Source organism: Anguilla anguilla, chromosome 15 (genome assembly GCF_013347855.1).
Source record: "Anguilla anguilla isolate fAngAng1 chromosome 15, fAngAng1.pri, whole genome shotgun sequence".
NCBI classification, from domain to species: domain Eukaryota; kingdom Metazoa; phylum Chordata; class Actinopteri; order Anguilliformes; family Anguillidae; genus Anguilla; species Anguilla anguilla.
The window spans coordinates 26635330-26923687 of record NC_049215.1 but is presented as its reverse complement, the minus strand read 5'-3'; the positions used below and the strand labels follow the sequence as shown (position 1 = coordinate 26923687).

The 288358-nt window shown below is 41.6% G+C and overlaps 6 protein-coding genes and 2 long non-coding RNA genes across 45 annotated transcripts in view; 5 read left to right on the top strand and 3 right to left on the bottom strand.

The window, feature by feature from the left end:
• mab21l3 (mab-21-like 3) overlaps window positions 1-1556 on the top strand; it is a 7461-nt gene extending 5905 nt beyond the window's left edge. Inside the window, exon 6 of the mRNA XM_035394640.1 lies at window positions 368-1556. Coding sequence (XP_035250531.1) covers window positions 368-601 — 234 coding nt within the window. The 3' untranslated portion in view covers window positions 602-1556. The remainder of the gene's footprint in view (window positions 1-367) is intronic.
• Window positions 1557-22814: 21258 nt separating this feature from the next.
• Window positions 22815-37591, top strand: LOC118214180 (sodium/potassium-transporting ATPase subunit alpha-1). Its single transcript, XM_035393851.1, has 22 exons — window positions 22815-22984; window positions 29021-29134; window positions 29288-29347; window positions 30078-30281; window positions 30391-30504; window positions 30922-31056; window positions 31176-31293; window positions 31521-31789; window positions 32348-32656; window positions 33500-33634; window positions 33829-34021; window positions 34257-34432; window positions 34526-34662; window positions 34790-34940; window positions 35118-35286; window positions 35380-35534; window positions 35632-35755; window positions 36143-36288; window positions 36433-36563; window positions 36662-36763; window positions 36918-37009; window positions 37351-37591. The coding sequence occupies exons 1-22, from the start codon at window positions 22973-22975 to the stop codon at window positions 37377-37379; spliced, it is 3075 nt and encodes a 1024-aa protein (XP_035249742.1). The 5' UTR covers window positions 22815-22972; the 3' UTR covers window positions 37380-37591.
• Window positions 37592-56643: 19052 nt separating this feature from the next.
• Window positions 56644-173232, bottom strand: LOC118213757. 35 transcript variants are annotated; one of them, XM_035392900.1, is made up of 28 exons: window positions 172801-173230; window positions 171352-171636; window positions 170446-170724; window positions 168788-169072; window positions 167130-167414; window positions 165474-165752; window positions 164983-165225; window positions 150102-150380; window positions 149621-149860; window positions 149251-149346; window positions 148536-148565; window positions 148074-148124; window positions 147418-147429; window positions 147066-147110; window positions 145131-145175; window positions 144472-144486; window positions 127288-127332; window positions 126629-126679; window positions 92664-92708; window positions 92015-92062; window positions 78308-78352; window positions 77652-77702; window positions 77306-77350; window positions 76349-76399; window positions 76001-76045; window positions 75348-75362; window positions 74943-74987; window positions 72100-74565 (listed from the first exon to the last, which is right to left on the bottom strand). In XM_035392900.1, exons 1-27 carry the CDS (start codon window positions 172880-172882, stop codon window positions 74956-74958), a joined length of 3024 nt encoding a protein of 1007 aa, XP_035248791.1. In that variant the 5' UTR covers window positions 172883-173230; the 3' UTR covers window positions 72100-74565; window positions 74943-74955. The 35 variants fall into 35 exon arrangements, 33 of the variants coding, with proteins under 33 accessions (XP_035248770.1, XP_035248772.1, XP_035248777.1 ...); XM_035392875.1 differs by lacking the exons at window positions 126629-126679; window positions 127288-127332; window positions 144472-144486; ... (5 more) ...; window positions 149251-149346; window positions 149621-149860 and adding exons at window positions 93012-93026; window positions 93682-93735; window positions 94140-94169; ... (2 more) ...; window positions 95919-96161; window positions 130350-130628 and having other exon boundaries at window positions 77652-77666; window positions 92012-92062; window positions 172801-173232; XM_035392876.1 differs by lacking the exons at window positions 126629-126679; window positions 127288-127332; window positions 144472-144486; ... (5 more) ...; window positions 149251-149346; window positions 149621-149860 and adding exons at window positions 93012-93026; window positions 93682-93735; window positions 94140-94169; ... (2 more) ...; window positions 95919-96161; window positions 130350-130628 and having other exon boundaries at window positions 76349-76363; window positions 77652-77666; window positions 92012-92062; window positions 172801-173232.
• LOC118213761 lies at window positions 89914-110496 on the top strand. The gene is made up of 2 exons (XR_004762515.1): window positions 89914-90012; window positions 110311-110496. It is a non-coding gene; the product is annotated as an uncharacterized LOC118213761 (long non-coding RNA).
• On the bottom strand, window positions 109747-112283 carry LOC118213760. 2 transcript variants are annotated; one of them, XR_004762514.1, is made up of 2 exons: window positions 111911-112283; window positions 109747-111535 (listed from the first exon to the last, which is right to left on the bottom strand). It is a non-coding gene; the product is annotated as an uncharacterized LOC118213760 (long non-coding RNA). The 2 variants fall into 2 exon arrangements; XR_004762513.1 differs by having other exon boundaries at window positions 109747-111538; window positions 111911-112036.
• LOC118213759 (lymphocyte function-associated antigen 3-like) lies at window positions 154470-183011 on the bottom strand. Of its 3 annotated transcripts, XR_004762512.1 has the most exons (9): window positions 182890-183011; window positions 181398-181688; window positions 180617-180865; window positions 179270-179368; window positions 178946-179026; window positions 178764-178808; window positions 176631-178059; window positions 175792-175793; window positions 154470-155322 (listed from the first exon to the last, which is right to left on the bottom strand). XR_004762512.1 is itself a non-coding variant. In XM_035392910.1 (7 exons), the coding sequence occupies exons 1-7, from the start codon at window positions 182948-182950 to the stop codon at window positions 177686-177688; spliced, it is 1200 nt and encodes a 399-aa protein (XP_035248801.1). In that variant the 5' UTR covers window positions 182951-183011; the 3' UTR covers window positions 176270-177685. The 3 variants fall into 3 exon arrangements, 2 of the variants coding, with proteins under 2 accessions (XP_035248801.1, XP_035248802.1); XM_035392910.1 differs by lacking the exons at window positions 154470-155322; window positions 175792-175793 and having other exon boundaries at window positions 176270-178059; XM_035392911.1 differs by lacking the exons at window positions 154470-155322; window positions 175792-175793 and having other exon boundaries at window positions 176270-178059; window positions 178946-178996.
• Window positions 183012-187043: 4032 nt separating this feature from the next.
• Window positions 187044-222013, top strand: LOC118214517 (prostaglandin F2 receptor negative regulator-like). Its single transcript, XM_035394528.1, has 9 exons — window positions 187044-187941; window positions 193968-194333; window positions 197005-197412; window positions 203122-203511; window positions 208320-208742; window positions 209669-210073; window positions 211756-211863; window positions 218276-218581; window positions 220284-222013. The coding sequence occupies exons 1-9, from the start codon at window positions 187896-187898 to the stop codon at window positions 220445-220447; spliced, it is 2616 nt and encodes an 871-aa protein (XP_035250419.1). The 5' UTR covers window positions 187044-187895; the 3' UTR covers window positions 220448-222013.
• Window positions 222014-230703: 8690 nt separating this feature from the next.
• LOC118213593 (immunoglobulin superfamily member 3) lies at window positions 230704-242145 on the top strand. The gene is made up of 13 exons (XM_035392567.1): window positions 230704-231000; window positions 232393-232558; window positions 232942-233319; window positions 233541-233954; window positions 234316-234717; window positions 235385-235777; window positions 236166-236540; window positions 236857-237240; window positions 237898-238302; window positions 238632-239030; window positions 239317-239724; window positions 240262-240660; window positions 241347-242145. Exons 2-13 carry the CDS (start codon window positions 232501-232503, stop codon window positions 241544-241546), a joined length of 4215 nt encoding a protein of 1404 aa, XP_035248458.1. The 5' UTR covers window positions 230704-231000; window positions 232393-232500; the 3' UTR covers window positions 241547-242145.
• The last annotated feature ends 46213 nt before the right edge of the window (window positions 242146-288358 follow it).

Genomic DNA, 288358 nt, shown 5'->3' with positions numbered 1-288358 from the left:
CTGCTCTGCTATTGGCTGTCTCCTGTGGCAGGATGCATGTGTATTTGTCCCACTAGTTGGCCAGGGTTCCTCAGATTCTTCACATTCTGTAGCTGCATTGTTTCTTGCACTGAGTGTGAACAAAGACACAATTTGTACTTCCAAAAATCCCCCTACAAAAAAACCCAAATCTTTAGAAAGAAAAAAAGGTTTCACCATTACTATCACTTGCGTTATGAAATAAGTGGCTTCATTAAATGAATCAGTTAACTATTAGTCTGTATTGAATGAGCCAGTTAACTATTAGCCCCCTTGCACATTGAATGTGGTGCAAGCTAAGTCAGACACAACAGAAGTCTCTCTCTCTCTCTCACACACACACACACAGACTCTGCTGTTCTGGACCTGTGAGAAGTACCCCAGCACCAAGCACTGGAGGAACCTGAGGGAGAGCGTACTGCGCCTGGCCAAGAAGCTCCACAAGTGTGTGAGCCAGCGCTACCTCCGCCACTACTTTGTCCGCGGCTACAACCTGCTCAAGTACACCAACACCAACGAGCTGGATGACATGACCAAGAAGATATGTGATTTCCTCAACAACCCAGGCATTTACATCCACTGAGCACCTGATCTCCAGTGTACCCGCCATCAGCACAAACCAGCACATGACATTTACATCCCCCTGACACCCAAACTTCAAACTGGAGAAATGCTACATTCGCTGAGCACTCAGCCTTCTACACTACTGCTGTTTATGCACAGATACATGGCTTCCACTGACCCTCCTCTCTCTGTCTACTCAGGAGATATGTACAGTATAATGACACCATTACCTGCATTCAATAGTCAGCCCCCAACTCTTAACATACTCTCCATTGTCCACAGACATGGATCCAAACCACCAACTCCACAATACCCTGTGAACATTTTTGTGGTGAAAAGTCAGTGAAACATTGTCCAAGTGTTGAGGTGAAAACCAAGCTACATTTACCGTACAGGAGTGCTATCCTTCATCTGTCTGCTTTTAAGAATTTTTCCTTAGTGATGACACATCTAACCTCTGTCTCCCTGTGCTGTAGCTATAATCATCTGTGTGAGGTTGCCTGTCAGGGAAAGGGTTTGCTAATAGCAATCACGCACACAGCTGTTCCATTCCAGCCCTTGTGTTGCAATGCATTTAATTGAAATCTCCTTTAATTAGTGAGATGCTGTCTGAACCCTGTCCCCTATATGTTGATTACATGTTTGTGGGCATGTGGTCGCTTGTGGCTTAAGCTCAGGGTAGTCATGCACACAGCTGTTCTGTAAGAGCCCCCTGCGGTGTGCTGTGACTTATTCTGACCAGCAGCGCTGCTCCTGATTTAACTCGACACGCAGCCGTTACTTCTCTCATCGTACAGAAAAAAGCAAGACCGGAAATCCATGTGCATTTCTCAGTTTACTGGAAGGTTTTGGCCTCTGAAGCGTTCCTTATGAAACACAACACAACTTAATACTGTAAAAAGAAAATGTATATGCTTCATTTTTAGGGATTATAGGAGTTCCAAATACGTTGTGTCAATGTGTGTAGCTGCAAATGACCTTTTATTGAATGTGATAATGTACATCAAATGATAAAATTCATGTTAAACATTGTGCACGGTATCTGACAAATTAAGTAAATAAATGCAGAAAGAAGGATGAACGTAGCAGTGATTGCTCTGTGCATACGTGTGACCTGATATTCATATTTCCCAGAAGTTGAAATTACACATGTAATGATTGTTATCCATGTGTGTGTGTGTGTGTGTGTGTGTGTGTGTGTGTGCGCGAGAGAGAGAGAGAAAAAGAGAGACTCAAGACGGTTTCAAGTCTTTCTCAATGAGGGTACTTATAACGCAGCTGACGTGGAGTTTGCAGCTCAGTTTGCTTCTGTCCTCAGTGCAAACTGACTGAATTCCTCACACCGCAGCTGTGAATGTAGGAGGCTTTGAAACGAGAACTTAGATCAGTTGAATACAAAGGTGTCATTTATCATGAGAGAAACCAAGGACACTGCTGCCTCGGCCTGAATCCAAAGGCCATACCAGTGTTTGGGAAAGGGCACTTCAGTACAGTGCAGCCAGTCAGTAAAATGCATACCAGCTTAATATTATTTTTTCTTTTTTTCTTTTGCAGATGAAGATTAAGTTGCCTGATATCTTTTTTGCAGTGTAATGTGTCAGTTGCAATATTTGCATTTTCTTATGTTTTGTGATAGGGTTTACTATATAGCGTAGCTTATTAATATTTATTTGTTTTATCCATATCATTTTCCTACAATTTCACAGCTAAAAAGAGATCTTCTGGGCGCTCTGCCACTTTCCGAATGGCTGACCTCGGGGTCATCATGAGACTGTCTGGTCCCAAACTCCGCTTTAGATCTTTTGGTTACATTTTTTATTTATTTATTGCATCTGGATCACGATGGTACACATCTGAGGCCAATCCCATAAAATTCACTGTACATCATGCTAAAAACTCAGGTGTGGACAAGAACATGAATGACTTTGCTCATTCGGCTGCAGTCGGCCCTTCCATCCCGGCCTTGTTTTGAAATAAAAGCACATCTGCTGCTCAGCGTGACGGCCCTGAGCCCAGCAGGGGGCAGCGGTGAGCAGGAGGGAGAGGAATGTAAACTGGTCCCGAAACGGAGCCCTGCCGGGGGGAGGTCTCGGCACCGCAGCCGCGGGGTGACCTGGCCGAAGCGTTGCCGCAACGTTGCGGAAACGTTACACTTCAGCTGCGTTTCAGCTGAAGTCACACACCCCAATCCAGGCCGCAGAATGTCTGGTCGCTCTGTGGGAAATTGAACGTTGGGGTGCGGGGGGGGGGGGGGGGTGTTTTCTTATTTATATGATATTATTTATGTACTTTGCCAACATTCTCTTCCTGCATAAGCAGTTTTGCGTCCCACTGATAAACAGCTTTTCATGGCCCAGAACGTGACTTAAATACGCACATCATTAATTAAATTTCAGTTGAGGTGGTACGTGAGCCTTTAATTCCTGTAACTCAGACGTTCGAGCAGTTGACTGGCCATCAGTGTTGCTGGCGATGGGAAAACTTTAATCAGAAGCCATGAGAAAAGGAGCCACTAGATGCTGCTGTCATACCATAAAGCCTTACCATTAACAAACCGCTGCGTGGCTGAAATTGACAGTGACACTATAATCCAGCAATATGGTCACCCATTCACACTGCTTTACTCGCACTATAATCCAGCAGTACTGCACTCCAGAAATACTGTTGTTTAAACACTCCCCTACGGTTCTATTTTGAAATCCAGACCCACATAAATTTTCATAAAAGTTTATCCAGTCCTACAATAATCCAACGATTGTAAAATATAGACATTGCTAACCAGATACACTGTGACCCAGTCATATCATAGTATGTCTATCCCACAATTCCTTTTCACTGTTTTACGGCTTTTGTGCCACACTGTGATTCTGTCACACTGTAATCCATTCCCTGTGCAAACTTGCTCAAATGAGCAGTCATTAAAGCAACAGTTTCAGTCCCTTTTCAGTGAAGGAAGCGTCTCAGGAAAGGCTTTTTGGTGAAATCTGATGAGAATCTCAAGCATGTCCTCAGGTAACAAGGGTCATCGCTGGATGAAACCGCAGGCAGAAACAGACAATGGTGATTATTATGTCTGCCAGCCCTGTTCTGTTCCTTTGCAGCTTTCATAATAATTTTAATGACTGAGGGGCGTCATTCTCACGCCGCCTGCCCTCTCAAAATGAGGGCTGTGCAAATGAGAGGGTTGCTGCACTTCTGGTTATGGAATGTGGTTACAGTGAATCACAGATGAGAAAAGTGCGTGTGTGTGTGTGTGTGTGAGAGAGAGAGAGAGAGAGAGAGAGAAAGAGAGAAAAAGAGAGGTGGGGGAGGGGTTTCAAATTCCACATTTCCAAGCAAACTAAACTATTCCTAGCAGAGAAAGCTAGATGGTTTTAAGGTTGAAACCGATAAGCTGTTTGGTCAATGGCGATGTTACAAAAGAGGTATCTATTTCTCAATGTCCACCCCCCTTGATTCCTTTGTGTGAAGGTGTTAAGTGGGGGTAGTGGGATAAGGGTGCAGGTTTACACAAGGGTGTGAATTTCTTTGTGTGTAAGAGGGCAGGGTGGGGAACATGAGCATATGCAAATGAGTAACTGCAATTAATTATGCAAGTAATTTTATTTAGGAATATTACATTACATTACATTACATTATAGGCATTTAGCAGACGCTCTTATCCAGAGCGACTTACACAACTTTTTACATAGCACTTTACATTGTATCCATTTATACAGCTGGATATATACTGAAGCAACGCAGGTTAAGTACCTTGCTCAAGGGTACAACGGCAGTGTTCTTACCCGGGATTCGAACCTGCGACCTTTCGGTTACGAGCGCAGTTCCTTACCCACTGTGCCACACTCCGTCCCTATTTTTAAATGTAGGCTTAGTCACTACAAACTGTTACAGCTGTGGTAAGTATATATTTTCAGTGGCCGCCAAAATGATTCACACACCTGTTACAATTTCTCAGAGGTAAATATTTTGTACAACGTAGTATTTCCCTCTCAAAACATACATGTATGATATTATAGAGTATTTGTTGTTTGTCTTTACTGAAGGTGGGAAACATTTTTGGAGGGTGCTGTTGATTTGAGGAACTAGGGCAAAAAAAAATAGTTTGACAAACAGAGGAGGATTTTTCAACACCTGCTCATTGGCAGGAAAAACATTTGCACTGTGCTGTTGGGCTGGAAGAAGAGGCAGCTGCCCTCCATTTGTTTGTTGAAAAGTGCAGTGTGCTCATTGACGAGAGGCACTGGTCACAGTGCTTGAGGAACAGGCATTGCTTGTTTCTATCTCTCCAACAGGCGAGAGGTGTAACAGAACACCTCTATTGACTGTGATGGCTTCAAAATGTAAACCAAAACGAATAACAAATGCTCCATTGAGAGACACAACAAGCATCTTGACCAATGCGTCGTGCCATATTATTGAGGGCAAAGATAAGATATAATAAATAAGAGCACTGTGTTTGTGTTCTGAAACTATGAAATATCTAAGATAAGTTTAATAGATGTATATCAAAATAGCCAAAATGCAGATTCATAATAATTAATGTAACATGAATACAGGAAATGAGCCCTGAGCAGATGTCATTATAGGCACTGTATGCTAATAGCTGTGACTATATACAAGTTTGGGTATTTTATTTCATTTTTTTAATGGATCCAGAAAGTTTGAAAACCCCTGGTGTAGTTCAGTGCTACCCAACAGGGGAAAATGGGTAGAATTTGTTGATCTGAATTGTTGATTTGTTTAGTTGCTGGTGGAGATAAGCCATTCTACAGCACAAATACTGTTTGTGTGCTCCCAGCTCAGACATGTGTCTGCAGATTAATGTGCTCAATGTATCAGGATTAGTTTACAGAGAGGCTAATCCCATCGAGCAAATGCCCTGTCATAAGGCCTTCTTGGAAGATTGTTGTGAGACTTTAACGGTTATTTACCGGAATGTGTCATTATGTCTGGCTCTGCTTAGTTTTAGTGGCCCAAATAAACTTAAATATACACACAAAACATCTTCTATTGGCTGGCTTTGACTTCTAAAAACCACACTGAAGGTCTGTTAGGGCCCAGTAGTTCTTGTTTATTATTATCCGATTTTTTCTCTCTATATGTAATTTTCATTAGCTAGGCTGCACAAGGTCATTTAGGCTGATGCTGTGCACTTTACTGTAAGTCAAATTCACAAGGTTAAATTTCACTGTTTTTGTTTTTCTTTTTGTAGAATCCATGATTTTCTAAATTTCTTACAGAAATATCTATCACATAATGGAATAGTCACAGTCAGTGATTCATGGCAAAGTCTGTTTATGTCAGCTGGAGAAAGATTGGTATGACAGACATGGATTCAGACAAGGGAATGGTATCTAATGAGGGAGGGATGTTTTAAAACTCCTCTACATGACATTCCTACCCTAAACATTCTCACGCAGCCTGAACCACAATACTATCATTACCCCCCCCACCCCCCTGCCCGCTCGACTCATGTTTGCAGGGCCTACTCTGCCATCACAAAGTCCACGCTGAAATTCAAGTTCATAAAGCACAGTGTTTAAAATCACGTCCTTACTTAACCGTGAAAGACGGTGTCCCGTCCGGCCCTCGTTGTGTCCGAATAAGATCGCTCTCACATGGATGAGAAGCGTATTTGTTTTGCAGCCTGTGGACTCTCTGGTATGTGTTGCCATGGAAATGCCCTTGGGTCAAGATCAAGGTGGACATGGCGTCGACAGCAGAGCCCGCAAACAAGGCTGCCTAATAAAGGGCCGAGAGGCCTGCCAGTTTCATCAAAACTCCTTCGAGCTGGGCCCCATGAGGAAAGGGAGGAGAAATGAAAAAGGAGACGGTGATGGACACTGATTCACCCAGAGAGAGAAAGAGAGGGAGAGGGAGAGTGAGACGAGGAGAGAGAGAGAGAGAGAGAGAGAGAGAGAGAGAGAGAGAGAGAAGGAGAGACTGGGAGAGAGAGATTTGTTTGTAGTCATTAGTATTATTCTGTGTTAGATATATGTTTTCTTTAATACTGTATGCTTTGGCAACACAAAATGTAGTGTTCTGTCATGCCGGTAAAGCAAATTGAATTGAGAGAGAGAGAGAGAGAGAGAGAGAGAGAGAGAATCCACAGAACTCTCTTCCATAAAGAGAGAACAGTGCCAGTGCAGTTCCCAGGGGGCCAAAATGCATGCATTATTCATAGCTGTACCAGGCCTACCGCTTGGCACCACAACAATAAACGACTAATGGAAGCACAATCAGCCGCTCCCCTAAAGACATTCTGACACATCTTATGGAGAAGATGGAGATGAGGTGGTGGGTCAGTCTTCAAGCTCGCGTGGACGTTACCTTTAGCACAAATGTAAAAGAAATAAGCAATAGGAGAAAGACAACAGAATGTACATTGTGTACATGATACACATAGGTGTTTTTGTGCACAACACACAAAGAATTGATTACACAGCTTGTGCTTTATTTACAACACTAAGGGCTTGACAAAATAAATTCAAATAGCGGTGCCATTGCACATTGTAATGACCGCACCCTTCAAATCATGGCTAGCCTTAAACGGTATTGTAGCATATGCGAGTGCTTAGCAGGCGGAAACGTGCTAACCGCTAGGCATGTCAGTGGGGGGCGTTACTGTGGATTTAAAGTGTTTGCTTTAGCTTATGAGAATATTGTTTGGATTTTGTTACAGGGAGCACTGGTATTATTGAAGAAGCAAACAAAACAAAATGTTGTTATTGAAGCGACAATTCAGCCCATTTCAACCACTGGCCGCAGGGAAATCATGATCCTCAAAATAATATTTGGCACAGGAACCTCTGGCAAGTTTTACTGGCACAATTTATTACCATACTTCTCCTTTTCCCTCCTTCCTTCTCTCTCTCTCTCTCTTCCTTTCTCCTCTGAACTCTCTCTATTGTATTTCTCTCTATTTTTATTTGCTCATCTCTCATTGAGCGCAGTTAATCTTTCTGTTCGGACAGCTCATTCGCGAGGGTTTTGAATTAAATTAGTGTTCGAGAGACTTCGGGGAAACCAGATGAGTATACTCATTCATTCTAATTTTCTGTGAACCACAAATTGTTAGCTGGGCTCCGCACACACTATAGACAATAAAGACGAGCCATAAAGAATGTCAACATCCCTCATTAAAAAAAAAACATCCAGGCAGATATATTATTGCAGAATAGCAATAGTAGTCAAATGAGAATGTTGTGGATAAAAAGGATAACAGAGTCATCAGGTGAAACAGAGAATCCTTACCCTGCTAATGCCGAATCAGTTCCCCAGGAACACCGGGGCCCCTGGCCCCCTGCTCAGGAATGCAATGTCAAAACTGATATCAATAATGAACAACTGCTTGTTCAGCTGTTGGGACCAAAAATATAAATCTGAGAGACAGAATGCGGTCCGCTAGGGGTTTCATTTTTAATCGTTTCGATTCAGGAAATATTAAACCCTCAAAGTTATGTGCCAATATTTAAGAAAATAACCTCCTCCTGAATGACCAGTGCATGTGCATTATTTAAAATGTCAATTCTATCCCTTTATGAGCTGTGGAAAAGCTTGATGCTGTAAGTTTTTCCCAACATCATTTCCTCCCCCCGGTTAACAGGTTTAATCTCAGTTCTTTTATTGTAAGAATGTGATAACATATTGCTTCAAGGCTGCAGAAATACAGAAATAGAAATGTCTCGGGAGGACATTCAAATTCAGTAGTGTGGGCTCTATGTTTTACATAAGAAATATTATTTTTCTCAAGTCGCTAATGCACACCAACAAACGCACACGCACAGATGCATGCGCACACAGATGTGAAAGTTAACGCACGCACACACACATGTGCACACACATGCACACACAGAAAAAAAAGAGCGGGCCATTTTTAGAATTCCTGGCGTCTTTCTGTCAGAACACACAGGCATTTCCCAAAGAGAACCTGACAAAGTCATGGGCAAATATAAAGGTGTTACTCATGCAATGTTAAAGGGGCTGGCAGGAAGTTGCTTCGTGGCTTCTGCTGATTTCATTCATGGGTAAACCCTCCGGGTAAAAATAGCACAAATGCCTCTCATTGGACACGTCAACAGAAGGGCAGGACTACCTAAAGCACACACGCGTACCGCACATTCCATTATTTATCTGCATTACAGGAGCACTGACATGTGCTTCATTTGCACTGGAGCATGCAAGGTAAAATACCACATGTGCAAACCCGCTCCCCCGCCCTGATATTCCAAACCATCAAGCTGCTTCCCTCAGTGACTGGCCTGTGAGGCAGGTGTTCCTGACCTGGTATGAACAGGTTAAGTCCTCTCTGTGGGTCTCCTTGCCTCAGCTCCCATAACAGGAAGGCTAATGCGGGCATCTCTTCATTTAATTGAAGGATTTTCTGAGCTTTGCTGAAGATTACTGAACATCTGGACCCAAGCAGCAAGCACAGGATATAGCAATGCCCCAGTGTGTCCCCGAGCCACTGTCCATTTCAGATGATTCTTTCTGGTACTGGAAGGGCCACTGATGGAGATTCATGAAGAATGTGGTGTTTCCACACCTTTTCAAAGTTATATATATATAGACTTATTGGCTCTTAGTAGATGAATATTCTGGTATAATTTTTTTGCAAATATTGTTTGTATAAATGGCAAGTGTGCATGATGCAGGTGTAAATAAAGTACAACTACGTGTGGAGCAGGTTTCCTTCTGGCTGCTACTTTTCACTGAATGATTTTCCTTCCATTATTCAGTTTGCTTTTCTGCCCGCTGTCATATTCTCTCCTCCGAAGACGGAACAATGAGATTTCTTACATTATCATCTTTTATCAATATGTTTGTGATTCAATTTAAAAGACATTTCCAGCTTCGAGCCCCGTGAATTCCTAGCTTTAATCTTTAAAGCGGGGTCTGCGGCACGTGGCTGAGGTTGCCTAGCAACAGCGAGCGCTGGGGGGAGGGGGCAGCTGGAACTGGCACTCCAGTGGTTTGCGGCTCCGCGCCTCACGCCGAATGTAGCGATGTCAGGCGCCAGCCTCACCTCCGCACACGCAGCTCCCTGAGTGAAGTGGCCTGGGAGTAATCAGTCCTCATTTAGTCACTGTGACTATACATGCAGTTACATGAGCACACACACACACACACACACACGCACACACATCACTGGAGGACTCCAGTCTCAATGTATGACCCACAATGCACCCTGCTACACCATGCAGTGCATGACATCATCATCTGCTCCTTCATACAATCTGTCATACTCCCTGAACATTCAGACAATGCAAACGCATGCCATTGCTTCCGGTGTACTCGCTCCAAGGGCCGCATGATACGGACCGTAAATATGCTGCAAAGTTATGAATAAAACATGTCATTCCCTCAGTTTTGTTTAAAGTTTGATTTTTAAAAAATGAATTTTGAAAATATGCCGGACCTTGATAAATTTTAATAAAAATGAGATGAATGAAACCACAGCCTGCAGCTCTTGTATGGTTGTTATAGATTTGTATTCATAAGTTACTTCAGAAACTAATCCTTTTTCTCAGCGTGTGCCCTTTTCTAGGGCAACCCGCTAGGCTGCCATTTGACACAATTACCATTCATATCGACGGCTGGATATTTATGGAGGGCGCTGAGGTAGGGAGCTACATTAAAGAATATAATATGTGTTTCCTGCTGGGAGCTCAATCCTCAGACCCAGCCCCGGTGACAAAACGACTGTTACACTCTGCTGGTTTGGAATAAGATTTGAATTGTGTTTCAACTGAATGTATCTGTTTATCCATTTTGCATGAGAATGGATTAGAATTGAACTGCGACTGAATGTGTGGAAGAGACCACAGCTGTGGACAGTATATCTGGACAAACTGGGGTCTTACGTTTTCAGAGCAGAATGTCTGATTACTCTCAGTTCTCACGTACATTGGTCTCAAAGTGTGTAGATATGCATGTTTTGTGCCCTACATCTCCAAAATGGCTGTATGTTTTTAATGTGAATATTTTCTCAGGCTTGCCCATTCATCTCATATTTTCTAATTTATGAGGGCATCCTGCTTGTCTCTGCAGGAGAACAAAATCTAACCGTCAAAAGCAACTTTGGTCTTTCTAATGCAGCTTTCATCCCGATGCTTGTATTGCTCATAGCATTGAATGATCAGTGGCCAGAGCTGGCAAGATGTGCAAATTTATTCTGTCGCTTCAAAAAGCGCAGACATAACAAATGAACAGTCTGCCTTTGATGACCGTTGTAGTTCTTTCTGCTTAAAAACTCAAAGAATGAGAGCTGCCAGGTGGATGCTGGGTGGCCGAATCTGTTAAGTCACTGTTTTAATTCACAGATGTGCCCAGTGGTTGGGAATCAAATCTGACCTGTGTCAGCATCAGCTGTGGAAGGCAACCCAGTGAGGGAGAGGTGTGTGGGAGAGGTTCAGTGTGGGAGAGGTTCCAGTCAGCAGGATGTCTGTGTCTCATTGCATGCTAATAATCCCCCATGGTTAATCAGGGCCCCATGGTGTCAGGATGGGACCTATGGTGTCAATCAGGAGCCCATCATTTCAATCAGGGAGTCATGCTGTCAATCATGGGGCCTACAGTGTGCCTGCACAAGATACACATAATGTATCTCCTCCTTAGACTAAATCAATGGTAAATGGTAAATGGACTGCATTTATATAGCGCTTTTCATCCAAAGCACTTTACAATTGATGCCTCTCATTCACCCATTCATACACACACACACACACTCACACACCAACGGTGAAAGGCTGCCATGCAAGGTACCAATCAGCTCGTTGGGAGCAATTAGGGGTTAGGTGTCTTGCTCAGGGACACTTCGACACGCCCCAGAGCGGGGCGTGCTGCAGAGAGAAAAGAAGCTTGACATCGCATCTGCTCTCCTCAATTCCCTGCATGAGCAGGGTTCCAGCAAAAAGCAGGAACCCTCACGTAAATTGGGCATTCCAAATTTCATGAAACCAAAAAAAATAAATAAATACTCAAGACAGAATGGTTCATGAATTCAGATGGATTGGCCATTATGAAGCATGGCCTTCAAAATGTGTGATGTGTGACACAATAGGCAACAGTCATTTGTATAAAATAAAATGGGGCTGTAATGGCATCATATCAGATGAGTCAGCTTTGTCTCCAGTCCAGGCAGCCTGGCTCCACAGAGGAAAAGATGGAACACCATCCAACATAATTCAAATAAATATTTTTACATGCACATTTTAAATATTATTCATTCATCCTGCTTTTTCTTCTTTCAGATGTTCATTGTGTGATATCACGCATTCAATAAATATTTATCCCGGTGCAAACATCTGTTGCCTTGAGATGTGCTTTTGGCCGTGTCTAAAAGTCACCGGCCGTTATGTTTGAAAGCCTTGCACCTTGCATGCGATCTCCAAGTACCCTTCTGCTACCGCAGCGCATGCGAGGCGGAACACAAATGGTACCGGATTAAGCTAGCATCTGGATGTGAGCGGTTTAGACCAGACCGCTGCTTAGCAATATGGTACGTGACTGCAGTACTGTATGCATGGCCGTACATGTGACCCACCTCACTGAGCTCAGCTGTGTGGTGGACCGGCTGGATTTGCAACCTAGTGTTCCGTGGGGGTTGGGTGAGTGGGCTGGCTGTGATCGCTGTACAGTACAGTACACCAGTACAGGATGTAGCTGGAAGGAACCTGGGGGGAAGCTGGTTTCCATCCAGTGTTGTAATGATGGTCGACATGCTTTGTATTCAGAGAAAACATGTTTTAACATCATCCCTGAAGGCTTAGGGCCATCACTGCATGTGTACGAAGATGGAGCGTATTCATTGTGCAGTGTTTGGGGAAAAACGGCAAAATGTGGAGTGAATGTATTTCTTTTATTTGTAGATCTATTCGCCTGTTTGTCTACCAACAGTGCTGGGAGTGGCCACATCCCTGGGCACCTGGAGGGAGAGCCGTGACATCACTCACTTGCCACCAGCCCCGTCCCTCCAACACAAACAAGTCCATTTCCCACAAGGCAACCCCCGCCACAAGAAAAACATTTCTCTTCCATTGCGCACTGAACAGATAACAATCAAGCATAGTGTAAAAACCTGTCTGTATTCACTGTGGTTGCATAAAAGCTTCATGAATTTAAAAAAAATAAATAAATAAATTATTATGGTCTTGTGCGTACAATTTAAAATGTAATGTTGTAATTGTACCATTTCATGGGAACACATAACTTCTTTTCATTCATTCAGCTGAACAAGGAAAATTGTGAGTTTCTCATGGTGCTGACTGAAGAGCGAAAGCCTGTGGAATTGACTGTCACTTCTCTTGTTTCCTTTGACACTGTCAGAACAGGTCAGCTCCACCATTCTCATGTATTTGTGCATCCAGTGTTTGAGCGCAGATTGGGATGGCAGTCTGGCAGAAAGCCAAACACAGGGGGCAGGAAAATTTAGCAACAGTGTGTGCACACGGCTCTTTGACAAATTCAAACCGGTTCATTCACGAATTCAGTAACACCCACCATAACTGTATATCACCATACATCAAATATACTCACCTGAATGCACTTTCAGACAGCTCTACGATTTGCATCGCTGCTCTCTGAAGCACTCAGTTCCTTTATGAATTAAAGCACATCAATTCAGTAGTTTCTCATGGAAATTAAAAATAATGACACTCTGCCTGTGAATCCATGAGAATGTTTCCAGTAAAATTAATTCCCAGAAAAACCTGTTTCTGACAGGTGTGCATGACTTGAGTATGGATATTTCTCTGGATCTCACAGTGACAGGGATTAGTGATTCAGTGTAGAGCATTTAAATACCCTTTTTATGGACATGTCATTAATTATCTTCTGTTTCTTTACTGAAATATTATAATAATTATATTATAATCAGAGTTTAAACTAATTAAACACATTTTACAAGGAGGTCTGAATATGACGTACAGTAAATGCTTCATAAATCACGCATAAGCAAATGTGATGCTTCATAAAGGGTAACATAACTTCTTGTGCAATGTTATGTCAAATGTGACATAACCAACAATGTCACCTGACTTATGGCTAAACATTATAAAGGGTGACATAAAGCATGCTTATGCTGGATGCCAGGCTAACTGCAGCATAACTCATGTTGCCACTTGATATCATTTTTATCATGCTAGCTAATACAAGCATATCATGTTACATAAGAAGTTGTTATTTCACTCTTTATGAAGCATGACATTTGCTTATCCATGATCTATGCAGCCATTATGTCATGTTTATGAAGGCATTATTTATGCTGTATAAGGCCTTTATGAGATACACTTAGTTTAAAGTGTGACCCTTATTTGAAACATCCAAATGGAGAATGTGTCAGTAAAGGCCTTTGCACACATATCCTGAAAGCATAGCATTGCCGTCTATCTGCTCTGTATTATAAAATCATTCGGTAAATATTTCATGGCGTGCTAGTTGAGTTTAAGTGCCTATTCCTGAGCTGCTGCACAGTTTTTGGTTGGCCACAGGTCCTGGCTGTGCCGCCCGGTCAGGGGCAGGGCGAACAGGGCTTCTTTGTGTCGAATGCCAGGCCTCAACGGTCCCTCTGGGACAAGGCAACGAAAAGAAACTGCCTCCCTCTGCCTTTCTTTTCACTCTCTCTCTCTCTTCCTTTCTCCCTTTACTACCCCCTCACTCCCTCTCTCTCTCTCTCTCTCTCTCTCTCTCTCTCTCTTTCTTTCTTCTCTCCTTCCCCTCTCTTCCTTTATTTTCACAGCTCTCTAGCATTCTGCGTCTCATTCTCCTGCTCACTTGCTCTATCGTTCCTTTCATTCACATTCTGCCATTTTCTCTGTGTAAGTCACCCTCTCTCTTTCTCCCACCGTCGCTGCTTTTTGTCCCTGGGAACTGAGCTACGTTCCCTAACAGGCTGTGACAGTGCGGTCCCAGTTAGGTGTGTGGACAATGTGTTTTGCCAGAGCAAGAGGAATAAATATGAATAAACCAGTCAAATCCATTAACCCTGCCAACAGTTTTGTGAACACATACCGAATACAGTTAAGTATTGTACAGTGTACGGTACATTAGCTTTGGGCCACCTGCTGAAATCTTTTTTCTTTTTTGGGCAGGTGGGGGCGGGGAGGTTATACGAGGCGGTGCAACACACCAAGGAGGCTGTCTCCACTGCTGCATCACCCCTGGCGTGTGCACTTCTAGTACATTTATGGCAATGGAACTGCACTGTAGGGCTCAAGGGAGAATGGATTTACAAGGTGGAATTAACTTTAATAAAATGCTTCTGATTTGCTCTGTACGCATCTGTAGAATGGGAAAGGAAGTACAAAACACTTTTTCGCTTTGAGATTCTCCTTATTTTTACTGTTCCTCTTTCCTGATCTCTCTTTCTCTCTTTTCTGTGCATTAACAGTAACAGCACTGCTCTTTCCAGTATGACACGAAGCCGCCATTGCGGTCTGGTGAGGGTTAGCAGTGGAGGAGAGAACAGGAATAGGGAAGAAGAGAAGAAAAAGAACGCGGAACGATAGAGTGGAGGAAAGGAGAGGGACTGCCTGGTAACCTGATCCCTTCAAGGAACAATTTCTTGGACGGCGTTTAGGGAAGGGTCTAATTCTGACTCTGAAAAGGAACAATGGCCGCTCTCATCCTGCACTGGATCAGCAGCACAATGAGTCCAATGTGAGTCTGCTCACAATCGGCCCGTTCACTGGGCCCTTTCCCCTGTTCCCACACACATCAATGCGGGCCCATGTCTGGAGGGGGCCACTGGAGGGGGGGGAGGGGGGGGCAGGGGCTGGCACTCTACTGCCCCCAGACTGGTTAATTAAACCCAAAATAAAACAGATGCAGTTGCAATATTTCTCAGACATCACAATCACTCAGTGTGGTTTAGGATAGTTCCAACCCCAAGCACACTCATTAAAACCAAAAATCACGTTTTTTTTATTTTATTTTTTTTTACAAATTATGTAAAGCAGTGGGTATGTATTTTCTGATGTCTGGTTGTATGGTCTCTTTTGTGAGTCGCATCTTATTAGTGTTCAAGAGAGGCTGGCTGGTAGCTACAGTTCATGGAGGACAGGGAGGAGTTTAGAGTGAGCCGTGAATGGGAGTGAGTTACAGTGGAAGTCAGCTGGGGAGGAGTAAGACGTTATTAGTGAATGGAAGGCGGGAGAAGTTCACGGAGAATGAGAAAGCGATACGACGGACAGTGAATGACAAAGAGTTCAGGGAGAACGGTGGGGAGATACAGAAGGTGAATGAGCCATAATAGGAATCACAATGACTGGGAGTGAGTTATATGGGACGACTGAACCAATGTTTTTCATCCCTGTGTGACAGAAATAGAAATAGTCCCTTTACTGGGAGAGTAATTAGCATCTGCTCCCCTCAGTGTGAGAGAGAGAGCCCTTCTGGATGCTTGAATGAGCCCATGAGAGAACACAGCACTTTCCTGTCCAACGTTTCCCTCCAGCAGAATGCTAAGCCCTTCCTTCAGTACACCAGCCTGTGCCCTGCACTGTTATATAACAGATCACGATTCGTCTCTGAGACATCTGTCATTCAGTTCTCTCACATAAATCAGTTACGGATCACGCTGTCATCCTGTGAGGTCAGTGGTAGAAGTGTGATCTATCATTTGCCTAAGACTGGCACTTCTAGCTGAAAGTTATGTGTGGTACGCTTGTGACGTACTGTAGTTAAGATGTACATGCGTCTTAGTATTGGGTAGTGCAGTCAACATTGACTCTCATTATTCTTAACAGTTGCTTTTATATCTTTTGAACCTCAGAAACATTAACCGGTAAGAAGGTGCTCAGTTTGATTTTTAAGAACTCAAGCTTACTTTCCTCTCTGCATAATCGTAAAATATTCAAACTTGCTTCACAGGCTTAGTCACATGCACACAGATGGAGATCACTTATGATTACATACAATTGGATTGACCTCTTATTTCAAATAATTATTTTATGAACTACTTCTAAATTAATTTCACCAAATACACTGATAAAAGATCACCTCCAGACATTTTTGTATTCTGCTATTATCAATGAAATGGTGTCGTAAACATTTGTACCTAAGTCAAACATCCAAACGGCTTAGAGAAAAATGGTACTGTTTCACTGACTAAGAGACAGTGTCCTGGGATGTTTTAGTATACAATTATAGCCATTCCTTTATTTCTAAAAACATTAAGGATAGATCTTTTCTGGATGTACTGCCATAGACCTCATGGAACAATCTCAGGTTCACTCGCACAGCTCCAAAAATTGACACATTTCAATGCGACTGAGTGCGCTGGCTGTTCAGTGGAATAGATGCCAGGTATATTCTTAATCTGAAAGTAGATTAAATTGATCTGTCCTTCCCTACGTGCAGTACAAGCACAGCCTTTCTGTTTTTCTGGCCGGTTTCCACCTTTGTTCTGGTGGACAACAGTCAAGACTTTACCTTTATGATGTGCTTTGGAATGACCTTCGTGACACGGTACAAATGAATGTGCCAAATGTGCGCAAGAGGTAGTGGTCTGTTTACTGTGTCTGAAAGCCCTGTGGAGACAGCCTGTATTGGTTGTTTGTAGTGCGCTCTCTCAGATAAGACCAGTCAAAACTGCTTTTCACTCACAATTCACAGGCCCAGCCACGAGCTTATCTGTTCCGGAGAAGTGTGTCTGCCAACACACACGGATTACTCCATCACGCCTCATTTTATCTACCCAAAATACACACAGTTGGACACTACTCCCAGAAACGAGTGTGTGTGTGTGTGTGTGTGTGTTTGTGTGTGTGCCTATTTGTATTTTTAAAGTAGCTTGGTAAACATTGTGTATTTTGTAAGAAGGGTAACATTAACATCTCCTTTAAATTTGTGAGTAGACTTGTTTATTTGTTTTATTTGCTCTGTTTGGTATACAATGCAGTCCCTTTCAGAGGGTGTTTATTGCCTAAAAACATTAGCCTGAAGCAATGTTGCTTTGAGTGACAGGCCCACAAACTCTCAAAGATATGCCATACTATTTCTGACATGCAAAGCTATATTAAAGCAGACATTTGTTTCATAATTAATTTTCTGACTCACCCACAATGTTGTTGAATTTGCACCATATATTGTTGATTTATTTTTTTGAATATTTGCCCTATTTTGTGATATATACAGACAAATTTCTTCATTAGCATTAGGCACGGTAAGCAAAATAAATTGGAGTCATTTGGGAAGAGTTGCCTGTAATAATTAATACCAAAATCCTACTGGAGTTGGCTTTAATAAATGGGTTCTCTTTTAATGTTGTTGACAAGAGTGATAAATGTAAGCCAGCCCTTCCAAGGGATGGATAGAGACAGAAATGTTCAGAATTCCTCAAGATGATCTGTTTCCACATGATGACCTTCATGGGACTAAGTAAACAAGGGTTTATAGGTGTTTTGCATGTTATAACAGACCCGATTTGTCTATTATTTTCAGTATTAAGAATCTACAAATTTCTATTTTGCTGAAGGGGGTTTAACCTGTTTATTTTCTGTGGCTTAAATTCATATTTCACTCTCTGGAGTTATAGATTCTTTTGGTTCTACTTTATGTTTTCGATTGACAGCTTTCATGAGCATTGAAGGATAAATTTGGAACATTATGTTCAATCATACGTTCGGTTGGAACTATTATGGCAGTGCAAGCTGCACTCAAGGAAATTGTGGCTTGGCTTCCTGTATCCACATTACTACTGCAGTCCGTGGAATTAAAGAGCACGTGCTGCTTGAAAACTGAGATTAAATATCAGTATGATATTTTGAGCAGATTTTTGTCTGTTGTTAATTGTGAATAAATGCTTCAAAATTCATCGGCTCATATGTGTAGCCTCTAGAAACATGAAAACTGAAAACTGATGTGTTCACATCACCGGATACATACAATATGTGCTGTAAAACCTTTTTTAAAAAAAAAAACTTTTAAAGGACACCATGAATAGTGAAATATCATGCCATGCGTCATCATTTTGGGTTCTAGAGTTAATAACAATTTCAAGGGTTGGGGAAGCAGTTTATTAATCGTCCAGTCATTACGGACTATCTTTAGAAGCTTATTTACGCCCTTTTTCCCCCCATTCAAATCTGAATGGCCAATCGTATTAACAGGCTGGTCCCATTGCCCGCGCTTTGATTGGGAGTGTGCGGATTCTCATGCACATCCTCCGGGGAACGTGCTGCCAGCTCGCGGCTCCTTTCACTCCGCCAGTCCACCAGCTGGGCCGCGGGGCCGCGGGAGCGGAAGACGCCAGTCCCGCACCCAGCTGGCGCCGGCAGACCCAGGTGACAGGTGGCCAGCTGACCGGAGGAGTTGGTCTCGTTAGATGAGTTTCGGCTGAAATGCCCCTTCCAGCTGAAACACGCTCTCTCTTCCTGAGCAATGCTGCGGTCGATTATGTGCCAGCCTGCAAGGCCATCAGTCACAGCTGGAGCTGATAATGTCAGGATTAGAGTCGGGTTTGTAGGGTATGTCACTACCCTGAGTGCTTTATCTGTAATCTCATGCCAGCAGCCCACCCTAACCCCCCTCAAGGACATACTTAATGATTAACACAATGATAACTGTGCATATATACTTTGAAAAGACAATATAAAGTGCTCAGTGAACACCACATCACACATTCCACAATTAAAATGAGATGTATTTTAATTGTTGCAATTGCTGTGAAATGATATAAAAAGCAACTACGATGCTCACTAGCAAAGATTGTTGAATATTATAGTTTTCAAGTTTTAAAACACAGAATTATTCATTCCCACGAGACTTGACCTTCATGGAAACTATATATTATCTACAAACACGCGCACACATACACACAGCCTTTCAGCTTGCGTATGTTACATGCTGCTGCCTAATATTTTTAGAAGGCGAAGTGCTCCCTTATCTTGGAGACTGTGAGCTGCTTGTTTAACAGTTCTCTCTATCTTTTAGGTGTGACCAGAGCAGTGGCTCCTCCTCACTGTTACTGATGGTGACAGTGACGCATCCCTCTGCTTGTGTCACACAAGTGCATTCTGTTTTGCAAAAGCCTGCTCTGAGGAAGCACTGACCATCCATTTGTGTTTTATCTGAAGTATGTTTGCGCTAGAGCGAATGACCTTTTCACTCTCCCTCAACCATTGGAATAGAGAATGAGAAAAGGGGGAAGATAACAATAGATTCTGAGAAGATGAGCCAGAATAGCTGTTAATACATGATAATGGAGCCAGTTGCTGGCATAAACACTGCGTAGTCATTTAGGGCCGCAATCATCTCTGGGCCAAACAATTCAAGTTGTTTTTTTTTTTGTTTTGGAACACTTTGGGGCCACAACAACTTTCTTGTTTAAGGCCAGAAAAACCTTAAGGCCACCTCTGCATGATAATATTTAAAAGAGGATGGCATATCATTATTGGATAGCATTTATATTCTTGTGTACTTCTATCAAAGCAACAGTGACTAGTATTAAACTGCCAATTAATGAGCAGTGTGCAGTAACACTTTGCAATACTGGACACAAATAAGTATTAACTAATACTTGAACTTGTGCAATGTGTAAATCATAATGAATGAAGGAACAAACTAATGTTTAACACATCAAAAACTAATGAAGCAGCCACCGGGGTCATATATGAATGATCATTAATTGTTACCATTGTTATGTATTGATTCCCTGTTAACATATGGTGTTAATTACTACTATTAATTCATACATTAATTAACAGTCTCTTGTAGACATATTCAGAGTTTATGTGGTGTAAAACAAAGGGATGGCAAATTGTGGATATGGCTCACAGTAGGGTCTGTGTGTGTGGGGGGGGGGGGGGGGGGGGGGGGCATCGGTTGGTTTCACTTGCAGTAGCTATACACTAACGGGCCAGCTGTTTGCTGAGGTGTGGCAGCTGCCATAGGCTACTCAATTGATGGACCAGGACTGATACCCATTCGATTAAAAGACCAAACTTTGCATAAGGGCATGTGGTTCTTTCAGCTTGCTAGTTAGGAAACCTACTGAAGATAAGATAGAAGCTAATAGTTCACCAGAAGTGATATTTTGTCACCACTCCCCCTGACTGGTTACTATGTCTCTGCTATACCCACAATATGCCTGTTATCAGTTATTTCAGGAGCAGTTATTTCCACTGAATACTGCTAGATGTACAATACTGAGCTGTGCAGCCACTCTAATGCTTAAATTATAGTTATTAAAAGTATAGTCATTAATAGTGCATTTTTAAGTGTATGTTCCTTCAGTGCAGAGAGTTTCTGCCTTTCGTGTGTATTTGAAATGGTATAAATGCCCAGTATGCAGGGTCTGTCTCATTGTTTGGTAACAGAGCTACATATGAATTTTTATGAACCATGGTACAGCCCATACTGGCTGACCAATAGCTAAACATTATACTCAGATGGTAATGTGGGAGCATATGAATGGCTTTGCCTCTCATTTTGCATGATAAGTGTGGGGCCAGTGGCCGTGGCTTTGTTTGGCTTTGGTCTGTTATGCTAAATAATACAAGATGCATGGACAACTCTGGTGCCTGGTTATGGTGTTACATCAGCCCCAACTCCACCTTTTCCACAGTAATAAACCCATCTATTTTGTGCGGCAGGTAAACTCACAGTGTACTTGTTTATGATTCGCTAAAATTGTCCACTGTGTTCTAGGTTAAATGCAAAGTCAATTAGAGGGGGCCTGAAATTTATTACTCAAAGCATTTAATGTACATGCTTTATTTTATTACAATTACACATCAGACATTCTCATTTTTTCAGTTATTCCGGCATGTGTTGGGACACGTTTACATGTCATAATGAACATACATACATACTTATATTAACTTTATCTGTTGCAAGACAATAATATAATTCTTGCCATGTTTAATTATAATTGTCAGGGGATATTGCATTTATGTCACCCCCTTTATATGCAAGTTCTATTTTTACTTGATCTTATTTACTATACAGAAATATATTTATTTTCTGACTACCGAGAGCACACTAATTTCATTTGAAAAAGTTAATTCAATGGCTGCAGTTGTAACCTTGGTAGGTAATGGATTTTGATGTAATATTCCTGGGGACAAAATTGTTTGCAAGAGCAGAGCTCCTGGAGAGAGACTGCTCATGTCTGTGAAAAGAATTTTGTCTAAAGAAGATGAACTCAATTGATCCATTGCTAAAACTGATTAAGTATTCCCGTCGATTTCACTTCAGTGGACGACATGGTGCTGATTTAGATAACAAATTCTAATTACCTGGATTTAGCCCATGTAGCCTGAATATATACTGATGACAGGGCAAGAACTGGTATCATAATAATCATAATAAAAATATAAAACAATAGTCCTTTGCACCTTGGGGGGTTATACCTGTTTCCATGGATACACATTTATAGGAGGGAATGTGAATTTTAATTAGAAAGTTAATATGATAAAACTCAAAGATAAGACCATCCATTTTCTGGTTAGTTGTGTGTTAACCGTACATGAAAAATAAATATTGATCAGCTTATTTCATTTGTCTCAACATGTTATCTCAATATAATTTCATTTGGTTTAAGCATCTATAATGTAAGCTCAAAGATCAAAATTGATAATGCATATTTATTATGCATCTTTCACATACATTTTCTCTATGCATCATGCAGGTGTGTTTAAAACAAACAGAATGTAAAGCAACCTTTATTCCAACTTAAATGAATAACACAGCAGTAAACACTCAGACACACAAAATATATAAAGATTTTCCTTTTCATATTAGTAATTTGAATGAGGCAATGATGAAGACCATCTGAATGATATTCTTTCAATATCCTGCTGGTTAGAAACTACTAATCTAAAACTACCTTGTCTTGTGACCTATCATTCATTTGGTCAAGGTCAAAAATGCTGAAGTTGCACAAAAAATGTATTTTTTTTTCTCCAGAGGTTAACTGGATTTTTAGTCACGTTTGATAACATGTGAGCCGAGTGCGATTCCCTGAAATAGTTATTCTAAATTATCTTATTCAACAAAGCAGGTGGGAAAGGTAAGAAAGATTTTTACAATTCGTGTCTTAGTAGCCGTGGAAAATAGGTTTATTTCAACTTCCTTACCAAAATACACTGGCTAGCGCACAACAGAAAGAGTAGAAGATGGTGAAACCCATTCGACGGTGAAGACCCTCCCTTCTATTCATCGTTACCATGGAAAAAGGAGCAGACGTCACGAGCCAAGGAACACAGTATAAAAGTACTTCAGCTCCGGTCTACCAGGGCGGTTAGATGCGTGTCCGGGAGAAGTGACACGCGTGGACGGGGTACGGGGGTAGCAAAATACAATTTTAAAGAAAATATTTATTTATTTAAAAAAAAAACCTTGGGTTTGGAGAATTTAAGAAGATTGTTATATAAACTCAGAAAAAATGGGACTTGGAGTAAGTAGCAAACTAGCTAACATCATTTTCTTCCTGTACTGTCTTTTCCTCTCTTTTCATTGCCAGAAATGCTCTCCTTTCTGAATTTGCTCGAAAGTTTTCTGATTGTACAGGTTGCCCGTTGTGGTTATGTTATTGTTAAAATTAAGTGTATAAACAAAAGCAGGTGGTTCTTAAATGGTAAACAATTCAACTTTGTTCCAAAACCGTGTCCCCTGTTGTGTCGTTCGATCGTTTCAATGGCTGGCTAAGATACACTGGCTGTCTAACGTTGGGCATCTTATCCTCGAAAAAGGCCTGCGTGTGATTGATTTGGTGAGATTGCTTAACTTCCTTGGAGATTTGAAGTCCACAAAAGTTGTTACATCTACATGAAAAGCATTTCAGCGTTACGGTACTCTAGTTTGACGAAACAACTTGTTACTTCGGTGACACTCGTATATGTTGGTGGTATTAAGACGCCTTAATTTGAATTACCATGTTAACTTATGTTGTTTAGCTACCGTTGGCTAGTGAGTTCCCTAACAAGCAAATGGCATTCCCTGATCGGAGAATATCCGTATTTGTCTTGCTAGTAGCTAGCCAACTTCTCTACGGTAACTCCTCGAAGTCGGGTAGTCTATCTTTGTGGCTAGCCAGCTACATTGCTTAACTTCGATGCTTTCGCTTCTCGTGGAAGGACAGTGATCTTGTGACTTGGGCAAAGTTAGACTAACGTTATTTGCTGCTATGTAAGATAGTATTGAGAACTTGCATTCACGGAGTTTTTAGAACAAATTTGATTTGATGAACAATACCTCACAATAAGGCAAACTCACCGTTAGGCAAGTTTAATCAGAGGTCAACTATTTTAACAGAAGGGCATACTTTATTTGTTAACATTAAATAACTTAAAGTAACGTTGACTCACGGGCATGCAGTTGAAATTGAAGTTGAGTAACGGTAACTTGGCTAGCACTGGCTTCGTTAACGTTGGTTCTTGAAGGGTCTCATAGATCAGCTTTCGGCACATCCGTTGCTGATGTCTTCATAATTTTTGTCGCAAATTTATAGGAATACATTTTCCGTATGGATCACTGGTTTATTGGGGCAAATAACAAATATGGGAAACCCAAGAAAATGCACAGGTATAATGGAGTAGAGGCTAACTGTAATGGTCACGGGATGAAAGGCGCATTGTCCCAGGATGGAGGTTGTTTTTACTGTGCTGCGAAATTATGCTATAATAGTCCAACCACTTTGTACCGGTCATTGATGTAACAAAAATGTACTATTCGACTAGTGTTATCCTGTGGGTTTTAACATCGAACACTAGTAACTTTTCAAATATTTCCACTGTACACTTAAAACCGGTTATATATACACGACATACTCGAGAATTCACTTAAAACATCTTTAAAGCATCTCCGATTTTATTATGTTGCGTGGTGTAGGCTTGTGCTTTGTTCCCAAGCAGGTTAGGCTAGGTGTCTTACTGCTTTGCGTCCCGCGATATTGATGCGGAAAGTGTAAGATCGCGGCGTGTCTTTCCAGCATTCCAGCTCATGGGTTGTGTCTTGCACATTATGAGCAGCTCATGATGATGCTAATAATGTATATTGGTTGTGTACCTCTCATTTAAAAAAAAAAAAAACTGTTTACACAGCTGTATGTAGGAGACTATGCATTGAAACAGCCAGCCAGAGTAAGTACAGTTGAACACACCTGGGGGTATGATCCAGTGATTGTTAACGACCATAACTACTTAATTTCTGCTTTTCAGATCCACGGCAAATAATTATAGTAAGAAATTGGAACGGTTATCTACAGCAATGCGTATCCCTTGATGTTTCCATTTTAAATAAGCAATGTTTTTATCTCAACACAATGCCGTGTTATTGTAATACGTGGCTCTGCACAGCAATGGAAGCGTTTTCAGTGTTCGCCCAAGTTTCATTTGCCGGCTTTGTATTACATAATCCCCCGGTTTTGTATTGCACAATCCAGAATAAAGTAGGCTACTCCTAAGAATCACTTTCCCTGTTTTTCGCCTAGCTGTGCTCTGAAGTTAGTGTCTGGCGTCCGCAGCAGCTGGTCATTCGAATCTCCAGGGAAGTGAGGCGGAGGGTATGCCCCGCCCCCTTCCCGGCCCCCAGCCGTCTCTCTCCTCCTGAGGATTTAACATTCTTTCTGCTCGACAGCCATTGTGTATTAGGGAAAGCCTTTTGACACTCATGATCCCCTCTGTCACAAAAATGAAAACTGACTTTTCCGTCTCTCGACCCCTGCGTGGTTTCCAAAATATTTAATCAGGCTGAGATTTTAACCCTTCTTAAATGGAGGAGGCCTTGGGAAGGAACCCATCATGCCTCATCGCACACACATTCTGAACCCTTTGCTTTTAGCTTCTGCTCTGAACGCAGGGAAGCTTCCATTGCCGAACCCCGTGTGGTCCTCTTTGTTTTCTAGTGCAGCAAAGGCTTTGGCCATTGAGTTTTTTGCCATAAAAGGTAACATTGAGGCTTCTACTGCGTTTCGTCATTCAGACTCCTGGTTCTGTGATAAACATAGACCTGTTAATAACACATACAGTATGATTGAGAATCAGACTACAGCAGAACAGGGCTGACACATCACAATTGTTCTTGAGAAATCTTGTCACCTCCTTTGGAAAGCAAGTTTGCAGTGGTTCATACCATAGGGCTATCTTGTGCCGCTTTTATTAACCAATATTGTTTTTGGTTGAACAGTGTTGTCAGTAGCATGAAGGTATAAAAAAATTCAAACATCTGTAACAATTTGCTAGAAACTTGTTAAAGAAAATGTATGCTTTTTTCTTTTTATTAAAGGAGAACAGACAGGCCGCCCTCCTTTTTATTTTTAATTTATTTTTTGCTTCATTCAGACAGGGAGAAAGCAGAGAGGATAGCAGGCAAGGAAGGGGTGACTGGTTAGAAGGTGCCTCCATCTGTGATCATGCCTCTCTTTTAATTTAAGACTTGTCCATTGCTTTACTTTGTGAGCTAGACTCGATGTTCACGGCTATGGATAGCTGCTGCTTTATGGTAGAGCTGTTTTATATCTGATCTCTATTTGTATTTGTTTCCGAAGTCCTTCGGTATGCACTTGCTGTATGTCGCTGTGGGGGGAAAAAAAGCATCAACCAAATAAAATGTGTTGTAAGGTAATATTTGCATATGGTTCGAGTACGCCGCCTAAAGGCTATTGCATGTTTTGTCAATAGCAGCCATGTTTGGGAGCAGTTGGAATGTAATGGTCATGTGACCTTTACATGAGGGGGGGGGGGGGTTCCACACCAGCCGGGCTTCCTTGCAGGGAAAGACACCCTTTTGTTTGCTTTGGTTGCCGCACCATTAAGTGTGGTGCTTTTAATGCATGCAGAATTTAAAATATTCTGTAACCAGATGAGTTTGTGTTACTATAGTTACTTGGATGCTTTCACATTCAGAATGTTGCAGAGATTAAGTAATAGTTTTCCAAAAATAAACTTGTTTGTCTTTGTGTCGGATAGGTAACTCTGGAATCTACCGCATAGCTGAAATGAGCTTTACCAACAATTGAACATTGTTTAATTTTGCTAAATCATAATAAGTGTGCTGTCTTGCCAGGTTTTATAAGAATGCTTGCAAGTACCAGTCATGTAAGCTTAAGTCTGCTTTTGAAAGAAAAAGCAAAAGGTTTTTTTTTTTTTTTTTTTTTTTTTTTTTTTTTTTTTTTAAACAGATATGAGCATGTGACTCTTCCAGTGACATAGTCAGGGCTGTGAATGTGTTGCCCATGGCAATGTGAGAGAGGGAGCTAACAATGTAGACTGTAAGAGTAATATTGTCCAACCTGAGTTCTGGTATTATAGCCTATATTAAGAAAACAAAACTAGATATTTAACACAAAAAAGAGCTGGGTCTCAGAGAACAGAGCTCACTTTCACACTTGTAAGTTAGATTTCAGCACACACTACATGTCTGGTGCTGAAGGTTCAACAAGCAACTTTCTTGCCACTGAAGGAACTGTAAGCAAAGCACATAAAAATGTGTCAAGAAGTGAATTACGGGTTGTATTGTGCATAACAAATTATTTTGGTTTCATTTGATGCTTACTTAATCTTGTCCAAATATCATTGGTCAGTTTTGGGAAGAAAATAACCTCTGTATACAGTGCATCGTATGCGCATTTCTGAATCAGATTTTAGAGTTTGGATGCACGTTGGTGGCATGTCAATGGCAGTTTGCTGAAATCTTCTGAAACCAGCTTCAGCACGCCTTAAGTGAGCTAATGCTATGGCCAAGCAAACCGATTTCACTCCGTTCTCAAGACACTCATTGGATTTGAGATTTTAATTCTGAATGTTATAGAATAGCCGGGAGAAGTGCTGATTTTCCAAGGCTTGAAGTAAAAGAAGTGAAAATTCTGCCTAGAAAGTTAGGCCTATGTGTTGCTCTACTGGACTCACTTCTAACACTTGTGGATAATGCTGTTGTGTCCTCATCTAGCTGGGTGTTCAGCAGATTGAGTGGCACTGGCTACTGATGTAGAGATATTCAGTCTGGTAGGAATGTGGTGAAAGAGATCTTGTACCATTTTGTTTACTTTCATTTTCATGTAAACTATTTTGAATTTCACAGAGGCTTCAAAAGCTTTGAAACAAAAGTAGTCATGAATAAAATGGTGACCAGTAAAACAAAATGGCTGTGGTCTGAAAGCCCCAGTTAGGCTGCTTGGTGTGTACAACTCTGGTAGGCTGCTAAATCTAAAGAAGCATATTTTTGTCTTTCTTTATCAGCGTTTCAAAACTGTTATTACATTTTTTAGCGTGTGTTTTGAAGAAGTTGTACAAAAATAAAAGCAAATGCTCTTCAATATTGGGCTTCTGGCATCATGAATCGGGTCTCAAATGCTTGGGCACATCCATGCCCTGTTCTGGTTCAGAAATGGGCTATGGTGGTAGTGTGGCCTGGATCAGTGCACACTCGGGGCATTTTTGGGCTTTTCTTGATACCCATGTCTGGAATGCCTTTGATGAGAAAAGAACCATAACAGCGTAAGGGAATCTTCTCCCAAGTAAAAGCGTTGAGGCCCAGACATCACACCTTGCGTTTGCCTTTTTTAAATGTGTTTTTATTATTTTTATTTCACACTTTTAAATTTTGTGACCATCTCTTTGTAGTTTGTCTTTATATGGTCCATCGGTTGTAAGGGGGAGGGGGTGTTAACAGTACAATCTTACCGACATTAGCCGAAGCTAAATGAATTAAATTGTCTGTAAATTGGCCAATTACCTGTAGTTGGCTAATGTTAGTCTACGCCATCACCTTTCCTCATCCGAGTCATCTCTCCTTCTCTTCCTAAAATAGCTGCTGTCTTACTTCATTGCATTGTCGATCTGTAACAATCAGTAGACACCATTATCTGCCAAATTTGCAGCCTGAATGATTTTAGTCGCGCACGGTCATACCGGTCATAGAGTCCGGTATGACCGTGCGCGTGTGGTTAATATGCTTCTGTGCTGCTCTACCTCTGCACTACCTCTCTCTGCCAAGCTGGCTTTATCTACTGTGCCAGTTCTGTTGGTCTGCCATTTTGGACGCACTCTGGTCGTTTGTTCACCAAATTTGCCCCCCCCCCCCTTCTCTGTCGCTCTCTTAAGGTGGACTGGGAAATTGGCTGGGAAGCCGCCTTAAAAATTTCTATGCAGGAAATGGCTGTTGAGGGAAGCATTTTGGCAGATTTTGCTTGTACAGTAAAACCAAAACAAATTATAAGGAGTAATGACTTATTCCTTTCCTTCATTTTCAAGTATACTGTATAGCCTGCAATTTCTACTGGCTGGTAGGAAATGAGGTGCTGACTTGACTGTAGAGCTGAAAGTAGAACTCAGCTGAGAGGTAATGGTCTGTTCAGTGGCACTTTGGCCTCGACTTCCCCTTTTATTTCAGGCGTTTTTGGCGTTTGTGAGTGAACGCATGCAGGTGAACACGCGCCTGCGTGCCCTGTGCATTTCTGCTGGCTAACGCCTGCTCCTTGCTTGCTCTGTCGCAGGAAGGAAGGGACCAGTATGAGTTGGCGGCGACCTCCGAGCAGGGCGGGAAGAAGAAGGCCAAGGCCAAGAAGAAGGAGAAGGACATGGACGAGCTGAAGAAGGAAGTGGATCTGGTGAGGGTCACTCTATTTTTTGTGTACTTCAGGCCGAAGTAAAACTCCTGCGCTCGAAATGTGGCTACCCTTGTTTTCAATAGCCGACGTATTGGTGATTGTTAGTTTAAATTACTGAGGACTTGTTACATGCTCTCTCTTTTCCTCCCGTAGGACGATCACAAATTGACCCTGGATGAGCTTCACCGCAAGTATAGCACAGACTTGAGCAGGGTGAGTCCCAGTACTTATGAAGCCGAGTGATGCCGAGAGAGTACAGATCTCAGCAGGGTGTCACTGAATTGGTGCACACCTGAGCACTACGCGCTCTGATAGGAGTGCGGGTGTCTTCCTGAGAACCAGCGGGCAAAGCGGTTGTGCTGCCGTTGAATGACAAAGTCGATTGCGAGGGGCAATGTTTGACTCCCATTTGCAGTTTTATCCTTCATATCCATGTGTATAATGGAATGGCAGTTGTTTTTTTTCCCTTGTTTTAATCACAACATAATGAGTAGTGTCTCTTCCTGAGTAGTTCTCTAGAGATTTTACAGAGGGATATGAGCTCCACTTTCATATGAAGATGCAACACTTTTCACTGCAACAGCTTGTTACTTAGCAACCACAAGGGACATAGGATGTTTTTGGCTCAGTGATCACTCAGTGATCATGTTTTTCATAATCCTTTGCTGTTTTTTGTTGCTAAGTCTAAAAAACTTTAACCAAAAACCAGAACTGTTCATTTGCATGGACAATATGAATTAGTATTGGTAAAATGGCTGTTTTCCTGACATTTTCTCATTGAAAGACATTTCTGAGTCCTTTTTAGTAGTTCCTAGATGGTGATATGTTTATTTAATTTTTTTCCCATTTCAGTTGCAGCAGGCCTGAAATGGGCTTATTTTCCTTTCAGTCACTGTAGAACACACGCCTGCTGTTTTGTAATCCGTGTTGTCCCGCCTCTCAGGGGCTTACAGGTGCCCGTGCGGCAGAAATCCTGGCCCGCGATGGGCCGAACGCCCTGACCCCGCCCCCCACCACACCAGAATGGGTAAAGTTCTGCAAGCAGATGTTCGGTGGCTTCTCCATGCTGCTGTGGACCGGAGCCGTCCTCTGCTTCCTCGCGTACGGAATTCAGGCCGCCATGGAGGAGGAGCCAGCCAATGATAACGTGAGGACACGGTGGAGGCATTTTGGAAATGAGAATTTAAAAAAAAAAAAATTTTTTTTTTTTGTTGCTGTGATCTTGTTTGTGACATTTTGTCTCTTGCTCTGCACAGTTGTACTTGGGTGTTGTGTTGTCTGCTGTCGTCATCATCACTGGCTGCTTCTCATACTACCAAGAAGCCAAAAGCTCCAAGATCATGGACTCCTTCAAGAACTTGGTTCCTCAGGTATGAAGTCTTGAATCTTCCTGTGATAATTACAGCGTTCCACATTAACACTTGCCCTGGGCAAGTAAAACCATGCGTCTGGCAAGTAAAGCTGCTCGGCCACTTGAGGGATGATTCACGATTGTGTTCATTCAAATCTGCGTTTGGTGTTGCTGAACTAGAACAGAGTTGCATGTTACTTTTAAGGTGGTCTCATCCAGTTTTTTTACTTGTTTGTTTGTGTATTTATTTAAAAATGAGAAATGCACTTCACATTGCAAGTAAACTCACCATATCAGGACAAGCACAAATTTAGCTTGGGCAAGTAGGTTTCTTACTAACTTGTCTGACTTGGCAAGTTTAAGCAAACCTTAACCCTAAAGGATAAACGGGTTGTGTTTTGCCTGAGAAATTAAGTCTTTCTGTCCTATCTGGCAGCAAGCCCTGGTCATCCGTGATGGTGAGAAGAACAGCATCAATGCAGAGGAGGTTGTGATTGGAGATCTGGTGGAGGTGAAGGGTGGAGACAGGATCCCCGCTGACCTGCGCATCATCTCCGCTCACGGCTGCAAGGTGGGTCCCTGGAGCCGACCTCAGCTCCCTCCGTCTCCGGGTCCTCCTTTATCTGGTGTGACCTGGTCTGGTGTGGTGATCTGGTCAGGTCTGATCTGGTCTCATGTGATCATCCTCAGGTGGACAACTCCTCCCTCACTGGCGAATCTGAGCCTCAGACCCGCTCCCCTGACTTCTCCAATGACAACCCTCTGGAGACCAGGAACATTGCCTTCTTCTCCACCAACTGCGTTGAAGGTAACTTCCAACTGCCGCACCGCCACAAAGCTTCTCCATCTTGTTTTGCTGAGGGCTGCATTTCACATAATATGCAAATTCATCTCTTATTGATCTCTAATTTACCTCTGTGGGCATTGGTTGCTGAAATTGTGCATCTTTGGTTTGTACAACTGGGAAATTTTCCGCAAATGAAAAAGGAATTGTCACTGACCCATGATGTGTTTGTTCCCCGCCCCCCCCCCCAGGGACGGCCCGTGGGATTGTAATCAGCACTGGAGATCGCACGGTGATGGGACGCATTGCCACCCTGGCATCTGGCCTGGAAGTGGGACGCACTCCCATCTCCATTGAAATTGAGCACTTCATCCACATCATCACGGGTGTGGCCGTGTTCCTGGGGATGTCCTTCTTCATCCTGTCCATCATTCTGGGGTACACCTGGCTGGAAGCCGTCATCTTCCTCATCGGGATCATTGTCGCCAACGTGCCCGAGGGTCTGCTGGCCACTGTCACCGTGAGTGGAGAAGTTTCCCAGAATTCCTTACTTCAAATATATCTCAAAAGCAGGAAGGGATCAGAGCTTATACAGGACTTCAGAGTGCAGGCGCACTGTGTCCATATAAGTCTCCTTTGTTCTGCATTTTGGAAGAGGTCTTATTGAAATACCTGAAATGCTTAAATCCCTGAATCTGTTTGATACTGTAGCCAAAAAATAAAAGCTTAATTTGTGCAACAATGTCGCCAGATTGAGAAGTGCATTCCAAGAAATTATAAGTGGATTGAAATTCATGCATGGACATGTATTTTGATTAGACCCCACAAAGGGTTCTCAAGAGTCTTTATTCAGTGGCTGTGCGTGTGTTTTAAAATTTGAGTAATCAAGCCAACTCTCTCTGTTTATGAAGTCCATGTTCATAAATGGTAGGCGTGCTGATCTAGGGTCAGGTTTTCCTTGTCCATCTCCTAGCTCTCTTTTATGAGCCAAAATGAAGAACTGATCCTCTGAGACTCCCTCCAGCCCCCCTCCGAGCCTCTTTATGAACACCGGCCCCGGCCTCTCCCTCCCTCCCAGGTGTGTCTGACTCTGACTGCCAAGCGCATGGCCAAGAAGAACTGCCTGGTGAAGAACCTGGAGGCCGTGGAGACCCTGGGCTCCACCTCCACCATCTGCTCCGACAAGACCGGCACGCTGACCCAGAACCGCATGACCGTGGCCCACATGTGGTTCGACAACCAGATCCACGAGGCCGACACCACCGAGAACCAGAGCGGCACCTCCTTCGACCGCAGCTCCGCCACCTGGGCCGCCCTGGCGCGCATCGCCGGCTTGTGCAACCGCGCCGTCTTCCTGGCCGAGCAGGCCAACGTGCCCATCCTGAAGGTGAGTTCAGTTTTACATGCCCATAAACGTGCCCATCCTGAAGGTGAGTTCAGTTTTATATAGGAGTAAACGTGCCCGTCCTGAAGGTGAGTTCAGTTTCACATGCGCATAAACACCCCCATCTTAAATGTGAGTTCAGTTTCACCAGCCGCCTGCCTGTCAGTTGTTTATAGCTACTAAATTGTATAACTGCTACTTTCAGATGTTTAATGGTAGGTAAGAATTGCGTAATTTGATAATGTCACACCATTCTCTCCCCAAAAAAAAACCAAACGCCACAGGAGGCTGGAAGTTTTCGTGTAATTACAGCTTGTAGCTGAGAACAAAATGCAGTAAGATGAGTCTGGAGTTCAGCAGTGTCTTCTGCTGCTTAATAAATTCCAGTTAACAGATCTGTTTTTGGTTGTGCTCTTCCCACTGAGGATGAATATAGCTCATAGCCCGAGCCTCGTCTTTGTCTCGCGCCACAAGGCGAAGGAGCCGTTTTGAGCGTGTGCTGGAGTAAACTGTCGTGGCCCGTAATTGGAGCTGCGTTTCTGCTGAGTCCCGCCTCGCTAAGGACCGGTTTTAACGTGATGTGTCCCTCCTGATCTCGCTGCGGATTATCCCCCCCCCCCCCCCCACTGTTAGGATGGCCAAGTCTTGGCCTTCAGGCAGTTCCCACTGACACGAGCTGTGCTTATAGTCCAACTCGGTACGTCTGCAGCCTTATGTGACCTTTACCAAGATTAAATTGGCAGCCTGCAGTCGTCCTATCCAGTTTCATCACCAGTTGAAGATAATGATGGAGGCTTTACACCAGCCAGTTGACTCATTGTGCTGTTTTGGTTTCCTTTGTCGCAGAGAGATGTGGCTGGTGACGCCTCTGAATCTGCCCTGCTGAAGTGCATTGAGCTGTGCTGTGGGTCTGTGAAGGAAATGAGAGAGCAGTACAACAAGATCGCAGAAATCCCCTTCAACTCCACCAACAAGTACCAGGTACACCCTCCATACCCTGTCATATTACTTTAAGTGCAGTTTGAATCACATTTGACCCTTTAAGGTGTAAGAGGACAAACATGTGATTAGAATGTTTCGTAACTGAACATTCTGATGCTGATGGAACAATCAGTACTAGTCATTTAAAGCAATGGAGTTCCAGAACACTGACGTGGGGTTTTCTTCTCTCGCAGCTTTCCATCCACAAGAACACCAATGCCTCTGAGTCCAAGCACCTGCTGGTGATGAAGGGAGCCCCGGAGAGGATTCTGGATCGCTGTGCCACCATCTTGATCCAGGGCAAAGAGCAGCCCTTGGATGAGGAGATGAAGGACGCCTTCCAGAACGCATACCTGGAACTGGGAGGCCTGGGAGAGAGAGTGCTGGGTAAGAAAATCTCCCCCGCTCCCACATTCCAGTCTCTGTTGATGTTTAGGGTCCAGGAGTTGTTGCCATTGGTGTAAAGAATGCTCAAAGTCTGCTTGCTTCAGCTTCTCATTAAACTTGAATTTAAACACGAAACATGATCACAACAACAAACCAAGAAAGGTCTTATGTTTGTATAAACCATTGAAGGTTGAGAATATTTTTTTAAAACTTTTAAACCGTTTCTCCTCTACAGGGTTCTGCCATTTTTCTCTGCCCGATGACCAGTTTCCTGAAGGCTTCCAGTTTGACACCGATGAGGTGAACTTCCCCACGGAGAATCTCTGCTTCGTCGGCCTCATGTCCATGATTGACCCCCCCCGTGCCGCCGTGCCCGACGCTGTGGGCAAGTGCAGAAGCGCTGGAATCAAGGTACACCAGTCAGGGAATTCCCTCGGTCCTCTGATGGAGAACGTGCTGAATTTGCATTTGAGGCTTTAAACTCTTCGTCTTCTCTCTCCTCAGGTTATCATGGTAACCGGTGATCATCCAATCACTGCAAAGGCCATTGCTAAAGGTGTAGGCATCATCTCTGAAGGCAACGAGACGGTTGAAGACATCGCTGCACGTCTGAACATTCCAGTTCACGAAGTCAATCCCAGGTAATTCACGTAGCAGTTTTGCATGCAGTTGGGTGGATCAGGGCACACAAACTGGGGAGGATTCTCGTTCGGAAGTGCGTCGGGCTGCAGTTCTAAAATGGCGTCGTCTTTCCCCTCCTCTGTCCAGAGATGCTAAGGCCTGCGTGGTCCATGGAGGAGACCTTAAGGATCTGTCCCCTGAGCAGCTGGATGACATCCTTAAACACCACACCGAGATTGTGTTTGCGAGAACCTCTCCACAGCAGAAGCTCATCATCGTGGAAGGCTGCCAGAGACAGGTACTGAACCGCACTTAGTGAAAGCCGTTCTCACAGCTGTAAACCAGTGTCTGTTCTGGTCTGAGCTGAAAGGCAGCCAGGTGGAGACATTTTTTGTTGTGTATTCAATGAGACGTTTTCAGCCTTTTAACTGGACTGGCTCTCTTCCCCCCCCCCCCCCCCCCCCCCCCTTCCCAGGGTGCCATTGTGGCTGTGACAGGCGATGGTGTCAACGACTCTCCCGCTCTGAAGAAGGCGGACATTGGCGTTGCTATGGGCATTGCTGGCTCAGACGTCTCCAAACAGGCTGCTGACATGATTCTGCTGGATGACAACTTTGCTTCAATTGTGACTGGGGTGGAAGAAGGTATCTAAAATAAATAAAAAAAAAACCTCCCTTTACTGCAGATTTCAGAAGGTGGCAAGCTCTGTTTCTAACACGCGTTTCTTTTGTCCTCAGGCCGTCTGATCTTTGACAACTTGAAGAAGTCTATCGCCTACACTCTCACTAGCAACATTCCTGAGATCACACCCTTCCTCCTCTTCATCATTGCAAATATCCCCCTGCCCCTGGGCACCGTCACCATCCTCTGTATCGACCTGGGCACTGACATGGTGAGGATACATACATTTTGAGGTTTGATTTCATCAGTGGCGTCTCTTTGTGACTTTGGATGACTCATACGCAGTTCTTCTTTTTGCCACGCTTAAGGTTCCCGCCATTTCACTGGCCTACGAAGCAGCTGAGAGCGACATCATGAAGAGACAGCCCAGAAACCCCAAAACAGACAAGCTGGTGAACGAGAGGCTCATCAGCATAGCCTATGGACAGATCGGTAAGAGCTTGTTCTGTCCAGGGAAACCTGTGTTCTGGGTCTTCTGGAATACTACAGAGTATAAGTTGCTTAGTCACAGTTTGTGGGGGCGAGAGAGTAGGGTGTAGATATTACTGCATTTACAAATGTATATGCATCTAAAAAATGTTTTCATACTGTAGATATTACCACTGGATAACTGTTTCCTGTTCGCTGTTGCCCGCCCTCGTCGTAAAATTACTAATTGTGGATTCTAAATGCCTCAGACTGCCCTATCAGAAGCCATGCTTTACATTCCTGGCTTAAACATGTTGAATACATGGGGTTAACTAGAAAGGTGGCATGGTGTTTACCATGGGGTCATGGATGTTGACAGCTTTTGCTTAATCCTGTCTGTTTTATTGGCAGGTATGATCCAGGCTCTCGCTGGTTTCTTTACCTACTTTGTCATCCTTGCCGAGAACGGATTCCTCCCCGCGGACCTGGTCGGTATCCGCGTGAACTGGGACGACAAATACATGAACGACCTGGAGGACAGCTACGGCCAGCAGTGGGTCAGTACCTCACGCCTGTAACGTGGGAAACGGGGGTTGGGAAGAGGGCTAAAAAAGGCGTTGGAATGGATCTGTCGTTGAGGAATGTAGAGTCGTGTTGGAACACTCATTTTGGGTTTCTCCCTCTTTTCCCCCGGACCTCAGACGTACGAGCAGAGGAAGATCGTGGAGTTCACCTGCCACACCGCCTTCTTCACCAGCATTGTGGTCGTGCAGTGGGCTGATCTGATCATCTGCAAGACCAGGAGGAACTCCGTCTTCCAGCAGGGAATGAAGTAAGGCTGTGGAAAGCAGTGAGCCCATATCTGCAGGGCCAGAAGAACGGTGTGAACTAAACTAACCAAAAAAAAAATGTGCTCTTTGTCCATCTTAGGAACAAAATCCTCATCTTCGGATTGTTTGAAGAAACAGCTCTGGCTGCCTTCCTGTCCTACTGCCCAGGAATGGACATCGCCCTCAGAATGTACCCTCTGAAGTGAGTTCTGCAGCCACCTGCATGTTCAGGGTCTCCATGCACGTGTGGTCTACATTCACTTGTCCTGCCACTTACGTTCTCTGGATCTGGCCTGCATTTGAAACTTTGCTTACGTTCTTTTGCATTTTTCTGCTTTGCATCTGTTCGTCCTCAGGCCCAACTGGTGGTTCTGCGCCTTCCCCTATTCACTCCTCATCTTCATTTACGATGAAATCCGAAAACTCATCATCCGACGCAGCCCAGGAGGTCAGATTCAAACACTTGTTACTTTTCACCTCACGGAAATGGCTGCTAGTGCCCTGTGCCTTTTCCCTAAGGTCTTATGTGTATGATGAAGCCACATGATGCAGTTTCAGTGTGTCTGTGATACATGCCAGGGCTGTACGTTTACATTTTTTACAAGGAGCACATGAGCCCCTAACCTGACAAATTGAGCAGCATCAATTTTCAGGAGCAAATTGCTCCTAAAATGGCAGCACTGTAGAGCATTAGAAACCGTATTCTAAGATTAGTACCTTGCCAACGGGGTGGGTATTTTTAAGTACAAACTCAGGCTCAACATGCTAAAACCTCTTTTTATTTTTCAGGTTGGGTGGAAAGAGAGACGTACTACTAGTGCATCCCATCCACGTCACACAGTTCTCTTGCATGGTAGTCTTGCTGCTCTGAATTTTAACCTCAAGTAACTTTTGGATGTTTTGTATAGAGAATGCTTGACACAACCTGAGATCGTGAACTGAGACATTGTGTGCCTTTGTTCTGGAGAAGGACAAATTTTATACATGTTTTTAACAGTGTAATATAAAATAAACATTCAGTCAGGTCTTACTGGAGTCTCATCTTGTTTTCTTTCCTTTACACTGAAAATAGAACTGACTATTTTGAAAAATAAGGATGTCAGTATGTCATTTATGTTAAAAGGGAATGTCTTGTTGATTCAGAATTTGATGGAATTTTCCGTGTTGCATCTGAGCAGTGATCAGCTGGGGTCCAAACAGTTTTAACCACTTTGTTGTTCAGTAACTGGCTACATTCACCACAACTACAGAAAAAAACAAGGTAAATGTTAAAATCAGAATTTCATTAAAACTAAATAATGTGGAAAGTTGGCTAGTCCAGCCAGTGGTTCCATTTGTGAAATGTTACGATACCCAGAATGTTTTTGTTTGTGGAACATGCATACTTTTATAGTGGGTACAGAACAGGATGTTTCTGAGAGACATCCTGGCTTGTCATATTTTACAACTCTGCGTGTTCAACAGCAAAATACTTTTTTCTTGTAGCCTTAAGTTCAGCAATTATACGCTGTGTTGTACTTATTCAGTAACCCACTGCAAAGCTATTGCACGTGTGCCCACAGCAAATGTGGGTAGAACACTGGGTGCTACTCTAGGCGTTAAGATGTGTGGAATGTGATATTCCTGGCCATCGTGTTCTTGATTAGATCTGAACACAACTGTAAAATGCATGTTTTAAATGGTTTGCAGTCAGTTGCATAACTGAACACTCAGAACCTCTAGTGCAGGGCTGCCCAGTCCTGTTCTTGGGAATCAGCTGTCACTCCAAGCCCGACAAAGCACACACCACTCAACAGCTAGAGCTTGTGTAGAGCTCGTAATTGGTAGAACCAGGTGAGCCAAATTAGAAGTACATACAGGATGGCAGATCTCCAGGAACAGGGTTGGGCAGCCTTGGTCTAGTGGAGTGGTTCTGGAACCAACCCTGTTCCTGGAAATCTGTCATCCTGTAAGTTTTCCCTCCAACCCTAACAAAGCACAGCTCATTCTACAACTAGAGTTCTTGTTGACCTAATTAGTAGAGTCAGGTGTGCCAAGTTAGGGTTGAAATTAAAACCTGCAGGATGATAAAAAAGCTGTTTAAACAGGTCATCCCTAGCAGAACCACGTTTGCTTTTATTCTGTGCTTCAGCTGTTGAACAGGAAAGTCTACTAAATGTTTCCATTTTACTTTCAAAACCAAGTTTGAAATTCTCAATCCTGTGCACTGAGCTGATGTGAACACTGAGCGTTCAAGAGTTCTCTGCTTCCCTTCCTGGAATGGAGAAACAAGCTTTCCCTTGCTCACAGAGATTGCCATATAACTAGTCTCTGTAGTATTTGTATTAATCAGTCTGATATGGGATGTAGTGCTCTTAACAAGGTCCATTTTAGTGCACTTCACAAAAAAAAAAGGAGTAAGAAGGGAGAGAATGCCATCCAGACTGCAAAAATAGGCTTCTGTCTGACCCATAAAGACACTGATTTATTTAGCTCACATACTGCCAATACAAATGAGTGCAAAAGGAAAAAAATAAAATAAAAACAGGAAAAAGATCAAAGGTCTCACTCAGATCTTCATCAGTGCTGAAAAAAGGGCAACCGTCACAAGCTCTTAAAGAAATCAGCTGGGATTTGTAGTCTCAAGCCAGTAAACAATCACCTTACAAGTAGACATTAAACGATGAACAAATATGTAATCATATTATTGGAAATTGATTATAGGAGACAAGGTAATTGGAGATAGGCACACTATCATGAATGGCCAAGTATAAAATCGACAATTAGTTAATTGGTAATTACTTTAAGAAGAGGACAAAATTACTGACAAATGTATACACGTGCTGTGGAATAAGACATGGTCAAGATGAAGCAGAGAGAAACCAAAAATAAATTATATATATATATATATATATATATAGACACACACACACACAGGCATACACTTAAAAAGAAAACCTGAATAAATGAGTGGAGAAACGACAAATGCAGATGCTTCCATACAGGTGTACTGCATGATATAATTAAGCAATTATCATCCTATCACTCTCTGTGCCATCTATAAAAATGCTGAGTAGGCCTGGTTGACCTTGGTTTTGGATCAGGATGGCGAGAGGAAAAGATCTAAGTAACTTTGCTGGCGGGTTCCTTACTGGGGCACGAAGCGCAGGACAGAAGCGATGCTTGTAGCATGATCAGTAGTCCCTGCATGTGTCTTCACGAACCAATTTATCATTGTGGTTCTGACCTCTTTAATAAACAAAAAGGGGAGGATCTTGAAAAATATCTTTAAGTTTGCAATCACTTTTCAAGATATACCAGTGGTTTGATATATCTCTGACAGAGGAGTACAAATATTAGGAAAAGATGAAACATCACACTGATGGTAGCAGAAGCAGTAATGTGTGACCTATGCTTGACTTAATACAGGGAAATGATTGTTGATTCACCTCCATTATATATAAACATGATATTATTTTTTCATGATGCGACCAATTTAGAGAAAATTGAAAAATAAACATTTCAAATGGCAAGGCAATTATCCAAGATAGATATCCAAGCCTCTGCTTTTGCATCTATGCCTGTATTTCTGACAATCTGCAATTCCAGGGAAACACGGCAACAAAAAGCGTATTTTATTTGGTTAAAAGGAAAATGTATTAATTCTTGCACATTTTGTCAAGTGGTTCAGCTCAGTCGAGCTTCCCTGAAGACACAAGCAGATACCATGCTTCCATATCGCTCCTAAGGAAAAATACATATTTAGAGAAAAGAGGGCCAATAAGAGACCCTTGTAAGGGTTAATTTTTCACTTTAGTGTGCCCAGGGGACCCTCTTCCCCTTTACAAACAGACCTGTTTAATGGGAATGATCTGAAGCTTCACATCAGCAAAATGAAGTAGAGTTCCTCCATTCCATAATGTCAGGAAAGACAAATGACAGGTTTGGAAATACCATGAAAATACAATTACTATAAATGACTGACTGCACATCAGATTCAGACCATGGTATGGCAGATACAGTACATGGTATGGCAGATACAGTCCTTGGTATAGCAGATACAGTCCATGGTATGGCAGATACAGTCCATGGTATGGCAAATATAGTCCATGGTATAGCAGATACAGTCCATGGTATGGCAGATACAGTACATGGTATGGCAGATACAGTCCGTCCATGGTATGACAGATACAGTCCATGGTATGGCAGATATAGTCCATGGTATGGCAGATACAGTCCGTCCATGGTATGACAGATACAGTCCATGGTATGGCAAATATAGTCCATGGTATAGCAGATACAGTCCATGGTATGGCAGATACAGTACATGGTATGGCAGATACAGTCCGTCCATGGTATGACAGATACAGTCCATGGTATGGCAGATATAGTCCATGGTATGGCAGATACAGTCCATGGTATGGCAGATATAGTCCATGGTATGGCAGATACAGTCCATGGTATGGCGGATATAGTCCATGGTATGGCAGATACAGTCCATGGTATGGCAGATATAGTCCATGGTATGGCAGATATAGTCCATGGTATGGCAGATACAGTCAATGGTATGGCAGATACAGTCCATGGTATGGCAGATACAGTCCATAGTATCGCAGGTCCAGTAAATATGTAGGGCTGCGGTGACCCGGGGACATTCATTACTTTGTACAGGCAGACCTGAGGCAGCCCAGGCAACTGCAGGAGCTGCCAATGCAGCTTCTTTTTCTTGGTGGTATCCAGGCGCAACCACTTACATGCACAGGGCAGATGCTACTTCCACAAAAGCAAGGGCCTGTTAGCTAGAGGTGATGTATGATCTTGTTAACATGGCTGCCTGAGGATATTTATAAATGGACTGCATTTATATAGTGCTTTTATCCAAAGCGCTTTACAATTGATGCCTCTCATTCACCAGAGCAGTTAGGGGTCAGGTGTCTTGCTCAGGGACACTTTGACACGCCCAAGGCGGGGATCGAACCGGCAACCCTCCGACTGCCAGACAACCGCTCTTACTTCCTGAGCTATGTCGCCCCCATATTTATACCGTATGCCCACAGGTTAATGCCAAGACAGTCATACTGGCAGTGATATAGTCCAGTTTCTTGGAACTACTTGTTTTCATTGACAGAACACCTAATGTGAACTTATGGTGTTCTGCTTTCGGTTACTCTTAATGAAGTTACTGAGAGACCTTATGTGCACTGTTCATTCAGAACAATGTAGTCCTTACTTCTGAACATAGAAAACCAAGGATTTTTTTTAACATCCAGGCTGCGTTGCTTTACTCCTGAAATATTAATGCTTTTAGCTCAGCGATTTTCATAGCCAGAGGGAGTTGATTTATGGAACATCAAATTAAATAATGTCATAATTAAACTAACCAGACTTTTAATTTCTGAAGCCACTGAGAATCATCTTCAAGGCCTAATGATTATATATATATATGTCTGCAGGCCTCGACAGATTGACTGCCTGCAAGCAGGTACTGTACACTAGTGACTTGAAGTCAAAGCAGGAATGAAGTAGGATCAGCCAGATTGGAAAGTTAATTTGTGGTTGTGCTCCACCCTCCAGCAGGGATGTGTGAGGGAGTGAGCCTACCTCGTCTGGGTGTTTCAGGGTGTCACTGAGCAGCACACACATTCCTTGCAAGGGAGGAATGTGGTTGGCTGTAGTCTCTACCCAGTTCTCATTGCTGTGTTGGAGGAATAACGGACATTTGTTTGTTTAAAAAGAAGCAAAACTACCCGAATCAGGGCTGCTGAAGTTGCTTACAGTGTCTTCCATGCTCACACATTGATTGCCTTCGCTGGAGGCAGAGCAGCCTTGAAACGGCTTGTGGATTAAGTGCATTCTAAAACGAAGCTGTCTTTTACGGACTTCATATTACAACTTAACCAAAAATGAACTGTTGTGTACTGGTTTGAAATGGGCTTTGCAAATCAATCTTGGTGTTATTACTGTTATATATTATATGTTAAAAAAACACAGGCTGTTGTAATATACAGTAGCTACAGTAAAACTTGTGAACTGGTTGGCTGCCATCCCCATAGGCATTCACTTCGCAGAAGTATGATGGGTGATGGGTGTAAGTTTAACAGGCACAAATCTGCGTGTGTGGGTGGGGGGGGGAGTCGGGGGGGACGGCCGGCGGTTGGGGGGAGGCATTTATACATTTCTAAGATTTTAAATAGATTTTTCCATCTGTAATTCATCCTTTTGTTTTTGTTTTGTTTTGCTTGTAAAATGTAAAAGAGATGTAAAATAAAATGTATAAATGTAATGTCTCTCACAAAGTACATGGGTATTTAAAATGTACAATAAATTAAAATGCTGAGAGCTTTTCACAAGAGGAGAAAAGGGCTCACTCGGATCACAGTAAAATTCATTCAAGTATTTTCTATTGATTTTATACCAAACCCTTTTTTTATTTCTACTTGCCCTAGGTGTTTTAGTTATAACTAAAAAAAAAAAAAAGAAAAAAGAACCAAACCTGAAAGCTGAATGTGAAGTTTGGGTTCGCTACAATTTTGAAAGCGTCACACTTAGCAAGCTTACAAATTGATAAATACTGATACTCTGTGTGTAACTAAAGTAGTTAGCATGAGTCCTGTTATACAGTGTGCTTTGCACAGACTGGTCTCTCAACATGATCATTTTGTAAGTGCAAAATATTACTCTGTACATTTGAAGTAATTTGTACGTACAAGATAATTCACTGCACCGAGGGTTCACTGCAATGCGAGGATTATATATAGCTATATTTAAAATCCTTGCACTTCTGGGCTTCAGCGTTTTATTATTTGAAAGTAATTCATCAAATTATTTTCAAGCGTTTTCGAGGAGTTCAGACCTAATGAAAGGAGACAGTCTTTCATTCCCACTAACCGCTTCGGTCATCTAGTTGGGTGAATTACGATTACAGTGAAATACCTCAGCAACAGAAGCATGTGTTTGTGTTTTTGTGCAGCAGCTGGGAACTGCTCAGTACCAGCCTCAGTTCTCTACATTAATCAGGCAGTACATAATGGTGAAAGACAGACAGACAGACAGACAGACAGACAGACACACACACACACACACACACACACACACATGCACACACGCACACACACGCGCACACACACACACACACGCACAAAGGCAGACACACACACACATACACACATGCACACAGACACACACGCACACACTTTTTCCTCACTCACCACACATTCCATTATAATTTCACTTTCATATATTGAAAGAATCTTACCAAATAATACTATATCTATACTCATAACTGGAAAAACAAGGCTATATTTTAGCCCATTCTCAGAAAGCTATTTTTCTCCAAGTCTAACAGTTTTTTTTAATGGATATATGTCCTCCTTTTTGATTATTTGTATATTTAAATGTCACAATTCATTTAAATTGGTTAGCTTTGTGGAGCGAATGTGCCCCATCTGCTCATACTGAAAAACCTCCTGGAATTCAAAGGCAAGCATAATTCATCCAGCTGAGCCAGGAAATCCAGGCCATTTGCAGAAATCCACTGCAGAGCAGTCCATAGTAGTCAAGAAATGAGGAAAGTGTCACTCATCAAAATAAATTGAAAAGGTATAAATGCATAGGTAATTTATGATCCTCTTTAGCAAATGGAATTAAATATTGAAAATCAAATCTTGTGGGCTTGTTTGACCTTGAGATGTCTTGGCAATTGAACAGGTGGAGTATCATCTGCTCAATTTTCAGATATTCTCTTTAAAATCTATACATTATTAATCAATGTTAATTACACTGTGACCAAGCATTTAATCTTTGCTTGCACACGTTAACTTGTGAGGTGCTTTAAGCACTGAGGAGAAACACTGGCATAGTCTACAAGCATAAAGGAAGGAAGTGAGAGGAAGAGAAAAGAAACAAAGGCTGTTTTGTCCCTAAGGAGAGCAGTGATCATCTCACACATCTTCTGTCTAGAGGGACTGAATTTTGAGAGACAGTCATCGCCTAATAAGAATAAGAAAGGAATTAATGTGAATCCTTATTTCCTAATTAAGACAAGAGCCAGGAAAATTAGAGTCATCTGCGATAGCACTCCCTCACAATTAATTGTTTTCTTCCCGTGACTGAAACGATCTATTTTACATTCACAAATGAAGACTTGAGCTGCGTCAGAGAGGCCGTCGCCGAACGGGCGTCCAGTTTTTTTGGCTCGTGTTTTTTTTCTTTCCGAAGCCTTGTCCAAGCCCTCCGGTTCCGCCTTCATTAGATGATGAAGTGAAGCGCAGCTAAAGCCCCCGTTTCCCTGTCCTGGGGAAGTTTATTGTTTCTACAGAGTGCGCCTTGGCAAGCCCTGCTAGAACAGCGCTAGCCAAAGGATTCTAAAAGAGAAGCAGTGGCCTAGATGAAGGAGCAGGAGGTGGATCAGGGTGCGTGCTTTCACGAATAGAGACTGAAGATCAGCTGTGAACAAAAGGCTCCAGTGCAAACTGTTCAAAAAGACATGGAGAACACCCTCATCTGCACCTTTATCCTCCTTTTATGGTTCCACGTTTCATTCAATGTAACAGGTGCAATTCAAGCTGATAAGGGATATAAACATTTTGAAACTTGGGTTTACACACACAGGTAGTTTACCCTTTCAGAAGTGGAGGTAGTTGACTCTTTTCCCGAGACACATACCAATCCCAGTTCCTTGTTTACAAAAAAGTAATACTGAAATAAAAAAATAAAAAAATAAGTATAGTAAAAGTATAATAAAATAGTATACTAATACGTATAATAAAAGTATATATAAAAATATAAGGAACATAAAATTATTTAATCAATGTTATAATACATTTTACACAGAAAATGTCCCTGTTGTTGTCACATTTCAAAATGTAATTGTATGAGTACAAAGAATATATTGTATATTTAGCATTATTTTACAGAAACAGTATACATAATACTATGTGTATGAGATATGATGATAGTTTGTATGTTTATAAAACATTGTTTGTATGTTCAAAATATAAATATTTTGACATTATTAAAACAATTAGCCTTATATTTAAAAAGTGTTCCTTCCCCTGGACTGTAATTTTCCTGCACTGTTGTGCTGAAGGTGTGTCTTAATGACAGTGCTGCTCAGAGCCGTGGTGTAAACAGAGCGACAAAGAAAAAGATTACCGGAGGTGCACTTTCATAGGTTTGCAGGAAAAACAACTGCTGCCTGTCCCACAATGCAGCACTGCAGAGACAGTGAGCAGGCCTGTCTTTCCCACAGGTACAGCTCTCTGTATGACTCTCTCACCCTGTCTCCTGGAGCTTTGCCTGGCTGTATTTAAAGGATCTAGCATCATCTCTTTGGGAAGAATAACAGTGTTTAAAGTGTTAGAGTTTGTTGGGGCCTGTGGCAAATTATCACAATAAAACGAGACAACAAATGCTGAGGTGATATGGAGGCTACAGAGATTTTATTAAGCGGAAATGTATTCGGTAATGAAACCCTGCGGAAATGTAAATGCACGTTAAACTTTATTTCTTCATCTTTAATATTCTTCTTTGTTTCACACAATGTTGTTTCTTAGCGTCTGCAGAGGCTTACTTGTTACACCAGGGGGAATACAATGTGATTTGATGGCTATTTCTAGACATTGCCAGAGGCTACAGGGTCAAAAACATGAACAACGAGCTGTTGTTGGGACTTACGAGCAAAGTGTACATGAAAACTTAAATAAGGTCAGGTTTCCAAAACTAAAAGGAAAAAAAAAAAAAACCGAATGTTATGATTCTGATAACAGGAATGACATCTTAATTTCACCACGGCACAAACAGCATCAAGGGCATATATTTAAATTCTAATTGAGATCCTCTCCCTTTCTTTTTCAGTGCACAGATCGGCTGTAATTAGTCATTAAGTCATAACTTAATTAATGTCTTTAATCTAATTAAGGAGATTTGTACCCGCGAGCTGTTTTATGGGACAAGTAGTTCCCATTATAAATGTCATTCTGTTATCCCTCGGTGAAAGAGTGGTGGTGGCATATTCCTATCAGCAGGGCTTTAATCTCTCCCTCTTCTCCCCGCTCTCATTTCTGTTGTTATCGATCCTTTCATCCTCATGCGGCATCATTCTTTATTTCTGAATAAAAGCATCTTGAGCTGAATCACAGGTGTTTTTGCCAGGCAAAGGGAGCACCCCAGCCCACCGCCCCCCCCCCCCCCCCCCCCCCCCCATTCATCTTCTCCATGGTTCAGTGTTGTCGGCAGCCGCTTTGAAGCTGAAACTAAAAATATTTTCCTCACGGGGGGTGGGGGGGGGGGGGGCGTTTGGGGGCCGCGGGAGGCAGCGCGCATACGCTGCGTGGGGAGGGGAGGGGAGCGGTAACGAGGCGGCCTAACGAGCTGACCTCACCTCCCGCACCCCGAGCGGCGCCCGCGGCGGGCGCTCGTCTGTTCGCGCGGCCTGTTGCCATGGCGACGTAGCGCCCGCCCGTGGGTTAATGAGGGAGTTTATATATAGCGTCCTGAGAGACACCTGGTCACACTTGCCCCCCCCCCCCCCTCCCCTCCCCTACTGCGCCTGGCTTGGCTGAATGCTCCCCTCCCCGCAGGATGGGTTCAAAGGGAGTGACTGGTCATCAACAACAGCTGGAGCAAGGCAGAGGTGCCAGCTGTGTAGACTGAGAAAAAGGGAGAAAAGAAGCGAGAGCTTTTTCTCTATAGCAGGCAGACAATACATATAAAACGTGTTAAACATGTCAAAAGAGTGACATTTATTACGTACTGAATTAAGCTACCTACAGCTGCTTAACTCTTATTAATGAACACACAGTGTAATCTAAATGTTACTGCAGCAGTAATTGCAACAATAGTAACATTCTGAACTGGGACAATTTTGGCTCATGCTTAAAGAGTTTATTCCAGTATATTGTTGTTGTTCAGGCCACATTTTGACAACAGCATATCCCAGAAGGCATTTAAGTCCATTATGATTCAACAAGTATAAAAATGAATCGATGATAATAATAAAAAAAATATATAGAAACTGATCTCAAGGAGCCATAGTGTCATGCTTCTGTTAAAATAAAAAATATATTTCAAAATTTGAATTTAAAAATTGAAAAACAAACTATAGACCCAAAATGAAAGTAAACAATCTTTTTTACAACCAGATATCTGACTTTACTCATACATTAGCTGAAATGTAGTCACTCACCAGTGATGATTCCATTAGATGTTTTTTTTTCTAATTTTTCTAACGAGTTATGTGTCTGCCCTTTCATGTACAGCTATATTTTTCAAATATCCATTCTAGCCTATGCTTGGCCGTGAGCATCCCAGACATCTGCCAAGGGAAATCTTAAAGCAAAGTGTTTCCGCACACTACGTCTTAATGGCACAGAATCAAATAATTTTACACCGTGTGTTAGAAGTGCATCACTTATACAGCTCCAAGACAAGGTGGATCTGTGACACGCGTGTCCACGTCAATCTCATCCTGGCCACGGCTTGCCCACAGATGGGCACCCTCCCTCCCCTGGCTGTGTGCCCGAAAGGGTGTCGTGTGCACCTCACTAGACCCCAGTGATGCCTGCGCTGTTGCGCCTGCAGGGAAATAGCACCTCTGCCCATTGGCTCAATCACTGACGCAGCGAGAATAGACTCATCAGCTGTCAGTGAGATTGCATGAAGGAAGCTATAGAACAGAGTAGGCATGCTGCACTCTCCGATGTCTCATTCTGGGTTACTTCATTCATCTGTGACCTCATAATAGCACCATGGCGAGGGATCAGTGGGCTGTCATATGAATTAATGTTTGGCCACACAATACCAGACTGCCATCCTTTTTCTTCGCAGTCAAAGGAATGATTAACGAATGATGATCGAATTACTGGCAGCAACAGTACGATCATTCAATTAGTCACTCTCATGGAAACATACTGAACACAGCTCATATTCGGAATGTATAATTCAGTACTTGAATGCCATTTTATCAGTGCACAGCTAACGCTAAGCTCCGGCTTTCTGTTCACATTTCACAAGTTTATTTCTCACTTTTTCATAGCACTTATCCCCTGGTGGTGGCAGGTGTCCTTTAATTCAGGGCAACACTGCGTGTTCTGGTAATAATGCTATAAACTACTATGTGCCTGTAGGGGGTTCCTCATTAAGTTCAAAGGGAGAGAAGTCCTCATCTGCATCAGTGGCAGCACTGCAGCCGTGGGACATGGGGAGGAGGAACGAGGTGTGACCATCATTACAAAATATCTGATTGTTCTCCGGTGGTCCAGCACGTCCCGCGTCCGCCAGCAGACTCAGAATAAATGCGCTGTATTAGTGACGCGGGCTGGTGAGAATGGGGTGTGAAATAAAGGGAACAAAACTGACATATGTGGCAAATCTCAAGACGCTCCGTTTCAATGCTTCTGAGAATTTTCTCTCTGAGGTCACAAGGTTGTGAAATTGGTTAATTTTTTAGAGAGTGGTAGCCTATGTGTTTTTTCTTTTCTTTTTTCTTTATAATGCCTTTCCCAGGGTAGGCTGCGGTGCATGCTAGAACTGTCCCCCATATTCCTGTGGAATCATACACTACAGTGCAGACATGAGAGGGATCTGAGAGGGATTCCCTTCCTATGAAGCTAGACTAACTTACACGTCATCATCTTTGTTACAATAATCATTATTTGATGGGGCCTGTTCCAGCAGTGTGTGTGTGTCTTAGGTTACAATGCTACATGTCGATGTGGGTGGGCTTCAAGAAGAAATTTACTACAGGTGTAATTATCATCAGTGAAGCCGCCGTTTCATTCTGTTTTTTGTATGTTTTCATTCATGTCTTATTTATTTTAATTATCCATGGCTGTGTGTAAATTAGGGTTTTAACTGTTAGTCAGAGCCACTGCAGAGGAATGCCCATGCCTGGATCTCATAGGCTTTCATATGTTCTTACAAACAGACAAAAAAGAAAACCTGTGATGACAATAATTTAACGATTAAGCACTTTTCATAAGTGTGCAATTATTCAACATGTAAGCAGTCCAAGAAACCAATCAAAATCCTAGAACTGAACATAAAAAACCCGACAAAGTCTACAATAACAAACACATGGCAGTAAACTAAAATATTGTAACGCTTTACATATTATGCGTTGATAGCAATATACAAAATACATTGTTTTAGAGTGTTTCCAAAAACTCAAGTTGCTCAAGGAGCTTAGAGTCCAAGGAGGTGAGCTGGAAAAAGCTCAGAATCCATAAGGAAGCAGGAACATACTGGCTTCTCGATTTTGTGCATCATATACTTGTCCACGAGGCAGATAACTGACAGTGACAGTATCACTCGTCCCTAAAAGCAACAAAAAAAGAAAATAATTTTAGCAACAGACAGGACAGTCTGGTTTACACTTCGGTTTACACAAAGATTATTTTTTCAGTGCCAAGCTGCTGTGGTCCAGGAATAATATATTGACAAGATAATAAATATGCAAGCATATAATCACACTACTGGAACAACCAGCCATAAGATGTACGTTTAAAATATAAAAGCTGCGTGCTGTTCAAATGTAGTGTTTTTTATAATAAAATTGTGTGCTGAAAAAATAGTCCATGTTTTAGTTAAAAGACCTGTGACTAAGAGCGATTGTTCGACATCTGTGTGTGGGATTCGTTTCTCGCTTCTCATCAATATATAAGGTTGGCTGGTTATTTCTCTCTTCTGTGGCCTCATATCCAAAGCTGTCTTTATCGCCTCTCTGGCCCCCCGGTGGTGGAATTTGGTAACTGCACCCACAAGACAACCAAATTGCCTACCTTCTGATTCTTGCATAAGAACTACCTGTTCAGGTTCACAGAAGCTGTATGAATCCAATGTCCTGCACCCATATGCCATTATTAGGCTCTATGTGCGTATCTGCATGATGCAGGTATGTTGTCAGTACCTATATTATGCTTTAAATCATGGTGTGACTGCTTGTTATGGTATCCTGATGGCCTTGTAAATCATAATGGATGGTAAGCATTTGCCAGATAAATAAATATTAAAACCATATATCTGCACATGAGAGGCACAGGCCAGCATTCAGATATGGAGCTCATGAAAACCTCCCACAGTTACTCCCGCACCACGCCTCGTCAGAGCAACGCTATGGCAACATGAGTGGGAACTGGTCCATAGGGGCCCTTCTTGAGTGCAGGGGCCCTTCGTGTAGGCAGTCTGAGGGACGGATGTGGTCATGCATCCTCCTCATGCAGGGAGGATGTGGGAAAAATGAACAAACGCAGAGTAAAAATGGAGAGGCATATATTCACTCTACACTATGTAGGCAGAAAGAGCGATAAATGTGCATTTAGTCTTTATTTTTCTGCTTATCATGCACTATTGCTTAAAATATATTTTGGCCCCTTTCTGAAGCCCTTAAGATTCATCTTTTGGTAAAAAGTAAATGAACTGTGGGAATAGAAGCTTGTTCGAGATTAGGTGTACATAATTTCACCCGTAAAAAATGAAAATCATTTTTAAGCAAATCTACTCTATGTTGGTTGCCACATATGCAGGTTTTTATTCATTCTTTCTTGATGTTCACCAGCTTTGGAAATTAACAGGTTAAATAACCTTGTATCCTTATTCCCATTCACTTATCCAAATCACCCAAGGGTATATTGCACACTAGTGTATTGTTATGTACAATGCCACATTTGTCACATAATAAGATACTTTTCACAGTTAGCCAAAATAACAGGAACTGAAAACAGAATAATATTTCTGCCACTCCCAATGACTAGTGATTTCTGAAAATACCTGTAGTTACCTCTCTCCCCCAATGTGTTTGCATGTCAGCACTGCTGACCTCTGACCCCTCCTCACATGGCTATGAACAATGGGAAGGCTCTCCTGAATTCCTCTGTTAGGCAATCGTGTCAGCTTGAGCCAGCCCAGCCCTGGCCTGCACCCTGAAGTGGTGAGTGCATGAATGGATATGGGGTTTAATGAGTAATCCTCTGCTGAACTAAGACTCCCAGGCTGTGGATTCTTTAACCAGTTTTTATGGAGATTTTACTCAGCTGGCGAAAGCACAGCACTTCAAAGCCAAAGTACCTGTGCTGTTAAAACAGTCATACACAGACTTTTTGGGGGGCATATGTGCAACAATAGTAAAGTAAAAACGGGCACCTGTGGTAAGCACCTTTAAAAATTAAAATTAAAAATTCCCTGCTAAAGATTCCATCTTAAACCAACCTAAGCTGGTCAAGATTGTTTAAGATGTTTTCAACACTTTTAGATGGTTAACCAGCTAACCAGCCTATATAGTTACCTAGTCCACCAGTTTGACGAGCATAGGTTACCAGCTTAACCAGTTTAGACCAGCCACAGACCAGTTATAGCCAGCTAGAAGGACAAACAAACAGCAATATTTACATAAGTTACGCTTTCCACCGCAAAATCAATCCACCGGTGTGTTAGCAATTTAGACGAACAATCGCACTTGAACACAAGAAAAACGGCCCAATCAAACCACACCTCAACAAACTGTTTCCGGATACCGCATTCACGTGATTTTCTCATGGCATTTGAGGAAGATGCAGAAGTCGGCTACTCAATTTAACAACGAAAATTAGCATACTGAGCAACGAAACAATTTCAAAACATTTCCTGATGTTGTGGGAGTGAGTGGTTTTGAAGTCAGTGGCAACCGCTGGAAGAGAAACGGTGAGTAGGCCTGACGTGGTTGATTTGTCAGCCCATGGCATAGAGTTGGTTGTGCAGTGAAAATGAGTGAGTCCGCCAGGAAGGGGCGAGGAGGAAAACAGGCGTGTGAAATGTGCTGTTCAGAAAGCATGTTGGACGTACAACAACCAAACAAATTTGCTCTTTACCAGCCAACCGTCTGAATTCCATTGTCATGAAATAAACTGCAAATTGATTTTATTTAGTTCTCACTGTAATTACTAGCCTTGGGAGTTTAAACGTTAGCCATGTTTTATTGACTGAAACTCATTTAGGCTACAGTCTTATTTGTTGTGTTTTAACTTACTAAGCCAATGGTTCTTTGTTTTCAGAAAATGTATCATGGGCAGTACAATATGTCCAGATGTTTCCATGTTACAGTTTGCTTATGTCTCTCACTAGAACTGATTAAATATGATTTTTCAATTTTACCGCCAAGCATTCCTTTAATGGATGGCTAATTTCATCGCGTTTGAAACGTTTCTGATTGCAGTTATCCCAGTAAAATAAATAAATTCATGAAAATTATTGAGGAACTGATGACTGCTGTCAAATAGTATTTCAGGTTTCTGATTTGCTCTTGTTCAGTACGTTTGTCTCCACAGCAGGCCTGCACTCTAGATAGCACTGCAGGTCTCTGCACAAGGGTGGATATGACCCTGTTTGAGTGACACAGCAGGTCCACATGAACATGAGAGCCCGTGTTTCTCTTACCAGAGCAACCTGTAGGAGTGTAGCTTCAGTATATATATATTTTTTTTTTTTTAAATCACAGATTAGTAGCAATTAGATTTAGTGTTTGTACTGGTGTATTGTTGAATATTTTCACATGTTGTATCTTCGTGTAAATATGGAATTCATTACCAAAAAACATTATATTATCAGCACTAACCCCTTTCAGGGTACAATACGATAAGTAAATATTATAGAGGTCTGAGTAACAGAATTAGTATTAACTCTGCTGATGGTGTTATGGAACAATGAGTATTGCAGAGAGTACAGTAACAGAGTAACAGTATTAACCCTGCTGGTGGTGTTGTGGAACAGTGAGTATTGCAGAGAGTACAGTAACAGTATTAACCCTGCTGACGGTGTAATGGAATAGTGAATATTGCTGAGTACCGTAACAGAGTGACAGTATTAACCCTGCAGATGGTGTAATGGAATAGTGAGTATTGCTGAGTACCGTAACAGAGTGACAGTATTAACCCTGCAGATGGTGTAATGGAACAGTCTGTGCTTTGTGGATTAGGATGAACGGAAGCATGCAGGCATGTGACTCAGCATCCTGACAGACTTGCTCCTGTAGGAAAGAGGTGGGAGGAGTGCGTTCATGTAAGAGGGAGTCTCAGCTGAGGGACTTTCTCGGGTGTGATGATTTGATCCAATGAATACAGTGCAGATGTTGTGTGTATGTGCAGCACATGTGCAGCCTCTTGGTGTGCACACTGGAGGAAGTGGGTGGCCCCCTGTCCTGTCAGTGCCGTCCTGAAAATACTCCTTCAGTCACAGAGCGTGGGAATATGTGTGTGTGCATGTGTATGTGTGCTTGTGCGCACTTACACTTGCAACTGTGTGCATTTCTTTGCATGTGGGAAAAGCAAAGTAAGAGTAACACACACTTACAAGATAAACATACGAGAACAGTCAATTGGGATATAACCCCTTTATACCTTTATGTGGAAGGAAGAAAAAAAAACAGCTGAAATGTACATTTAGAATGAGTAAAGTGAGTGACAGGGGAGAGCTCAAATATGGTGTAGCACTACTCTCTGCACTCTCCCTGTGTGTGAAAGGGCTCAAGTCCTTTGTTCAAGGGAAGCTTATGCCATTCCCACAGATGAGGTGGTGTTTCTGGAGTCTGTAAAACCAGAGGGCTCTCGATTAGCGTTTTCAGGACTGGGACGTTCCACGGCCATGTCTGAAAAAGGGCCTGGCTGCAGCTCTTTCTTGAACGAGGCGGAGCCACAATGCAAGTGTACCGCAAGCACACATGCACAGACACATGGGTGGACCACTAAATAGCTGGAATCCTATTTTTTGGCCTCACAATATTGAAAAACTGTTTCAAAGGGTTATTTCCCCCAGTGTTCCCTAAAATTTAAAAGACTTGTTTAAAAAAGTAGCATACAGTCAGTGATGTTTATTTCAAACTTTCTGTTTACTTCACAGGGAGGCACAGTGGTTGCCTCACCGCAAGAATGTCCTGGGTTCGAATCCAGGGTGTATTCCTGCCTCTAATTTGGTAAATCTTTTCACTTCAGCCATGACATAACATTTTATAATTTCTCGAATGTACTGGTTAATAGGATTCTTGTTTAAGGTAAAAAATACAAAAGAATTCAACAAAAAAAAGCCCACGTTTCATTTTCATTTATTAGATTTATTTTTGGGAAGACAGCAGATGGCGCCATCACCACATCTTTCCTGGGTGGTCGTTCCTGATAACCTAGGGGTGTAACTATACAATACTGAAAAACAATACAATTTCTCTGAATTTATAACAGTATGATACAATTAATGACTAATCACAATACGATGTCATTAGCTGCAATGTGAATGTGAACATTAGATTTGACAGATTCCCCCTACCCCACCAACTCTCAAGAAATCACTGTAATAATAGTATACATTTCAATGTTAAGTGCCTTTAACTTCAGTGCCTCAATCTGCCTAAACAAGGTTTGTCATGTAAATTAACAAGTTGTCGCGATACAAATTATACATATCACAATGATGCAGTTGCATTGTGACGTTTGCCTTGCGATGCATTGATGCATCGGTTTTATTACTCACCCAACAATGATGCATGATGGGTAGAATTTGCCTTGTTTTCCTTGATAACACTTTGACAGGTATAAAAGTGACAAAATAATACGATTATTTTGGATATTCTCACTGTATTACTGAAATGTGTAACTGGTCTTTCCCCGTTTTATAAAATACATACGGACCAAAGAAGCCCTGAAGCGATAATTTCACAAATACCTGTAAACAATACAACATATACACATTTTAATAAATGAGCATTTTATTGAATACTGTGTGGTTTAAAACAAACTCACTAAAATGTTATGACACAATCCAATATAGTTGATTTGAACACTACACTATGCATCCTAAATACAGAAAACAACAGTGAGTGTCCCAAATCTAATTCTGTGGTTATAAAGATAGAACTGCAAGTATTGCTTGAACATTCTGCATGAGCGTCCATGGAAACATGTCCCACTGAAGATCCCTTAAATGATTGTAGAAAATGGCTAAAATATAAATGAATACAGAAACTATTCCATAAAATTCATGAACAAGTCCAAGCAGTAATAAGATTACTCAATAAAATACAGCGCTTAGCATTTCTTTAAGTATTTTGCACAGCACCTCAAATATTACTATAGTACGACAATCTGTGCCTGCCTGCATCTCCAAAGCTGTAGGAAGAAATATCTTCAAAATATGTCAATCAAGTAATCCTGACAGATGACAGGAGTTCATAAATAGGTAAAAAAGGTATTTCTGAGTAAAGCTACTTACATACTGAACAATGTACAGACTTCAACTGCAAAAGGTAAGCCACTGTGTAGTTTTATGTGACTTGACAGAGGAATTATTTTAACACCAAATGCTGACAGAAGCACCGGCTGGCTGGCACACGATCCATGGAATGCTGTTATTATTATTAATTACATTTATATAGCACTTTTCCAAATGCTCAAAGTGCTTTACAGTGAAGGGGAACTCACCTCACCCACCACCAATGTGTAGCCCCCACCTGGGTGATGCATGGCAGCCAATTTGCACCAGAACGCTCACCACACATTAGTGAAGGTGGAGAGGGAGAGAACATTTATTTAGCCAATTAAGTCTGGGGATGATTTTTTAGTGGCAAGTTTTTTGCGAGAGCCAGATCTGGAATTTGGCCAGGACACCGGGGAACCCCCTACTCTTAGCGATAAGTGTCATGGGATCTTTAATGACCACAGAGAGTCAGGACCTCGGTTTAACGTCTCATCCGAAAGACGGCATCTCCTACAGCACAGTGTCCCCGTCACTGCACTGGGGCATTGGGGTTTATTTGTACCAGAGGGAAGATTGCCCCCTGCTGGCCCACCCAACACCACTTCCAGCAGCAACTCCGTATTCCCTGGTGGTCTCCCATCCAAGTACTAACCAAGCCCACAAAATGAAAACTGAAACGAGTAACAGACTGGCGCCCATTCCAGGGAACACTGTCGGATTCCAGTACAGAAGGAATCTTTAAACAGGTGTCTTTAAAAATTAAAAAATGTAAAAATTAAAAATGTGCGACGAATGAGGAGAGCGGGAATACATAGCTTGATCTATTTAGCACATTTAACACAACACGACCAGAGTAGACAGACATTTTAATCTATGATGACATCCTGAGAGTCTTTAATCTTAGGTGAAGGCTGTTGAGCTCCAGTCTACGCAGCTGGACTGAAGCATATCTGGCGATGTTTATGGCCTTCAACAGCTTTCAGTGGCTCCTGCTGGGGAAGAACTATTTTTTATGGTCATTACACACAACTTCTTATTTTTGAAATGCAGCAATAAAACACTAATTTGGTCTTTGCAAACATTGAGCACAAGCACTAAGAGTGTGTTCCTCAGATGGGAGATGAGAAGTTGTACTGCAGGGGAAAGGAAGTAATAAATGCAGTGTTTGATGGGTGATGCACAACTTACGTTATTTGGGAAGGGTACAATAATTACTGTATGTCTGGTGAAATAAACAGCATTCACGCTTCAGGCTTGAAATTATTCTTACTACCACTGCATACTAACAATTTCAGTCGTTTACTATTTCAGTAGTGCTGGATGACACGAACTTGTTCGCTGCAGTATATGAGGTAAAATGAGGATTTACCTTGTTACATGCTGTTGGGACCATTAGTTGGGAGGCTTGTCACCATTAGTAGGAGCTGGTAAAGAGTAAAAAGGGACAAGACAATTCTAAAAACCACTTTTCCATTTCCCTTCTGAAACCTGAAAAACTAGCATGAAAAAGTACAACTATTACACTAATAACTGCCAATTAATAGTAGTTCTGTCTTGCCATTTTGATGCAAACTCAGCATGAACAGTATAAAAAATGTTTTGAAATATTTGATCATATTTAAATTTACATTCATTTTTTAAATTACATTCTTTTTTGAATTTATACTGTTCCATTCCGTAAACTAAATGTCAACATGTATCAGTGGCCATCTGTTCTTGTGGAACACACCAAGTTCTTCAGAACTTTTCATCTCTATTGGAAATATACGATTAAATAGAGGACTTACTATTGAGTGGCGCAGCTTTGTCATCAATGGTATTATCCAGGGTTTCAGGAACAGTAAAACCATATTTGTTAGAAACAGCCATTTTCAGAATATACAGACCACCACCCCAGATTTGTTCATTTTTATCCCATCCAAAAAATTAATTTGTTAATGGCAATTTTTCCCCTTGCGATAAGTCCAGTTCTGAAACGTGTCGTTGTGATTTACGGGAGAGCCATTTATGAGCACATGAAAAAGCCAAAGCTTCTGGGGCGAAGGCACCAGGAGATGCACCATCACTTCATCTGACAAAAGCAACACATATGATGCGTACAGGCTGCCCTGTCGTACAGTAAGTGTTGAGCCCTGCAGCCTGGCTGGTCCTTTCTGATACACATAGTGCATGTATGCACATGCACATATTGTTTGATATATAGTTTGAAAATGTTTAATATTAACTAACCTTTGACAGGTAGAAAAGTAACAAATAGATAATACAGTGTTTGAGGTGCAAGTTATCTTGAAGGGGAAGTCTATGTATGGTGAAATAAACAGCATTCAGACAATTCTTTTTACTTGCTACCGCTACAGGCTAACAATGTCAGTCATTTACTACTTGAATAGAGCAGGATGACACTGTGGTTCCTTGTTTTAAATATATGAGTAAAAACAGGACTTACTTTGTGATGTATCTTTAGCTCCACCTTCTTTAGCAGCAGCATCATTTCCTAAATAGTACTGGGGTCATGAGAAAAAATGAGAAAACGACTAGCATGAAAGGTGCAACTAGTACGCTAGTAACGGCCAATTCATAGTACTTCTGTCCTTTTTTGCCATGTTGGGGTAAACTCAACATACAGTCACATGCACAGTTTTTAATAAAGTAAAAGTCATTTTTAGAAAATAAAGCTCACCACTCCACATTTTTTTTTGTCATTCTATCAAAAAAATAAATATGCTTTGTGCATATGACATCTTAGGAAACCCATAAAATTCCATCAGAATTAGTGGCAAAGGAAACCATCCTTTAGTGAATGTGAATGTGTTTCCACAGCTTTATATTATTCTTCTTTTAAATTCTATATTCTGTTTATCAGCACATAAATCTAGGATGCATCACCCAGTCACAGCATTGTCTGTTGAGCATTACCTCTCGTCCCACAGCGAGTCCTCACGGATTCTGCAGAAAAACAATAAAGTTAATTACGAGACAAAATTTCTGCGCGATCATTTTATAAAATGTATGCTCGTGAACCGAATTTTTTTTTTTTCCATTTAAATTTGACCTTTCATTTTACTAATACAGTGAAGTAAAGATAAAAATGCCTCACAATCTCTTTCTTTCCCCACAGAAAATGAGTTTGTGCCCAGCATACAATAGTCACAGGGCACAATGGACCTACCAGGCCAGTGTTTCAAACTAGCAGGATATTGCATCATTTTCAAAAGCATTTTGAAAAGGCCCTTTATGAAATACGTGGAGCATCTTCATCTTATGAACAACACATTTTGCTGTAGAGTGAACAATGTTCCAAAACAGAAAAATCAACGCAAAGAGAGACTTAAGAACTAAGCAGCACTGTGTACAAGGTCTCTCTCCAAAGTACACTTTGCGATTTTGCTTCTTCATCAGTTTGTCAATACTGAATGCCTGATTAATATAATAAAAATATAATAGTCGTAACTAATTGAATTCATTGTTTCAAAGAAAAAGAGACCATGAAAGAAAACAGTCTTGGCGAAATGTCACAGTCTATTGTCACATCGCGCCAGCGATAAGAGAACCTTGTGATTGCCAATACTCAGCAAAAGAACACCTGGATCAGACATTCTAATATATCCTCTGACAATACATATTACCTCCACTGTATATGTTTGTTTTTTGGGGAGAAAATACTTACCCTTCAGTTGTTTTCTTTTTATGAGTGCAATTACCCCGATGGCGATGATGATGATGAGAAATAGCAAACCAAGAATAAGTCCAACTGGAGTTTCTAAAGGCAAAAGAAATTATATGCAACAATTAATTTTATGAATACAACTCTGAGTTGTAAACAGTGTTATGGATACAATTCACATTAACTGTAAATGATTGCTTAATCACAACGATTGATATTAACAAAACAAATTATATTAATCTGTATAAATGCATATAAACAAATCCCATTGTCCTGCACCACCTTTATGGCTGCACATATGTATTACTGCACAGCATAACTCTCTAAAGGTAAAATGTTGGGAAAATAGCACTTTACTCCATCTGCTTACCTGGAAATGGGACGCTTTCGTCACTTGCAAAGCTCACAGGGTTGCTGCAGTTACATATGTAAGCTTTTCCAACCTTGTCATCAGTCTTCTCAAGTTTCAAGGTTCCATCGGACTGCAGCAATACTTCTTCACCATTTCTCCAAGCACACTGAACTTTAACGGTGGCATCATTCTTACAGGACAATACGCACGTGGATTCATTGCAGTTCTTAACAATGATTGGTTTGGAAACAGGATCTGTTGATCAAGCAAACAACAGCTGTATCATAGATAATCTAAGCAACTGTCTACACTCCATTACCTTTCATAGCGCTAATCTATAGAAGGCTGCCGATCTGAGCATGTGAATATTCAGTGTATGACTACTGCATTCATCAATGGAAAGAAATACTAGTCTGTCTGAGTACTTGATTCAATGAGTTTATGTTAAATATGATTACGATTACGATACAGGGGTACAGAAGAGACAGCTTTACTTACCGAGTAACGTCAGCGTCCATCTTTTTGTAGCTTGAATGCCATTTACATCGGATGTATAAACTCCAATAAACCTTGAATTTAATTTTGTGATCCTCATTTCTCCTGTTTTTTCGTTCACAGTTGTGGAACCTTTGAACTGGCGATAAGCGACAGTTTGCCCGCCCTCCCACTCGATTGCTTTGTCATCCCCATGTTTCCAAACGATGCGGTTGAGTGGGCCAGACAATGAGCCGGGGGATAATGTGATTTCTCCTCCATTCTTTCCATATACTTCATCACCTAAGGAAGGGGTTGTGTACACGTCATGCAAAAGCATTTCTGTTACAGGACATGTGTGTGTACGTTTGTAGCACTTTCTTGTATTTAAAGGTGAAGCGCCTCACTTAAACAGCAAGGATGGAAACAAGCAGCATCAAACTTTACGTGGCAAATCTTAACACACAGGATGCCATTACAACACTTTTCCTCATTGTGTGCGCAGAATTGTCATTGCATACACATCCACAAACTAATTCACTTAAGCACAGAGATTAATTAATAGGCCAACTATCAAGATTCCAATAAATGATGTGTGGGAATTGCCTCAAGTAATTATATTTTTACAATCAAAACACAATGGTGACGTGTGCTGAAGTCACTGGCTAATTGTATCAACAATCCAGAGGATATACATATACGTATATACAACCCTATTTTAGATGAGATTAGTTTACATTTTATTGTCAGATTTCTCTGAATTTTGTTCTGTATCACAAGCCATACTCCCTTTCATACACAGGGGGACAGGCACATTGGTATGCTGAAATGACAAACAGATGTAGGCCAGCACTTTTCATTAATGAAAGATCAATCACTTTGTCAAAGGTATTAAATCTGTTATAGCCTATTATTTCTTTCGTGTACATAGCAAACTGTTATGCCACAGTCGGGTAAGATATAATAGCCTACAAATACAACCAACTTTCTGAGCCTCTTTCTCCAAGGCAATAAGATGACCGTACTACGTTGTAGCTCAGAAGTTAAGGCATGGGAAGATTTATGTAGGCTAGACCTTAACCTTTAATGATAATTCGTTAAATGGGACAACAATTTTCATAGCCTTCCATTTGCCCAGTTACTGTTATATTTCCGCATATGCTGCCTTGTAGTGACAAAAGGGAGTTGCCCCTTTGTAGTCAAAGCTATCGTCGGTCTACGTTACCTAGCCTTGCTAGCTACATGGTTATAGCTAACCGCATTTCTTTAAATTCGGCCGTATGTAGTTTTAAATTCTACAATAACGTGCGATCGCGCACACACATAACATACACGTGCCATTTGTCGCTAGTGGTTGTTTAGGCCTAGATATTTTCAAGAACAGGCCCGAACACTGAACATTATCCTTATGTGACCGTTGATTTCCGTAGCTGACTCCTGTACATTTATAGTACAACTCACCTGCTGCTAGAATCGATGATGCCAAAACATTTAACAAGAAAACGACAAGTTTACTGGTAGGCATCGCTGTTCTGTCCGTACTGTCTACTGATGTTCTTATCGATAAAATAATCCAAGTCGCTAGCCGTAGCAACTGCTTGTCCTCCCAACCAATTTCTTCTCAAAAACGAAACTGAAACTTTTCGTCGACGTCTACTGCTTTGTTAGTCTAATTGTGAAACAAAAGGTAATGTAAATGGGGGTTAGCGATATCGTAAAAATAAAACACACTTAAAACGACAAATTGTAAAAGTTGCAGTTATTTTCCCATGTAAATAAAAGTACATAAAGCACAATTCGTAGCCGCTATTTCCAAAGTCCATGGGTCGTAGACATGCGTGTTAGATGGAGGTGCAAGCCCTGTAACGCCGAAGTAGGAAGCAAGGCTCATTTGCAGTTCAGCAACAGCTTTAGAACATAATAGCCTCAGCGGAACGAGTGAACGAGTAGGCCTATAACATAATTTAGCTAGCTAGTATCATTATCGTAATAAATGTTAAACAACATAAACACGTTTAAAGAAAAAAGGGGGTTGAGGGAAAGGGCCTCATACTCTTAATATATTTCAGAGCGTACCATTAGATTGAAGTTTTTTTGTATTATTTCTTTTGATCATATTACCATAAATACGCTGTTATATTTTAAATAAAGAGAAGGATGGTTGAATTTGTACATATTTAGCTCCATGTATAAAATGTGTTGCCATAATCAGAATTCGATTAGTCTATTAAAAAATACATGCGTGTCCTTCACTCCAAAATATACATTTTCCCTAGTAATATGTTCCTCATCGCCTTGATCTTAAGCTAGTCTGAAATACTGTCGCAGAAAGCCTGGGGCTATAACCAAAATTAAAAAAAATGAATATTGGTGTTAATGTCGCTTTATACCTTATATGGGGTAAACGATAATCTAATTATTTATTTAATGTAGATTTGATGTAATTTTCAGAGAAAATTAAGCATATTTTCACAGTCAGCGTTATGAATCCTGTCATCAATGGATTTCAAAATAAGTTTTATTTTGCGTTCAGAAGTCAATGTGGAACTCCAATGTTTTGCACTCGCACTGCAGACATGCGCAGTACAAACCTACTTCCAGGACTTCACAACTTAGGTTGGATGAGGGTGTGCTTTCGTGTCTCTAATGTGCATGTTTATGCTTTAGCGGCTAGCCTATAGCTCTCGAACAACCTTGGCTGAGTTTATTCATAAACATAAACCACGGAACATAAACCCACTATTCACGTGCTGTATGCCTCGACTGACAGGTGTGAGACCTCTGGAAAGGACGGACAAGCGCTGTGCCTTCAAAAATACATGCATTGTGTAGTTGCATATAAATTAGAAAGGTGCTTCAAATGATTATGGCAGTGTCACAAGAACCCACCTGTAGTAACACGTGGTTATGTACCAGCTTTGTAAAAAATGCAGGTCAACAGATTATTTGCATACAATTCCTGATTTGCATAAATGTACAGAAATGTGCAGAAATCCTTTCTAGGGTGCAATTTTTTTAATTATTATTATTAAAAAAGACTTCCCAAATTGTCCCAGTTGCTTTTTTCACGTTTTTCTGATTAATGCCAGAAATATTCATAGTGAAGCACTGATTGCCTGTTTGTAAATGGCACTATACAAAGCTAAGACTGACTGCTTGATACCCAGCATCCCTAACTTGCTCTGATTGGCACAGTACATTGACAAGCTACAAATTCAGCCTGTGTAAACTCCAGAGTAAATGGAGCAATGTCTGTTTGCAGTTATATGAATAAACATGATTAAATAAAATCAAGGTACTGCCACAGTGTAGTACTGTACCCTCCTGTCCTCATGGCCAAAACCCGATTTTGACCACATTCTTGTAATTTACTGAATAATCTGTCTGCTGTGCTCTAAGTCTGGTCATAACAAACCTTCTTCATCTGATGTGGATCACACCAGTGAAATTGATTATTTATGTAGATCTGATGCAAATCTCATCTACCATAAAGTGACCCGTGCCTGACACTGGAATCTATACATGAAACACATTAGGGGGGTTTGCCAGCAGAAATATGAGTAAAAATAAAAATAAAAAAAATGTAGACACAGATTTAGATTTTCCAGTGTGTTCAAATCTAACACGACTAGTTTAAATATTTATTTTGAGTTATTTTCACAATGTGCTCGGGCGTTATGGCCAGATGGTTTGTGGTCCCTGTTTTTAGTTCCATCAGATTTCTAGAAGTTTGCCCACTTGGACGAAGAAGTCAAGCAACCACCCAAACTCTCCAAAGTCTATGTGACAATGACAGCCATTTACTGAAAGGGAGGGTCCTCTTCCACCACAAGGGCCTGATTCAGTGCTCTATCCACGACCCATCTCAGGTGTGATTGGTACTAGTAAAACATGGCTTTTTACTGTGCATTGGAGAATTCTTTTGTGTTTATTCAATGTCTTTATCACAGAAGAGTACACTACTATGAGCCATCACTGGCCACCATGTATTACTGCAGGGGGTTTATATTGGAGTACACTTATTCCTATTGTTACCAGTAGGAGGTAATGCATGGCTCCTAGCTGAGGCTGAACACAAGTATTGACTTTAAGGGGCAGTTCACACAAAAATGAAATTAAGGTTTGTTTCCACCAACCCAGAGTACTATCTGTCCATTCAGATAGTTTTGCTGAGATTTGACAGGTTTTCTAGATATCCACTGCAGCTCACCCTGATACAATGGACCTCAACATATCCATATTTGTGCAGAACACTGCACAAAAAATGTACATTTCAAAAACTCCACAGCAACATGTCTTTCCAAACATAATGCCATGGTTACTCAAGAAAATCCACAGAGCTTAATTTGTTCTATCGAAGTACAACTGGTCATTTACAAGGCTCTTCCCTTACCACCTTTACTTTGTGTGAAATGAACATCTTGTCAAGTTCACATTTCAGCTGCAGTCCTTTACTGACCTGAATTCCATTTATGTGGTAGTCAAAGCTCACAGTATCAGTTGCCCAAGGAATAATAAACATAACAGTGGCATGAACAAGACCAGGTCAACACCTAGTATATGGCTGGACCTAACAGACGTGATCCGGCCGACCGATGGTGTAACTTCATAACTCGGCTGACCAATGGTGTAACTTCATCACTCAGTCACTCACTCAGTCACAGACATTCCTGTTTGTAGGGCTGTCAAGTCTCTCTCTCTCTCTCTCTGAGGTGGGCGTAACTATCGAAGAGATACTCATGGCAGTGGGAGAAAAAGTAGGGCATGATAGTATCGACTCGGCTGTAGTTGTGTTTCTAAAAACCGAAAATCTCTTCAGTCAGATGATTGAAAATGGTCTCTGGGTGAAGGAGACGTTCGTGCAAATAACGCCGCAGTCAGCACCGGCCACAAAAGTAACCATTTCAAATGTTCCACCTTTTATTAAGATCGGGGCGATTGAGAAGGAACTAAATAGATTTGGTAAGTTTTCAAGCGCGTTAAAAATTATTCCACTCGGGTGTAAAAATTCTGCGCTAAAACATGTTCTGTCTTTTCGCAGACAAGTATTTATGTTTTTAAGCTCGCCCACAAAAACATTAGATGTTTCGTTCCGTGTAAGTCATGGAGAAACATCATATATGGTGTATGCAAGCACTGACAGCTTACGCTGTTTTGAGTGTGGCAATATAGGCCATAAAAGATTTGTTTGTCTGCATAAGGAAAAAGAGGGAGAGAAGGGTCGATCGACGGGAGAACAAACACGGAGTGATAATGGGTTGGCTACAGGGAGTAGGCCCACGGTAGTTACAGAGAAACCATTTTCTGGAGACTCCGTTGAGTCCGTAGACCCGGGAGAGGGACCTTCCTCTGCACAGGAGGTGAATGCAGACCCGGGCGAAGTACTGTCAGTACAGGAGGAGAGCACTGACCCGGGCGAGGGTCCCTGCTCGGTACAGGAGGAGAGCACTGACCCGGGCGAGGGTCCCTGCTCGGTACAGGAGCAGAGCACTGACCCGGGCGAGGGTCCCTGCTCAGCACAGGAGGCAAGTAAAGATTTACTGGGCTTGGAGCATTTAAAACAAGTTGACAATGAGAGGGAGGGAAATAACGTGTTAATCGTGGAAGGGCAGAGTAGTAGTAGAACAAAGTTCAGACAGAATGCAGGAAACGGTAGAGGTTGCGGATGAAACAATGGAAGAAGAGGACAGGTGGTCAGATGGTTCTGATACTTCTTGTAGTCAGACAAACGAAGGGAGTTTGTACTCGGTCGACCAAATTAACGCGTTCCTGGATAAAACTAAGGGAAAGACGGTAGAATTAGGATGATTCTTCCTCGATCTCGACAAGTTTGTGGTTTCGGCTATAAAGGCACAGAAAAGCGTTGGTTACGATGTCCTTGATAGGCAGAAACGTTTTCGCTTGAAGAAACACTTAACAACTATTCGGAAGGGGAAAAGTGTTAACGCTACTGGCTACTAAGGGTTAAATCGTTTAAAAAACTTGAATGAATGCACATGGGTTTGTGGCTAGTTTCTTTACGTTTTCTTTTCCCTTTGTTTGTCTGTTCTTTCTCTACTTCTTATAAGTCTCTGGAGGTTTTAAGGATAGGATCTTTAAATGTAAACGGAGCTAGAGATAAAGAGAAACAGGCATTGTTATTCGAGTATATTAAAATGAAACAAACGCATTTAACTTTTTTATAAGAGACGCATAGCGATAAAAACAATGAAGCCGAGTGGGGATATTTTGGCCCCTTTCTGAAGCCCTTAAGATTCATTCATCTTTTGGTAAAAAGTAAATGAACTGTGGGAATAGAAGCTTGTTCGAGATTAGGTGTACATAATTTCACCCGTAAAAAATGAACATCATTTTTAAGCAAATCTACTGTATGTTGGTTGCCACATATGCAGGTGTTTATTAATTCTTTCTTGATGTTCACCAGCTTAGGAAATTAACAGGTTAAATAACCTTGTATCCTGGATCTTATTCCCATTCACTTATCCAAATCACCCAAGGGTATATTGCACACTAGTGTATTGTTATGTACAATGCCACATTTGTCACATAGTAAGATACTTTTCACAGTTAGCCAAAATAACTGGAACTGAAAACAGAATAATATTTCTGCCACTCCCAATGACTAGTGATTTCTGAAAATACCTGTAGTTACCTCTCTCAATAGTGACAGATACATTAAGCCAGTGACATCAGAGGGCAGCAGTGTAGTATAATGGGTAAGGTTGTACCCTTGAGCAAGGTACTTAACCTGTATTGCTTCAGTATATATCCAGCTGTATAAATGGTCATGTAAATGCTACGTAAAAGTTGTGTAAGTCGCTCTGGATAAGAGCGTCTGCTAAATGCCTGTAATGTAATCTAATTTAGGTGAGCTGGCATACTGAAACAAAGTTGTCTTAAACCTGTTTTGAAAGAGTAGACTATTGCAGACTGCAGGTCTTGCTGCATTCACTACTGAACTGAATTACATTACTAAACTGGTGAGACACCTACATTACAGGACACAAATGGAAACCAATTAATCTGCTTACTTAAGGGTTTCATGTTAGGAAATTAGCTGCAGAAGATGTGTACATTCATATGCAAAGTTTACCAAACTCAGTGAGAGTATAGGCCTCCACTGCTGAAAGCTCAAAAGCAGAGAATCTCAAGCTCTGCCACAAACTTGGTCATTTTGTCTATATTTTTGTCATTGAAATTATATTCTAATTAACTTTGTGACTTTTTATGTTTTTTTCCCCCCTTTCTGTTTTGCTTTACATATAGTGCCTTTTGTGGTACTATACACACCAGGAGCACTTCCACTGAAGGCCATGCAACCCTCTGACAATCTCATGCACTTCACAATATCATATCCTACAGTCCACATAATACTACAGCTACAGGAGAGATTTAGTGGCGATTGGTGGGGATGAATATCACTCTGATGACAACAGATAGCCTCTGGATGCCTGTGGAAGATAATGTGTGGAACTGTTCTCTAACACTGTGAGGAACAAGGGAGGTATTGCAGTGACACTCACTTGTGATGAAGATGGTTACATCAGAAAGAATTCCACAATACTGGAGACAGACATGGAAGAGGAGTCTGCAACCTCAAAGATTATAAAAACTCACTTTAGGGCAAAGTACGGGTAAAGTATCTTTGCTGGGACCGTGATCAGTCTTTTCCATATTACAGAGCTGAGAGCAAAAGTACAAAGTGTAGCACATTGTGGCTGATGAATGATGCTGGGTAACCTCAGTCAACCAGAGCCATTGATTTAAGGCACACAAGTGGCAAGTTGTTTCACATGCTTACACAGGCATAACTGATGTGCAGACCCTGTGACATTTGTTTCATTGTGCTGTGAGTTTTGGCAGACTAAAGGCAGGTGTGACGTAGCAAGTTTCACGGGTAAGTCAGACAATTTTGCACAGTGATGATAATCTATGCAAGCCAGTAGCAAATCTCTCTTTTTAGTGTACACTTAGTTTAAGAGCTGTGAGCAGTAGGCTATTAAATAAGGGTGAAATTCTATTTTAGGTTTAAATCTAGCAGAGAGTTAAGAGCTTTATGAAGAGCTTTGGTTACTTAGAAACTCTCATGCTTTGTCCTACCCTCTCTCCCCCAATGTGTTTGCATGTCAGCACTGCTGACCTCTGACCCCTCCTCACATGGCTATGAACAATGGGAAGGCTCTCCTGAATTCCTCTGTTAGGCAATCGTGTCAGCTTGAGCCAGCCCTGGCCTGCACCCTGAAGTGGTGAGTGCATGAATGGATATGGGGTTTAATGAGTAATCCTCTGCTGAACTAAGACTCCCAGGCTGTGGATTCTTTAACCAGCCTTTATGGAGATTTTACTCAGCTGGAGAAAGCACAGCACTTCAAAGCCAAAGTACCTGTGCTGTTAAAACAGTCATACACAGACTTTTTGGGGGGCATATGTGCAACAATAGTAAAGTAAAAAGGGGCACCTGTGGTAAGGACCTTTAAAAATTAAAATTAAAAATTCCCTGCTAAAGATTCCATCTTAAACCAACCTAAGCTGGTCAAGATTGTTTAAGATGTTTTCAACACTTTTACATGGTTAACCAGCTGACCAGCCTATATAGTTACCTAGCCAGCTAGACGGACAAACAAACAGCAATATTTACATAAGTTACGCTTTCCACCGCAATATTTAAATAAAATCAATCCACCGGTGTGTTAGCAATTTAGACCAACAATCGCACTTGATCACAAGAAAAACGGCCCAATCAAACCACACCTCAACAAACTGTTTCTGGATACCGCATTCACGTGATTTTCTCATGGCACTTGAGGAAGATGCAGAAGTCGGCTACTCAATTTAACAACAAAAATTAGCCTACTGAGCAATTACGAAACAATTTCAAAACATTTCCTGATGTTGTGGGAGTGATGGTTTTGAAGTCAGTGGCAACCGCTGGAATAGAAACGGTGAGTAGGCCTGACGTGGTTGATTTGTCAGGCCATGGCGTAGAGTTGGTTGTGCAGTGAAAATGAGACACTGCCAAACATTCCTTTAATGGATGGCAAATTTCGTCGCTTTTTTAATAAAGGCCGTTTACGTTTGAAACGTTTCTGATTGCAGTTATCCCAGTAAAGTAAATTAATTAATTCATGAAAATGATTGAGGGACTGATGACTGCTGTCAAATAGTATTTCAGGTTTCTGATTTGCCCTTGTTCAGTACGTTTGTCTCCACAGCAGGCCTGCACTCTAGATAGCACTGCATGTCTCTGTCTGCACAAGGGTGGATATGACCCTGTTTGAGTGACACGGCAGGTCCACATGAACATGAGAGCCCGTGTTTCTCTTACCCGAGCAACCTGTAGGAGTGTAGCTTCAGTCTAAAAAAAAAAAAAAACAAAAAAAAAAAATCACAGATTAGTAGCAATTAGATTTAGTGTTTGTACTGGTGTATTGTTGAATATTTTCACGTTGTATCTTCGTGTAAATATGGAATTCATTACCAAAAAACGTTATATTATCAGCACTAACCCCTTTCAGGGTACAATACAATAGTAAATATTATAGAGGTCCGAGTAACAGAATTAGTATTAACCCTGCTGATGGTGTTATGGAACAATGAGTATTGCAGAGAGTACAGTAACAGAGTAACAGTATTAACCCTGCTGGTGGTGTTATGGAATAGTGAGTATTGCCGAGTACCGTAACAGAGTGACAGTATTAACCCTGCAGATGGTGTAATGGAACAGTCTGTGCTTTGTGGATTAGGATGAACGGAAGCATGCAGGCATGTGACTCAGCATCCTGACAGACTTGCTCCTGCAGGAAAGAGGTGGGAGGAGTGCGTTCATGTAAGAGGGAGTCTCAGCTGAGGGACTTTCTTGGGTGTGATGATTTGATCCAATGAATACAGTGCAGAGGCTGCGTGTATGTGCAGCACATTTATTTATGTTTGTTTGTAAAAGGCTGTGATTAGATTAGATGGATGTGACCTGAATCAGAATGTATACATTATTGAAGCTGCTGGGACTTTTTGAACAGCAAAAAAAAAAAAAAGAATTAATCCCAAAAACTTGCCAAACAATGTCTGGAAGGTCCTGCATGAAGTTTGAAACATTGTATCATCTTTCCAGCTTTTTAGCAGTGTTATCTGAAAGTGTCCGTAGAAGAATTTCAGTGATCAGGTGAACACTCTCACTTCAAGGTATTTTTTTATTAAAAAAAATAAATAAAAAAAAAAGCATTTTTCACGAAGTGTCAAATGTATTGACATGTAAAATAAAGCTTTAGCTTGAATGCAAAAACATCAAAGATATGATGGCTGTTTGCAACCAATGACAAAGGCAGTTTCCAACGCACAACTGGTGGCCCAGTTCAATGCAATAATCAGAGTGCCAGTGTTCGCTGCTGACTGACTGAGCATTGTTGAACAAACGTAATGCCGTTTTCTTCAGCATCAATACACATCCTTCATTAGTGAAAAATATAATTTTCTCAAGTGAACAAAATGTGTCCTCTAAAACCCGAGCACACTTTATTGTGCCGAATTGAAGCAAAATAAGATACTTTGCATTTGTGACACTGATACGGTCGTCATTTATAAAGAAGGAACATTGAACACTGAAACCGTGTGCACTGAACCACCGTGTGTGGGGGAAACGATACTGTCCGCTCTCACAAAAATACCACAACCACACATGCTCTCTGGTGAAACCGGTAGACCCCTGAATTCATCTGGTTTCATCACCCCCCCCCCCCCTGTTTCTCTCTGTGTGTGAAGTTGAGTCATACTCTATATGCAGCCTCTTGGTGTGCACACTGTAGGAAGTGGGTGGCCCCCTGTCCTGTCAGTGCCGTCCTGCAAATAGTCCTTCAGTCACAGAGCGTGGAAATATGTGTGTGTGCTTGTGCGCACTTACACTTGCAACTGTGTGCATTTCTTTGCATGTGGGAAAAGCAAAGTAAGAGTAACACACACTTACAAGATAAACATATGAGAACAGTCAATTGGGATATAACCCCTTTATACCTTTATGTGGAAGGAAGAAAAAAAAAAAACAGCTGAAATGTACAGGAGACCTAAGCATTTAGAATGAGCAAAGTGAGTGACAGGGGAGAGCTCAAATATGGTGTAGCACTACTCTCTGCACTCCCCCTGTGTGAGAACGGGCTCAAGTCCTTTGTTCAAGGGAAGCTTATGCCATTCCCACAGATGAGGTGGTGTTTCTGGAGTCTGTAAAACCAGAGGGCTCTCGATTAGCGTTTTCAGGACTGGGACGTTCCACGGCCACGTCTGAAAAAGGGCCTGGCTGCAGCTCTTTCTTGAACGAGGCGGAGCCACAATGCAAGTGTACCGCAAGCACACATGCACAGACACATGGGTGGACCACTAAATAGCTGGAACTCCTATTTTTTAGCCTCACAATATTGAAAAACTGTTTCAAAGGGTTATTTCCCCCAGTGTTCCTTAAAATTAAAAAGACTTGTTTAAAAAAGTAGCATACAGTCAATGATGTTTATTTCCAACTCTCTGTTTACTTCACAGGGAGGCACAGTGGTTGCCTCACCGCAAGAATGTCCAGGGTTCAAATCCAGGCTGGGCCTTTCTGTGTGGAGTTCCGGTTTTCTCCCACGGTCCAAAGACGTGGAGGTAGGCTAATTGGAGACTCTGAATTGCCCGTAGGTATGTGTGAGTGAATGGTGATTGAATGGGGTGTGCCCTGTGACAGATTGATGTCCTGACCAGGGTGTATTCCTGCCTCTAATTTGGTAAATCTTTTCACTTCAGCCATGACATAACATTTTATAATTTCTCGAATGTACTGGTTAATAGGATTCTTGTTTAAAGTAAAAAATACAAAAGAATTCAACAAAAAAAAGCCTACGTTTCATTTTCATTTATTAGATTTATTTTTGGGAAGACAGCAGATGGCGCCATCACCACATCTTTCCTGGGTGGTCGTTCCTGATAACCTAGGGGCGTAACTATACAACTTGATGACAATACCATAGTGGTACTCTGAAAAACAATACAATTTCTCTGAATTTATAACAGTATGATACAATTAATGACTAATCACAATACGATGTCATTAGCTGCGATGTGAATGTGAACATTAGATTTGACAGATTCCCCCCCACCCCACTAACTCTCAAGAAATCACTGTAATAATAGTATACATTTCAATGTTAAGTGCCTTTAACTTCAGTGCCTCAATCTGCCTAAACAATGTTTGCGATACAAATTATACATATCACAATGATGCAGTTGCATTGTGACGTTTGCCTTGCGATGCATTGATGCACCGGTTTTATTACACATCCAACAATGTTGCATGATGGGTAGAATTTGCCTTGTTTTCCTTGATAACACTTTGACAGGTATAAAAGTAACAAATAATAAGGTGATTTTGGATATTCGCACTGTATTACTGAAGTGTATAACTGGTCTTTCCCCGTTTTATAAAATACATACGGACCAAAGAAGCCCTGAAGCGATAATTTCACAAATACCTGTAAACAATACAACATATACACATTTTAATAAATGAGCATTTTATTGAATTCATTTTACTGAATACCATGTTGAAAACCAACTCAGTAAAATGTTATGACACAATCCAATATAGATGATTTGAACAGTACACTACCAAAGCATGCATCCTACATACAGAAAACAACAGTGAGTGTCCCAAATCTAATTCTGTGGTTAAAAAGATAGAACTGCAAGTATTGCCTGAACATTCTGCATGTTCATGGCATCAATGGAAACGTGCCCCACTGAAGATCCCTTAAATGATTGTAGAAAATGGCTAAAATATAAATGAATACGGAAACTATTCCATAAAATGAAAGAACAAGTCCAGGCAGTAATAAGATTACTCCATAAAATACAGCGCTTAGCATTTCTTTAAATATTTTGCACAGCACCTCAAATATTACTATAGTACGACAATCTGTGCCTGCCTACATCTCCAAAGCTGTAGGAAAAAAAATCATAAAAATGTCACTCAAGTAATCCTGACAGATGACAGGAGTTCATAAATAATGAGTGGCTTCCTCCCCACATTTCCAATCAGTGCGAACAAAAAAAAAGAAAAAAGGTATTTCTGGGTAAAGCTACTTATATACTGAACAATGTACAGACTTCAACAACTGCAAAAGGTAAGCCACTGTGTAGTTTTATGCGACTTGACAGAGGAATTATTTTAACACCAAATGTTGACAGAAGCAGTGGAAATATGCATTTGAGCATAGTTGACATGCCAGTGAATATGCATCTTCAAACTTTAAAAAAAAAAAAAAAAAAAAAGCAAAAATAGGTGTCATTTTGGACACGTATGAAGGTGCCACATTCAGGAAAGAACCACGCTCAACATTTATAGCAACAGTTGAAGCTAAAAGCCTGTGTGGTGCTCTGAGCAGGGCAGCTGGCTCTCTACCCTCCACCCATACTGCCAGAGCCTTGATTTCCAGTGCTCTGCCACTTCCTACACTGTGTTTCCAGTTCTAGTAGAGCGCTCTCTGTTTTTTCCCCGTCTGAATAAAGTGAAAATACACAGAAGCACCAGCTGGCTGGCACACCATCAGTGGAATGCTGTTATGTGCCGATGGAAGCCTTACTGTATATACCCTAGTCTAATGATTGACAAGTTATGTACAAATTACTTAGAGACTGCCAATCACAGCATCTATTTCCATGCACTCTTTTAAAGAGTGCTGAATTGGACTGCAAAACCTCAAATCAGTGTACATCCTAAACAGAAGTGTATTGCACTCGTATTCCAGGCCCTTTGTTTAAAACATGGATCTACGGTAAGGTACTCCGCAGTTACATTCAGAAAAGAGCTGTGATCGGTGTCTTGGTTTAACAATACCTATTTATGCCTTCACAGACGGGTGAGGTCAGCAGGAGAGACCCTCTGCCACTGCTCAGAGCTGCCATTTTGTTTGACCGCGAGCGTGTGCGGTCCTTCTACCCCACCTTTCCTTCATCCTGCCACGTCGCATATTCTGCAGGTTTCAACCGACAAGATAAAACTGAAACGAGTAACAGACTGGCGCCCATTCCAGGGAACACTGGTACATTCCGGTACAGAAGGAATCTTTACCCAGGTGTCTTTAAAAATTAAAAAATTAAAAATGTGCGACGAACGAGGAGAGCGGGAATACATAGCTTGATCTATTTAGCACATTTAACAGAACACGAGTAGACAGACATTTTAATCCATGACGACATCCTGAGAGTCTTTAATCTTAGGTGAAGGCTGTTGAGCTCCAGTCTACGCAGCTGGACTGAAGCATATCTGGCGATGTTTATGGCCTTCAACAGCTTTCAGTGGCTCCTGCTGGGGAAGAACAACTTTTTATGGTCATTACCCACAACTTCTTATTTTTGAAATGCAGCAATAAAACACTGATTTGGTCTTTGCAAACATTGAGCACAAGCACTAAGAATGTGTTCCTCAGATGGGAGATGAGAAGTTGTACTGCAGGGGAAAGGAAGTAATAAATGCAGTGTTTGATGGGTAATGCATAACCTAAGTTATATGGGAAGGGTACAATAATTACTGTATGTCTGGTGACATAAACAGCATTCACGCTTCAGGCTTGAAATTATTCTTACTACCACTGCATACTAACAATTTCAGTCGTTTACTATTTCAGTAGTGCTGGATGACACAAACTTGTTCGCTGCAGTATATGAGGTAAAATGAGGATTTACCTTGTTACATCCGTTACGGGCTGTTGGGACCATTAGTAGTATCACCTAAAGAGTAAAAAGGGACAAGACAATTCTAAAAACCACTTTGCCATTTCCCTTCTGAAACCTGAAAAACTAGCATGAAAAAGTACAACTATTACACTAATAACTGCCAATTAATAGTAGTTCTGTCTTGCCATTTTGATGCAAACTCAGCATGAACAGTATAAAAAATGTTTTGAAATATTTGATCATATTTAAATTTACATTCATTTTTAAAATTACATTCTTTTTTGAATTTATACTGTTCCATTCCGTAAACTAAATGTCAACATGTATCAGTGGCAATCTGTTCTTGTGGAACACACCAAGTTCTTCGCAACCTTTCATCTCTATTGAAAATATACGATTAAATACAGGACTTACCATAGATTGGCTCAGCTTTGTCATCAATGGTATTATCCAGGGTTTCAGGAACAGTAAAACCATATTTGTTAGAAACAGTCATTTTCAGAATATACAGACCACCACCCCAGATTTGTTCAATTTTATTCCATCCAAAAAATGAATTTGTTCATGGCAATTTTTCCCCTTGCGATAAGTCCAGTTCTGAAACGTGTCGTGATTTACGGGAGAGCCATTTATGAGCACATGAAAAAGCCAAAGCTTATGGGGTGAAGGCACCAGGAGATGCACCATCGCTTCATCTGACAAAAGTAACACATATGATGCGTACAGGCTGCCCTGTCGTACAGTAAGTGTTGAGTCCTGCAGCCTGGCTGGTCCTTTCTGATACACATAGTGCATGTATGCACATGCACAGATTGTTTGATATATAGTTTGAAAAGGTTTAATATTAGCTAATCCTTTGACAGGTAGAAAAGTAACAAACAAATAATACAGTGTTTGAGGTGCAAGTTATCTTGCAAGGGAAGTCTACATATGGTGAAATAAACAGCATTCAGACAGAATTGTTTTTACTTGCTACTGCCACAGGCTAACGATGTCAGTCATTTACTACTTGAATAGAGCAGGATGACCCTGTGGTTCCTCGTTTGAAATATGAGAAGAGGATTTACCTTGTGATGTCTCATTAGCTCCATCTTGATTACCAGCAGCATTTTCTAAATAGAAACAGCATGAAAGGTACACTAACTAGTACACTAATAACTGCCAATTCATAGTAGTTCTGTCTTGCCATTTTGATGCAAACTGAGCATGAACAGTATAAAAAATGTTTTGAAATATTTGATCATATTTAAATTTACATTCATTTTTTAAATTACATTCTTTTTTGAATTTACACTGTTTCATTCCGTAAACTAAATGTCAACATGTATCAGTGGCAATCTGTTCTTGTGGAACACACCAAGTTCTTCAGAACTTTTCATCTCTATTGGAAATATACGATTAAATACAGGACTTACCATAGATTGGCTCAGCTTTGTCATCAATGGTATTATCCAGGGTTTCAGGAACAGTAAAACCATATTTGTTAGAAACAGTCATTTTCAGAATATACAGACCACCACCCCAGATTTGTTCATTTTTATTCCATCCAAAAAATGAATTTGTTCATGGCAATTTTTCCCCTTGCGATAAGTCCAGTTCTGAAACGCGTCGTTGTGATTTACGGGAGAGCCATTTATGAGCACATGAAAAAGCCAAAGCTTCTGGGGCGAAGGCACCAGGAGATGCACCATCACTTCATCTGACAAAACCAACACACATGATGCGTACAGGCTGCCCTGTTGTACAGTATGGGGCGACATGGCTCAGGAGGTAAGAGCGATTGTCTGGCAGTCGGAGGGTTGCCGGTTCAAACCCCGGCCTGGGCGTGTCAAATTGTCCTTGAGCAAGACACCTAACCCCTAACTGCTCTGGCGAATGAGAGGCATCAATTGTAAAGCGCTTTGGATAAAAGCGCTATATAAATGCAGTCCATTTACCATTTACAGTAAGTGTTGAGTCCTGCAGCCTGGCTGGTCCTTTCTGATACACATAGTGCATGTATGCACATGCACAGATTGTTTGATATATAGTTTGAAAAGGTTTAATATTAGCTAATCCTTTGACAGGTAGAAAAGTAACAAACAAATAATACAGTGTTTGAGGTGCAAGTTATCTTGCAAGGGAAGTCTACATATGGTGAAATTAACTATTAGCTAATCCTTTGACAGGTAGAAAAGTAACAAACAAATAATACAGTGTTTGAGGTGCAAGTTATCTTGCAAGGGAAGTCTACATATGGTGAAATAAACAGCATTCAGACAGAATTGTTTTTACTTGCTACCGCCACAGGCTAACGATGTCAGTCATTTACTACTTGAATAGAGCAGGATGACACTGTGGTTCCTCGTTTGAAATATGAGAAGAGGATTTACCTTCTGATGTCTCATTAGCTCCATCTTGATTACCAGCAGCATTTTCTAAATAGAAACAGCATGAAAGGTACACTAACTAGTACACTAATAACTGCCAATTCATAGTAGTTCTGTCTTGCCATTTTGATGCAAACTCAGCATGAACAGTATAAAAAATGTTTTGAAATATTTGATCATATTTAAATTTACATTCATTTTTTAAATTGCATTCTTTTTTGAATTTACACTGTTCCATTCCGTAAACTAAATGTCAACATGTATCAGTGGCAATCTGTTCTTGTGGAAGACAAAGTTCTTCACAACTTTTCATCTCTATTGGAAATATACGATTAAATACAGGACTTACCATAGATTGGCTCAGCTTTGTCATCAATGGTATTATCCAGGGTTTCAGGAACAGTAAAACCATATTTGTTAGAAACAGTCATTTTCAGAATATACAGACCACCACCCCAGATTTGTTCAATTTTATTCCATCCAAAAAATGAATTTGTTCGTGGCAATTTTTCCCCTTGCGATAAGTCCAGTTCTGAAACCTGTCGCTGTGATTTACGGGAGAGCCATTTATGAGCACATGAAAAAGCCAAAGCTTCTGGGGTGAAGGCACCAGGAGATGCACCATCACTTCATCTGACAAAACCAACACATATGATGCGTACAGGCTGCCCTGTCATACAGTAAGTGTTGAGCCCTGCAGCCTGGCTGGTCCTTTCTGATACACATAGTGCATGTATGCACATGCACAGATTGTTTGATATATAGTTTGAAAAGGTTTAATATTAGCTAATCCTTTGACAGGTAGAAAAGTAACAAACAAATAATACGGTGTTTGAGGTGCAAGTTATCTGGAAAGGGAAGTCTATGTATGGTGAAATAAACAGCATTCAGACAGAATTGTTTTTACTTGCTACTGCCACAGGCTAACGATGTCAGTCATTTACTACTTGAATAGAGCAGGATGACACTGTGGTTCCTCGTTTGAAATATGAGAAGAGGATTTACCTTCTGATGTCTCATTAGCTCCATCTTGATTACCAGCAGCATATTCTAAATAGAAACAGCATGAAAGGTACACTAACTAGTACACTAATAACTGCCAATTCATAGTAGTTCTGTCTTGCCATTTTTATGCAAACTCAGCATGAACAGTATAAAAAATGTTTTGAAATATTTGATCATTTTTAAATTTACATTCATTTTTTAAATTACATTCTTTTTTGAATTTATACTGTTCCATTCCGTAAACTAAATGTCAACATGTATCAGTGGCAATCTGTTCTTGTGGAACACAAAGTTCTTCACAACTTTTCATCTCTATTGGAAATATACGATTAAATACAGGATTTACCATAGATTGGCTCAGCTTTGTCATCAATGGTATTATCCAGGGTTTCAGGAACAGTAAAACCATATTTGTTAGAAACAGTCATTTTCAGAAAATACAGACCACCACCCCAGATTTGTTCATTTTTATTCCATCCAAAAAATGAATTTGTTCATGGCAATTTTTCCCCTTGCGATAAGTCCAGTTCTGAAATGTGTCGTTGTGATTTACGGGAGAGCCATTTATGAGCACATGAAAAAGCCAAAGCTTCTGGGGCGAAGGCACCAGGAGATGCACCATCACTTCATCTGACAAAACCAACACACATGATGTGTACAGGCTGCCCTGTCGTACAGTGAGTGTTGAGCCCTGCAGCCTGGCTGGTCCTTTCTGATACACATAGTGCATGTAGGGTAGAATTAGCCTTGCGATCGATGTGGAATATCTCAAAATAGTTTTGAAAAGGATTCATATTAACTAATCCTTTGACAGGTAGAAAAGTGACAAATAGATAATACAGTGTTTGAGGTGCAAGTTATCTTGCAAGGGAAGTCTATGTATGGTGAAATAAACAGCATTCAGACAATTTTTTTTACTTGCTACCGCTACAGGCTAACGATGTCAGTCATTTACTACTTGAATAGAGCAGGATGACACTGTGGTTCCTTGTTCTAAATATATGAGTAAAAACAGGACTTACTTTGTGATGTATCTTTAGCTCCAACTTCTTTAGCAGCAGCAGCATTTCCTAAATAGTAAATGGGTCATGAGAAAACGACTAGCATGAAAGGTGCAACTTGTACGCTAGTAACTGCCAATTCATAGTTCTTCTGTCCTTTTTTGCCATGTTGGGGTAAACTCAACATACAGTCACATGCAGTTTTTAATAAAGTAAAAGTCATTTTTAGAAAATACAGCTCACCACTCCACATTTTTTTGTCATTCTATAAAATAAAAAAATATGCTTTGTACATATGACATCTTATGAAACCCATAAAATTCCATCAGAATGGAAGGAAGGAAACCATCCTTTAGTTAATGTGCCCCTGATGTGTTTCCACAGCTTTATATTATTCTTCTTTTAAATTATATATTCTATTTATCAGTACATAAATCTAGGATGCATCACCCAGTCACAGCATTGTCTGTTGAGCATTACCTCTCGTCCCACGGCGAGTCTGCACGAATTCTGCAGAAAAACAATAAAGTTAATTACAGACAAAATTTCTGCATGATCATTTTATAAAATGTATGCTCGTGACCCAAATGTTTTTTTTTTCCTCATTTAAGTTTGACCTTTCATTTTACTAATACAGTGAAGTAAAGATAAAAATGCCTCACAATCTCTTTCTTTCCCCACAGAAAATTAGTTTGTGCCCAGCATACAATAGTCACAGGGCACAATGGACCTGCCAGGCCAGTGTTTCAAACTAGCAGGATATTGCATCATTTTGAAAAGGCCCTTCATGAAATACGTAGAGCATCTTCATTTTATGAACACATTTTGCTGTAGAGTGAACAATGTTCCAAAACAGAAAAATCTACGCAAAGAGAGACTTAAGAACTAGCCTAAGTGGCACTGTGTACAAGGTCTTTCTCTCCAGAGTAAGTACACTTTGCAATTTTGCTTCTTCATCAGTTTGTCAATACTGAATGCCTGATTAATATAATAAAAATATAATAGTCGTAACTAATTCATTGTATCAAAGAAAAAGAGACCATGTAAGAAAACAGTCTTGGCGAAATGTCACAGTCTATTTTCACATCGCGCCAGCGATAAGAGAACCTTGTGATGCCCAGTACTCAGCAAAAGAACACCTGGATCAGACATTCTAATATATCTTCTGACAACACACATTACCTCCACTGTATATGTTTGTTTTTTGGGGAGAAAATACTTACCCATCAGTTGTTTTCTAAATAGGAATGCAATTACCCCGATGATGATGATTATGAGAAATGGCAAACCAACAATAAGTCCAATTGGAGGTTCTAAATACAAAATAAATTATACGCCACAATTAATTTTATGAATACAACTCTGAGTTGTAAACAGTGTTATGGATACAATTCACATTAACTGTAAATGATTGCTTAATCACAACGATTGATATTAACAAAACAAATTATATTAAATCTGTATAAATGCATATAAACAAATCCCATTGTCCTGCACCACCTTTATGGCTGCACATATGTATTACTGCACAGCATAACTCTCTAAAGGTAAAATGTTGGAAAAATAGCACTTTACTCCATCTGCTTACCTGGGTCAAATGCGACGATTTGGTCACTCACAGCAAAGCTCACAGGGTTGCTGCAGTTACATATGTAAGCTTTTCCAACCTTGTCATCAGTCTTCTCAAGTTTCATGGTTCCATCGGACTGCCGCAATTCTTCTTCACCATTTCTCCAAGCACACTGAACTTTAACGGTGGCAGTATTCTCACAGGACAATACGCACGTGGATTCATTGCATTTCACCTTAGTGATTGGTTTGGAAACAGGATCTGTTGATCAAGCAAAGAACAGCTGTATCATAGATAATCTAAGCGACTGTCTACACTCCATTACCTTTCATAGCGCTAATCTATAGAAGGCTGCCGATCTGAGCATGTGAATATTCAGTGTATGACTACTGCATTCATCAATGGAAAGAAATACTAGTCTGTCTGAATGCTTGATTCAATGAGTTTGTTAAATATGATTACGATGACGATACAGGGGTACAGAAGAGACAGCTTTACTTACCGAGTACCGTCAGCTTCCATTTTATTGTAGCTTGAATGCCATTTACATCGGATGAATAAACTCCATTAAACGTTGAATTTAATTTTGTGATCCTCATTTCTCCTGTTTTTGTGTCCAGAGATGTGGAACCTTTGAACTGGCGATAAGCGTCAGTTTGCCCGGCCTCCCACTCGATTGCTTTGTCATCCCCATGTTTCCAAACGATGCGGGTGAGTGAGCCAGACAACGAGCCGGGGGATAATGTGATTTCTCCTCCATACTTTCCATATACTTCATCATCTAAGGAAGGGGTTGTGTACATGTCATGCAAAAGCATTTCTGTTACAGGACATGTGTGTACGTTTGTAGCACTTTCTTGTATTTAAAGGTGAAGCGCCTCACTTAAACAGCAAGGATGGAAACAAGCAGCATCAAACTTTACGTGGCAAATCTTAACACAGGATGCCATTACAACACTTTTCCTCATTGTGTGCGCAGAATTGTCATTGCATACACAAACTAATTCACTTAAGCACAGAGATTAATTAATAGGCCAACTATTAAGATTCCAATAAATGATGTGTGGGAATTGCCTCAAGTAATTATATTTTTACAATCAAACCTGACTCCTGTACATTTATAGTACAACTCACCTGCTGCTAGAATCGATGATGCCAAAACATTTAACAAGAAAACGACAAGTTTACTGGTAGGCATCGCTGTTCTGTCCGTACTGTCTACTGATGTTCTTGTAGGAAGATTTTGAGACTCCCCATGATTGAGATGACGTCACATGTTAAAGTTAGGGTATTCCCATCAATGTTGATCAAACTGTTTCCTCCAAACTCTCGATGCTGCATGATAAAAATATATCACATGTATAACTATACACTAATATAATCAATATGTAATCCAATAAACCTATATCAGTAGTTGCAGCTAAGCTTATGGAAACGCAAGAAACCACAGTATCCACTGTAGAAAAAAGCAAACGCAGAAGGCTTAATAAAAAAACCATACTTACTCAGCAGAAAACTAACACAACGTTATTTCCAAGTAAAAATGCTAGAAGGCGAATATTTTTCCAAAACTAACACAATGCTATTGAAGTACTAGAAAACTAACATTTTTACAGTGACCCTTATGTAAACTGAATATATATATAGAAAAGTACAGGAGGCTATAAATCCTGTAACTTGTATGCTTAAAGAAACATTACAGAATGAAGACTAAGATTTGTTTAAGGGAAAGTTGGGGTAACATTCCACAATAACATTAGCATCTAAAGAACAGAAAATCATTGTGGTGCCAAAAAGGTCAGGCCGACCCAAGAGCAGGAAATAAAAATCATTGTGGTGCCAAGAAGACCAGATGGCTGGTATTTTTAGAAATGTGTTAAGGGGAGTTGTGGGGTACATTTGTGTATAAAATGTATGTGAAACTGACAATCGAGGTTCAATTATGCAGAGTTGATCCGGCTTTGTGCACCTGTGCAATAAAGTCTAACTTTTCTGAAGAGCTTGCTGTGGTGTCTTTTCCCTCGTGAAGTAGTTTTCTACAAATTAATGATTGGACTTTGAATTCTGTCGGTTCCTAGACACGACATTCTTATCGATAAAATAATCCAAGTCGCTAGCCGTAGCAACTGCTTGTCCTCCCAACCAATTTCTTCTCAAAAACGAAACTAACCAACCCGCTAATCTGTAGATGGCTGCCGATCTGAGCATGTGAATATTCAGTGTATGACTACTGCATTCATCAATGGAAAGAAATACTAGTCTGACTGAATACTTGATTCAATGAGTTTATGTTAAATATGATTACGATGACGATACAGGGGTACAGAAGAGACAGCTTTACTTACCGAGTACCGTCAGCTTCCATTTTTTTGTAGCTTGAATGCCATTTACATCGGATGAATAAACTCCATTAAATCTTGAATCTAATTTTGTGATCCTCATTTCTCCTGTTCTTGTGTCCAGAAATGTGGAACCTTTGAACTGGTGATAAGCATCAGTTATCCCGCCCTCGATTGCTTTGTCATCCCCATGTTTCCAAACGATGCGTTCGAGTGGGCCAGACAATGAGCCGGGGGATAATGTGATTTCTCCTCCACGCTTTCCATATACTTCATCACCTAAGGAAGGGGTTGTGTACACGTCATGCAAAAGCATTGCTGTTACAGGACATGTGTGTGTACGTTTGTAGCACTTTCTTGTATTTAAAGGTGAAGCGCCTCACTTAAACAGCAAGGATGGAAACAAGCAGCATCGAACTTTACCTGGCAAATCTTAACACACAGGATGCCATTACAACACTTTTCCTCATTGTGTGCGCAGAATTGGGGCAGACACATTGGTATGCTGAAATGACAAACAGATGTAGGCTAGCACTTTTCATTAATGAAAGATCAATCACTTTGTCAAAGGTATTAAATCTGTTATAGCCTATTATTTATTTCGTGTACATAGCAAACTGTTATGCCACAGTCAGGTAAGATATAATAGCCTACAAATACAACCAACTTTCTGAGCCTCTTTCTCCAAGCCAAGAAGATGACCGTACTACGTTGTAGCTCAGAAGTTAAGGCATGCGAAGATTTATGTAGGCTAGACCTTAACCTTTAATGATAATTCGTTAAATGGGACAACAATTTTCATAGCTTTCCATTTGCCCAGTTACTGCTATATTTCCGCATATGCTGCCTTGTCTGACAAAAGGGAGTTGCCCCTTTGTAGTCAAAGCTATCGTCGGTCTAAGTTAGCCTTGCTCGCTACATGGTTATAGCTAACCGCATTACTTCAAATTCGGCCGTATATAGTTTTAAATTCTACAATAACGTGCGATCCCGCACACACATAACGTACACGTGCCATTTGTCGCTAGTGGTTGTTTAGGCCTAGATATTTTCAAGAACAGGCCCGAACACTGAACATTATCCTTATGTGACCGTTGATTTCCGTAGCTGACTCCTGTACATTTATAGTACAACTCACATGCTGCTAGAATCGATGATGCCAAAACATTTAACAAGAAAACGACAAGTTTACTGGTAGACATCGCTGTTCTGTCCGTACTGTCTACGGATGTTCTTATCGATAAAATAATCGATAAGTCTGAAACTACTTTTCGTCGACGTCTACTGCTTTGTTAGTCTAATTGTGAAACAAAAGGTAATGTAAATGGGGGTTAGCGATATCGTAAAAATAAAACACACTTAAAACGACAAATTGTAAAAGTTGCAGTTATTTTCCCATGTAAATAAAAGTACATGGGGCATGCCCCCGCCAAGGCGTAACTTGGCGGGATGGCATACCTGCCATCCCAATAAAGCACTATTCGTAGCCGCTATTTCCAAAGTCCATGGGTCGTAGACATGCGCGTTATGTGGAGGTGCAAGTCCTGTAACGCCGAAGTAGGAAGCAAGGCTCATTTGCAGTTCAGCAACAGCTTTAGAACATAATATCCTCAGCGGAACGAGTAGGCCTATAACATAATTTAGCTAGCTAGTATCATTATCGTAATAAATGTTAAACAACATAAACACGTTTAAAGAAAAAAAGGGGGTTGAGGGAGAGGGCCTCATCACTACTCTTAAAATATTTCAGAGCGTACCATTAGATTTAAGTTTTTTTGTATTATTTCTTTTGATCATATTACCATAAATACGCCGTTATCTTTTAAATAAAGAGAAGGATGGTTGAATTTGTACATATTTAGCTCCATGTATAAAATGTGTTGCCATAATCAGAATTTGATTAGTCTATTTAAAAATACATGCGTGTCCTTCACTCCAAAATATAAATTTTCCCTAGTAATATGTTCCTCATCGCCTTGATCTTAAGCTAGTCTGAAATACTGTCGCAGAAAGCCTGGGGCTATAACCAAAATACAATTTAAAAAAAATGAATATTGGTGTTAATGTCGCTTTATACCTTATATGGGGGAAACGATATGTTAAGTAAGTAAGTAAATAAGTTACGCTTTCCACCGCAATATTTCAACAAAATCAATCCACCGGTGTGTTAGCAATTTAGACCAACAATCGCACTTGATCACAAGAAAAACGGCCCAACCAAACCACACCTCAACAAAATGTTTCCGGATACCGCATTCACGCGATTTTCTCATGGCACTTGAGGACGATGCAGAAGTCGGCTACTCAATTTAACAACGAAAACTAGCCTACTGAGCAATTACGAAACAATTTCAAAACATTTCCTGATGTTGTGGGAGTGAATGGTTTTTGAAGTCAGTGGCAACCGCAGGAAGAGAAACGATGAGTAGGCCTAACGCGGTTGATTTGTCAGCCCATGGCATAGAGTTGGTTGTGCAGTGAAAATGAGAGTCCGCCAGGAAGGGGCGAAGGAGGAAAACAGGTGTGTGAAATGTGCTGTTCAGAAAGCATGTTAGACATACAACAACCAAACTTTACCAGCCAACCGACTGAATTCCATTGTCATGAAATAAACTGCAAATTGATTTTATTTAGTTCTTACTGTAATTAGCCTACTAGCCTTGGGAGTTGAAACGTTAGCCATGTTTTATTGACTGAAACTCATGTAGGCTACAGTCTTATTTGTTGTGTTTTAACTTTAAGCCAATAGTTCTTTGTTTTCAGAAAATGTAACATGGGCAGTACAATATTTCCAGATGTTTCAATGGTACAGTTTGCTTATGTCTCTCACTAGAACTGATTAAATAGGATTTTTCAATTTTACCGCCAAGCATTCCTTTAATGGATGGCAAATTTCGTCGCTTTTAAATAAAGACCGTTTACGTTTGAAACGTTTCTGATTGCAGTTATCCCAGTGAAATAAATAAATTAATTAATTCATGAAAATTATTGAGGGACTGATGACTGCTGTCAAATAGTATTTCAGGTTTCTGATTTGCCCTTGTTCAGTACGTTTGTCTCCACAGCAGGCCTGCACTCTAGATAGCACTGCATGTCTCTGTCTGCACAAGGGTGGATATGACCCTGTTTGAGTGACACAGCAGGTCCACATGAACATGAGAGCCCGTGTTTCTCTTACCAGAGCAACCTGTAGGAGTGTAGCTTCAGTATGAATTTTTTTTTTTTTTAAATCACAGATTAGTAGCAATTAGATTTAGTGATTTAGAGTAACAGTATTAACCCTGCAGATGGTGTTATGGAACAGTGAGTATTGCAGAGAGTACAGTAACAGTATTAACCCTGCTGATGGTGTAATGGAATAGTGAGTATTGCTGAGTACCGTAACAGAGTGATAGTATTAACCCTGCAGATGGTGTAATGGAACAGTCTGTGCTTTGTGGATTAGGATGAACGGAAGCATGCAGGCATGTGACTCAGCATCCTGACAGACTTGCTCCTGCAGGAAAGAGGTGGGAGGAGTGCGTTCATGTAAGTAGGAGTCTCAGCTGAGGGACTTTCTCGGGTGTGATGATTTGATCCAATGAATACAGTGCAGATGTTGTGTGTATGTGCAGCACATTTATTTATGTTTGTTTGTAAAAGGCTGTGATTAGATTAGATGGATGTGACTTGAATCAAAATGTATACATTATTGAAGCTGCTGGGACTTTTTGAACAGCAAAAAAAAAAAAAAAGAATTAATCCCAAAAACTTGCCAAACAATGTCTGGAAGGTCCTGCATGAAGTTTGAAACATTGTATCATCTTTCCAGCTTTTTAGCAGTGTTATCTGAAAGTGTCCATAGAAGAATTTCAGTGATCAGGTGAACACTCTCACTTCAAGGTATTTTTTTATTTAAAAAAAAAAAAAAAAAAAGCATTTTTCACGAAGTGTCAAATGTATTGACATGTAAAATAAAGCTTTAGCTTGAATGCAAAAACATCAAAGATATGATGGCTGTTTGCAACCAATGACAAAGGCAGTTTCCAACGCACAACTGGTGGCCCAGTTCAATGCAATAATCAGAGTGCCAGTGTTCGCTGCTGACTGACTGAGCATTGTTGAACAAACGTAATGCCGTTTTCTTCAGCATCAATACACATCCTTCATTAGTGAAAAATATAATTTTCCCAAGTGAACAAAATGTGTCCTCTAAAACCCGAGCACACTTTATTGTGCCGAATTGAAGCAAAATAAGATACTTTGCATTTGTGACACTGATACGGTCGTCATTTATAAAGAAGGAACATCCACACTGAAACCGTGTGCACTGAACCACTGTGTGTGGGGGAAACGATACCGTCCGCTCTCACAAAAATACCACAACCACACATGCTCTCTGGTGAAACCGGTAGACCCCTGAATTCATCTGGTTTCATCACCCCCCCCCCCCCCCCCCCCCCCCCGTTTCTCTCTGTGTGTGAAGTTGAGTCATACTCTATATGCAGCCTCTTGGTGTGCACACTGTAGGAAGTGGGTGGCCCCCTGTCCTGTCAGTGCCGTCCTGCAAATAGTCCTTCAGTCACAGAGCGTGGAAATATGTGTGTGTGCTTGTGCGCACTTACACTTGCAACTGTGTGCATTTCTTTGCATGTGGGAAAAGCAAAGTAAGAGTAACACACACTTACAAGATAAACATATGAGAACAGTCAATTGGGATATAACCCCTTTATACCTTTATATGGAAGGAAGAAAAAAAAACAGCTGAAATGTACACGAGACCTAAGCATTTAGAATGAGTGACAGGGGAGAGCTCAAATATGGTGTAGCACTACTCTCTGCACTCCCCCTGTGTGAGAACGGGCTCAAGTCCTTTGTTCAAGGGAAGCTTATGCCATTCCCACAGATGAGGTGGTGTTTCTGGAGTCTGTAAAACCAGAGGGCTCTCGATTAGCGTTTTCAGGACTGGGACGTTCCACGGCCATGTCTGAAAAAGGGCCTGGCTGCAGCTCTTTCTTGAATGAGGCGGAGCCACAATGCAAGTGTGCCGCAAGCACACATGCACAGACACATGGGTGGACCGCGAAATAGCTGGAACTCCTATTTTTTAGCCTCACAATATTGAAAAACTGTTTCAAAGGGTTATTTCCCCCAGTGTTCCCTAAAATTAAAAAGACTTGTTTAAAAAAGTAGCATACAGTCAGTGATGTTTATTTCCAACTTTCTGTTTACTTCACAGGGAGGCACAGTGGTTGCCTCACCGCAAGAATGTCAAGGGTTCAAATCCAGGCTGGGCCTTTCTGTGTGGAGTTCCGGTTTTCTCCCACGGTCCAAAGACGTGGAGGTAGGCTAATTGGAGACTCTGAATTGCCCGTAGGTATGAGTGTGTGAGTGAATGGTGATTGAATGGGGTGTGCCCTGTGACAGATTGATGTCCTGACCAGGGTGTATTCCTGCCTCTAATTTGGTAAATCTTTTCACTTCAGCCATGACATAACATTTTATAATTTCTCGAATGTACTGGTTAATAGGATTCTTGTTTAAAGTAAAAAATACAAAAGAATTCAACAAAAAAAAAAGCCTACGTTTCATTTTCATTTATTAGATTTATTTTTGGGAAGACAGCAGATGGCGCCATCACCACATCTTTCCTGGGTGGTCGTTCCTGATAACCTAGGGGCGTAACTATACAACTTAATGACAATACCATAGTGGTACTCTGAAAAACAATACAATTTCTCTGAATTTATAACAGTATGATACAATTAATGACTAATCACAATACAATGTCATTAGCTGCGATGTGAATGTGAACATTAGATTTGACAGATTCCCCCCCACCCCACTAACTCTCAAGAAATCACTGTAATAATAGTATACATTTCAATGTTAAGTGCCTTTAACTTCAGTGCCTCAATCTGCCTAAACAAGGTTTGCGATACAAATTATACATATCACAATGATGCAGTTGCATTGTGACGTTTGCCTTGCGATGCATTGATGCACCGGTTTTATTACACATCCAACAATGATGCATGATGGGTAGAATTTGCCTTGTTTTCCTTGATAACACTTTGATAGGTATAAAAGTAACAAATAATACGGTGATTTTGGATATTCGTACTGTATTACTGAAATGTGTAACTGGTCTTTCCCCGTTTTATAAAATACAGACGGACCAAAGAAGCCCTGAAGCGATAATTTCACAAACACCTGTACACAATACTACATATACACATTTTAATAAATGAGCATTTTATTGAATTCATTTTACTGAATACCGTGTGGTTTAAAACAAACTCACTAAAATGTTATGACACAATCCAATATAGATGATTTGAACACTACACTACCAAGGCATGCATCCTAAATACAGAAAACAACAGTGAGTGTCCCAAATCTAATTCTGTGGTTAAAAAGATAGAACTGCAAGTATTGCCTGAACATTCTGCATGTTCATGGCGTCCATGGAAACGTGTCCCACTGAAGATCCCTTAAATGATTGTAGAAAATGGCTAAAATATAAATGAATACAGAAACTATTCCATAAAATGAAAGAACAAGTCCAGGCAGTAATAAGATTACTCCATAAAATACAGCGCTTAGCATTTCTTTAAATATTTTGCACAGCACCTCAAATATTACTATAGTACGACAATCTGTGCCTGCCGACATCTCCAAAGCTGTAGGAAAAAAAATCATAAAAATGTCACTCAAGTAATCCTGACAGATGACAGGAGTTCATAAATAATGAGAGGCTTCCTCCCCACATTTCCAATCAGTGCGAACAAAAAAAAAAAAAAAAGCTATTTCTGGGTAAAGCTACTTACATACTGAACAATGTACAGACTTCAACAACTGCAAAAGGTAAGCCACTGTGTAGTTTTATGCGACTTAACAGAGGAATTATTTTAACACCAAATGTTGACAGAAGCAGTGGAAATATGCATTTGAGCATAGTTGACATGCCAGTGAATATGCATCTTCAAACTTTAAAAAAAAAAAAAAAAAGCAAAAATAGGTGTCATTTTGGACACGTATGAAGGTGCCACATTCAGGAAAGAACCACGCTCAACATTTATAGCAACAGTTGAACCTAAAAGCCTGTGTGGTGCTCTGAGCAGGGCAGCTGGCTCTCTACCCTCCACCCATACTGCCAGAGCCTTGATTTTCAGTGCTCTGCCACTTCCTACACTGTGTTTCCAGTTCTAGTAGAGCGCTCTCTGCTTTTTCCCCGTCTGAATAAAGTGAAAATACACAGAAGCTGGCTGGCACACCATCAGTGGAATGCTGTTATGTGCCGATGGAAGTCTTACTGTATATACCCTAGTCTAATGATTTACAAGTTATGTACAAATTACTTAGAGACTGCCAATCACAGCCTCTATTTCCATGCACTCTTTTAAAGAGTGCTTAACTGGACTGCAAAACCTCAAATCAGTGTACATCCTAAACAGAAGTGTATTGCACTCGTATTCCAGGCCCTTTGTTTAAAACACGGATCTACAGTAAGGTACTCCGCGGTTACATTCAGAAAAGAGCTGTGATCGGTGTCTTGGTTTAACAATACCTATTTATGCCTTCACAGACAGGTGAGGTCAGCAGGAGAGAGCCTCTGCCACTGCTCAGAGCTGCCGTTTTGTTTGACCGCGAGCGCGTGCGGTCCTTCTACCCCACCTCTCCTTCATCCTGCCGCGTCGCATATTCTGCAGGTTTCAACCAACACGATAAAACTGAAACGAGTAACAGACTGGCGCCCATTCCAGGGAACACTGGTACATTCCGGTACAGAAGGAATCTTTACCCAGGTGTCTTTAAAAATTAAAAAATTAAAAATGTGCGACGAACGAGGAGAGCGGGAATACATAGCTTGATCTATTTAGCACATTTAACAGAACACGAGTAGACAGACATTTTAATCCATGACGACATCCTGAGAGTCTTTAATCTTAGGTGAAGGCTGTTGAGCTCCAGTCTACGCAGCTGGACTGAAGCATATCTGGCGATGTTTATGGCCTTCAACAGCTTTCAGTGGCTCCTGCTGGGGAAGAACAACTTTTTATGGTCATTACCCACAACTTCTTATTTTTGAAATGCAGCAATAAAACACTTATTTGGTCTTTGCAAACATTGAGCACAAGCACTAAGAATGTGTTCCTCAGATGGGAGATGAGAAGTTGTACTGCAGGGGAAAGGAAGTAATAAATGCAGTGTTTGATGGGTGATGCATAACCTAAGTTATTTGGGAAGGGTACAATAATTATGTTTGGTGAAATAAACAGCATTCACGCTTCAGGCTTGAAATTATTCTTACTACCACTGCATACTAACAATTTCAGTCGTTTACTATTTCAGTAGTGCTGGATGACACAAAATTGTTCGCTGCAGTATATGAGGTAAAATGAGGATTTACCTTGTTACATGCTGTTGGGACCATTAGTTGGGAGGCTTGTCACCATTAGTAGGAGCTGGTAAAGAGTAAAAAGGGACAAGACAATTCTAAAAACCACTTTGCCATTTCCCTTCTGAAACCTGAAAAACTAGCATGAAAAAGTACAACTATTACACTAATAACTGCCAATTAATAGTAGTTCTGTCTTGCCATTTTGATGCAAACTCAAAATGATAAAAAAAAAAATTTGATCATAATTAAATTTACATTCATTTTTTAAATTACATTCTTTTTTGAGTTTACACTGTTCCATTCCATAAACTAAATGTCAACATTTATCAGTGGCAATCTGTTCTTGTGGAACACACCAAGTTCTTCACAACTTTTCATCTCTATTGGAAATATACGATTAAATAGAGGACTTACTGAGTGGCGCAGCTTTGTCATCACTGGTATTATCCAGGGTTTCAGGAACTGTAAAAACATATTTGTTAGAAACAGTCATTTTCAGAATATACAGACCACCACCCCAGATTTGTTCATTTTTATTCCATCCAAAAAATGAATTTGTTCATGGCAATTTTTCCCCTTGCGATAAGTCCAGTTCTGAAACGTGTCGTGATTTACGGGAGAGCCATTTATGAGCACATGAAAAAGCCAAAGCTTATGGGGTGAAGGCACCAGGAGATGCACCATCGCTTCATCTGACAAAAGTAACACATATGATGCGTACAGGCTGCCCTGTCATACAGTAAGTGTTGAGCCCTGCAGCCTGGCTGGTCCTTTCTGATACACATAGTGCATGTATGCACATGCACATATTGTTTGATATATAGTTTGAAAACGTTTAATATTAGCTAATCCTTTGACAGGTAGAAAAGTAACAAACAACTTGCACCTCAAACACTGTATTATCTGGAAAGGGAAGTCTATGTATGGTGAAATAAACAGCATTCAGACAGAATTGTTTTTACTTGCTACTGCCACAGGCTAACAATGTCAGTCATTTACTACTTGAACAGAGCAGGATGACACTGTGGTTCCTTGTTTGAAATATGAGTAGAAGAGGATTTACCTTCTGATGTCTCATTAGCTCCATCTTGATTACCAGCAGCATTTTCTAAATAGAAACAGCATGAAAGGTAAACTAACTAGTACACTAATAACTGCCAATTCATAGTAGTTCTGTATTGCCATTTTAATGCAAACTCAGCATGAACAGTATAAAAAATGTTTTGAAATATTTGATCATTTTAAAATTTAAATTCATTTTTTAAATTACATTCTTTTTTGAATTTACACTGTTCCATTCCGTAAACTAAATGTCAACATGTATCAGTGGCAATCTGTTCTTGTGGAACACACCAAGTTCTTCAGAACTTTTCATCTCTATTGGAAATATACGATTAAATAGAGGACTTACTATTGAGTAGCACAGCTTTGTCATCAATGGTATTATCCAGGGTTTCAGGAACGGTAAAAACATATTTGTTAGAAACAGTCATTTTCAGAATATACAGACCACCACCCCAGATTTGTTCATTTTTATTCCATCCAAAAAATGAATTTGTTCATGACAATTTTTCCCCTTGCGATAAATCCAGTTTTGAAATCTGTCGCTGTGATTTACGGGAGAGCCATTTATGAGCACATGAAAAAGCCAAAGCTTCTGGGGCGAAGGCACCAGGAGATGCACCATCACTTCATCTGACAAAAGCAACACGTGATGCGTACAGGCTGCCCTGTCGTACAGTAAGTGTTGAGTCCTGCAGCCTGGCTGGTCTTTTCTGATACGCATAGTGCATGTAGGGAGAATTAGCCTTGCGATCGATGTGGAATATCTCAAAATAGTTTCGAAAAGGTTTAATATTAACTAACCTTTGACAGGTAGAAAAGGAACAAATGGATAATACAGTGTTTGAGGTGCAAGTTATCTTGAAGGGGAAGTCTATGTATGGTGAAAAACAGCATTCAGACAATTTTTTTTACTTGCTACCACTACAGGCTAACAATGTCAGTCATTTACTACTTGAATAGAGCAGGATGACACTGTGGTTCCTTGTTTTAAATATATGAGTAAAAACAGGACTTACCTTCTGGATCTTTAGCTCCACCTTTATCAGCATCAGAATTTCCTAAACAGTAAACTGGGTCATGAGAAAACGACCAGCATGAAAGGTGCAACTAGTATGCTAGTAACTGCCAATTCATAGTTCTTCTGTCCTTTTTTGCCATGTTGGGGTAAACTCAACATACAGGCACATGCACAGTTTTTAATGAAGTAAAAGTCATTTTTAGAAAATAAAGCTCACCACTCCACATTTTTTTGTCATTCTATCAAAAAAATAAATATGATTTGTACATATGACATCTTATGAAACCCATAAAATTCCATCAGAATTAGTAGCAAAGGAAACCATCCTTTAGTGAATGTGCCCCTGATGTGTTTCCACAGCTTTATATTATTCTTCTTTTAAATTCTATATTCTATTTATCAGTACATAAATCTAGGATGCATCACCCAGTCACAGCATTGTCTGTTGAGCATTACCTCTCGTCCCACGGCAAGTCTGCACGAATTCTGCAGAAAAACAATAAAGTTAATTACAAGACAAAATTTCTGCGCGATCATTTTATAAAATGTATGATCGTGACCCAAATGTTTTTTTTTTTCCCCCATTTAAGTTTGACCTTTCATTTTACTAATACAGTGAAGTAAAGGTAAAAATGCCTCACAATCTCTTTCTTTCCCCACAGAAAATGAGTTTGTGCCCAGCATACAATAGTCACAGGGCACAATGGACCTACCAGGCAAGTGTTTCAAACTAGCAGGATATTGCATCATTTTCAAAAGCATTTTGAAAAGGCCCTTTATGAAATACGTGGAGCATCTTCATCTTATGAACAACACATTTTGCTGTAGAGTGAACAATGTTCCAAAACAGAAAAATCAACGCAAAGAGAGACTTAAGAACTAAGCAGCACTGTGTACAAGGTCTTTCTCTCCAGAGTAAGTATACTTTGCGATCTTGCTTCTTCATAAGTTTGTCAATACTGAATGCCTGATTAATATAATAAAAATATAATAGTCAAAAATATAATTGCCAATACTCAGCAAAAGAACACCTGGATCAGACATTCTAATATCTTCTGACAACACACATTACCTCCACTGTATATGTTTGTTTTTTGGGGAGAAAATACTTACTCATCAGTTGTTTTCTTTTTATGAATGCAATTACTCCCAGCAAGATGAATAGCCCACTTAGCAAACCAACAATAATTTCAACCAGTGGTTTAGGTTCTAAAGGCAAAAGAAATGATACGCCACAATTAATGTTATGAATACAACTCTGAGTTGTAAACCATGTTATGGATACAATTCTCATTAACTGTAAATGATTGCTTAATCACAACGATTGATATTAACAAAACAAATTATATTAATCTGTATAAATGCATATAAACAAATCCCATTGTCCTGCACCACCTTTATGGCTGCACATAGGCTATGTATTACTGAACAGCATAACTCTCTAAAGGTAAAATGTTGGGAAAATAGCACTTTACTCCGTCTGCTTACTTGGAAATGGGATGACTTCGTCACTCTCAGCAGAGCTCACAGGGTTGCTGAAGATACATGTGTAAGCTTTTCCAACCGTGTCATCTGTCTTCTCAAGTACCCAGGTTCTATCGTACTTCTGCAATTCTTCTTCACCCTTTCTCCAAGCATACTGAACTTTAAAGGTGGTATTACTCTTACAGGTCAATACGCACATGGATTCAGTGCAGTTCTCCAGAACAATTATTGGTTTGGAAACAGGATCTGTTGATCAAGCAAAGAACAGCTGTATCATAGATAATCTAAGCGACTGTCTACACTCCATTACCTTTCATAGCGCTAATCTATAGAAGGCTGCCAATCTGAGCATGTGAATATTCAGTGTATGACTACTGCATTCATCAATGGAAAGAAATACTAGTCTGTCTGAGTACTTGATTTAATGAGTTTATGTTAAATATTAAATGTTAAAACCAACAGTAAGTCCAACTGGAGTTTCTAAAGGCAAAAGAAATTATACGCAACAATTAATTTTATGAGTACAACTCTGAGTTGTAAACAGTGTTATGGATACAATTCTCATTAACTGTAAATGATTGCTTAATCACAGTGATATTAACAAAACAAATTATATTAATCTGTATAAATGCATATAAATAAATCCCATTGTCCTGCACCACCTTTATGGCTGCACATATGTATTACTGGACAGCATAACTCTCTAAAGGTAAAATGTTGGGAAAATAGCACTTTACTCCATCTGCTTACCTGGGGGAAATGGGACGACTTGGTCACTCTCAGCAAAGCTCACAGGGTTGCTGAAGTTACATATGTAAGCTTTTCCAACCGTGTCATCAGTCTTCTCAAGTTCCAAGGTTCTATCGTACTTCTGCAATTCTTCTTCACCCTTTCTCCAAGCATACTGAACTTTAAAGGTGGCATTACTCTTACAGGTCAATACGCACGTGGATTCATTGCAGTTCTTAACAATGATTGGTTTGGAAACAGGATCTGTTGATCAAGCAAAGAACAGCTGTATCATAGATAATCTAAGCGACTGTCTACACTCCATTACCTTTCATAGCGCTAATCTATAGAAGGCTGCCGATCTGAGCATGTGAATATTCAGTGTATGACTACTGCATTCATCAATGGAAAGAAATACTAGTCTGTCTGAATACTTGATTCAATGAGTTTATGTTAAATATGATTATGATGACGATACAGGGGTACAGAAGAGACAGCTTTACTTACCGAGTAACGTCAGCTTCCATTTTTTGGTAGCTTGAATGCCATTTACATCGGATGAATAAACTCCATTAAACCTTGAATCTAAATTTGTGATCGTCATTTCTCCTGTTATTTTGTTCAGAGACGTGGAACCTTTGAACTGGCGATAAGCGTCAGTTATCCCGCCCTCCGACTCGATTGCTTTGTCATCCCCATGTTTCCAAACGATGCGGTTGAGTGAGCCAGACAATGAGCCGGGGGATAATGTGATTTCTCCTCCTTTCTTTCCATATACTTCATCACCTAAGGAAGGGGTTGTGTACACGTCATGCAAAAGCATTTCTGTTACAGGACATGTGTGTGTATGTTTGTAGCACTTTCTTGTATTTAAAGGTGAAGCGCCTCACTTAAACAGCAAGGATGGAAACAAGCAGCATCAAACTTTACGTGTCAAATCTTAACACACAGGATGCCATTACAACACTTTTCCTCATTGTGTGCGCAGAATTGTCATTGCATACACATATCAAGATTCCAATAAATGATGTGTGGGAATTGCCTCAAGTAATTATATTTTTACAATCAAAACACAATGGTGACGTGTACTGGCTAATTGTATCAACAATCCAGAGGATATACATATACGTATATACAACCCTATTTTAGATGAGATTAGTTTACATTTTATTGTCAGATTTCTCTGAATTTTGTTCTGTATCACAAGCCATACACAGGGGGACAGACACATTGGTATGCTGAAATATGACAAACAGATGAAAGATCAATCACTTTGTCAAAGGTATTAAATCTGTTATAGCCTATTATTTCTTTCGTGTACATAGCAAACTGTTATGCCACAGTCGGGTAAGATATAATAGCCTACAAATACAACCAACTTTCTGAGCATCTTTCTCCAAGCCAATAAGATGACCGTACTACGTTGTAGCTCAGAAGTTAAGGCATGCGAAGATTGTAGGCTAGACCTTAACCTTTAATGATAATTCGTTAAATGGGACAACAATTTTCACAGCTTTCCATTTGCCCAGTAGGCCTATTTCACAAGATGGCGACCAAAACCGGATGTAGGGATACTTTGTTTCCGGTTACCGTTGCTACGGACGCAAGTCCATTTCTGACAGCGAAAAATTGAGCCTGAACAGCAGCAGTGTGAAGCTAGCGACAGTAAGGACTTTCGCGCGAGTCTGAAAATTTCAAAATAAAAGTCAGACGATAAAACCACTATTACGTTCAACAAAATGAAATTAATTAAGGACAAATCGGACTGCAGTCCTAAAATATGAACTATTCGTTTTCTATTTGTACAATATTAAAACAACTTAGATTTTAAAAACAGACATTGTAAAACTATTCACAACACTAATATTAATTACAAACAAATCTGTCTTCATTTTTTCTATTTTTTCCCCCTACATTTATAACAATGACAATGCAAAAATTTAAAAGGAGAATTGAAGATACACCCAAATACACCCATTACTTTTAATTATTATTGCAATATCTAATACAACATTACATTAGTACATGAGTTTAACTGAATGGTAAGGCAAGAATTGGAGTAATTTAAAATGCATTACTTCAACATTCTGTGCTACCTTGTAACATCAACTATGCTCTGCTGCCTCCCCTGGACATGTTGTCTCAATCATATGGGGGTGTTTTGAATACCTTGGACCCTCCACTCTTCAGATATGGTGTCACTTATATCAAATAAGCGTCATAGAAAATGTGGCTGGGGTTTGAACATGCAGTACATAGGCGAATTTCATTCAATTAAGTTCAAATTGCTTTATGATAGCATAACAGATAACATGCTCTGCTGCCTCCCCTGGACATGTTGTCTCAATCATATGGGGGTGTTTTGAATACCTTGGACCCTCCACTCTTCAGATATGGTGTCACTTATATCAAATAAGCGTCATAGAAAATGTGGCTGGGGTTTGAACATGCAGTACATAGGCGAATTTCATTCAATTAAGTTCAAATTGCTTTATGATAGCATAACAGATAACATGCTCTGCTGCCTCCCCTGGACATGTTGTCTCAATCATATGGGGGTGTTTCGAATACCTTGGACCCTCCACTCTTCAGATATGGTGTCACTTATATCAAATAAGCGTCATAGAAAATGTGGCTGGGGTTTGAACATGCAGTACATAGGCGAATTTCATTCAATTAAGTTCAAATTGCTTTATGATAGCATAACAGATAACATGCTCTGCTGCCTCCCCTGGACATGTTGTCTCAATCATATGGAGGTGTTTCGAATACCTTGGACCCTCCACTCTTCAGATATGGTGTCACTTATATCAAATAAGCGTCATAGAAAATGTGGCTGGGGTTTGAACATGCAGTACATAGGCGAATTTCATTCAATTAAGTTCAAATTGCTTTATGATAGCATAACAGATAACATGCTCTGCTGCCTCCCCTGGACATGTTGTCTCAATCATATAGGGGTGTTTTGAATACCTTGGACCCTCCACTCTTCAGATATGGTGTCACTTATATCAAATAAGCGTCATAGAAAATGTGGCTGGGGTTTGAACATGCAGTACATAGGCGAATTTCATTCAATTAAGTTCAAATTGCTTTCTGATAGCATAACATATTGAATGAAATTCGCCTATGTACTGCATGTTCAAACCCCAGCCACATTTTCTATGACGCTTATTTGATATAAGTGACACCATATCTGAAGAGTGGGGGGTCCAAGGTATTCAAGACACCCCCATTTCATTGAGACAACATGTCCAGGGGAGGCAGCAGCGCAGTATATATGTAATGCTATCAGAAAGCGGTTTGGATTTAATTGAATGAAATTCGCCTATGTACTGCATGTTCAAACCCCAGCCACATTTTCTATGACGCTTATTTGATATAAGTGACACCATATCTGAAGAGTGGGGGGTCCAAGGTATTCAAGACACCCCCATTTCATTGAGACAACATGTCCAGGGGAGGCAGCAGCGCAGTATATATGTTATGCTATCAGAAAGCGGTTTGGATTTAATTGAATGAAATTCGCCTATGTACTGCATGTTCAAACCCCAGCCACATTTTCTATGACGCTTATTTGATATAAGTGACACCATATCTGAAGAGTGGGGGGTCCAAGGTATTCAAGACACCCCTATATCATTGAGACAACATGTCCAGGGGAGGTAGCATTGACCTATACTAGCAGTAGAGAGGAATACGCTGTTTAGTTGAACCACAACATTTTCTATCAAATGTTCTATCATGTTTATTTGATATCTTTGTCATCATATCAATTTAGTGAAGGGCTGTATGCAGTAAATGTGCATTGTTAATTCAAGTGTTAACAGATAACTTTTGGTCTGACTCTGGAATGTGGGTCCAAATGGTATCTATTTAGAGTTTAATTAGCACTGGACATTTTATTGTGTACTAACAAACCCATGCCACATAGTTTATCCTACAACAATTAGCCAGGAAGCTATCATCTAGAGTTGTTAGAACACCTCAGTGGTAACATGACCTATTAATTATGACAAATATGCTGGAATCAGTTTTATATTCTCCTAAAAAAAGCAAGATCATAGTATTTCATATTTAGACTTACTGCACTTCCAAGAATCAACATGGCAGAAATATAAAGAAAGCTTTATAAAAATGCACTGCCTTTTTAATTGGAATTATAATTATAACGGAGTATTTTTACATGTCAAAACGTCGCTAGTTTAGGAAATAAACTTTGAGATACGCGTTTCTCGCTTTCGCGCATGCAGACTTTTATTTTGAACGTTTTCCGACGAATCTGCCGTCTTACTGTCGCTCACTGTCGCTCATTTCACGGAACTCTGAACAGCGACGTGTTCTCACAGTCCCTAATAGCTCTGCCAAAGTTCACTATGTCCGATGTTGTCCGCATTGTCGAAGCATTGCCAGTGAACGTTAAGCGGTCTAAACTAGACAAGGGATATAAATTATTTTTGAGATGTTTATATTCGGTTATGAAGGTAAGTATAACGTTAGCTCTGGTTCGCCAGAAAGCTAAATAGCTAGCTTGCTAACCACAGCAAGTTAGCCGATTAAAGAGATATTTCACTTCGAAATAACATAAATTATTTTCTGGAGGTGACTCCATTGTGTTTTCGTAGCGTGAAGCAACATCTGATGTCCGTTAACAGGGTCTCTGTTCCTCTCGGCTGTCCCGAAAATAAATGAATAGGGAGCCTGACTGGTGACAGCTGTGAGGAAAAGCGATTCTGTTACGTTGACGGTCAGCAGGGGAGGCAAAGCTATGCAAGTACAATGTGTTAGGCTCCACAAAATTACTTATGTTATACCGAAGTGAAATATCTCTGAACTAAGTTTTGTACTACCGTTACTATTTTGTGACATGTTGTTTGTGCTGTACTTGTTCTAATAAAGATTTATATTGCTTGTCAAATCGCCTGCTAATGCCGGTGTTCAGTTCACTACCGAGCTGTTTGTTTTCATCGCTGATAAAAACTACCCACACATTTTAAAATCAGCTGATATATCTTAAGTAGGCTTGTCGCGATGTCCGTCAATACATTTTGTAATTACAATTCACAACTAAAATAAACGTGCATCTGCAGTTTCAACATTGAATATCCAAATATGTGCTTGCTAACAAGCTATCTGGCTAAAACGTAATTTGCTAATCATAACATAAAATATAGCTAGCTAACTGATTTTATGACATTCTTGAGTAACAAGTACCACATGACTGAAACTGCGTTAGTTCTCAATGAATGATAAAAAAAAATAAAATAAAAACATAAAAAACAAAGGAGTTGGAAGGGGACTCAGACATTTAGACCAAAATGTGTGAGGAGAAAAGTTTAATATCTAGTGTAACCTTATTCACAAAGCAGTAGCTAACTAGCTAGCTATCGTAACGGGTTAGTTTGCAACATTATGACAGTCATGCTCCCTAGCAAGTTTTTTTCGTATTTTGGAGTACATCTGTGGGAAAGCTGTGAAAGGGCAAATAAATTATTTTCGAATTGGTACAGAGGGGAACGCTACAAAACAAAAAAGCTCTTCGTCGCTGCCATTGTTTTGGTGGCTGTTAAGATGACCGGAAATGAGAGACCACTACATCCGGTTTACATACCCGAAAATGTGAAATAGGCCTGTTACTGCTATATTTCCGCATATGCTGCCTTGTCGTGACAAAAGGGAGTTGCCCCTTTGTAGTCAAAGCTATCGTCGGTCTAAGTTAGCTAGCCTTGCTAGCTACATAGTTATAGCTAACCGCATTACTTCAAATTCGGCCGTATATAGTTTTAAATTCTACAATAACGTGCGATCCCGCACACACATAACGTACACGTGCCATTTGTCGCTAGTGGTTGTTTAGGCCTAGATATTTTCAAGAACAGGCCCGAACACTGAACATTATCCTTATGTGACCGTTGATTTCCGTAGCTGACTCCTGTACATTTATAGTACAACTCACCTGCTGCTAGAATCGATGATGCCAAAACATTTAACAAGAAAACGACAAGTTTACTGGTAGGCATCGCTGTTCTGTCCGTACTGTCTACTGATGTTCTTATCGATAAAATAATCCAAGTCGCTAGCCGTAGCAACTGCTTGTCCTCCCAACCAACTTCGTCTCAAAAACGAAACTGAAACTACTTTTCGTCGACGTCTACTGCTGTGTTAGTCTAATTGTGAAACAAAAGGTAATGTAAATGGGGGTTAGCGATATCGTAAAAATAAAGCATACTTAAAACGACAAATTGTAAAAGTTGCAGTTATTTTCCCATGTAAATAAAAGTACATAAAGCACAATTCGTAGCCGCTATTTCCAAAGTCCATGGGTCGTAGACATGCGTGTTAGATGGAGGTGCAAGCCCTGTAACGCCGAAGTAGGAAGCAAGGCTCATTTGCAGTTCAGCAACAGCTTTAGAACATAATAGCCTCAGCGGAACGAGTGAACGAGTAGGCCTATAACATAATTTAGCTAGCTAGTATCATTATCGTAATAAATGTTAAACAAAACACGTTTAAAGAAAAAAGGGGGTTGAGGGAGAGGGCCTCATACTCTTAATATATTTCAGAGCGTACCATTAGATTGAAGTTTTTTTGTATTAGCCTATTTCTTTTGATCATATTACCATAAATACGCCGTTATCTTTTAAATAAAGAGAAGGATGGTTGAATTTGTACATATTTAGCTCCATGTATAAAATGTGTTGCCATAATCAGAATTTGATTAGTCTATTAAAAAATACATGCGTGTCCTTCACTCCAAAATATACATTTTCCCTAGTAATATGTTCCTCATCGCCTTGATCTTAAGCTAGTCTGAAATACTGTCGCAGAAAGCCTGGGGCTATAACCAAAATACAATTTTAAAAAAATGAATATTGGTGTTAATGTCGCTTTATACCTTATATGGGGGAAACGATAATCTAATTATTTATTTAATGTAGATTTGATGTAATTTTCAGAGAAAATTAAGCATATTTTCACAGTCATCGTTATGAATCCTGTCATCAATGGATTTCAAAATAAGTTTTATTTTGCGTTCAGAAGTCAATGTGGAACTCCAATGTTTTGCACTCGCACTGCAGACATGCGCAGTACAAACCTACTTCCAGGACTTCACAGCTTACATTGGATGAGGGTGTGCTTTCGTGTCTCTAATGTGCATGTTTATGCTTTAGCGGCTAGCCTGTAGCTCTCGAACAACCTTGGCTGAGTTTATTCATAAACATAAACCACGGAACATAAACCCTGTATTCACGTGCTGTATGCCTCGACTGACAGGTGTGATACCTCTGGAAAGGGCGGACAAGCGCTGTGCCTTCAAAAATACATGCATTGTGTAGTTGCATTTAAATTAGAAAGGTGCTTCAAATGATTATGGCAGTGTCACAAGAACCCACCTGTGGTGACACGTGGTTATGTACCAGCTTTGTAAAAAATGCAGGTCAACAGATTATTTGCATACAATTCCTGATTTGCATAAATGTACAGAAATGTGCAGAAATCCTTTCTAGGGTGCAATTTTTTTAATTATTATTATTAAAAAAGACTTCCCAAATTGTCCCAGTTGCCTTTTTCCCATTTTTCTGATTAATTCCAGAAATATTCATAGTGAAGCACTGATAGCCTGTTTGTAAATGGCACTATACAAAGCTAAGACTGACTGCTTGATACCCAGCATCCCTAACTTGCTCTGATTGAATGGGTTTGTGGCTAGTTTCTTTACGTTTTCTTTTCCCTTTGTTTGTCTGTTCTTTCTCTACTCCTTATAAGTCTATGGAGGTTTTAAGGATAGGATCTTTAAATGTAAACGGAGCTAGAGATAAAGAGAAACAGGCATTGTTATTCGAGTATATTAAAATGAAACAAACGCATTTAACTTTTTTATAAGAGACGCATAGCGATAAAAACAATGAAGCCGAGTGGGGATATTTTGGCCCCTTTCTGAAGCCCTTAAGATTCATCTTTTGGTAAAAAGTAAATGAACTGTGGGAATAGAAGCTTGTTCGAGATTAGGTGTACATAATTTCACCCGTAAAAAATGAACATCATTTTTAAGCAAATCTACTGTATGTTGGTTGCCACATATGCAGGTGTTTATTAATTCTTTCTTGATGTTCACCAGCTTCGGAAATTAACAGGTTAAATAACCTTGTATCCTGGATCTTATTCCCATTCACTTATCCAAATCACCCAAGGGTATATTGCACACTAGTGTATTGTTATGTACAATGCCACATTTGTCACATAGTAAGATACTTTTCACAGTTAGCCAAAATAACTGGAACTGAAAACAGAATAATATTTCTGCCACTCCCAATGACTAGTGATTTCTGAAAATACCTGTAGTTACCTCTCTCAATAGTGCCAGATACATTAAGCCAGTGACATCAGAGGGCAGCAGTGTAGTATAATGGGTAAGGTTGTACCCTTGAGCAAGGTACTTAACCTGTATTGCTTCAGTATATATCCAGCTGTATAAATGGTCATGTAAATGCTACGTAAAAGTTGTGTAAGTCGCTCTGGATAAGAGCGTCTGCTAAATGCCTGTAATGTAATCTAATTTAGGTGAGCTGGCATACTGAAACAAAGTTGTCTTAAACCTGTTTTGAAAGAGTAGACTATTGCAGACTGCAGGTCTTGCTGCATTCACTACTGAACTGAATTACATTACTAAACTGGTGAGAGACCTACATTACAGGACACAAATGGAAACCAATTAATCTGCTTACTTAAGGGTTTCATGTTAGGAAATTAAATGCAGAAGATGTGTACATTCATATACGAAGTTTACCAAACTCAGTGAGAGTATAGGCCTCCACTGCTGAAAGCTCAAAAGCAGAGAATCTCAAGCTCTGCCACAAACTTGGTCATTTTGTCTATATTTTTGTCATTTAAATTATATTCTAATTAACTTTGTGACTTTTTATGTTTTTTTCCCCCCTTTCTGTTTGGCTTTACATATAGTGCCTTTTGTGGTACTATACACACCAGGAGCACTTCCACTGAAGGCCATGCAACCCTCTGACAGTCTCATGCACTTCACAATATCATATCCTACAGTCCGCATAATACTACAGCTACAGGAGAGACTTAGTGGCGATTGGCGGGGATGAATATCACTCTCTGATGACAACAGATAGCCTCTGGATGCCTGTGGAAGATAATGTGTGGAACTGTTCTCTAACACTGTGAGGAACAAGGGAGGTATTGCAGTGACACTCACTTGTGATGAAGATGGTTACATCAGAAAGAATTCCACAATACTGGAGACAGACATGGAAGAGGAGTCTGCAACCTCAAAGATTATAAAAACTCACTTTAGGGCAAAGTACGGGTAAAGTATCTTTGCTGGGACCGTGATCAGTCTTTTCCATATTACAGAGCTGAGAGCAAAAGTACAAAGTGTAGCACATTGTGGCTGATGAATGATGCTGGGTAACCTCCGTCAACCAGAGCCATTGATTTAAGGCACACAAGTGGCAAGTTGTTTCACATGCTTACACAGGCATAACTGATGTGCAGACCCTGTGACATTTGTTTCATTGTGCTGTGAGTTTTGGCAGACTAAAGGCAGGTGTGACGTAAGTTTCACGGGTAAGTCAGAAAATTTTGCACAGTGATGATAATCTACGCAAGCCAGTAGCAAATCTCTCTTTTTAGTGTACACTTAGTTTAAGAGCTGTGAGCAGTAGGCTATTAAATAAGGGTGAAATTCTATTTTAGGTTTAAATCTAGCAGAGAGTTAAGAGCTTTATGAAGAGCTTTGGTTACTTAGAAACTCTCATGCTTTGTCCTACCCTCTCTCCCCCAATGTGTTTGCATGTCAGCACTGCTGACCTCTGACCCCTCCTCACATGGCTATGAACAATGGGAAGGCTCTCCTGAATTCCTCTGTTAGGCAATCGTGTCAGCTTGAGCCAGCCCTGGCCTGCACCCTGAAGTGGTGAGTGCATGAATGGATATGGGGTTTAATGAGTAATCCTCTGCTGAACTAAGACTCCCAGGCTGTGGATTCTTTAACCAGCTTTTATGGAGATTTTACTCAGCTGGAGAAAGCACAGCACTTCAAAGCCAAAGTACCTGTGCTGTTAAAACAGTCATACACAGACTTTTTGGGGGGCATATGTGCAACAATAGTAAAGTAAAAAGGGGCACTTGTGGTAAGGACCTTTAAAAATTAAAATTAAAAATTCCCTGCTAAAGATTCCATCTTAAACCAACCTAAGCTGGTCAAGATTGTTTAAGATGTTTTCAACACTTTTACATGGTTAACCAGCTGACCAGCCTATATAGTTACCTAGCCAGCTAGACGGACAAACAAACAGCAATATTTACATAAGTTACGCTTTCCACCGCAATATTTAAATAAAATCAATCCACCGGTGTGTTAGCAATTTAGACCAACAATCGCACTTGATCACAAGAAAAACGGCCCAATCAAACCACACCTCAACAAACTGTTTCTGGATACCGCATTCACGTGATTTTCTCATGGCACTTGAGGAAGATGCAGAAGTCGGCTACTCAATTTAACAACGAAAATTAGCCTACTGAGCAATTACGAAACAATTTCAAAACTTTTCCTGATGTTGTGGGAGTGATGGTTTTGAAGTCAGTGGCAACCGCTGGAAGAGAAACGGTGAGTAGGCCTGACGTGGTTGATTTGTCAGGCCATGGCGTAGAGTTGGTTGTGCAGTGAAAATGAGACACTGCCAAACATTCCTTTAATGGATGGCAAATTTCGTCGCTTTTTTAATAAAGGCCGTTTACGTTTGAAACGTTTCTGATTGCAGTTATCCCAGTAAAGTAAATTAATTAATTCATGAAAATGATTGAGGGACTGATGACTGCTGTCAAATAGTATTTCAGGTTTCTGATTTGCCCTTGTTCAGTACGTTTGTCTCCACAGCAGGCCTGCACTCTAGATAGCACTGCATGTCTCTGTCTGCACAAGGGTGGATATGACCCTGTTTGAGTGACACGGCAGGTCCACATGAACATGAAAGCCCGTGTTTCTCTTACCCGAGCAACCTGTAGGAGTGTAGCTTCAGTCTAAAAAAAAAATAAAAAAAATCACAGATTAGCAGCAATTAGATTTAGTGTTTGTACTGGTGTATTGTTGAATATTTTCACGTTGTATCTTCGTGTAAATATGGAATTCATTACCAAAAAACGTTATATTATCAGCACTAACCCCTTTCAGGGTACAATACAATGGTAAATATTATAGAGGTCCGAGTAACAGAATTAGTATTAACCCTGCTGATGGTGTTATGGAACAATGAGTATTGCAGAGAGTACAGTAACAGAGTAACAGTATTAACCCTGCTGGTGGTGTTATGGAATAGTGAGTATTGCTGAGTACCGTAACAGAGTGACAGTATTAACCCTGCAGATGGTGTAATGGAACAGTCTGTGCTTTGTGGATTAGGATGAACGGAAGCATGCAGGCATGTGACTCAGCATCCTGACAGACTTGCTCCTGCAGGAAAGAGGTGGGAGGAGTGCGTTCATGTAAGAGGGAGTCTCAGCTGAGGGACTTTCTTGGGTGTGATGATTTGATCCAATGAATACAGTGTAGAGGCTGCGTGTATGTGCAGCACATTTATTTATGTTTGTTTGTAAAAGGCTGTGATTAGATTAGATGGATGTGACTTGAATCAAAATGTATACATTATTGAAGCTGCTGGGACTTTTTGAGCACCAAAAAAAAAAAAATTTAATCCCAAAAACTTGCCAAACAATGTCTGGAAGGTCCTGCATGAAGTTTGAAACATTGTAACTTCTTTCCATGAGAGCTTTTTAGCAGTGTTATCTGAAAGTGTCCCTAGAAGAATTTCAGTGGCCAGGTGAACACTCTCACTTCAAGGTATTTTTTTATTTAAAAACTAAAAAGCATTTTTCACAAAGTGTCAAATGTTTTGACATGTAAAATAAAGCTTTAGCTTTTGTTATTCATCACAAGAATGCAAAGACATCAAAGATATGATGGCTGTTTGCAACCAATGACAAAGGCAGTTTCCAACGCACAACTGGTGGCCCAGTTCAATGCAATAATCACAGTGCCAGTGTTCGCTGCTGACTGACTGAGCATTGTTGAACAAACGTAATGCCGTTTTCTTCAGCATCAATACATATCCTTCATTAGTGAAAAATATAATTTTCCCAAGTGAACAAAATGTGTCCTCTAAAACCCGAGCACACTTTATTGTGCCGAATTGAAGCTAAATAAGATACTTTGCATTTGTGACACTGATACGGTCGTCATTTATAAAGAAGGAACATCCACACTGAAACCGTGTGCACTGAACCACTGTGTGTGGGGGAAACGGTACCGTCCGCTCTCACAAAAAGACCACAACCACACATGCTCTCTGGTAGACCCTTCCATAGATGAGTAAAGTGAGTGACAGGGGAGAGCTCAAATATGGTGTAGCACTACTCTCTGCACTCTCCATGTGTGTGAAAGGGCTCAAGTCCTTTGTTCAAGGGAAGCTTATGCCATTCCCACAGATGAGGTGGTGTTTCTGGAGTCTGTAAAACCAGAGGGTTCTCGATTAGCGTTTTCAGGACTGGGATGTTCCACGGCCATGTCTGAAAAAGGGCCTGGCTGCAGCTCTTTCTTGAATGAGGCGGAGCCACAATGCAAGTGTACCGCAAGCACACATGCACAGACACATGGGTGGACTGCTAAATAGCTGGAACTCCTATTTTTTAGCCTCACAATATTGAAAAACTGTTTCAAAGATTTATTTCCCCCAGTGTTCCCTAAAATTAAAAAGTAGCATACAGTCAGTGATGTTTATTTCCAACTTTCTGTTTACTTCACAGGGAGGCACAGTGGTTGCCTCACCGCAAGGATGTCCTGGGTTCGAATCCAGGCTGGGCCTTTCTGTGTGGAGTTTCGGTTTTCTCCCACGGTCCAAAGACGTGGAGGTAGGCTAATTGGAGACTCTGAATTGCCCATAGGTATGAGTGTGTGAGTGAATGGTGATTGAATGGGGTGTGCCCTGTGACAGATTGATGTCCTGACCAGGGTGTATTCCTGCCTCTAATTTGGTAAATCTTTTCACTTCAGCCATGACATAACATTTTATAATTTCTCGAATGTACTGGTTAATAGGATTCTTGTTTAAAGTAAAAAATACAAAAGAATTCAACCAAAAAAAAGCCTACGTTTCATTTTCATTTATTAGATTTATTTTTGGGAAGACAGCAGATGGCGCCATCACCACATCTTTCCTGGGTGGTCATTCCTGATAACCTCGGGGCGTAACTATACAACTTGATGACAATACCATAGTGGTACTCTGAAAAACAATACAATTTCTCTGAATTTATAACAGTATGATACAATTAATGACTAATCACAATACGATGTCATTAGCTGCGATGTGAATGTGAACATTAGATTTGACAGATTCCCCCCCACCCCACTAACTCTCAAGAAATCACTGTAATAATAGTATACATTTCAGTGTTAAGTGCCTTTAACTTCAGTGCCTCAATCTGCCTAAACAAGGTTTGTCATGTAAATTAACAAGTCATCGCAATACAAATTATACATATCACAATGATGCAGTTGCATTGTGACGTTTGCCTTGCGATGCATTGATGCACCGGTTTTATTACACATCCAAAAATGATGCATGATGGGTAGAATTTACCTTGTTTTCCTTGATAACACTTTGACGGGTATAAAAGTAACAAATAATAAGGTGATTTTGGATATTCGCACTGTATTACTGAAATGTGTAACTGGTCTTTCCCCGTTTTATAAAATACATACGGACCAAAGAAGCCCTGAAGCGATAATTTCACAAACACCTGTAAACAATACAACATATACACATTTTAATAAATGAGCATTTTATTGAATTCATTTTATTGAATACTGTGTGGTTTAAAACAAACTCAGTAAAATGTTATGACACAATCCAATATAGATGATTTGAACACTACACTACCAAGGCATGCATCCTAAATACAGATAACAACAGTGAGTGTCCCAAATCTAATTCTGTGGTTAAAAAGATAGAACTGCAAGTATTGCTTGAACATTCTGCATGAGCGTCCATGAAAACGTGTCCCACTGAAGATCCCTTAAATGATTGTAGAAAATGGCTAAAATATAAATGAATACGGAAACTATTCCATAAAATGAATGAATAAGTCCAAGCAGTAATAAGATTACTCAATAAAATACAGCGTTTAGCATTTCTTTAAATATTTTGCACAGCACCTCAATTATTACCAAAGTATGACAATCTTTGCCTTCCTGCATCTCCAAAGCTGTAGGAAGAAATATGTCAATCAAGTAATCCTGACAGATGACAGGAGTTCATAAATAATGAGTAGCTTCCTCCCCACATTTCCAATCAGTCTGAACCTTCACAAAAAAAAAAGCTATTTCCAGGTAAAGCTACTTACATACTGAACAATGTACAGACTTCAACAACTGCAAAAGGTAAGCCAGTGTAGTTTTATGCGACTTGACAGAGGAATTATTTTAACACCAAATGTTGACAGAAGCAGTGAAAATATGCATTTGAGCATAGTTGACATGCCAGTGAATATGCATCTTCAAACTTAAAAAAAAAAATTTTGTTGCAAAAATAGGTGTCATTTTTGACACCTATGAAGGTGCCACATTCAGGAAAGAACCACGCTCAACATTTATAGCAACAGTTGAAGCTAAAAGCCTGTGTGGTGCTCTGAGCAGGGCAGCTGGCTCTCTACCCTCCACCCATACTGCCAGAGCCTTGATTTCCAGTGCTCTGCCACTTCCTACACTGTGTTTCCAGTTCTAGTAGAGCGCTCTCTGCTTTTTCCCCATCTGAATAAAGTGAAAATACACAGAAGCACCAGCTGGCTGGCACACCATCAGTGGAATGCTGTTATGTGCCGATGGAAGCCTTACTGTATATACCCTAGTCTAATGATTGACAAGTTATGTACAAATTACTTAGAGACTGCCAATCACAGCATCTATTTCCATGCACTCTTTTAAAGAGTGCTGAATTGGACTGCAAAACCTCAAATCAGTGTACATCCTAAACAGAAGTGTATTGCACTCGTATTCCAGGCCCTTTGTTTAAAACACGGATCTACGGTAAGGTACTCCGCAGTTACATTCAGAAAAGACCTGTGATCGGTGTCTTGGGTTAACAATACCTATTTATGCCTTCACAGACGGGTGAGGTCAGCAGGAGAGAGCCTCTGCCACTGCTCAGAGCTGCTGTTTTGTTTGACCGCGAGCGCGTGCGGTCCTTCTACCCCACCTCTCCTTCATCCTGCCGCGTCGCATATTCTGCAGGTTTCAACCAACACGATAAAACTGAAACGAGTAACAGACTGGCGCCCATTCCAGGGAACACTGGTACATTCCGGTACAGAAGGAATCTTTACCCAGGTGTCTTTAAAAATTAAAAAATTAAAAATGTGCGACGAACGAGGAGAGCGAGAATACATAGCTTGATCTATTTAGCACATTTAACAGAACACGAGTAGACAGACATTTTAATCCATGACGACATCCTGAGAGTCTTTAATCTTAGGTGAAGGCTGTTGAGCTCCAGTCGAGCAGCTGGACTGAAGCATATCTGGCGATATTTGTGGCCTTCAACAGCTTTCAGTGGCTCCTGCTGGGGAAGAACAACTTTTTATGGTCATTACACACAACTTCTTATTTTTGAAATGCAGCAATAAAACACTGATTTGGTCTTTGCAAACATTGAGCACAAGCACTAAGAGTGTGTTCCTCAGATGGGAGATGAGAAGTTGTACTGCAGGGGAAAGGAAGTAATAAATGCAGTGTTTGATGGGTGATGCACAACTTAAGTGGGAAGGGTACAATAATTACGGTATGTCTGGTGAAATAAACAGCATTCACGCTTCAGGCTTGAAATTATTCTTACTGCCACTGCATACTAACAATTTCAGTTGTGTACTATTTCAGTAGTGCTGGAGGACACAAACTTGTTCGCTGCAGTATATGAGGTAAAATGAGGATTTACCTTGTTACATCCGTTACGCGCTGTTGGGACCATTAGTAGCACCACCTAAAGAGTAAAAAGGGACAAGACAATTATAAAAACCACTTTTCCATTTCCCTTCTGAAACCTGAAAAACTAGCATGAAAAAGTACTATTACACTAATAACTGCCAATTAATAGTAGTGTTGTCCTGCCATTTTGTTGCCATCAATTCAGCATGAACAGTATAAAAAATGTTTTGAAATATTTGATCATTTTTAAATTACATTCTTTTTTAAAAATTATACTGTTCCATTCCGTAAACTAAATGTCAACATGTATCAGTGGCAATCTGTTCTTGTGGAACACAAAGTTCTTCACAACTTTTCATCTCTATTGGAAATATACGATTAAATAGAGGCCATACTGAGTGGCACATCTTCGTCATCAATGGTATTATCCAGGGTTTCAGGAACAGTAAAACCATATTTGTTAGAAACAGTCATTTTCAGAATATACAGACCACCACCCCAGATTTGTTCATTTTTATCCCATCCAAAAAATGAATTTGTTCATGGCAATTTTTCCCCTTGCGATAAGTCCAGTTCTGAAATGCGTCGTCGTGATTTACGGGAGAGCCATTTATGAGCACATGAAAAAGCAAAAGCTTCTGGGGCGAAGGCAGCAGGAGATGCACCATCACTTCATCTGACAAAACCAACACACATGATGCGTACAGGCTGCCCTGTCGTACAGTAAGTGTTGAGTCCTGCAGCCTGGCTGGTCCTTTCTGATACACATAGTGCATGTAGGGTAGAATTAGACTTGCGATCGATGTGGAATATCGCAAAATAGTTTTGAAAAGGATTCATATTAACTAATCCTTTGACAGGTAGAAAAGTGACAAATAGATAATACAGTGTTTGAGGTGCAAGTTATCTTGCAAGGGAAGTCTATGTATGGTGAAATAAACAGCATTCAGACAATTTTTTTTTATTGCTACCGCTACAGGCTAACAATGTCAGTCATTTACTACTTGAATAGAGCAGGATGCCACTGTGGTTCCTTGTTCTAAATATATGAGTAAAAACAGGACTTACTTTGTGATGTATCTTTAGCTCCAACTTCTTTAGCAGCAGCATCATTTCCTAAATAGTAAATGGGTCATGAGAAAACGACTAGCATGAAAGGTGCAACTAGTACGCTAGTAACTGCCAATTCATAGTTCTTCTGTCCTTTTTTGCCATGTTGGGGTAAACTCAACATACAGTCACATGCAGTTTTTAATAAAGTAAAAGTCATTTTTAGAAAATACAGCTCACCACTCCACATTTTTTGTCATTCTATAAAATAAAAAAAATATGCTTTGTACATATGACATCTTATGAAACCCATAAAATTCCATCAGAATTAGTGGCAAAGGAAACATCCTTTAGTGAATGTGCCCCTGATGTGTTTTCACAGCTTTATATTATTCTTCTTTTAAATTCTATATTTTGTTTATCAGTACATAAATCTAGGATGCATCACCCAGTCACAGCATTGTCTGTTGAGCATTACCTCTTGTCCCACAGAGAGTCCGCACGGATTCTGCAGAAAAACAATAACGCTAATTACAAGACAAAATTTCTGCACGATCATTTTATAAAATGTATGCTCGTGACCCAAATGTTTTTTTTTTCCCATTTAAGTTTGACCTTTCATTTTACTAATACAGTGAAGTAAAGATAAAAATGCCTCACAATCTCTTTCTTTCCCCACAGAAAATGAGTTTGTGCCCAGCATACATTAGTCACAGGGCACAATGGACCTACCAGGCCAGTGTTTCAAACTAGCAAGATATTGCATCATTTTCAAAAGCATTTTGAAAAGGCCCTTTATGAAATACGTAGAGCATCTTCATCTTATGAACAACACATTTTGCTGCTGTAGAGTGAATAATGTTCCAAAACATAAAAATCAACGGAAAGAGAGACTTAAGAACTAAGCAGCACTGTATACAAGGTCTTTATCTCCAGAGTAAGTATACTTTGCGATCTTGCTTCTTCATCAGTTTGTCCATACTGAATGTCTGATTAATATAATAAAAATATAATAGTCGTAACTAATTGAATTCATTGTTTCAAAGAAAAAGAGACCATGAAAGAAAACAGTCTTGGCGAAATGTCACAGTCTATTGTCACATCGCGCCAGCGATAAGAGAACCTTGTAATTGCCCAATACTCAGCAAAAGAACACCTGGATCAGACATTCTAATATATCTTCTGACAATACATATTACCTCCACTGTATATGTTTGTTTTTTGGGGAGAAAATACTTACCCATCAGTTTTTCTCTAAATATGAATGTAATTACTCCCGCGAGGATGTATAGCCCACATGACAAACCAACAACAAGTCCAACTGGAGTTTCTAAAGGCAAAAGAAATTATACGCAACAATTAATTTTATGAGTACAACTCTGAGTTGTAAACAGTGTTATGGATACAATTCTCATTAACTGTAAATGATTGCTTAATCACAGTGATATTAACAAAACAAATTATATTAATCTGTATAAATGCATATAAACAAATCCCATTGTCCTGCACCACCTTTATGGCTGCACATATGTATTACTGGACAGCATAACTCTCTAAAGGTAAAATGTTGGGAAAATAGCACTTTACTCCATCTGCTTACCTGGGGGAAATGGGACGATTTGGTCACTCATAGCAAAGCTCACAGGGTTGCTGCAGTTACATATGTAAGCTTTTCCAACCTTGTCATCAGTCTTCTCAAGTTCCAAGGTTCTATCGTACTTCTGCAATTCTTCTTCACCCTTTCTCCAAGCACACTGAACTTTAACGGTGGCCTTATTCTCACAGGACAATACGCACTTGGATTCACTGCAGCTCATATTCATGATTGGTTTGGAAACAGGATCTGTTGATCAAGCAAAGAACAGCTGTATCATAGATAATCTAAGCGACTGTCTACACTCCATTACCTTTCATAGCGCTAATCTGTAGAAGGCTGCCAATCTGAGCATGTGAATATTCAGTGTATGACTACTGCATTCATCAATGGAAAGAAATACTAGTCTGTTTGAGTACTTGATTCAATGAGTTTATGTTAAATATGATTACGATGACGATACAGGGGTACAGAAGAGACAGCTTTACTTACCGAGTACCGTCAGCTTCCATTTTTTTGTAGCTTGAATGCCATTTACATCGGATGAATAAACTTCATTAAACCTTGAATCTAAATTTGTGATCGTCATTTCTCCTGTTGTTTCGTTCAGAGATGTGGAACCTTTGAACTGGCGATAAGCGTCAGGTAGCCCGCCCTCCCACTCGATTGCTTTGTCATCCCCATATTTCCAAACGATGCGTTCGAGTGGGCCAGACAACGAGCCGGGGGATAATGTGATTTTTCCTCCTTTCTTTCCATATACTTCATCACCTAAGGAAGGGGTTGTGTACACGTCATGCAAAAGCATTTCTGTTACAGGACATATATGTGTACGTTTGTAGCACTTTATTGTATTTAAAGGTGAAGCGCCTCACTTAAACAGCAAGGATGGAAACAAGCAGCATCAAACTTTACATGGAAAATCTTAACACACAGGATGCCATTACAACACTTTTCCTCATTGTGTGCGCAGAATTGTCATTGCATACACATCCACAAACTAATTCACTTAAGCACAGAGATTAATTAATAGGCCAACTATCAAGATTCCAATAAATGATGTGTGGGAATTGCCTCAAGTAATTATATTTTTACAATCAAACCTGACTCCTGTACATTTATAGTACAACTCACCTGCTGCTAGAATCGATGATGCCAAAACATTTAACAAGAAAACGACAAGTTTACTGGTAGGCATCGCTGTTCTGTCCGTACTGTCTACTGATGTTCTTATCGATGAAATTATCCAAGTTGCTAGCCGTAGGAACTGCTTGTCCTCCCAACCAATTTCTTCTGAAACTACTTTTCGTCGACGTCTACTGCTTTGTTAGTCTAATTGTGAAACAAAAGGTAATGTAAATGGGGGTTAGCGATATCGTAAAAATAAAACACACTTAAAACGACAAATTGTAAAAGTTGCAGTTATTTTCCCACGTAAATAAAAGTACATGGGGAATGCCCCCCGCCAAGGCGTAACTTGGCGGGATGGCATACCTGCCATCCCAATAAAGCACAATTCGTAGCCACTATTTCCAAAGTTCATGGGTCGTAGACATGCGTGTTAGACGGAGGTGCAAGCCCTGTAACGTCGAAGTAGGAAGCAAGGCTCATTTGCAGTTCAGCAACAGCTTTAGAACATAATAGCCTCAGCGGAACGAGTGAACGAGTAGGCATATAACATAATGTAGCTAGCTAGTATCATTATCGTAATAAATGTTAAACAACATAAACACGTTTAAAGAAAAAAGGGGGTTGAGGGAGAGGGCCTCATCACTACTCTTAAAATATTTCAGAGCGTAGGCTACCATTAGATTGAAGTTTTTTTGTATTATTTCTTTTGATCATATTACCATAAATACGCCGTTATCTTTTAAATGAAGAGAAGGATGGTTGAATTTGTACATATTTAGCTCCATGTATAAAATGTGTTGCCATAATCAGAATTTGATTAGTCTATTAAAAAATACATGCGTGTCCTTCACTCCAAAATATACATTTTCCCTAGTAATATGTTCCTCATCGCCTTGATCTTAAGCTAGTCTGAAATACTGTCGCAGAAAGCCTGGGGCTATAACCAAAATACAATTTTAAAAAAATGAATATTGGTGTTAATGTCGCTTTATACCTTATATGGGGGAAACGATAATCTAATTATTTATTTAATGTAGATTTGATGTAATTTTCAGAGAAAATTAAGCATATTTTCACAGTCAGCGTTATGAATCCTGTCATCAATGGATTTCAAAATAAGTTTTATTTTGCGTTCAGAAGTCAATGTGGAACTCATAGACCGTATAAGATGGAACTCAAATGTTTTGCACTCGCACTGCAGACATGCGCAGTACAAACCTACTTCCAGGACTTCACAGCTTAGGTTGGATGAGGGTGTGCTTTCGTGTCTCTAATGTGCATGTTTATGCTTTAGCGGCTAGCCTATAGCTCTCGAACAACCTTGGCTGAGTTTATTCATAAACATAAACCACGGAACATAAACCCACTATTCACGTGCTGTATGCCTCGACTGACAGGTGTGATACCTCTGGAAAGGACGGACAAGCGCTGTGCCTTCAAAAATACATGCATTGTGTAGTTGCATTAAATTAGAAAGGTGCTTCAAATGATTATGGCAGTGTCACAAGAACCCACCTGTAGTGACACGTGGTTATGTACCAGCTTTGTAAAAAATGCAGGTCAACAGATTATTTGCATACAATTCCTGATTTGCTTAAATGTACAGAAATGTGCAGAAATCCTTTCTAGGGTGCAATTTTTTAAATTATTATTAAAAAAGACTTCCCAAATTGTCCCAGTTGCCTTTTTCTCGTTTTTCTGATTAATTCCAGAACTATTCATAGTGAAGCACTGATAGCCTGTTTGTAAATGGCACTATACAAAGCTAAGACTGACTGCTTGATACCCAGCATCCCTAACTTGCTCTGATTGGCACAATACGTTGACAAGCTACAAATTCAGCCTGTGTAAACTCCAGAGTAAATGGAACCATGACTTTTTGCAGTTATATATAAAATCAGGGTACTGCCACAGTGTAGTACTGTACCCTCCTGTCTTGGCCAACACCAGATTTTGACCACATTCTTGTAATTTACTGAATAATCTGTCTGCTCTGCTCTAAGTCTGGTCATAACAAACCTTCTGATCTTCATCTGATGTGGATCACACCAGTGAAAGGGATTATCTATGTAGATCTGATGCAAATCTCATCTACCATAAAGTGACCCGTGCCTGACACTGGAATCTATACATGAGACACATTAGGGGGGTTTGCCAGCAGAAATATTAGTAAAAATAAATTAAAAAAAATTTAGACACAGATTTAGATTTTCCAGTGTGTTCAAATTTAACACGACTAGTTTAAATATTTATTTTGAGTTATTTTCACAATGTGCTCGGGCGTTATGGCCAGATGGTTTGTGGTCCCTGTTTTTAGCTCCATCAGATTTCTAGAAGTTTGCCCACTTGGACGAAGAAGTCAAGCAACCACCCAAGCTCTCCAAAGTCTACGTGACAATGACACAGCCATTTACTGAAAGGGAGGGTCCTCTTCCACCACAAGGGCCTGATTCAGTGCTCTATCCACCACCCATCTCAGGTGTGATTGGTACTAGTAAAACATGGCTTTTTACTGTGCATTGGATAATTCTTTTGTGTTTATTCAATGTCTTTATCACAGAAGAGTACACTACTATGAGCCATCACTGGCCACCATGTATTGATGCAGGGGCTTATACTGGAGTACACTTATTCCTATTGTTACCAGTAGGAGGTAATGCATGGCTCCTAGCTGAGGCTGAACACAAGTATTGACTTTAAGGGGCAGTTCACACAAAAATGAAATTAAGGTTTGTTTCCACCAACCCAGAGTACTATCTGTCCATTCAGATAGTTTTGCTGAGATTTGACAGGTTTTCTAGATATCCACTGCAGCTCACCCTGATACAATGGACCTCAACATATCCATATTTGTGCAGAACACAGTGCACAAAAAATGTACATTTCAAAAACTCCACAGCAACATGTCTTTCCAAACATAATGCCACGGTTACTCAAGAACATCCACAGAGCTTAATTAGTTCTATCGAAGTACAACTGGTCATTTACAAGGCTCTTCCCTTACCACCTTTACTTTGTGTGAAATGAACATCTTGTCAAGTTCACATTTCAGCTGCAGTCCTTTATTGACCTGAATTCCATTTATGTGGTAGTCAAAGCTCACAGTATCAGTTGCCCAAGGAATAATAAACATAACAGTGGCATGAACAAGACCAGGTCAACAACTAGTATATGGCTGGACCTAACAGACGTGATCCGGCCGACCAATGGTGTAACTTCATCACTCAGTCACAGACATTCCTGTTTGTAGGGCTGTCCAGTCTCTCTCTCTCTCTGAGGCGGGCGTAACTATCGAAGAGATACTCATGGCAGTGGGAGAAAAAGTAGGGCATGATAGTATCGACTCGGCTGTAGTTGTGTTTCTAAAAACCGAAAATCTCTTCAGTCAGATGATTGAAAATGGTCTCTGGGTGAAGGAGACGTTCGTGCAAATAACGCCGCAGTCAGCACCGGCCACAAAAGTAACCATTTCAAATGTTCCACCTTTTATTAAGAACGGGGCAATTGAGAAGGAACTAAATAGATTTGGTAAGTTTTCAAGCGCGTTAAAAATGATTCCACTCGGGTGTAAAAATTCTGCGCTAAAACATGTTCTGTCTTTTCGCAGACAAGTATTTATGTTTTTAAGCTCGCCCACAAAAACATTAGATGTTTCGTTCCGTGTAAGTCACAGATAAACATCATATATGGTATATGCAAGCACTGACAGCTTACGCTGTTTTGAGTGTGGCAATATAGGCAATAAAAGATTTGCTTGTCTGCATAAGGAAAAAGAGGGAGAGAAAGGACGATCGACGGGAGAACAAACACGGAGTGATAATGGGTCGGCTACAGGGAGTAGGCCCACGGTAGTTACAGAGAAACCATTTTCTGGAGACTCCGTTGAGTCCGTAGACCCGGGAGAGGGACCTTCCTCTGCACAGGAGGTGAATACAGACCAGGGCAAAGTACTGTCAGTACAGGAGGAGAGCACTGACCCGGGCGAGGGTCCCTGCTCAGCACAGGAGGCAAGTAAAGATTTACTGGGCTTGGAGCATTTAAAACAAGTTGACAATGAGAGGGAGGGAAATAACGTGTTAATCGTGGAAGGGCAGAGTAGTAGTGGTGGGCAGGACAATTGTGATACACAGGGTAAGCGGGGGGTACAACAAAGTTCAGACAGAATGCAGGAAACGGTAGAGGTTGCGGATGAAACAATGGAAGAAGAGGACAGGTGGTCAGATGGTTCTGATACTTGTAGTCAGACAAACGAAGGGAGTTTGTACTCGGTCAACCAAATTAACACGTTCCTGGATAAAAAGGGGTAAGGACCTTTAAAAATTAAAATTAAAAATTCCCTGCTAAAGATTCCATCTTAAACCAACCTAAGCTGGTCAAGATTGTTTAAGATGTTTTCAACACTTTTAGATGGTTAACCAGCTGACCAGCCTATATAGTTACCTAGTCCACCAGTTTGACGAGCATAGGTTACCAGCTTAACCAGTTTAGACCAACCACAGACCAGTTATAGCCAGCTAGAAGGACAAACAAACAGCAATATTTACATAAGTTACGCTTTCCACCGCAATATTTAAACAAAATCAATCCACCGGTGTGTTAGCAATTTAGACCAACAATCGCACTTGATCACAAGAAAAACAGCCCAATCAAACCACACCTCAACAAACTGTTTCTGGATACCGCATTCACGTGATTTTCTCATGGCACTTGAGGAAGATGCAGAAGTCGGCTACTCAATTTAACAACGAAAATTAGCCTACTGAGCAATTACGAAACAATTTCAAAACATGTCCTGATGTTGTGGGAGTGATGGTTTTGAAGTCAGTGGCAACCGCTGGAAGAGAAACGGTGAGTAGGCCTGACGTGGTTGATTTGTCAGGCCATGGCGTAGAGTTGGTTGTGCAGTGAAAATGAGACACTGCCAAGCATTCCTTTAATGGATGGCAAATTTCGTCGCTTTTTAAATAAAGGCCGTTTACGTTTGAAACGTTTCTGATTGCAGTTATCCCAGTAAAGTAAATTAATTAATTCATGAAAACGATTGAGGGACTGATGACTGCTGTCAAATAGTATTTCAGGTTTCTGATTTGCCCTTGTTCAGTACGTTTGTCTCCACAGCAGGCCTGCACTCTAGATAGCACTGCATGTCTCTGTCTGCACAAGGGTGGATATGACCCTGTTTGAGTGACACAGCAGGTCCACATGAACATGAGAGCCCGTGTTTCTCTTACCCGAGCAACCTGTAGGAGTGTAGCTTCAGTCTAAAAAAAAAATCACAGATTAGTAGCAATTAGATTTAGTGTTTGTACTGGTGTATTGTTGAATATTTTCACGTTGTATCTTCGTGTAAATATGGAATTCATTACCAAAAAACATTATATTATCAGCACTAACCCCTTTCAGGGTACAATACAATAGTAAATATTATAGAGGTCCGAGTAACAGAATTAGTATTAACCCTGCTGATGGTGTTATGGAATAGTGAGTATTGCTGAGTACCGTAACAGAGTGACAGTATTAACCCTGCAGATGGTGTAATGGAACAGTCTGTGCTTTGTGGATTAGGATGAACGGAAGCATGCAGGCATGTGACTCAGCATCCTGACAGACTTGCTCCTGCAGGAAAGAGGTGGGAGGAGTGCTTTCATGTAAGAGGGAGTCTCAGCTGAGGGACTTTCTTGGGTGTGATGATTTGATCCAATGAATACAGTGCAGAGGCTGTGTGTATGTGCAGCACATTTATTTATGTTTGTTTGTAAAAGGCTGCGATTAAATTAGATGGATGTGACTTGAATCAGAATGTATACATTATTGAAGCTGCTGGGACTTTTTGAGCAGCAAAAGAAAAAAATTTTAATCCCAAAAACTTGCCAAACAATGTCTGGAAGGTCCTGCCTGAAGTTTGAAACATTGTAACTTCTTTCCATGAGAGCTTTTTAGCAGTGTTATCTGAAAGTGTCCCTAGAAGAATTTCAGTGGTCAGGTGAACACTCTCACTTTAAGGTATTTTTTTATTTAAAAAAAAAAAAAGCATTTTTCATGAAGCGTCAAATGTACTGACATGTAAAATAAAGCTTTAGCTTTTGTTATTCATCACAAGAATGCAAAAACATCAAAGATATGATGGCTGTTTGCAACCTGTGACAAAGGCAGTTTCCAACGCACAACTGGTGGCCCAGTTCAATGCAGTAATCAGAGTGCCAGTGTTCGCTGCTGACTGACTGAGCATTGTTGAACAAACGTAATGCCGTTTTCTTCAGCATCAATACATATCCTTCATTAGTGAAAAATATAATTTTCCCAAGTGAACAAAATGCGTCCTCTAAAACCCGAGCACACTTTATGGTGCCGAATTGAAGCAAAATAAGATACTTTGCATTTGTGACACTGATACGGTCATCGTTTATAAAGAAGGAACATCCACACTGAAACCGTGTGCACTGAACCACTGTGTGTGGGGGAAACGATACCATCCGCTCTCACAAAAATATCACAACCACACATGCTCTCTGGTGAAACCGGTAGATCCCTGAATTAATCTGGTTTCACCCCCCCCCCCCCCCCCCCCCGTTTCTCTCTGTGTGTGAAGTTGAGTCATACTCTATATGCAGCCTCTTGGTGTGCACACTGGAGGAAGTGGGTGGCCCCCTGTCCTGTCAGTGCCGTCCTGCAAATACTCCTTCAGTGTGTGTATGTGTGTATGTGTGCTTGTGCGCACTTACGCTTGCAACTGTGTGCATTTTTTTGCATGTGGTAAAAGCACAAAGTAAGAGTAACACACACAAGATAAACATATGAGAACAGTCAATTGGGATATAGCCTAACCCCTTTATACCTTTATATGGAAGGAAGAAAAAAAAAACAGCTGAAATGTACAGGAGACCTAAGCATTTAGAATGAGTGACAGGGGAGAGCTAAAATATGGTGTAGCACTACTCTCTGCACTCTCCCTGTGTGTGAAAGGGCTCAAGTCCTTTGTTCAAGGGAAGCTTATGCCATTCCCACAGATGAGGTGGTGTTTCTGGAGTCTGTAAAACCAGAGGGTTCTCGATTAGCGTTTTCAGGACTGGGACGTTCCACGGCCACGTCTGAAAAAGGGCCTGGCTGCAGCTCTTTCTTGAATGAGGCGGAGCCACAATGCAAGTGTACCGCAAGCACACATGCACAGACACATGGGTGGACTGCTAAATAGCTGGAACTCCTATTTTTTAGCCTCACAATATTGAAAAACTGTTTCAAAGGGTTATTTCCCCCAGTGTTCCCTAAAATTAAAAAGACTTTTAAAAAAAAGTAGCATACAGTCAGTGATGTTTATTTCCAACTTTCTGTTTACTTCACAGGGAGGCACAGTGGTTGCCTCACCGCAAGAATGTCCTGGGTTCGAATCCAGGCTGGGCCTTTCTGTGTGGAGTTCCGGTTTTCTCCCACGGTCCAAAGACGTGGAGGTAGGCTAATTGGAGACTCTGAATTGCCCGTAGGTATGAGTGTGTGAGTGAATGGTGATTGAATGGGGTGTGCCCTGTGACAGATTGATGTCCTGACCAGGGTGTATTCCTGCCTCTAATTTGGTAAATCTTTTCACTTCAGCCATGACATAACATTTTATAATTTCTCGAATGTACTGGTTAATAGGATTCTTGTTTAAAGTAAAAAATTCAAAAGAATTCAACAAAAAAAATCCTACGTTTCATTTTCATTTATTAGATTTATTTTTGGGAAGACAGCAGATGGCGCCATCACCACATCTTTCCTGGGTGGTCGTTCCTGATAACCTAGGGGCGTAACTATACAACTTGATGACAATACCATAGTGGTACTCTGAAAAACAATACAATTCCTCTGAATTTATAACAGTATGATACAATTAATGACTAATCACAATACGATGTCATTAGCTGCAATGTGAATGTGAACATTAGATTTGACAGATTCCCCCTACCCCACCAACTCTCAAGAAATCACTGTAATAATAGTATACATTTCAATGTTAAGTGCCTTTAACTTCAGTGCCTCAATCTGCCTAAACAAGGTTTGTCATGTAAATTAAATTGTGACAAATTAAGTCATCGCGATACAAATTATACATATCACAATGATGCAGTTGCATTGTGACGTTTGCCTTGCGATGCATTGATGCACCGGTTTTATTACACATCCAACAATGATGCATGATGGGTAGAATTTACCTTGTTTTCCTTGATAACACTTTGACAGGTATAAAAGTAACAAATAATACGGTGATTTTGGATATTCGCACTGTATTACTGAAGTGTGTAACTGGTCTTTCCCCGTTTTATAAAATACATACGGACCAAAGAAGCCCTGAAGCGATAATTTCACAAATACCTGTACACAATACAACATATACACATTTTAATAAATGAGCATTTTATTGAATTCATTTTACTGAATACCGTGTGGTTTAAAACAAACTCACTAAAATGTTATGACACAATCCAATATAGATGATTTGAACACTACACTACCAAGGCATGCATCCTAAATACAGAAAACAACAGTGAGTGTCCCAAATCTAATTCTGTGGTTAAAAAGATAGAACTGCAAGTATTGCTTGAACATTCTGCATGAGCGTCCATGGAAACGTGTCCCACTGAAGATCCCTTAAATGATTGTAGAAAATGGCTAAAATATAAATGAATACAGAAACTATTCCATAAAATGAATGAATAAGTCCAAGCAGTAATAAGATTACTCAATAAAATACAGCGCTTAGCATTTCTTTAAATATTTTGCACAGCACCTCAATTATTACCAAAGTATGACAATCTTTGCCTTCCTGCATCTCCAAAGCTGTAGGAAGAAATATGTCAATCAAGTAATCCTGACAGATGACAGGAGTTCATAAATAATGAGTGGCTTCCTCCCCACATTTCCAATCAGTGCGAACCTTCACAAAAAAAAAAAAAAAAAAGCTATTTCCGGGTAAAGCTACTTACATACTGAACAATGTACAGACTTCAACAACTGCAAAAGGTAAGCCACTGTGTAGTTTTATGCGACTTGACAGAGGAATTATTTTAACACCAAATGTTGACAGAAGCAGTGGAAATATGCATTTGAGGATAGTTGACATGCCAGTGAATATGCATCTTCAAACTTTAAAAAAAAAAAATTTTTGTTGCAAAAATAGGTGTCATTTTGGACACGTATGAAGGTGCCACATTCAGGAAAGAACCACGCTCAACATTTATAGCAACAGTTGAAGCTAAAAGCCTGTGTGGTGCTCTGAGCAGGGCAGCTGGCTCTCTACCCTCCACCCATACTGCCAGAGCCTTGATTTCCAGTGCTCTGCCACTTCCTACACTGTGTTTCCAGTTCTAGTAGAGCACTCTGCTTTTTCCCCGTCTGAATAAAGTGAAAATACACAGAAGCTGGCTGGCACACCATCAGTGGAATGCTGTTGTGTGCCGATGGAAGTCTTACTGTATATACCCTAGTCTAATGATTTACAAGTTATGTACAAATTACTTAGAGGCTGTGATTGGCAGTCTCTATTTCCATGCACTCTTTTAAAGAGTGCTTAACTGGACTGCAAAACCTCAAATCAGTGTACATCCTAAACAGAAGTGTATTGCACTCGTATTCCAGGCCCTTTGTTTAAAACACGGATCTACAGTAAGGTACTCCGCGGTTACATTCAGAAAAGACCTGTGATCGGTGTCTTGGTTTAACAATACCTATTTATGCCTTCACAGACAGGTGAGGTCAGCAGGAGAGAGCCTCTGCCACTGCTCAGAGCTGCCATTTTGTTTGACCGCGAGCGCGTGCGGTCCTTCTACCCCACCTCTCCTTCATCCTGCCGCGTCGCATATTCTGCAGGTTTCAACCAACACAATAAAACTGAAACGAGTAACAGACTGGCGCCCATTCCAGGGAACACTGGTACATTCCGGTACAGAAGGAATCTTTACCCAGGTGTCTTTAAAAATTAAAAAATTAAAAATGTGCGACGAACGAGGAGAGCGGGAATACATAGCTTGATCTATTTAGCACATTTAACAGAACACGAGTAGACAGACATTTTAATCCATGACGACATCCTGAGAGTCTTTAATCTTAGGTGAAGGCTGTTGAGCTCCAGTCGACGCAGCTGGACTGAAGCATATCTGGCGATGTTTATGGCCTTCAACAGCTTTCAGTGGCTCCTGCTGGGGAAGAACAACTTTTTATGGTCATTACACACAACTTCTTATTTTTGAAATGCAGCAATAAAACACTTATTTGGTCTTTGCAAACATTGAGCACAAGCACTAAGAATGTGTTCCTCAGATGGGAGATGAGAAGTTGTACTGCAGGGGAAAGGAAGTAATAAATGCAGTGTTTGATGGGTGATGCATAACCTAAGTTATATGGGAAGGGTACAATAATTACTGTATGTTTGGTGAAATAAACAGCATTCACGCTTCAGGCTTGAAATTATTCTTACTACCACTGCATACTAACAATTTCAGTCGTTTACTATTTCAGTAGTGCTGGATGACACAAACTTGTTCGCTGCAGTATATGAGGTAAAATGAGGATTTACCTTGTTACATGCTGTTGGGACCATTAGTTGGGAGGCTTGTCACCATTAGTAGGAGCTGGTAAAGAGTAAAAAGGGACAAGACAATTCTAAAAACCACTTTGCCATTTCCCTTCTGAAACCTGAAAAACTAGCATGAAAAAGTACAACTATTACACTAATAACTGCCAATTAATAGTAGTTCTGTCTTGCCATTTTGATGCAAACTCAAAATGATGATAAAAAAAATATTTGATCATAATTAAATTTACATTCATTTTTTAAATTACATTCTTTTTTGAGTTTACACTGTCCCATTCCATAAACTAAATGTCAACATTTATCAGTGGCAATCTGTTCTTGTGGAACACACCAAGTTCTTCACAACTTTTCATCTCTATTGGAAATATACGATTAAATAGAGGACTTACTACTGAGTGGCGCAGCTTTGTTATCAATGGTATTATCCAGGGTTTCAGGAACTGTAAAAACATATTTGTTAGAAACAGTCATTTTCAGAATATACAGACCACCACCCCAGATTTGTTCATTTTTATTCCATCCAAAAAATGAATTTGTTCATGGCAATTTTTCCCCTTGCGATAAGTCCAGTTCTGAAACGCGTCGTTGTGATTTACGGGAGAGCCATTTATGAGCACATGAAAAAGCCAAAGCTTATGGGGTGAAGGCACCAGGAGATGCACCATCACTTCATCTGACAAAACCAACACATATGATGCGTACAGGCTGCCCTGTCATACAGTAAGTGTTGAGCCCTGCAGCCTGGCTGGTCCTTTCTGATATACATAGTGCATGTATGCACATGCACATATTGTTTGATATATAGTTTGAAAACGTTTAATATTAGCTAATCCTTTGACAGGTAGAAAAGTAACAAACAAATAACTTGCACCTCAAACACTGTATTATCTGGAAAGGGAAGTCTATGTATGGTGAAATAAACAGCATTCAGACAGAATTGTTTTTACTTGCTACCGCCACAGGCTAACAATGTCAGTCATTTACTACTTGAACAGAGCAGGATGACACTGTGGTTCCTTGTTTGAAATATGAGTAGAAGAGGATTTACCTTCTGATGTCTCATTAGCTCCATCTTGATTACCAGCAGAATTTTCTAAATAGAAACAGCATGAAAGGTAAACTAACTAGTACACTAATAACTGCCAATTCATAGTAGTTCTGTATTGCCATTTTAATGCAAACTCAGCATGAACAGTATAAAAAATGTTTTGAAATATTTGATCATTTTAAAATTTAAATTCATTTTTTAAATTACATTCTTTTTTGAATTTACACTGTTCCATTCCGTAAACTAAATGTCAACATGTATCAGTGGCAATCTGTTCTTGTGGAACACACCAAGTTCTTCAGAACTTTTCATCTCTATTGGAAATATACGATTAAATAGAGGACTTACCATAGAGTGGCACAGCTTTGTCATCAATGGTATTATCCAGGGTTTCAGGAACGGTAAAAACATATTTGTTAGAAACAGTCATTTTCAGAATATACAGACCACCACCCCAGATTTGTTCATTTTTATTCCATCCAAAAAATGAATTTGTTCATGGCAATTTTTCCCCTTGCGATAAGTCCAGTTCTGAAACGCGTCGTTGTGATTTACGGGAGAGCCATTTATGAGCACATGAAAAAGCCAAAGCTTATGGGGTGAAGGCACCAGGAGATGCACCATCACTTCATCTGACAAAAGCAACACATATGATGCGTACAGGCTGCCCTGTCGTACAGTAAGTGTTGAGTCCTGCAGCCTGGCTGGTCTTTTCTGATACACATAGTACATGTAGGGTAGAATTAGCCTTGCGATCGATGTGGAATATCTCAAAATAGTTTTGAAAAGGTTTAATATTAACTAATCCTTTGACATGTAGAAAAGTAACAAATAGATAATACAGTGTTTGAGGTGCAAGTTATCTTGAAGGGGAAGTCTATGTATGGTGAAATAAACAGCATTCAGACATTTTTTTTACTTGCTACCGCTACAGGCTAACAATATCAGTCATTTACTACTTGAATAGAGCAGGATGACACTGTGGTTCCTTGTTCTAAATATATGAGTAAAAACAGGACTTACCTTCTTTAGCTCCTCCTTCATTAGCAGCATCAGAATTTCCTAAACAGTAAACTGGGTCATGAGAAAACGACTAGCATGAAAGGTGAAACTAGTACGCTAGTAACTGCCAATTCATAGTTCTTCTGTCCTTGTTGGGGCCATGTTGGGGTAAACTCAACATACAGTCACATGCAGTTTTTAATAAAGTAAAAGTCATTTTTAGAAAATACAGCTCACCACTCCACATTTTTTTGTCATTCTATAAAATAAAAAAAATATGCTTTGTACATATGACATCTTAGGAAACCCATAAAATTCCATCAGAATTAGTGGCAAAGGAAACCATCCTTTAGTGAATGTGCCCCTGATGTGTTTCCACAGCTTTATATTATTCTACTTTTAAATTCTATATTCTATTTATCAGTACATAAATCTAGGATGCATCACCCAGTCACAGCATTGTCTGTTGAGCATTACCTTTTGTCCCACAGCGAGCCTGCACAAATTCTGCAGAAAAACAATAAAGTTAATTACAAGACAAAATGTCTGCGCGATCATTTTATAAAATGTATGCTCGTGACCCGAATGTTTTTTACAGTATATATGAAATGTCTGCAAGAAAGATAAAAATGCCTCACAATCTCTTTCTTTCCCCACAGAAAATGAGCTTGTGCCCAGCATACAATAGTCACAGGGCACAATGGACCTACCAGGCCAGTGTTTCAAACTAGCAGGATATTGCATCATTTTCAAATGCATTTTGAAAAGGCCCTTTATGAAATACGTGGAGCATCTTCATCTTATGAACAACACATTTTGCTGCTGTAGAGTGAACAATGTTCCAAAACATAAAAATCAACGCAAAGAGAGACTTAAGAACTAAGCAGCACTGTGTACAAGGTCTCTCTCCAAAGTACACTTTGCGATTTTGCTTCTTCATCAGTTTGTCCATACTGAATGCCTGATTAATATAATAAAAATATAATAGTCGTAACTAATTCATTGTTTCAAAGAAAGAGAGACCATGTAAGAAAACAGTCTTGGTGAAATGTCACAGTCTATTTTCACATCGCGCCAGCGATAAGAGAACCTTGTGATGCCCAATACTCAGCAAAAGAACACCTGGATCAGACATTCTAATATATCCTCTGACAATACATATTACCTCCACTGTATATGTTTGTTTTTTGGGGAGAAAATACTTACCCATCAGTTTTTTTCTTTTTATGAATGCAATTACCCCGATGGCGATGATGATGATGATGAGAAATAGCAAACCAAGAATAAGTCCAACTGGAGTTTCTAAAGGCAAAAGAAATTATATGCAACAATTAATTTTATGAATACAACTCTGAGTTGTAAACAATAATATGGATACAATTCACATTAACTGTAAATGATTGCTTAATCACAACGATTGATATTAACAAAACAAATTATATGAATCTGTATAAATGCATATAAACAAATCCCATTGTCCTGCACCACCTTTATGGCTGCATATATGTATTACTGCACAGCATAACTCTCTAAAGGTAAAATGTTGGGAAAATAGCACTTTACTCCATCTGCTTACCTGGGTCAAATGCGACGATTTGGTCACTCACAGCAAAGCTCACAGGGTTGCTGCAGTTACATATGTAAGCTTTTCCAACCTTGTCATCAGTCTTCTCAAGTTTCAAGGTTCCATCGGACTGCCGCAATTCTTCTTCACCATTTCTCCAAGCACACTGAACTTTAACGGTGGCCTCATTCTTACAGGACAATTCGCACTTGGATTCAGTGCACTTCTTAACAATGATTGGTTTGGAAACAGGATCTGTTGATCAAGCAAAGAACAGCTGTATCATAGATAATCTAAGCGACTGTCTACACTCCATTACCTTTCATAACGCTAATCTGTAGAAGGCTGCCGATCTGAGCATGTGAATATTCAGTGTATGACTACTGCATTCATCAATGGAAAGAAATACTAGTCTGTCTGAATGCTTGATTCAATGAGTTTGTTAAATATGATTACGATGACGATACAGGGGTACAGAAGAGACAGCTTTACTTACCGAGTAACGTCAGCGTCCATCTTTTTGTAGCTTGAACGCCATTTACATCGGATGAATAAAGTCCAATAAACCTTGAATCTAATTTTGTGATCGTCATTTCTCCTGTTTTTGCGTCCAGAGTTGTGGAACCTTTGAACTGGCGATAAGCGACAGTTTGCCCGGCCTCCCACTCGATTGCTTTGTCATCCCCATGTTTCCAAACGATGCGTTCGAGTGGGCCAGACAACGAGCCGGGGGATAATGTGATTTCTCCTCCTTTCTTTCCATATACTTCATCACCTAAGGAAGGGGTTGTGTACACGTCATGCAAAAGCATTTCTGTTACAGGACATATATGTGTACGTTTGTAGCACTTTCTTGTATTTAAAGGTGAAGTGCCTCACTTAAACAGCAAGGATGGAAACAAGCAGCATCAAACTTTACGTGGCAAATCTTAACACACAGGATGCCATTACAACACTTTTCCTCATTGTGTGCGCAGAATTGTCGTTGCATACACATCCACAAACTAATTCACTTAAGCACAGAGATTAATTAATAGGCCAACTATCAAGATTCCAATAAATGATGTGTAGGAATTGCCTCAAGTAATTATATTTTTACAATCAAAACACACGATGGTGACGTGTGCAGAATCACTGGCTAATTGTATCAACAATCCAGAAGATAAACATGTATATACAACTCTATTTTAGATGAGATTAGTTTACATTTTATTGTCAGATTTCTCTGAATTTTGTTCTATCACAAGCCATACTCCCTTTCATACTCAGGGGGGCAGACACATTGGTATGCTGAAATGACAAACAGATGTAGGCTAGCACTTTTCATTAATGAAAGATCAATCACTTTGTCAAAGGTATTAAATCTGTTATAGCCTATTATTTCTTTCGTTTACATAGCAAACTGTTATGCCACAGTCGGGTAAGATATAATAGCCTACAAATACAACCAACTTTCTGAGCCTCTTTCTCCAAGCCATTAAGATGACCGTACTACGTTGTAGCTCGGAAGTTAAGGCATGCGAAGATTTATGTAGGCTAGACCTTAACCTTTAATGATAATTCGTTAAATGGGACAACAATTATCATAGCCTTCCATTTGCCCAGTTACTGCTATATTTCCGCATATGCTGCCTTGTAGTGACAAAAGGGAGTTGCCCCTTTGTAGTCAAAGCTATCGTCGGTCTACGTTAGCTAGCCTTGCTAGCTACATGGTTATAGCTAACCGCATTACTTTAAATTCGGCCGTATATAGTTTTAAATTCTACAATAACGTGCGATCCCGCACACACATAACATACACGTGCCATTTGTCGCTAGTGGTTGTCTAGGCCTAGATATTTTCAAGAACAGGCTCGAACACTGAACATTATCCTTATGTGACCGTTGATTTCCGTAGCTGACTCCTGTACATTTTGTAGTACAACTCACCTGCTGCTACAAGTAGAATCGATGATGCCAAAACATGTAACAAGTAAACGACTTTAACTTCCCTGGTAAGCATCGCTGTTATGTCCGTACTGTCTACTGATGTTCTTATCGATAAACTAATCCAAGTCGCTAGCCGTAGCAACTGCTTGTCCTCCCAACCAATTTCTTCTCAAAAACGAAACTGAAACTTTTCGTCGACGTCTACTGCTTTGTTAGTCTAATTGTGAAACAAAAGGTAATGTAAATGGGGGTTAGCGATATCGTAAAAATAAAACGCTTAAAACGACAAGTTGTAAAAGTTGCAGTTATTTTCCCATGTAAATAAAAGTACATAAAGCACAATTCGTAGCCGCTATTTCCAAAGTTCATGGGTCGTAGACATGCGTGTTAGATGGAGGTGCAAGTCCTGTAACGCCTAGGAAGCAAGGCTCATTTGCAGTTCAGCAACAGCTTTAGAACATAATAGCCTCAGCGGAACGAGTGAACGAGTAGGCCTATAACATAATTTAGCTAGCTAGTATCATTATCGGAATAAATGTTAAACAACATAAACACGTTTAAAGAAAAAAGGGGGTTGAGGGAAAGGGCCTCATACTCTTAATATATTTCAGAGTGTACCATTAGATTGAAGTTTTTTTGTATTATTTCTTTTGATCATATTACCATAAATACGCTGTTATATTTTAAATAAAGAGAAGGATGGTTGAATTTGTACATATTTAGCTCCATGTATAAAATGTGTTGCCATAATCAGAATTCGATTAGTCTATTAAAAAATACATGCGTGTCCTTCACTCCAAAATATACATTTTCCCTAGTAATATGTTCCTCATCGCCTTGATCTTAAGCTAGTCTGAAATACTGTCGCAGAAAGCCTGGGGCTATAACCAAAATACAATTTTAAATTTTAAAAATGAATATTGGTGTTAATGTCGCTTTATACCTTATATGGGGGAAACGATAATCTAATTATTTATTTAATGTAGATTTGATGTAATTTTCAGAGAAAATTAAGCATATTTTCACAGTCAGCGTTATGAATCCTGTCATCAATGGATTTCAAAATAAGTTTTATTTTGCGTTCAGAAGTCAATGTGGAACTCCAATGTTTTGCACTCGCACTGCAGACATGCGCAGTACAAACCTACTTCCAGGACTTCACAGCTTAGGTTGGATGAGGGTGTGCTTTCGTGTCTCTAATGTGCATGTTTATGCTTTAGCGGCTAGCCTATAGCTCTCGAACAACCTTGGCTGAGTTTATTCATAAACATAAACCACGGAACATAAACCCACTATTCACGTGCTGTATGCCTCGACTGACAGGTGTGAGACCTCCGGAAAGGACGGACAAGCGCTGTGCCTTCAAAAATACATGCGTTGTGTAGTTGCATTTAAATTAGAAAGGTGCTTCAAATGATTATGGCAGTGTCACAAGAACCCACCTGTAGTAACACGTGGTTATGTACCAGCTTTGTAAAAAATGCAGGTCAACAGATTATTTGCATACAATTCCTGATTTGCAGAAATGTGCAGAAATCCTTTCTAGGGTGCAATTTTTTTATTATTATTATTAAAAAAGACATCCCAAATTGTCCCAGTTGTTTTTTTCCCGTTTTTCTGATTAATGCCAGAAATATTCATAGTGAAGCACTGATTGCCTGTTTGTAAATGGCACTATACAAAGCTAAGACTGACTGCTTGATACCCAGCATCCCTAACTTGCTCTGATTGGCACAGTACATTGACAAGCTACAAATTCAGCCTGTGTAAACTCCAGAGTAAATGGAGCAATGTCTGTTTGCAGTTATATGAATAAACATGATTAAATAAAATCAGGTTACTGCCACAGTGTAGTACTGTACCCTCCTGTCCTCATGGCCAAAACCAGATTTTGACCACATCTTGTAATTTACTGAATAATCTGTCTGCTGTGCTCTAAGTCTGGTCATAACAAACCTTCTTCATCTGATGTGGATCACACCAGTGAAATTGATTATTTATGTAGATCTGATGCAAATCTCATCTACCATAAAGTGACCCGTGCCTGACACTGGAATCTATACATGAAACACAATAGGGGGGTTTGCCAGCAGAAATATGAGTAAAAAAAAAAATAAATAAATTTAGACACAGATTTAGATTTTCCAGTGTGTTCAAATCTAACACGACTCTAGTTTAAATATTTATTTTGAGTTATTTTCACAATGTGCTCGGGCATTATGGCCAGATGGTTTGTGGTCCCTGTTTTTAGCTCCATCAGATTTCTAGAAGTTTGCCCACTTGGACGAAGAAGTCAAGCAACCACCCAAGCTCTCCAAAGTCTATGTGACAATGACACAGCCATTTACTGAAAGGGAGGGTCCTCTTCCACCACAAGGGCCCGATTCAGTGCTCTATCCACCACCCATCTCAGGTGTGATTGGTACTAGTAAAACATGGATTTTTACTGTGCATTGGAGAATTCTTTTGTGTTTATTCAATGTCTTTATCACAGAAGAGTACACTACTATGAGCCATCACTGGCCACCATGTATTACTGCAGGGGGTTTATATTGGAGTACACTTATTCCTATTGTTACCAGTAGGAGGTAATGCATGGCTCCTAGCTGAGGCTGAACACAAGTATTGACTTTAAGGGGCAGTTCACACAAAAATGAAATTAAGGTTTGTTTCCACCAACCCAGAGTACTATCTGTCCATTCAGATAGTTTTGCTGAGATTTGACAGGTTTTCTAGATATCCACTACAGCTCACCCTGATACAACGGACCTGAACATATCCATATTTGTGCAGAACACAGTGCACAAAAAATGTACATTTCAAAAACTCCACAGCAACATGTCTTTCGAAACATAATGCCACGGTTACTCAAGAACATCCACAGAGCTTAATTTGTTCTATCGAAGTACAACTGGTCATTTACAAGGCTCTTCCCTTACCACCTTTACTTTGTGTGAAATGAACATCTTGTCAAGTTCACATTTCAGCTGCAGTCCTTTACTGACCTGAATTCCATTTATGTGGTAGTCAAAGCTCACAGTATCAGTTGCCCAAGGAATAATAAACATAACAGTGGCATGAACAAGACCAGGTCAACACCTAGTATATGGCTGGACCTAACAGACTTGATCCGGCCGACCGATGGTGTAACTTCATAACTCGGCTGACCAATGGTGTAACTTCATCACTCAGTCACTCACTCAGTCACAGACATTCCTGTTTGTAGGGCTGTCAAGTCTCTCTCTCTCTCGCTCTCTGAGGTGGGCGTAACTATCGAAGAGATACTCATGGCAGTGGGAGAAAAAGTAAGGCATGATAGTATCGACTCGGCTGTAGTTGTGTTTCTAAAAACCGAAAATCTCTTCAGTCAGATGATTGAAAATGGTCTCTGGGTGAAGGAGACGTTCGTGCAAATAACGCCGCAGTCAGCACCGGCCACAAAAGTAACCATTTCAAATGTTCCACCTTTTATTAAGATCGGGGCGATTGAGAAGGAACTAAATAGATTTGGTAAGTTTTCAAGCGCGTTAAAAATGAAAAAGAGGGAGAGAAGGGTCGATCGATGGGAGAACAAACACGGAGTGATAACGGGTCAGCTACAGGGAGTAGGCCCACGGTAGTTACAGAGAAACCATTTTCTGGAGACTCCGTTGAGTCCGTAGACCCAGGAGAGGGACCTTCCTCTGCACAGGAGGTGAATACAGACCCGAGCAAAGTACTGTCAGTACAGGAGGAGAGCACTGACCCGGGCGAGGGTCCCTGCTCGGTACAGGAGGAGAGCACTGACCCGGGCGAGGGTCCCTGCTCAGCACAGGAGGCAAGTAAAGATTTACTGGGCTTGGAGCATTTAAAACAAGTTGACAATGAGAGGGAGGGAAATAACGTGTTAATCGTGGAAGGGCAGAGTAGTAGTAGAACAAAGTTCAGACAGAATGCAGGAAACGGTAGAGGTTGCGGATGAAACAATGGAAGAAGAGGATAGGTGGTCAGAGGGTTCTGATACTTCTTGTAGTCAGACAAACGAAGGGAGTTTGTACTCGGTCGACCAAATTAACGCGTTCCTGGATAAAACTAAGGGAAAGACGGTAGAATTAGGATGATTCTTCCTCGATCTCGACAAGTTTGTGCTTTCGGCTATAAAGGCACAGAAAAGTGGGGTAAGTAAGGGTTTCATGTTAGGAAATTAGCTGCAGAAGATGTGTACATTCATATACGAAGTTTACCAAACTCAGTGAGAGTATAGGCCTCCACTTCTGAAAGCTCAAAAGCAGAGAATCTCAAACGCTGCCACAAACTTGGTCATTTTGTCTATATTTTTGTCATTGAACTTATATTCTAATTAACTTTGTGACTTTTTATGTTTTTTCCCCCCTTCCTGTTTGGCTTTACATATAGTGCCTTTTGTGGTACTATACACACCAGGAGCACTTCCACTGAAGGCCATGCAACCCTCTGACAGTCTCATGCACTTCACAATCTCATATCCTACAGTCCGCATAATACTACAGCCACAGGAGCGATTTAGTGGCGATTGGCGGGGATGAATATCACTCTCTGATGACAACAGATAGCCTCTGGATGCCTGTGGAAGATAATGTGTGGAACTGTTCTCTAACACTGTGAGGAACAAGGGAGGGATTGCAGTGACACTCAATTGTGATGAAGATAGTTACATCAGAAAGAATTCCACAATACTGGAGACAGACATGGAAGAGGAGTCTGCAACCTCAAAGATTATAATAAACTCACTTTAGTGCAAAGTACGGGTAAAGTATCTTTGCTGGGACCGTGATCAGTCTTTTCCATATTACAGAGCTGAGAGCAAATGTACAAAGTGTAGCACATTGTGGCTGATGAATGATGCTGGGTAACCTCAGTCAACCAGAGCCATTGATTTAAGGCACACAAGTGGCAAGTTGTTTCACATGCTTACACAGGCATAACTGATGTGCAGACCCTGTGACATTTGTTTCATTGTGCTGTGAGTTTTGGCCAGACTACAGGCAGGTGTGACGCAGCAAGTTTCACGGGTAAGTCAGACAATTTTGCACAGTGATGATAATCTACGCAAGCCAGTAGCAAATCTCTCTTTTTAGTGTACACTTAGTTTAAGAGCTGTGAGCAGTAGGCTATTAAATAAGGGTGAAATTCTATTTTAGGTTTAAATCTAGCAGAGAGTTAAGAGCTTTTGATTACTCCTTAAAATCTCATGCTTTGTTCTACCCTCTCTCCCCCAATGTGTTTGCATGTCAGCACTGCTGACCTCTGACCCCTCCTCACATGGCTATGAACAATGGGAAGGCTCTCCTGAATTCCTCTGTTAGGCAATCGTTTCAGCTTGAGCCAGCCCTGGCCTGCACCCTGAAGTGGTGAGTGCATGAATGGATATGGGGTTTAATGAGTAATCCTCTGCTGAACTAAGACTCCCAGGCTGTGGATTCTTTAACCAGCTTTTATGGAGATTTTACTCAGCTGGAGAAAGCACAGCGCTTCAAAGCCAAAGTACCTGTGCTGCTACAACAGTCATACACAGACTTTTTGGGGGGCATATGTGCAAAAATAGTAACGTAAAAAGGGGCACCTGTGGTAAGGACCTTTAAAAATTTAAATTAAAAATTCCCTGCTAAAGATTCCATCTTAAACCAACCTAAGCTGGTCAAGATTGTTTAAGATGTTTTCAACACTTTTAGATGGTTAACGAGCTGACCAGCCTATATAGTTACCTAGTCCACCAATTTGACGAGCATAGGTTACCAGCTTAACCAGTTTAGACCAGCCACAGACCAGTTATAGCCAGCTAGAAGGACAAACAAACAGCAATATTTACACAAGTTACGCTTTCCACCGCAATATTTAAACAAAATCAATCCACCGGTGTGTTAGTAATTTAGACCAACAATCGCACTTGATCACAAGAAAAACGGCCCAATCAAACCACACCTCAACAAACTGTTTCCGGATACCGCATTCACGTGATTTTCTCATGGCAGTTGAGGAAGATGCAGAAGTCGGCTACTCAATTTAACAACGAAAATTAGCATACTGAGCAATTACGAAACAATTTCAAAACATTTCCTGATGTTGTGGGAGTGAATGGTTTTGAAGTCAGTGGCAACCGCTGGAAGAGAAACGGTGAGCAGGCCTAACGCGGTTGATTTGTCAGGCCATGGCATAGAGTTGGTTGTGCAGTGAAAATGAGAGTCCGCCAGGAAGGGACGAAGGAGGAAAACAGGTGTGTGAAATGTGCTGTTCAGAAAGCATGTTGGACATACAACAACCAAACAAATTTGAACTTTACCAGCCAACCGACTGAATTCCATTTTCATGAAATAAACTGCAAATTGATTTTATTTAGTTCTTACTGTAATTACTAGCCTTGGGAGTTGAAACGTTAGCCATGTTTTATTGACTGAAACTCATGTAGGCTACAGTCTTATTTGTTGTGTTTTAACTTTAAGCCAATGGTTCTTTGTTTTCAGAAAATGTAACATGGGCAGTACAATATTTCCAGATGTTTCAATGTTACAGTTTGCTTATGTCTCACTAGAACTGATTAAATAGGATTTTTCAATTTTACCGCCAAGCATTCCTTTAATGGATGGCAAATCTCGTCGCTTTTTTTAATAAAGGCCGTTTACGTTTGAAACGTTTCTGATTGCAGTTATCCCAGTAAAATAAATAAATAAATAAATTCATGAAAATTATTGAGCGACTGATGACTGCTGTCAAATAGTATTTCAGGTTTCTGATTTGCCCTTGTTCAGTACGTTTGTCTCCACAGCAGGCCTGCACTCTAGATAGCACTGCATGTCTTTGTCTGCACAAGGGTGGATATGACCCTGTTTGAGTGACACAGCAGGTCCACATGAACATGAGAGCCCGTGTTTCTCTTACCAGAGCAACCTGTAGGAGTGTAGCTTAAGTATAAATTTTTTTTTTTTAAATCACAGATTAGTAGCAATTAGATTTAGTGTTTGTACTGGTGTATTGTAGAATATTTTCACATGTTGTATCTTCGTGTAAATATGGAATTCATTACCAAAAAACATTATATTATCAGCACTAACCCCTTTCAGGTTACAATACCATAGTAAGTATTATAGAGGTCCGAGTAACATAATTAGTATTAACCCTGCTGATGGTGTTATGGAACAATGAGTATTGCAGAGAGTACAGTAACAGAGTAACAGTATTAACCCTGCTGGTGGTGTTATGGAACAGTGAGTATTGCAGAGAGTGCAGTAACAGAGTAACAGTATTAACCCTGCTGGTGGTGTTATGGAACAGTGAGTATTGCAGAGAGTACAGTAACAGTATTAACCCTGCTGATGGTGTAATGGAATAGTGAGTATTGCTGAGTACCGTAACAGAGTGACAGTATTAACCCTGCAGATGGTGTAATGGAACAGTCTGTGCTTTGTGGATTAGGATGAACGGAAGCATGCAGGCATGTGACTCAGCATCCTGACAGACTTGCTCCTGTAGGAAAGAGGTGGGAGGAGTGCGTTCATGGAAGAGGGAGTCTCAGCTGAGGGACTTTCTCGGGTGTGATGATTTGATCCAATGAATACAGTGCAGAGGTTGTGTGTATGTGCAGCACATTTATTTATGTTTGTTTGTAAAAGGCTGCGATTAGATGGATGTGACTTGAATCAAAATGTATACATTATTGAAGCTGCTGGGACTTTTTGAGCAGCAAAAAAAAAAAATTTTAATCCCAAAAACTTGCCAAACTGTCTGGAAGGTCCTGCCTGAAGTTTGAAACATTGTAACTTCTTTCCATGAGAGCTTTTTAGCAGTGTTATCTGAAAGTGTCCGTAGAAGAATTTCAGTGATCAGGTGAACACTCTCTCTTCAAGGTATTTTTTTATTTAAAAACTAAAATGCATTTTTCATGAAGCGTCAAATGTACTGACATGTAAAATAAAGCTTTAGCTTTTGTTATTCATCACAAGAATGCAAAAACATCAAAGATATGATGGCTGTTTGCAACCAATGACAAAGGCAGTTTCCAACGCACAACTGGTGGCCCAGTTCAATGCAATAATCACAGTGCCAGTGTTCGCTGCTGACTGACTGAGCATTGTTGAACAAACATAATGCCGTTTTCTTCAGCATCAATACACATCCTTCATTAGTGAAAAATATAATTTTCCCAAGTGAACAAAATGTGTCCTCTAAAACCCGAGCACACTTTATTGTGCCGAATTGAAGCAAAATAAGATACTTTGCATTTGTGACACTGATACGGTCATCATTTATAAAGAAGGAACATCCACACTGAAACCGTGTGCACTGAACCACTGTGTGTGGGGGAAACGATACCGTCCGCTCTCACAAAAAGACCACAACCACACATGCTCTCTGGTGAAACCGGTAGACCCCGTTTCTCTCTGTGTGTGAAGTTGAGTCATACTCTATATGCAGCCTCTTGGTGTGCACACTGGAGGAAGTGGGTGGCCCCGTCCTGTCAGTGCCGTCCTGAAAATACTCCTTCAGTGTGTGTATGTGCTTGTGCGCACTTACGCTTGCAACTGTGTGCATTTTTTTGCATGTGGGAAAAGCACAAAGTAAGAGTAACACACAAGATAAACATATGAGAACAGTCAATTGGGATATAGCCTAACCCCTTTATACCTTTATATGGAAGGAAGAAAAAAAAACAGCTGAAATGTACAGGAGACCTAAGCATTTAGAATGAGTAAAGTGAGTGACAGGGTAGAGCTCAAATATGGTGTAGCACTACTCTCTGCACTCTCCCTGTGTGTGAAAGGGCTCAAGTCCTTTGTTCAAGGGAAGCTTATGCCATTCCCACAGATGAGGTGGTGTTTCTGGAGTCTGTAAAACCAGAGGGTTCTCGATTAGCGTTTTCAGGACTGGGACGTTCCACGGCCATGTCTGAAAAAGGGCCTGGCTGCAGCTCTTTCTTGAATGAGGCGGAGCCACAATGCAAGTGTACCGCAAGCACACATGCACAGACACATGGGTGGACCGCGAAATAGCTGGAACTCCTATTTTTTAGCCTCACAATATTGAAAAACTGTTTCAAAGGTTTATTTCCCCCAGTGTTCCCTAAAATTAAAAAGACTTTTTTTTTTAAAAGTAGCATACAGTCAGTGATGTTTATTTCCAACTTTCTGTTTACTTCACAGGGAGGCACAGTGGTTGCCTCACCGCAAGAATGTCCTGGGTTCGAATCCAGGCTGGGCCTTTCTGTGTGGAGTTCCGGTTTTCTCCCACGGTCCAAAGACGTGGAGGTAGGCTAATTGGAGACTCTGAATTGCCCGTAGGTATGAGTGTGTGAGTGAATGGTGATTGAATGGGGTGTGCCCTGTGACAGATTGATGTCCTGACCAGGGTGTATTCCTGCCTCTAATTTGGTAAATCTTTTCACTTCAGCCAACATTTTATAATTTCTCGAATGTACTGGTTAATAGGATTCTTGTTTAAAGTAAAAAATTCAAAAGAATTCAACAAAAAAAAGCCTACGTTTCATTTTCATTTATTAGATTTATTTTTGGGAAGACAGCAGATGGCACCATCACCACATCTTTCCTGGGTGGTCGTTCCTGATAGCCTAGGGGCGTAACTATACAATACTGAAAAACAATACAATTTCTCTGAATTTATAACAGTATGATACAATTAATGACTAATCACAATACGATGTCATTAGCTGCGATGTGAATGTGAACATTAGATTTGACAGATTCCCCCCCACCCCACCAACTCTCAAGAAATCACTGTAATAATAGTATACATTTCAATGTTAAGTGCCTTTAACTTCAGTGCCTCAATCTGCCTAAACAAGGTTTGTCATGTAAATTAATTAAGTCATCGCGATACAAATTATACATATCACAATGATGCAGTTGCATTGTGACGTTTGCCTTGCGATGCATTGATGCATCGGTTTTATTACACATCCAATAATGATGCATGATGGGTAGAATTTGCCTTGTTTTCCTTTGATAACACTTTGACAGGTATAAAAGTGACAAAAAAATACGGTGATTTTGGATATTCGCACTGTATTACTGAAGTGTGTAACTGGTCTTTCCCCGTTTTATAAAATACATAGGGACCAAAGAAGCCCTGAAGTGATAATTTCACAAATACCTGTAAACAATACAACATATACACATTTTAATAAAATGAGCATTTTATTGAATTCATTTTACTGAATACCATGTGGTTTAAAACAAACTCAGTAAAATGTTATGACACAATCCAATTTAGATGATTTGAACACTACACTATGCATCCTAAATACAGAAAACAACAGTGAGTGTCCCAAATCTAATTCTGTGGTTAAAAAGATAGAACTGCAAGTATTGCCTGAACATTCTGCATGTTCATGGCGTCCATGGAAACGTGTCCCACTGAAGATCCCTTAAATGATTGCAGAAAATGGCTAAAATATAAATGAATACGGAAACTATTCCATAAAATGAATGAACAAGTCCAAGCAGTAATAAGATTACTCAATAAAATACAGCGCTTAGCATTTCTTTAAATATTTTGCACAGCACCTCAAATATTACTATAGTACGACAATCTGTACCTGCCTGCATCTCCAAAGCTGTAGGAAGAAATATCTTAAAAATGTCAATCAAGTAATCCTGACAGATGACAGGAGTTCATAAATAATGAGTGGCTTCCTCCCCACATTTCCAATCAGTGCGAACCTTCACAAAAAAAAAAAAAAAAAAAAAAAGCTATTTCCGGGTAAAGCTACTTACATACTGAACAATGTACAGACTTCAACAACTGCAAAAGGTAAGCCACTGTGTAGTTTTATGCGACTTGACAGAGGAATTATTTTAACACCAAATGTTGACAGAAGCAGTGGAAATATGCATTTGAGCATAGTTGACATGCCATCTTCAAACTTTAAAAAAAAAAAAGCAAAAATAGGTGTAATTTTGGACACGTATGAAGGTGCCACATTCAGGAAAGAACCACGCTCAACATTTATAGCAACAGTTGAAGCTAAAAGCCTGTGTGGTGCTCTCTACCCTCCACCCATACTGCCAGAGCCTTGATTTCCAGTGCTCTGCCACTTCCTACACTGTGTTTCCAGTTCTAGTAGAGCGCTCTCTGCTTTTTCCCCGTCTGAATAAAGTGAAAATACACAGAAGCTGGCTGGCACACCATCAGTGAAATGCTGTTATGTGCCGATGGAAGTCTTACTGTATATACCCTAGTCTAATGATTGACAAGTTATGTACAAACTACTTATTGACTGCCAATCACAGCCTCTATTTCCATGCACTCTTTTAAAGAGTGCTTAACTGGACTGCAAAACCTCAAATCAGTGTACATCCTAAACAGAAGTGTATTGCACTCGTATTCCAGGCCCTTTGTTTAAAACACGGATCTACAGTAAGGTACTCCGCGGTTACATTCAGAAAAGACCTGTGATCGGTGTCTGGGTTTAATATTATATATATATATAATATAATACCTATTTATGCCTTCACAGACAGGTGAGGTCAGCAGGAGAGAGCCTCTGCCACTGCTCAGAGCTGCCGTTTTGTTTGACCGCGAGCGCGTGCGGTCCTTCTAGCCTGCCGTGTCGCATATTCTGCAGGTTTCAACCAACACGATAAAACTGAAACGAGTAACAGACTGGCGCCCATTCCAGGGAACACTGGTACATTCCGGTACAGAAGGAATCTTTACCCAGGTGTCTTTAAAAATTAAAAAATTAAAAATGTGCAACGAACGAGGAGAGCGAGAATACATAGCTTGATCTATATAGCACATTTAACACAACACGAGTAGACAGACATTTTAATCCATGACGACATCCTGAGAGTCTTTAATCTTAGGTGAAGGCTGTTGAGCTCCAGTCGAGCAGCTGGACTGAAGCATATCTGGCGATATTTGTGGCCTTCAACAGCTTTCCAGTGGCTCCTGCTGGGGAAGAACAACTTTTTATGGTCATTACACACAACTTATTTTTGAAATGCAGCAATAAAACACTAATTTGGTCTTTGCAAACATTGAGCACAAGCACTAAGAATGTGTTCCTCAGATGGGAGATGAGAAGTTGTACTGCAGGGGAAAGGAAGTAATAAATGCAGTGTTTGATGGGTGATGCATAACCTAAGTTATTTGGGAAGGGTACAATAATTACTGTATGTCTGGTGACATAAACAGCATTCACGCTTCAGGCTTGAAATTATTCTTACTACCACTGCATACTAACAATTTCAGTCGTTTACTATTTCAGTAGTGCTGGATGACACGAACTTGTTCGCTGCAGTATATGAGGTAAAATGAGGATTTACCTTGTTACATCCGTTACGTGCTGTTGGGACCATTAGTAGTATCTCCTAAAGAGAAAAAAGGGACAAGACAATTCTAAAAACCACTTCGCCATTTCCCTTCTGAAACCTGAAAAACTAGCATGAAAAAGTACAACTATTACACTAATAACTGCCAATTAATAGTAGTTCTGTCTTGCCATTTTGATGCAAACTCAAAATGATAAAAAAAAAATATTTGATCATATTTAAATTTACATTCATTTTTTAAATTACATTCTTTTTTGAGTTTACACTGTTCCATTCCGTAAACTAAATGTCAACATGTATCAGTGGCAATCTGTTCTTGTGGAACACACCAAGTTCTTCACAACTTTTCATCTCTATTGGAAATATACGATTAAATAGAGGACTTACTATTGAGTGGCGCAGCTTTGTCATCAATGGTATTATCCAGGGTTTCAGGAACGGTAAAAACATATTTGTTAGAAACAGTCATTTTCAGAATATACAGACCACCACCCCAGATTTGTTCATTTTTATTCCATCCAAAAAATGAATTTGTTCATGGCAATTTTTCCCCTTGCGATAAGTCCAGTTCTGAAACGCGTCGTTGTGATTTACGGGAGAGCCATTTATGAGCACATGAAAAAGCCAAAGCTTCTGGGGTGAAGGCAGCAGGAGATGCACCATCACTTCATCTGACAAAATCAACACATATGATGCGTACAGGCTGCCCTGTCGTACAGTAAGTGTTGAGTCCTGCAGCCTGGCTGGTCCTTTCTGATATACATAGTACATGTATGCACATGCACATATTGTTTGATATATAGTTTGAAAACGTTTAATATTAGCTAATCCTTTGACAGGTAGAAAAGTAACAAACAAATAACTTGCACCTCAAACACTGTATTATCTGGAAAGGGAAGTCTATGTATGGTGAAATAAACAGCATTCAGACAGAATTGTTTTTACTTGCTACCGCCACAGGCTAACGATGTCAGTCATTTACTACTTGAATAGAGCAGGATGACACTGTGGTTCCTCGTTTGAAATATGAGTAGAAGAGGATTTACCTTCTGATGTCTCATTAGCTCCATCTTGATTACCAGCAGCATTTTCTAAATAGAAACAGCATGAAAGGTACACTAAAGCCGCGTTTCCACCAAAATTACCCGGAACTTTCAGTCCCAGGAACTACTTTACCAGGAACTAAAAGGTTCCTTCAGCCAATGGTTGTCTGCGTTTCCACCGGGGTCTAAAGTACCGCGAAGATTAGGCAAATTAGCCCACTGACGTTGTCGTCGGTCCATCTGTCATATGATTTCTTCTGTAACCCCATACTACCACCGAAGTAGCCTACATTATTTTCTAATAACCGGGACAGCCCGGAGGGGTTTATTCCACTTATATACAACGGGTTACCAACAATGGCTATATATGGTTACTTTTGTATTTATTGATTTTCATATATCCTCTCAAACACATTCATTAACAGCAGAAAACATGCACACGTTGTAAACAATTTGCTGTTTTATTACTTTCTCGTCGTCAATTCCATATAGGCTAATCGCAAAATGACAAGAATAGAACGAAAACTCGGACTTGCGTGAAAATGTAAATTAGTAGTGGTACAGCCACCGTTTGCTTTCCTTCGAAGTTACTGCTAGCCGAGCAGCGAAGTGTGCCCTCCAGATGCGAACCATGCACCATAAATGAGTCCATAGTCTTCCTGGTCTTTTCGTGGAATTGAAAAATGGCAGTAAAATTGAGTAAAATTACGGCAGTCTGAAAAAGCTAAAGCAAAGATTACTAGAATTAACCTGTTATTTTACCCGGATAAAAAGTGCGGAAGGTGATTTCCAGTTTGCTTGTACTGTAACACCAATGTTAATTGTGCAGAACTACCGCATACCTCACATAACTGTATCAGACGTTTTGAGTCAATTACAACGGGCTAACAAAGAAAATCCGGAAGAAAATATTCAGCAACCGAATTAATCCGTTTGAATGTTTTGGTAGCCTACATAATATGCTGTCCCAGCACGAATGCTTAGCATTTTATAAAACGAATACTAAAGCAAGAAAAGAACAGAAGAGCACACGTTATAATTCCAAGACGTTGACAGGTTATATCCAAAAGTAGGCTACTGCGCCGCATAACATACAAGTTTGATTTGAAGTTATTATGAAAATAAATTGGTTTGCCGCTGCATATTTTCAAACATGGTGGGTAATGGCGGAAAATAAATACAACACAAATGCTACGAGTACTCAACCAATCAGAAATGTTCAGCGCTGCAAGCTCCACCCAAAAGGTTCCTGTACTTTCGGAAAGTACTACCCCCCGAGCAGGAACGTTTCGGGGGGTAAAACAAAGCCCCCAGAACTAAATTTAGACCCTAGTTCCTGCGGTGGAAACGCACTGAGTTCCTCAAAAGGTTCCTAGTTCCGGGGTATAGTTCCTGCGGTGGAAACGCGGCTCAAGTTTGATTTGAAGTTATTATGAAAATAAATCGGGTTGCGCCTGCATATTTTTAAACATGGCGCCTGAAAATAGACACAAGTGCTGCGAGTACTCGACCAATCAAATGTTCAGCGCTGCAAGCTCCACCCAAAAGGTTCCTGTACTTTCGGAAAGTACTACCCCCCGAGCAGGAACCTTTTGGGGGGTAAAACAAAGCCCCCAGAACTAAATTTAGACCCTAGTTCCTGCGGTGGAAACGCACTGAGTTCCTCAAAAGGTTCCTAGTTCCGGGGTATAGTTCCTGCGGTGGAAACGCGGCTTTTGCTAATCCTTTGACAGGTAGAAAAGTAACAAACAAATAACTTGCACCTCAAACACTATTATCTGGAAAGGGAAGTCTATGTATGGTGAAATAAACAGCATTCAGACAGAATTGTTTTTACTTGCTACCGCCACAGGCTAACGATGTCAGTCATTTACTACTTGAATAGAGCAGGATGACACTGTGGTTCCTCGTTTGAAATATGAGTAGAAGAGGATTTACCTTCTGATGTCTCATTAGCTCCATCTTGATTACCAGCAGCATTTTCTAAATAGAAACAGCATGAAAGGTACACTAACTAGTACACTAATAACTGCCAATTCATAGTAGTTCTGTCTTGCCATTTTAATGTAAACTCAGCATGAACAGTATAAAAAAAGTTTTGAAATATTTGATCATTTTTAAATTCACATTCATTTTTAAAATTACATTCTTTTTTGAATTTACACTGTTCCATTCCATAAACTAAATGTCAACATTTATCAGTGGCAATCTGTTCTTGTGGAACACACCAAGTTCTTCACAACTTTTCATCTCTATTGGAACGATTTATACGATTAAATAGAGGACTTACTGAGTGGCGCAGCTTTGTCATCAATGGTATTATCCAGGGTTTCAGGAACGGTAAAAACATATTTGTTAGAAACAGTCATTTTCAGAATATACAGACCACCACCCCAGATTTGTTCATTTTTATTCCATCCAAAAAATGAATTTGTTCATGGCAATTTTTCCCCTTGCGATAAGTCCAGTTCTGAAACGCGTCGTTGTGATTTACGGGAGAGCCATTTATGAGCACATGAAAAAGCCAAAGCTTCTGGGGTGAAGGCAGCAGGAGATGCACCATCACTTCATCTGACAAAATCAACACATATGATGCGTACAGGCTGCCCTGTCGTACAGTAAGTGTTGAGTCCTGCAGCCTGGCTGGTCCTTTCTGATACACATAGTGCATGTATGCACATGCACATATTGTTTGATATATAGTTTGAAAACGTTTAATATTAGCTAATCCTTTGACAGGTAGAAAAGTAACAAATAGATAATACAGTGTTTGAGGTGCAAGTTATCTTGAAAAGGAAGTCTATGTATGGTGAAATAAACAGCATTCAGACATTTTTTTTACTTGCTACTGCTACAGGCTAACAATGTCAGTCATTTACTACTTGAATAGAGCAGGATGACACTGTGGTTCCTTGTTTTAAATATATGAGTAAAAACAGGACTTACCTTCTTTAGCTCCACCTTCATCAGCAGCATCAGAATTTCCTAAACAGTAAACTGGGTCATGAGAAAACGACTAGCATGAAAGGTGAAACTAGTACGCTAGTAACTGCCAATTCATAGTACTTCTGTCCTTGTTGGGGCCATGTTGGGGTAAACTCAACATACAGTCACATGCAGTTTTTAATAAAGTAAAAGTCATTTTTAGAAAATAAAGCTCACCACTCCACATTTTTTTGTCATTCTATAAAATAAAAAAAATATGCTTTGTACATATGACATCTTATGAAACCCATAAAATTCCATCAGAATTAATGGCAAAGGAAACCATCCTTTAGTGAATGTGCCCCTGATGTGTTTCCACAGCTTTATATTATTCTTCTTTTAAATTCTATATTCTATTTATAAGTAGGCCTACATAAATCTAGGATGCATCACCCAGTCACAGCATTGTCTGTTGAGCATTACCTCTCGTCCCACAGCGAGTCTGCACGGATTCTGCAGAAAAACAGTAAAGTTAATTACAAGACAAAATTTCTGCGCGATCGTTTTATAAAATGTATGCTCGTGACCCAAATGTTTTTTTTTCCCACTTAAGTTTGACCTTTCTTTTTACTAATACAGTGAAGATAAAAATGCCTCACAATCTCTTTCTTTCCCCACAGAAAATGAGTTTGTGCCCAGCATACAATAGTCACAGGGCACAATGGACCTACCAGGCCATTTTCAAATGCATTTTGAAAAGGCCCTTTATGAAATACGTAGAGCATCTTCATCTTATGAACAACACATTTTGCTGCTGTAGAGTGAACAATGTTCCAAAACAGAAAAATCAACGCAAAGAGAGACTTAAGAACTAAGCAGCACTGTGTACAAGGTCTCTCTCCAAAGTACACTTTTCGATCTTGCTTCTTCATCAGTTTGTCAATACTGAATGCCTGATTAATATAATAAAAATATAATAGTCGTAACTAATTCATTGTTTCAAAGAAAAAGAGACCATGTAAGAAAACAGTCTTGGTGAAATGTCACAGTCTATTTTCACATCGCGCCAGCGATAAGAGAACCTTGTGATGCCCAATACTCGGCAAAAGAACACCTGAATCAGACATTCTAATATATCTTCTGACAATACATATTACCTCCACTGTATATGTTTGTTTTTTGGGGAGAAAATACTTACCCATCAGTTTTTTTCTTTTTATGAATGCAATTACCCCGATGGCGATGATGATGATGATGAGAAATAGCAAACCAAGAATAAGTCCAACTGGAGTTTCTAAAGGCAAAAGAAATTATATGCAACAATTAATTTTATGAATACAACTCTGAGTTGTAAACAATAATATGGATACAATTCACATTAACTGTAAATGATTGCTTAATCACAACGATTGATATTAACAAAACAAATTATATTAATCTGTATAAATGCATATAAACAAATCCCATTGTCCTGCACCACCTTTATGGCTGCACATATGTATTACTGCACAGCATAACTCTCTAAAGGTAAAATGTTGGGAAAATAGCACTTTACTCCATCTGCTTACCTGGGTCAAATGCGACAATTTGGTCACTCGCAAAGCTCACAGGGTTGCTGCAGTTACATATGTAAGCTTTTCCAACCTTGTCATCAGTCTTCTCAAGTTTCAAGGTTCCATCGGACTGCCGCAATTCTTCTTCACCATTTCTCCAAGCACACTGAACTTTAACGGTGGCCTCATTCTTACAGGACAATTCGCACTTGGATTCAGTGCAGTTCTTATCAATGATTGGTTTGGAAACAGGATCTGTTGATCAAGCAAAGAACAGCTGTATCATAGATAATCTAAGCGACTGTCTACACTCCATTACCTTTCATAGCGCTAATCTGTAGAAGGCTGCCGATCTGAGCATGTGAATATTCAGTGTATGACTACTGCATTCATCAATGGAAAGAAATACTAGTCTGTCTGAATACTTGATTCAATGAGTTTGTTAAATATGATTACGATGACGATACAGGGGTACAGAAGAGACAGGTTTACTTACCGAGTACCGTCAGCTTCCATTTTATTGTAGCTTGAATGCCATTTACATCGGATGAATAAACTCCATTAAAAGTTGAATTTAATTTTGTGATCCTCATTTCTCCTGTTTTTTCGTTCACAGTTGTGGAACCATTGAACTGGCGAAAAGCGTCAGTTATCCCGCCATCCCACTCGATTGCTTTGTCATCCCCATGTTTCCAAACGATGCGGGTGAGTGAGCCAGACAACGAGCCGGGGGATAATGTGATTTCTCCTCCTTTCTTTCCATACACTTCATCACCTAAGGAAGGGGTTGTGTACATGTCATGCAAAAGCATTTCTGTTACAGGACATATATGTGTACGTTTGTAGCACTTTCTTGTATTTAAAGGTGAAGCACCTCACTTAAACAGCAAGGATGGAAACAAGCAGCATCAAACTTTACGTGGCAAATCTTAACACACAGGATGCCATTACAACACTTTTCCTCATTGTGTGCGCAGAATTGTCATTGCATACACATCCACAAACTAATTCACTTAAGCACAGAGTTTAATTAATAGGCCAAATATCAAGATTCCAATAAATGATGTGTAGGAATTGCCTCAAGTAATTATATTTTTACAATCAAAACACACAATGGTGACGTGTGCAGAAGTCACTGGCTAATTGTATCAACAATCCAGAGGATAAACATGTATATACAACTCTATTTTAGATGAGATTAGTTTACATTTTATTGTCAGATTTCTCTGAATTTTGTTCTATCACAAGCCATACTCCCTTTCATACTCAGGGGGGCAGACACATTGGTATGCTGAAATGACAAACAGATGTAGGCTAGCACTTTTCATTAATGAAAGATCAATCACTTTGTCAAAGGTATTAAATCTGTTATAGCCTATTATTTATTTTGTGTACATAGCAAACTGTTATGCCACAGTCGGGTAAGATATAATAGCCTACAAATACAACCAACTTTCTGAGCCTCTTTCTCCAAGCCAGTAAGATGACCGTACTACGTTGTAGCTCACAAGTTAAGGCATGCGAAGATTTATGTAGGCTAGACCTTAACCTTTAATGATAATTCGTTAAATGGGACAACAATTTTCATAGCCTTCCATTTGCCCAGTTACTGCTATATTTTCGCATATGCTGCCTTGTAGTGACAAAAGGGAGTTGCCCCTTTTGTAGTCAAAGCTATCGTCGGTCTACGTTAGCTAGCCTTGCTAGCTACATGGTTATAGCTAACCGCCTTACTTTAAATTCGGCCGTATATAGTTTTAAATTCTACAATAACGTGCGATCCCGCACACACATAACATACACGTGCCATTTGTCGCTAGTGGTTGTTTAGGCCTAGATCTTTTCAAGAACAGGCCCGAATACTGAACATTATCCTTATGTGACCGTTGATTTCCGTAGCTGACTCCTGTACATTTTGTAGTACAACTCACCTGCTGCTAGAAGTAGAATCGATGATGCCAAAACATGTAACAAGTAAACGACTTTAACTTCCCTGGTAAGCATCGCTGTTCTCTCCGTACTGTCTACTGATGTTCTTATCGATAAACTAATCCAAGTCGCTAGCCGTAGCAACTGCTTGTCCTCCCAACCAATTTCTTCTCAAAAACTAAACTGAAACTTTTCGTCGACGTCTACTGCTTTGTTAGTCTAATTGTGAAACAAAAGGTAATGTAAATGGGGGTTAGCGATATCGTAAAAATAAAACACGCTTAAAACGACAAATTGTAAAAGCTGCAGTTATTTTCCCATGTAAATAAAAGTACATAAAGCACAATTCGTAGCCGCTATTTCCAAAGTTCATGGGTCGTAGACATGCGTGTTAGATGGAGGTGCAAGTCCTGTAACGCCGAAGTAGGAAGCAAGGCTCATTTGCAGTTCAGCAACAGCTTTAGAACATAATAGCCTCAGCGGAACGAGTAGGCATATAACATAATTTAGCTAGCTAGTATCATTATCGTAATAAATTTTAAACAACATAAACACGTTTAAAGGAAAAAGGGGGTTGAGGAAGAGGGCCTCATCACTACTCTTAAAATATTTCAGAGCGTACTATTAGATTGAAGTTTTTTTGTATTATTTCTTTTTATCATATTACCATAAATACGCCGTTATCTTTTAAATAAAGAGAAGGATGGTTGAATTTGTACATATTTAGCTCCATGTATAAAATGTGTTGCCATAATCAGAATTTGATTAGTCTATTAAAAAATACATTCGTGTCCTTCACTCCAAAATATACATTTTCCCTAGTAATATGTTCCTCATCGCCTTGATATTAAGCTAGTCTGAAATGCTGTCGCAGAAAGCCTGGGGCTATAACCAAAATACAATTAAAAAAAATTAATATTGGTCTTAATTTCGCTTTGTACCTTATATGGGGGAAACGGTAATCTAATTATTTATTTAATGTAGATTTGTCTAAAGAAAATTAAGCATATTTTCACAGTCAGCGTTATGAATCTTGTCATCAATGGATTTCAAAATAAGTTTTATTTTGCGTTCAGAATTCAATGTGGAACTCATAGACCGTGTAACTCCAATGTTTTGCACTCGCACTGCAGACATGCGCAGTACAAACCTACTTCCAGGACTTCACAGCTTAGGTTGGATGAGGGTGTGCTTTCGTGTCTCTAATGTGCATGTTTATGCTTTAGCGGCTAGCCTATAGCTCTCGAACAACCTTGGCTGAGTTTATTCATAAACATAAACCACGGAACATAAACCCACTATTCACGTGCTGTATGCCTCGACTGACAGGTGTGATACCTCTGGAAAGGACGAACAAGCGCTGTGCCTTCAAAAATACATGCATTGTGTAGTTGCATTTAAATGCTTCAAATGATTATGGCAGTGTCACAAGAACCCACCTGTAGTGACACGTGGTTATGTACCAGCTTTGTAAAAAATGCAGGTCAACAGATTATTTGCATACAATTCCTGATTTGCATAAATGTACAGAAATGTGCAGAAATCCTTTCTAGGGTGCAATTTTTTTTATTATTATAAAAAAGACTTCCCAAATTGTCCCAGTTGCCTTTTTTCCGTTTTTCTGATTAATGCCAGAAATATTCATAATGAAGCACTGATAGCCTGTTTGTAAATGGCACTATACAAAGCTAAGACTGACTGCTTGATACCCAGCATCCCTAACTTGCTCTGATTGGCACAGTACATTGAAAAGCTACAGATTCAGCCTGTGTAAACTCCAGAGTAAATGGAATCATGACTTTTTGCAGTTATATGAATAAACATGATTAAATAAAATCAGGGTACTGCCACAGTGTAGTACTGTACCCTCCTGTCTTCATGGCCAAAACCAGATTTTGGCCACATTCTTGTAATTTACTGAATAATCTGTCTGCTCTGCTCTAAATCTGGTCATAACAAACGTTCTGATCTTCATCTGATGCAAATCTCATCTACCATAAAGTGGCCCGTGCCTGACACTGGAATCAATACATGGAACACATTAGGGGGGTTTGCCAGCAGAAATATGAGTAAAATAAAAAATTTAGACACAGATTTAGATTTTCCAGTGTGTTCAAATCTAACACGACTCTGTAAAAATAACTCAAAATAAATATTTAAACTAATGTGGTCAGGCGTTATGGCCAGATGGTTTGTGGTCCCTGTTTTTAGTTCCATCAGATTTCTAGAAGTTTGCCCACTTGGACAAAGAAGTAAAGCAACCACCCAAACTCTCCAAAGTCTGTGACAATGACACAGCCATTTATTGAAAGGGAGGGTTCTCTTCCACCACAAGGGCCTGATTCAGTGCTCTATCCACCACCCATCTCAGGTGTGATTGGTACTAGTAAAACATGGCTTTTTACTGTGCATTGGAGAATTATTTTGTGTTTATTCAATGTCTTTATCACAGAAGAGTACACTACTCTGAGCCATCACTGGCCACCATGTATTGCTGCAGGGGCTTATACTGGAGTACACTTATTCCTATTGTTATCAGTAGGAGGTAATGCATGGCTCCTAGCTGAGGCTGAACACAAGTATTGACTTTAAGGGGCAGTTCACACAAAAATGAAATTAAGGTTTGTTTCCACCAACCCAGAGTACTATCTGTCCATTCAGATAGTTTTGCTGAGATGTGACGGGTTTTCTAGATATCCGCTGCAGCTCACCCTGATACAATGGACCTGAACATATCCATATTTGTGCGGAACACAATGCACAAAAAATGTACATTTTAAAAATTCCACAGCAACATGTCTTTCCAAACATAAAGCCACGGTTATTCAAGAACATCCACAGAGCTTAATTTGTTCTATCGAAGCACGCCAACTGGTCATTTACAAGGCTCTTCTCTTACCACCTTTACTTTGTGTGAAATGAACATCTTGTCAAGTTCACATTTCAGCTGCAGTCCTTTATTGACCTGAATTCCATTTATGTGGTAGTCAAAGCTCACAGTATCAGCTGCCCAAGGAATAATAAACATAACAGTGGCATAAACAAGACCAGGTCAACACCTAGTATATGGCTGGACCTAACAGACGTGATCCGACCGACCAATGGTGTAACTTCATAACTCGGCTGACCAATGGTGTAACTTCATCACTCAGTCACTCACTCAGTCACAGACATTCCTGTTTGTAGGGCTGGCCCCGCTGTTGTGGTCCAGCCAAAAATGGTGGTACAAAAGCTAACGTGAACAAGACAGCAAACAAACCGCAACAGCAAGCAGCAGCAGTTTGGACAATTAATTATAAATAAAAACATTTAAACTGTTGCCAAAGTCTTGTAACAAAGAAAATGAGGACAAGACTAGTAATCATGATAATATGCTCCCATGATATATCAAAGCATACAACGGAACATCGAAGAAAGCTTCAGTTCTCCAATACAGTAATTTACTTCCTTGAGAAAAACGTACTTTTTTGTAATCATGTTTTTACAAAATGTACCGAAACAGAAAGGTCACACAAATCATAATACCTCGTCCCGACTCCAAGGACATTGCCTTGTGCACATTAGGGTTTTTTTTTTCCTCCAAAAATGCGAACGCATGCTATAACATACTGACTGCATTTACATCAGGATGAAGCACAAACACTTTCACAGGCTCAGAATATTTTTTAAAATGCGGTTACATCCATGGTTGCTTTAGAACGGTAAGGAAGAGAAGGTCATTTTACCATAATTTTCATTTTTATTAAACTCTGTATTTGCCTACAAATATAAAAGTGGAACCACTCTCACTGTAATACAGGTGATTCTGTTTGTCAGTGTTATTGAGACCCCCCAAAGAGGATAGTGCCATCATCTAGTGCCACAGAACATAGTGTATGTGTACTTGCATATTGCACCTTGGTACGCCTCTAAGCCACTTGGGATTAGAGAATCTGCGAAATAAATACAATATAAAATAATAATTATAAACAATATCGTGGCATTTATGAATTGCCCCTTTGAATATTTAGTGCATTTTTACATCCCAATATTTCCTGTCTGTATGGTTTTCTTAAAGACTTTATGTCTGTAGTGTGTATTCCTGTCACAATGTTGCTTTTCGGAGCTTTGGTCATAGTGTTATTTTCGGTAGTGCCTTCACCATCAGCGGTGCTTTCCATAGCTTCTTCGGCCACGGTTTTATTTTCGGTACCGTCATTGCTGTCATGGTGTTGCAGAAGGTTGTTTCCTGTAGTGCCTCTGACATGTTCTCCTTATAAACTGTCAACACTGCAACTTGGAGGAACTCTGTGTGATTAGTTATGCTTTTTCAGAACATAGTGAGGTCACTAGTGTTTGACCTAGTGCAGTGTTCGAATTACGGCGGGGATTTCCCATCAGTGGCGTCACTAGACACTAACCCTAGTGACGCCACTGATGGGAAATATATTGTAATATTTACGATTACAGGTAAGAAGGATATATAAATGTTTCGACTCCCCCAACCTGTTGTTTGTACCTCTTTTGGGGGGGGGGGTCCATGTTTTAATTAGGGGGGTCAGACCCCCTGAACCCTCGCTGTAATTCGAACACTAACCTAGTGTTTTAGTGTTTCACCTTGCCTGAAGCCTCTCTCTCTCTCTGAGTGAGTGTGTGCGTGTGAGGGTGGCTCTGTTGAGAGAGTAGTGTTTTCATCTTCTTTCTTTTCTCTTCCTCTTTGCTATAGTTCTTTCTTTCCTTTTCTCCCTCATTGCACTGCTTTTATTGTTGTTTCAATACAGTAAATCGAAAGGTAGGAACTGCCCAGCGCGGCAGTACAGGGTTGGGGAATGGAGTCCCGCCCTGACGGGGGAACGCAACCCCTTTCCCTTCGCAATGGTTTTCGATGCGTCCCTGAGGCGGGCGTAACTATCGAAGAGATACTCATGGCAGTGGGAGAACAAGTAGGGCATGATAGTATCGACTCGGCATCGAGAATGAATAAGGCTGTAGTTGTGTTTCTAAAAACCGAAAATCTCTTCAGTCAGATGATTGAAAATGGTCTCTGGGTGAAGGAGACGTTCGTGCAAATAACGCCGCTGTCAGCACCGGCCACAAAAGTAACCATTTCAGATGTTCCACCTTTTATTAAGAACGGGGCAATTGAGAAGGAACTAAATAGATCTGGTAAGTTTTAAATATTAAAAATGATTCCACTCGGGTGTAAAAATTCTGCGCTAAAACATGTTCTGTCTTTTCGCAGACAAATATTTATGTTTTTAAGCTCGCCCACAAAAACATTAGATGTTTCGTTCCGTGTAAGTCATGGAGAAACATCATATATGGTATATGCAAGCACTGACAGCTTACGCTGTTTTGAGTGTGGCAATATAGGCCATAAAAGATTTGCTTGTCCGCATAAGGAAAAAGAGGGAGAGAAGGGACAATCGACGGGAGAACAAACACGGAGTGATAACAGGTCAGCTACAGGGAGTAGGCCCACGGTAGTTACAGAGAAACCATTTTCTGGAGACTCCGTTGAGTCCGTAGACCCGGGAGAGGGACCTTCCTCTGCACAGGAGGTGAATACAGACCCGGGCGAAGTACTGTCAGTACAGGAGGAGAGCACTGACCCGGGCGAGGGTCCCTGCTCGGTACAGGAGGCAAACATAGACCCAGGCGAGGGTCCCTCCTCAGCACAGGCGGTAAGTAAAGATTTACTGGGCTTGGAGCATTTAAAACAAGTTGACAATGAGAGGGAGGGAAATAACGTGTTAATCGTGGAAGGGCAGAGTAGTAGTGGTGGGCAGGACAATTGTGATACACAGGGTAAGCGGGGGGTACAACAAAGTTCAGACAGAATGCAGGAAACGGTAGAGGTTGCGGATGAAACAATGGAAGAAGAGGATAGGTGGTCAGAGGGTTCTGATACTTCTTGTAGTCAGACAAACGAAGGGAGTTTGTACTCGGTCGACCAAATTAACGCGTTCCTGGATAAAACTAAGGGAAAGACGGTAGAATTAGAGGATTCTTCCCCGATCTCGACAAGTTCGTGCTTTCGGCTATAAAGGCACAGAAGAGCATTGGTTACAATGTCCTTGATAGGCAGAAACGTTTTCGCTTGAAGAAACACTTAACAACTATTCGGAAGGGGAAAAGTGTTAACGCTACTGGCTACTAAGGGTTAAATCGTTTAAAAAACTTAAATACACATGGGTTTGTGGCTAGTTTCTTTCCGTTTTCTTTTCCCTTTGTTTGTCTGTTCTTTCTCTACTCCTTATAAGTCTATGGAGGTTTTAAGGATAGGATCTTTAAATGTAAACGGAGCTAGAGATAAAGAGAAACAGGCATTGTTTTTCGAGTATATTAAAATGAAACAAATGCATGTAACTGTTTTACAAGAGACGCATAGCGATAAAAACAATGAAGCCGAGTGGGGATTTTTGTTAACATATATGCCCCTAATAAAGGGGATCGGATCGGATTAGACTTTTAAACAAATTAAAAGCTGTTTTAAATAACTTTAACAGCGAAGATATTTTGGTAGTAGGGGGTGACTGGAATTGCACTCTTGATTTTACTTTGGATAGAGATGGCGAAGAGCCTTACCCTTTCTCTGCATCAGTTTTAGCTGGCATTGTTACTCAGTTTGTTTTACATAGCCAGGCTTCCACCAAAAGTACCCGGAACTTTTAGTCCCAGGAACTACTTTTCAAGGAACTAAAAGGTTCCTTCAGCCCATTGTTGTCTGCCTTTCCACCGCGGTCTAAAGTCCCGCAAAGGTTAGGCAAATTAGCCCATTGACGTATGAAAAAGCGACGTTGTCCTCGGTTCATCTGGCCTATGATTTCTTCTGTAACCCCATACTACCACCGAAGTAGCCTACATTATTTTCTAATAACCATTACATTACATTACATTACAGGCATTTAGCAGACGCACTTATCCAGAGCGACTTACACAACGTTTACATAGCATTTACATTGTATCCATTTATACAGCTGGATATATACTGAAGCAATGCAGGTTAAGTACCTTGCTCAAGGGTACAACGGCAGTGTCCTTACCCGGGAATCGAACCTCCGACCTTTCGGTTACAAGCGCAGTTCCTTACCCACTGTGCTACACTCCGTCCTACACTCCGGGACAGCCCGGAGGGGTTTATTCCACTTATATACAACAGGTTACCAACAATGGCTATATATGGTTACTTTTGTATTTATTGATTTTTATCGATTTCATCACCTGAAATTGAAATATTCTTCTGCAGCCATTTGGGCATATTTTACCGTTGTCAAGCAAAACTGTCGTTGGTAGTTGAACTTGGACCGTTGTTATGCAACAAATAGGATATAACAGTCAGATTGTAACTGTTTTATATTTCCTCTCAAACACATTCATTATGTTTTTATGCGAACATTCACTTTCATGTCTTGACATCCGAGGCGACAGAATGCATTCACTTTCCACAAATAACTGGCAACAACAGCAGAAAACATGCACACGTTGTAAACAATTTGCTGTTGAATTGATTACTTTCTCATCGTCAATTCCATATAGGCTAATCGCAAAATGAGAAGAATAGAACGAAAACTCGGACTTGCGTGAAAATTAAAATTAGCAGTGGTACAACCACCGTTTGCTTTCCTTCAAAATTACTGCTATCCGAGTAGCGAAGTGTGCCCTCCAGATGCGAACCATGCACCATAAATTAGTCCATAGTCTTCCTGGTCTTTTTGTGGAATTGAAGAATGGCAGAGTAAAATTACGGCAGTCTGAAAAAGCAAAAGGGACGATTACTAGAATTAACCTGTTATTTTACCCTGACAAAAAAGTGCGGAAGGTGATTTCCGATTTGCTTTTACTGTATCACCAATGTAAATTACGCAACTACCGCATACCTCACATAACTGTATCAAACGTTTTGAGTCAATTACAGTGGGCTAACAAAGAAAATCCGGAAGAAAATATTCAGCAACCGAATTAAACCGTTTGAATGTTTTGGTACGTAATATGCTGTCCCAGCACGAATGCTTAGCATTTTATAAAACAAATACTAAAGCAAGAAAAGAACAGAAAAGCACACGTTATAATTCCAAGACGTTGGCAGGCTATAACCAAAACTAGGCTACTGCGACGCATAACATACAAGTTTGATTTGAAGTTATGATGAAAATAAATCGGTTTGCGGCTGCAGATTTTTAAACATGGCGGTTGAATAAAACACTGCAAGTAGTCGACCAATCAGAAATTTTCAGCGCTTGCGCCCCACCCCAAAGGTTCCGGTACTTTTGGAAAGTACTACCCCCCGAGCAGGAACTTTTTTTGGGGTAAAATAAAGCCCCCGGAACTAAATTCCTGCGGTCGAAACGCACTGAGTTCCTCAAAAGGTTCCTAGTTCCGGGGTAAAGTTCCTGCGGTGGAAACGCGGCTGATGTGTGGAGGGAGAGACACCCAGGTGTGAAGCTCTATACCTGGACCAAGGTATTAGATGAAAGGGTGTGTAATGGACATACCAGAGAAGGGCGCAGAGACAGAAGTAGCGGTGCAAAAGTTAGGAATTTATTGTTCCCATCACAGGTTGACCACAAAAAAATGTCTCAAACCAACAAGGGAAAAAAACCAACATGTACATAAAAAATTAGAAGAAAAAAAAAAAAAAGAAGTATGAAATGCTCAAATAACAAAATGTCTCTAGATCTGCTCTTGCCTCTTAAAATACAGAGATCTAAAATACAGCAGATTAGCAATTATGGAACCTTTTAGCTTAACAGACTCACACCATGGCGCCCCAAAACAAGACAGACCAAGGGGGCCAAAATACTCATTTATATAATGGTGGCCAGCACCAAAATACAGAAAAAAAGTGACATAAATATGTATAATAGCTATTACAGGTATTTGAGGAATGACAACAAAATATACATATAATAGTTAATATTTGTATTGCATTTGTTGACGAATAATTTTAAAAGAAAAAAATGCATACATTTTAATAATAATTTTAAGATGACCATGGGTCTTGTGGTCCCCTCGGGCCATGGATGCAGTGGACTGATCAGCCCTCCCACTAGGAACCAAATAAATGTTCCTTGTTTCCGCCCGCAACCCCTTTTGCGGCGGACCCGTCTGCAGGAATGAAACTTAAACACAGGTAATACAAACAATACGGTACAATTACATTATGGTAAACCTAACGTTAAACTAAGTGCATGCACTCACTTAATAAAACGAAAGTAAATAAAGGATTGTGAAAAACAGAAACCGTGTGGCGAGTTATTTTAAATGATATGTATAAATGTACTTGGAAATGTATGATAAATGGGGTGAATTGGGCTTAGCGCAGCGACCTGTCTGTGTGACTCGCTCTGCAGCCATCACAGGGTGCGAGCAGCACGGTTAGACAGAATATACGTGAGTAAGGCAGTGTGCAATAGCGTTTTAGCTGCCCATCTTTTCCCAACCAGTTTCTCAGATCACCATTTTATCACGGTAAACCCAACAGTCCTGCAAAATTGTATTTGGAGGTTTAATACTCGACTTTTACAGGACACGGTTTTTTGTGAGAAATTTAAACTCTTCTGGAAAAATTGGAGTGAGCAGAAGGGAGAATGTGGCAATCTATTACAATGGTGGGATGTGGGTAAAACTCAAATTAGAGTTTTTTTGTCAACAGTATACCTCACACTCTACGTTTAAACTAAAACAAGCCACGCACAAACTAGAACAAGATATCTTCAGGATTCAGTCACAAATGGTACAACAGTATAACACAGACTTACACACTAGTTTAACAGAAAAAAGCAAGGAATTGGGGGACATACTGCAAAGAAAAGCTAAAGAGGCACCAATAAGATCTCGGTACACTCATGTTCGTGATATAGATGCTCCCACCTCTTTCTTTTTTAACCTGGAGAGGGGCACAGCCCAGAAAAAAGCTATGTATTGCCTCCGCTGTCCTGATGGGACAGAGACATCTGACCCAATGGAAATGCGTAGAATAGCTGTTCATTTTTATTCTGAGCTGTGCAAGGCAGAAGGCACAGATGGGCATTGTACTGGAGAATTATTTCAGCTTCTTCCCTCCTTGGAGCAGCAAGAGCAGACATCTTTGGACAGTGATCTGCTATTTGAGGAAGTGACTGAGGTGGTGCAACAGCTTTCCACCGGTCGCGCACCTGGAATAGATGGACTACCTGCAGAGTTCTACAAAGAGTTTTGGGGAGTCATTGGACAAGATTTTTTTAACGTTTTAAGACGCAGTTTTGAAAAAAAGACTCTTCCAAAAAGTTGTCATCGTGCTGTTGTCCCTACTCCCAAAAAAGGGGGGCCTGGGGCTGCTGAAGAACTGGCGGCCTGTTGCTGTCCTTTGTTCAGACTATAAGATCTTGTCCAGATGTCTTGCCAACAAACTGAAAACTTTTAGGAAAGCTTATCCACAATGACCAATCATATTGTGTACCAGATAGATCCATTTATGATCATCTGTTTTTAATGCGTGATTTGTGGGATTTTGCCCAAGTTTATGGGACAGAGTTTGGTTTTCTTTCCCTGGACCAAGAAAAGGCATTTGACTGGGTGGATCATCAATATTTATTTAAAGTACTAAAAATGTTTGGTTTTGGGGAGTTATACATGTCTTGTATAAAGTTATTATATGAAGGTGCCACATGCATGGTAAAAATAGGGGGTAGATTGAGTGTTCCAGTTAAGGTACAGAGGGGGATTAGACAGGGATGCCCCCTATCCGGCCAGTTGTACACCTTAGCAATAGAACCTCTACTCTGCATGTTGCGGAGTAAACTAACAGGTTTGCATGTTCACAGGAAACCCACCAAGGAGGCAATTAAGTTGTCAGCCTATGCAGATGACATTGCGGTCATTATAAAAAATCCACAAGATATGCAAGCTGTACAACAGGTACTCAGTGTTTATAAGCAAGCCTCATCTGCAAGAGTGAAATGGGAGAAGACTGAAGCCTTATGGTGTGGAACATTTCATCAGGGGGACAATTTTGCTTTGCAACTCCGCCCTGGTAATATACAATGGGGGAGGTCAGGTTTTAAATATTTGGGGGTTCATTTAGGCACAGAAGAGTACAAAAAGAAAAACTGGGAGGGTATAGTGGAGACAGTGTGTGCCAAGTTATCTAAATCGAAATGGTTGCTACCCCAGCTATCATATAGGGGAAGAGGCCTGATCATTAATAATCTGGTTGCTGCCAATTTATGGCACAGATTTACTGTACTGGAACCTCCAGTGGGCCTAGTTGAAGAGACGCAGAAGACACTGCTTAATTTTTTCTGGTCTGGGCACCATTGGCTAAGGGCAGCAGTTCTCTATCTGCCAATCAGTGAAGGAGGCCAAGGACTGATTGACCTCAAATGCAGAGTGGCAGCTTTCCGCTTGCAGGCTGTCCAACGCCTGCTGTACCACAAGCACCACTACTGGATGGATGTTGCCTGTGCCCTGTTAAACAAGGTGGGTCGGATGGGCCTGGATAGGCATTTGTTTTTAATGACATTGAGCAGAATGGACTTGGCAAAACTCACCCCTTTTTACGGAGCAGTCCTACAGGTGTGGCAGATTTTTGCTGTTTCAAGGGACGATACCGCTACCCCTGGTTTTTGGACCCTTGAGGAGCCTGTGTTTTTTAATCCACTACTACATATTGGGACACTTGACTCACCAACAGTGCGATCTGGCCTGGTGGAGGCCGGCATTTCCAAGATCCGTCATCTGCGGACAGCTGACGGGTGGCTGGCAGCGGAACAGGTGGCAGCCCTGGCGGGTTTCAAGTCTATCCGTACCTGTCAGAGGATGCTGGAAGAACTCTGCACCTCACTTCCCAGACCCATGCAGGATTACTTGAGTGACCTAACTGGGAGAATTTCCGATGCCAATGACCTGACGTTCCCCGAAATAACTGTGGCACCTGGTTTGGGGGATTGGCAGGAAAAGGAGGGAATGATCCTTTCTTTTAAAACACCTGAACTCGGTCATTTTAGCAGAATCAACAAAAAGGCACTGTACATTATCTGCATAAAGGTGCTGTATCTCCAAAATTTATGTAACCTGCATGAAACAAAATGGACTGCTTTTCTTGGGTCAGGTTCTTCCCCGAAGGGTAGCTGGCGGTCTCTGTACAAAAGGCCCCTCGAAAGAAGGACAGGAGACCTTCAGTGGCGTATTGTGCATGGAGCGATAGCTACGAACAGATACAAGGCACACCTGGATCCTTCTGAGGGGGGCAGGGATGTCCTTTTTGCAGGGAATCAGAAACAATTTTTCATATCTTCTTAGGGTGTTCACGGTTGCAACCAATTATACATTCGGTCAAAGGTTTGGTGTCTAGCTTTAGGTTTCCAATATTCAAACGCACTTTTTGTTTTTGGGCCAAGGTACACTGTTAAAAAAAGAGAAAAGGTGGTATTGCTGAACTTTTTAATAGGAAAAGCAAAAATGTCAATATGGTTGACACGGCGTAACAAGGTTCAAGGCAGTGGGGGACAAGATCCTGTTCAAATGGTGAGAGGTCTAGTAATGGGAAGACTTTTGTTGGAACATGCATACAATGTACTAATTGGGGAAGCTGGAAAATTTTTTGCAATTTGGGGATAGATGGGTGTATTTGTAAACCTGACGAAGGTGAAAGTTTTGAACTAATGGTTTGAGGTGGAATGGAACACTGTTTTTGTAATATTTTACTGGTATTTGTTTTCTTATTTTTATTTGTATTTTGTTTTTTGTTTTATGTGTTTGTTTCTGTCTTTTTAACCATAATTTTACCTTTATCCCTTTCTTTTCTTTTTTGTAAATAGTGGGGATTTGAGGGATTTGTCCTCTTTTTATTTATAATAAAGGGAACTTAAAAGTCAAAGTCAAGTCTCGCTCGCACGCACGCACGCACGCACGCCCCCCCCCCCCCCCCCCCCCGGGCTAAGAGGGGGCTATGGCACATTATACTGTTAGTGCTTTTAGGCTGAATCTTGACGTGGTGAATCTTTGGAGACTGGTTTCTTATTCATTTTGTGCATCGTTGCCATTTGCATCTCCCTTCAGGTTGTCCTCCATATTGTCTGCCTCACTCCCCAAGCTTGCGTGTGAAGCACTTATATGATCTGACACTACATCAGATAGTCCATCGCTCCCTCCCTGTGCACTTTCCACCCTTCTGGTCTCTCCTCTCCTTATACCTATATTCCAACTGGAGTTTCTAAAGGCAAAATAAATTATACGCAACAATTAATTTTATGAATACAACTCTGAGTTTTAAACAGTGTTATGGATACAATTCTCATTAACTGTAAATGATTGCTTAATCACAATGATTTATATCAACAAAACAAATTATATTAATCTGTATAAATGCATATAAACAAATCCCATTGTCCTGCACCACCTTTATGGCTGCACATATGTATTACTGCACAGCATAACTCTCTAAAGGTAAAATGTTGGAAAAATAGCACTTTACTCCATCTGCTCACCTGGGAGAAATGGGACGACTGGGTCACTCACAGCAAAGCTCACAGGGTTGCTGCAGTTACATATGTAAGCTTTTCCAACCTTGTCATCGGTCTTCTCAAGTTTCAAGGTTCCATCGGACTGCCGCAATTCTTCTTCACCCTTTCTCCAAGCACACTGAACTTTAACGGTGGCAGTATTCTCACAGGACAATATGCACATGGATTTAGTGCATTTCATATCAATGATTGGTTTGGAAACAGGATCTGTTGATCAAGCAAAGAACAGCTGTATCATAGATAATCTAAGCGACTGTCTACACTCCATTACCTTTCATAGCGCTAATCTGTAGAAGGCTGCCGATCTGAGCATGTGAATATTCAGTGTATGACTAGGCTACTGCATTCATCAATGGAAAGAAATACTAGTCTGTCTGAATACTTGATTCAATGAGTTTATGTTAAATATGATTACGATGACGATACAGGGGTACAGAAGAGACAGGTTTACTTACCGAGTACCGTCAGCTTCCATTTTTTTGTAGCTTGAATGCCATTTACATCGGATGAATAAACTCCATTAAACGTTGAATCTAATTTTGTGATCGTCATTTCTCCTGTTTCTGTGTCCAGAAATGTGGAATCTTTGAACTGGCGATAAGCGTCAGTTATCCCGCCCTCCAACTCGATTGCTTTGTCACCCCCACGGTTCCAAACGATGCGGTAGAGTGGGCCAGAGAATGGGTCTGGGGTTAATGTGATTTCTCCTCCATCCTTTCCATATACTTCATCACCTAAGGAAGGGGTTGTGTACACGTCATGCAAAAGCATTTCTGTTACAGGACATATATGTGTACGTTTGTAGCACTTTCTTGTATTTAAAGGTGAAGCGCCTCACTTAAACAGCAAGGATGGAAACAAGCAGCATCAAACTTTACGTGGCAAATCTTAACACACAGGATGCCATTACAACACTTTTCCTCATTGTGTGCGCAGAATTGTCGTTGCATACACATCCACAAACTAACTCACTTAAGCACAGAGATTCATTAATAGGCCAACTATCAAGATTCCAATAAATGATGTGTGGGAATTGCCTCAAGTAATTATAATTTTACAATCAAAACACACACAATGGTGACGTGTGCAGAAGTCACTGGCTAATTGTATCAACAATCCAGAGGATAAACATGTATATACAACTCTATTTTAGATGAGATTAGTTTACATTTTATTGTCATATTTCTCTGAATTTTGTTCTGTATCACAAGCCATACTCCCTTTCATACACAGGGGGACAGACACATTGGTATGCTGAAATATGACAAACAGATGTAGGCTAGCACTTTTCATTAATGAAAGATCAATCACTTTGTCAAAGGTATTAAATTTGTTATAGCCTATTATTTATTTTGAAAAATAAAATATAAAAATAAAACACACTTAAAACGACAAATTGTAAAAGTTGCAGTTATTTTCCCATGTAAATAAAAGTACATAAAGCACAATTCGTAGCCGCTGTTTCCAAAGTTCATGGGTCGTAGTCATGCGTGTTAGATGGAGGTGCAAGCCCTGTAACGCCAAAGTAGGAAGCAAGGCTCATTTGCAGTTCAGCAACAGCTTTAGAACATAATAGCCTCAGCGGAACGAGTGAACGAGTAGGCCTATAACATAATTTAGCTAGCTAGTATCATTAACGTAATAAATGTTAAACAACATAAACACGTTTAAAGAAAAAAGGGGGTTGAGGGAGAGGGCCTCATCACTACTCTTAAAATATTTCACAGCGTACCATTAGATTAAAGTTTTCCTGTATTATTTCTTTTGATCATATTACCATAAATACACTGTTATATTTTAAATAAAGAGAAGGATGGTTGAATTTGTACATATTTAGCTCCATGTATAAAATATGTTGCCAAAATCAGAATTAGATCAAGCAAAGAACAGTTGCATCATAGATAATCTAAGCGACTGTCTACACTCCATTACCTTTCATAGCGCTAATCTGTAGAAGGCTGCCGATCTGAGCATGTGAATATTCAGTGTATGACTACTGCATTCATCAATGGAAAGAAATACTAGTCTGTCTGAATACTTGATTCAATGAGTTTATGTTAAATATGATTACGATGACGATACAGGGGTACAGAAGAGACAGCTTTACTTACCGAGTACCGTCAGCTTCCATTTTTTTGTAGCTTGAATGCCATTTACATCGGATGAATAAACTCCATTAAACGTTGAATCTAAATTTGTGATCCTCATTTCTCCTGTTGTTTCGTTCAGAGATGTGGAACCTCTGAACTGGCGATAAGCGTCAGTTATCCCGCCCTCCCACTCGATTGCTTTGTCACCCCCATGTTTCCAAACGATGCGTTCGAGTGGGCCAGAGAATGGGCCTGGGGTTAATGTGATTTCTCCTCCATCCTTTCCATATAGGCCTACTTCATCACCTAAGGAAGGGGTTGTGTACACGTCATGCAAAATCATTTCTGTTACAGGACATATATGCGTACGTTTGTAGCACTTTCTTGTATTTAAAGGTGAAGCGCCTCACTTAAACAGCAAGGATGGAAACAAGCAGCATCAAACTTTACGTTTCAAATCTTAACACACAGGATGCCATTACAAAACTTTTCCTCATTGTGTGAGCAGAATTGTTATTGCATACACATCCACAAACTAATTCACTTAAGCACAGAGATTCATTAATAGGCCAACTATCAAGATTCCAATAAATGATGTGTGGGAATTGCCTCAAGTAATTATATTTTTACAATCAAAACACACAATGGTGACGTGTGCTGAAGACACTGGCTAATTGTATCAACAATCCAGAGGATAAACATGTATATACAACTCTATTTTAGATGAGATTAGTTTACATTTTCTTGTCAGATTTCTCTGAATTTTGTTCTGTATCACAAGCCATACTCCCTTTCATACACAGGGGGGCAGACACATTGGTATGCTGAAATGACAAACAGATGTAGGCTAGCACTTTTCATTAATGAAAGATCAATCACTTTGTCAAAGGTATTAAATTTGTTATAGCCTATTATTTATTTTGAAAAATAAAATATAAAAATAAAACACACTTAAAACGACAAATTGTAAAAGTTGCAGTTATTTTCCCATGTAAATAAAAGTACATAAAGCACAATTCGTAGCCGCTGTTTCCAAAGTTCATGGGTCGTAGTCATGCGTGTTAGATGGAGGTGCAAGCCCTGTAACGCCAAAGTAGGAAGCAAGGCTCATTTGCAGTTCAGCAACAGCTTTAGAACATAATAGCCTCAGCGGAACGAGTGAACGAGTAGGCCTATAACATAATTTAGCTAGCTAGTATCATTAACGTAATAAATGTTAAACAACATAAACACGTTTAAAGAAAAAAGGGGGTTGAGGGAGAGGGCCTCATCACTACTCTTAAAATATTTCACAGCGTACCATTAGATTAAAGTTTTCCTGTATTATTTCTTTTGATCATATTACCATAAATACACTGTTATATTTTAAATAAAGAGAAGGATGGTTGAATTTGTACATATTTAGCTCCATGTATAAAATATGTTGCCAAAATCACAATTAGATCAAGCAAAGAACAGTTGCATCATAGATAATCTAAGCGACTGTCTACACTCCATTACCTTTCATAGCGCTAATCTGTAGAAGGCTGCCGATCTGAGCATGTGAATATTCAGTGTATGACTACTGCATTCATCAATGGAAAGAAATACTAGTCTGTCTGAATACTTGATTCAATGAGTTTATGTTAAATATGATTACGATGACGATACAGGGGTACAGAAGAGACAGGTTTACTTACCGAGTACCGTCAGCTTCCATTTTTTTGTAGCTTGAATGCCATTTACATCGGATGAATAAACTCCATTAAACGTTGAATCTAAATTTGTGATCCTCATTTCTCCTGTTGTTTCGTTCAGAGATGTGGAACCTCTGAACTGGCGATAAGCGTCAGTTATCCCGCCCTCCCACTCGATTGCTTTGTCACCCCCATGTTTCCAAACGATGCGTTCGAGTGGGCCAGAGAATGGGCCTGGGGTTAATGTGATTTCTCCTCCATCCTTTCCATATAGGCCTACTTCATCACCTAAGGAAGGGGTTGTGTACACGTCATGCAAAATCATTTCTGTTACAGGACATATATGCGTACGTTTGTAGCACTTTCTTGTATTTAAAGGTGAAGCGCCTCACTTAAACAGCAAGGATGGAAACAAGCAGCATCAAACTTTACGTTTCAAATCTTAACACACAGGATGCCATTACAAAACTTTTCCTCATTGTGTGAGCAGAATTGTTATTGCATACACATCCACAAACTAATTCACTTAAGCACAGAGATTCATTAATAGGCCAACTATCAAGATTCCAATAAATGATGTGTAGGAATTGCCTCAAGTAATTATATTTTTACAATCAAAACACACAATGGTGACGTGTGCTGAAGACACTGGCTAATTGTATCAACAATCCAGAGGATAAACATGTATATACAACTCTATTTTAGATGAGATTAGTTTACATTTTCTTGTCAGATTTCTCTGAATTTTGTTCTGTATCACAAGCCATACTCCCTTTCATACACAGGGGGGCAGACACATTGGTATGCTGAAATGACAAACAGATGTAGGCTAGCACTTTTCATTAATGAAAGATCAATCACTTTGTCAAAGGTATTAAATTTGTTATAGCCTATTATTTATTTTGAAAAATAAAATATAAAAATAAAACACACTTAAAACGACAAATTGTAAAAGTTGCAGTTATTTTCCCATGTAAATAAAAGTACATAAAGCACAATTCGTAGCCGCTGTTTCCAAAGTTCATGGGTCGTAGTCATGCGTGTTAGATGGAGGTGCAAGCCCTGTAACGCCAAAGTAGGAAGCAAGGCTCATTTGCAGTTCAGCAACAGCTTTAGAACATAATAGCCTCAGCGGAACGAGTGAACAAGTAGGCCTATAACATAATTTAGCTAGCTAGTATCATTAACGTAATAAATGTTAAACAACATAAACACGTTTAAAGAAAAAAGGGGGTTGAGGGAGAGGGCCTCATCACTACTCTTAAAATATTTCACAGCGTACCATTAGATTAAAGTTTTCCTGTATTATTTCTTTTGATCATATTACCATAAATACACTGTTATATTTTAAATAAAGAGAAGGATGGTTGAATTTGTACATATTTAGCTCCATGTATAAAATATGTTGCCAAAATCAGAATTAGATCAAGCAAAGAACAGTTGCATCATAGATAATCTAAGCGACTGTCTACACTCCATTACCTTTCATAGCGCTAATCTGTAGAAGGCTGCCGATCTGAGCATGTGAATATTCAGTGTATGACTACTGCATTCATCAATGGAAAGAAATACTAGTCTGTCTGAATACTTGATTCAATGAGTTTATGTTAAATATGATTACGATGACGATACAGGGGTACAGAAGAGACAGGTTTACTTACCGAGTACCGTCAGCTTCCATTTTTTTGTAGCTTGAATGCCATTTACATCGGATGAATAAACTCCATTAAACGTTGAATCTAAATTTGTGATCGTCATTTCTCCTGTTATTTTGTTCAGAGATGTGGAACCTTTGAACTGGCGATAAGCGTCAGTTATCCCGCCCTCCAACTCGATTGCTTTGTCACCCCCATGTTTCCAAACGATGCGGGTGAGTGAGCCAGACAACGAGCCGGGGGATAATGTGATTTCTCCTCCTTTCTTTCCATATACTTCATCACCTAAAGAAGGGGTTGTGTACACGTCATGCAAAATCATTTCTGTTACAGGACATATATGTGTACGTTTGTAGCACTTTCTTGTATTTAAAGGTGAAGCGCCTCACTTAAACAGCAAGGATGGAAACAAGCAGCATCAAACTTTACGTGTCAAATCTTAACACACAGGATGCCATTACAACACTTTTCCTCATTGTGTGCGCAGAATTGTCGTTGCATACACATCCACAAACTAACTCACTTAAGCACAGAGATTCATTAATAGGCCAACTATCAAGATTCCAATAAATGATGTGTGGGAATTGCCTCAAGTAATTATAATTTTACAATCAAAACACACACAATGGTGATGTGTGCTGAAGTCACTGGCTAATTGTATCAACAATCCAGAGGATAAACATGTATATACAACTCTATTTTAGATGAGATTAGTTTACATTTTATTGTCATATTTCTCTGAATTTTGTTCTGTATCACAAGCCATACTCCCTTTCATACACAGGGGGACAGACACATTGGTATGCTGAAATATGACAAACAGATGTAGGCTAGCACTTTTGATTCAATGAGTTTATGTTAAATATGATTACGATGACGATACAGGGGTACAGAAGAGACAGCTTTACTTACCGAGTACCGTCAGCTTCCATTTTTTTGTAGCTTGAATGCCATTTACATCGGATGAATAAACTCCATTAAACCTTGAATCTAAATTTGTGATCGTCATTTCTCCTGTTATTTTGTTCAGAGATGTGGAACCTCTGAACTGGCGATAAGCTTCAGGTAGCCCGCCCTCCCACTCGATTGCTTTGTCACCCCCATGTATCCAAACGATGCGTTCGAGTGGGCCAGAGAATGGGTCTGGGGTTAATGTGATTTCTCCTCCATCCTTTCCATATAGGCCTACTTCATCACCTAAGGAAGGGGTTGTGTACACGTCATGCAAAAGCATTTCTGTTACAGGACATATATGTGTACGTTTGTAGCACTTTCTTGTATTTAAAGGTGAAGCACCTCACTTAAACAGCAAGGATGGAAACAAGCAGCATCAAACTTTACGTGTCAAATCTTAACACACAGGATGCCATTACAACACTTTTCCTCATTGTGTGCGCAGAATTGTCATTGCATACACATCCACAAACTAATTCACTTAAGCACAGAGATTAATTAATAGGCCAACTATCAAGATTCCAATAAATGATGTGTGGGAATTGCCTCAAGTAATTATATTTTTACAATCAAAACACACAATGGTGACGTGTGCAGAAGTCACTGGCTAATTGTATCAACAATCCAGAGGATAGACATGTATATACAACTCTATTTTAGATGAGATTAGTTTACATTTTATTGTCAGATTTCTCTGAATTTTGTTCTGTATCACAAGCCATACTCCCTTTCATACACAGGGGGGCAGACACATTGGTATGCTGAAATGACAAACAGATGTAGGCTAGCACTTTTCATTAATGAAAGATCAATCACTTTGTCAAAGGTATTAAATCTGTTATAGCCTATTATTTATTTTGTGTACATAGCAAACTGTTATGCCACAGTCGGGTAAGATATAATAGCCTACAAATACAACCAACTTTCTGAGCCTCTTTCTCCAAGCCAGTAAGATGACCGTACTACGTTGTAGCTCAGAAGTTAAGGCATGCGAAGATTTATGTAGGCTAGACCTTAACCTTTAATGATAATTCGTTAAATGAGACAACAATATTCATAGCTTCCATTTGCCCAGTTACTGCTATATTTCCGCATATGCTGCCTTGTTGTCGTGACAAAAGGGAGTTTGCCCCTTTGTAGTCAAAGCTATCGTCAGTCTAAGTTAGCTAGCCTTGCTAGCTACATGGTTATAGCTAACCGCATTAGGCTACTTTAAATTCGGCCGTATATAGTTTTAAATTCAACAATAACGTGCGAATCCGCACACACATAACGTACACGTGCCATTTGTCGCTAGTGGTTGTTTAGGCCTAGATATTTTCAAGAACAGGCCCGAACACTGAACATTATCCTTATGTGACCGTTGATTTCCGTAGCTGACTCCTGTACATTTATAGTACAACTCACCTGCTGCTAGAATCGATGATGCCAAAACATTTAACAAGAAAACGACTTTAAGTTTACTGGTAAGCATCGCTGTTCTGTCCATACTGTATACTGATGTTCTTGTCGATAAAATAATCCAAGTCGCTAGCCGTAGCAACTTCTTGTCCTCCCAATTTCTTCTCAAAAACGAAACTGAAACTACTTTTTGTCGACGTCTACTGCTTTGTTAGTCTAATTGCGGAACAAAAGGTAATGTAAATGGGGGTTAGCGATATCGTAAAAATAAAAACACTTAAAACGACAAATTGTAAAAGTTGCAGTTATTTTCCCATGTAAATAAAAGTACATAAAGCACAATTCGTAGCCGCTATTTCCAAAGTTCATGGGTCGTAGACATGCGTGTTAGATGGAGGTGCAAGTCCTGTAACGTCAAAGTAGGAAGCAAGGCTCATTTGCAGTTCAGCAACAGCTTTAGAACATAATAGCCTCAGCGGAACGAGTGAACGAGTAGGCCTATAACAATTTAGCTAGCTAGTATCATTATCGTAATAAATGTTAAACAACATAAACACGTTTAAAGAAAAAAGGGGGTTGAGGGAGAGGGCCTCATCACTACTCTTAAAATATTTCACAGCGTAGGCTACCATTAGATTGAAGTTTTTTTGTATTATTTCTTTTGATCATATTACCATAAATACTCCGTTATCTTTTAAATAAAGAGAAGGATGGTTGAATTTGTACATATTTAGCTCCATGTATAAAAAGTGTTTCCATAATCAGAATCTGATTAGTCTATTAAAAAATACATGCGTGTCCTTCACTCAATAATATACATTTTCCCTAGTAATATGTTCCTCATCGCCTTGATATTAAGCTAGTCTGAAATGCTGTCGCAGAAAGCCTGGGGCTATAACCAAAATACAATTTTTAAAAAAATGAATATTGGTGTGGCTTTATACCTTATATGGGGTAAACGATAATCTAATTATTTATTTAATGTAGATTTGATGTAATTTTCAGAGAAAATTAAGCATATTTTCACAGTCAGCGTTATGAATCCTGTCATCAATGGATTTCAAAATAAGTTTTATTTTGCGTTCACAAGTCAATGTGGAACTCATAGACCGTATAAGATGGAACTCAAATGTGTTGCACTCGCATTGCAGACATGCGCAGTACAAACCTACTTCCAGGACTTCACAGTTTAGGTTGGATGGGGGTGTGCTTTCGTGTCTCTAATGTGCATGTTTATGCTTTAGCGGCTAGCCTATAGCTCTCGAACAACCTTGGCTGAGTTTATTCATAAACATAAACCACGGAACATAAACCCACTATTCACGTGCTGTATGCCTCGACTGACAGGTGTGATACCTCTGGAAAGGACAGACAAGGGTTGTGTCTTCAAAAATACATGCATTGTGTAGTTGCATTTAAATTAGAAAGGTGCTTCAAATGATTATGGCAGTGTCACAAGAACCCACCTGTAGTGACACGTGGTTATGTACCAGCTTTGTAAAAAATGCAGGTCAACAGATGCATACAATTCCTGATTTGCATGAATGTACAGAAATTTGCAGAAATTCTTTCTAGGGTGCAATTTTTTTATTATTATTTAAAAAGACTTCCCAAATTGTCCCAGTTGCCTTTTTCCCGTTTTTCTGATTAATGCCAGAAATATTCATAGTGAAGCACTGATTGCCTGTTTGTAAATGGCACTATACAAAGCTAAGACTGACTGCTTGATACCCAGCATCCCTAACTTGCTCTGATTGGCACAGTACATTGACAAGCTACAAATTCAGCCTGTGTAAACTCCAGAGTAAATAGAGCAATGACTGTTTGCAGTTATATGAATAAAATGATTAAATAAAATCAGGGTACTGCCACATTGTAGTACTGTACCCTCCTGGAAACTGTCTTCATAGCCGAAACCAGATTTTGGATGCATTCTTGTAATTTACTAAATAATCTGTCTGCTCTAAGTCTGGTCATAACAAACCTTCTGATCTTCATCTGATGCGGATCACACCAGTGAAAGGGATTATCTATGTAGATCTGATGCAAATCTCATCTACCATAAAGTGACCTGTGCCTGACACTGGAATCTATACATGGAACACATTAGGGGGGTTTGCCAGCAGAAATATGAGTAAAAATGTAAAAAAAAAATTTAGACAGATTTAAATTTTCCAGTGTGTTAAAATCTAACACGACTCTAGTTTAAATATTTATTTTGAGTTATTTTCACAATGTGCTCGGGCGTTATGGCCAGATGGTTTGTGCTCCCTGTTTTTAGCTCCATCAGATTTCTAGAAGTTTTCCCACTTGGACGAAGAAGTCAAGCAACCACCCAAGCTCTCCAAAGTCTATGTGACAATGACACAGCCATTTACTGAAAGGGAGGGTCCTCTTCCACCACAAGGGCCTGATTCAGTGCTCTATCCACCACCAATCTCAGGTGTGATTGGTACTAGTAAAACATGGCTTTTTACTGTGCATTGGAGAATTCTTTTGTGTTTATTCAATGTCTTTATCACAGAAGAGTACACTACTCTGAGCCATCACTGGCCACCATGTATTACTGCAGGGGGTTTATATTGGAGTACACTTATTCCTATTGTTACCAGTAGGAGGTAATGCATGGCTCCTAGCTGAGGCTGAACACAAGTATTGACTTTAAGGGGCAGTTCACACAAAAATGAAATTAAGGTTTGTTTCCACCAACCCAGAGTACTATCTATCCATTCAGATAGTTTTGCTGAGATTTGACGGGTTCTCTAGATATCTGCTGCAGCTCACCCTGATACAATGGACCTGAACATATCCATATTTGTGCGGAACACAATGCACAATAAATGTACATTTTAAAAATTCCACAGCAACATGTCTTTCCAAACATAATGCCACGGTTACTCAAGAACATCCACAGAGCTTCATTTGTTCTATCGAAGCACGCCAACTGGTCATTTACAAGGCTCTTCTCTTACCACCTTTACTTTGTGTGAAATTAACATCTTGTCAAGTTCACATTTCAGCTGCAGTCCTATATTGACCTGAATTCCATTTATGTGGTAGTCAAAGCTCACAGTATCAGTTGCCCACGGAATAATAAACATAACAGTGGCATAAACAAGACCAGGTCAACACCTAGTATATGGCTGGACCTAACAGACGTGATCCGGCCGACCAATGGTGTAACTTCATAACTCAGCTGACCAATGGTGTAACTTCATCACTCAGTCACAGACATTCCTGTTTGTAGGGCTGGCCCCGCTGTTGTGGTCCAGCCAAAAATGGTGGTACAAAAGCTAACGTGAACAAGACAGCAAGCTAACCGTGACAGCAAGCAGCAGCAGTTTGGACAATTAATAATAAATAAAAACATTTAAACTATTGCCAAAGTCTTGTAACAAAGAAAACCAGGACAAGACTAGTAATCGTGATAATATGCTCCCATGATATATCAAAGCATACAACGGAACATCAAAGAAAGTTTCAGTTCTCCAATACAGTAATTTACTTCCTTGAGAAAAACTTACTTTTTTTGTAATCATGTTTTGACAAAATGTACCGAAACAGAAAGGTCACACAAACCATAATACCTCGTCCCGACTCCAAGGACATTGTCTTGTGCACATTAGGGTTTTTTTTCCCTCCAAAAATGCGAACGCATGCTATAACATACTGACTGCATTTACATCAGGATGAAGCACAAACACTTTCACAGGCTCAGAATATTTTTTTTAAATGCGGTTACATCCATGCTTGCTTTAGAACGGTAAGGAAGAGAAGGTCATTTTACCATAATTTTCATTTTTATTAAACTCTGTATTGGCCCACAAATATAATACAGGTGATTCTGTTTGTCAGTGTGATTGAGACCCCCTAAAGAGGATAGTGTCATCACCTAGTGCCACAGAACACAGTGTATGTGCACTTGCATATTGCACCTTGGTACGCCTCTAAGCCACTTGCGATTAGAGAATCTGCTAAATAAATACAATATAAAATAATAATTATAAACAATATCGTGGCATTTATGAATTGCCCCTTTGAATATTTAGTGCATTTTTACATCCCAATATTTCTGTCTGTATGGTTTTCTTAAAGACTTTCTGCCTTTAGTGTGTATTCCTGTCGCAGTGTTGCTTTTCGGAGCTTTGGTCATAGTGTTATTTTCGGTAGTGCCTTCACCATCAGCGGTGCTTTCCATAGCTTCTTCGGCCACGGTTTTATTTTCGGTACCGTCATTGCTGTCATGGTGTTGCAGAAGGTTGTTTCCTGTAGTGCCTCTGACATGTTCAACTTATAAACTGTCAACACTGCAACTTGGAGGAACTCTGTGTGATTAGTTATGCTTTTTCAGAACATAGTGAGGTCACTAGTGTTTGACCTAGTGCAGTGTTCGAATTACGGCGGGGATTTCCCATCAGTGGCGTCACTAGACACCAACCCTATATTTCCCACTGATGGGAAATATATTGTAATATTTACGATTACAGGTAAGAAGGATATATAAATGTTTCGACTCCCCCGACCTGTTGTTTGTACCTCTTTTGGGGGGGTCCAAGTTAATTCAAACACTAACCTAGTGTTTTAGTGTTTCACCTTGCCTGAAGCCTCTCTCTCTCTCTCTCTCTCTCACACACACACACACACACACACAGACACCCCAGGCTAAGACGGGGCTATGGCACATTATATTGTTAGTGCTTTTAGGCTGAATCTTGACGGGCAGTTTTGGAGGTTTCTTATTCATTTTGCGCATCTCCCTTCAGGTTGTCCTCCACATTGTCTGCCTCACTCCCCAAGCTTGCGTGTGAAGCACTTATATGATCTGACACTACATCAGATAGTCCTTCGCTCCCTCCCTGTGCACTTTTCACCCTTCTGGTCTCTCCACTCCTTATACCTGGGGTCCTGGGAGGGGCTCTGCATCATCAAAGGTGCCAGGGGGTTCTGATAGGGGATTTGGCAGATTCTCCTCTTGGCATTTGGCCACCGGATCTTCAACTATTTCCTCCACTTGTGCTCCTGCTATGTTGGGGGATTCCTGTCTGGTGTGAGATGGGTCCTCTTCATTCCCTGTCCCACTGGCTGGTTCCTCCTGGGGGTCATTGTCCTCATTGTTCAGGACTCCCTGCTCATTACTGACACCCCCCTGCTCAATACTGACACCTCCATGCCCCGGAAGAGATACAAGTGTACGAACAGAATTTGAAGTGTCCTCCTGTTCCCTCAGATTTCCTTCCTCAAGATTGTTTTTCTCATGGTCTAGCTCTGGTATAGAGAGAAAAAAAAAACAAAACAATGAGAGGCAATCAGGTGTAAATGACCTGTGAAGCTTGAGTTGTCTGGGCTTGCAATGAGTAACTCCTCAGAGTACCACTATCTGTTGATGCTCGGTCCACATAAAATGATTTGTTTGCCTTTTATACACCCATATCCAAGGCTACATACATAGCTTTTTTTTTGTTTTGCTAAATTGTTCATTTATATGGCTGTATATATTCTGAAGAAATAACCTTGCCAATCACATATCTCTTTAGCTACTAACGCTTTCTGTTAAAATGATCCATTACAGACCTGCTGTTTAGCAGTCACTAATCCTAGCTTCACACATACTTCTGCATCTACATAACTACATAATCAATGTATGTAGTTACGCAGATGTAGAGTTTTTCTTTTGTGGACTTTTAAAATAGTGATAAAGGTCTTGTCTTTTTAAAAATAAAAGTTTACAGTACCAAGATGTAATTCTGTAATTACATTGTATGGATAATTGTTTTGCGTGATAAACGTATTTACTTTGTTAGAAACATTCTTTAAGACCGCTGTAGGAGCAAAGGTTAACGCATAATAAGCATGTCCGGGGATCTTGGTCCTTTTTTCCCCCCATCTTAAAAGCATCACTGCCTCTACCGCCTGGTTGTAGGTTTACCAGGCCATGGTTTCACTCACAGATACAAATAATGCCTACGAACCTGCTTTCTCCTCCACGATAAAGGGATCGATTTCTGCTGGTGTTTCTACAAAAGAACATAATGAATTGAAAATGGATTTGTAAGGAGTCACACATTTACAGTGATTTTAACTGACAACAAATTGTCCGTGCCAAACAAGTAAACATTTGAAACTTTAAATTATTATTATTATTATTTTTTACCATTTGTGGTGTCCTCCTTTTCCTTATGTATCGTTACCAATCGTTGACTCGCTGTGGCAATGCAAGAAAGCACATTTAAACCTGATAAGAAACATACCAATCAATAATAAAACATTTCTGTAACTCTCAAGACATCCCACGACATCTTTGTGTTCCTTCATTTAACATGAAAAGAGGACAGAAATGTAACCAAGAGAATCTGCCTCATAAACTTCTAACGAGTAACGATTCCCACGGTCAACTCTGAATTCCACCAGAAGGACCACAGGGTGTTTGATCCATTATACCCGTGGTCTGACTTGTGACGCAAAGGCTTTGGCTTACCTCTATCACGTTTCTTGCAGTAGACCAAAATTCCAATAAGGACTCCCAAAACAACAGAAAGAACACCAAAAGCTATGGCCAGGTTAATGACAATAGAACCTGAAAAACAACAAAACAGTATTACCTAAATCATCATCCCCAAAGAGACAAAGAAAAATACTTTGATGTTAAGCTGGGTGTATAGTAAATTACAATTCACATCGACATTTTTATAAATCCTGAAAACATTCTTTGCGGTCCAATACAGAAAGATTTGGTTTTGGTCCTTTGGAGAACATGTTTATTGCACATGGCATTTACAGTTTAGCCCGTCAGCGGGGAAAAAACAAAACAATTGTCATTTATCTTGTGGCTTAATGGACACTTTAAATGCAGGACTGCATAATGTAGAATTCTGTTTCTTATGTGCGCCCCAGTGCTCCTGTTTTATAGACAAAATACCACAAACACCGCATGTGTGTATGCACCTGGGACTGCTGCGTGAAAGGGAACATGAAGATTTGACCGACAGACACATGGTCCAATCTGAGGAGGGTAGGAATCAGAAAATAATTTTCTGGCTGTTGGGGAAATAATGACCTGAGTTTTCTCTTAGTTTACTATTTTATAAGTAATAAACTGGAGCCTGAGATTAAGCATTGAAAATGATCACAGGTTAAGTGCCTAGTTGGACACATAGTCATTGTTGAATACAAGCCAGTGGTTGGTCCATCCAGCCAATCACTTTCTGGTTTTATTTGCTCACAGAACCATGAAAGTGTATTCTGGGCATTCCCCCAGATCTTTCCCTTAAATGTACTCTTTGTGCATGGGTAGTGGCCCTTAAGTGATGATGCAAAGCAGATTTAAGAATGATAAAACCACAGCTTCAATATTAATGGTTGCCCATTAAATGGGTCCACATGTCAGTTATGAAGTTTTCAATGTTGCTTACAAATGAAGTGCATGCTGAATGCACACAGATTTCACAGTGCCCCTAAAATGCTATCGCAACACTGTCTCATTACCTGAACTTCACATCAACATTTGTCCTTTAAGGTGTAAGATCACAAATATGTCATTGGAATGTTCTTAACTGAACATTAGAATGCTGATGTAACAATCACTACTGGTAATTGAAAGCAGTGGAGTTCTAGAACACTGACATAGAATTTTGAAAACATGTTACAAAAAACCTACTCTTCAAGGGGCTATTAGAACCATTACTGTTCTGTGCCAGCTGGGTGGTCGTTGGGCAGCAAAGGTATTATAGATGACATGCCCATAAGTAAGCCCACACAACATGGTCAACGTTTTTTTTTTCCTCTTCCTGACACCACTCATTGCCGTGAAACGTGGAGGCATCACCTTGCGCAGAGAAGCAGCGATGAAGAGCAAAGGCCTCTCTGCTCTCGCTCGCTGGGTTCTTCACCACGCAGGTGTAGACCGAATCCCCATTTTCAGCACTCTCGAGATGAAGCTCGGACCCCGAGGACAACATCGGCCCTTTGGGTCCTTCCCAGCTGTACACGGTCAGTGGGCTCAAGTCCGAAGCACAGATCAGCGTTAGCTTGCTGCCGCTCTTTTGGCAGGTTACTATTGGATCTGTCACAGGATCTGCATGAGGAAAAAATTACGATCACGGTCCATGAAGAGAGAGGAATCTTCTGTTTCGAAGTGAGGACTACAAATTCTGATGCATGAACAGGAGGATAACTTTCCTTTATTTTACTTCATCCTGTTTGTTAACTGCCCGGGAACACATGCACTAGCAGCAGCATAATAGTTAAGGAATTTTGGTTGTAAGAAGCAGTGGTTTAAATTCTTCAATTCAATATAGGCTATAAATTCCTAACCCATTATATAAAGTCTATTCAAAAGAATTTTGAACCATAATTTCAATATTAAGGAGAGAGTGCAACAATCACGTTTGCCTATTTTCATTTATTTATTTTGTTCATTTGTATGTCACCGCCTTTACAAAACCTGGTCACTATCACTAGCTAAATGTAAAAACGACACAAAATGCAGTAAAACACTCCTTATTGGGAAATAGAAACCGCGTATTACTACAGAGCATTCCAAAAGCAAAGGCCACAGATCACTCTCAAACTCAGCCAGGCATGTTAGTGCACCCACAAATACCCACCAATGATTTCCACAGAATGTTGCGAGTATTGCAGCTTTCCCTGAACGTGTGCTTCAGCTCTGTAAATTCCACTGTCACTTTCTGTGAGGCCTGAGATTGTCAGGTCACCTGTAGTGCTGTCGAAGTCGATTCGTCCTATGAACTGCCCGTACTCATCTCTTGAAATCTGGTCAAGTTCAAACACTTTATGGCCATTCCATTTCCAGAGGATTTCTTCAATAATGCCACTGACATTAGCTTTTAGTGTGATGCTCCCATTTGGAAGTCCATAATTAATACTTGTGACTTCACCTGCAATGACATGAAGAGGGTTGTTTCAACAGCAAAATGCAAGGTTTAGAAGTAGCTCATAAAAGGTATAACCTAGTTGAAGTATAGTTTCTGGAAATACTTTTAAGTATACTTATAAAGTACTTAAAATATACTTTAAAATAAACATAGGTATACTTAAAAAACACTTTTATGTAGGCTACTACTTTTTGTACGGGCAATTACATGCACATTTAGAGTAGCCTAATATTATTTGGTCAGGCCCAGAGGCAATGGGTTACAAAAGTAAATTGGCAATGGAAATAAAAAAATGGCAGATGGAATGCGACTTCAGAAGAAATATCGAGTAGTAAATAAATACACAATATGTTTGAACTGATTTTTTTTATTCCATTAAAAAATAAGGTTTTTATTTACGTTTCATTTTTCGATTGGGCTATAGACTAGGCTACGTGGGTGTCATCCAGGCTGTGGGGTGTGCCAGCTATCCGCCATTTTTCCTATTGTCCTATTTCCTGTCAACATAGTCATTTGACTCAGAAAAAGAACAATTTTTACTGAACAGGACGCTTCTCAGAGCTGTAGAGGCTACTTCGGACTACCTTCATAAATAGACACGATTGTTCCCGTTTGGCTACATTCATTAAATAGGCTAGTGTGGCCAGCTCCAAGTGAAAGAAAGATCCAGCCTATAGCCCTATTCGCACGGGACTGGTATTACCTGGGGACCTCTAGTAACTTGTAATAACGCAAATTACCTACCATATTTCGCCAAACACAGAGTTCATGTAATAATATTAGTCCCGTGTGAATCGTCATCTCGGTGATTTGGGGTCGTATTTTACTGTTACGCAGAGCAGAGCCTTGACATTTTCAGTAATTTTCAGTAAATTCGAGTGAAATACGTTTATCCCGTGCGAATCCCCCTGCATGAAACACAGACGCGATTCGCGCGAAGCACCCTAATAATACGGCGGTAATGTAACCTAATAGCGACGGAAACGCGAATTAAAATACAACTGACTAAATTGAATACATTTTAAAATAATTCGTAATTCCAAAAGGAGACCCTAATGACCTAGAACATAGGCTAGTCTAGCCACCGTAAAGCACGCAACATTTCCCCTAGCTTCGAGTAACTAACTTTAGTATTGGATCATAATCACACTGCATACGTTATTATTACAGTCCAGGAGCAATCGCGAAGTTCCCCAACACTTACCAAATGTGAATTTAGCTATAAGAAAAGAGAACGCTGTGATAATGTAGTGTTTGCCTGCCATGTCTTTGCGGGAATTCTGTTTCGATTTGCCTTGCTTGTGACGCGCAGGCAAATACTAACCAGATACTAACAGATAATGACACAATTTCAGACTGCTCTACGCAGTTCTAAACTTCCCCCAACCATTACAGACCTACGTTTATGGATCTACAGATGTAGCCTACAGGTACAAATAATAACAATAATAATAATGGTCGTTTTACTATATACAACTTCATGTGTAGAAGATTTGAATGATGGACATATTCCTCTTTGTTCTTATGTTCTTCACATGGGTATCCTCTGCCTACTCTGGTTTTCTCCCATAGTCCAAAGAAATAGGTTAATTTGAGTGTGCAAATTGTGTGGGGGTCCTGTGACGGATTGGTGACCTGTCCCTCCAGGCAGGGGTGCCGACAGTGATTCTGGGCTGCATGAACAGATCTCGCATTTGGGGGGCCATCACCTAAGATTCAAACTCTCCACCTCTAGAATTATAACCACCTCCACCCCGCTTGTGATGACATTGCATATCCCTCACCCAATGCCCGTCCGCTGGGATAGGCTCAAGCCCTGACCATTAGTGAATGGAGAAAATGGATGGATAGATTCACAGACTTGACCTGTTGGCAAAGATTACGCTTTACAGTAAGGTATGTTGGTGCAGTGCATAGCACTGTCGCCTCACTGCAAGGGTTTGAATCCCAGCTAGGGCCTTTCTGTGTGGAGTTTGCATGTTCTCCCTGTGTCCATGTGGGCGTCCTCCAGGGAACTCCGGTTTCCTCCCAAAGATATACAGCCTAGGTTAATAGGGGGTGCGTTAACAAGGGTGTTGCTGTACAAGAGCATGCATGCTCAGGCAATCTACCTTACATACATATTAACTTTACATAAATGAAGGTTAATACATAAACAAAACAGTAGGTGGTGCTGCAAGCCCTTTTTACTGAACTTTTTTGTTGAGCTGTTTGAGTGAAGCTATCTGCCATGAACTCGTAAATCACATTGGATTTCAATATGAAAGATTGAGACTGCCTGGCTGCAGTTGTTCATAAAATTGTATTTATGGCATCATTGTTAAATAGGTGACTTAAAAATAAAAAAAAATCATTAATCAGAAGTATTAAGTTACTCAGGTTTACTGTCTAAATGCAGGGACAGTCTTGCTGTATTTCTTTTTTTGCAAGAGGGCTCAGAAAAAATGTTATATATTGCACTTAGCGTCCCAAACAACTTTTTGGATGAATTAGTTTCCAGTAGGTTTCAATGAGAGGAAAACCAGCATAACCAGAGACGCACTACACTAGGTTAACATGGGTTTGGCTTGCAGGCTGGGAAGATTTAAGAGTGTGGCTGCACAGTCATTCAGGACTAATTCAGTCACCAACACCTCAATGCCAAAACAGACAGGGCCAAATGATCAGGGAATATATCTGGTGCATTAGACACAGACGACACTGCTGGCAGTTTAAACCAGAGGTGGGCAACGAGCACCATGTCTGTTTTGGTTCTCATGCCGTCTTCTGGCCTTAATCACAAAATTATCCCTAACATTTATGCCATCTGACATCTCAGCTTGATCAGCGCGTAAATGACAGCCGAACACTGTTCTTGTGCCCTTGCTTGAAATGTCGCACAATGATCTAATCGAACCAGCAAACCAGTGTACGTGCATACAGCAAGATAGCTCATTTCAGTCAGGGTTCTTGATGGAAACAAAAGCCTGCATGCACACTGACAGTCTCGAACCAGAAGTGCACAGCCCTGATTTAAGCAATTCACTCTTACCGAGGGAGGGGATGGTGGGTGAAAACATGCACTGACTCACACCACATACATTGAAGGCGATATTGTTGCTGGAAAATGTGAATGATTGTTTAATTACCTATATATTTGGAACATTTCCAATTATTGTCACAAACCTGGTACCTGGTATTAAAAAAAAAAGAAATTAGGCGCCTAGGTAATAATGAAGTGTAGGACCCAGCAGTGGACATACCATCTGTTTGACAATCCACCCTCTTGTCTCAAATATTTAATTATAAAATGGACCATCCACATTTAAAAGGACAGCAGACGCCCAGGTAACAACCACTGCTAACTACTGAATAGTGACTGGGAGACAGCAATTGGCCTGCTGTTATTCCAATCACCTGAATGGGCTTGAAATGTGTCCTTGTGGAGAGACGTCACTCAGACTAGCTGCTAAATCCAGGCTGCGAGTTGTGTATTTCTCTGCCATTTTCACTACCGCACCTGGTATGAGATGTGAGCTCCCATTCCTGGAATAAACTTCATATTCATGCTTCAAGTTTGGGCGATGTGCCTTGTTTCCCCTTCCTGACGATTATGCTTGTATTCTGATGTGTTTAACCTTCCTGCAAATTTTCAGTCCCCCCATTGGAGACTGCAGTGATTATGTAATGGGTGCAGGTCTGAATTTAAAACTGCAGCCTTCACCCACCACCCCTGCAGAACAAGAGATATGATTAGTCTGCCCAGTTAAGACCTAAGTCCCCAGCCAAGGGAACTAATTATGCTCTCACTGCTTCTCCAGGGACAACGCAAAAGGTACAAACTCACGGGTTTGGACTCCACTGCACCCTCTCTCCCAAAATGTCTGCAGCACCCTAGTATGATAGGCATTAGTAATATTATTTGAGTCATTGGCACCACTATAATGAAGGTAGGTCTGCAGCCATTTTGGCCCGAGGCCATCGCTGAAAATGAGGTGGTGCTGAGCTGAGCTCTTCTAAGCACCTCTCTCGGGTGGCAGGGGGAAACGGACTTAAAACTGTTAACCCCTTAAGGTGTGAGATCACAAATATGTGATTAGAATTTTAACTGAACATTCTAATACTGATGTCACAATCACTACTGGTAACTGAATGCAATGGAGTTCTAGAACACCAACTGAGTATTTTGAAAAAAAAAAACCTACTCTTCAAAGGGTTAAAAACAGGCAGGTGGAGGGCTGAGGGCTACTGAAGCACCACAGGTGCAGGCTCCTGCCAGCTACCTTCAGATTAAAAATGGAAAGCTTGCCCCAGGACCTACGTTAGTCCCCTGACCTCTCCTTCAGCGCTGTCCCAGGCGTAGCACTTTCTGCCACAGCCCTTTGCCCTTCCTGCTGTGGTATATTCGTGACACTGTCTACCCACAACAATCAATACAGGTTGGTGAATCCAAGCCTAATCTTTATTCAACCATTATGTGGAGGGAGAAAAAAAAACCTGAAGCTGGGTCATTGGTCACTGGCTTGGGGATCGATCAATGTAAAACTTTTGGATATACAGCAGTGAAAATGTTTACCTCTGTGATGCAACAAACAGGATACTTCTACTAGAAAGGTCTGCAAAGATGAAACAGCCAACTTTTATCCATTGTTAACTTTCAAAAAAGGACTTAGCTTTATTCTTTATTTTATTAATTTCTTTCTCAGTTTGTTTTTGAAGAAAAAAGGTGATAGTAAGTGATAGTAAACAGGAAACAGTTGCCTAGCTGTCATTGATACTGTGGATAAATGTTAGTGTGAGCGAGTGAGTGTTTTGTTACAACATGGTAAAACGAGGTATGGAACATCCTTCCTCTTGACATGGGAAGAGCGGCACGGTCAGTCCTGTCACAGGGATGGCTGTCAGTTCAGTTGCCCATAAGGACCACTTGATTTAGAATCCAGTGGTGACCCTCACATCATGGAACACGTTGCGATGCCTTCCCTCCTGTGCTTGAATCCTGCGTAACCTGCAGATCCCTATTGAAGACAGACAACACCGCAGAGTCTGAAAGGCGCTTTACTGTTCTGGGGGCGCCACTGGAAGGAATGAAGAGATTCCCACGTAGCGTACTTTGAGGTTGCCAGTGACATACCAAAGAGATGCCAGTTGTTACCCGTGGCTTCTTCTTCTGCCAGAACTCAATGGGCAGGTGTCTCGTAGTTCACGCAGATCCCCATGCATGCCTTCCGTGGGGAACATTTGTGTTTATGTGAGCTGCTCAGATACAGCGTCAGGTTCCTTACAGCGTCACACCGAGGCTGTCCCCAGGCACACTCCCAAGGAGGCAATTCCTCATATGCATCAGAGTAACTCTAATCTGGCGCTGCCTTGCCTTCCACCTGACGCTGGTTTTCCTGTCATATATTGGAATTATATTCCTTAGATGTAGGGCCATTTGTTTTTTGCAACTAGGCCTTATTCCACTGTCAAGATTTATTTCAGGACTGCGGGGTGATCGCTGAAGTAGGGGCTTGTGCTATTGGCTGGATTTGGCACCCTTCGCTGTTCTGGTTACTTGACTTGTTCAGAGTATAGCTAAGGTTAGGTTGCTATTTCAGCTAGTCGCAGGCTATAGATTGGTCAAACTGATTTCCACTTCGTGATGCTTAGGTTATACAAAAATGTGTCGTGTTGCTGTGAACGGATCCAGGTACCAGCGCAGAGATCAGGCTCACAGTTAGCCTATTGGGGGTAGCAGTGTTACAGCCTGCATAGCGTAAAAGAGAATCTGTATGTTATGCATTCTATTAAATATTTTAAATGAGCTTATATTCTGGTCGGCCTGTTGTAGTTACGTGCTGCCACTCTCTGACCGCCACATGGTTTCGATTGTCCTACCTGTACAGATCAGAGAGTTTGTGTCTCCACCTCTATCGTAAAAGGAAAAAAAGAACTTCCGGGCGCGTCGCGAATGGTGCAACCCCCCTTGCCCTGTTCCAAACTCTGATTAGGTATTCAAAGTGAATCATGCGAGCGGTCCCGATTTCTTCGGGGCAGGCACAACACGTACATGCATTCAGCGGATTTACACCATTCCTGCTCCCCGCACAACTCAGGGAAAGTTTTTGATATATTTTCTTAACCGGTGGTGGTGATTTACACGGAAAGTACACGGGGATTTTCCATTTAAATCCTGTTATTGGTTTTGGTTGACAAAGAAAATCTTGCGAGCAAAAAAGCCGCGGCGAAATGGAAAACGCTTTCTTCACATACTTCATTTTGTTTTTAACGTTTGGTAAGTTATTTATTTTTTTATTTTACCAACTTTAATTTAAGCGTTGTTATCACCATTTTGCCATAAATCTTTGTTATGCGTTTGGGTACTTACACCCTGAATTTATAATATTAATTGCCAGTATGTCTTTTAAAAATGAAGTATGCGTGCATTTGAGAGACTTGTATCATTCGGTGTACGTTGTTCTTTCTGGATATAAAAGGAACCATGGTAAAATCGAGTTATTAGCCTATAGTGCGTGGCAGTTCAAATCGATTCGTGTGCGTGGGCTATATAGCCAGTGGAATTTATGTTCTGTTCGTTTTTCGTTTAATTTGCCCCGGCGTATGCAAAATTGCTCTGTTTACTCGGGATACTTGTTCTATCGTTTATCGTTATTAAAGGTATAGACTATGTCAAATCCCAATCTTCTAGTCCGTAGAAAGAAACAGCATTCCAGGGGCTCTTTTTCAATAAGTGAATAGCCGACTCCTTCGTCCCAGGTAGGCCTACTGGACCGTTCAGGTGAAGAGGGCGGAACATTTTAATTCAGGCGATTAAGTGAAACTGCCCACATTCAATACTTTTGAAAGGAATTAAGAAAAAAGGGGGGTTCAACTGAAAGTTCACATCAGCACTTAAATCCAATTAGTTTTCCAAGAGGCTATGGTAATTAAAATGTCAGGATATTAGCCTGCAAATGGGATCCTGCAACTTAATGTTCGTTATGATTCATTTACAGAATGATCCCTACTTACAATGTTTAACAAAAAAAAAAAAAAAAATCTGTTCAAAAATTGAATATTTCAATGAAAAATATTTTATGTCGGGATATATTGGATGTCTTGAATTTACAAAACAGTACCAATAAATTCCTTGTATTCTACAGCACTTGACCTGTGAACCGTCAGAGTAAAAACTGAGTTCTCATACTAGTCTTTGAGTTGTAATGCCATAAATTAGAAATTATTTTTGTCAGTGTTGTGGAAACGTGTGGTTTTCCTCAGCCTGGTAACTGTTTGCAAAAAATAGTTCTCACGCACACACACACACACACACACACACACACGCGCACATACACGTGCATTGACATGGTTTGAGATGTTGCTCATCTGCTCATGTTTTATTTCATGTGAAATAGTTTGCATGCTTCTGCATATTCTTGCATGTGTGTATAGATCTTCGATGTAGTGGTGTAGCTTACTCCATTGACTTATCTACAGGGTATGTTTCTGTGTGTCTATCAGTGTGTGGAGCTTTGTGGTGGGAAGTGCAGTGCTGTACGCAGGGACTTTTCTGAGCCTCCTCCTTCCTCCTTCCCCGGGTTTAAATTAGGACAGGGTGGCATGATCAAGTGCCTGAGCTAGAAGACCCATCCATGGATTTATTGGAGGCGTGTGTGTGTGTGGAGAGGGGGGGGGGGGTCCTTCTCATTTTACAAGGTTGTTGGGAGGGCGGTGGGTTCAAATTTGAAAGAAAAGATTCAGGGACTGTTCATAAAGAAATTAACCATTTGTACTGGTGGAGGTATGAAACCACCCTTCCACATTCTCCTCATCCCCTAGAAAGTCACAGGACATTAAGCCCACATTTTGTGAACAAGCCTGAAGGGTTTAGCTATATCCAGTCTGCAGTCTGTTCACCTCTATGAGCCTTGGCACACTGGAGCTGGGGACAGGCCTGACTCCTCTCTGAAACACTGTCAGTCTGCTTGGTGGTGGTAATAATAAAATATTCCTGTCGCTCAGCTGCTCAGTCACCAGGTCAGTTGATTATACAGTACAGCAGCACATACAGCAACATTGAAAAAATTTGCTGGTTGAACTCAGAGCAAAGGGAGAGAGAGGGAATTTCCTGTGAAGTCAAATAGGTTTTCCTGAGCGGTAGGGCTGTTTATCTCCTGTGAAAAACACTTGTTTTTTTGTGTGGTTATAGTTTTTTTGTTTGGGGTTAATGGTTTTGGTTGGCGTAGAATATTTTATAAATTGTGGTCACCTTCACTGAGGTATGATTATAGCAAAAAGGATTCCATTGCTTGGGTTTTCACATGGCTTCAGGTATGACTCAGTAAAATTGGATTCTTATCTTGCTGATCTCTTCCTGACATTATAACTGGAGGTGGCCAAAGTGGGCCCAACGGAACTAGGCTTGTTTACAGTGAGATTGCAGAATGATAAATGAGGATGTTTTCCATCTACGCATGCCTTTCATACCAATGCCAGCACAGAAAGCGCTTTTCACTTTCTGCTGATAAACGTTACAACAACAAAACAATGGCGCAGTCACAGTTGCTTTTTCGCAGGAGAACGTGAAAGTGGCGTGCTGGCTGTAGTAACATTGTCATTGTCTCATTCTGCTGCCTTGTGTGCTTAGAATTTACAGATTTGCTTGCACTCTGAGGACTGCAAACCGTACAAAAAGGACACACTTGTTTTTTTTTTTGTTGACAGGTAGCACATGGGGGCAGAGGGTGGGTCAGGTGACCTCTATTATTACATTTGTGTCAATGGGTCCCGTGTATGCGCGCCCTAATTGTACTAGGAGTTTTACTGGTCATTACAGTGTAAAAACACTGCTTAGTTAATTTTAGTCACCAATAATGTAGTTAGCTGCAGGATGTCTATTTACTTCCTTATTAACTATTTATTTAAACTCTCATAAAATAAGTTCAGTCATGGTATAAGTATCACCCAGCGGTGGAGGCTTTTTAAATATACTTAACCTTGAATTGCTATTTCTGCAAATATAATATCCCAAACTGTGTTCCTAAAGTTTGAAATTTCCCTTCATATTTTGCACACTATCTGCTTTTAATAGTTTTGGAATGTAATACAGGTACTTTGTTGAATGTAAAACTTTGTTCACATCATGTGATTCCAAACCTTCTTGTCATTCCCCACCTCCTGAAATACGGCTTTGCCTTCATGTCACCTGTTACTAGAGACTGGTGTTGCGTAAGTGATGTCTAACTGCAGAAGCGTATTCACATTGCACAAATCTGTTTTCTCATTTAAACCTTAGCTTTTTTTTGTCTTCAAAGATTATATGTCACTTCTCCTGGTTCTTAGGCTAATATTGTTCTTTTTTTTCAAGGGCAGTTTTATAGAGTATAGAACAGAGTTGAATTACTAACACGATTCTTCAGTGTACTGACGGCTGTCTAATTCTTGTCCTGTTCAGCCTGTGTCATTGGAGCCACCTAGGATAGATTTTGACCTTATCTCTGTCTCTGCAGTACTGCAGACAGCCTGAGGTGCGGCTGGTAGGGTGTTAAAATATGCCCCTGCTATGTGAGGAGCACCCAGGGGGGCACATCCTCCAGGAGAAGGGAGTCAGCCACAGCGGGAGACTCCATTAATAGGGGTTTTGGTGATATTGTGTGTACTCGTGAAAGGGGCATTGCATGATGCTGCCTGTTGGGTGCTTAGGTTGAGGATACCCTGGAGCATGTGTATTGAGAGCTTAGGCCAGGCCAGGCCAGGCCAGGATCGGATCCAGTGGCCGTGGTTTGGGTTGGAAATAACAGCAAATTTATGTGAGCTTTTAGCTTTTTTTTTTTTGGTTCTGCAGGACAAATTTGTTGATCTGGCAAGAAGAATTAGTAGCAGAACCTGCACGGTGGTGTCCTCTGGAATTTTGCCGGTACCCTGTGCCTGCAGAGAGATGCAAGATGTTCGAGGGAGATTTTACCACATAGCTTTAATCCTGATCAAGGAGATGGAGGCTTAGAATTATTGGGGTACTGGGGCTCCTTTTAGAAGCATGTTGAGGTAGCGGGCTATGATGAACTATATTTACAAATGCCTAAGATGAATAAGGAAACATGCCCAGATGGTATACGTCCAGAGAAATATGATCACGTAGCCTTATAAAACTCTTACATGCATTTTTATGCATGTTAATTGAAAACGGGGAAAGTATCTGATTGGATTGTGATTTTTGGAGGTTTTATAATGTTAATGTGTTGTGTTTTATAGGGGAACAACAAAGTTAACTATGGAAGCTATTTTGTCAACAAAACAACAGGCTGTAGGAAATAAAAAAACAGCACAGAGAGTTCTTGATGAAATGGCCTACCAGGGCTTGTGTTAGAACTACCGAGCCTGAGTGGGTTTCAGACCCCACTTGACCTGGTTCTGGATTATTTTAGACCATGAATACTCAAATCTGGACCTCGAATTGAAAGCCGGCCCTGGTTCCCCCCCCCCCCCCCCCCCCCCACATTTACTAAATTAGTAATAGGCTGAATTAGTGCTATTGTGCTACTGATTGGCCAGATCGTATTCACCCCTGACTCCCCGGTAAAGGGAGGGTAGAAAACAAGCAGTTCTTGGACCTTGGCGGCCATTATTTGAGTAACGGGGTTTTAGCCAGTTGACAGTTCTAGCTGGGTGTAATAATAATAATAATAATAATAATAATAATAATCTTTATTTTTATAGCACCTTTCATATCATAAATGCAGCTCAAAGTGCTTTACAAGAGAAACAGTACCACAGGTATTAAGATAAGATAAAAATAGAAATAAAATTAATTTTATTTCTAACCTGGTCATATCTTCAGATTTTCTCATTTTTCTGTCTGTTCTGAAATGTGACCACTGAAAATGAGGTATTTGATGATATTGGCTGATAGTGTAGAACGGTACAGACGCTCTACTGAATGGGTACACTAGTCCTTGCGTGCAGTCGGGTGTTGAGTGTAGAGTATCAGTATACTGCGGTGTTGAAACAGTTGGACAGCGTAGGCTTGCTCTTCACAGACATTCCTCTCACTGCTACGCTGGTCGGGTATTGTGATTTTCAAACTCCCTGTCTCCCTGTGTGCTTTGCTCTCTATATCTGTTCAGACAAGCCACACTCCCCACCCCCAGGAAGGAGTGCCCTAACCATTTTCATCCTTAGTCTGCGAAAGCATGCGATGTTGAAATCCTTCGCTTTTGCAGCTATGTTTGTGACAGTATTCCTAGCACCACTTCAAATAATTATACCACACTGAGTTCAGGATGCAGGACAAACACTCTTGGAATATTATAGTAATGTTACCGCCTGAGGTACCGGAACATTCCTTTGGGCTCCACAACCATTTCCTGACCTCAAGCTCGCTTTCTCATAGCCCTTCATTGACCCTAGTTTTATTCTTTAAGAAACATGACCAGCATTACAATGTCTTCCTCTGTTTTACAAGCCTAGACGCAGATGAATACCGTTGTGACTTTTTCCCCCCCCCCCCAGTTCCCCCGTGAGAGATAATTATCATACCTAGCAGGACAATATCCATATTCACACTATCCCCAACATTTTCACTTTCACAGTTTGTGGCCTGTTCTAATGTTCTAACAGTAGGCTATTACTTTTATAAACATCAAATTGACAAATCGCTGTAACTGAAGAATTTTGACCAAGTTTAAACATGCCCACAAGCACTCCCCCCCCTATTTTTAAGGGGTAGTTATCGCTATCTATCTAAAGTAAATACACACATCAGTGGATCATGGTATGCTGGAGCTATGTGACACTTGTTTAACTGTGGACACAGGCAGTGGTGGACCCAGGAGCTCTGTGATTAAAGCCTGAGAGTGAAGCCTGCTGGGCAGGTAACGGGTGGAGTTAGCAGCTGCAGACACGTGCTGAATGAGCTATGCAAACAATGGCAGTTCACTGGGAAACCATTCTTATTCTGAAATCTTGGTTTATATTCTTGGACACGTTCGTACTTTAGCCAGATCATCTTATCGCTAATTATCTGAGAGGACTGGCAGTACATTGGTCATGTACATTTAGACCTGATTTAATAGCATTAAATGAACTCTTGAACTCCTGAAGAAATGTTCATACATTTATAATTGAAACTTGGGGAAAGTCTTTAAGCTGGATGCACGAAGGTTTTCAAGCAGCCCGACTCTATAGAGCACTTTTTTTTTTTTACATTATGACTACTCCTTTGATTGTGAATGGAAATGTCACGACTCATTTCTGCTCATTGATATTTCTCCCAATGACAGCATTTCTCAGTCGGCCTGATTTGTGTTGGTGTGTGTTTTCCAGGGTGGGCCCAAGGGAGACTGGTCAGGGTTCCTAATGGTCCTCTGGTCAGTGTGGTGGGGCAGCGGGTGTCCATCCGGTGCAGTGTGTCGGATTACGAGGGTCCGAGAGAGCAGGACTTTGATTGGACAGTGCTGCGGGGCACCGACTCCCTGCAGGTCATCTCGACCTTTGACCCCGCCTATTCGGACCGCAGCCTGCAAGGCCGCGTGGACAGCGGCGACATCTCCATGGAGAGGATCAACGACAACACCGTGGAGCTCAAAATCCGGAACCTGAAGGCTACGGACAGCGCCATCTACCGCTGCAGTACCCCCAGCACCGACTCCGTCATACGCGGGAACTACGAAGACGAGGTGCAGCTAAAAGGTAGGTCTTGCTACACGGACGCACATGCACACACCCAGTTTCACACAACAGTTTTAATGCTGAACTAAATACGGGTAAGCCCATTACGTGGCTTTTCCTGTGAGCAATATTCAGTATTCCAGAATGTGTTTATTTAATTCCACACTGCTGCCTCACAGCCCCGATTTGTATTTATTTTATAACCACAATGACACACTGCTGCCGAACAGTCCAGAATGAGCCGACTTAATTATTTGTAGAGAGCTCTGTTAACTGGAATATTGTATGTAAGAGTGGAACCAGTAATTCATTCAGGTTGCCTAACAAAGAAACTACACTCATTAGTAAGTGCTTTTTACTTAACGCTTTTGTTAACTTTGTGGAAAAACCAGTATTTTGTATTACTTGGAACAAACACTGGATAATTTGACTGTTGTAGCATGCCAGTCATCAGTTATTTGAATTGTTGTTAAAAAAAACTGAATGCTCATGAAGGTGAACATGACCTAGAATATGACACCGGTTCTTTTTTAGATTGGGAATTACAGCTGAGAACTATTGTGCTCAAGCAGGGAGTATTTTCCTCGAAGAAGACCAGGGTTTAGAACCAAGGAAAGGACCACAGATGGCTCTTTGTCTAACTGAGCTCAAGATTGTCAATTTGTTTATATCTCAAGATGCTGTAGGCGTTAGTATAAAGCACCCTATTGCATTTGCCCATGCCCCATTAGCAAATGGGTATCTGCTGTGGATGTGTTAGAAATTATTGTGAGTGTATTTACTGTAATTTTCATTCTTGTGAAGGAAGGTGTTTTCCACTTGTTATAATTTCATAATACCGGCTTTTTCCTGAACATTTAAATGGGTTCCTCTCTGAAAGAGAGGGGAAGTGGGGTACCATTATTTTAAACATGAACAGATTTTGGGAGATGTGATACTATCCCTCTGTTACTCCTACCTAGAGGAGGAGAGAGCGAGTGTAATTTCCTTACAGCCAGACTTCATATTGGTAACTACACCTAACTGTGCCCACAGCACTCATTAGGAGCTTAAGTGGAGAACAGGGATGGCAGCATCTCCCTGAAAAATAATCTAGATGCAGATTTCTGTATTATGTGCACTTGAAATCTGCTGCACAAGTCATATTCACCTCCCCTTCCCCCCCGTTTCTGGTGGAAGGCGGCGCAGGAATCCATGCAGTAATTCATTTAACCCTCGATTCAACTTCCTCACAAGACACTCTTCCCAGGCAAATGTGTGCAGCTGTCTCTCCACGAAGCTTGGCTTTGCTCGCCTGAAGCTCGTGTGTTTTCCCGAGGAAGCGCCGTGAGGTGTTCTCCCCGTTTGGGCGTGTGTGTTTGCGTGTTCGTTCTTTCGTTCGTTCGTGCGTAAGCGCGCGTGCTTGCTTGCTTGACGCACAGCGTCTGCGTCACGTTAGCCTCGCCAGGTGCTGGGACTTTACTGAGAAATCTAGTGTGTGTCATGGAGGTATTTTCCAAAGCAGGTTTTTTTCTGGAACGTAACCAACTGAGTTTTGAGAGTATGTGGAATGGCTTTGAGGTGTGAAGTTTAAACTAGACTAATAACAGCAGGCGCAATAATAATGACTTCCAAGAAATCTGAAGAGACCAGACATTACCAAGTCACTGTTGGGTGACCAGATACAGATAAATAAAGCCCTATTTGTCTGTATTTCCTTTCTTTTTGGGGATGCAGTCAGTTTGATGTGGAAAAATGTAGCTGTCAGACAACTGGACAGAGCTGCCTGCGTTCAGTGTCAGTCTAGTGAGAAATAAGGTTGACCACGAGGCTCAGGTACACTCTGTTTCTACAGGTCTCTCTACAGGTTTTGTGTTGGAGCTCTGAATCATGACAGAGGACCGGTATGCACACTTAAGGTGCCAGAAACATTTGAACATGCTTTGTGTGCCATGCAGATTATGGTTCAACCCAGTCTGTTGAAGTCCTCTGTTTGTGGTGTTGTGTTTTTTTTGTTTTTTTTGCACACATGCTCCTTTTGCTCCGATGGGTTTTATTTTCGACCTCCCACCATCTGTGTAGTCAAAGAAGAACATTAACTTTGTTTTGGGAATGGCCAGCGTGCCCTTGAGCTCTAATTGCGGCAACAGTGTAGTTAACATCCTTTTATGAGTGCTTATCTGGCTAATGGGGGTAATAGTGATGGAAACGGAAATGCACGGTATTGTTCTGAAGTTTAACAGGGCAGGTCCTCCAGCTCAGTTGAGGTCTTGCTAGTTCATGTGTTCCACTACTTGTTTGTAGCTCTGTGCCTTGTGTATGAAATTTGAAGCTGTAAACCGTGCAACTTACTTTTGCTCCGTTTTTCTTTTTTTTTTGCAGGCAGTTACGTTGTTAAAAAAACTGCATTACAGCAGATGTGCTTAAATTGCCATAATGAACGATACAATATGTTAAGTGATTTGACTGAAACACAGTAAAAAATAAACAAACAAAAAAAAACAAAAGCAATATGCTAATGCACAAACCGTGTAATAGTGTAAAAGGGTGCCTGTGTACAATTTGCAATGCGTTGACATTTATCCATGTTGGTAGCACTCATCTCTGAAGTGAAAGATGCCCATTGGGTAAAACCACTCCTTTGGAGGTGGAGGATTTGGGTCGTGCTTGGTCTCGTTTGATGTGTGACGGTTCTCCTTTTTGTCATCTGCAGTGATCGCGGACAGCCTGAAAGTCTCACCGGTGGCACCCCCGGCCGTGGTCCCCGAGGGGGGGCGCATCAGTCTCCACTGCACCGCCACTGTGGACTCTGCGGAACACACCTCCCTGTCCGTCGCCTGGTCCGTCAGGAAGGGCACGTCCCTGGAGGCCATCCTGACTTTCGGCCCTGAGCGGGCCGTGACCACGGGCGCCGGCTACCGCAAGCGCTACGCCGACGGCGGGCTGCGCCTGGGCCTCCCGGGGGGCGGAGCCTACGACCTGGTGCTTACTGAGGCTCTGCCGGCTGACCAGGGCGTGTACGTGTGCACCGCCAAACAGTCGGTCCCGGAGCAGGGCGGAGTCTGGCAGGAGATTCTGCAGCGGAGCGTTGACATGGGAGAGGTTCGAGTCACGCCCACATGTGAGTTCCGTGTGGCTAAGCTTCCTCTTTTCTAAAATCGGTTTTCTGCTTTCTTCCTTAAATGTTTAATGATTTGTGAATTGATTTTCGCAAACCATACACAGTTTCATTTCATTTCATTTCGTCTGCCTTCCACTGGCCAGGTCAGTGCGATGGCTTTCTGGGGATTGTAAAGTCAAACGTCAGATGCACAAATATATTCTGTGCACCAATGAAATGGGTTACCAATGGACCTTTTTTTTGGATATTGAATTTGACCTTACCCCGCAGTTAACTTTTACACATGTAGCTACGTGGTACAGTCCGGGAGACATGTAAATAAATTATCTGTATTTTCAACAGTCAACAAATTATTTTATTTTCTAAAGCCTCAAAAAAGAAAACTGTTCCTTTTTTAAATCACATCCTGTGAATATATCCTACACATCTGCTCACATAATGAAATACAGCTTAGCACAGGACCGCATACCTTTGTGGGAAACTGTCTTTTGTGTGGGTGGAGATTGTTCAGGCTTCCCCTCCTTTATAATTGTTAATGTTGACGTGTCACTGAAAGGCGTTTTAATTCAAGGTAACATCAACAACGGCACAGAAACAAATGCTTAACAGAAAAACGTGTTTTCTATGAGTCAACAGGCCTGTTGTATTTTGAAATGTATGCTGGGCACAGGTTGAACTTTAGTACACCCCTACTTAAAAAGGAATATTTTATAGGCGTTCGTGCAGGATATGGGCTAACGAATCGCGGTTAGATGTAGTACTTTTGACTGTATGAAGCAATGTTTCTAGTGATGTTTCTAGTTGCATGAAAGCATTCAGACGAGTCGGCCTTCACATCGTTTTGTTAGAACTATCCTGAGATCTCAGTAGACTTTTCCGGTTTCTCATGTAGATTGAACTGAACTGGCTCAGGGAATTAAACTGCTTCAGGAAGCATTGAATGAATTTGACTAGTCAATGTGGCACAGCCAAAACATTTAATTATGCCGTAAACAATTATACTGCATCACAGCGTGAATGCCCCCTCTCTTAGTTTATCGCAACAGCATGTCTTGACCAGATGAAAAGTGTATATGCATGTATGCATGTGCGTGTGTGTGCCTGGTGGAGGGGGGGGGGGGGATTTACTTGTATACTCTGTGCCATTAATGTAATTTAAATTCATAATGCTTTTAAACAGTATTCAATGAACACTGTTAGTCATAACAGTGCCCCCGGGTTGTTGGGGATTATCTAGGTCAGGGGTGGGCAATTCTGGCCCTGGAGGTCTGGTGTGTATTAAAAATGTGCTTTGTGTCTACTCAGCTTCCCTTTGTTTAATATTACATTTTGTCTAAAGATCTGAAATCACTCGGTGTGTCTAATGTGCAATCATAGAGGAAATCAGGAATGGGGCAAATACTTTTTCATGGCACTGTACCTCAGCATTAGAATGTTCAGTACAGTACATTCTGAGCACTTAATTGTGATCTCACACCTTAAAGGGTTAAGGAAGCTATGCTGAGCACGTCTTTAAGGTTGGGCCTCCTGTCGGCCCGTGCAGCAAAGCATAGCTGTGTTCGAATTCCGGTTGCTTAGGATACACCTACCGAGCTCCTGCGGAAATTATTTCCATAACTCAACTCAACAGTGAAAACTTGAGGAGTGAAGGGAAGGAGCACCACGGGGAAAACACTGTGTTAAAGGAGGTTAGGACCTTCTGACTAAATCTCACCTCTGGATGATAAAGCAGTCTAGCAGCAGCATGAAGGACAACTCAATAATTCTGAAAGTTTTCAGCTTTAACGTTGACCTCTGAGGCTTCTTTCCATATTGATAAAAATCCACCGCTTTCATTTGAATTTTCTGAGATAGCTGGATTTTGCCTTGATTTATTTCCATCGTTCACCTTTTCTGTAGATTCTGTTAAATCTCAGACATAGCAAGGTGTGCCGGGTGTACGCCCAGCTGGTTGTCTTTTAAAGACTGGTCTCGTGTTGGATTTTCTGCAATTTAGATTGTTCTGCAAACCTCTTACGTTAAAAAATGTAATTGTGGTGGGGTGGGCGTGGTTTAAGCGTCGGCTGCAGAGAGGGAGAGAGAGTGAGAGGAGCGGCTCTCGGATCCTTCGTCACAACTGTCAGGTGGTTTACCGCTGATTACCTCCACCTGACAGTTGTGACGAAGGATCCGAGAGCCGCTCCTCTCACTCTCTCTCTCTCTGCAGCCGACGCTCAAACCACGCCCACCCCACCACAGTAATCATTGTGGAAGATCTGAATCGTTAAGAAGTTGTTTATTCTAGATAGACAAACAATTTCTTCTAAGGTTATGCGTACTATATTATCATCGTTATGTATCAAAAAGACATTTTATAAAAGCATATTTGGGTATATATTTATTTGATTTAAAATGGCTGCCATATTTGCATAATCTCTATCTTAATTATTTTTCTGTGTTGGGACTCATTTTGGCTCTTGTTGCTGCTGTTTGGAGCTTTATTTGTCACTGATTTAGCAGTAAGAGGCCCCTGGCCTTTCTAAACTGTACACTGAGAAATGAGATTGGGAACTCCTGCCCTCCAGGGATGGCCTACTGTACATTGTTTGACCATCATATTTTCCACTATGACTTTGAAATTGGCAAATAGTCACGCCCTGCTCAACTCGACGGTAGACGTATTGAGTATGCAGACTCACGCCGGAAGTATTGAGTATGCGGACTCCAAACTGAGTGGACATTTTTCACAGCATAGGTCACAGTGTGTACAAACTGAGTCATTTGGAGTGGGCCCAACTCCATGAAAGTCCCAGTAAACCCTGACTAATTTAAGCCAACCCCACCTCATAAGGATGATGTCGGTCGAGTCTTGCCCCTGCAGCCTCCAAGTCATAGTCAGCATGTGACATAGCCCTCATGCAAACCGCTGGTGTCCAGGCCATAGGACTCGGCCTGTACTTGGTGTGTTCCTTAACCAACATAGAGTCCAAACAACTTTAGAATACAACTCGTCCAAATAATAATTTCAGTGAAAAAATCCATTAGAAGATGTGGCATGAAAAACAACAGTCACTGTCTCCCAAAAGGACTGGTCTGTTTCATCGTCCTGCTAGATCTCTCTTGTGTTAAACGTGGATATTGGATACAGAGATCTACTATATATCCATGACATCCATTGTTGGTCCCAAAATTGCCATTGCAGAAAAATTATTCCAAGGGATTGGGTTGCTTCATTTTTTAAAGTCTGCTTTATTTATTTGGTTATTCATTTATTTTTGTTTTGAACCCTGTTTTTCAACTGAGCCTAATGTCTTGTGAATAACACTGAATTATTCACAGACCTCAGGGGACATGGATCCTGTGAATTAATGAGAAGTCTGTCATATTTAGAAACTGCTGAATACAGGCAAAGCAACTGCAGTGGAAATGGAATGAGAGAACTAGCTTTGATTTTAGCTTTGTAAATGATAAAAAGCACTTTGCTTCTGTTCTTAAGAGGGATACCACTCAACTTCAACAGCTAACAAATTATATATATTTAAATTTTTGGTGTCGAGCATGAGTACGGTAGAGAGAATGACAAATATAATGTTCCTGATGCATGAAAGCAATCAGCTCATATTACTGGGGGGAGGAAACTGGGTAGTCTATTTTTGGTTTTGGTGAAAATATATTTTGTTCTCACAGACTCTAAACAAAAGTAAGCCACTGCTTGTTTCGATGTTTTAAATACACTATATGACAAAGTATCTAAGGGTTTTTTTGGGCTAGGCCCCTTAGTTCAGGTGAAGACAGATCTTAATGCTACAGCATACGATCACATTCTAGTTTGGAGAAGTCCCTTGCCCGTTTCAGTATGACAGTGCCCCCAGACACACAGCCAGGTCTATTGAGAAATGATTATATCAAGGACAGTGTGGAAGAACTTAACTGGCCCTCACAGAGCCCTGACCTCAACCCCATCCAACACCTTTGGGATCAATTGGAATGCCAACTGTGTGCCATGCCTAATCACCCAATCAGTACCAAACCTCACTAATGCTCTTCTGGCTGAATGGAAGCAAATCCCTGCAGCAGTGCTCCAACATTTAGTATAAAGCCTTCCCAGAAGAGTTGTTATAGCAGCAAAGTGTGGACCATCTCCATATTAATGCCCATAATTTTGGATGAGATGTTGAATGTCAGGTGTCCACATACTTTTGGCCATGTAGTGTATCACAAGTATCAGGAAATATGCTGTTTGATTACTTGGAATATAATAATGAAACAGGTGAGCAAATAAATTAATTTTTTTAACCTACCTTATTTACATAAATGTTGCTGAAATGCACGTTCCCTCTGCAATCTAAAGTGGACAGGTTTGGTTGTTTTAGCCAAAAGTACTAAGTTAAAAATGGGAGAGAGCATGATATCAAACACTTTACAGAAAAGAAGCAAATGTGTGTATATAAATAATGTATGAAAGGGTAACTGAATTAATGATTTATAGAGCTTAGCTGGCATACCACAATAATAACTGCTTGAAACTGGACAAGGTTCATTTGCTCTCTGCTGGACAGTATACGCCCAGCACATCTATTTTTGCACGCCCTCAAAGAACGTGTAAAGAATGCTGGAAACCACACCTGAAATGTGGTCAAAGGTAGGAAAAATGCAGGTGAAAGCAGTGTTCCCTGAGTTTAGTCACTTAGCGAGCACGCTAAGCAAACATCTTCGGCGCTCCTGTAAATATTGGGAAAACCTCGGTGTGAGCTGTATTGTTCCCATCTGATCAGCTAACTTGCGTTTTTACTGAATATTTAAAAAAACAGCTTTGTAACCCTCTGGGTGATTATACTCTAATTTAACATAGCATTAATGTTCAGTTTCTGTGCACCTTTTTAGTTTGAGCCCAAACCCCTGCATTTTCTTTTAACTGGAACAACTGGAACTTGGTAGAGTTAGGATTTTTTTGCCACCTGCTTTTATTAATTTTTTTTTTTTTGTTTAATCTGTTAATAGCTGTAAAATAAGTAAATTATCAGCTTAGATTCTGTTGTAACGTTTCCTGGAGTGATGTGTTTCCATGAAATCATTCAGATATGTCCGCTTGGCTGCACAGATACCGGAGGATTCTGTTTACATCTGAGTAAAAATTGTACTTGAAGCTTGTCAGATAATTGTTAAGTTCCATGTATCTTTTCATTATCATGACCTCAATGACAACTTGGTATTCATCTTTTTTTTCAATTTCATTTTACTCATTTGTTATAATATACTTATAATATATTTTCCCCTTATTCTCCCATATGACAAATATAACCATGAATGTAGTTCACAGCCATAAGCTTTATTGCTCTAATATCTAGGAGTGGGTTATGTGAACAGAAAAATAAAAGGTTTGTTGATTATTACATGTAACTAAGTCACAGTAAAGTCAAAGTTTTTCATTTGATTTGCATTATGATTTGCAGTTTTTGCCCATTTTAAATCAAGTCCCATCTGAAACTCACTTCTCTTGGAGCCATAGTTACTGTTCTTTATCATTTTATTTATACAATATACAATGTACGTTTCCATACTTTTCCCTTGCACTGTCTCATATATTAGCCTTAAATTCCAGTTGCTTAACTGTCTGTATCCAGCCTGTGACTAAAGATATACGTGTTAAAATTAAGACTGTAATTATTTGGGGGATCTCAGTGTCTCCGGGTCTTTTTTTAACCAGAACGGGTTTCTTCCTGGTTCCAGCTCAGTCACTCACGGTTGCCGTGGGAGCTAACCGCACCCTCAGCGTGGACGACACGCTCAACCTCACCTGCTCCGTCGCTGCCGACGGGCTGGCTGCCCTCGGCCTGGAGGTCACCTGGCTGGTCGGCTCCGCCCCCGGGGGCGGTCCCACGGACTCGCGGGTCCTGGCCCGCGTGAGCCGGGACGGGGTGGTGACCGGCGCGTCGGATCTGGTTGGAGTCCGCCGGGTGGGCGCGGGCGTCTTCACGCTGGTCATCCGCGGCGTGAGCAAGTCCGACTCGGGCCAGTACTCGTGCAGGGTCTCCGCCTGGATCCGCCAGAGCGGCGGGGAATGGTACCAGGCAGCCGAGAAGACCTCCAACTCGGCCACTGTGCTCGTTACAATGCTAGGTGAGTATTAACATCTTTATTGCCTAGCAGCACGAGGCGTGTTGTACTGTGACGCTAACCTGTGCCTGGTCACTCTAATAGGTGTATACTACAAGCTTCAGTACCCACAACACACTTGCTGTAGCTTATCTGGGCCTTGTCAGTCTGTTAGTTAAGTCATTGTATTACCTCCCAGAGTGACAGTGTCAGTAGAAGCAGCTCTGTGCTGCAGTCTGATGCTATAGTTTAGTTTGGTAGTTCAGTTACTGCCCTGAGCCTGGACAACTTCTGACTGAACCCAAAAACTAATCCGCTTCATCACAATGTTTGCTGCATTAACGGTGCAGTTAAGTTTGTCTATAGAGCGTTGTGAAGATGGGGGAACATTCCTGCATTACTGAAAGCTGATATTCAAGTGTGGGTTAACTCTGTGTGGTGTGTCTAAGTGTTCAGTTATGCCTTTTTCACGCTTCGTGTCTTGTTACAACAGCCTGTCTGGATCCAGGGTGGCAGCATGGAGCGTTGGCTTAGGCCATAGATTTCTAGGCCTGCTCACTGTGGGAAACTTCCACTGGTGTAGTTATTGTACATTTGGGCGAGACACTTTGCCAGAAAAGCCACAGTAATGTTTTTTTCTTTAATAAAGGGGATGTAGAACATAATGGTTAATCACCATTGCAGTGCATTACAGTCTGGAGATAAAGTTCTCCATACCTAGAAATATTAACACAGAGAAACCAATAATCAAAATAAAACACACTTTGACCAATGATGCAGTGAGCTCAAAGGCTGATGGGTTTTGCTATTGGTTACCTGTTTAAGATCTTGTTTGTACCAAGTCCATGGGCTGAGTTTGAGACACGCTGTGCCCAAAACGTTAAGTAGAATTAAGTGTTGATGAGATGGTTAGTGGATTGTATTCATCAAGGACAAAGCACTGTCTGTTTAAAGTGGCCCGTCATGTTCTTGTCTTCTTCATCGGTTCCACTGTTCCTGACCGGCCTTACCTGAGGCATCATGCCTGACATCCAGTCAGTGTCATTAACACAGACGTCTCTCTCTCTCTCTCTTTCGGTGTCACGGGGGGATGTGAGCTCTGCCTGTATAATAGCTTGATTAGCTCTACTGTAGCAAATGATCAACTGTTCCCACGCTGGGCTTTTAAGTGCATGCTAGAGGCAACAGCCTTATTGATGGGATTGAATGGAATCTTTGTTCACATAATTATACGTGGCTGATAGTGTAATTTCCTTTCTATAACAGACGCTGCTGAGAGTTTGGGCCCACTGGTTAGCTATTCAGATCAGAGCCAGACGTTTGGAATGAGACTGTAGTAATTGTACAGTGTCAGTTCCCGCCAGCGTTCCCCACACAGTGTCATAGACCCACACTAATGGGCTATTATTCTCGCGCCTCCTCTATCCCACAACCCCCTGCTGCGTGAGCATCGCCTCCCTTATTGGTTATTCTTCTGCCTGAGTGCGCGTCTCTGTTTGGGTTTCATTAGTCTGTGGTTTCCAATGCGCAATTCCGCACCGTAGATCCCAGATTTGGTTGTAAGTACAGGGACTGGGACAATTGTAAGCCGCCCACAGTAAGTTATTGGGGAACTGTTTTGTAAACCTTCTCCACGTGGGATTTCGATGAGATGTTTATCACTTCATTTATGAATAATGGACATTCCAGCAGAAATAAGAATTTTGAGAGTTTCGACTGTAATGGCATTTGCATATGAGTAACAATTTTCCTCATAATTCCAGAATGACCAGAAATATTATTCATGAAGACAAGCATGCATGTCTATTGGCTGATGAGAGAAATTATTACCCATATTCAAATGCTGTTTCTGATGAAATGGTGACAATTCCACATGAACTGCGTTATCCAAATTCGTGTTTCTGCTGAAACTTCTGGTGCATGCTTAATGGCATACAACCCTAAACTTACAGTGGCATTCAGAAGACTTTAGGAGAGAGAAAAATGTACACGCACCTACACGCACGCACGCACGCACGCACGCACGCACCTACACACACACACACACAGTGAAAATGTTTTTTTGAAGGCTTAGCGATATTTTCTGTCATTAGCATTCACTGGACCCATAGCGACATCTTTCTGAAATGGGTTTGCTTTTGTCATGAAATAATGGAGGCTCTCTTGTATTTTTTTTTCTTATTTGTTATTTTTTTCACATTTTCTCACAGAATGATAAATTGCCTTAATTGATCTCAGTAATCTCCTGCAGCTAAACCTCCGTCCCCCCTCAGTGCGTTGCGTCTATCAGCAACAGCAGCTGACTTTCTGGGGGTGGGTTGGGGGTGTGGGGTGTGGGTGGGTGGGGGGGGGGGGTTGTGTGTTGAACAGCTGCTGACAGGCGTAGCATTCTCTCCCCTGATAAGCAGGGAGGGAGGTGTGGGGGGGGGGGGGGGGTGGGGGGTGGGTGGGTAGTGTTTCTGGGCTCTGGGGCTCAGCTAAACGCACGACAGTTAGCGCTCCCCTCTCCAGCGTGTTCCCAGGGCAGTCCTTCTCAGATCACAATAGCCCAGGTAAACGGCCGCTGATAAGCCCTTTCCTCCCAGCCCTTCACATTCCTGCTTTGTTTTTCAGACAATTAGTCGTTCTGTAGCGGCAGCCGTGCACTTATCACCCACTGTTCCTGTGCCGGTTAATAAGAAACCCCCCCCCCCCCCTCCCCACCCACCCACCCACATTCACACGGATTACTGTGCGCTGAGTTTTATGGCCTCGATGCAGCTCCAGAATGTTCTACCCAGGGATTCCGTACCCGTTCTCTGTGCCATTATGTCTGTATTTCATTAGTGTTTGAGGTGTGCATTGATGTCTGGAGTACTGTTTTATGGTCCGGAGATGTGTTGGTGTCAAGGCAACCTGCTTTACCTCTTTTTTTTTTCCTCCATTGGTTCCCAATGAAGCACAGTCCATGGCTCACTTCAATACATTTTTTTGGAACCATTTGTAAACGAAAATTGCACAATTCTTATAATACATGCCAAAATTGCTTCTTGTACACAGGAGCTAGCTGAGTACACATAACCGTTTTATGTGATATAGTGTATTTCCCACCTCAGTACCTCTCACAGCCTGTGGTTTGGGAGCCAGTGCACTATATAGACGCGCCTCTGTGTAAAGGTATAACATCTAGCTATAAGCACTGCATTTCAGGCTGAGAGAATTTGTCAGCCTGCTCACGAATAAACGTGTGACGTAAGGGGGAGCTGCAGCAGTACTCTGGTCTTGTCTCCCCCGGCGAGAGTACCCGGGGGAGGGTTTGGCCGGCTGGGCCCCCCCCCGTTTCTCTACGCTCGGCAGGCAGAGCTCCGGATCGCGCTGGCGCGAGATCAAGCATGCGGACGTAACGGACGATTTCAAGTGGAGGGCAGGGAGTGCTGGCGCTCGTACACGCACACTCCAGCACAGGACCCACGCGGGCCCTGCCCGTGAACTCTGCCCGTGAGCTGTGCGGAGTCGCGGGCGATTTATGGCCAAACGACCGTTTGTGTGTTCAGACGAATGAGACTGAAAGTGGTGCCGCGTTAATGGTTAACTGGAGTGACTCGCGGTAACCAAGGCAGCTCCTTGGCAACGCAGTTTGTGTGAGTCTACGGACACGCGGGAAGCGGGCACTGTTTTCCTGGAACAGGGGAAATGGGGTGTGGCTCTCTTGGCGGGCAGCAGATGGTGAGGGCAGTTATATGCATGTGGGTGAGAGCGTACGGCCCTGGCGTGAGGATCTCAATGATAAACCGTAGAGCCCCCCTCCCCCCCGCCCCCCCGCGCTTGTTCCTGCAGGTCAGGCATGTGGATCTGCTGCTTAAGATGAGCTTTTTAAGACTGCTGCTTCAGATCTTGAACGTGAACAGGAAGTGTATTCTGCAGCCGTTTGTTGACAGTTTAAAGGATTAGACATAAGGCGAGAATGAATGTTAAGGAAGTAATATCTGTCAGTTTTTTGAGAAGGGAAAATTAGCTGGTCAGGTGCTGGAGGTTTTGTGGTGGATTTTTTATTTATTTTGCATTTGTTGCTATAGATATTGCTAAATGCCTGTAATGTAATATTGCTGTACAATCTCTTGTCGGCTCATTTCCTGACTGATCTTTATCTGGCTGCTCCGATGCTGACTGTGATAAGCATGTGTGTGCTTGTGTGTGTGTGTGCTTGTGTCTGTGGACATGAAGTTCCATGTGTCCATGGTTCTGCTGAACTGGCCAGTGGAGCATGAAAAGCCAAGCTGGGAAAGACTGGCTCCACCTCCACTGGTGCAGTCTGGTAAATTGGCCCAGATAAACCATCTACTCCTCCACCCCAGACACAGCCAGGGTCTCAGCAGTAATACCCCGGTTTGTCTCGATAGGCCAATGGCACACAACGGAACAAATGGATTCTTAAGTCCAGAGACAAACAGACATCAATGCTCCAAGCCTGAACTGTCATTCTGAACGGTTGTGTTGGAACGCAGACATTTAATTGGCTAGGAAATTGTTCCCTCCCTTTTTAAACGATCTGATGTGTGGTGAGCGTTCCGGCGCAAAATGGCTTCCGTGCAGCACCCCGGTGGGTGCTACACACTGGTAGTGGTTGAGGCGAGTTTCCCTCATCGCTGTAAAGCGCTTTGAGTCTCCGTCTGGTGAGAAAAGTGCTATGTAAACGCAACAGATAATTAAAAAATTTCTACACGTTATTTGCCGATTTATTCAAATGGCAGTTCTAACCCATTGGTTCAGCGTATTACACCGTAGCTGTAGTAGAGTGACCAGGATCGTGAGCAAAATGCTTACGGCCTCTTGTCTTTGTCCTCTCCCTGTAGAGCCGGAGTTCAAGGTGACCCTCCGTAGTGTGGTGACCCCCCAGGCCTCCGGGGACCCCACGGAGCTGGAGTGTCTGGTGACGGACGCCCTGCGGCTGCAGGACGGACGCCTGGGCGTGTCCTGGCGGTACACCGAGACCACGCCCGCCGACCAGCCCACGAGCGCGCGCGCCATCGCCGCGGTGGACGAGCAGGGGAACCTGCAGCCGGGGGACGAGTACCGGCAGCGCGCGGAGAAAGGGCTCCTCGCCCTGTCCCGCGTCAAGCCCGACACCTTCAGACTGCGCTTCCTCCACACGCAAGATTCCGACGTGGGCCAGTACTCCTGCACGGTCTCCGTCTGGACCCGCCAGCGGGACGGGGGCTGGGCGAAGGGCAAGGAGGTCCAGTCCAACCCCATCAGCATCTCCTGGATCCACAAAGGTATGCACCCTACCTCAGCCAGGCAGGGCTTTAACCTTTCTGGGTTTCTGGGGGGGGGGGGGTTGGGGGTGTGCTGGAGATTGCGAGCGTAGATTCGTTTGGCATATATACATATATAAATAGGTATGAGGATCAATGCCTTGTGCAGCTTGCTATTGTAACCGATGGCTATGGGTTTTCCCCCGTGTGCTTCAGCTGTGACATCATGCGTCTGGGTTAGGGATGTGTGGGTCGCTTTGTGGCCGGCCACTGCCGTCGCCAGGGAGCCCAGAACATGTGGGTCTTTGTTTGGGGGTCTGCGGGAATAGAGCCCCCAGCCCTGCTGACCAGAGCTTTGAACCCTGGGCCGGCTGCTCATTCGGGGGCCGATATCAAAGCAGGATGAAGCGCGAATCTTCTGGCTTGCCCATTTCTTAGAATCAGCTTAGATTAATTTCCTTATTCAGTCGAAGATCCCCCACACTGGACTCGTGAGATTCACAGAGGCCCCTTTTGTGAGAAAGTTGCCATGGGAAATGATGCGTTAAACTGAAAAACCCAGAAATACTTGCTGCTCAGCTACACATTCTGTGTTCCTTCCGCAGCTAATTAAATTATTCATACTTGTGTTACATCGTTGGGGTGAGGGGGTTCAGTGTCGGCATTAAGGACAGAACAACGGCAGTGTTTCCTGTTTTCCTCAACAGAACGAGCAAAGTCTGGAATTTAATTGTGTAAGAAAAAGAACAGAGTCGGTAGTATTGTCACTTTCGCTGAACGTTGGCGGTTTGTCTCAGCCGTGTTTCTGTGTAGTGTTTCTGTGCCCAGTGCTTTTTTCCGTCTGTCTGTCTGTTTGTCTGACCCCCTCTCTCTCTCTCTCTCTCTCTCTCTCTCTCTCTGTCTGTCTGTCTGTCCGTCCATCCATCCATCCGTCTGTCCCCCTCCAGACCCGTCGCTCAGCGTGTCGGCTCAGCCGCTGAGAGAGGCATCCTCGGGCGGCTCGACGTTCGAGATGGGCTGCCAGGCGACGGCGGAGAACCTCCTGGACCCGGGCTACTCCGTCCTGATCCGCGCGGAGGAGACGGCCGGCGGGAAGGCCCGGAAGATCCTGTCGCTGAGCCGCGACTCGGTCCTGAAGCTGGAGGAGTGGGACGAGCTGGGCCGGCTGGACAGCGTGGTGCTGGAGAAGACCGGGCCGGCGGCCTTCCGCTTCCGGCTGTACGGCGCCCAGGTGTCCGACCGCGGCTCCTACTCCTGTGAGGTCACCGCCTGGGCGCCCGGGGCCGGGAACACCTGGACCAAAGCCGTCAGCGCCGTGTCCAATAAGGTTCAGATCAGCTTCGCTGATACAGGTATATATGCACCCGCTAGACAAAGCCCACATTCCACCTCCCCTGTTTAGCTTCCGTTAGCTCCAGCTCGGTAGCCTGTGCGGTACACCGTGTGCACCGTGCTGCATCTGGGTTTGGCGGATGTGTTTGGCGGACGTGTTTGTCTGTCAGTTGTCTGCGCGCGCGCGCACATCTAAAACTCCTCGATGTACGACGCCGTGTCCTCGTTAAAACCTCTAGCCTCGCTGGCGTCCGCAGTGACCCGTGCGTGTTTCTGCGTGTGTGTGTGTGTGTGCATCTGTGCGGCAGTGTATGGGCTTTGTGTTTGTGCACACGTTTTTGGATGCAGTCCCCACTCCCTCAGGCGCCCTTGTGTCCATCCTGTAGGATTAGCTGCTTTAGCGTTAGCGGCGATCCGTGTGTGTGTGGGGGAGGGGGTGAGGGGAGCAGGTGCCTGCTTGGCAGCACCAACATTATCACTGGACCAGCTCTTTATTTCAGCCTACACAAAACTAAGGGACCCAAATTCTTAAAATGTCACCCTTGGCAATGTGCATGCATGCACACACGCACGTGGGCGTAGGCACACGCACACACTGGCACACACATTTGCGTACTTATCTAGTCGTACACCATGGTCAGCTGAGCATCTCCTGATAGACCTCTGCCGTTTCTTTGAGCGAGCCGGCTCCTACCGCAGTGCAACTCAGGAATGCTATGTCACTTTTTCTTTCTCACGCGCTCGCTCTCTCCTTCCCTCTCATGCAGTGAGTACTGCCCGAGGGCAGTGTTCTCCAGCTCCAACACGAAAAGAGACCTTGGGACTGCCCCACCCACATTTTTACTCTTTGACACTGTCTGAATAGGCCTTGCCTTCATCCGAACGTCCATTCAGGGTGCTGACGGACCGATGCATCAATTAAAAATCTCTGTCCTGCAGAGCCCTGATGAACGTGTTTGGCTCCGCTGTGCCTGAGAGGTTGTTGTGATCAGACTGAGGAATTTCTGCACTGAGAGTATCCCTGTCACCCCACCAAGGGGAAACACCAGTCTGTCCCGTTCATGAAAGACTTTGTGCCAGAGTGCAGTGCAGAGGAAGTGTTCAGCCCTCAGATATGACCTCTGTGTCCTCCCTGGAGTTCCTGCCCCTTTTACCCCACCCTGAGTTCATACCCCACCCTGCTCTAGTCCTGACCCTCTCTTGGTTCAAGCCCACACCACGATTCAGCCTGGAGGCTGAGATTCTTCAGCCTGCCCCTCTGAACCACATGTGAATTTAAATGGCTTTGCTTGGACTCTTTATTTTACCAGCTAGATTAATACCCACAATACCCACCCATCTACAACATTTAATTGCACCAATAAATTGCCTAGTACCTCCAAATGACCATTTGGCCTGTCTTTAACTATTGATGCTGGGCTGGCCGGCAAAGAATTGTTTCCCTTTCTATAGTCGGGTTCCTCCTGAGATTTATTTTCACCCACCAAAGAGTTTTTTCCCCACTACTATTTGATTGTTGTTGTTTTTCTTTCCTCCTCACCTCGTTTTATTTAGGGAGGGGGGGTGGGGTTCAGGCCTGGTATTTCCCCATTTTCTCCTGTAAAGCATCTTTGTGACAGTTCATGTAATGTGCTAGAGAAATAAAATTGAATTCCGTCAAATCAAATGGAAATGAATTGAACGTTTGTTTCTTTCTACGCAGGTCCGGCTTTCAATGTGTCGATTCAGCCCGCCGTCACCAGCGTCCTCCCGGGCGAGACCGCCAAGATCGAATGCGTGGTGTCTGCCCTCGGGGTGTCACCCAAAGCAGGTAAATGCGCCAAACACGCCCCCCCAGTCACAGGCACCCCAGTCACAGTTAAGTGATGTGGCTCTTTGATATCATTTCATGTTATGATATTTTGCAGGCATTTCTAACGACCTGCCAGCTGTACAGTAACAGTATGGGGGAATTTGGGGTTTGTGGTCTGCATCAAGTCCAAAGCCACTTCTACAGTGACGTTGTGTGCGTACCTCTCCAGAGGTTATGTGTGTACATTATTCTTAAGATAATATTTGGTTGTATTTTTGGTTGGAACTCTTTCCTGTGATGCTTGCAGACTTTGGCTTGGCCATTGTGGCTTGGCTTCCTACAGTACATCCCCTTTGCTAAACAGGGTCTTGGGATTGAAGACCTTGTGTCGCTCTGTAACTGAGAAGGAAAGAAGTAGCTCTGGACACATGACATCACTGCACTGCTGCTGCTCTTTGGCGTTACTTGGGATGCGTTTCTCTCTTTAACCCATGATGCCTGAATGCACAATAGTCACCATTGTAAAGTGGGTTGCCAGAAACTTTGTGAAGTATTAATTATATCCTTTGTTGCAATAAAGAAAAGTGTGTGGGCTGATCTAAAGCATATAAACGTAAACTGACATAATATTTTTTTAAAACCCAGCGCTTGTCCCTCATATCTTTCAGAAACCGGGTTTCCCACTCTTTCCACCCTGAATGCATTGTGGTGGAATTTGGGGAAAAATTACCAATGTAATATTTGAGACATACGGTATACGGGGTCTCAAAGAAGGAGGGCTGATCTAGAGCCAGCTTATCATTTTAGGATGTGATGCATACTGTTACTCTGTGGATACAGAGAACCTGATCCTAGATTTGCACTCCTTGGCAATGCTTTATGAATTTAAGCCCAGGGGTCTACATCCATGTTGTGAAATTTGGGCTGTGCCACATTTCATGGTTGGTCATTCATCCATGTCTGTAAATAACAAGGAATTCTGTAGTGGGAAAAACTATTCCAGAAAATAGTAGTATTTTCCACCTGTGGGTGGTATTCTTTAATAACTTTATGGTGCAAGAACACACATAACTGATTACAGTGTTTTTGACTGAACATTCTAATGCTGATTTAACAATCACTACTGATGACTGAAAGCAATGGAGTTCTAGAACAGTGACAGAGAATTTCGAAAGGTATTCCAAAAAACCTGCTCCTGAAAGGGTTAAATGCCTTTGCACTTGTGCTTCAGAGCGGGAGAGAAGATCTCACTGCAGTGGTATGCTGAGGAGTGAGGCTTCTCATTTAGTCATTTCTCTCCACTACTTCTTGAAGGGTTTCTCTTCTCACCCTGTGTACCCTGTAGGCCTAATTTAGTGAAGCCTTGCAGTCACTGGTGTCAGCGTCTTATTATGGTTACCTACAGTAGGTCATATCGCTGTTTAAATATACCTTGCGGTAACTGGGCTCGGGATTGGAGGGCTAGAGGACATGATAGTGTTACGGCTGTTTTGGGGAAACTGCTATTAATGAATTCTGTGGGCGTTGTGATTTCCTGTGGTTTGGTGGAGCCCCATCCACTGCAGGTTTTAATTGCTTCTTGTTTCCTGGGTCTAATTCCTCCTCGCTCGTATTAATAATATTAAATGCTGCTGCTGCCTCCCCCTCGCTGGCCATGTTCTTGGCTCTCCCGCTGTTCGGCCGGTCAGAGCTTTGTATTGCCACACTCCTGCTAGGATTAGATTTTCCATGCCAAAGAAAGCGCTATCGTCGCCGTAATGTAGATGTGTTTATCCAGCCGTTCCTCGTTCGTGTTTGTGCGCATGTTAACAGCTCGCTGTCCCGGTTTACTCGCAGGAGTGCTGATGAGGTGCAGAACCCTCAGGAAAACCCTGGCGGTAACGATTCGGACAGCGCCAACGTTAAGCCCTGCAGCCACGACTGAGAATGCAATAATGTTTAATGACAGGAGTAGGCCAGAGCCTGATTAGGCTTGTCACATATGGACATGCTCTAATGTGTCACTGTCCATGGACGCACTTGTGCTTACGTGGATGCACAGGATGCACGTGTTTGCATGTGCATGCAGTGGTGTGTGTGTGTGTGTGCGTGCGTGCGTGTGTGTGTGCACGTGAGTGCGTGCGGGTGTGTGCATGTGTGTGCGTTTGTGTGCGTGTGTGTGTATGCGCGGGTGTGCGTGCGAGTGTACATGTGTGTGTGCACGTGCGTGCATGCAGGTGTGTGCATGTATGTGCGTTTGTGTGCCTGTGTGTGTATGCGGGTGTGTGCGTGCGCTTACGTGTTCCTGTGTGTGCGCGTGTGTGTGTGTGTGTGTCCGGGTGACAGAAAGTGAGAGTGATTGAGATTAAACATGAGAGAAAGCATGTACGCTGTCTCACATGGCAGCTGTTGCCCTCACTCTGTGTTGAGTCTGGTGAGATCACAGCTTTGTGCGATGGTGAGGGGGAGGCATGTGAATGAAGTGGAGTGATGAAGCAGAATTAGCTGAATCTGTGCACCGTCCGTCACTTAGGAATGTGTAGCCCTAGTCAGGCCCAGGGCATTCCTTTTAGTACGAAATATGTAATACACACAAAACCTGCTGTGCCAAATCAAACATTTCTTATTCGTAGCGTGAGGCTGGTTTAGACCTGTGAATTTAATTCAGGTGTTGATCTGAACTTAAATGTCAGTTAAGTTACTCAAGTTCAGATTTAAAACCTCCACCGCCCATTCCACCTGACACCAAGTCTTTCAATGGTGAATCTGAAAAGAAGTCTAATTTGTAGCGTGCAGTTTTATGTATTTTTTATTGTTTAACAAAGGGAAGCGTGGTGTTTTAAAAAAAACTGATGTTTGCTTTTGTAAGCAAAATTCCACATATTCTACTCTGTTTTTCATTCATAAAACATCATACCGTTTGTTTGAACCTGGCAATCAAGTGTACTGGTTTGACCCTCCATCTTGTCACTTGTGTGGAGAAGATGAGACCTATTCAATCGCCTGTAAAGTTATATAAATAGACCTATACATTGTGTCATATCCACACAGTTCTCTCCATTGTGATGGCTTTTGGCAGAGCTCTGTAGAAGGCCTCTGTTTTGTTGCTCACGTTTCCCCCAGCCCAGCTTGTGGTATTTAGGGCACAGCACTTTCAGTAAGGGGATGTAGCTGGTCACAAGGATATGACCGCCGTGATGACGTCTGCTTTGGTGTTCCAGACAGAGGGAAGTGGTTTTCTCAGCAGCGAAACTCAGTGCGGCTCATCTCACTTTGAAACTGCGAGCTGCGTGCCGTCGTTACATGTGATTTGCATTCGCCCGTTTCCTTGCGGGGAAGGTGCGGCGTTGCCGAGCGGCGCAGCGTAGAGCGGTGTGTGTGTGTGTGTGTGTGTGTGTGTGCGTGAGCGTGCGGCTGGCCTGGGTCTGAGTAACAAGGGCGATGTTCCCCGCTCATCGCTGCTGGGATCCTCAGGGAGGCGTGTGCTGTCGGGGCAGGCCTGAACAGGAGCGCCACTCAGCTCCCCGTGACTACGAGGGTGAAAGAGCCAGGGGTGTCGCAACAGAGGAAATTACTCAGGGAATGAGAGAGGAGGGGGGTGTGTGTGTGGGTGGGTGTATGTGTCTGCGTCTGTGTGCGTGTGTGTATGTCTGTCTGCGTGTGTGTGTGTGTGTGTATGTCTGTCTGTCTGCATGTGTGTATGTGTGTGTGTGTGTGTGTGTGTGTTTATGTTTGCGTGCGTTTCTTTTCATTGAACTTTTTTGTTTCCTTTATATCAAAATGATAATTTATCATGACTTGGTCCCGATGGAGCCTTGCTAGTATGCTATCTATGAATTAATAGTTGACCCTAATATGTGTCACAACTCTTGAACAGCTGGCTTGACTCTCATAATGGCAGCCTTTTGTGTGTGTGCGTGCATGCGTGCGCATGCGTGTGTTTGTGATTGTCTGTGTGTCTGTGTGTGGGTCATGTGTTGGGGAGGGGAGGGAAAGACACATTAGCCATTATGTTATTCTGAATCTGGCTCTTCTTATTTTACAGGGAAAGTAGGTTAGGAGTTATGGGTATGGGTTGTACACATGAGGGCTATGCTGATATATGCTATGAAGGATGTGGCTGTAGTCCCTTTAATTCAGATACTTCTCTGTAATTCATGCAGTACTCAAATATAACCTTTGGAATAAACTGTCTGTTTAAGCAAATAGACTGTAGAAATTCAGGTTCATTTGAATGGTAGAAAAAAACTTGTCACGAAAGCTTGTCTAGAATATTACTGCAGGATAAAGGCTCTTCTTTTTTTCTTTTCTCTCCTCATGTCTGCTTCCTGTGTATTTTACTCTGTCTTAAGATGGTAAAAGAATGAAGTCTCAAGTTTTATGCTCGGCCTTGCTGAAAAGATTCTCTGACTAACCGCTTTAAATGGGGATATTCAATTGGGCGAGATTGAATTGAACGACGCTTTGTCGTATCGCCCCAAGTGCGCGTTGAGACACGCCGCCTCGCTTCTGAGCGCGTGCAGTCGTATCTGCAGAAATGAGCAGGGCCTGTCCCCATAAATGATCCCCAGGGGCTCTGTAAATGCCGTGGTCCAGTCGTTCCTCATCATCATCATCATCGTCTTCACCGGCGAAAACACTGGGCTTTGCATCAGCATTGTAATGAACTGGAGAGAGATGCAGAAACTGTCCAGGAGAATGTAAGCCAATGGATAGATACTTATTTAGCTATGCTTGGATAGAGTGAGAGTACCATAGAGGATACTGTGTTGTATACTGTCCCTATCTGAAGAGATTTGTACTCAAAGCACCTGATATGTTCATTTAATCTTTAATTTCGCTTTAATAATTAAAAAAAGAATTTTCTCTGAGTATCTTTATCCATGAAATTATTGCAAAAAAAGTGATAAAAATAATAGCCTTGGACTCATTCATTAAATAAAACCATTAAATGAAACCAGGAGGTACTCGTGAAAACAAGTTAAAACTTATCCTCTTATCTCAGGGTGTTTTATAGGCACTGGTCTGAATCTCGGGGATTTTGTAGTACTGTACATTAGCTTGGGGATCCTTCAAGACCGAGCTTGACGTGATAATAGCAGAATTAGATTGTGTCTGAGTGATGAGCTAACAGGCTGAATGGCTTATTGTCCTCGGTGTACTTTCTTATGTACGAGTCGGATGTTTCTGAATGATGAACTCGATGAAAAGCTGACTCTGTAGGTGTGTGGTGGGCGATGAAAAGCTGACTGTAGGTGTGTGGCAGGCGTGGTGGTAATAAGGTTTTTTTTTGCCGTCGTTTAGTGGTAAATCGGCTCAAGCTAACCTCTTGGCCTTTCTGTAGATTCCTCACATAGTGACTGGGGTTGCATGTTCGGGCATGTCTCTGTCTTACGGGCTGGGTGTGGGTGCGTGTGCACGTGTCTCTCTCATTCTCTTGCTCTCAGTTCAATTCAAAATGCTTTATTGGCATGACATACTTCGGTACAAGTGTTACCAAAGCTTTGCAAAACACATTACAATGTACTTAATGTACAGTGTAACGTCATTAATTATAATTAAAGAAAATAAAATAACACAGTACATGCAAAAACATGAACTTAAGAACAATATTAATAAAACAACAAATTACAGTTCATTATAGTTTCTTTAATGGTCACAGCTGTCCCTTAGGCTGTGGCAGGTAGCCCCTTATGTTGTGGTGATGTTTACATGTTGTGAGGAAGTGTAGCTCCATCTCCACCACACCCTGACTGCACTGTGAGCACAGTCTGCCCTCTCTGGGCGGCCAGGTCTGCCTGTGTCTGCCTTTTTTTGATGGCCAGGCTGCGCTCACTGAGCCTGTACATCGTCAAGGCTGATTACCTGACCAGATCCAGCTACTGCTGTAGACCCTCGTCTGTTGGTGAGAGCAGAACCAGGTCATCTGCATCATTTAAATTTAAACCTACTGGGCGAGGCCAGGTGCTGCAGTTCTTTCGAGTATGGTTGCCAATTCATTTATATAAATATTAAAAACAGTTGGTGAGATCTATGAGCCCTACGCCACACCACACCCCTGGGAGAAGTACTTAGTTTTGTTTGTCTCCAGTTTTAACTGCAAATTTTTTATTTGTATTGATTGATTGAGTTAATTCATTAGCTACTTCCATATGAAAAAAATTGGCAATACTGCCGGTGTACTTTCAGCCTAATATGTCACAACTGTATGATGAGCGAAAAATAAATGAATGAAATACAATTAAGCAATGAGTAAGTGAATGGGTAAGAAATGAAAACAGGCATTGATATTTAATATAAGAGAAAAGCTTGTCCGTTGAGCGTGTTCACGGCAGTGGACTCAGACGCAGATCTGATTATGGGCCGCCTCGTTGGGACTCCATGGTTAGTGTTGGTTTGTGCGGCTTCCTAACGGGCGGCGCCCCGCTCTTCCTCTCCCCGGCCCTCCCAGGCGACGTGGCGTACGAGGTGCGGTGGCTCCAGAGCCGCGTGCTGAGCTTGGACCGGCCCGCCCCGCTGGTGAGCGTGGACCGCTGGGGCGTGGTGCGGCGGGGCCCGCTCAACGGCAGCAGCAGCGACTGCAGCCTGGAGCAGACGGACGAGCAGACCTTCGCCCTGCGCGTGCACGGCGCCCGCGACGCCGACGCCGGCGAGTACCAGTGCGCCGTCACGCCCTGGCTGCGCGCGCCCGGCGGCACCTGGACCAGCGCCCGCGAGCTCACCTCCGCCCGGGTCTTCCTCTCCGTCACCTTCACGCGTGAGTACCGAGCTGCGAACGCTCCCGAGAAGGAGCAGCGCCGCCGTCCCCAAAGCCTGCTGGATGAGTGTGTGTGTGAGTGTGAGTGTGTGTGTGTGTGCGCATGCGCGTGTGCTATACACTCTCCTCCTTCCTGAGTGTCTGCACTGTTTTCTTTGTCTGCGTGCGTGCGTGTCTGGTTAGGAGAACTATAGTGTTAGCATAGGATTTTATGCAGTTAATGTTTTATCACAGCAAGTCCAAAGTTACAAACACACCTCCTCCACCAGTCCAGATGTGCATGAATGTTTGTCCACGCCTTCGTTAATTAGAAGCGTGAAAGTAAAACAGTATTGCCACTCTAGTTAATGCTGGGCCAATGTAAGTGTAGTTGAAGGGCTATATTTAATACATATTCTTTTTTAATCACAGGAAACTGTAGAGTTGTGTAGGAAACAAGTGTGTCTTTTAGTGGTAAATATATTTGTTGGACACACTGTGGTTCTAGCTCAAGTGAAATTATATAACTTATGTGTAACTTGTGAGGGCTGTTCAGGGCTATACATTTTGTAGGTAAGTGGGGTGATAGTTAAAAAACTGGGTTTATAACCAAGAGGTTGCTGGTTCAAATTTGGGCTGGCACATTGTTGCTCTTAGTTGGAATAATATATACTTCATTTAATATTGAGCAGTTCAGAACTAAGTGAACCATTTGGTGAAAGGTAGCAGATAATTGTGTGCTTTAGCTTCATATAGTTTTTAATTGGCCTAATTGGTTGTAATCTATGTGCAGTGAATGCTTGGCATCAATTATTCAACACTCCTTAGCTCTGGGTGCTCTGCTAGAGTAGTCTCTTCAGTAGTACAGTGATTCTGCCTCTTCCATTTGCTTCACAGTGATCTTTTAGAATGCCTAATGCAATGTGTTTGAATTGTTAGGATAATGGTTGTATGTGTATGCGTGTGTATATGTGTGTATTCGTGTGTGTGTGTGTGTGTGTATGCGTGTGCATTTATGTGTGCGTGTCTGCTTATGTATGTTTGTATGTGTATGTATGTGTGTAAATGTGTGTATTTGTGTATATGCGTGTATTTTTATGTGTGTGTGCGTGTGTGTGTGTATGTGTGTATTTATGTGTATGCGTGTATTTATATGTGTATATGTGTGCGTATTTATGGGTGTCTGTGTGTGTGTATATGTGTGTGTCTGTGTGTGTGTGTGTGTGTGTGTGTTTATATGTATCTGTATGTGTGTATTTATTTTTTTTTGTGTGTGTGTGTGTGTGTTTATTTATATGTATCTGTATGTGTGTATTTATGTGTTTTTGTGTGTGTGTGTGTATTTATGTGTATGTGTGTATGTCTGTATTTATTTATATGTAGCTGTGTATGTGTGTATTTATGTGTATGTGTATGCATGTATTTATGTGTGTATGTGTGTATTTATGTATGTATGTGTGTGTGTGCGTGCGTGTGTGTGTGTTTATTTACATGTATCTGTATGTGTGTATTTATGTGTATGTGTATGCGTGTATTTATATGTGTGTATGTGTGTATTTATGTATGTGTGTGTCTGTGTGTGTGTGTGTGTGTGTTTATTTATATGTATCTGTATGTGTGTATTTATGTGTTTTTGTGTGTGTGTGTGTGTGTGCGTGTGTGTGTTTATTTATATGTATCTGTATGTGTGTATTTATGTGTTTTTGTGTGTGTGCATTTCCAGTGTGGGACACTCTGAAGCTGCCCCTTCTGTACGGGGTGGGTGCGTCCCTGGTGGCGGGAGGCCTCTCCATCCTCCTGGGCTTTGCCTGCGCTCAGTGGTGCTGCCGAAACACCAAGCACACGCCCCGCTCCCGCAACGGACTCATGGACCTGGAGATGGACTGACCCGGCGCCATGGCGACCAGAGGGTCCCCGGGACCGGGGGACTGTCCTGCCACCTTGTGACTGCACAGAATCCAGAAGGGAATTTAGGAGGGGACGCGGCTCCAGGGAAACCACCACTCTGATTTAAAACCTACTCGTTGCTGACTTGTTGCACTGAACTCAGGAACGTCTCTAGCGGAAGGAACAGTTAATTTATTACCTGTTTAAAATGGAGGCCTCTCTTTGAAATAACCCAAATAGTATTCTTTTTCTAATTTGTTTTAATGGAGCAGTTTTATTTGACTCTTGTTTGTGCCTGAGAGAGAGAGAGGGGGTGCTGGCTGACTGCTTCAGTCTTTTGAGCCCTGGTTCTAAGCCTCTTCCTGGCCCAGTTACCAGCTCAGATTCCTTGCCAGTTCACTGCCCTGCTTCCGACTCTGCTCATGCCTCTGTTAGCCATGCTGCTCTGCTCAATCCAGTCCACAGCCTAGCCTCGCACCTTTTTCCAGTCATTCTCTATGAGGGTCTCCCCATCAGCGCTCCACTGCAGAGAGGCCGACTCAGGACCGGGAGTCTCGTTTTCTAAGGGTTAACAGAAACCGCGTTTTTTTTGGGACAGCAAATGGAAACGCGTAGCGTCGGTGTCGAGGCTTCACCTGGGCTGAGGGATTGTGTCCGTCTACTGTCTTGCCAATCAACATTTCCCCATCCTGACTTCCTCTCAGATGTGATTCGGTATCAATCTGATTGATTGGTGCTACTGACCAATGCGGTGCCTTGAACCCTGTGTGATGCACTGGACCTCATCGAACGGCTTGGCAAGCCACGCCTGTCTTTAATCCAACAGGAAGTAGGGCAGTGATTCCGGTGGCCTGCCTGGTCCAGCTGCGTGGCAGCGTCTCATTATGTAAGGGCTATCGGATGCCTGTCTTAAGCACTGGGACAAAGTGTGCCCTGCCTCTAACGTCTCTTTTCCTTTTGTTTTGTTTTGTTTGTTGAGGCTTTCTGAGGGGAGGTTAAATGATATGCTGCACACAATGCCTCCCCCCACACTTCTCCCCCACCCCCAACCCCCAAAAAACACGCAGCACCCGTACGCCCACCAGCCGGACGCCCTGCGTGAGCAGAACAGCTGCCAGGCGGTGCGCTTCTGAGGACCGTGACCAGAGCCCGGTGGAAATTTTGGGGGAGGGTCATGTGATTTGCACGTCGGAGAGCGGAGGCATGCGGATTAAGGGACATTCCCACGGAGACCGATCCTCCTCCAGGCAGACGGACTACTTTCACCTTTAATGCACACGAGCCAAAGGCTCTTCCTTATTGTTATTTTTTTTAAAAACCTGGTTATTGTATTTTGTTGTTTTTAAGTATTTTATAAATGTTGCTGATAGACTGTGTCTTCGTTTGAATTTTATTATTTTTTAAAGGTTTGGTTGTATTTTATTTCAATTTATTTGAAATAAGTATAGAGTATTTTATAAGTATTTCACAAACACTGTATGTTTAAAAAATCTGCAGTTAGGTTTTCTACATTTCCTGGTCAAACGCAACCCCCCAAAAATACACAATAAATGTTTTGCAGCCTGATATTGAATGACCAGATTTATTCCATCTACTCAGAGGACCCCCCCCCCCCCCCACAAAAAAAATACCCATGAATACAAAGAAATCTCTTAGTACTGATGTGTGTTTGTGTGATGCATTTGGAATTGGAATCTGTCATAAGTCCGCGCTGGACGTGCAGCAATATCTCTACAACCATGCAGAGTTTCAGCCTACCGTTTCTGCCTGAAATTCAGTTAAGGCTGAAAACCTCCTACAGACGCCCGTTCACCAGCACCTCTGAGTGAGCGAGGTGTTGTTGGCTCGAGAGGCTGCGTGACTCCATCTCTGCGGCTCTTTTGCCAGCCTCCGTTCCCCTCCGTGACTGCCTCCTGTCTGATAGCGGGCGCGCCGTGGGCCTGGGTTTGCTTAGTAATTGGATCAAAGGCCTCCTGGGAACACCAAATTGCTAAAAGTGGTAGTGGGCCCGTTGGAGTCAAAAAAAAAAACCCCAAGTGGAAACCCTCAATGCTGCGATGTGGACTCTGCTCTGCGGGAGACGTCGTCCTTTTAATGAGAACTTGAATCGGAGGCGTGTCTCAGAGCTGCACGTTCCCCCTGGTGCCCTTTGCCGAATTCCCCTCTGTGGCTCGATAGGTTCTGGCCGGCTAACCGTCGCTCAGTTTAAGCAACTAAATAGCCCCTTGCCTCTCCTGTTCAGATGGTGTGTGGTGCGCGTGATGGCACGGAGTGCACAAACTGCCGGCCTTGCATCGCCCAGGTGAGTGTTACATGTTGGTGTCGGTTGAGGCGTTCATCATGATCATCTAGACCGTAATTCAGACGTATCGCCGGTCGTAACCTCTGGGCGCTTGTGTGCGGACGGTCATTACTGCAGGTAAAAGCGTTGCTTTACTGCACCGCTGCGTGTGATTGGTAGCTGGCGCTGTGCGCTGTGCACCTGTGTCTGCTCGTCATGTGCGCTGTGCTCCTTTTACCGACGCCTCGCCCACGACGTTTTGGCCGGCAGCTGTCCCTTTGTCCTGCTTGACGCGCGGTCTCTCCGGTTACCGTCCCAAGGATTTGGCCGAAATCGCCGTCTCGCGGCTTCCCGTCTCCTCTTTCTCACACACACACACACACACACACACACACACACACACACACGCGCGTGCGCGCCGCCCTGCTCCCTCTGACCGCGCCTTGCACTGCCGCTCACACGGGGAACCAGAGCGCCTCTGCGCCTGTGATCGTTTACAGCGGTGCACGGTAACCAACCCTGTTCCTGCAGACGTACCGCACTTTTTTTTTCCGCACCTGATTCTACTGATTAGCAGCTCAACCAGATCTCTAGCTGTTGAATGAGGTGCACTTTTGTCAGGGAGTGAAAACCTACAGGATGGTAAATCTGCAGGAACAGGGTTGGGAACCCCTGGTCTGCGTTGTGCTGGAAGTGATGGGACGGGTTTTAAAAAGCAGGGTGCTCAGCACAGAACAGCTCTAACAGACAAGAAGAACATTCTAGAATCTAACCCCTTCCCCACACGCACAAACACACAGATATCTGTCCTTCTGTGACTCCAGCTCTGTGTATCGTTGCGCTGTGGTTGCATCCAGGATGTAGTAGGGTCACATGACTGAATCAGCGCATTGTCACTTCATTGATATGCATATTATCTGTACTGTGTCTGATATTATCTGTCCTGTGTCTGATAAGTAACATACTGGTCACCAATATTGCTCCTGTTCAAATGGAAGAGACTTTCCCTATATGCTATATTTCACAGTTAAATATTTGCAGGTAGCACACTGATGTCAGGTTTGTATTTCTGTTTTGTCTTCTCTTTCTTACAAATATGAAAATGCAGTTATTATTTTTGCTAAATAGACCGTGGGTATGTCGCTGTGTTTTAAACGAGGCGTCCTGAATCTCATGCCACCAACAGTTAAACTGGAGTGTTTTTGTTCTCCGTGGAGGGTTATTGAGCGACGGGGCCAGGAATGCTGTAGAGACTTGTCAGCGCTGTTCTTGCTATGGCGACCATGTAAACAGATGGAAAAGCAGAGTGGAAGTGCAGATAGAGTGTCAGTCTGACGGTGTGACGGTGTATCTGAGCCATGCGTCAGCCCGAGGGAGCATGTCATGTCCTTATATAGCTCTGTGTTTCAGCAAGCCAGTGAAAGTGGGCAACCGCAGGTCAGTTCACATCTCTCAGAGGCTTTGGACTGTCCTCAGACACTTTACAACACACACACACTCACTCCCCTCATGCAGACTATATAACACACACTCACTGCCCTCACACAGACTATATAACACACACTCACTCCCCTCATGCAGACTATATAACACACACTCACTCCCCTCATGCAGACTATATAACACACACTCACTCCCCTCATGCAGACTATATAACACACACTCACTCCCCTCATGCAGACTATATAACACACACTCACTGCCCTCACACAGGCTATATAACACACTCACTGCCCTCACACAGGCTATATAACACACACTCACTGCCTTCACACAGGCTATATAACACACACTCATTGCCCTTACACAGGCTATATAACACACTCACTGCCCTCACACAGGCTATATAACACACACTCATTGCCCTTACACAGGCTATATAACACACTCACTCCCCTCATGCAGACTATATAACACACACTCACTCCCCTCATGCAGACTATATAACACACACTCACTCCCCTCATGCAGACTATATAACACACACTCACTCCCCTCATGCAGACTATATAACACACACTCACTGCCCTCACACAGGCTATATAACACACACTCACAGTCCTCACACAGGCTATATAACACACACTCACTGTCCTCACACAGGCTATATAACACACACTCACTGTCCTCACACAGGCTATATAACACACACTCACTGTCCTCATGCAGGCTATATAACACACACTCACTGCCCTCACGCAGTCTATATAACACACTCAATGACCTCACGCAGACTATATAACAAACACTCACTGCCTTCACGCAAGCTATATAACACACTCACTGTCCTCACACAGACTATATAACACACACTCACTGTCCTCACACAGGCTATATAACACACTCACTGCCCTCACGCAGGCTATATAACACACACTCACTGTCCTCACACAGGCTATAAAACACACACTCACTGTCCTCACGCAGGCTATATAACACACTCACTGCCCTCACACAGTCTATATAACACACTCAATGACCTCACGCAGACTATATAACAAACACTCACTGCCTTCACGCAAGCTATATAACACACACTCACTGTCCTCACACAGACTATATAACACACACTCACTGTCCTCACACAGGCTATATAACACACTCACTGCCCTCACGCAGGCTATATAACACACACTCACTGTCCTCACACAGGCTATAAAACATACACTCACTGTCCTCACGCAGGCTATATAACTCACTGCCCTCACACAGGCTATATAATACACACTCGTTGTCCTCAAACAGGATATATACTGTATCACACACACTATCCTCAAACAGGACATATAACACAGACATTATCCTCAAACAGGATATATAACACACATCATCTTTACCTGGACTTTTACCACATGCTTTGCTAGCACCTTCCTCGGGTCATGCAGGATGCTTTCTGCATCCTCCAAAGTATTTGGGTCATGCAGTCAGCTTCTGTGCCCCCCGTGGTGGGCCCTTTATATGTTATTGTCCACCTGCTCTTGCTGCACCTGTAGTGGGTTCCTCTGACACCATGCATGTGCCTCTCCACTGGTGGTCTGAGGATTGTGGGGGGTAAGCACTTTGCAGGGTATGTGCCGGTCTTCACTCCCCCAAATTGGCCATTACGGTCCTAGGTTGAGCCTGTGAATTTGTTTATTTTTTTGGGGTCAATGCAGTTTAACATCTTTACAAGTTAAAACAATAGAATGTGCCGAATCTAAGAGTTACAGCCAATGGCTTTTTTTATATATCATGGCACATTTGAGAAAGAGCTTTAAGAAATTGGGTATAAAACTGGCTTTGGGAAATAGCTTAAGTGGCTGGCATGATGCTTTTGTAACATTGTTTTTATATAAACCTTGAGAAACATGGAATCATGAGCATTTATGAAAACTAAATAACAAATATATGATTTGACAGGTATACTTGTCATAAGCCGTGTGTATCAGGATGTCATATACTGTCGTCTTACGTTACGTTGTTACGCCTAACGCTCATGTGCATCATTGTCTCTAGGCTATCGCCACGCAATATCTGATCCCTGTCTAGTTTTGTGGAGCTATAGCGCAATGTTCAGAGGTGTGTTTCTCAGACATTTCTATGCCACCTGAGGATTGAAGGGCAAGATGACTTAGCTGGCATGGTAGAATGTGACTGCTGATGGCACCATCCATTGGCATTTTTAGGCCGCTTTCGGAAGAGAATTTCCAATAAAACTGTGGTGTGAAGTGTTCTCTTAAGTCAACAAAGCTCAGAGGCGGTGTTTGGACAGGCAGTAATATCGGGGCAGGTTTTTCTGGAGGTTGGACAGAGGGCAAGAAGGACAGAATAAAGGCTGAGGCCTACGCAGTGACCAGCTTGTGACGAAGGCAGTAAGCAGCAGTGCCTTTCCCTGATCCTCTGTCTGCTGAAACTATACATGACTGCTTGTGGTGTCCACAAATTGCTACAACCTTATTATTATTATTATTTTTAAATCTCATAACTGCTGTTGTTATCACTCAAAATGGAAAGCTGTCATTTTTGTCTTTATTTTAATGGAAGGCTATTCATTGTTTTCCCCATAGTCTTTTGTTGTTTAAAGGGGTAGACACGGGATTAAAAGATTTACAGTCTGTTAAAGTATCATCATGTAAATGCAGAGCAACATGTGACCCCCCAATTTGAAACTGCTCAGCTGTAGACATTATGAAATGGCTCAGGAGAGTATGCGGTTACAAATACCTTCATGAATAGATTGATTGTGGTTTTGTGGTGGACAGCTGGCTAATGAGGTTTACTTCTCTGCTTTGATGAACCTGTCTATTAATAACACGTCTGCTCAACTTGTGTGGCTTCCCTGGACCATTGTGTGTTCAGCATTCTTCTCCATTTTCTGTCAAGCCACAACTCAACCTCACTTGAACATAAACCCTGTCAGAACTTTTTTGTCAGCATCTGGTCAGCTAAGTGGACTGGTGTATAGAAAGTCGGTCTGAATGATTTGTTGGAGGGCGTATTGTTGGTAACCTGATGAATAGCTGAGATTTTGAAATCTAAAATCTTAAAAATGAATAAATAAATCCTGGGTACAGTTAAAAATGTCCCCTCTCCCACCTTCTAGTGTGATGCTCAGCAATTTTACTGGGTTACTGCAGACAATACCACACCCACTTGCTGTTCCGTCTTCTTAAAAGCACCAAAGGACAGTCCTGCCTCTTATGACTGCAGACAGGACTTTCAGAATCTTATTATATTTATATTTATATTTATTTATCTTCCCTATGTTTCAATATTGTTGTATGATGATTGGTTATGACAGCAGAATTCTGCAGAGTTTTAACAGTGCTGACTGTTGCTTAGAGCACATGGAGGTACAGTACGTCTTAAACCACACCTTTGTCATCTAACCACTCATTTTCTTTCATGAGCCAGAAATGCGTATTTGTTGAATTGATCAGACAAATCTTTGGAAAAAAGCCCTGGGATAAAGTATTATAACTCACTGAGCTTTTATGCATTTGTTTTTATGAACTGCGCTCCATGCACCTTGTGCCTGAACACATACTAGGAATTTGTCCCCAGTTAACCTCTTTTAATTGCCCTTAGGAGTTTGCCACAGTTCTTGGAAAGTTTCAGCGTGTGCAGATTGCATTTGGGCTTAACCCCTTAGATGATGTAGTTTCCTATAAATGGCAGTAGTAATTTCCAGCGTCCAAATAACCCTGAAATATTGTAGCCTAATTATAGTTGCTGATATATTCTCCCACAGCAAAATGAGTACAAATATGAACGGAACTGAAATAAATCGGAATCCTGTTATCAGTGAGCGACAGTCCTTACCAATTGTAGTCAGACTCTGTTTGAGGGTAAAGTGATGGGATTCTTGCGTAGGGCTAACGGCATTGAGGAAGCTTTCCCTTGACTGTGTGCTGTATTAGCTCCAGGGTCTTGAGTATGGGGAGGGTTATAACAGCACCCGTGCTGCAGGGAGGTGAGGACTCCTAGTGAAGCTGAGGGGCACTGAACCCAAACCTAGCAGCAGCTGATATGGTCTGGTGGTACAAATGAAAATTATAATAACAAACAATAGTTTGTTTTTTTGTTTGTTTGTTTTGTTTTTTCTCCCCCCAAAGCCCTTGGTCTCAGCTAGTGAACCTGGATAAAATAGGGCAAGTGAGATCATACAAGGGCCTGGGCCAATGGCTGGGAACAGTAGGTGAGGTGCACATCCTGGGAAAGACCTGTCTGGGTACAAATGTCAGAGTTGTATTATTAAATGGGAGCATTTTTATTCAGCTACAGTGTGTGGACGGTTTTTTCCTAATGGTTTTGATTCTGCCCTGCTCCTGTACCTATGTTTAGTTGGATGTGCATGTTCTAACTCAGTTCTTTGGATATTTTTCTGTGGGTTTCTTCCTCTTTTTTTTTTCTTATTGGGAGGTGCAATGAGCGGGTCGTCAGAGTATTGTGTCTTGTGAAGGAAAATGAGTGATTAAAAAAAAGTGGCACAAAGGTTCTTTCCAGTCTTTCTCCTCTGTGGGTGCGGCCGCTCTGTGAAGCTCATCGAGAGCCTTCTCTTACCGCCGGCTTTTGTGTTTGACGCACCCAGCGGGAGAAAGAGGTGGAGGCGGGAATGAGGGATTAAACCTGTTCAGCAAAACCGCTCTGGAACCCTCGCCCTTAGTCAGAAAGCTGGGGCGAGGACTGACACAGATTCACAGAATGCCTTCCGCACGAAGGGGGCTGACGCCGAGGGTCGCCCTCCTCTCGGATTTCGGCAGGTGAGAAACCCTGACCCCGAAGAGTCTCGATACGCGAACGTGAGCCGGTCCCGGCTAGAGTGGAAGAGGCCGGCAGGGATTTCCTCGAGCCGAGGTCGGGAGCGAGCGGGAAGAGGAGGCGATGAGCGGCTCCGCAGAGGGAGCTCTGAGGAGGCGCGCGGCGGGATGCGGTGCCGTCGATTTAAATGCGTCCCGCGTCACACGAGGAGGAGGAGGAGGAGGAGGACAAGGAGGCCTCGTTCACCTTCGCCACGAGGAGCTGCGGGCGCGCCCAAACCAGGAGGTGAGCTGGTGTGAGTGTGTGAACGGATCAGCCGAATCGCGCGTCCATGTGACAGGCGAGGAGGCGGGACGTCGAACGCCTCTTGGCGCGGGGCGGCCTCGCGGAACAGTTAGCCGGGTTCAATGTGACCCACGCATCGTAGGGTTCAAGTAGACATATTTTCACGGGGCGTACATAGTATTGAGTTATTGTTATATATACTGTGGAAACAAGTGCCGTTCGCTTTATCTTTTAAAAATGTACATTCTGAAGAGGAAAATTACAGCTGCCGGAGAATGACTGTCCTACAGCACATGAATCCCGCACGAGGGGTCTCTGAATGCCGTTGTGACACAGTCCATTGTGCTGCTGTTGGTTAATGCTGTCTGTCGCCGTAATGGAACTGCTGGCTCATTTGCGCAGCAAAACCAAATATGGTTTCATTCCGGAACGTTCTTTCTCATTCTCTGCCGTAGCCGACAGCTGCAGGTCTTCAGCCGTTCAGAGGCGGCAGCTTTTCCACTGAAACACTTCCTCCGCTGTGGTAGGGTGGACATAAGTCAGCTGGTCAGCAAACTTAATGAACACGTTGCGGTTTCAAGATGGTTTTTCCTCAGATTGACTGTCTAAGTTCCCAGTTCAGTACCGGACTGATCAGGGAATCACGCAAAAAAAAAAAAAAAAAATCTCATAAAACCGTGATGCTTCAGTCTTCTGTGACCTTTTCCAATGTCCCCACTGTTTACCAGAGATTGGGGTTGAGTCCTGGCTCATTAAGCCAATTAGTGTTGCCAGGGATTGTGTGTGTCTGTGTGTGTGTGTTATGACTGATGTGGAAAATGAGGCCTGGCATATACTGACCTCTGATAATATCTGTCCCTCCCACCACTCTGCTGTAATATCAACAGCCTCTCAGAAAATGCCCAAATCTTAAATTGACCTGTGGTAATATCTTCACTTAATACTCCCTTGGGAAAGCACCTTTGTCCAAAATTCTGTTTTTTCCTGCTCCTTAATATCTGCTTTAATTACAGTTAATGTCTGTTTTGTGCATTGCCATGGCGACAAAAATCCCAGGGTATGATTATTGCTGAGCCATGCTGGGAGTCCCTGCATGGGCAGACGCCTTATAAAGTGGTTTGGCTATGCACAGTTCAGGATAGCAGCTTGGAGTAGACAGAGAGAGAGCTGTGAGCAGTTTTGGACCCTTTCTGTCCCCCACACCCTCAAACCTATCTAGTGCTTTCTTTGCCTGTGTTTATTTTAATTGTCATATTGTGTGCGTGCGTGTGTGTGTGTGTGTCTGTCTGTCTGTCTGTCTGTCTGTCTGTCTGGGAAATTCATTTCAAAACGGGTCTCCACACTTTTCTTCACGTCTTGGAAGGTACGTCTGCTTGAACACTAGATGGCGCCGAAGGACGTTTTTCTTTGAAAAGAGGACCGATTTACAGTACAGTGAATCTAAAGCGTTTAGATCAGCCTGAGCCGAATGCTTTTGCTTTGGAAGCAGAATTAAAATGCACAGTTCCTAAAAATGCACTCATGGACCGTTAAATGTTGCCTGCACCTATGACTGGCCGCAGTATCACCTGACAGTGTAACAAACTGGCTAGTGTTGAAGACTGGTGTTCCCCTGGTTTTACCTGTTCTATCAACTCACCCCTGAACGACTGTGTTTAATTTCACTTGCCTCTCTCTAGGGCCTTATTGGCCATCGCATTGTGACACCAGCCATCATTTTCCAGGGCCCCATGGCTCAGAAAATCTGGTAAGTGGAATTTAAACCACTGTTAGTACAATCTTGGAAAATGCTGCAAATTTAATTTTTAAAAAATCTAGTCACATTTAATCTACCAAGTAGTGGCACTCTTTCTGATTCTGTCATGGGCAACTTCAGTACGTACACCCTCTTAAAGCTCTCTCAAATGCTGGGCACTTCCTCTTGCGTCTTGAATAGTCTTTTCTTATGGTTCAATCCGGAGTTTACTTTTTTCCCCATCAGTTTCTAATTTTGCCTACACTGTTTGTGTAGATCTAGATACTGGTGATAGGTCTCTCAATGAAAGGAGCAGAAATTCCCTCCTAATTTTGCAGTTAATGGGTGTTCTATTTTTCTCCCCAACGTCTCACTTTCCATTTTGCAAATGCACTGCTCCTTTGTGCATTTTGAAAATGTTGTGTTTATTCTGCAAATCTGAACAATGTGATGCTGTTGTGGTGGGAGCTAGCTGGCCTGTGTTATTTATCGCTCAACATTTAGATTTTTTTCTCCACAAGGTGGCACTCTACTTGTGGGACTTTTGAAGGAAGTGACCTGTCAGCATTGTCAGCCTGACCGCAGACAATGCTCTGGGGTGGCATGTGATGTTCATATGCACATTGTATGTGTTGTAAGTGATCAGTTCCTCTTTAACCCAATACGAGATATGGGATATTAATTATATATTATTTGGGTAACTCCAGTGTATTGCCTTAGCAGGTATTGGTTTGGTACCTATTGGAGCAAACAGAGGAGGACTCCCATGGCCATGGACATTTCTAAGATGAGAGGGTATTTTATGCAGTAACAAGGAGGTTCATGTTGCTGCTAGTTCCCTACTAGCCGTAAGCAAAACATTAAGCAATACAGAATGTTAGAGAATGAGAAGAGACAGTTTCCTTTACTTCTCAAGAGTACATCTTGGGAGCATTATAGTATAGTATGCTTGTTTATCAGACGAGTGCACTGCAAGCCGTTAGCAAAAAGTCTAATCTCATCTCCTTGGTCTCTGCAACAACCAGCACCAGAGGCTCAGTGCAGAACAGGTTATTAACCCTCTGACGCGCCTCTCTATGCTGTGAATCGTCTGCATACTGTTTTCAATATGTTTTTAAAAAAAAAAATATATATATATATATTTACCTCAGCTGTGTCATTGTCATTTAGTGGTGTTAAAAACTTTTATGGGTACAGAGGTAAATAAAATATGCCTGCTCATTCAGTGGGGAGCCTGTGTAGGTGTTGGCCTACTTTGGCGAGGTTAAAAAAAAAAATTAAAAAAAATAAAAAGTACAAAAAAGGAGGTTACATTCTCGCTAGACGGTATGGCCTTCTGACGTCTGGTGACAGTGGGTTACGACAGGAAAACCACATCCTCTCTGTCTTGCTGCTCGTCTGCAGAGCAGAGTCTGCACGCAAGCCCCATAAGCTTCAGACAGACGGGTGCAGGTGACATTCGCTCACAGTCAGGCCTGCAGTTTGGACTGCGTCTGGACACAGAGGGGCGGAATGAACCGGCTGTGGGGGTGCGCGCTGCTGCTCTGCCTGAACGGACTCCTCCGCTGGGGTAAGATCACAGCATCCTAATGCCGCACCCCGCCTTCCCTCCAAGATCCATCCTGTCATAAGGACCCAGTGACATAAGGAGTGTTTAGCAAAACAGATTTTTACTTTGCCCAGTTTATTTGCTGAACTGCAGAGATGTGTGACAAAAGCCCTAGGCTGTGTTGTAAAATAATTACTTGCATCCTGCCACTTTACACTAGAGTATTCTCTAGTGTTTTCTGTTAGTCCGGTCACAGATAATACCATCATCTGCAGGCTGTTTTTCTGCAATGCAGTACAGTACAACTACAGTGAGTTATGTTAACGTGCATATGCACACGTTTACCATGTCGAAATCCGTATTTGATGCGTGTGGATATTTTCATGCTGTGTCTGTTTTCACAGATGTCTGTGATGGCCAGCGAGTAGTCGACATGCAAGAGGGGCCACTGTATCGGGCAAAAGGGTATCCTGTCACAATCTCCTGCACAGTGAGTGGGTTCAAGGGCCCCTCCGAGCAAACATTCCAGTTCTCAGTCAACAAGCCCACAAGACCGGACATGGAGATCAATATCGTCAGCACGTCCGACCCCAATTATTCTTACGCCGTATATTCGCAAAGAGTGAGCGCCGGAGAGATACAAATCCAGCGGCTAACGGGCTCGTCTGTGCTGCTGCACATAAATAAACTAGAGGAGAGCGATGTGGGGGACTACCAATGCTCCACTCCCAATACAGACGGGGCTTATTTTGGAACTTACTTCGCCAAAACCACACTTAATGGTAAGGTCCTTCTTCATTTTAAAGGTCATAGCCCATATATGCTAATTAACCTATTAAATAGCCATTCATTAATAATCTTGCCTGTCGGTGATGACGGCCGTAAAAGCTACGTGGATAAATTCTTTTGGGTGTGAAAGAAAACCGAGGCCATTTTGCTTTAACTGACCTACATTACACACACTCGCCTTGCCCTGCCTCTGATGGTCTCTCCCTCTCTACAGTCATCCAGGATACCCTCAGCGCCTCCGCCAATCCCACCGTCCTCAGCAAGACCGAGGGAGAGGCCCTGCAGCTGAAGTGCGAAGTGTCCAGCCAGACCTTCCAACACACCCACCTGTCCGTCACCTGGTTCCTGCAGAGCAAAGGAGACGGCCAGCCCCGCCCCATAATCTCCCTGAACAGGGACTTCACCCTCAGCCCCGGGGAAGGGTTTGAGGACCGGTATCAGGCCGGATTCGTAAGCCTGGATAAAGTGCAGGGCACCACGTACAGACTGAGCATGTCGCAGCTGCAGCTGTCTGACCAGGGCAGCGTCTACTGCCAGGCCAGCGAATGGATCCAAGATCCGGACCGTTCCTGGTACAAAATTGCTTACAAAGACAGTGAAGCCTTTACTCTTCACGTCCAACCCATAGGTGAGCTCAAGCTGTCGATCTACATGCAGTTATGAGAGTATGAGAGAAAATGTGCAGGAGCACCATGGCTATACAGTAAAATTCAGTATGGTCCCGATTGGACTTATATGTACTCCTATAATGTTGATTGAACACTGACCATTTTACTGTGTAGAACTTGCTCCAAAAATGTATTTATTCTGGTGTTGTGTAAAGGGTTCATGTAGTGTAAAGAATCAAACACTTAATCTGGAAAAGGCACAAAGGTCAAATTCAAAATCAAATAAGCTTTATTGGCATGACCACACATCAGCAAAGTATCGCCTAAGTGATTTTTTACATAAAACAAGTCCGTTTGAGAGCCGTTTCTACTTTGTTTCAGACGTGCTCCCAGACAGTGATTCATTCAACGCTCGCATTGAAGCCCCTGGGGAAGATCTTCGCGAAGGAGACACCCTGGAGATCCAGTGCACCGTGGAGGCACGGGATGTGGTGGACAGTTACTTCTCTGTGGCCTGGCTGAAAGACGACAAGGAGATGGCTGGGATCGGGCCCACAGGCGTGTCTTCCATTGGGCCAGACTATGCAGGGAGAGAGAGCGAGGGAGAGCTGAAGGTGGTCAAGAAGAGCGACAGGGATTACCTGCTGGCCGTCCGGCCGGTCAGAACAGAGGATGCTGGGAAATATCTTTGCAGGGTGTGGAAGGAGGAGAAGGCTGCTAGCTCCTTCACACGGGGCCAGAGCCAGGACTCGGCTGTAAAACATGTGGCCGTCACTGTCGCCGGTGAGTGTGCAGCGGAAATGAACACGGGGGTACTGCGTGATTACACCACAGAGCGTTTCAAACACACTCCCAAAATCACGAAGAGCGACGCGTACCGCTTGCTGTCGGTTGTGCTCCTTCACCCAGGGCTGCTCCTGTTTCGTGATGACACTCAAACTCAATCGCATTTGCTCCAGTGATTTAATCTGACTTCTGCTAAAGAAATTTCCCACTTCTCATTTGCGATCGGATTCACAGCGTTTTAGCATTCCGTCTGCTAATGACCACAACTGAGGTTTATTTAGAGAGCGGTAATGCCTGACAGGTGTGTGCGCGTGTGTTCGCGCATGTGTGCGAGTGTGCGCGTGCATGTATTTGTTTGAATAGTTGTGTCAGTTGAGGCTCTGAGTTTCAATGTAGGGTCTAGCTTGTCTGTTGTACCCTTGATCACTTTGTTAGAGACATGTTTTTTTCTCTCCCTTACTAGAAGCAAATTGATGGTGTCAGTTGTGAACCAAATCATAATAGCGCATTGATCCTCCACATGCATTATGGTGCTCAGGCTCCACAGAAAGGTTTATTATTTCTCCAAAAGGAATACATTTGGCAGGATCCCTGCCGAACCTGACGGTGACACATTCTAGCTGACACATCGAGCGCACAGTAACCATAGATATTCCCTCCGCAGAGCGTAAACTGGCAGTGTCCGCTCCGTCCTCCACGCTGGAGGTGAACGAGGGCGACGTTCTGCAGGTAACCTGCGGCGTGTCGGGGGCCAGCGGGCTGCAGTCCGTCTCCTGGCAACACAGACCAGGGCAGGGCGCCTTCAGTGACGTCATCAGCCTGAGCCGCAACGGCGTGATGCAGCCCGGGACGCGGTACCGCCAGCGGGCGGAGATGGGCGACGTCCGGACGCTCCGAGCCGCGCCGGAGTCCTTCACGCTGGAGATCGCCAATGCCCTGCCCTCGGACGCCGGCACCTACAAGTGCACGGTATCTGATTGGGTGACCGAAACCAAAGGCAATGTGAAGAAGCTGGATTCTAAATCACAGGAAGTGAACACTGAAGTCCGCTCTGTGGGTAAGAATTTATAACATGAAATAAAATCATCTGTTCGTTGAACGAATAGTCTATTCATTCGATGCCTCAACCCATATTTTACACTTGCAGTGCAGTTTTAGTTTTCTATACTGCTTGCATCCTGACTGATGTGCAATTTGATTGAACAACTCTGCTGTCTGCAGTTTCTTTGCCGGACTTGTAGTGCTTCTTGGTTTCTGTTCTTAATGCACCGTTGTGTGGAAAAGCTTTGTGAAATGAATGAAGTGGATGTTTTGCTGGTTTCATGTGCAGTGAGCGAACGTTTTCTTTCAAATCCCACCTTTCTCGTATTAAAAAAAAAAAAAAAAAATTTATGTGACGTCTCACCTGTCCTAATGAGGTCGTTTTTATTCTTGACTTGTTTCAGATTCTCTAATACGCGCCGAATTAAGAAGTCGCACGGTGCTCGTGAGGGAAAATGAGAAAATAGAGCTGTTCTGCAAGGTGAAAGGGCCCAGGTATCCTCTGTCCGTGACCTGGAAAATCCAGCGCTCGGGATCACCGTCTCAGGAGCAGATAGTGTCTCTGTTCCACGACGGCGTCATCACCTGGTGGAAGAACCAGCGTAGCTATCAGCTCCGGACGCAGGTGCAACCGGATGAAGTCACCTTCATCCTCAAGGTGTTCAGAGCCAGCGCCCAGGAGGCCGGGACCTACCAGTGCGTCGTCGAGGCCTTTCTGCGGCAGACTCAGAAAGCGCTAAAATCCTCCAATGTGCTGGCCGTGCGTGTCCAAAAGCCAGGTAGGCAAAAAATAAGAAATAAATAATTAATTAAAAGTCATATGTGAAGTCAACCCGTCATATGTGAAGTCAAACCTTTTGATTATGCACAATTTAAATGCACAAGCATGCCTAATGTGAAACTGAAGGCCGGACCCTATAGCCGCACAGAATGAGCACTGCAGTTCTCTTACTGTATAAGTAGGGATGAAACAAATGAAAAAAAAAAAAAAAAAAATGATGATCAGCAGGGCTGGTGCACATGACACAGACAGCTGGCTTATGAGACACAGTCTCTGGCTTCCTCCCGTAACCCTGTGGTCTGTTACGCACGCAGACAGCCTGCTGTCCGTCTCAGCGGGGCCCCAGACGCCGCTGCGGAGCCGCGTGGGCGCGGACGCGCGGATGGAGTGCGCCGTCCGCGCCGCCACGACGAACGCCTCCCGCTTCGCCGTGTCCTGGCTGTTCCAGCCGGAGGGGGGGCAGAACCGCACCCTCCTGCACGCAGACCGGGACGCCGTCCTGGAGGTGGAGGCGGGGCAGAGGTACAGCCTCAGCAGGCGCGAGGCGCGGTCGTACGAGCTGCTCCTGCGGCAGGCGGGGACCGCCGACAGCGGCCGGTACTACTGCCTGGTGGAGGAGTGGCTACAGGACCCCCACGGAGACTGGGCCCCGCTGAAGTCAACTTCTGCTGTTATACAACTCCTCATTAGCCCTCAAGGTACACCAACCGCCATTTTGTTCTTCAGTTTTTCCTATGTCACATTATAGAGTCATACGTGAGTCATCTACAGAATAGCATTAATTCAGTTACATTATTCACAGAAAACTTTTAACTGAAACGTTTTTTTTACCGAAAGCCCCAAAAGACAGGAAATGAAATTGATCAGCCCAAACACAAACATCAGCCTGCTCTCCATCAAGGGGTATCAGCACAGATCTTCAGCGTCCATGGTGTATCTATACCCTCTTATCCTGGTCAGGGGGGCGGGGACAGGCCGCCAATCTATTGCAGGGCACACTCACCATTCACTCACACACTCATACGTGGAAATGCGGAGAACATGTAAACTTCACACAGAAAGGCCCAGGCTGAGGTTCGAATCCCAGACCCCTTCTACCCAGCATCGTGCTGCCCCTCTTTGGACAATTCAGTGTTCAAATTTACAATTTTGAGGTCCCATCCAAATTTTATAAACTCTACAGCTAGGCGGGCCTTGTGTTGTTTGAGGTCTGCTAATAATAGTTGAATCTTAGTCAATTGTCTTAAGGGTAAGTCACATGATACAAGCCTTAGCTAGTAGCTAACTGAGCAGTACCTCTACAGCACTGCCCCTGCTCACATCTCGGAGTAAATGTTCTGTAATTTGTCCAACAGAGAGTAGTTTCAGCGTGACGAAAGAGGAATCGAAAGTCACGGTTCGAGAGAGCGAGCAGGTGCACATCAACTGCAGCCTGGGCCCCGGCAGCATTTCGCCGGCCTCCCACTACTCCATCACCTGGTTCTTCGTCCCGGCCGGCTCCTCGGAGAGGACCGTGCTGCTGCGCTTCAGCCACGACGCTGTGCTGGACCACCCGGGCGTGAGGGCGGAGCTGGTGCGGAGGATGCGTTTCCACCGGCCCGCCCTGGGCTCCTTCGGCCTCACCGTTCAGAACGTGGACGCCCAGGACAGCGGCGGCTACTCCTGCCAGGTGGACGAGTACCGGCTCAGCTGTGAGGGGGAGTGGCTGCAGAGCGCCACCGACCAATCAGGAGTCACCAGCGTCAGCGTCCTTCAGACGGGTGCGTCCTGCTTTTTCCGTTGATTGATTGATTGATTGATAGACTCATTCATTCATTCATTCTCCAGAGCGCCTGGTGGACTGTGTCTTCAAAGTGGTTGATGGGGGCATGGCGGTTTAAGTCATTTCTTCTCATCAAGAAACTGTCCATCCCAGCCAATTCTTACAAACCCTCTAACAACTAATGCATCAGTCTGTGGTAGCTAACTGACTTTAGTGTGACTTTGTGTGCTTCACTAAAGAATGTTGTGCGGTTGCTGGGCTGTGATTGATTGCTCATACTGCATGAAAATCTAACAACACAACTTTTGCTGAATGTCTCATACACAGAGAGTAACCTGCATGTTCTGAAAGATAACAGCGTTGTTACCATGGGCAACCAGCAGGATGGCTTCGTGATCGTCTGCAACATCACCTCGTATTCGAGCCCCGGGTCAGTTTTTGAGGTCACCTGGTGGCGTCGGGAGGCTGGCGGAGAAGGGGAGCCCCACCCCATTTTCAGAGCCCGACGTAACTTCACCCTGCAGCACCTGGACAAGAGCAGAGCCCATCTCCTGTTTGACCGACCCCAAGCCACTCTGTACACCCTCACCGTCCCCAACGCCGAGCCTTCTGATAGCGGCCAGTACTACTGCCGCGTGGAGGAGTGGCTGCTCTCTCCCAGGAACACCTGGAGGAAGATTGCAGAGGACTCATCTGGGCATCTGACCGTTTCATTCCAACCACAAGGTTAGACATCCATTCACCTGAAATGCTGTTGTGTCTGACGTATCTAGGGTTTGCTACCGAGGCTTATGAACACAACATGCTCTTGTAGGAAACCAGACCCATTGTTTCCAGCTTCGTAGAATGTATAATAATCGGCCATTTGCTGACGTACAGGTATAAAAACCTCAGCCTCAGCTTCCATTTCAGCCATCCAAATGCTTTTTCATTGTGTGGTATATTGAACTAATGTTGACCAGTTGTCCAGGCTCAGAGTTAAGCATGCTGAGAACTCCGTCTCACTCTGCAGCAGGGAGCACTTTCGCCGTGCTGAAGCCCGACACCAACATCACGGTTCAGGAGGGTGCGGCGGCGGTGCTCCAGTGCAGACTGCAGCCCGGCAGCGTCTCGCCCGCCTCCCACTACTCCGTCACCTGGTTCTTCGTCCCGGCCGACTCCTCGGAGAGGACCGTGCTGCTGCGCTTCAGCCACGACGCTGTGCTGGACCACCCGGGCGTGAGGGCGGAGCTGGTGCGGAGGATGCGTTTCCACCGGCCCGCCCTGGGCTCCTTCGGCCTCACCGTTCAGAACGTGGACGCCCAGGACAGCGGCGGCTACTCCTGCCAGGTGGACGAGTACCGGCTCAGCTGTGAGGGGGAGTGGCTGCAGAGCGCCACCGACCAATCAGGAGTCACCCGCGTCAGCGTCCTCCACACGGGTGCGTTATTCTACATTCGGTGGTCAACCCAGCAGCATTTTCATGCAAAAAATAAGTGGATGTGAAAGATGGGGATTTTCCTAACTATGGTGGGCCTTTTAGGAAATTTACAGGTGCTGACAGAATTAGTCCTGGCTGGAGACAATTTTGGCCTGATCAAGGAAGCAATGAATTGATGGAGAAACTACAGTAGGCGATGCTACAGAATCTTACAGAGGAGCCCTTTAGCCAACATTATTGAATCTTTTTGTGGGCATAAAAGATCCCATTGAAGTGTTTAGAGAGCTTAAGTTTGGATCACTAATGTATCCTGACTAAGGCCTGTTACCTGACCTCTTCAGTAAATTATTAGTATCCCCTAATTATTCCCTCAAGCTATTAGCCTACACATCCCTATCCCATTCCCTCCTTGTCCCCCGAGGCTGTGAACATTATGTGTGAATCAGATTTTAATATTGTAACATTGTAATAATACATTGTCTTGTATGAATCAGTGGTTTTCACATCTCAAAACGCGTGGCAAAATCTCGCACACAGAGAGCGACCTGCATGTTCTGAAGCACGATGACAACGTTACCATGGGCAACCAGCAGGGCGACTTCGTGATCGTCTGCAACATCACCTCGTACTCGAGCCCCGGGTCGGTTTTCCAGGTCACCTGGTGGCGTCGGGAGGCCGGCGGAGAAGGGGAGCCCCGCCCCATTTTCATAGCCCGACGTAACTTCACCCTGCAGCACCTGGACAAGAGCAGAGCCCATCTCCTGTTTGACCGACCCCAAGCCACTCTGTACACCCTCACCGTCCCCAACGCCGAGCCTTCTGATAGCGGCCAGTACTACTGCCGCGTGGAGGAATGGCTGCTCTCTCCCAGGAACACCTGGAGGAAGATTGCAGAGGACTCATCTGGGCATCTGACCGTTTCATTCCGAGCACAAGGTAGATGTTATCTCCAGTCCAAATGTGCACTTCCTTGCCATTCACCAGAAGGTTGCAGATGTGATGCAAGTTGTTGGCTGCACAACCATCTGCACGCATTTCATTTTTGTTTTTTGCCTCTTGCTAACTGGCATCATGAGCTTGTGTGAGTGCTGTGTGAATTTGCAGACTAAATAATAGCGATTATTTCAGATACATTGATGTTAATTATACGCTTTTGAAGTGTAAAACTGAGGTCCCTCATAACTGGCAGGACAACTTCCTGTTACAGCCCATTTTAATCAACCTGCCAGAACATTTATAAAGAGAATTGCACCTGTGCATTTCCATTGAAAAAGATTCAAAACAATAGTTATTTAAAGCAGAGGTAGGCTGTTTGACTATTGGAGGTAATTGAGAACAAACTCAGAAGCTGTCGGACTGGGGGGGATGGGGTGAGGTCCCTTGCAACCGTCATCAGACCCAGGTGTAAATGTAATGTCCAAATTCATTATTAATTTGTTCATTAACAACTGGTAAATTTCTCCCATCAGTTACTCGGACCAGACATTACGTTGTCCAGTCGGGATCACAAACCGGACGTGGACAAATAATTTACAAACCGGACATTCGGGTACAACATCGGGTGTCTGGCGCCCCTGCCGAGGAGCGTGTGTAACGTGTGTTCCCCTCGTCCTTCCCTAAAGGTGCTGGCAAGCTGCTGGAGGCCTCGTGCACCTCCGGGGCCTTGCCGGTGGTGCTGTCCCTCCTCATCGCTCTCCTGGCCCTGGCCATCGGGGTGCTGGCATACAAACTCCGCAAGGCCGGCCGCCGGACCGCCAAGCGGCAGGCAGACGAGTCGCTGTGGGCCGAGAGCAACCCGCTGAAGCCCAAACTGGAGTCCTAAGGGGGGGGGGGGGGGGAGACGCCGCCGCCGAGCCGCGCCGCGCGGTAAAGCTGCGGTAAGAAAGCCGGAGACCGGAGTGGTGGGGGACTTAATCACCGGCGTTTGGGGGCTCACGTGCTCCAGAGCTGCACCGCGGGTTGTGAATCAGTACCCGGTGATGTGTGCACACGTTATGCCTGTAGCACCCGCGCCACTGGGATTAGGGGGTGTGGCCTTCATTGGCAGCCCTAGCTACCCCTCCCCCCCCACTGAGGTTCAGCCTGTCAAACTAAGTCTGCTGTCATCTTGCGTTCGGTGTACGTTAGTGCTGGGCTGAGATACCCGGTTTAGTTATCATAAGTGTGCTAAAATCCGTTGTCTTTTTTCTTTGGAATTGACGTACGTAAAATAATATTGCTATTGTAACTTAACACGCAAAGTTTCTTTACAAGCTACTAAAATGGCACTAGTGGTAGGGTTGGTAAGACCCCTAAGATCCCTAGGTTCAAGCAAATTAATTTCTGCACTTACTGCATTTATGGCCCTTCAAATGTCCTGTAGTATCAGAAATGCCAATATACTGCTTTATGATGACTGCTTCATGATGATGACTGCAATAGCCTAACTGTCTGATGCCATGGTTAAATTAGCTGCAGGACTGGGAAATGTATGTTTTTTAAAGGAGGAAAGGATTTCCTTTCTTCAAAAGAAATTTCCATGAAGTTTATGTGTTTGTATTCTTTTTGAAAACCTACCGCAAAATGTTTTCTAGTCATTGCTGAATACAACATCACATCTAATTTTAAAAGTCATAGTACCATGAATGCAAAATTTCCACACAGGACTTTTCATATTATGTACAAATCACAGACATAACGCACCAAAAAAAAAATTTTGTTTCGCAGTATGGACAGCATAGACTGTTGGGACAGTAGAGTGAATATTCCATGAAATGAATCAAAATGAACAGGATTAAAACATGTTAGAAGATGACTTCAGTCCTTTTCAGAAAGTATTTTTATTTGGACACTGTTCTGTTGGTAATTGATGTCTCAGGAAATGAATGAACTTGTTTTGTGCTGATAGAAGGTTTCTTTGAAATCTAATTTTAATTGGGTTGTCAAATTATGCTATAGCTGGAGTTTCAACTGCATTTCTCTTTATTTTTTCTTTGTATTTCTTTTTATTTTTCCCTGAACCGTGATGTTAATTATCAGTTGAAATGAAGTTTTTTCCATAAAGGTGAACCCATGAGACCTCAAGAGATAGTTACAGAACGTGCTTTGTTGATTTGTACAGTATGTTCTCTAGTGTGAGATTCTTACAGCAACTTACTTTTTATCATTTCGAGAGCATGGAAACTGTTCATCTCTGTACAGTTTCCTGAACTGTAGCCTCATGCATTCGGTCTCTGGAGGTCACCGGGCTGTTCAGTGCACCAATAAAATGCACCGTTATCAATAGAGTGGATTGCAATTGGTTGCAATTTTTTAGTAATATTAGCTTCAAATGGGCCTTTTTTTTCTTTTTTTTCTGTTCAGTTCCAGAATGCTTATCATATCTCCTTTCATCAATCTTTAATAACACCGTGGCAGCCTGTTTGCAAGGCTGAGAAATAGTGACTATGAAGACTGAACCTTCATAAATTATGCTTTTCCTCCCACATTCAAAATGTCAGTTAAATGGTGGTGTTGATTTAAATGAACAAATTGCAGTTTTAAAAAAGAAATTATACCGACACAGTAAATATTAGTGAAGTATCTATTTATTCATGTCAATTTAATCCAGCTCTGTCCTCTGCGTGTCTCTTGTCTGTTCATATTAAAACAAGCTGCAGTAACATTGGCCTATATAGTAGTATAGTACTGTAGGTAGCTATGTCACAATATTAGCTTTTGTTGGGATATCGTAACAGCTCTTCTGAAGTTTGTATTTTCTGTTCGTAATATCTACCTGGTCACAATTACTGTTGCTTGCACTGAAACAAAATGGATGTAATATAGACTTTTAAGGTTTACTTATTTCCTTTTTGATGTCTTGTCATTTATGAAATGAGAATGAATAATCAACCAAAAGAAATTTAATGTAACAGAAGGCAATCATGTAAGCGCATCTGACGACTACTTAAGCATACAATGTGCTATGAAAAGGAAGAATTGTCCCCCGCCATGATTAAGTCAACAGACTGTGCTGAAGTTGATGCTGAGATGAGTCTGTGGCCTGTGCTTCTGCTAATGAAGACACATTGTTCTTGTCTGACCACATCCAGCTCCTTACAGTTAATCTATCTTGACACTTATGGCTGATGTTTTTGATGTTACCAATGAAGAACAAACGATCCTTTCTTAAATGTCTGCTTCCTCTTTCACCCAGGCCTCCCCTGAGAACAGGTTTGACCTGTCGTTTCTGACTCCAGGCTGACTCAAAAACAGAATTTAGGGTTCAAGGTGAAAAAAGTGCTATCCTGGCCTTTCATGAAGCCCTTTTCACATACTGTGCCCAATGCAAATCCCAATATGTTATCATTCATTTTTCTGACCTTCAGAAAATAGAAAATAAATTAAATTAAAACTTAATAAAAATGAATAAATAGGATAAATTATATGTTAATTACTGTGAATAAATGCAGTTTACAAATCAAGAGATGAAGGCATTGATACTGACACAATGCAGGAGGTACAAGTGAAAATGCATTTATGCAATAAACATTTTAACGCTGTCTATAACTCAATATTTAATTCTATACAGAACAGGGGTTGGAGTCTGTGGCACATTCCCCACACATCTCGGTTTAGGTGTTTTTATCGAAATGTTCATGATACTAATTTCATCCATAGTGAAACTAGCGCCACCTGGCTAAAATTGAGCTAATTTAACATATGTTTACAAAAGTCTTGCTGTTTGACCATTCCGTTGAACAAAAGAACCATCAAATACAAGGAGTAATGCAACTCTAAAATGCATTACTCACCCATGTTTGCTAATGTAATGCAGAGACCTGGTAACTTTTTAAAAGTTATGACACACTTTGATAAATAAGACTGGGTATCACTGTCTAGTCGCTGCTAAAAATGTGTTCGAGAATTTGCTTTTAAATTCTTGTTAGAATTATTGGCATGTGCACAGCTGTGTTTATTTTGAAACCACTAAACAATCAGTTACAACAAAAAAACATTTTTTATTCATATATTTCGTTTTTTATAAAAGTGGGAACTTGAAGCATAAAAGCAGAAATGAAAAGAATGATGGTCAGAGAAAAACGAGCACAGATCGCAAGGCTGACAGGCGACTGTCATGTTGAGGAAGTGGGCGCTTTCCGACCCGAAAGTGCACCTAAAAATGCATAGGAAATGTTTGGTAGATGCCATCTGACCAACACAGCTCAGGTACAACGAAGCTTTTACAAGGGCATCGATGAATTTGTGCTACATAAAACCAAAGATTTCCGTGGGCGTTATACACACAAATAAGCATCCTCTGAATCTGCGCCTAAATGTGTCTGGTTCAACTCCAGGTTTCTGCTCAACTTGAAACAAAATTATTTTACATGACCTAAGATTCCAGATGTTTATAAAAAGTTGTGCAGATGATCGTTTTAAGTGCTGAATTAAATGCACAACCGAAACTCCAGTGATTAGGTTTCTGGGGTCTCTAGCAGATTCGTCTTATCCTGGGCCAGATGTAGGATCCATTTGGTATTTTAATTTCTCATAAAATATTGGTTGCCATGGAAACGAAGGAATGTATGTCAAATTGTGGGTGGCATCCATTTACTGAAAAGTGTGATTTTTCTGAGCAAAGAGGAAGTGCACGTTTCGGCATGTTTCTGCGGCTTCATCGTGTGGTGTCAGTAATTTTTTTTTTTGTGATATACATTACGGCTTGTTTCGGTATGTTCTCTATTGCCAGTGACAGAAGTCTCTGTTAACCCAAACGTATATGGTGCGTAAACATTCATCTAGGCCGCAGTGAAGCCAAATTGATATGTGATTGATGAAATGTTGTTCGCAAAAGATTAGACGATGAACCAAAGCCCTTTCAAACTACCAGCTGTAGCTGCGTGGCACATTGTACAATCACTTTCAATATGGCTTGAAATTATATGTGGCCTGTCCGTTATATTTATTTTTTTCTTGACGCGGTCCGTACTTTTGCAATTGTATTGCTTGCACTCGTATCAGAATATGAAAGGTAGGTGGAGTTCTGTTGTTTTTTATGCGATCATGTGAGGGACAATATGTTAGGGCGATTGTACCAGGAAACGCCCTACACTTTAAAGAGGAAGTATTTCACTGCAAATAGAGATTGGTTGTACAGATATATTGTAAGATAACAGCTGACAATGGCAGGACACCAAGGCGTAGATCATTGGACTTCCTCTATCAGAGCAAGAGAGCAAATGCGGTGAACAAGTGAACTCGTTTTGCATGTGTGGTATAATAAACTCACTGTGCATTTATGTGCATGTGAAAAATATGATTTGTGTCCAGTGCAAGTCTTTGTGTCTCCATGAGAGATCAAAATTACGTTAAATATAGGATGGATGTAACAAATGGATGAAACACAATAAGTAACACCCTAGTAGCAGCGCCTCCCACGCAAAGATGTTCAGCGCCTGACGCCAAGACCTCACAGTTCAGCCGAGCCTGTCGGTTTAAAGCCAGACTCGCGTACAGCATCAAGGGCAGTAATTAGCTGAAACTCCTTACATAATCTCTGAAAGATGAATGATCTTTTTGCATTCGCGGTAGCATCGTAACATGCGCTTTTCGCTCTTGAAGAAAGTAAGTTTTGTTTTCATGACGAGATCAAAAGCATAAACGTATCCCTGTTGCCTGTGAAGCCCCACCGTATTTAACGTTGCATGTGGTTGAAATGTAGTTTGCGCACACTGCTGTTAAGTATGCAGAATTGTGTGTAATGGCAAAATAAGTTGAGATGGAACCGCATGTGTATTATATTATATACCAACTTTTAATTGGTCCATTAATTCAATTGTTAATTCCAAAAGCTAAGGTTGTGACCTTGTAAAAACAGCCTCAAAAAACCTCACAACAAAATTCTTATTAAATTCAATATTAGAGTTTCAAAATGTGCTGTGCTGTGCCAAACATACAAGTGTGAAGAATCTTGTCTACCCTGTGTTCAGGCAGGGGAGTTCCATGGGCCAATGGGCCTTAAGAGATGTTTCATCTACCAAGTGCCTCGCACAAGGGACCACAGGGATTAATTCAAGATCCTGTTCAATCACTGCCTCCAATTAAGTGCCTAAGATCTGAACAGGAAAGAAGAACAGAAGCCGCCAAATCACCTCAGCAAGACTGTTCTGGATGGATGGACACAAGAAGGGAAGCTAAGCCAGAGTAATCCATTTGTCAACAGCACAGCTAAATGCTGACAGAGAGCCTTCCACCGAGCAGACCTCTGCCCTGTTCTCAGCAGCACGTAGTAAGAAGTTCATAGGTATGATGGAAAAACAGCAAGGCTGGTCATGGATATTTTTGGTTATGAATAGAAACTCGTGACGCAGACTCACCACCTCTACAGTCCCACCCAACAGTGGTGTGGGGTAAAGCTGAAGGAAATTTGTCAAGATATTTACACGATTTAAAGTGAAATTGAAAGATGAGGTCATTATTTAAAAAAGGGAATAATAATTACCATTGGGGAAGTTGGGATCCATGCAAAAATTTAGTTTATCTTATGTAATATTGTTTTACATAACAGCATTTCTGTTTGTACAGTAGGTAAAAAGTAAGTTGGTTCTTCTTTATGTGTGTGGCTAAGATGCTAGCCAGACATTTTTCAGTTCTGAGTAATTTCTTCCTCTCTTTTTCTAGAATCGTTTCTTTTAATCTTAATTGCAAGCAAAATGCTGACCTGTTTTATCTTAATTTTGCTGATATTCAAGGGAGTTGTTGTCTTTTCAGTGACAGAATGGCCACAGATTGTGCAAAAAATAATTAAACAATGTAGATGTTGCTTGATCTGATAGAGAGACCAGGTACTTTTATCTCTGCTGAAAGACCCTTCACTTAGAAACATGAACATCCTGTCTGCTGTAGCCATCTGCGCTGCACAGAAAAATGCATTTGCATAGATGGAAATTTTGACTGTCCCATGTCTGAGGTAGTTTGTCATTCATTTTATGGCAGAAATATCAATGTTGTTCATTATAACTATTGATTAAAAATAGACATTGTAATTTAAAGAAGTTATTATGTTCTCTTTTTCAATTAGAAACGTAATTGCCTAATTAGAATTTACAATGTAAAATGTAAAGGCAGATTAGTCAAAACATTGTCCAATACACATGATGCATTTTGTTCAGTATTATTTTTAGCCATAAATTATTTTTTGAAAGGTTTTTGTGAACAACAATGCTGTTAAAACATACAGTTATGTAGTTCCTCCCCCACCCCACCCACCCCACCCCCCATTTTAGGGGAGCAGAAGTAATGGGACGATCAGCTGCTCAGCTGCTCAGCCTTTTCTTGTCCAGATGTGTGTTTTTGCATTATGCACAAGAAAGCTAACAAAGGTCTAGAGTTGATCCTAGGTGTGGAGTTTGAATTTGGATGGATTGTCTCTTTATCATGTGGACCAAATTAGTGTACATACCAATGAAGCAGGCCATCATGAGGCTGAAAAATCAGAATAAATCATTCATTACATGACATTACATTACAGCCATTTAGCAGACGCTCTTTTCCAGAGCGACTTACACAAGTAATTTACATAGCATTTACATTGTATCCAATCATACCGCTGGATATATACTGAAGCAATGCAGGTTAAGTACCTTGCTCATGGGTACAATGGTAGCGTCCTAGCGAGGAATCGAACCTGCGACCTTTAGGCTACAAGACCAACGCTTTACCCATTGCATGCCAAAACATTGTTTTGGTACATTGGCAGGAAGCAAGAATCTGATTCACGGGTTGGACACTGCAATTGTACCCTTGAGCAAGGTACTTGCTCTTTCTCTCCTTCTCCCCATCGGACACACAGGTCCCTGCCCACATCTCTGCTTGCCTGAGGGACATCCAGAGCTGGATGGACAATCACCACCTGAAGCTCAACCCGGGAAAGACGGAGCTAATCTTTATTCCTGCTCTATCCTCTCCCCTCCTCGACTTTTCCATTTCCCTAGGGGACACCTTAGTGACATCATCACCCTGTGCCAAGAATCTTGGAGTGGTGATGGACAACCGGCTGTCCCTCTCCAAGAACATCGCAGCAGTAAGCCGGGCATGCAAATTTTTCCTGTATAACATCCGGAGAATCCACCCCTTTCTCACCACCTACTCAACCCAGCTCCTGATCCAAGCAATGGTTCTATTCCGCCTGGACTACTGCAACTCTCTTCTGGCCGGACTACCGGCATCTGCCACCAGACCCCTGCAACTCATTCAGAATGCTGCAGCTCGTCTGGTCTTCAACCTCCCCAGACACTCCCACGTCACTCCTCTGCTCACTACCCTCCACTGGCTGCCTGTTATAGCTCGCATCAAATTTAAAACATTGGTCCTAGCATACCAGGCAGTCAAGGGATCAGCCCCAGCATACCTCCACAAGATATTCAAACCCTACATGCCAGCCAGATCCCTCCGTTCTGCTACCTCAGGACGCCTGGCACCTCCCCCTCTTCGCACCTGCACTTCCAGAACACGTCTCCTGTCTGTTCTGGCCCCACGATGGTGGAATGACCTCCCCGTGGAGGTCAGAACAGCTGAGACACTGACCCATTTCAAGCGACGACTGAAGACTCACCTCTTCAGGCTGCACCTCTCCCCATCCCTCCCTACCCCCCTGTAAATGACTGTAAGCTTAGGGTTGTAACTAGGCAGCTGTTCGTAGGTGACTTAGGTGCATTAACTGTCTTAACTACTTCTTGTATTTTTTCCATAGACTGCGTTGTTGCCGTTCTCGTTGTGTTAGTGTTAATCAGTTTAACCTTCAGGGTCCAAGTTGAACTATGCGGTTGTTCCCTGCACTTGGTAAATGGTAAATGGACTGCATTTATATAGCGCTTTTATCCAAAGCGCTTTACAATTGATGCCTTTCATTCGCCAGAGCAGTTAGGGGTTAGGTGTCTTGCTCAAGGACACTTCGACATGCCCAGGGCGGGGTTTGAACCGGCAACCCTCCGACTGCCAGACAATCGGTCTTACCTCCTGAGCTATGTCGCCCCTATACTTGGACCGATACTTCTCTCTAGGGGTTTCGTCATACTTGTTCCTGGTTATGGTTATACACTTTGTTGTACGTCGCTCTGGATAAGAGTGTCTGCCAAATGCCTGTAATGTAATGTAATGTAATGTAATACTTAATCTGCAATGTCTAACAGAGCAGCCAGGTTAGGGTTTGCTAAAAATAAAAAAAATGTACATAAAAAAAACTACAGTTATGGAACAAAGTCTTATGGGCAGATGAGATGAGTATTAACCTGTACCAAAGTGATGGAAGAAAGAAAAGTATGGAGAATGAAAGGAACTGCTCATTATCCAAAGCCTGCCCTCCTTCCATCCCCCCCCCCCCCCACCCTGTTCCTGTATGCTTTACATTTGAGCTTTACATGCCTTCATTTCTGATGTTACACACAAAATTATTGTTATAGCTTTTTTGCCATGGAATTACCATTATGCTTGCCACCGATGTGTGACTTTATTTAATTACAACCTTTTTTTTGAGCACTGCTTCATTCTACAGTATACTGGTGTGCATCACACAGGGCTTACTGTGTAAGCATGATGTTGTCATTTGCTCAGTGCTCACTTATCTGATGCGGCTACTGTAAATATTTCAATTATTTATCTATGTTGGATTAAAAACATAAAAGTACATCTAAATGCATTTTTGTATGCATATTTAGTTTCAATGAGCACTTACTTTCTAACCGTTTCTAACAGATGGCTGAAAACAAAAAGCAAGATATGCAGTATTTTATCAGTACAGTATCATCCTGTTTCTATTTCTTAGCTTTCTTAGATTTCTATTTCTTCTAAAATCAGTGCACCTTGTCATGTTGACCTCTGCTCAATAAACAGTTCTTTTTATATTTTTGTCCTGCAGGTTTGGCAGTTGAAAGAGAAGGATTTGAAGTGCTCTGCTCATTTAAGGTATTCACTGAAAGGAGAATTTGAATCGATCTGCTTTGTGTGTAGTAGGTCTCTGGGAGTGAGGTGTCATTCTCCAGCGGGAGCTGTTATCCTCTCCTGAAATCACAGCCAAACCAGGCTGCTTAAAGCACATCCTGTATTGATCTATACGCCACCATTTTTTTTTTTAAAGCTGCGCATCCATCTGTTTATACCTATTTTTTCTAACCAACCCTCTTGCCATTTTTAAAGGGAGAAGTATGACATTTGTCGGGAGAAAAAAGGTTTTCTACAGAATTATTATTATTACGTTTATTTGCTTATTTTTCTAGCGGCCTATTACCTTTCTTCGTATATTACAGAGATTATTTAAACTAAGCTGACCCATTTTGCCACAGTAAAAAATCTAAATAATTTTATGTTAAGTTATATTTGAATTTACAGCCATGTGCAATACATGCAATTCTACTAAAGTATGCAGATTTTGCCATTAAAAAGCAGATGGAAAATGTGTTCAGTTACAGAGCAGATGCTTAGTGCTGCCATTCAGAGAGCCCCTTTGCTGCTGTAGCTGAGGTGACTCTGCTGCCTGAGGGAGGGTCACTGTCATGCCCAACACTGCCCTCTGGTGGTAGCACAATGCAGGGGACACAATTGGTTGTGAGAGAGCAAAACTCCCTGCATTTTGATGCATTACAATTATTTTGGTGGCATTGAAAGTTCCGCTGAAGAAGAAGAAGAAAAAAAGGTTATTTCATATAATTTCTTTTGGAGCTTGGAGTTTAATTTTCACAAGTTGAGAACATAACCCTATAGAATGGAGGATCTTATTTGGCTTTCTTTTAATAGAAATCCTAAAAGATGGTTTGTTACTGTGCGAAGTACTGTACAACATACCTACCTTAGTATACAAATCCTATGTTTTTAAAAAGCCACTAATGTATATGCCAGCGTGGCGGTTATAAACTTATCACACATCTGTACATACTGATGATATTATGAAACATACAACAAAAGATAAAAATGTTCATGGGCATTGGATTACACTTAAAGTACTCAGATTTCACAATATCCCCAACTTATTGAATCACTCGTGAGCTACATTGCAGGATACCAAGAGAACAGCCTCAAGGCACTTATATATTTATTAGAGATTATGTCATATTGGTATTTGGCGCAATGCAGTTTGCTGGAAATATGTTGTTAAATAAAACACGATTGTGTGTTTCAAGGACAGTGTTTTTAGAGCCAAAAACACACATGTGGCTTTAGGTTGTTGGCTATTTTTGCTGGTGCCAGCAGGTGCCGTGGGTGTGAGTTTTGCCAGAAATTATGCCGGTGGAAGTGAACGCCAGCAATGTTGACGCAGAAAAGGTACAGACTCATTTACTCTGGGCCTTTTCCCGGGAGAGGAGAGCCTTTTCTGAGAAATGTGACATTTCATACCTCCACAGTATCATAATGTAATGTCCTGTGCTGTGTGAATGGACTGAGTGAAAGTGTCAGACAGTATTAATAACGTGCGTGCAGAAGCGCAGCGGGTAATATTAAAAATTCACTGCCATTTTCTGTCTCTCTTCTGAAATAGCAGGCCCCCAAATTAAGCTGGAGATATTAATGTAATTTATGTGAAAGACAAGCAGGCTCCAAAATGTGATATTACACACATCAATATCTTTATTTTGTTTTTGAATAGCAGAATTAAACTAATTGCAGTCCAACCTTACAATTTTATCAATTTTACTTCCCATTTTTTCTCAGTGGCTGAAATATGTGCACACTATATAATGCACTATTTATTTGTGATTTGTATGTTTTCAGTGACATAAAATGGGGATAATTTAGATCCGCTTTGTATTACAAAAAAATAATAAATAAATATATATATATATATATATATATAATAATAATAATAAAAACAACAATAATAATAATAATAATAATAACAATAATAACAATAATAATAACAATGTAGCTTGGTAGTCATAGAGGTTTCTGGGACCAACAGGTTAATAATTTGTTCTCAAACACATTGTGAGAGCATTACGTTTGTTCTAAAGCAGAGGGAATATTCATTACCCTTTGAGTTTTCGTCAAGCTCTGAGCTGAATGGAAGGTTTCAGGCAGTATGTCGATCTGTCATTCCATTTTCAGCGGAGAGAACTGTTTTGGGGAATGCTGTTGTTGCTATGGGAAAGGTTTTCCTACAGATCCAGAGAAGCATGTGGTGTTGGGTTGCCTCCTGTTCTCCAGGACGGTTCGTTTCTATTTCATGATTTGCACCGTCCAGAATAGATTTGGAATCGAACTGGCTCTAGATGAACTGAAAACTGAAATTCTTTTATTTATTCTTCAACACCATTTCACTGTTTTGTTACTACCCAGTCCAGTTTAACATTCCACACTTTCGGGCAGTAAACCTTTTCATCTTTATAGTAATAGATTACAACCTTCAATGCTGCCATCTGCCCAGATCTGAATAGCTGACTGAACTGGTTTTCTCAAAAAATAAAATAAATTTGTGCCTATTGTTTGCTGTAAGCAGCGATGGCAGCATGCTGTTTTCACTCTTCTTCTGTGGTTCCAGTCTCTTTCCGCCCACTTCACCATGTTCATCCCCCCATCGTTTTGGTAGAAGCAGTGCAGATAGAAGCAATGAGGGCAGCAAACAGCTTGAGGTCTCTACCCACATCCTGCTTGTAATAGCCTGCACTGGCATCACCAGTGGGCTGAGTTGACATGAGTAAGTGTGATATAAAGAAGAATATAATGGAAAACTACCTGGAAACCTAATACATCTCAGTTCACACCAAGAGTTCCTGTGTTTTTATTTCCTTTTTTTTGTTGCCCCTTTTACTTTTGTTCCTGCACGCGGACACACACGCACACAAACACACACAGACACACACACACATACACACGCACACACAGTCTCTCTCAATCAGTCTCTCATTCACTCAAACTCATTAACTCACTAAGCTATTTGCTAACTAACTCACTAATTAACTCACTCACTCACTCACTTACTCACCCAATCACCCACTCAAACTAATATTTCATTAAATTATTTTCAGCAGACTCAGCCTGAGACAGTCTCAAACTGTTTAAGAAAAGAGCTATTCATACAGAAGAAATTATCTGTAAGAAAAAGTATTTTTATGGATGCTAGTCTTTGAATAAAACTGTATAAACTGCCATTTCAATCTTCCCTGAAGGTTGGTGCACAGCCTTTAGCAAATAGACATAACACTGAAGAATAGTGTTAGTTTATATAGCTTGTGTGCCAGACAGTTCGAGTTATTTTGAGTGCTTTTTTGTGAAAATACCATTGTGAAAATTCTCACTGCATTTGCAAAATGATGAATAACTTCAGGATATCCCTAGTCACCTCAAACGGTAGATACGGACACATTTCAATGATACAAGACGATCATTTTTTAACAGGTTGTTTAAGCTGGTAAGCAGCAATCTGTGATATCAGTCTTTTAAAATACAATAATGCACTCATGACACAAAGGTAAGTGGCCTAGTAAGCAAGTCTCGACCAATGCACCAGCAGTCTATTGACTGCATGGGCTAAGTAGCTGAAGAAATCAATGACAATTCAGCAGTGAGTTTTCAGCTTTCTCCCATACCTGTGCATGCACAAACTGGACAGTGGATGCAGACCAAATGGGAAACACAGACATGAAAATAAGCTACAGTGACCTGGCTACTTCCTCATCATTTATTTATTCATTTATTTATTTATTTATTTATTTATATATTATTTTTTAAATTATTTGTTGCTTTCATTTTAATGATCTGAAATCAGTGAAGTGGCATTAAGCAAGCAAAATGGCTAGGCAGCATGTAAAAAAAACAAAGCCTGGTATCTAGCTTGTAAACTTATTCACTTTCATGACTCCACCAGGTTTATTTCCCTCAAATTACAGTTTTATTTGCTGAAATATGTATGTATTTTTTTGGTCTAATTTCTCATTTGTTTTTGACATCATACTCATGAACCAGCAGCCATCAAGAAAAGATGTGGATGGCATTCTGGTGATAAATGTTTGTCCGTCCAGTCCTTGTATCTACGTAACCTTCCCTGCCAAGAATTTGAGCACAGAGACTGCTTTTTCGTTCATATTTGTTTTGGTTCATTACTGTCGAAATTTGTAATGCCGTAACAATAATATTGCATAACCACCAGATTGCACGGGGTGTGATGTAAGCCTGCATAGAGAATTGGTAGTGTGCATGTTCTCAGTTCTGTTGACACACCCACATTCAATGTCTTCTGTCTATACAGGGCTGTCATTTCCCATTGATGTCAGATGCAGTCTCAGCCTGCTTGTGAACAGCTAAACAGGTATGAATGATACATTTATAAACTTGTATGACCAGCTAAGGCAATTGTCCTCAGCACAGTCACACACCTCTCACTGTGGCTGAGAGTTCTGCTGGGTACTGTGTGTGTGTGTGTGTGTGTGTGTGCATGCACTTATGCCTGTGTGTATGCACATGTGCCTGTGTGTGTGTGTGTGTGTGTGTGCGTGTGTGGGTATGTGTATTTGTTTGAACAGTGGAGTTGGCTTAACTTGGCTGTTGACACCTTGATCGAGACTGTGCCTTTATCCACTTCAGAAAATACTGAGGGACATACAGTATGTTATGGGAAACTGAACCAGAATGCATTGTAAAATCAACACTCTAATTTACAGTTAGCAATTCATCCCAGGCTGAATGAAACAAATGAAACAATCCCCTTTGTATACTGACACAATGGTGAAGGCTAACATCAAACAGTTTTGCATTCAGCATGATATGTAGAGGTAGAGGCCGTCTTGGTCTGACACTGGAATTTTGAAATATTACACCTTTTAATTATTTAATCAACTGGTTTGGGTGGTCAGAGGAGATGTTTTGTCTAACCTTGTCACACAAGGTTATAGACCAAAAAAAAGCCAGCATATGTCCCTGCCTGTAACTCTCTTTTTTGCCTGACAGTGGGAACTAAGCCAGACTGGACTAAGTTAATGCTCTAATGGTGGACCTAGGAAAACTACTTTGCTGCTGGAAGTTCTATTGGTCTACCAGCAGGGGGCAGCCATCCCTCTGAACAAAGGAAGAAAAAAACAGTTCTGTGATGGTTCTCCATTGCGCCGTAAGAGATGTCGTCTTTTGGACTACACGCTAAATTGAGGGCCTGACTCTCTCCGGTCATTAAAAAGCCTGATAGCTCAAGTGACTTCATGCACTTGTGCTGCTCCATAATACTTCTGTTTAAGCCAGGCTAGGCCGCCTTTTTATCTGCTCTGCCTTTTTGCCGGTCAAAATGGGACACGGTGGGTTTCCTTTTCCTGCCTGACGTTCTCCCGGAACTGATGTCATGGTGGCAGTGTGAGTCCACATGGACATGCTCCTTCTGCTGTTCATGTACAGTGTAATAATACTGAACTTGTATCCAGACCAAAAACATCAACTTATACACTAGCCATATATTTACATTTTTTTAATATGGGCTTGTAATGAATGCATTGTGTACCTACAATGACATATCCATCTGAACCCCCTGAGACTGTGAAATATGTCCTGTGAACATAGATTCCTGTGAAGTGTCTCAATACTTGGAAACTTGAGAGGATTTAATGTTTTCGCTAAGGAAAAGTGAAATTAAAAGGATTATTTTAGTAATACAGTTCATTATTTGTTCAAAACACAGATTTTGCCAACTGCCATTACCGGAGAAGGATGACATGATGCACACTTTCAAATAGATACACCATCTGTGAACAATTAGTTTTAGTGGTGTGTGTGTGTGTGTGTGTGTTCCTGTGTGTGTGTGTGTGTGTGTGTGTGTGAGAGAGAGAGAGAAAGGTTATAAAGAAAAGTTAAGCTATACAAAGGGACTGTATTTTGCCCAGTACCTGGCTAGTTTATAAGAATATTAGCACTATTTGCGATTTATGCTGTGTGTCTGAAGTTGTATTTCAGTATTATCAGGCCATATAGGGTAATGAGTTGAATCTATTGTATTGTCTCCATGGAACCCCTATTTGCAGTTAAAACTTTGCTGGCAAAGTGTTTTGCTGGCCATTATGTAAGCTGCCCATTGACTGAAAGCATGTGGAGCTCAGTCCATTTCCAGATGAGATTTCAGCGAGTAATTAGTCTTTTGGGAAAGGTGCCTAATGCTGTTGGCTCGATGGGTAGATTTTTTATTTATTTATTAGGTGGTGGTGGGTGTGGGGGGGGGGGGAGGGGGGGTTCATCATGACTCTTCCAAAGGGCTGAAAGGTAATTTGATAAAAGAGAGACGACATTACATCCTGTATGTGCACTTGGACCGACCGATTGGCATTGATAAGCTCTTAGTCATCATGAAAGAGCTTTTCCTTCGTTTCAGGAGAGTGATGTCATTCCTGCTGGCCGATGGGCACACGGCAACGCCAGGAGTATGATCACCGTGTCACTTCACTCTATTTTGGTGAAAAGTCAGTGAAACACTGCATTGGCTTTCAGGTGAAAATCCGGCTACATCTTGGTTGAAAAGTGAAAGTTTTCTTGCTGACCAGGACACGCCCAGGCTATGTCTGGGTAAAGCCCGAGCTGCATCGTGGTTATCATCGTCCATTTACGTCAAAACGTCTCTCTGCCGATATTTCCACCCCTCCAGACATCTAGATTCTGGGTTTTCCTCGCTGGGGAGGGTCCATTTAGAAGGGAGGGGGGGTCAAGTGGTGCTGTCAGCTGACCACAACTTGACGTCTGCTTGCACACAATCCCCAGCTCCTCCCGGGCGTGAGAGAGAGAGGAGCCTTTGATAATCGGCTGAAAGGGACAGTGTCTGCGGTGATACGGCAGCAGACGCGTCTGAGAGAGATAAGGTGCACGTGCATTTTCCCTTGCTTCCAGCTATCTGTGACGGACATTGCTGGGCAGACGGATTCTGACTCTGACTAATGCCAGTACAAACATAATTTCTCTTCCCCATTCTGCAGGGGATAGTTTTGTTGTTGTTTTTTTTTCCCTTTACGTGAGGTTGTAATTCAAGTCGTTCTTTGTTAGACTTGTCCTTCATTGACTCCCTGGGGTGACACAGTTGCCTCCAACAGTTCATGGGTCTGGAAGGCTTTGATTTGGCAAGTTATCATTTCACATTAATATCTTTCATGCAGTCTCAATTTCTAATGCCATAGAAAAGTCAGAGTCGTTCTCTGAAATATTTATAGGACATGATTGAAACCTCCACCGAATGGGTTGGCAGAGTTTCTGCAACCAGGAATTGACAAACACTATCAATTCAGACATTAGTGGCAACACTGAAAATAAATTTACAATCCTGGCATCATCAAATGCAATTTCAGATTTGATTTATTTTGACATCTATTTAGGTATATCACATTTTCAAACAAGCAAGACTGCAACAGTAACCCAGATACAGAATGGCCCTCTTTTTTACTCTCTGCTTGAAGAATACTGTGACATGCTTCACCAACGGGTGTGAAAATAGCTGGACTTAAAATTGACTGAGCGGAGCTTTAAAAGATTAGGCTGGCCAAAGGCAAGCGTGGAGGTTAATGAAATTCTAATCGCACCCGAGGCTTTTGAGGGCGGTAGCAGGCACTTAAAGATCTCTCAGCCTGAGAAGCAGGGACAGATTCCTTCACAGGTTTTTTTCTATTTTGAGGTGCTTTTCAGCATGCAGTGTGGTTAGATGCATAACTTTCATTAGAAACCTGTTTATTTACCGCAGTGATTTCACACCCCTCTGCGGTCTCTCTCTCTCTCTCTCTCTCTCTCTGTAATTAGCATCCTCTCTTCCCCTACTCATCATTGACACACAGACTGCCATTACAGTAGAGCTCTGGGAGACGCCCCTGGGAATGTACAGTGTCATAATTACAGTGTGTGGAGATGAGTGGTCTGACCTATTGCAGCTGGGCTCTGCATTTCTGGTCCTTCTCTAAAGCACACATTAGACAAATGCAAACCACATTCCAAGGCCAACATAATTTCATAAGTTTAGATTCCGTGTTACAAGGGCATTGCAACTTGGGTAAAATCCAAGATTTAATGTGGTTCTACATGGAAACATCTTGTGCTCCCAATGAACTGCCCCACTGGCCATCTTCCAATTCAGACTGAAGACCCAACTCTTCAGACTACGCGATTGGTTCCCTTTCTGCTCCCACTTTTTATTCCTATTCCAGTGCTTAGAAAAGAGGCATACTCCATTTTAGCCATTATTGACTTTTATGTCATTCCTGTCTGTGATTGCCCAGCTTGTTGTGGATTTTGGTGGTTTTGTCGCTTTTGTTTTATAGTTCAACAGAGTGGGAGTCCAATCGGCAGCCTCTCGGGTCAGTACAGATACCTGAGCCAAAATCACCTGAGCTGTGAGCTTGGGCGTTTAGCCCACAGTTGTGGATATCATAAATTAATTTTGTAGGTGAATGCTTTTTTTGGGAGACACACCAGCGCTGTTCCCCTGTGGGCCCTTTCTTCCTGATTTAGATCCCGTTGTTCTGCTCCTCTGTGCCTCTGGTTTGCTGACTGGGTATATTACTGGTTCTCCTCTAATATGATTTTCTGTACACAAAACACAGGATTTAATGCGGAAAAACGTACTGTGCCGCACAGTATATTTATTTATATCTTCAGTTAAATCTAATTAAGTTCACTTTACATAATATTGCAGAGGTTTTGTCGTTTTTAATCTTTATGTAAAGATCTGCTATCATTTTCTTTGTTTTTCATAATTGCAGTATTTTTTTCTGTTTTGTGAAAGTGTCTTTGAAAAGTGCTATACAGATAAAACTTAATTATTTTTTCATTCCATCATTTCCATGTTCACATATAACTCATACTGTCTGCTCAGTGCTCCATCTTTTTTTTAATCTTTGGAACATCCAGTTTCTTTTATCAATGCTACTTAAATATGTCACCTTCTTCTCAGTGTTTTGCTTTGCAAAGCATTTAATCACTTTTACATTTTTAAAAATTTTGTTCTAAAAAATAAAACTGGTTAATGAAAATCAGTGGTGGCACATACACAGGGGGGACAAAGGTAGACACTGTAGGCATCAGATTATAATTGCATGTTGCACAGAAATTACATTATGAAAAGATCAGCACTTAACACTTAACAGTTTAATTAAGAGGAGACTCATACATTGAAACATTGAAAATGTTTATAAGATTTGTTTAAAACATCACCACAGGTGCACAAACAAAATGGAGTGGAACCCCCAATGATCAAAAGTTCTGTTTTCAGGTAGATTATGAATTAGTCCTTAACTAGTGGCAGAAAATAAGAAATATAACATTCGAATCCTCATGTCTTCGCTATTTAGACCATAAAGCTTTGTGTATGACTAAGTTCCAGAACTATATTCAGAAAATATATCAATGCTTTTATTTAAGTGACTAAAAGATTCAAACATTTGGCATATTTCTTCCAGTCAGTGAAATGGTGTTATGTGATGATGGAAATCATAAATCTTAAGTGAGAAACACCACAGGTGTGCATGCTAATTAGAATGGATTAAGTTGTGGTGAAACTTTATATTTAGGTGTGTTAGATTGGCATCAGAACAAAACTCCATTTTGTAATATTATAACCACTGATATGAAGTTACTGAATTCCAGACCTTTGTTTCTGTAAGGCATAAGAGCACCATTTGTTTCTATTTAAGCAAATTTTTTGTATATAAATACGTTCAATCTCAAATTGTAATAACATTTACATTTTTGCAGATGACGAGGGAACACATATAATGTGTGGCGTGTTTAAACGATGAATTAGCAAATGGAACAGCAATCAGAATTTCTTGGGAAATATGTGCATGTTATTTCTTCATTTCAGTCTGTAATCAAGCACTTAATGAAATGGTTGCCATGGCAGTCAGGGACTTGGATATAAAAATGATTTAAAGTCAGAAAATTAATATCCACAAAAACACATTAAATGACATAGAAGTCCTTGTTCCCAGCCCTCAAGTGTTCTACTATAAAGATCCTTATTTAGACAGGCAGACTAATGCATTAAAACTAATTTCATGTTACTTAGCCGCATTAATGTTATATTTGCTCTATAATTATAATTGGCAAAGGCACCAGCATAATTTCCTTGTGTGCAGAATTCTGTGACAATTATCAGCTGAGTGCTATGTTGACGTGTGAGAAGAGTCACTGAGGTGCAAGTTGTGACATCCTTGTGGCTATTGAACCTTCCCACTGGCATTCTGTCCTCTTCTTTTGTCCTTCTTTCTGTACTCTCTTTGTTTTCCCTCTCCTTCTTTCTTTCTCCTGTTTCTACATCTCTATCCTTTTCTATATTTTGCTCTCCTCCTGTTCTCTCTTGCTCTCTCAACGACCGCAGTCATCTCTGTTTGAAAATGTCCTTTGTGGGTTCTATACTTTTTCTAAACAGTAGCATTAGATATACTCACCCTAAAGACTAATATAATTGGCCATTATGTCTCCTTGGTTAAGAAAAGAGTCGTACTAAATTGCAGAGGTTAAGGAGTTGGACTGCCATTGAGGGTGTGACTATGGAACAGATGGTTGTAAGCCTGTAACTTTAGTTTGAATATTGGGGGGGGGGGGGGGGGGGTTGAAATGCACAGACCCCGAGAACTGCAACCCTCTAGGGGGGTCTGGGGGCATGTCGCCACCAGAAGAATGTTTTTAAAAGAACAGCTGTGAAATTATCCTTTCCGATTAATTATAAGGGGAAAATACAACAGATTACTGATCAGTAAGGCTGATTGTTTGTCACTGTAAATATTGGCTGTTAATTTATTAAATTAATTGATCTTATGCACAGCAGGGGGGAGTGATTGAAATAACATGCGCAGCTGTGGCAATGGCTTGTGTCTGTTTTTATTTTTTGAACGTTTGTTTTGGTGCGACATGTCGTGCATTGCGAGGTCTGAGTCTTTGATGGAGCACCTGTTTGTCATTGATGTTACCATAATGGGGGAAGGCGCGCTGGGGCCGTCAAACATCAGATTGGAACAGCAGACAAGGACAGGAATCTTGATCCCAGTGCACTCCAAAATCTGTATACATTGTCACACTTTGTTTCTCCAGGTATTTGGCAATAGTGTCTATACAAATAACACCGTAGGCTACGTTAAGGTTGACAGTTACCACCCAACACTGCCAAAAAACCACAGAAAGCACAAAAAATGGTGTAAATCTCAAAAATGGATAATAGGAAAGTCGCACAATCCTTTTGACTTCCGGGACAAACACCCAGCCTTACCAGTATATCCCAACCACATCATGAAATTCCTATTTTTATTATATGGAATAATTTCTCTCCTCATCATGCTATATTATCGGGGGGGGTTATTTGGCTTGTTTTGTAATATTGGGGGGTTGTAACCTCCCTTTGACCCCCCCCCCACCCCCCCACCCCTCAACCGTAAATTACACCCTTGGAGGGTTGATATAAAAATATGTTTTTTTTTTTTTTTCATATATAAACAACATTTCAATGATGGCCTTTAAAATATTACTGCAATTATAAAATAGATATCAAGCTTATAAACCAAACATACACTCAATTTATTAAATTCACTTCTGAATTAACAGTAGTGTATGTTAAAGTTGGAGTTCTCACACGTGCACACCCACACACACACACACATCAGAACCTAATAACTTAAGTTTTGTTTTGGGAAAGGTTAGATGCGCGCGCAGCACAGTAAAAATAATCTTGTCGCACTGCTTTGGAACTCGTCAGGTTCCTTCAGAGCCTGGCTGAAAACCCAGCTCCTGTTTGAGAGGCAGTCCTCTGCCTGACGTCCATGTCTAATGCTCCTTCACTGTTTTCGACAACAAATTAAACAAACCTGAAATTCCGCACGAATATGATTCAGATGGGTCCCACTCACACTTTACCCCAAACACTATTGCGTTCTGCCTCGCATGTCGGCTACACGCTTTATTGGATTTTTCAAGAAAAAAATAAAATAAAAATTCAAATTCGTATTCATTATACTTTTGGCAAAACTCACGGTGAAGACATAACATATCCCACTCTTTCTGCTTCACTGCGGCCCACCTGCACTCAAATGCAAATTTGATTCATTTACCCCCAAAACCTGCTCTGTGGAACACAGAGGCACATTGTAAAATGACAATTATTCACTGGAGAGATCTCCTCCTACGTCCTACCCCTGGCACAAACGTAGACAGGCCTCACGTCAAACAGTCTTTCCATGCATCTACAATGCACCCGTCACATCTGTGCTGGTTGAATGTTCTGTTTCAGGCTAGAGGAGCAGGAATGAGCAGGAATGAACAGCCTTAACGTTGTTTGAAACTAAAAAATAAAAAATTATTTGGGGGGGGTGGGGGGTGGGTGGGTGGTATGCAAACGTTGTTTTTTTGTTTCGTTTTGTTTTTCCTGAAAGGAGGACGAGCAGAGCTGTTTGAAGTCCTCGTTCTCAAAGCGTCAGTCGCGCGTTCTTACCTCGACCCGTGGACTTCTGATGTACATGTGGGCCTAGCACTTCCAGGGTCCGTGTGCCCTCTCTGCTAGCACTTAAATGGCACAAATCAAAGGATCAAAGGAGCACTGATGTACGTCCACTCAGTGCCTCCTGCCGTCAAAGAAAAAAAAAAAAGAGGTAGTGGTAGTCATGGCAATGGTTTGTGCAGGAAGAGCGCTTGTCGTGTCTCTCCTGTTATTTTTGACATTTCAGTTCTTTTTCCCTCCAAGATGAAATATTCTCTTCACATTATCACTGGGAGAGTGGTGACAAGAGATTGATCCTGTTTGATTTCTGTTTTCTTTCTTATTCATTACAAAATTCCCCACCCACCCATCTATTCAGCACCTGGATCACAAAAAACAACTCTTCAGCAGGTGAGAATTCTTTTCCGAAAACACTTTTGAAAGCATATCTCTATACTAACTGCTGCCCCATCAGTAAAAAAATGTTTTAAGTGAAATTTTGCATTTGCCAAATGCCTCAGAAGACCTTAAATAAAACTGATCAGCCCTTACGCCAACATCAGCCATCAAGATGTGTCAGCACAGGCCTTTGGCAAGGCTAACAGGCCTGTATATGTCTACTGTACTTCATACAACATGTGCTCACGACTGGGCAGGTTGCTTAAGATTCAAACCTAGATCACATTAGTCATCCCAGCTGTAATGATCTACTGCTAAAACGACAAAAAAAAGCTAAAGCTAAACGACAGCAAAGACAATATGGTAGACTGCCTAATGTGGACAGAACTGGCATGCGGCATAGTATCATCCTTGCTTTAGTCTGCTGGTTCTAACACATTGTCATTAATTAACTGCTTGCCACTTCAGTCAAAGTCAGTGTATGACAAACTGGCTGCTGCTGTCGGTATCTGCTGCATGTGCACGTCGGTTACTGCTGCACTAGACACAATGGTCTCATGTTCGTTAAGAATTTTTGAACAATGGAAATATTAAAACCTTGAGAAGCTAGCCTGATGTATACATTTGTGTCTCCCCATCTCCCCATCAAGTCTATGAGCAATTCATCATCAGAATTTAGAATTGTGAGGTGTCTTTCAAGTTTAATTGAGTCTAAAGCCATGGAAGTATAAAAAGAGTGCGTGTCTCAAAATGGCTGCCAGAATGAGGGGTGTTGTATCAGGATCTTTTAGATTTAAACTGAGTTATGTCTGCACAAAAAAAAGAAACAATATTGGCCATCTTAGCTCATACAAATTAAGCAAGCTATATTCCAATACAATGCTATGTTTCTGAAATTATTTCAAGTGTAACTTGTAACTTGGCCTAATTTTGATATCAGTACTTTTAATGGCAGGCCTAGAAGTCTAAAATAATGGCTTAAAAGACAGTGCTTTGTATGTGTGAGCAACTTGTCATTTTTGTTTTTCTTCAGATTGCTGTTTTACACTGGACAGCTGACAAAGTAATGTAATGGTGAGTACAAACCATGTGTTCAACAGCACCGGTGAGTTTAGTCTTTCTTTCTCAGATTAACATGAAATTATAACTTTCTTCAGTCATAAACACAAGTGCCCCAGCAGATGTTTTTTTCTCAGTTTTTCCATCCGTTTGATATGGAGCTGATTAATGATGAGCAAGTGAGATGCTGCCTCCTGATAAATTCTCTCAGGGGTGATGTGTTTTCCCCTCTTGCTTTTTATTAGCTGTTCCATTCCAAGGCCTGCACCGAAGTGCTCTTGTTTCTGTGCGAGGGAAGTGAAGGAGGGATTGACATGAGGAGGGGGAGAGAGAGAGAGGGAAGGAGGGATACGTGTGAATGGGGGAGGGATTAAGATGAAAGGAATGAAAAGAAGAGGCAAATGAGTGGGAGGGGAGGAATACCAAAAGCAAAAGAGAGATGCAGCCCCCTTTTAGAATTTCCTAACTGCACCTCTCACTGTAGAACCAGCACTGCTTTCACAGTTACACCCCCCCACCTCACAATTAACCCCCCCCCCCCCACCGCACAGTTACACTCCCCAACCTCACAGTTACACACGCACACCTCACAGTTACACCCCCCACCGCACAGTTACACCTCACACCACACATTTCCTTCCCAGTTACACCGCCCCCCCTCCACCTCACACAGTTTCACCCCCCTCCTCACAGGTACATCCACTCACCACACAGTTACTACACCCCCCACCTCACAGTTACACACCCCCCACCTCTCAGTTTCACCCCTCCCTCACCTCACAGTTAGACCTGCACACGTGAAAGAACACACATACGCACACATGTATGTATACACACGCGCACTTGCAAGCTCATGCATGCAAGCACAAGCATAGATGTCCCATCGGTAATCTACTATACATGGATCACAGCTGCATTCAAATGCATATTTTGAACAACTGAGGCTTTGCAATTATGAAAAATTCCCTTTCATCAGGGCCAAAAGCAGGGCTCAGCTGCTCAGTGGATGTTTGCTTATTTCTGCATCAGGATGAATGTACTCTGTGTTCTCAGTTCTGTCCAGTAGTATGGACGGGTTCTCCGGTCTGTATCTCCGTTCTATGGGAATAAACTGAGTGTCAATATTCCGGGTGTGGTTCTATGACCTGTGTCAGTATTCTGGGTGTGGTTTTATGACCTGTGTGTCAGTATTCCAGGTGTGGTTTTATGACCTGTATGTCAGTATTCTGGGTGTGGTTCTATGAACTGTGTGTCAGTATTCCGGGTGTGGTTCTATGAACTGTGTGTCAGTAGTCCAGGTGTGATTCTATGAACTGAGTGTCAGTATTCTGGGTGTGGTTCTATGAACTGAGTGTCAGTATTCTGGGTGTGGTTCTATGAACTGTGTGTCAGTATTCTGGGTGTGGTTCTATGAACTGTGTGTCAGTATTCTGGGTGTGGTTCTATGAACTGTGTGTCAGTATTCTGGGTGTGGTTCTATGAACTGAGTGTCCGTATTCTGGGTGTGGTTCTATGAACTGTGTGTCAGTATTCTGGGTGTGGTTCTATGAACTGTGTGTCAGTATTCTGGGTGTGGTTCTAGGAACTGTGTGTCAGTATTCTGGGTGTGGTTCTATGAACTGAGTGTCCGTATTCTGGGTGTGGTTCCTCAGACCTTTTGTTCAATGGCTATTCAATGGGTTCAATGATCTTAGTGTCAGGAGTCTTGATAGGGTTCCCAAAATTCTGTTTCCGTTACATGAACATAATATGATTTTCTGAGTAAATAATAGTGTATGAGCAAGTATAAAATACACCAATAATATAGGATGCTTTAATTAATAATTATATCATTGTTGTAAAAGCAACATGCACCAGTGCAAAATTATATGATAAAAAAATACATCATGACTAATTTACAGATGATTTCATGGTTTCCTACTGAGTTTAATCCTCGTATTTTGCATTTCATATAACATCATTTTAATTATGCCGTTTAATTACTGATGTTATTCAATATCTGTATCAATATGTGGAGAATTCCACTTAAACCTAATCGCATACATCTGACTGTCTGTTTATATTTTGATATGTTCTAGTGAAGCAGTTTGGTTCTTGCAGTGAAAGTAGAACCATTATGCTCTCGTGTGAAAAAAAAATGGAACATTGCTTTGTAAGGAAGATCCAGCCTGCTGTGACCATTCAATAGATAAGGGCTGCTATTGCCTAATTGCATCATCAATGTAGAAACTTAAACATTCTGAGATAAACCAACAATGTTTTGTGGCAGTATTATTCTGCTTTTTACTCACATATTTACAGCATGGACAATCTATAGAGAGGTATTACAGCTATTCTTTACTGCTCTCATTTAGCAAAACTGATTAAGACAAAATGCCTGCAGAATGCAATCAAAATATGATTCCTTGCCATTGCCATTGTTTCTGAAAGTTTTGAATGATTAAATAAAATGGTCATGATTGTAATTATACCGAATTATTATCATCTGGACATTACACCAAATACTGTGATATTTCAATATTTTAGTTTTAGTTCTGCATAAATTCCATCCTTTTAGTTTCACAGCAAAAGGAACAATGATTTTTTTGTTTCTTAAGGATAATATTTAATGTCATGCCCTTTACTTTGTCCCATTGGGAACAATCCATTTCTTTATTCTGCTTTAGAGCTGATGTGAAGATTGTGTCAAACAGAATAAAATCCCACACAGGCATAATTAAATGCATGTACTACTGAGTTGTGGAAATAGACTCATCTTTCACTACTTGTGAGTTTCACAATATGAAACATGAACCCTAAATAAATGAACATTAAGTATTCATGTGAGGTAATAATTTACATCAAATGTAGAAGTACAAGTTATTACATTCATAAAATGATTAATTTAATAGTACATCTCATGCAGTTGTCATAATGACAAATTATAGTCACAAACTTTCTGTGAGAGTTCAACTTCCAATAACTGCAACCATAACCCTTAAAAAATCACTTAACTGTGTTTTGTCCGCAATTTTGGGAAATATTCAGTTTTCAGTTTCTTCAACCCGTATCCCCCTCTGGTGCTGTTGATCCGTTCTTTCTAGCGCCATACTGTTGCTGTGTAGTCATGCCCTGTTTCGCTTCCAAGCGCTGAGGGTCAGCACCTCCCTGAACACAGTGTCCGTGCCTGAACATCACCATGGATGATCTGATCCTGAGGCCTCGTGTTTTCAGAGGGGTGACTACCCCCACATACAGCAGATGTCAGAGGATCTTCGCTTTACACGACATCCCCCGTGTTCATTTGGTTATACACTTTGTTTGTACGTCGCTCTGGATAAGAGCGTCTGCCAAATGCCTGTAATGTAATGTAATGTAATGTAATGTAACCCCTGCGGATGTCTCAGTCAGTAAAGAATGCCTCTAAACTCACTGCGCAAGGCACGGTCTCACCCACCCCACCGGCAATGCAAGTCAAACGCAGCGCTCTCAGTGAGAGGAGTCGTACTGGATTAGGCAGGAATACCCAACCCTTAATGATATCGGGGGGGGGGGGGGGTGGTGATGAGTGCTCAGCTAATGTGGAACATTTTGTACTTTAACAGTGATCCATTGGAATCAGCCAAAGTAGCACTTTGTAGCCAAAAAAAAAAATCAGCTGACACTTAAGTTCCAACTACATCCAACAATAACAAAGTATATCTACCTTTTTTTTTTTAGCTTACAATACAGCTCCTTACCTTTCTTGTTCAAAGCTCCATTTTGGAGGGGACACTACCCTGGGCAATATCCCTGGGAAATGGGGAAAGGGGGAGATATCCCCAGCTGTGGGGTGCTCCTCATGCTAACAGTGTTAGATGTGTATGGCCACTTATCCTCTCCCTGTTTGTCCACAGTCAATGAATCCCATATCTCTATGGCACATGCTGGAGTGCTTTTTTCTATAGGGTTCATCCTAAATACACAAGCTGCTGTGAAGTCCCCCCCCACCCCCCAGCTCCCCTCTGCCCCCCGCTGCCCCCCCCCCCCCACGCCCCCCCCCCGATCACCAGACAAGGGAGCCATTAATGCCCTATTCTTTGAGGTATGGATGAAATTAACTTAAATGGACTGCATATATCCTTTTTTGGGAGATAACCGCTTCTTATTCAAAAGGTGGTAATTTGAAACAAATTGAATAACAGAATTGCTGAAGATAGCAGTGGGAGGAGAGCGAGCGGTATTGGAAATCTCCCCCTCAGCCTCTCTGCAACATCTAAGGATATAGCCGTTTAAACGCTACGTCTGCATTTCTGCTTTTTTTATTTTCTGAAGCAGTCACACCTTATTAACAAACCTTCCATATTCACAGCAGCACCTGAGCTGCGTTGTCTTGCCTGTAAGGTCTGGCTCTGCTTCTCAGGCTTTCTAAAATCCCATATTACAGTTCCACAGATCCAGTGGTTTTTTTTTTTTTTGTTTTGTTTTTTTTTTTTTTCGTCATAACTATTGTTCTTCTATATATTTTAATCTGAATTGGTTTAAATGGCTTACACAGCCATTCTGATTGAATTTTAGCTTGGAAGAAATGTAAAGAATGTTTATGAAATATTGTTTATGAAGTAATTCACTCTTACTACTTCTACTACCAATGCTATAATACTACTACTACTACTATCATCTCTAATAATAATAATAATAATAATAATAATAATAATAATAATAATAATAATGTTTCCTTCATGAAGGAGACAAAATGTGTGGACACATGTGGGTGGCCAGAATTTCATTGTGATGAGGAATTACAACCCTTTCTCATTTTGTAGTTCATAAGTATTTTTTGTGACAGATCTTATTTATTTATGTGACAGAGTTATTTATTTAATGAGCCCAACTTCATCTGATGACTTCAGACAATTTTGCATTTTTCTGCTGTCACCAAAGAGAGAAGGTGGGGGCTCACAAACTACCTCTCACCCTCTCCCACACACAAAAAAAACACTCTACAGAAATTAGTCTCTCACAATTGCTTATAGAGCCACACGAATAAGAAAAAATCCCCGCCAAAATCCACATAAAGGAGTCTGCACATTTGAGCTAATGAAAAATGCTTGTATTTAATTACAATAATCAAAACATTGATGTTCCAAACCAAAAGGGTCTTCCTCAGGATGTGAGTCCACGTGAGGCCCTTCCTGTTTTCCCCCCCTCCATTTTGCAAGGAGGACTGAGCAGGCTTTGGCACTAACCTTTGATATGAAAGTAACTTTGGGGCATCTCCTTCAGACTTCCTGTCAGTGCTCACCGTTTCGGCGTTCCTTTGAGAGTTCTGAGTCTGCCAGTGAGGGCATGCGAAGAAGCTTTTCACACCGTCAGAAGCGAAGTTCCCGAAGCCTTTGATCACACTGAGTCCAGGAGTACACGAGCACTAACAGTTATATTAGCCAAGATTCAAGTGGTCTGCTGTGCAGTGGTCTGAGGCTGGATTCAGCAGGTACAGGTGCTAGCCCTGGATGAGAATTTAAGAAGTAGCCTATCTGATGGTTTACTTCAGGACAAAAAATACACCAAAATACAATACTGCTTTTCAAAAAGAGCTGTAAGTTGAAGTAATAATGTGTTCACAGTTCAGAGAACTTCAAAGCAATTGACTAAGAATATTAGGCAGGGGTGGGTAATAATGTGTTATAAGGGCTCTGTTACATATGCAGTGCTCACATGTTAAAAACATTTTAAAAAGGCTGAAGTTGGTGACAAGCAGTAGTGGCCATAAAATGAGGGTGAGATAAAATGCTGTAAATGATGAGGGTTCCCAGCTTAACAAAATAACACTGTACGGTATAGTGGAAACTCAAAGATGCAAACCCTTTGAAAATGCGGTTCAGTCAGAATTCTGAAATGTTCTTTGAAACTGAAGTGAATTTGAAAGGGATTTCAAAATACACAAATTTAAATTTTAATATTGAATTTGATTTACATTTTTAATTTGGTTGCTTGCGTTACCGCAGCCTCTGTTTCTAAACAGGCTCTCGTTTGGTCACCATAAATTGGTTTACGAGTTAAGAACCAACGATGAAACCAATTCCGAAGCAAATGTCCAGACAGCGCATTCACCCAGAGAGGATAGCAGCTGTCTTCATGTGGAGACATTCAGTAACCCCCCCCCCCCTTTCCCCTCTTGGGGGGCAGAGAGTGCAGATGAAGAGAGCTTCACGATGTTAGCGGGAATTAATCAGTGGCTGGAATCGCACCTCCGCGTCGATCGTCCGCGGTAGTTCCGCGCGGACCTCGTGCTTGTGAGTCCACACACCAGGCAGTAGAGGATTAGCCCATCTCGTTCACAGCGACTCTGGCACTGCTAAAGTTTGCGCGCCAACTGTCTTTGAGCCTGCATTAAAAAGGCATCAAAGAAACATACCGTGGAACGTGATGCACGATCAGCGTCGGTCCTCTGGAGACCTGTGTACTTGTCCGCTGATACATTTGTAGTGTGAATGTCTTACGGAGCACCGTGATGTGATCTGGTTTAAGCCCCGCCCATGTCTCCACGGGGAAATACCACAGCTGCTACTTTTTTCCTTCTGAAACACGGAGCAAAGGCACCGCGGTCTCCGTCCAAGGTATGTCATCTTTGTGATAATAACGGAAACACATCTACTGAAATTCCTTTGACATGTACTCCCACTAGAGATGCTGATGCTATTAGAACACTACCCTGTTATGAATTTAATAGGAGAGCAAAAAAAATATGAATGCTTTTCCTCTAGGGGTCATGCCGGGTATAAGTAGACAGACCTGGCTCTGTAGCTCCCTGTCTGTGTGTAAAATAAAATCATTCAAAAGATGTTCCCAATGCCCTTCAGATGAAACAAAATGGATAAATACATGTATTATTCCAGTGGCAATAGTCTGTAACCCCCAGGAGGAGAGACTCCTGGCAGGGAGGCAAAATAGCTGTCGCCGTGGTCAGGGTGGCCGTGCAAATCTGTGGTCAAGCCAACTGCATGGGGCAGTGCTCAGGTCAACAGTGATAAGCCATGCTAACGCTGTGGAGCCGTGCTCAGGGCATCATGAACAGTACCTTTGAGAGAGAGCGAGAGAGCCAGACAGACAGATGGCCCGACGGACGGACGGACAGACAGACGAGACCGTACTCAGAAATGTGTTTAATTCGCACAGCGTGCTCATGCCATTTTCTTTCGTGGATCAAGCCTTCAGAGCTTTCTGTGTCAGCGGTGAGAAATGTCATCTCAGCTCAACTCGCGACTTTTCCAAACATATTTTGCAGGAACGTTTGCAAGGCTGCTGTGGTGAAGAATATTTTGGGAGGGGTCGGTGAGGAGAGAGAGAGAGAGAGAGAGATTCTGTCACTCTCTGAGTCTACTGATAATGAAGCTACATGTTTTTTTTTTTCCAGAAGATTTTGAAGCAGTGTTACCATTTGAGTAACAATGACCTATCCATCCAACCATCCATCCATGCATGCATGCATCCATGATCTATACCCATGTATTCTTGGACTGGGTCGTGGGAGGTGCTGGAGCCTATCCCAGCATGCATTGGGTGAGAGGCAGGAATACAGCCTGGAGAGTCCATTGCTGTAATGATGACGTAATTTGACCTGACCTGAGCACGCTCACGATGGGTGAGAGTGAACAGGACTGTCAGAATGAAAGTCTGGCCAAGGTCGTCTTACAGAGGTCACCTGCTGTCCGTCAGGTGGAGAGGACATGCTCTCAGGATAGGAGGCTGAACTTGCACTGTTTTTTTATGATGGTGCTTATCATTTTTTAGCCAGAGACAGAAGATGCAGAATTTGAATATCTTGTATGTGGGTGCAAAAGAAAGGGAGAGCTACAGTCAGCAGGCAAAGAACCGGATAGAGCAGTACTTAAAGCCATCCCTTCTGTTTTCATGAAACTTTTTATATAGATTTTTCCTAGAGAGGCATTGCATGCCTGAAGAAAGGTTATGAAATAAAAAATTACAATTGTTTTTTACCCTGCTCTTGTGAAATTGTACATTCATAAGCATAAATTGATTTCTAGGTCCTGAAAAATATAGTCCGTGTAATATCTCTAGCCACCCCCCCCCCCAAATGTTTAGTTATTATTTCTGTTTCCTGTGGGTGGTTTGCCATTTTGTTTTATATTATTATGTGCGTTTTATGTGTATCCTCTCAAACAAAATGTTTTCTGCTTAGATTGAGTGACTTCTGTGAGAGATGCACATCTGAACACAAGGCTTAGAATCACAATGATAGATGTGCATGTGTGAAATCCTGGTTTCTAAATAAAGTCAGCTGAATGTGAAAAAGCACTTGGTTGCATAATTATTATACAACCTCCTGTAAGTTGTTTCCATGGAAACTAGATGACTTGGGACTAAAGTGTTCACCTCTTTCCCTTTCAGACCTGGGTATAGAAGTTTGTATTCGATTCAGCGTGCTTGCTCAGGGGTAAGACATGTTAAATTGTTGTTAAACAAATCACTGTGAAGTTGAAACCGACAAAGTTAACAATGACTATTTTCAAGCTAACTTTGACTCTGTTTTCTAGCTTTAAGTCTAGTCACTGTCCTGACATACTTTGGTATCTTTTTGTGAGATTGTCTGAAACTTTTGCCTGAACAACCGTAAGACATTTACCTGCTGCAGCAACAACATTTTGTTAAATTAAACAATTAATCTAGATATTGTCTAACCAAAGCATCAGAGATTTCATCCAGTAGTTTTCTAGTTTCATGCTTGTTCCCTAACATGGCCTCCATACATCAGTCCTCTAAAATATGTATTAATGAGGCAACTACTTTCTCTGCATATACGGAGATGTGTAAGCACTCCCACAAATTGGTTTTATAGACATTTTTGAAATATGAAAGCGTTAAATGAAAGTAACATTCCGTAATGGAAACCACCTGCAAAAAATGAACCTTAAAAATGAAAAATAAAAATCACTTGGAAATGTCTCCGCATTTTTACCCCCAGAACAGTATTTTGGTGGCTTTATCTTCTTGCTTCACTTTGTACTCTTAGGGATCAGTCGGGCAATTTGTGTGCAAGTTCAAGCCATTACCATGCATTTGATTTAAATGCTATGCATAAATGCTGCTGGTGATGTTTTTATAGCCTTATGAATGTTTTCATGGGCAGATTAAAATTCTTGCCTGCATTACAGCTTTTTGGTACACCGTAAAGCAGCACGTCTAGTCAAGCATTCGTATCCCTCTGAGTTTTTAATGAAGACGGGTCTGTGGATAGAATACTGCATTTACTTCAATTGTGTCGTTAAACCTGACCATTTTAACTGATGCAGTTGAGATGAGCACTTCCAATTTGAAACAATTCTACACGTGTACTTCGCATCACGACAAATAAAATCACATTGCTGAATGCCCCCGTGTTCATTTTACCTCCTACGTGGAGCTTGTTGACGCCCACGTTCATGTAAAGAGAAGCTGAATCTGGTGTGGGCTGCTTAAACTAGTCATGTGTGCGGCCCTGGGTGATTCCCCGTCAGGAACGAGTGTGAATTGCACAGGGGTCCACTCATATTAGTCAGAGGAACCGCGGAATGCACAGTGCGTTGCTCAATGACAGCTGAAGTCATTGGTCTCTTTGTGTGTTTAGTCCTAGTCTTTTTCTCTATAACAAAGTTCCCAACCTTTTCGGTACATATTTCTCTTCAGTGTGTCCCATGTCTGGGATTCACAGTCTTGACGATATGCATGGGAACAGCAAGACAGTTATTTGTGGTTAATATAAGGGCTAATTCTAAATCTCCCCACCCACCAGAAGCCCTTTCTGTTACAGTGCTACAGGAACTTACAGGAACTAACTTTGCTCACAACAAGACCTGATGTGAGAGGTCACCTTGAGCTGTTAAAATCATACTTTGCAACTGTTAAATGTTTTTTTTTTCAGTATGGCTGTTGATTTTGTTGATGGGATGCCAAAAACATTCTGAACAGACTTGAATAAATTTGAGAGGGATTATCAGATCACACTGCAGAATTGGCCCAGTCTAAAAGCACTCTTTCCACAAGCGGGTAAACAAGCTTGAACACAGATGTTTACATTTACACGTTTGGCAGATACCTTCGTCCAAAGCAGTTCCAAGGTTGTTATGGCAAAGCAACATCAGAAAAGAGAATATGCAGTAACATTGTAGATATTCAGTGCATACCTAACTCAACCGCTTTCTGAATGAGATGAAATACATGTGTATGTATGATCTGATGGTCTTAGTACTAACAGACATTACAATAGCAGGAGAAGGAGCTTGCAGTAAATAAAATAGATAAATAAATAGTCTTATACATTTTGCTGTGCATAAGAATATTAGCTTCAATGTTGGTATTAGTGGGAATGATTTGCAATATGTGGGGGTAGGAAATGTCTAAAGAGGTGAATTGTTAGCCCATGCTTGAAGACAGGAATAGAGGAACATGCTGTTCTTTGCTTTGAAAGGGAAGATGATACATATCTCCAGCTCGTGCCGAAAGATATTATCATTTTTTTTAGAACATTACATAGACGTTCTAAGAACAGTATATGTCCACTTGAATGACATTATATGTAAAGACACCATAAACCTGAAAACTCCACCTTCAATATAAGGTTCTAGTGCCCTATTCATGCCAAATATTGTGTCAGAATCTATGAAACAATGATAATTGTGGGTCGTTCTTTTTCATTTCTCTAATATAGGCCATAGGTGTTCAATTTTGCCAATCTTCAGTCCCATAATTAGCGGTTAATGGGATCTCCCATCTCTATTCCATTATTTTCATTTTAATCTCATTCTCAAAGTCCTTTAGAACGTGAAGTTCAGCCATTCCTCCCAGCACAGTGTTACTCTCAGACAGGGGTGGGCACCTCCAGTCCTGAGGGGCTGGTCTGTGTTTTTTGTTGCCACCAGTTACAGTACCCTGGCTTAGTTAGATACCAGTACTAATTCACTCATAGATTATACCCAAATAAAATGCTACAATAGAGCCTGATTGGGCGATTGGGCTAATTAACCTTTTCTAGAGTAGGTTGTTAATTTTCAGTGTTCTAGAACTCCATTGCTTTCAGTCACCAGCAGTGATTGTTACATCAGCATTAGAATGTTCAGTTAAGAGCATTATAATCACATATGTGCGATCTTATACCTTAAATGGTTAAATAATTAAGAGCAGAAGATTTGGTCTGAAATTCAGAAGCAGGTATAGGACTCCTTGCCCATCCCTGCTCTATGTGGAGTAACATCTGCTTTTCAAAACCGTTTCAACACCAAGCAAGGATTGGGGAGGGGATGGCAGAAATTGACTCCATGGTTAATATTTACATGAACACAAACACAAACATCTATAACTCACACACAGCCATGTGCCCCAGTCCCACAGGCATGCATTCCTAAAACATTTGCAGAATGCATATGCTGTAAATCCATATGGCAACAGCACATAAATTGTTATTTTTCTTATTGTAACCATTTTTTTTTGTGTATAACCGATATTCTAGGGCTATGACATAATGATCTAGCAGCGCGTAATACCAAGTAACATGTTTTCATATTGATCATTCAGTGGCTTTATAGTATCTTGGTCCTGATGCACTACAGTTGCGGGTTCAGTCCTTAAGTGAGTCAAACAGCTTTCATATTAATGCAGTATCTTGTTGCAGTGCATTTAAATTTCTCTGCTCGTATTCAGAAGATGCTCTTATCCAGAGCAATTTGCACCATTATTTTAAATTCAATATATTAATGCAGCTACACATTTTACTGATGCAACTCTGGTTAAGGACCTTGGTCAGAGGTAATGGCAATACCCCAGCTGGGAATCGAACCCACAACCTTTTTTGAGTTGCAAGTCCAGTTCCCTATCCACACTATTGCACTGTGGAACATAGTGTAGGTGCCCATATCTCCAACACTAATGCTGTTTGATCTCTAGAACAGACGTCGCTCAAAATTATAATATCTCCTAGTGCAGTGCTCTGCACGGTAGCTATGCACAGGCAGGACCATTTCCTTTAGCGTGCAGGCTATGCGGAGATAGAGTTCTGAGAAAGAGAATCCCTTAAAGATCCCCTGGCAGTGCACTGCCAAAGTCCCTATCTCCAAAGAGACAGCACGCATTCCACAGCATGAAATTAAAGCCCTTTTCTCTCCGCGACAGTAATCACGACTCCGAGCCCACAGCTCTCAGAGGCGCGGCCCTCCAGTCTGAGGAATCCGCCGTTTTAAATCGCGCAAAAAAAAAAAAACCCAGCCTTGGAGGGGCTCCTCAGAGGGGGCGAAGGAGAAGACGACACGGTGAGAAGACGGACAGGAACGTTACGCGCGGAGCAATATTGGGGAATGCGCCATCATTCCGACTGCAGGAGATCGCTTTGTGGAAATCCACGGAGAACACCGGCTGACGCTTGACTCTCATCCTGTTGCGTTTATTCTGCGTGTTCAATTCCTGTTCCTAAGCTCTTCATACGGCAGCTCCACCTGTGTCTATATGAAATGCCATTTTATCACAGGCGTGTGTACTCTGCATCACTTACATTTGCATTGTGAAGTGCAAAGCAGTCCTGTATCAAACCGTAGACCTGTAACACGGCGCATATTGTCAGGTGCATAGCAGTGATTGATTGGCACATGCTGTACATGCAAGTACACACGTGAGCACACATACAGTACACATCTCCTCGGGGATCATGTTTCACATCTCACCCCAGAGTTCTTAAAATAAACACTTGGAGAGACTGAGTGTGTAAAGGGGAAACAGGGATGGGGAACTCCCCTGATTTTCGGGCTTTTGTTATGTAAACTATCACTTATTAAAGGTAAGTTTAATAATGTATGAGAAGATCAAGGATTATCACTTACTGTTGTTGACATTACAAGACTAGCAAAAAGCAAAAAAAAAAAAACAAGAAAGGATGGAAATGAACTGAACTATGAGAAATGTGTTGAAGCGAGCATTGCATCACTGCAATTCCCATAAACCACAGGAATCAATCCAGGGTTAAAGGGACTTCAGTTTGCACTTTATTGAATGTGCAGTGAAAGCATCCGATGCTTTCAAAATGGCTTAAGAGTAATAAGTGAAGGCGAAAGAGGAGCCTCGGTCTTGAAAAGGTGATTTTGTTTTTTCATGGCTTTCTCAGCCACCAGATCTGCCCTCAATGAAGCATTTATGGAATATCACTGAGACAAGTCCTATGACAACATTTTCCACTTATGTCAACTGAGCATGAGTTGATTTACTTCCTTATGGAAGACTGGTGTTGTATTACAAACACGGCAGACTCTCTTTCCGCAGTGTATACAGCAGGGATCAGCAACTCACGGTCCTCGAGGGCCGAGAACTGCTGGTTTTCCACCCTCCTTTTGCCTGGGAGTCAGGTGAGAAGACCGTCTGGCCAATCAGTAGCACTAATTACCCGGGAGAAAAGAAAACCAGGGCTGGATTTGGATTCGAGGGCCGGAGTTGATGATCCCTGGTATACAGGCTGTGTTCCCTTTGTGTGGCGACGCGGGTTCGTGTTACGTGACTTCACACAACGTTTCTGTTTTTGTCAGCTAACTGCACTTACCTGCCCATCAGTCTGTGGATCCACAGTCCAAGCAGTACCGTCTAAGAAAGTGCACCCAGCCGCCGGTATTTGGGCATGTGGTCCGAATCCTTTTCCGAAATGATTCTGAAATGATTCTATGTTCATTTCATGTGAATAAATACTGTATGTGGCACAGTAAGGCTGGCTTCCTCCCCTCCCAATGGGATCAGTCCCCAGGGCCTACTGAAGGGATAAGAGACTAATCCCCGCAGATTTCCGGGAGTAGTCACAGCCTACTTCATGCCTCTTCAAATCAAAGAGCAGAGATGCTTAATCTTGATCTTATAGCCGTCACCTCTGGCCTTCGATGCTCTGAAAAATTGATTTCTTGACACAAATATTGATACTGATACAATGCACATGAGCATGTGTTTTTTTTTTTTTTTTTTTAAAAGAAGAAAAATCAGGATCATGATTTTTTCTTTTTTACTAAAAACTATAAATAATGCCCATTTTCTCCCGCATTTTGAAATGCCAAATCAGTATTCTAAAACGTAATACAAAATAGAGTGCAGCCAGCCATTATTTTATTTATTTATTGATTTAAAATAGCTCACAGCTCACCATCTGAGTCACAGTCACTGCAGACGCTGTGTAGCTGCAGCAGGCATCTGCAGGGGTGCTCGTTGTGTGACAAACTGCTGACCCAAACCTTCCATTTCAGGATGATTCCATGACTAATTATGCTCTACCCCACCGGACAAGCTACAGTTGATACTGGTGTGGAGGGGATTCATTTGATTTTGGAGTGTTAATGAGAATCAGTGAATCAGAATCAGATTCATTTACCAAATAATTTCGTACATACAATCAATTTGTCTCACATAGATCACATTAAACAATGCACAACAGCAACCGCAGCAAAAAAAAATAAATTAGGAGGAAGGGAAATTAAACCTAGAGCAAAACAAAGTATATAAAATTAAAATAAAGTATAAAATATTTGATGAATTGAAATGATAAAATATAAACTATAAATATAAATATGTAAAATATATAAGAATTGTGTACACAGATGGCGAGAGTATTGCACATGGACGAGGCACTGAGAAACAGAGCTTCAGCTGGATGTGCCTGTGGTTAGAGTACCTTTAAGGAAGCAGCTGTGTCAGAGCTTCAGCTAGATGTGCTGCTTAGGGGCCTCTGCGCTCCTGCGCTCAGGGTACCTTTAGGAAACGGTGGAGGGATTCAGCATTGCCACATGGGCCTTGGAGCTCCATATTCTATTAATCCTAATGAATAACTTAGATCGACAAATTCAGCTTCCACACTCTGGAATAATGCTTAATTATTAAATGACGCTTGTGAAAATGAACAGGATTGCAGCCCCAGGGCACGAGACACACGGCTTGTTTCACATGGAATACCGTGCTTCCCACGAGGAAAAGATTTCCCAAGAATTTGCCCGCGCGTGAAAGACACTTCAAAAAACAAAAAAAAAAAGTTCATATATGATATATGAACAGGGCCTAGGCGGTTGCCTAGGCTGCCATCCATATAGGGATCCCAAACCATGGGGGAAAATGGGGGGGAAAGAAATGCATTGCATGGATGTAGTTACCTTTCTTTTTGCTGGAACCACCAAACAGTGAGCAAATTAAGCGGAAACTCCCCAGTAGGAAGAATAAAACTCCCTGATAAAATTACATCTTGAGAGGAACCTGGCTATAGACGGGAGGCCCATCTTCTGCTGGATGGCCCAGTATAACAGTTAAGCCAGCATGAGCGGTTACAGAAATGCAATGAGGGATCTAACAGGGCAAATGAAAAAAATGGCTCGGGCAGGTTACAGTCAGAGGTAGCTAAATTAGCGGCTGAAATAGGCAGCGCTAGCAGAGAGATATATGGTATAGTGTTGTGGTGCAGGATTACTCCCTCAAGGAAAATTGAGGAGTCGATGGTGACATACTTCATTTTCCTCATTCGCGGTTTTGACCAGTAGTTATGGAGCGTGGCACACTGGTGTGAGAGTTAGATCTGCGCCTCGGGAAAGGACCGCCTCTAGTGATTCTCTTGAATTTGATAGGCTGTAGCTAACGCTGAGCTGCAGTGCGGCCACGTCGTATTCTCCTGAAAGGAGGCCCTCACAGTGCTTTTTGTGAGACTAACGTTTCATTTTTCAGCTTTGGTCAAATAATTCATCAGTACTTTGCGGCTGGGCATGCCTGTAATGTTGTTTGTTTTTCATTTTGATGGCAAGTCAAAACTGTCCTTTGTCAGACGGGGAAAAGAGAACGCAGACGTTATTTTAAATTCAACCATCTTCCCTTTGACGACTTCATAAAAAAGACAGTGATGTGTGGGAGAAAATGGAATTAGACTTTGTGTCTTCAGCCCCCTTTGAGTTATGTACAAATATGCCCTGAAAGAGAGATCTGTGAAAAAGGGTTTTTATTTTCACTGGGAAAAAAAAGATCAGATTTGGTCTGCTTTAAACTCAGGATGTCACTTTTCTTTATCTTGAGCGATTTAACTACTGATTTTCTGTCACTGCAGAAACATTCCATTGTCTAACTGATCTCAGCATTTGGCATTTCAAGGTCTTTTTTTTTTTTTTTAATTGATTCTGTTTTAATTATGAATGCATCTATTTTAGCTGAAATTCTAAATTGCACTGATAATGAGCACTTCCACTTGTCTGTGTCCAAATGTTGTTCTTGTTTATTAGGTCAGCAGATGGACATTTTTTTTTACACATATGCTTGTGCAGATAAATGTTTCTGAAGTCGTTCAGTATGTTACAGTACTTGAAAGGATTCAAACGAAGGATTCAAACCTAAAGCATTACGCCAGGTTTTACACCAGCAGTGATGTCCCCACCCAGTGATGTCATATAGATATTTGTTTATGGTATGCAATAGGCATTTTTTTTGTTAAAACTAAAAACAAAATGGCTCCACATCTATCACTGCCAAACAGACATATATGCCTCCAGGTGTATGTATGTTAAGAGAACTGGTTGACATAATTTATTCCTTACATGTATCCTACATTAGTATTATTATTCTTTGTAATGTGCAGAGGAAATTCCCAGTGCGGCACTGCATTTTTGAATCATTATTATTTCCATCATCGTTATTACTTATGCAAGAATTATTCAAGATATGTCTTTAATAAATCATTTTGTTCCCCAATCAAATAATAACAGTGACAGCTACACAGGCAGTGCATGAATAGCTTATGAGATGACATACGGTACTAATGCCCTGGGATTCTCCTGTGCGCCACCATCTCTGCAACTGTGAGATATCACTGGGGATATGCATGGCAAACGTATCGCCAAGGCAACCGGCTGTCCTCAGGAATCATCTTTGAAGCCGGGCCTGTAGGCAGCTTCATCAAGAGATCTGTGTGGCGTATCAATCTGTCAGATTTTATTATTTCAAGAAATTTGAGAGCCTCCAAACTGTCATTAGACTTCTAAAAAATCTATTTTGTGCATTGTGTGTCCTTGCAGTTAAGATAAAGACATCGATAGCTTCACACTACCTGGATCATTTTCCCAGAGCAGTGATTGTTTTACCCTGGGCATATCAGCGGGGGTATGAGTGAGTAAGTGATGAATATTGATCTGTATGTGCTTTTCTGAAAGCCTGAGAAGGCAGTAATATGTGTCCTTTACAGAACAATAAGGTCAGCTTCTCAGAAGCTTCATTGCAATTATGTCATTTGCTAAAATGTGAATATACTCCTACCGCTACTACTACTACTACCACTACTACCACTATTACTACTACTACTATTACTACTAATAATAATAATAATAATAATAGTAATAATAATAATACCCTGCGCAATGTGTATTTTGATAAAGAAGAAATACTTTTCTAACAGATGATCTCTCCATCGCGGTAAAAAAAAAAACAAACAAACAGTGGAAGCTACACATAGCCTGAGAGTCGCGGTGCTTTTGCAGACTGTTCATCTGGAGCGCAATCGCTTCATCTACCGCGGCGTGTCTTCAGGGACGCGGGATGAAACAATGTCCCCGTGTTTTCAGACGGGGCTGTTAAGCGTCTCGGCCGAGGGGCTGGCACTCGCCGCGCGGCGCGGCGTTAGCCCAAGAGAAAGTGGGAACGCGTGACATTCTGTCACTGCGCTTCACGCGGCTGGTTTCCTAGCAACCGCCACTGCTATAAGCGCAAGCGAGCCCGCCTGACCCGGCTGCGCGTAACTCAGGGTCTTATCAATCAACCGGCCGATCGCCCATCTCTTTATGTCTCGGTCCAGTTATCAACCATGTTGTCGTTGGCGTGTCAATGAATCTGTATATCAGGGAAGTGTGCCACATATTGCAACCGTACATGAAGTAGATACGATTCTCTTAATCTTAAATAAAACCTCTAAAATTTCTAAATCTAAATAAAAAAAAATGTAGAATGTGTATGAGATATCTGTTCAGAACTAATAGTGAAGCATAATCATTTTTTTTTCTGCGCTGCAATATTTATATCTTTTCCAGCAGGCAGTGCCAATGGAAACATTTACAAAACCTTGTTCCAAGGACTTGTCCTAAGTGATATTGAATTGATTGCTATGTCACAGATTTTTTTTTTTACCCTCAATATGCTGTTTGTCTTGTTTGTGGAAAACATAATGCTGATGGCTGTCTCTGACATGTTTACAAAGCTGAAGACTTAATTAAACTCGATTATGGACTGCCACCAAGATTCCCCATTTCCATCCCCCCAGATGGATACCCCTACGCCAATTAATTCTTCACAGTTTACTTCTTTTTGAACACACATTCCCACACAGATGCACATGCCCCATGCATGCACAGATGCACACACACACACACACACACACACACACGCGCGTGCACACACGCGTGCACACACACACACACACGCAGGCACGCAGGCACACACACACACCCACACACACACGCACACTCATACACACACTCACACACACGCACGCACACACACACACACACGCAGGCACACACACACCTGCGCGCACACACACACTCTCATACACACACTCACACACACACACACACACACTGGCCTGAAAGTTCCCAAAGAAATTCTGTCTTTAAAAGTAAACCATTTTTCCCAGTGCCATTTGACCTTCACTCCATTGTTATGACTATGACTTTCTTGCGTACTTTCTTAGTCTTTACTACTGAATAATGCTCCAGTTGGGGTGTGACTCTATTATATTGAAAACCAAGCCTCGTGCAGGAGAAACTGCAGAGCCTGTCGGCTTTTGTTGTAACTCAATATGCAAGATATCAATATTAAAGCTGAAAGGATGTGAAGATGACACTCTTATCTGTCATCATCTGGTTTTTCGGATTTAAACAGCTTCCCGGTTTTATGTTGAAAACAACAGCCAGAGGATCCAGTGGCTCTCCAGGACCAGGCTTGGCTGCTGCTGTGTAATCTGTTCATGTAGAGATTAATTTTCTGGCTTCATCCTGCTCCCAGCTGGTGGCATCCATGTCAACCCTGAACGAGAGCCATGCTTTCCTGTGTCTGTCTCTGAGTGGGTCAGGCCCGGCTTTTCAGGGTTTTTTTCTTTCTTTCTTTTCCAGATCTTTCCTTTAGGTCATGCCCCTTTTCCTCCATTGCTGGGCCACACTGTAAGAAGTCGGGATGGGGTGTGTGGGGGGGGGGGGGGGGGGGGGATCATCAGTTCCATATCCAGCATAGGATGGGCTGCCATATCCAGCGTTCAGTGAGGAATCATACGGGGATCATCATCGACTGCTGTCTCAGCACATCGCCCAGCTGAGGGTGAGGCAGGTAAATGGGGCAGGAGGGGCAATAATGAGGCAGGTAAATGGGGCAGGAGGGGCAGCTTTCTCAGAGTCTCTCTCACACTCACTGCTGATGTGGTAGTTCCAGCCTGTGCTGTGTGGCCCTGTACCTGTCCCACCCATAAAAACGCACACGTGCATTGTGCACTAAGGTGAGCAAGTGTAGTCACGTTAATCCATTTGTTATAAGAATTTAAAATAAATATCTGGAGAGAAAGCTATCAGCGATACTTTAGGCCTGAGTAATATGGGGTGATGTTCTCTACTGTGTGAAGCATAAGAGTCATTACTAGTTTAGCAGGCTTACATAAACAGCTACGGCTTAGATTCACCCTGCTTTTCAAATCTTTAATTTCCTGAGTTATAAACAACCTTGCATTCCAGCGCACGGGTAATAACGGCTCTTTCCAGCCCCGGAGCCATGATGAGCATGGTTGCGTAAATAGTTTCATAAACATGACAGCCATCTCCATTCTTAGCCCAGCTGTCCGTGCAGCACAACGAACAGATGTTTCACAATTACATACTGTAATTATTTGTGTAAAAGCTGTCCTTGTGCGTGCTTCCATGCCAGGAAGTTTACATCTTAAAAATTCTGTATGGATGTTAAGTGTGTTTCTCAAGTGTATACAAAAGTAGTTTTCCCATCTGTGATTTGACAGACAAGACTTGGTCCTGTATGCCCCGCTGGTACCCTGACTATCAGAAGATGGATTGCCGAGTTAAAAGCACAGGAATCTGGCTGTAGGTACTTCAAGGATGCCTGCGCTGGTGTGCACCCTCCTGATTTCCCAGAATGCACTGCAATGATAAGAATATTATGATTGGCCAGTTTAAATAGGGTGGTGGGAGGGTGGAGGGAGGGGGTGTCTGGGGGTCTTTGAAAGCTAGGGAGACTTTCAATACTAACGGGACAAAAAGGTTCTTATAAGGCACTGTATGTCATAACCTCTTGAAAAATATATGAGAAAAAATGTGTCGTAATTAGAGAAGCAAGCAAATGAGTGTTTATATCTCATCACATCTACATCTCTTAATACATGGTGTTTGTTTATATATTTTTGCAATAAGCCAAATTGAAATGTATTAAATAATGAATTGGGTAGCAGCGTAGCATAATGGTAATTCAGTGATATTAGGCTTGGTTTTGTTTGTCCATAGAAAAGACCCAGGTATTCATTCATTTTTTTGCAATGAAGAGTTCTACTCATAGCTTAAGACTTCCTGTTACCAAAACCTTGAATATGTGGCAGGCAGTTTCCAATAGTTCTACACATGCCAATAGGGATCAGAGTAAGGCCCAAACAATTAATGATCTCACTACTAAGAATATTCATACGAGCCTGAACTCTTGGGAACCGTGAATGATCTGTAGTGCTGGAAAAGAATTTATACTGTAGGGCATGGAATGGCTTATATCAGGCTAATGCATACATATCCAGCCCATTACCAGCAGCATTGTACGGGATTTAATAACCGGGAAAAAACTCTGGAAGGATTGGTGCCCCTTCCTTTTTTCCAGCAAAGATTCTGTAGCAAAACTTTCCAGTTCCACCCAAAGCACATACATGGAGGCTATTTATTGCTTTTATTCACTTTTAATACCATCCAGACTACTGTTATGATGTGCAGACTCTAGGATACTCTTGGGAGTTATCAGCGACATCGTTTGCAGCATGGAGCGCATCCTGAGCAATTGGAGGCCGTGAGTTAAAGTTCGTTCTCGGCATTTTAGCAGCACCCCACGGCCACGGATAGAGGAGGGAACCAGACCTGTGTGATCTCCTGTGTTCTCTTCGCTCTGTCTGCAAACAACTGCATGAACAATTCATCAAACATCCCTACACAATATGGTTTGGCAAATAGCACAGAGGCGACGCTTGTCTGGTTTTTGCTGCAAATATGGGCGGGAAATCATAAATATGACGAGTAAGATCACCGTGGTCATGTTTTAAAAATGATGAACTTGAAACGTAGCGTTTTGGATGGGAATGCAGGCCGTTGAGTGGTTAATAAAGAGAGCATCCTAGAATTTGGATTTGAAATGCCCTCTTTTAAGGACAAGCGGAGCATGGAAATCCTTTGTGCCGGCATGCATTCCTGCCTTAAACAAAGCTGCTCACTGCTGCACAAAAACATTGTATTTAAAGCATGCTTATAAAAGGATTTAAGGATTAGGTTCCTGGCTGTGAAAGTGTTATAATATCTGTTCCTGTCACGTGCCCTGTGCTATGTTGTTTTCACATGTTGTTTTTATTTTAACACTGTATTTTTGCAAGGTGTCTTGAATTGATTCAAAACCGTCCATATAGATAATTTAATCTTATAACCATACCTCTGTGAAAGACATAAACCGAAGAGCGGCCATGTTCTCAGAATTCTCGAGAGGAAGTCGGCACAGCTCCTTAAACAGGGTGTAATGAAATGCTTCTGTGGGTACAAGGCTTGGCTGATGCTGTAAACTACCGAACGGGGATGCACTCTTAGCATAATAGAATCCAAGCGGGCCCATTAAATCCTAAGATCTACGTTACGTGTCAACTGCATATGGCATACTTGGCACGTCAGTGAAAAATATTTTCGGGAGGCAAAGCTGTTGACACAGTCAGGAAGTCGGGAAGACTCCTGTGGATAAGTGGTTGTGGGCAGGAACCTTCCGGCTGGATAAGGGGGTCGGGGCCGGGGGGGTGGGGGGGGGGAGGGCGGTGGAGGGAGTCCTACATCATCCCTCTTCTGAACCCTCTGAACTAAACCTTGAGTGAAGGGGCCTTTTCTCTGGAATGTTACTTTGGTGATTTCCTCTGTGGAGTAAACATCCTGCATGCTTTACTCCTCTCAGATAAAAAAAAACTAAAAGAAAGAGGTGAGTGCAGATTTATCCGTGGTCTCTGCACTCTTCCATCTAAACAGAGGCCTGTTAGCCTTTAGTCACATGCGTTGCTCTTTATCTCAAGCAAGAAGAAGACATCCTTGAAATAATCTCACAATACTACGATACTATAATACCGTAGCCCAGCCGTAGAATAGCATCAGACAGAGGGGCCTCTCTTTTTGTTTGCTGAAGCACAGGTGCATCTCCACACCCCTGTGCACGTGAAGCCTCTCAGTAACCTGCCAATGCACTCACATCATCGCAAAGGAAAAACCCATTTTCACTAACACAATTTTGTAACATTGCTTTTCACCTTCCTGTTTTTATCTTCACACGTGACTATTTCACGAGTGATTGCAGTAGGTCTATATGTCACTGAATAATCTTCCTCCCGTGTTAAAATTCCATGCAAAAAATATAACATTTTCTTAAAGCACACTTATTCTAAAATTAGATACCATTTGCCCACAAATGAAGGTAATATAGTTCTGCCGTACAAACAACAGTTTTCTGTTCTACCTCCAGGTAAACAGGTGGAGGGTGGAAGAATAGAGAAGGTAGTCAGGTGTAAAAGGTGTAGGCTTTGGAACAGAAAGTGTGCAAGGTCTACGACAGGGCTGTGATCCACAGTTTTCCTGTGGCATTTAGCCTCCTGTCGCACAGGAGGGTGCAAATGGGATGAAGTCACATCCCAGGCATAGTCCGATCCCCCGCTGGGCAAGGGCAACTATACTATAGTGACAGTCGCTATAGTAACAGATGTCAGAAGACGGGGTGTAGCACAAAATTCTGGGTCCTGTGCGAAAGCAGTTCGCCCGCACCAGGGAAAACCAGATATTGAATGTGGGCTTCTTTCATTTGTGTCACTGGCCTCCCCAGATTGCTAGCTGGCTGTCTTTCGATGAAAGACCAGCATGCCAGTTGGCATTATTAAGATGGCAGGTTTGCCATCTGCCAAGTTATGCCTTGGTGGGGCATGCGTCATACATCAAGGAGAGTTTGACACTTTTCAGGATTCCCCACAAAAATAGCTACGTTGACCACAGATGCTCACGACTCATAAATATGAACGTCTGTGCCCTGTCGGTAAATGTCAATAAATCAGGGAAATTCAAATGAAGAGTTTAAATACATTTAACACTGCACCCACAAATCCTCATCTACCACTTCACGTACAATATTCACAGTATCCCCTCAATCTCCCTCTCTCCTCTTGTCTGCCTTTTAAAATGTGCATTTTTACGTCCCTCCAGATAACTGCCGCTAAATGTCTACATTTAATGTGGATGTGAAGGCGAAGGATGTCCATGCTCTCCTTTATGGCAGCAGAATTGAAAGGGATCTGAATGGATTCTCTGCAGCAGGTTTGGAGTGCCTGAGAGCAATCAGACATTTAAAACAACAGTGGTTCCCAGCCCTGTTGCTGGAGATCTACAGTCCAAACTGAGCACACCTCATCCAACAGCTAGAAATCCTATTGAGCTGCTAATCAGTAGAATCAGGCATGTCAAATTACGGTTGAAACGAAAACCTACAGGTCGGTAGATCTCCGGGAACAGGGTTGGGAACCACTGTAATTGAACATGCATGTGATTTTCCTAGACATATTAAGCCATTGGAATT

Bases quoted from the DNA above. Each gene is read 5' to 3' on its own strand.
- LOC118214180 (XM_035393851.1), top strand. The intron at 29,348-30,077 runs GTGAGTCCCAGT...CCCGCCTCTCAG, and splicing joins ATAGCACAGACTTGAGCAGG to GGGCTTACAGGTGCCCGTGC. The intron at 35,287-35,379 runs GTATCTAAAATA...TTTTGTCCTCAG, and splicing joins TGTGACTGGGGTGGAAGAAG to GCCGTCTGATCTTTGACAAC.
- LOC118213757 (XM_035392875.1), bottom strand. From the start codon at position 172,882: ATGGACAGAACAGCGATGCTTACCAGTAAACTTAAAGTCGTTTTCTTG. The intron at 94,170-94,796 runs GTAAGTATTTTC...GTTTTTCTGCAG, and splicing joins AAAAAGAAAACAACTGATGA to AATTCGTGCAGACTTGCCGT. The intron at 78,353-92,011 runs AGTCCTCTATTT...GTTTCTATTTAG, and splicing joins CAAAGCTGCGCCACTCAGTA to AATATGCTGCTGGTAATCAA.
- LOC118213759 (XM_035392910.1), bottom strand. From the start codon at position 182,950: ATGGCAGGCAAACACTACATTATCACAGCGTTCTCTTTTCTTATAGCT. The intron at 179,027-179,269 runs GTAAGCCAAAGC...GTTTCTTATCAG, and splicing joins CTGCAAGAAACGTGATAGAG to GTTTAAATGTGCTTTCTTGC. The intron at 178,060-178,763 runs GTTCGTAGGCAT...TCTCTATACCAG, and splicing joins TATCGTGGAGGAGAAAGCAG to AGCTAGACCATGAGAAAAAC.
- LOC118214517 (XM_035394528.1), top strand. From the start codon at position 187,896: ATGGAAAACGCTTTCTTCACATACTTCATTTTGTTTTTAACGTTTG. The intron at 197,413-203,121 runs GTGAGTTCCGTG...TCCTGGTTCCAG, and splicing joins GGTTCGAGTCACGCCCACAT to CTCAGTCACTCACGGTTGCC. The intron at 210,074-211,755 runs GTATATATGCAC...CTTTCTACGCAG, and splicing joins GATCAGCTTCGCTGATACAG to GTCCGGCTTTCAATGTGTCG.
- LOC118213593 (XM_035392567.1), top strand. From the start codon at position 232,501: ATGAACCGGCTGTGGGGGTGCGCGCTGCTGCTCTGCCTGAACGGACTC. The intron at 232,559-232,941 runs GTAAGATCACAG...CTGTTTTCACAG, and splicing joins GAACGGACTCCTCCGCTGGG to ATGTCTGTGATGGCCAGCGA. The intron at 234,718-235,384 runs GTGAGTGTGCAG...TTCCCTCCGCAG, and splicing joins TGTGGCCGTCACTGTCGCCG to AGCGTAAACTGGCAGTGTCC.